Source organism: Moschus berezovskii, chromosome 15 (assembly GCF_049115385.1).
Source record: "Moschus berezovskii isolate FMDL1 chromosome 15, NW_MosBer_1.0, whole genome shotgun sequence".
Lineage (NCBI taxonomy): Eukaryota > Metazoa > Chordata > Mammalia > Artiodactyla > Moschidae > Moschus > Moschus berezovskii.
The window spans coordinates 50,204,384-50,486,769 of NC_142474.1; the positions used below are offsets into that span (position 1 = coordinate 50,204,384).

A 282,386-nucleotide genomic window follows, 5' to 3' on the forward strand; every position below is an offset into this window, starting at 1 on the left:
GTTTCAGTGGCATATTATCCACTGGAATAAAGTGAATCCCTCAAAGCCCACGCCAAACGAGGCGGCCCATCGATTGCTCCAGTGCTCTGCCCCACGGAATGTATTGTACTAAGCGGCATCCTTGGAACAATCCCCCCCCCCGCCCCCCGTTTTTCCCCAGCTGCGGGGCATGCACGTGGGATCTCAGTTCCCCAACCAGGGATGGAACTCATGCATCCATTCTGCAGTGGAGGCGCAAAGTCTTAACCCCTGGACCACCAAGGAAGTCCTACGATTTACATTTTTCGTTGAACACATATTTGATGCCGCTGTGTCTGCTGCTGGCGCCTCCTCTGCTGCTCTGATTGGCTCTGAGGGGAGGAGGGGGGCAGGCCTGGGGGTGGGTGCGCACGCGGTCTGGGCTTTGCTCTACAGGGTGGCTCCTTGCTGTCCTGCGGCCTGGCCCACCTCTCAGGGGCTTAAGCGTGGCTTCCCTATAGCAGGATGGGCGGGGGTGGGGGTGGGGGTGAGGAGGGGAGGTGGCTCACAAGGGACTGTCTGGGGACTGGCCCAGCCTTGCCAGCCCCAACATCCCCATATCCCACCAGCTTCCAGGTGGGAGAGCAGGATCCTCACTTGGAACACCCACCACACTTTCTGACTGCTCCGTGGGTGACCCATGGGCATCACAGCCCCATCCTGTCAGAGCCCATCTCATCAGCTTGTCTTCCTCAGCCCTCGGCCCCTGGCACTGGGAGCCCCATCCAAGCAGCTCCCCCGAAGCGCGATAGTGGACCTGTGAAGCCTCCCTGCTTCCTCAGTGGTGCCACCTCCAAGCCACCCACAGGCCCGGGAACCAGCTGTGCCCCAGGAGGCAGCACCCAAGCCCCGCAGCAGCTCTGCCCCAGAGCAAGGCTCCATGATAAGAGATTCTGGCCCCAGGGGAGGGTGCTGGGAAAGATTTCCAGAGTTCCAGCGGCCTTGGGGAAAAAAAACAAACCTGATAAATATTTCAATCAGAGAGAAAAAGGATCTGACTGATAAGTTTGGTTCGGGCTGGAGCAGGCCCCAGAGTGGAGGCCTCTCAGGCCTATCCCCAGCTCCCAGGCCCCCACAGCCAGGCCCTGTCTCAGGTGGAGGCTGTCAGTCCCGCCCGGGGCCCTGGGAGAATCAGAGACGCCACAGCTGTGGCCACGCTCATTAAAAAGAGATTCATGGAATCAGGGCCTCCTCCCCTCCACCCTCCAAACCCCACCCAGGGCCTTCCAACTGGAGTCTCTCTGCTTAGGCAAAGATGAAATCCTCACATCTGAAATCTGTCCTACATGCAAGGACCCAAGTAAAATTGGGTGACTGTGTTACCGGAACGGACACCTGACTTTGATTGTCCAGCACGTGTGTGTTCCTGGGTTCTTTGAGGGGATTCTCTACTCACCCCTTACGATTATACAGTGGAAGTGACAAAGAGATTCAAGGGATTAGATCTGATAGATAGAATGCCTGAAGAACTATGGATGGAGGTTTGTGACACTGTACAGGAGACAGGGATCAAGACCATCCCCAAGAAAAAGAAATGCAAACAGGCAAAATGATTGTCAGATGAGGCCTTAAAATAGCTGAGAAAAGAAGAGAAGCTAAAGGCAAAGGAAAAAAGGAAAGAAATACCTATTTGAATGCAGAGTTCCAAAGAATAGCAAGAAGAGATAAGAAAGCCTTCCTCAGTGATCAATGCAAAGAAATAGAGGAAAACAATAGAATGAGAAAGACTAGAGATCTCTTCAAGAAAATTAGAGATGCTAAGGGAACATTTCATGCAAAGATAGGCACAGTAAAGGACAGAAAGGGTATGGACCTAACAGAAGCAAAAGATATTAAGAAGAGGTGGCAAGAATACACAGAAGAACTGTACAAAAAAGATCTTCATGACCCAGATAACCATGATGGTGTGATCACTCACCTAGAGCCAGACATCCTGGAATGCAAAGTCAAGTGGGCTTTAGGAAGCATCACTATGAACAAAGCTAGTGGAGGTGATGGAATTCCAGTTGAGCTATTTCAAATCCTAAAAGATGATGCTGTGAAAGTGCTGCACTCAATATGCCAGCAAATCTGGAAAACTCAGCAGTGGCCACAGGACTGGAAAAGGTCAGTTTTCACTCCAATCCCAAAGAAGGGCAATGCCAAAGAATGCTCAAACTACTGCACAATTGCACTCACCTCACACACTAGCAAAGAAATGCTCAAAATTATCTAAGCCAGGCTTCAACATGATATGAACCATGAACTTCCAGATGTTCAAGCTGGTTTTAGAAAAGGCAGAGGAACCAGAGATGAAATTGCCAACATCCGCTGGATCATTGAAAAAGCAAGAGAGTTCCAGAAAAACATCTATTTCTGCTTTATTGACTATGCCAAAGCCTTTGACTGTGTGGATCACAACAAACTGTGGAAAATTCTGAAAGAGATGGGAATTCTTAAAGAGATCAGACCACCTGATCTGCCTCCTGAGAAACCTGTATGCAGGTCAGGAAGCAACAGTTAGAACTGGACATGGAATAAAAGACTGGTTCCAAATCAGGAAAGGAGTACGTCAAGGCTGTATATTGTCACCCTGCTTATTTAACTTATATGCAGAGTACATCATGCGAAATACTGGGCTGGATGAAGCACAAGCTGGAACTGAGATTGCTGGGAGAAACATCAATAAAATCAGATATGTAGATGATACCACCCTTATGGCGGAAAGTGAAGAAGAACTGAAGAGCCTCTTGATGAAAGTGAAAGAGGAGAGTAAAAATGTTGGCTTAAAACTCAATGTTCAGAAAACTAAGATCATGGCATCCAGTCCCATCACTTCATGGCAAACAGACAGGGAAACAATGGAAACAGTGAGAGACTATATTTTGGGGCTTCAAAATCACTGCAGATGGTGACTACAGCCATGAAATTAAAAGACAGTTACTCCTTGGAAGAAAAGCTATGACCAACCTAGACAGCATATTAAAAAGCAGAGACATTACTTTGCCAACCAAGGTCCGTCTAGTCAAGGCTATGGTTTGTCCCGTGGTCATGTATGGATGTGAGAGTTGGACTGTGAAGAAAGCTGATGGCCGAAGAATTGATGCTTTTGAACTGTGGTGCTGGAGAAGACTCTTGAGAGTCCCTTGGACTGCAAGGAGATCCAACCAGTCAATCGCAAAGGAAATCAGTTCTGAATATTCATTGGAAGGACTGATGTTGAAGCTGAAACTCCAATACTTTGGCCACCTGATGCGAATTGACTCACTGGAAAAGACCCTGATGCTGGGAAAGATTGAAGGCAGGAGGAGAAGGGGACGACAGATGATGAGATGGTTGGATGGCATCACTGACGTGATGGACATGAGTTTGAGTAGGCTCCGGGAGTTGGTGATGGACAGGGAAGCCTGGCGTGCTGCAGTCCATGGGGTCACAAAGAGCTGGATATGACTGAGCTATGGAACTGAACTACTCACCCCATCCTGTCCCAGACCCAGAGCAGGCATGCGATCAGGGACAGTAGCCCAAACCCACAGCCAAGAGCCCGGATCCTCCCCTGCGCTTCTCTTGGCCTCCCAGGACGCTGCTCCATGCAGCTGAGTTCTAAGCCTTGGTTCATCCCAGTGCCACATGCTGTTTGGAGAATAAACACAGCCAACCAGAGGGGAAGCAGTGATAGAGCCCTGGTAACATTACTTGGGGGACTTTCCTGGTGGTCCAGGGGCTAAGACTCCATGCTCCTAATGCAGGGGGCCTGGTTTAATCCCTGGTCAGGGGACTAGATACCACATGCCCCAACTGAGTCCTCAGGCCGAAGAAGCCCTGTGCCTATGTGAAGACCTGGCACAGCCAAATTAATTTTAAAAAGTCACTCAGCCATCTGGAGGCAGTTGCCTGAACTTTCCAGCTGGGTGAGGCACCCCCTCCCCTAACTCTCCCCCAGTGTGATTTGAGTTTCTGTCACTGGCATCCTGTCTGGTGAAGAGCAAGCTGATCATCAGGAACAGGCAAAGGATGCTGACCCCTTAAATGATGCCCAAAGAGGCAGTTTGGAAGAGGTGTGATAAACAGCCATCCATCTTTGGCTTGGAGGACTTCCCAGGTGGCTCAATGGTAAAGAACCTGCCTGCCAATGCAGGAGATGCAGGTTCAATCCCTGGATTGGGAAGATCCCCTGGAGGAGGAAATGGCAACCCACTCCAGTATTCTTGGCTGGGAAATCCCATGAACAGAGGAGCCTGGTGGGCTACAGTCCATGGGGTCGCAGAGTTGGATATGACTGGGCACCCAAGCATCTTTGCTTTGAAGGAACTCATCATCTGTGGCACCAATACATAACCCCAGCCAGCAGAAGGGAAGAAATGCCAGGTCTCCAGAGCACCTGCCCCAGGGCTGGGCTTCCCGTCCCCCCCACCATAAGTCTCTCATTGAGCAGGATAAGCCCGTCCTTAAGGCAGATGAAATGAAGGTGTGGGAACGAAAGCCACCTCCTGGTTCACACTAACAGTGAGAGGCAGAGTCGGAGTCCAAACTTGGATCTGTCCGCCCCACCCCACCCCAGAGTTTTCAAATGCACCATTCAGCTTCACAGAGGTAGCAGGGTCCAGAAGGGGAGACAGACTGTCTCTCTAGAGAGGCTGGGGAAGGTCTGGAATCACAGAGCAGAGACTTCCTTCCTCCAGCCTCCTCCTCTACATCATCTCTCATCTCTGGAGTCACGATGTTGCAATCAAAGAAAGTCCTGCTCCCACCTGGCCCTGGAACATACTGATGGACACTGCTACACAGGTGAGACACAGAAGGGATTTTAGGAAGCATCCTTCCCATGGTCAGGAAGAAGGAAAGGCAAAGCCTGGGTACCCCAAGCCCAGGAGGAGGGATGCAGACTGGGCTGCTAGACTAGGGGGCAGGGTGGAATGGGTGGACTGAGTTGCTAATAACTTACCTCAGGGTGCTGGCCTCAGGTGAATCCATGTGATTTCTAAAATGATGCAGGAATGCAACCGGGGAGGGGCTGAGTTTGCAACTTTGACAAATGGCCCTAGAGGACTTTGGATTTCCCCATAATAAATTTCACACACACAAACACACTCAGACTCATATCATGGAACGGCCATCGTCCTGGTGGATCACAGCTCCAACTGGGTGGTAAAATGTGCTGGGTGCTTTTAATGGGCTCTCAGCTGTGTTTTGCAGGCACTGGCAGTGGAGGAAGGTCCCCAGTTAGAGGATGGCACTGTTCACTTAGGAGCCACGAGCACAAGAGAGAACCTGGAGCCCCAGGTGGAGCACACAAGGATGACAGCAGCGTCCCCCAGCAGGGACAATGCCAGCTGCTCCCTTGGTAGACAGGTGCCACCTAGTGTGGGGAGCTGCGGCCCCAGGAAGGTGGCTCAGGAGTAAACTGCCTGATTTCTGGCAGCCTCTGCTAAATGCCAACTAAAAATGAAAAACAGATATGCAAAACTCCATCAGCACCTTTAGCCATTATACATCACTCACCTTTAGAATGCCAGTAAGAAAATTCTGAAGCTTTCCTCCTGGTTTCTGTTTAAATATTCCAGGGATAGTTTTCTATGACATCAATACAAAATTTGGCCTGATGTTCCACATAGAGAGTCGGAACAGAAGAGAAAAAGTCCATGCTGGAAAAGATTTTCGATCTGTGTTCACCATTTTCAAAGGGAGACCCTCCCCTCGAAGGGTCGTCTTTGGTGATATTTCTGAAATGACCTGGCACAGTATTTCCACCAGCTCTTACCTTCGGTATTAATTCCAGTACCAGCCATTCCTATCTGAAATGTCTTTTATAATTATGTAATTACACACCTCATTTATCCAATTGTTAAGCCCAGAGACTGATTAAATATTAACAACCGCTTGGTTCTCGTGGCGTCATTAGTTGGAACACAACCCTGCAATCTCAGGTAACATGCGACGGTAATTATCCTTCAGATCCATGCACAGCTGAAAACCCAGAGCAGTTAATCCAGATAAGGGTGCCCAGTAGAAAATGCATTGCCTTTAAATCCTGTTTTATCTCCACCATCTCCAGCAGGATGCACTTCAGCCCAGCTCAGGGTGTTTCAGCGTAAACCTGCCAGTTGCTGGGGGCTGGCTGGGGGTAGGGAGGAGGTGCAGGCATAACAAACAGATCAATCCCCACTGATCTGGCCCTCTCCAGCCATAAATCCGACTGGGCGTCGGAGGTTCTAATGGGATTTTCCCCTGAAGCACCAAGATGGAGATCTGGTTTAGCTTGTTCAGTTCAGTAGCTCAGTGGTGTCCGACTCTTTGTGACCCCATGTACTGTAGCACATGAGGCCTCCCTGTCCTTCACCATCTCCTGGAACTTGCTCAAACTCATGTTCATCACGTCGGTGATGCCATCCAACTATCTGGTCCTCTGTCGTCCCCTTCTCCTCCTGCCTTCAATCTTTCGCAGCATCAGGGTCTTTTCCAGAGTCAGTTCTGCACATCAGGTGGCCAAAGTATTGCAGCTTCAGTTTCAGCATCAGTCCTTCCAGTGAATATTCAGGACTGATCTCCTTTGTGATTGACTGGTTGGATCTCCTTGCAGTTCAAGGAACTCTCAAGAGTCTTTTCCAACACCACAGTTCAAAAGCATCAATTCTTCAGCGCTCAGCCTTTTTTATGGTCCAACTCTTACATCCATACATGACTACTGGAAAAGCCATAGCTTTGACTAGATGAACCTTTTTTGGCAAGGTAATGTCTCTGCTTTTTAATAGGCTGTCTAGGTTGGTCATAGCTTTTCTTCCAAGGAACAAGTGTCTTTTAATTTCATGGCTGCAGTCACCATCTGTAGTGATTTTGGAGTCCAAGAAAATAAAGCCTGTCACTGTTTTCATTGTTTCCAACCCACCTATTTGCCATGAAATTTAGCTTAAGCATCCCTTATTTCAGAAAACAGTGCTGAGGGCTTCCCTGGTTGTCCAGTGGTTAAGAATCTGTCTGCCAGTGCAGGGGTCACACGTTTGATCCCTGGCCCAGGAAGATCCCACATACTGCGGGGCAACTAAACCTGTGTGCCACAACTACTGAGCCCTCACCTTCGAGCCTGTGCTCTGCAACAACAGAAGCCATAGCGATCAGAAACCCATGTGCCACAGCTAAAGAATAGCCCCTGCTCTCTGCAACTGGAGAAAGACCACACACATGCAGCAACAAAGACCCAGCACAGTCAAAAAATAATTTAGAAAAGGGAAACCGTGCTGAGTCCTGAGCCCCGCCTGGACAGCCCCTTATAAAGGGTCCTTCTTGCACTGGTGTCCTTCCAAACTGGCCTTTCCCTTTGGGCCTTCCCAACCCTCTCTGTTGGAGACCCTTAGCTTCTCCACTCACTTTCCATCCTCCTCCATATCCTCTGACCCCTTCCACCCCTCTCCCATGCCCACAGCACTCCACAGAGTTGCCCCGTGGTACCCAGGGCTGCCAGCTGACTGGGGCCTGCTTAATAAGAACCTCGGGTTCACCGGGCTCTCCAGGCTGCAGGAGGCCAGAGTCACTTCCTGTTCGAAGATGCCTCAGTTTGGGGACAAAATCAGCCTTGCCTTCCCTTGTGTCCAGGGCAGCCCAGTTGGCCCCTCGACCTCTCCTGACTTCCCTTCCAGGATGCTCCCCCGACTTGTGCCCTCCTGGTGGACAGCAATGGTCTGTGTCCTGCCCTGGGCTGTCAGGTGCTCCTGTGGTCTCTGTTCAGACCCCAGAGAGGGCTGCTAGACATTCTGGAGTGTCCCAACACCCCCGCTCACACACGGGGGAGGACAGCACAGGCTGTGCAGCTCCAGGCCTGTCCAGGTGGGCTCCGTTTAGCACAGGAGGCTGCAGCCACCTCCCTTCTGACCCTGGGGTGGTGGCGCCACCTTCCTTCTGGAAGTGAGTGCCTCGGAAGCATTGTCACTTCCAGTGTAACACCTCCCTGTATACACCAAGGATGGTGGGCAGCCGTGCTCTGCTTGGCTAATAATGGACCAGCACGAGTGAGAAAGGATGAGCTAATTATTGCTCCAAGAAAGTGAAAATGTTAGTCATTCTGGCATGTCCGACTCTGTGACCCCACAGACAGTAGCTGCTGAACTTGGGGAACTGTCCAGAGGGATTTGGGCTCATCTTTTTTTTTTAAAAGAAATTTATTTATTTATTTAATTTTGACTGTGCTGGGTCTTCACTGCTGATCAGGCTTTTCTCCAGTTGCAGTGAGCAGGGACTGCTCTCTAGTTGAGGTGCGCAGGCCTCTCACTGCAGTGGCTTCTCTTGTTGAGATTACAGGCTGTGCAAGTGGGCTTCAGTAGTTGCGGCTCTTGGGCTCTGGAGCACAGGTTCAGTAGTTGCGGCGCATGGGCTCAGTTCTTCAAGGCTTCTTTCCAGACCGGGGATTGAACTGGAGTCTCATGCATTGGCAGGTGGATTCTTTACTACAAGGGAAGTCCCTGGGCTCATCTTAAAGATATATTAATACTTGGACAGCAGGAGAAACAAGAAGGGGCAGGTTATGCAGAGTTGATGCTGATGAGCCAACCCCATGTCGGGTGGGAGTACTGGGTGTCAGAACTGGCGAGGGGCTCAGGGTCCCGCAGGCTTCATCGTGATGGCCTGGCCCCTCTGGTCCTCACCTCTGATGCTGTGAACCTAATGTCCCATGGCTTTACAAATTAAGAGAGGTAAAGAGGTTGGCATCTATATTGTGTGCCAGAGACTTCCCACTTTAAGTTAGGGAGGAAAGTGCAAAAAACAATCGCCCTTTTTTTTTTTGACTGCTTCACGTGGCATGGGGGATCTTAGTTCCCTGACCAGGTATTGAAGCTGCATCCTGAGCAGAATTGAAGGAGTCCTAAGGGACAACCAAGGAATTCCCCAATCTCCTTAAAAAGAATATTCTTTGCAGCAAATCTGGGGTTTGCATTTATTGCCCAGTAGAGCAAAGCTGTTTAAATCCTCCAAAGCAAACAGACTGGCAACCATCCTCCCGAGAAGAGAAGGCAGTTTTCTTTTGATAACTCATTTGCTTGATCTTAATTAGCCCCAAGGTTTTCATTTGTTGGTGGGTGTTTATTTAATACCAAAGTCAGGGGTAAAGTCTGCGGAGCAGTATTATCCAACGTTCGCCTCTCTGGAGGAGAAACTCAAGGCATGAACATGGTTCCTATATGTCTGGGGTGTAGTTAAAACTAAGTTTAAAAATAAGGAGACATGATCAGTGGCCCCTGCTTGCTAATTTCTTACTTGACAGCTTATCTAAGGATTTGCTCCTGCAGTCAGTCAGCCTAAAGGCAAGTTCTGTGGGAAGCCTTTTTCCCCCTCTGACCTTTCAGTACAGTGGTTTCATTTTCTGCTCCATGATGTCCCAGCTACCCAGCTCTTTGTGACCATCAAAGCCTGCAGTCAGGCTCCTAACCAGGTCCAGGAAGCCCCAATGCTGAGTCAGCGCTGTGTCTAGCACCTCGCACAGTGGCCCTGCCTGTGTGGATTTATCATTTTTCTTCTCTATCATGAGACTGTTCCCAGGGAATGCTTTTTCATGGTTGGCAGTAGGCAGGCAGAGCCCGAGACACCTGACAAGCCTGCTTGAGCCATGACTGAAAAAACACTTTGTCTTATGGCTGCAGTGGGGAAGAGGCAAGAGTTTAACTGGGTCTGACTTCAGGATTCAGATCACAGTTTTCCCTGGAGGCGTGCATGGCAGGAAACAACATTACCCAATCCAGGGCCCTTCTAAATGCTGAAATTAATCAAGTTCCAGGATCATTTGCAACGGGAGAGCGTATGAGAGCATTCGAACGTTTAATTACAATATTCTGTAATTGTCAAATCACCAGTGACATTACATAACGCTCTTGGTGACCAGTTACATGATGTATTTCTGTGTGAGGAGGCAGCGATGCTCAGCAAAGATGATGTCATCACAGGCACCTTTTCTGCTCCTTCATCTTCCCCCAGAGGGGCCAATTCATACAGGTAATTTGACTTGATTGTTTTTAATTACATTGTAAACATTTCAAAAAAATTTGAGGATGAAGGTGAACACAAGTCAGTTGGTAATAAAAATGCAAGTTCCAATTCTTCCTGGATGACAGACAAAATGAGTTTAATACATTTGTGCTCTGTGGAAAACAGGGAACATTTAAAATTGCAAGCAACTGAATTTAATTAGCAGACCTTGTTCAAAACAGCCTGGAGAATCGGAGGGCGGGGAACTCGCCCTATCCACTCACGGCAGATCTGGGAGAGCATCGCGGTTCATGGTTGATGTGAATTAGTTGGGAAACAATGTGAAACTGGCCCCTGGGTTTTTCCATCCAGCCTGACCTGGCAAGCAGATCTACTCAGAGCTTCAGCTGCTGATGCTTCCAATCCCTCACCTTACATAAGCCCTTCATTCATCAGAAAGATAGAAAAGTAGAGAAAATATATTCCGTTTTGAAAGATGGACTGCTGACTGCATTGCTTTCAAATGCAAGTAACTCCCAATGGTGAAGTTCAATTCCGACCTTCCCTCCACTAATAAATCATACTTGGCCGTGGTCAGTGGGGCCGTGCCCTACTCTCCTCCCTGGAAGAGTCAGTCCCTGGGAGAAACTGGTCCTGGGCTGACTTTTGAGTTGGTGATGCTTCCTGCTTCAGGAAGGGAATGTACGGTTATCAAAGAGGCGGCCTTGGCCGTGGTGTTCGAGGAATGTGTTTTCTGTTGCTTAGCAAGTTCATCTCTTTTACAGCCCCAGAAACACATAGTGTGGTTCACACATTTAACTGCTTCGAACTGTCTGCAGCGGGAACCCTGTTTGTCACCTGTGCTGTGGACTCTCTTTCCTCCATTTAACTAGTTGCTAATCAAGTCCCATGAAAGAAATAGCACCTGAACTCGAGCAGCACAATTTACCTAGAAAACCAGAATTTCCAGCAGGTTTCCTCAACCCCCATAGTGGGAGGATTCCAAAGAAGACATACAGTGGAATTTCAACATGCCTGCATTTCATTTACCAGAAGTGACCCTCCTGCGCTCCTGGAGCCAGAACAGGTGATCCAGTGAGAGATGAACTGCTTAAATGTTCATTCTATTTTGGAAACCAGCACCGTCCCCACTTTATCCTGGGAATGTGTAGGTTGAATGTTTCCTTTTAAATCTCACTCTTCAGCCCCTCCCCCTTAATTAAAATTACTACGAATGTGCGTTTTGTATATGTTCTGTTCAAGTGGTACCTTGTCTCTTGAACTTTGTGTAAATCACTTGATAGCACTATATTCGCAAAACTCAGCAAACTGGGCTTCTTGCGGGTACAGAAGTTTTGACAGTTGAGGATTTTAGCCTTCCTTCCTTAGGAGGTTAGAACTTGTGGACAAAGAATGTTGGCTGCCATTCCAGTAAACAAGGAATACTGCCCATTGTCAAGCCATCAACTTCTGTAGCCGCCCCTGGTGAGGAAAACTTGGGATGCAGAAAACCAGATACTGGCCCTTGACAGTGAAGATGCACATGAAAAGAATAATTCCAGTGAGCCCAGACTCTTGCATCTTCCCATACACAGAAAGGCACTAAAATCATCATTAACCTGAGATGTCTGTTCTTGTAAGTCATCTTTTGATGTTTGACTATATTTTCTTCAACAAAACCAGCTATATATCTGCCCTTCCCTCTCTGGAACAATCCCTCAGAGTGATCTGATCCCTGGAAAGGCTGATCCCTGGGCTAGAGTCTTCAGTAAGACCTGTGAAGAAAACGTAAGTGGCAACTTTCAGGTTGTGCTTTTTTTGTTTCGTCAACAAACTCACCCATTATGATGGGACTCCACTCCACACCCATTTGTATGAATCACAAGATAAGCCAGGAAAATGGGCTTGGGAACAGGAAGAGGGCAGCCCCTGCTGGTGTCTTGGGATGTTGGGGCATCAGAATGAGGGCTGGGCAGGCAGGGGGTGATAGCGAGCCTGGGAGGGCGGTGACCCCCTAGACTGCAACTCCAGGTGCTGAGGGCTCACCCAGAAGTGGTGAAGTGGGGCACAGAGCTCACAGGAGGCTGGGAGGCTGAGCCAGGGTGGCCCCCAGCACCTTTCCATGAGCTTGACTTGAGGGTGGGCAGAAAAGAGACTAAACAAAGAACAGCCCATCACTGAAAGAAATCAAAGGCTACCTCCCAGTTTGGGACCCAGTAAAAAACTATGTCCCTCTTTGAGGAGGAAGCCCTGTTTGGGCTGGAAGAAGCACAAGCTGGAATCAAGATTGCAGGGAGAAATATCAATAACCTCAGATATGCAGATGACACCACCCTTATGGCAGAAAGTGAAGAGGAACTCAAAGGCCTCTTGATGAAAGTGAAAGAGGAGAGTGAAAAGGTTGGCTTGAAGCTCAACATTCAGAAAATGAAGATCATGGCATCTGATCCCATCACTTCATGGGAAATAGATGGGGAAACAGTGGAAACAGTGTCAGACTTTATTTTTGGGGGCTCCAAAATCACTGCAGATGCTGATTGCAGCCATGAAATTAAAAGACGCTTACTCCTTGGAAGGAAAGTTATGACCAACCTTGATAGTATTTTAAAAAGCAGAGACATTACTTTGCCAACAAAGGTCCGTCTAGTCAAGGCTATGGTTTTTCCCGTGGTCATGTATGGATGTGAGAGTTAGACTGTGAAGAAAGCTGATCGCCGAAGAATTGATGCTTTTGAACTGTGGTGCTGGAGAAGACTCTTGAGAGTCCCTTGGACTGCAAGGAGATCCAACCAGTCCCTTCTAAAGGAGATCAATCCTGGGTGTTCATTGGAAGGACTGATGCTAAAGCTGAAACTCCAATACTTTGGTCACCTCATGCGATGAGTTGACTCACTGGAAAAGAGTCTGATGCTGGGAGGGATTGGGGGTAGGAGGAGAAGGGGACGACAGAGAATGAGATGGCTGGATGGCATCACCAACTCTGTGGACATGGGTTTGAGTGAACTCTGGGAGTTGGTGATGGACAGGGAGGCCTGGCATGCTGTGGTTCATGGGGTCACAAAGAGTTGGACACGACTGAGCGACTGAACTGAACTGAACAGAAAAAAACTATGTCCCTGTTTGAGGAGGAGGGCTCAGCCTCCCGTGGCTGGCTTGGGAGCACAGCTGGGGCCTCTGAGGGGACAGTGCCACCGCCAGTGACCACGTGTGAGTGGCTACAGGAACCTCAGGGCAGATGGAGAGGTGAGACCAGCAGAGTGGAATGGGGGGAGGGGTGCTTCTCACAGAGGAGAGGACAGGACTGGGAGCCAGGAGAAGCTCAGCTTCAAGGTGGGCTCTCAGAGCCAGGGGGAGCTGTCTCCACCTGCATTCCCTGGATGGTAGTCTTCAGAATGGCTTGGCCATAAAGCCATGGTTTTATGATTAAATGCTCATTTAAAAGGAAGGGGGGATAAGACAGCCCATGCAGTATTGAGGGGGGGAGGATTTTCTACACGCTTCAGATTTTTCAGTGGGTGCTGATGTTATTTTAATGGTCTTCTAGAAGAGTTGTCCATTTAAGACATTTTCTTGAAGATGTTGTTGAATCTGACAAAGTATCGGGATGATGTAAGGGCTTGCTGCTGGCTCTATGGCACCCATGTCAGACTGTACTTAGTAGGAGGTTGGTAACCCTCACAATTGGCTGCAAAGTTGGACTGTAGGACTTCTCAGTGTGAAAAGTTTATTTTATTATTATTATTCTTGGCCTCAACATGCATCATGTGGGATCTTAGTTCCCCAACCAGGGATGGAACCCAAGCAATGCCCCCTATAGTGGAAGGGCACAGTCTTAACCACTGGACTGCCAGGGAAGTTGCCCATGTGAAAGGTTTAATTCAAACCTCACAGTGGAGCAGAGCAGACGAACGTGGTCCATGCAAATCACACCTCCAGCCACCAGGCGTAGAAAGAGAGCCATTAGCCTGTTTTCCTGAAATTCAGTCAGACATGCTCACTTCAGGAGAAGCAGCTCTTTCATCTACCTTCTCTATCAGCCTCGCCACCAACTGAAATTCAGCGGTTTTTTCCCCACTAAGTTAAAAGACTATTAATGTCTGAGTATGCTTAAGTCTGGCTGAGCCTATTTTAAGTTCCTGGTTACAGCAGAAGGCCTTTTGCTATTTCTGAATTGACTGCTTGTGACACTGATGGCCCTGCAGCCCCAAACTCTCCCTTGTCGCCAGCAGAAAGCAAACCTTGGGTCAAGACAGCATGGTTTCCTACCACTGTCTCAACTCTTGAGCAAATCACTCAGCTTGGGGGCCCAGAGATTTCCCTCCTGGGACTGTCAACCAGGAGGCGAAGAATTTTGTGATTGATAGGGAAATTTTCCCATTTGCACCTGGGCTAAAATCCCCAATCAATTCCCCTGAACTCAGAAAAAGCACAAGTTTGTTGTGAAACTGGCATGAGCTGGCTCTCTTCTTGCCCAATAATAAAGGCCCTCAGAGTTATAACAATTATTACTGAGGTTTTTATTTTCCATCTGTGATGATCAAGATGTTTGAGGTGGTGCTTTAGTGTAATGATGAAAATCAAAGCAACGTGAAAACGCGGGCTCATTGGCCAGTACCTGCCAATTCCCTTCTCTCCTGGTGTCTTTTCCTGTTAACGAGAAAGTCAGAGCCTATGCTCCCATCCATGTGTAAGTGGAAAAGTACAGCCAGGAGCCATGCCTCCCAGTAAACCCACGTGACTGGAAGTGTGGGAGACCTTCCCAAACCAGTGCTGCTCTGGGCCAGGCTGGCTTTCAGCCTGGGAGCCGCAAGTGGGCTAGGGTACAGGTCTCCACATGAGCTGGGCGCTCAGGCCTGTGTGTTGATTTGAACAATTTCCCTGGAGGACCCGTGAGTAGTTCCATAAATACTATTTTGGGCAACCTGGGACAGATTTAAGCCACTATAAAAAGGGGAATCAGACAGATTTACGCCAACACATTGAAACCGAGAATGACGACCCCCTGAGGAATACACACAGGAGAAGGTGATTAACTAGGTGTTACCTTTGAGTGGTTTGGGCCAAGTGACAGTTGCATGACAAGCAGAATGTGTCCTCCCAGCAGCGCTGGGTGTCTGACATGGACGAGGCAGGAGTTTGGCCGGACATATGAGAGCCTTGATCTAATTTCAGCATTACTCTCTGGAGATGATGGAAGGTTACAGATGACTTTGAAGTCCAACCAGTTCTGTCTTGTCTTTGGCCATGTTCTATCCTCAGGACCCAGCTACACTGCAGGCCTGGCAAATGGCAGATGTTTGAGAGGACAGTGAGGCCAGGAGAATGAGAAAGAGGGGGTCATACCCACATCCTTAGGAAAACTGGCCAGACGTGGGCTTCTCAGCATAGGTGAGGAGCTGGGGGGCAGGGAGAAGGGAGGGAGGAGGGGAGAAGAAGGCTGCCGGTTCCAGAAGTTTCCAACGCCATCAGAATCTGTATCCTCTTCCAAGGACTGATTTTTGCCACACTGTTTTATGTGAATTAGGATGAGCTGCTGCTACTGCTAAGTCGCTTCAGTCATGTCCGACTCTGTGCGACCCCATAGACGGCAGCCGACCAGGCTCCGCCGTCCCTGGGATTCTCCAGGCAAGAACACTGGAGTGGGTTGCCATTTCCTTCTCCAATGTGTGAAAGTGAAAAGTGAAAGTGAAGTCGTTCAGTCGTGTCCAACTAGTAGCGACCCCATGGACTGCAGCCCACCAGGCTCCCCTGTCCATGCGATTTTCTAGGCAAGAGTACTGGAGTGGCTTGCCATTGCTTTCTCTGAGGATGAGCAATGAGAGACAATTTAAACCCAAACTCAGAGTCAGTAACTAGTCAATTGAAACGTTAAAGACTTTCTCAGGGTGATATCCAGCTTGGTGGCAAAGTCCCTGGGTTCCTAAGTGACAGAAACTAAAAAAGAAAAAGGAAAGATGCAATGACAATAAGTAACTAGATAAACACTCTTGAGAGTCCCTTAGACAGCAAGGAGATCAAACCAGTCAATCCTAAAGGAAATCAACCTCGAATATTCATTGGAAGGACGGATGCTGAAGCTGAAGCTCCAATACTTTGGCCACCTGATGTGAAGAGCCAACTCATTGGAAAAGACTCTGAAGCTGGGAAAGATTGAGGTCAGGAGAAGGGGGTGACAGAGTATGAGATGGTTGGATGGCATCACTGACTCAATAGACATGAGTTTGAGCAAGTTCAGAGAGACAGTGGAGGACAAGGAAGCCTGGCGTGCTGCAGTTCATGGGGTCTCAGTCAAACACAACTTAGCAACTAAACAACAACAACGAAAAGAAAAAAAAAAAGAAACTTAAAGCTTAGACATTATTTTTAAAAGACATGTAAAAAACATGAAAATTAAAGTCAAAGCTAACTAAGGACCATAAAATAATTGAAACCCAAGAGCTAAGAAACCAAATGGTACAAAGGAATTTAGACAATTAGGAAGTCCTGAACATTGAGTGGTAATAAACAAATGAGCTACAACCTAATTTTTAAATGAGGGCATTAATAGAAAATAGACAAATCACAAAAGAAGAAATGTTATGACCAATTTTAAAGACTTTTCACCTCCTTAATAATAAAAAAATTCAAAACAAGATAATGCTAAAATAAGTTTTAAAGATTAATTTGGAAAATACAAAAGTAAAAGATAGCTTTCTGTGTTGGCCAGGGCTAGAATGGGGAGGCAAATGCTCTCCTGTTTGTGGAAAAAACTGGTGTGATCCACTTTGGTGGGGTGGCCTGGGAATCTGTATCAAGAGTCTTAGAAATGTCTTTTGAATCCAAAATATATACATTCAGGAATTTATCTTTAATAAATAATCAGAGATGTAAGGAGAGCTACAGCCTCACCCTTTCCAAAGGGCACTCTGGAGCCTCCAGGGTGTTTCTGGACACACCGAAAGGCCTTCTTGGTGGCCACAGAGCCTTGGAACTTCCCAGCATTAGTCATCTCTTTGGCTTGAGGCCACTCTTCAGAAGCCCTGCACAATGCAAATCTTGGGAGAGACGAGGGTTCTTCATCAGGCCCCTGAGAGCAGAGACTCAAGATCACCCCAGGAAGACCATGCAAGGACAGGGAGGGGTGGCTAGTTGGTCTAGGTCAGATTGTGCTTGCTCACTACTGGGTCAGGAGATCAATGTAGTATGAAGGATCCAGAATTAAAAGAAGAAATCACAATAGAACATTCAAGATGCCACATACATGATTACATAGACTATATTACTTTTAGGAAATCAAACTTTTTTCTACCTGTGGGCCACAGTGTGGGACTGTCAGGCAGCAGAGGCTTGGCTCAGGGGTCAGATGGCTTTTCCCTTCTTCATGTGGCTGAGGCCTTTCCTGGACAATGCCAGCCCGACTGCTGCTTAATCCAGTGAAGCCTGTTTGCAACTGAAAAAAATAAGATACAGCCGATCATTCTGATAATGCAAAAAGAAGTGTCCCTCTTTCCCAACTCCTGGAACCCCTTTCCTGAAGCCACCTTCCAGAAGACTTCTATGCCCATTACAAGCACACATCTACCCCTTTTCTCCCCCACTTACTTCCTCTGTAAAAAAGCATCTGAGAGCACATTACACGTGTTCTGCACCTTGCTCTCTGCATGAAATACAGATTCTGGCACATAAAGGGCAACTTCCATTTTTCCTCCTGCAGCACAGTATTCTGTCACACAGTGCACTGCAGCTTTTTAAAACCAGCTCTGATGGACATTTAAATTTAGCGTGTTTTAGTTGTGGCACATGGGATCTTCCATTTTCATTGTGGTCTGCGCCTGCAGGATCTTCAGTTTTAGCCCTTGGGATCTAGTTCCCTGACCAGGGATCCAACCTGGGACCCCTGCACTGGGAGCATGGACCACGCTTAGCCCCTTAGACCACTGGACCACCACGGAAGTCCCTGTTTGGTCTGACTAATAATGCTGCCATGGACATCTTCACATAGCTACACTGACTAAAAAAATCCACAAATTAGAAGTTGAGAATTACATTTTTGGGGGCAGACATACTAAGGACTGATGCCAGGGAGATAGACTGACTTTCAGGTTGTTTAGAGGGACTATTAGGGAGGAATCAGGATATATAGGAGTTTTTGCAAAACAAGAACAAAAACAAACCCAGGTTGTCAGAATATCAAATGATGACTATTAATTGAAGAAAACCAGACATCTCAATGACTTTAGCACTTCTGTCTGTATGGGAAGATGTAAGGTCTGGGCTCCCTGAAATCATTCCTTTGATATGCACTTTAGCTGTCTAGGGCCAGTGTCTCGCTTTTCTCCATCCCCTCAGGGTGCACCACTGGGGAAGGCTGCAGTGGATGCTGGCTTGATGGCTCCAACGTCCTTTGCTCAATGATCCGGTGGGTGACTTTCTTAGTCCACATCTGTCTGTGCACTTGTGCAGTGGTATCTGCAGAACAGATTCCTACAACTGGAGTCCCTGGATCAAAACATCTGTGCATTTTAAAATGATTTTGATCGACATTGGACATCATTTTGATAGACACAGACATCAAATCTGGTTTGTTCTGTGGAGGTGGTACCAAACTGTTAGTGCCATTCTGTTGCCTGGACTCTGGATCCAGGTTCCCCACTTCCCTTACAGCACCCCACTGGGCCTTTCATCATCAGAAAGTTCCTCCTGCCACGTCTTTACACTGCTGCCCTCCCACTCCCCCTACCCCAGCGTTTGACGTTCAATACCATTCAAAAAATTTATGCTTGGATATTTTAACTTTCCTTGTCACCGTTGTCAAAAAGGCTTGGTTCACTGAATGTTTTAGGGAAAATTTAATGGTGCTTTAATTTCGATGAGACTAGGAAAAGGCATTGTGTTAGTTTCCTAAGAGCGCACTCTTAGAGATTACTTCCGGAAACAGCCAGAGCTTAGGGAGGGTCCTGCAGCTCATGTGTTTGAGCACCTGGATCTCCTTCGAGGCCAGAATTTAATAGTAAGATCTGCATGACAACTCAGGCAATAATGAGATCAAGTTCACTGTTGTTTCTGCAAATGCCCTTAGAACATCTGACGATTGTCTCTTGGCAACTCCTGGCTGGAGATTAAATTCCTATTTAATGACAGAAGGTAAAATCTTTCATTTTTTTGAGTAGTACTTAGTGGCTGATTTATCAAAACATAATCTGTTATGATGCTAATTGCTTGCAATTTTATTTCTGGAACATACTAAAAGAGGCAAGAACTGCCATCCAATAGGATGAATTACAGGTGAATTCTTTATGGCTAAACTACCCCCAAGGTGTAGCAGGCAATTTTGAACATGCAAGCAAGTTTCCTTGGGGAAAAAAAACACCTCAAACTTGGGTAAATGTTTCACATCAAAATTAGATCAAGTAACCATTACCTCTCTTTTAGCTGTCACATTTGGTTTCCTTCAATAGATTTTGAATTTTCTCCTAGGGTTAAGGCAACACATTGAAACATTCTCACACTTCAGAGCATGGAAGAAGTGATGGACCACTCAGCTAACATCCAAACACAAGTTTAAAATACGCTTGCAAAAGCAAGGTTCTACTTTTATTATGGGGATTACCATGACCATGACCAAATATGAGCTACAATAAACATTTCACCTCCACAAGGATCATTCCCAAAGAGGTGGATGTGGTTCAAATATGTATTGGATTGCACTCCAAACCCAGATAAGCTGCCGATTGTCTAATGTCAGGGAAGTCAGTATAAAGTTGAAGCTAAAAATCTGTTAAATCCCACTTCATCCTTACCAGGGCCCTTTTTCTTAGAGCTCAGTGCAAAGGAGGGGAGTCTATAAAATACGTACCTAACAAAGCATGTCAGCAGCTTGAATGGAGCAAACCAGTCCAGATCTGAGAATTCCAATAAATAAATGAAGCTGAGCATTTATTGCCAACAACCCTGTCACTGGGGCCACAGAAAACTGGAGCTGGGCAGCTTCGAGGTGGGAGGGAGCGTGGAGCCTGGGAAGACAATGGATCACGCCCAGGTTGGATTATTTATGGTGTGGTGATGAAGAGACAGCTTTCCATATGAGGAACAGCTTAAGAGAGGAGACGCAGAGCTCGAGCCGGAAGAGGCCCAGAGAAAGAGAGAGAAACAAAAGGGGACATGAATAAAAGTGACAGCTAATAAAACAATACAAATCTAAACCGCTGTAACTTTCAGAAATAATTTAGGGCCAAAAGAAAAAGAAAATCTTGTTTTGTTGGCTCCAGGACAACTTTCCAAGAAGCAAAAGACATTTAAGTGAAATGAATGTGCTGCTTTTAAGACCAAATTTGCCTCTGTGCCTTCCTGGCTGTGAGTTCAGGAGCTCCCGAAGCTGGGTTTAGTCATAGAAAGGGTAAGGGGTGACTGTGTTGGTCTTTTGCTCACATATCCATTGTTTCAACAAATACCGTGCAGTGTTCCTTGTTATGTGCTGAGCAAAGATACAGTCCCTGCCCTCAGGAGGTTTATGGTACAGCATGGGAAACTGACAAGTCCATTGTCAAGATCATGACACTGGGTGGGGTCTGTGCCGACAGCCGGATCAGGGCCAGGAGAGGCTATAAAGGGAATCTGTGGCCAACGTACAGCTTGGAATAGGAATAATTGTGGATTTTGCCTCTGGTACTGATTAAAAGGGTTTCACTGTGGCTCAGACTGTAAAGAATCTGCCTGCAATATGTGAGACCCAGGTTCGATCCCTGAGTCAGGAAGATCCCCTGGAGGAGGGGATGGCAACCCACTCCAACATTCTTGCCTGGAGAACTCCATGGCCAGAAGAGGCTGACTGGCTATAGTCCATGGGGTCACAGACAGCTGGACAGGCCTGAGCGACTAACACTTTTACTTACTTCACTGATTAAATAGACACCAAACTTCCATGCAATCCAAATCCATCTGATTATGTAAAAATTAAAATGTACTTTTAAAGATGCAGATTTCTGTGGTTCTCCATTGTTTTTGTCCTTGAATTCTGGACAGGAGGCTGACCTGAGCTGTTTTAAATGATCCTCCTGAGGCATCACATACCTCTTCCTGCAAATTTGGCCAAAAGAATAATAAATATCAGCCACCACTTACTCCCTGGCCGGAGTACATGCCCAGCGTTTTACATGTGTGGCCTCGACCATTCACCACGGATGCCTCGAGGTGGGGTCATGGCTCCCATCTTACTGGAGGGGTAGTAGAGCCCAGAAAGGTGAGTCCTAGTCTCTGAGCCTCATGGCACCTCCTTCCAAACACTACTGGCCTTGGTTTCTGTACCTAGGCAGGGACTGCACCAGCAACACAGCTCCACCCTAGGAAGGCTTATCAGGCAAGGCCTCCCCCTGGCTTGTCTATCTGAGCTAATGCCAAAGTTCTTTATTTTCTCGTGGCTGCACAGGGTTTTCAATCTTCATTGCGGCATGCGGGATCTAGTTCCCAGACTAGGGATCGAACCTGGGCCCCCTGACTGGAAACGTGGAGTCCCCGCCACTGGGCCACCAAGGACGGCCTACCTCCAAAGTTCTTTAGCTAAATTATTCCCTCTTTTCTCCCACCTCCTCAGTCAGACACCCTCTTCTCAGAATTGCCACGGAGAAAGTGTCACCATTAAGGGCCAGATATGGTGCTGGGCTACTCCTAGTGTAACTCAGGGAGCACCCTGATGAGAAGGGGAACCTGGCAGAGGACTTCACAATGAGCCAACTGCATCTCCCCAGCTGTGCTCTTAGCCCTGTCCTAACCTAACCCTCTCTTTCCAGAGGTTGTCTCACCCTCACTGCAAGAATATGGGCCACAGGTGAGAGTCCCAACTTTGGGGACTTCGACTTTACATGTGGGGTGGACATCCTCTGTCCCCGCGCCTTTGCCCCCACTATCCTCCAGACGCGCCCCCCTGCCCGAGGCCTTCTTGGCCAGTATTTCAAAAACACTGCTTAGCATCTGAAGACAGAGGGGCTGAAGAGCCACTTTAGAGCTGAACTCAAGTTTCTTGGTTTGAACTCACATAGTATTCATGGTAGATCTTTTTTTTTTTTTTTTACTGTTTTCGAGACCACTCTTCCAAGAAAAAACTAGATGTTGTGCTGAATGGTACAGTTGTCCTGTGGCTAACCTAGTTCTTAAAACACCACACAGCATAGGTCTGATATTATCTAAGACCGGGTGGAGCATGATCGATGGTGGTGGTGGTCTGTGATGACCCAAGGGGTAGAATGGGGAGTGGGTGGGAGGGAGGCTCAAGAGGGAAGGGATATGTGCATACTCAAGGCTGATTCACACTGTTGTACAGAAGAAACTAACACAACATTGTAAAGCAATTATCCTCCAATTAAAAATAAACAAAATGAGACACTAAGAAATATAACTTAAGATCCACTAGCTTGTCAGTGAGAATTTAGTTCTTCCTCAGTTTGGATAACCTTTAACACAGAAAACTGTTATGACGCTGCCCCGCCCCAGCTTTGGGTACCAGGCTGGCCATAAGTATGGTGCTTTCAGCCAAAGGCTAGGATGTGAATGGCCTGAGAGCTCCAATTCCCCCATTCTGAGAAAACAATTTTGTAGTCAGGATGGCCAGAGACTTCAGATGGTGATTTTTCTGATTCTAGGTAATTTCCCAGGAATTTAAGAGGCAATCATTTACTCTTGACTTTCAAAGAGAACCTGAGCTTGAAAGGCACAGTTGCATCTAAAACTGATCAGTGAGTGACAGCACTTCCCGGGGAGGGAGGAGAAGCAGCTGACACACCTCGACATCTGGGCTGAACTACCCTGTTCATTCTGTGGGTTGTAAATTTTCTGCCTCAAAAGACGTTTTGAGAATACCTCTTTACCCAAAAAGTGGTTTCTCTATTAGCTGAAGTCCTAAAAAAATGTTTGATGACTTCGATAGGGAGCATTTTGTCAGTATAAAGACTTACTGGCATCTCATCTTCAGGGGAATGTGCTTTTAAGAAAACAGAAGCCCTGAAAACATGGATTTTCAGTTATGATAGATGAGAACCTTATTAATTATGCTGCTCCATGGCATATTCAAACAAACCAGAGAATTTGATAAAGATCAATAATACGCCAGGATTGAGACTGAAATGTTTTTCCCACCTGGAAATTTATCACATTAATCCACTTAAACAGAAAATATGTGAATGAACACAGGACACACACACACACAAACACGTGTTTTCACTAAAAACTGTATTTGACGGACAGCCTAATAGACCTCATTTCAGTCTGCAAATTTATCTTTTTATTGAATCTGAAATAAAAGTCTCAGACATGAACAGGACATAAGATTTTCAAATAAAACTGTATATGTTAGAAAAATATGCATCAAGAGCATATGTACATACATATTCTATAATAAAATAAGACTATGTACAAAAATCACTTCTGCTACTTAATGCTGATCCTAACTTGTTGGATTTTGGTGTTTAATCACCTCCACAAAATAGAGGCAGCTGAGAGCGCACACCTCTCCCTAACCCCCGACCCCATGTTTCATTTTCCAGTTTTGCTGGAAAGTTGGACAACTCCCTGGCTGGAGAGCGTGCTGAAAATTGTCCACAGTTTGGGGGGGTCCTCACACTTGTGCTGCCGCTCCCAGTGTAGAAGTAGCTCTTCTTTGCTCCCTAGTATCTGTGCACAAAGGACACAGTTAAAGCCAGGCTGGGGCAGGGGGAGCGCAGTCTGGGGGCCAGGACACTTGGGGCCCTGGGGGTCTCCCCCGGGCTCACTGGGTCCTGGCTGGGCTCGTTCTTGTTTCGTGAGGGTTTCCACGTCGTTCTGATGATGGAGGTAGAGTTGTCTTTTCAGTCTGGGGACTACACAGAGCTCTCCAGCCAAGGCATGATGCCTTAGCAGCTTCCTTCTCTCAGGACGTTTCCAGAAAGGAGCAGCCTGTTTAGTCAGTTCTCCCTGAGCTGCTCTGCTTCCCGGGGAGGGTGAGCTCTCCTCTGGCAACTGGCCCTGGATTTCCTCACCATGAACGGAAAGCAGGTGGAACTTGATTTCAGCCAGAGACTGGGCAGTGATCTGACAGCGACCACATCTGATCTGGAACCCGGCCTCGTCATTCTGGTTCATGAGGAGGTCTTCTTCCAGGCTAGACTTGGTCTCCCTGGAAACGGGGGAGAGAATATGTCAGACCTCACCGAAAAACTTCTCCTAACAGCTCCTGGCCTTCTGGGCTCTAAGACATATGCACCATGCACTCAAGAGGAGGTCGAAGGCAGGGAGAACAGAGACCATGTGGGAGACAGAGGCCACGGAGAAGGTCAATGTCAGGCCTGTGTGGTGGGGCCTCACACCTCCCAGGCTGGCAGGGCCACTTCACAAAGAGGGTCCCCTTTATGAATCTCCTCTGAGAGCTAACTGTTCTTTGGTTACCATGGCAAGAGATGTGCCCACCAGGGGAGCAGGAGGTACCAAGTGTTGCAGGACCCACTGGGTCCAGCTGAGATGACTGTCCCCACCCATCAGGGGGCCCTTCCTAACCCCGAGCCCCCAATGCACTTTGCACTGTTTACCTAAAAATCAAAATGGACTCCATTAACCATTCAGAAGTGAGGTTTCTTTGGGGGAGGTGGCTATATACCTTAGGAAAAGGCACAGGGAATGGAAATGCCTAAAGAGACACAGCGAAACTCCAGAAAAGCCAGGAAGAAACAGGACTGGTGTAGCTTATTTTTAGTGACTATGAGAAACAGAGCTGAAAGTGAACCGAAAGGATTGAGAACCATCAGAACTGGTGATGATGAGGGACCGAGGTTCTAACGTGCTGGGAGATGTTTGATTTGCAAGGTTCATGTGCATGCATCTTACAGAAACCCCCTCCATCACTCAGAGCAAAAGGGACAGACTGAGGGTGCTTCCTTGGTTTACTCAGGACTCTGACCCATTCGACAGGCTTTCAGATGGCTCAGCTGCCTTGTTTACAAAGCTGGAAAGCAGCACCGCACAGGCAACCATGTAGGAGACAGCTTACCTGGCCTCAAGGGGAAAAAGACCAAGTGCTGAGGGGCAGGTCTGCCCTGGAGGGGCTGAGTCCCCACCACCTGGTATGCCAGTTTTGGGGCAAATGATGCTCTTTCAATATACATTCTGTGGGCATGAGTTTGAGGGAAATTACTGGTCAAAAGGACCATAACCATATATGTTAAGTTACTCTTCCATATTTCAGATGCAAAATTAATAACGTGCCCGAATGTCTCCAGCATCCCTCAAGCTGGCCCTTGTGCCCTGGCAGACAGGAGGATGAAGCTGGTCAAAAATCATTAATGATCAGAGACCAAAGAGAAATGAGGCTATTCATCACAGAACAGAGATAAGTGGTAGCAGTTAACTTCTGAAATCTTAATCTGAGGGCTGTCTTTCCAAACTCACCTTTTGGAATGTGGGATCCGACCCTGATCTGGAATCTGAAAGTTCCTTCTGGCCAGGCCCCCCGTCACCCATACTCACCTGTCCACCAGTCCCTCCACCTGGCAAGGGGTCTGCTCTCTGGTCCTTGGCAGGTCCTCCGGCTGCGGCTCGCAGGGGGAGCCTGATGGCCCCTGATGGCCATCATCGGTGCTGATGGCCACACCGTGCACCTCTTTCAGGTGGCCGAAGTACACTCTGACGTGGCCGAACACCTTGGCGCAGAACTCACAGCACACAAGCTTCCTGGGCCGGGAGTCCCCGTGGTGCAACCGCACATGCGCGCTCAGGCTGCCCCGCCGCTTGTACACCTTTCTGCAGAGCCTGCAGCTGAAGGGCCGGCCATCCGGGGGTCCGCTTGTGTGCTCGCGGAGGTGCTCCTTGGATGGGAAGGGGTGGTCACACACGTGGCACCTGTGCCAAGTCTTCCTGAGGCCGGAGAACCCGTTTCTGAAGGCAGGGTCGGGCTTTGGGGGCTGGCCGTCCTCCTTCCAGTCCAGATGCTTGGGGGCCAGGGAGTGATCGAAAGACAAGTGTCCCAGGCTCCCGGGTGGCGGGGGCTGGAGGGTGGCTGGGGGCGAGGCCAGGGCTGGCAGGGCCGGGACAGGTTTGGGCATGATGCTCCGGTATTTTTTCACGGTCCCTGGTTTTTGCTCCCTGGATTCTTGGGGTTCACTTTTGACTCTTTCTTTGCTGTCTTTACAACTAAGGACACATTTCCACCTTTTCCCCTGAAATGTCAAAAGTTCGTCTGGGCCCTTGCGTTTTCTTCCTCTTCTCTTTGCTGTCTCACCGTTTAGTTTTGTTTTGTGGTTGAGGTCAGGCTTGGTGGCTGAACAGGAGGTACTGTCGCCGGGGCTCTGCCCGGGAGCCGGTGGGGCAGGTCCCCTGTCCCCCACCTGCGGGGCTGCACTGAAGCCTTCCGGGATGGAGGGGGTCTGGTCTCGGGCAGTCCTGAGCCCAGGGAAGGGGACATGCTCAGTGTTCATGGCGGCTTTGCTCCTGTAAACCTGCACGGTCTTCACTCTCGAGTAGGGCAGGATGGGCAGTTTACCTCTGGGGACGTAAGAGGGCACCTGGACCGCATTTCCAATGACGCCTGGTGACGACAAAATGGCTTTGGTGGCATCGACCGGTTCTTGAGGTTTTTCACTGGCAACAGCAGAAGGTTTCCTGGGGGTTTTCTTGCCTGGAACTTTCACTCTTCCTGAACTCTTCGGGAGGCCCTGCTCGGTGGAGGGCTCCTCTGGTGTGGCCAGTGCTGGGGTGGCAGGTGGAGTCCGACCTCCATGGTTGCTGGTTCCTGGAGGCCGGGGGTCTCCGGGGCCACTCCTGTTGGTTAGCGCAGCTAGGGCTGGGTCTGGTGCCGGCTTGGGTGAGTTGGGCTTGTGTAGGGGCTCAGGATGCTCAGGTGGGGAAGGGGCTGCTTGGGTTTGGGCAGGTTTGCTGCAGCCCGTCTCGGAGGAGAAACCGAGCCCCGGCTTCTTTCTGACTCCTTTGCCGGGTCTCGGGGGCTGGTACCGAGGGATGGGCAGCTTTAGGTTCTCGGGCAGAGGCAGCCGGGGTTTCTGGATCGGGTGAGCTGAGGCCACGTGCGGCAGAGCGAACAACGAGAAGGTCCCTTCCTGGCCAGCCACCTGCATCAGTGTGTAATTCTGCGGGGGCATCCCCAGGGGCTTGGAGCTGAGGGAAGGGCCTGGATTCGCCTGATCAGAGAGTGAGGGTGCCGGGCCAGGCAGCACTCTGGGTGCCAAGACTTGGGGTGCAATCTTTGGAGCGATGGTTCTAAATTGACTCTTATTCTGCAGGCCTTTCCCACTGTGAATCGCCCCAGGAGGGATATTTGGTTCGCCTGCAGGACAACACAACATAAAAAGTCACTCTGGGGTCACTGTCCTGTGGTGAGAGCACAGGTAAGCATCCAACCATCTCCTCTGCCCGGAAGCATCCTTGGACCCAGCCCTGCCCTTGGGTGCAGAGCAAGTGTTCCTCAAGATGGAGGTCAGTTCCTGCCCACCTTTCCAGGGACTGATGACTGTTATTCTCCAGGGTTCCACGGCCCTTGTCATAACACTCACCACTTTCCACAGTAATTTATCTGTTTGTTCATCTCTACTACAGAACACAGAGCATCCTGAAAGCTGGGACTATCCTTGTATTCTGCAAGTCCATCCTCCCCGTTGACTTCACTCTGATTTATTTTACAGGCCAGTGCTCCCCACCCTGTCCCTGAGCTCTGGGCTACACCCCCTCTGGCATGTTCTACTGCGGACTCTTCTTTTATATAAATGTCTTGCTTTCCCTATTAAACTTATGCTCTGTGAGCACAAAGCCCATATTGGATCCCACTGTATCTTTGTTAGGAAACAAATGTTTCTTGTACCAAACTCCTTTCTTACTCGGTTTTAGGACAAATTTGACCCACTGGCAGCGCCATCTGTCCTGCACACAGGGATGCATGCCAGACTGAATGCTGACTCTGTGGCCGTTTCCCCGTGTGACTTGTGAATTTCTTCTCACACCTCTCAAACTGTTTATGTGTGCTTTTGCAATTAAATCACCAGTATTAAAAAAGTTGATGTGACACCTTACACACATGTTGGAAGAAAAACAAAAAGATACAGAGTGATAAGTAAAGACACAGAGACAACATAAAAAATACATGGATCACACAAAAAGGCCCTTCCAGGACACCGATGGGAACAATTTTAACTGACAGGCTAACACTTCATATTTGAGATTTATTAGGCTGACCGAAAAGCCATGATTACCGCTCTGAGGGGACAATTATGGAAACATTTCCATGCAGTGCTTCTAAGGGCTGAATCATTGGTTTTCTCCCCTAAGGCCTCAAGCTCTTGAGTCCTGGCTGCAGAAGAATTTCTCATTTCTGAGTACCTCATATCAGTCAGCTTGTATTTTCCAGGTACCCACACTATTCTAGAGATGGCTGCCACCCATGGTTTTTTTCTGAAACCACTGGGGCCAGATGTGCTTTGGAATTTACACTTTCAAATTTTAAAGAAGTAATAAATGCTTACAGCAGATGTTATGTAACACCTTGCAGAGTCTGCATAATACCCCAAATTAAACCTATTACCACTTCTGTAGTGAAATATATGAGCATTCACAAGGCAGGCGGTGGGGGGAAGGAATGATTTTTAAAGTTCTTATTTCAGTTTAGGCTTTGCCTCTGAATGTGTTTTAATATCCAACTTTTGATAACATATTCTGTTTTCAGAGCCTGTTAAATTTTGGAGTTACAGGAAGAGGATCGAAGAACTATTTGTTTGGGAACTACCAAGGGTATAAAGGGCTTCCCAGGTGGCACACTGATAAAGAATCCACCTGTTCAATGCAGGAGACGCAAGAGACTCGGGTTCAAAGATTCCCTGGAGTAGGAAATGGCAACCTACTCTAGTATTTTTGCCTGGAAAATTTCATGGAGAGAGGAGCCTGGTGGGATACAGTCCATGGGGTTGCAAAGAGTTGGATACAACTGCCTGCTACTTCATACCGTGTCATGTCATGTCATGTGAAAGGTATAAAGATGAAATGATACAGCTTTTCCCTTAGTTAGCTGGCTATCTGGTGAAACGACCATTAAACATTAAAAATCAACCTTGATTTTAATGTCTACAGTGAGTGAACTAACAGTTTTAGCACAAAATTGATTTTTTTCAGCAAAAATGACAGTGCAAATAAACAAATGACATAATAGAGTTAAAATATGTACTGACTGACCAACTTATTCTAGACAGTAATCACTGTTTGATGAAGAAAAAGTATGCTAGAAACATATTTCACATAGTATTATAGCATACATTAGAGGAAGAAGGAAAAGACTAGTGTTAAGGTTGGAAAAATCAGAGAAGGATAATTATGTAATCTGGCTTTGTGACCACGAAGTTCATGGGTAAACTGACTGGTTGATCACCTCACAGCAGTCACCTAAACTGATTGGCTATATCTGCTTCATCTTCCTGCATAATTTAATTCATTTTTCAAGTTCTATTTCCACAGTTTTTAAATTTAAACATCTTTCATGTTAAACCTCATTTTAACTTTTTAGAAGTACTGAAGTAAGCTGTACATAAATACATTAAACCAGGATTGAGAGAGTTTACAGAGAGCTTAAAATTATTGACAGCTTTTGGTTGCCAAGTGACAAAGCTTATTAAATAATTACAATGACAATCACAATGGTCTTTGCATTTATGTAACCTATCATGGGACAGGAAACACTGGGTGATTTCTATTTAGTTCCTACTCCTAAGTGATGGAATACACAGTATTTATAGCAAGAAGAGCTGGAAGAAAGGCTATGCTGGCCTTAATTAGTCTCAAGTCCGCTTGAAATACAATAATATGTGACAACAATGCATTGCAGCACAAGACACCTCACTTGTCTGCTCAAGTCTGTCCAACTGGCTCTTCATCCCAGACTGGAGCCTAAGTCCTTGCAGGGGCCTCAAGGGCCTGGAGCCCTGGGCTCCTGGGAGTGCTCCAACCTAGTCCCTCCCCAGGTTCTCTCCAGGCACACAGCCTTGCTGCTGATCCTCACAGGGGCCACACACCTGAATCCCAGAGGGTTCACACCTGCTACTCTCACCACCCTGACTTGCTTCTCTCGATCATCCCCAGTAAGGGCTGCAGCATTTTCTTCAAGTTTTGCTCAAATAGCCTCTTCATGGTGAACTCTTCTTTTACTAAAGAGAAGAGCCTTAGTAAACCTGTAGCCCCATTCTGAACTCCCTGCCCCACTTCCCATTTCCATCTCCTCCAGCACACTCGCTCCATCTCATGGATTACATTATGGTCTGCAGTCCCCATCCCACACCCTCCCTCTACAAAAGTGAATTCCTTGTCGATGGGGAGTTTATTTACCTCTTTGGGGCCTGGAACAGGGTTACGGATGTGCTCAGAAATCTGATAATTACTTGTTAAATTTGTAAATGATACTTGTAATAAAGTGATCAGTAAACGAAAGGAAAAAAAACACAATTTAAAAGCAAACTGAAAACTGCCATATTACTTTGAAAATTAAGAAACAGAGAATAGGTCTCTGGAATACTTTTTTTTCAATTTAATTTGGCCACCATCAGAATAAGGATACCACCATGATTTTTTTTTTTTTTTAAAAGAAAACAAACAAAAAACCTTTTAAGGTTAAAGGGGAGTTCAGTTCAGTTCGCTGGTTAAAGGGGAGAGGTGAGGCCAAATGACTAACCATCTGAGGAGGTAATAAGAGAGAATGGTAAATGATGCTATTGGGGTACAAAGAAACAAGCAAGCTCTGAAGAAGAAACTGCTTTAAAGAAAACAGACTCACAAAGAGGGAAAAAGAAGGGGATTAGAGAGAAAAGAGGAGGAAGCTAGAAGTGGAAAAACTGACCCTCAGAGCAGAGAATGGCTCTGTCAGCATGACGAGGAGCAGAAATAACAAAGAACAAAAGATGCAGCTGAAGCAACAACTGGTGGTCAAGGTCACCTCAAAGTCCCCAAAGACTTCAGCTGGGAAGGGGCTCCCCAGGTTTTATGACTGAGTATAAGAAAGCAATCTTCTGACAGTTAAGGTTCCCAGCAATGAAGCCAGCTATATTTATTGAGCTGCTCCAGAAGGGCGGGAGAGGGCTAATTATGATACATTTAAAGTAGATATGCTTCAACGAATCTTCAGAAGTTCCTATATTACAGTGGAAATAAAATCTCACATGAAGACCAATGACAGTCACAGGAAAAGGAAGCCAACTGTGGTCTCGGAGCAAAGGAAACTTTAGGGTAACCACAATCCCAGCATTGAAGAATACTGATCGGTGAGCGGCCTGAAACGACAGAGCCCGGGGTGACAGTAAAAGGCCTGCCACACAATTTTCCCCAGGTTCCCTGAAATTCAAAGAGGTAGATCCTGGGGGTATAAAAATGTATCAATTAGCCTCATGATCAATAATCAGAAGAAATCTGTGGGGTGAAAGGATAAACTGAATTTACTCACACTTGCCTGGATCTGTTGGGAATTCCATACAGATGGAACAGGTGTGGAACAGATCATGAAGGTGATGTTGAGTCTCTTCTCCCAGAATCATTAATGATGAGGTGACAGGGAATGAAATGATGCATTAGAAGAAAATCATACCAGGAGAAAGAGGGCAAGGCCATAAAAATAGAGGGAAAAACTCCTTAGGAATTACTCAAATGTTCAGCAAGAGGGTACTAATACAACAGCCAACCATGCAACAGAATATTATGCAACGGTAGAAACAAAGTACTAATACAGGGTACAAACACAATACTCAGCCAATCATGCAATGGAATACTAAGCAGTAGTAGAAAAGAAGAATGAGTTAGACTGACACATAACACTCTCCAAGTGAGATACTTGGAGATACTATCACTTGGATTTTTTTTTTTTTTAAAGTAGTGAGAGACACACACAAACTAATGCCTGTGTATACACAGAATATCTCTCAAAGGAAACCAAAGAAACTAGTCTTAATGTGGCCTTTGGGGTAAAGGCACAGTGGTGGGGAGTAACTATAGGGTGGGATGGGGATGAATGCATACTTTCCACTGAATATTCTCTATGCCTAGCACAGAGAAGGTACCTATAAATATTGGTTGAATGAATGAAAGGCAAATGAAGATTTCCTTTTTGGATCCGTTGTGCAGAAGGAGTATCTTTCGGGATGATGGTGATGGGTAAGTGTGTATCCGTTCGTAAATGACTATGTCCAGATGACACAGAGAGCATTTCAAGTTTTTCCTTTTCTTGCCTATTTAAGGATTAGAATTGCTAGTGATAAGAGAAGTAATTGAATCATCTGACAGGCAGTGCATCACCACCCCTCAAGGTTCAGTCCCGGGAAGCATCAGAGCTCATTATCTCCCAAGGACAACTAAAGTGCTGAGAACCATCTCTCCCAACATTTGGCTCCTTAAAATAAAACAAGGCAGGAGCTTCCCTGGTGGTCCAGTGGTTGGGACTTCACTTTCCAATGAAGGGGTGCTGGTCAGGGAGCTAGGATCCCTGACATGCCTTGAGGCCAAAAAACCATAAACATGAACCAGAAATGATATTGTAAGAAATTCAATGAAGACTTTAAAAGTGATCCACAATAACAACAACAACACCTTAAAAAACATAAAACAAAGCAATTTTCAATAAAGGTCAGTTATGCTATAATAACCACAAGTTTTGTTTTAAAGTAGTTTGAACAACAGGAGTGTTTAGAGAAGCTGAAAATGCCATGAAGTTTTTTAAAACACTGAAATGGTACGATTGTAGCAAGTCTTTCTCAGCTACACGGCTGCAACAGTGGTTTATCCCACGATGCATTTACAAGGCCTCTCTCCCTGATGGTGTGATCTAAAACCCCTCACCTGTCACCTACTAAATCACAGATTTCAGAGAACTGTGCACTAAATGGTAAGTCGAAATTTCCACTGACATTCATCATTTCTGGAAATCCTGCGAAATTACCCATAACACAGTTAAAGAGGCTCACAGGACTCCCAGGCACTAAACATGGACTTTTATTAACTGGAAACATGAAAGGCTCACTCAGTAAAATTAATTTTGCACAATTCTACAATGCAAATACTTAGTATTACGATTTTAAATGTGGGCTGTTTTTAATATGTTAAGTGTATTAAAAATAATTATTTTGAAGAGTGACATTTACAGTCGGTGAGAATTTGATCTAACTGCGGATTAAAGGAAAACGAGGTGGTAGTGAGTCCTTATTATGGTCTAGACTCTGTGCTGGGTCTCTTAAGTGAATCCTTATGCAAACTCTACAAATAAGTATTACTGTCCCCCTTAACAGATTAAGCAAAAAGAGGCTTGAGGAAGTTAGGTAACAGCTGAAGTCCACACCCGTCTAATTCTAATGTGGACAATGAGCTTCTACTTCATCATCCTCCCCTCAAGAGGGGGAAAATTTTTAGGCTTCCTTGGTGGCTCAGAGGTAAAGAATCTGCCTGCCAATGCAGGAGACACGGGTTTGATTCCTGATCCAGGAAAATCCCACATCCCAACTAAGCCTGTGGACCACAACTAAGGAACCAGTGTTCTAGAGCCTAAGAGCCAAAACTACAGAAGTCCATGCCCTAAGGTTCATGCTCTGCAACAAGAGAAGCCACTGCAATAAGAAGCTTGCACATCACAACTAGAGTGTAGCCCTTGCTTGCCACAACTAGAAAAAAGCCTGTGAAGCAATGAATACCTAGCGCAGTCAAAATAAATAAATAAATTAATAAATCAAGTTAATTAATAAAATTAATTAATTGAAAAGGGGGAAAGTATTTACAAAATTGCCCTTAACTCCAAAATATATTATATTATAATTCATATATTATATTAAAATATATTATTATTTCTAAATTTTAAGGAGGGGGGAAAAATGTGAAAGTAGAAATGGCTTGTCGTATTCCCAAACTTCAATGACCATTAAAAGATTCTTTCCAACAGCCCACTAATTAGAGAACTGATGAAAAACTAAGAGTCACTTGAAGGTAAAAGCAGATATTCAAAGTTGAGTTGAATTACTAACCATAGGATTCTGACGAATCCAATAAGGTGGCCAGCTATTTGTCTGGAGAAAGGACCAAGTGGGTCCTGTGTGCATCTCCTCCATCAGGTCGAACTGATGGGTGTGGCTGCATGTGAGAGGCAGCAGAGGGAAGATGCGGGTCAGTGGTCCATGAGCCCACAGCCAAGCTAGCCTCATCAGGCTGCTTCACAACATGCCCCTGTACAGACAGTGTTAAGAGACAAGCACATGAAGCAGGCAGTTCTCCAACAGCTGCAAATAACTCACTTCCTGATTTCCACCCACAGAACCAAGGCGCAGGGTGCTGCTTCTGAACAAAGTTGCTCCCGCTTGACCCTTGCTGGTTTGGACACGGTTCCACCATCACTCCATCTAGGGAGACACTGAGGTCCGTGGCTAAGTCCAGAGCAGAGAACAGGTAGAGAAAGAGGGTCCCTGCTCTTGACACAGGGCTCCCTGGCTCTAGGCCCAGAACAAGAGTGCTGCCAAGCACTCTTGGCCACAAAAGAGCCCAAACTTTTAGGGCTTGTTTTGGTTTTAATTGTATTAAACTGAGAAACTCTATTTTTACTTTTATTGCTTGGCATCCCCGTTCTCCCTCTCACTTGGCTTTCCAATAATAAGTTCCAGTTGGGGTTCAAACTGTTTCCCAGGACGGTCTCTGGTTAAAAGCAGTATGGTGAAACCCTGGAGAAGTCCAAGATGAAAGAAAGGCCTCTGAACATGGGAGGAGCTCAATTTAATTTTGTTGAAAAACCTATAAACACGTGGAGCCGTAGCCCACTGGCTCCCCCAGGCACCTCCAGGCTCTGCGGCGCCGTCTACAGGGCTGTGTTGAATGCTGGCGGGAGAGATAGTGCTGTAAAGCATGCTGGCAGCATAGGCACAGTGTTCTTTGTTTCTGAGGACTCAGGATGCCAAGACCTCTCTAGTCCACACATCCACAGCACTCGGACCTCACAGAATCACTCTACTAGGACCCCTAGTTCAGGAAATCTGACACTGTATGAGAAAGAAAGACAGTCCCACCTGGCGATCTTGTGTCCTGAGTCCATCCTCCTCAGCACACTTGCCCTTGCTGAACTGAGGTCCCAGCCAGCTCCCTTCCCTCCCCTCTTGCAGCCACCCCAGGGATGTCCTGACATCTTCCATTCAGCACAGGCTTTGAGAGCTGTCTTGCTCATCATCGACTAGCTTAGCAAGGAAGAGAATTCTTTTCTGAGCACAGGAGATCCTTTTCTTTCCTAGCACTATTCAATGCTGTTTCTTCAACATTAATTCAATGATAAGGATATTTCATGTATCAGGTAACGTGCAAAATACTTTGGATGCATTATCTCCTTTAATCCCCACAATCCACTGAGTTAGGGAGTTAGGAATTACTGCTCATGTGTATTTTACAGATATAGATTTCAAAGCCAGCAGGTTACAGACTGGAATTCAAGGCTTAGCCCAGGTGACACCAAAGGCTCTTCCCAGTTCTCCCTGCTGCCTGGAAGCTGTATCCATGGTGATGGCCACCATCATAGTCTCTAGTGGGAAGAACATGGGTTTGGGGGTTGACAGATGTGGATTCAACTCCTGTCTCTGACTCATAGCTTAGGATTCACAAATAAGAACACTCAGGCTGAGAGTGAGTGACTTTGAAAGTCACTCACTCTCAGCCTGAGGGTTCTTATTTATGAAGTGTGCATAATTGTATTTGGTTGCTGTCAGGATTAAATGAAAAAAGTATCCATAAACATGCCAGGGTGGGGCTTGCTACACATCAATTTTGCAGTACACATTAGTTTTCTACTCTTGCTCCCTCTCTCTTCTGGCTGCACTGGGTCTTCAATGCTGCAATAGGGTTGTCTCTAGTTTTGGTGCCCTGACTTAGCTGCTTCAGGGCATGTGGGATCTTCCTGCACCAGGGACTGAACTTGTGTCCCCTGCACTGGCAGGCAGGTTTTTAACCAATGGACCATCAAGGAAGTCCTCTGTCTTCTACATTTTCTTGCCAAGCTTATGAGGCTCCTGACAATTATATTTGGTAGAAGGGAAAAAAAAAAGCACAAATCTTGACCATGAATCATATGGAAACAGCGTTGTTGTTGTTCAGTCGCTAAGTCATGTCTGACTCTTTATGACCCCATGGATTATAGCCTGCCAGGCTCCTCTGTTCATTGGATTTCCCAGTCAAGAATACTGGAGTGGGTTGCCATTCCTTCTCCAGGGGACCTTCCTGATTCAGGGATGGAACCAGTGTCTCCTGCATGGCAGGCAGATTCTTTACCACTGAACCACCAGGGAAGCCCAGTGGAAATAGTACTGAATCTTTAAAAGGGTATTTCTTTGTTGAGAGGGAAATGAAAGAAAATGGGAAGAAATAACTATTCCTTGTGAATGATTCAGTAAACCTGTAAAGCATTTCTTTCTTGCCTCTCTGGGGCCATCCACTCTGGCAGCTTCATCTGATCCAGCCTACCAGGCTCTCTTTACCCTGCCCGTTCCCCCTGCCCCAACCCCATTTTGCATGCAGTTGACAAAGTGCTAATCAGATTAACAGTATTTAGTGAATAGGAGTGAAAACTGCAAAGAGCAGTTTTCGGGAGATACTCTCCTCTGCTTTTGTTTATACTGAGTATTGATACTAATTGCTCTTGTTCTCCAGTTTAGCAGGGAAGAAAGCACCTCCTCTGGTAGACCTTCAGGGAGTAGGGTAAGCCCAGGTCTCAGGGGTCCCGTGAGGGACAGGGACTAAGAACTTTGGTCACATCTTGGGAGAAGGGTGAGAGCAATGGACATGCAGTTTTTCATTTTGGGAGAGAAAACATGTGAGTGCTTGAGGGTGTGGGCAGGGCAACCAGAAGTTTGAAAGTGCTTGTGAATTTCAGTATTTTGCTGGAGAAATCATTAAGAAATATGTTTAAGATAGCTTGTGTATAGAAAGAAAAATTTGGCATCCAAAGAGGAACTACAGCCCATAAAATCGAACAAATTAGATATGTAAATATATCACCAAGTGGGAGAAAACAAGCATTCTTTATGAACAAGTTTAAAAGCCAATTACCTAAAATATTAATGTGAGAAAAAACGTTACACAATGTGATTTTCGTTAAATTCAGGCAGGTAATTATTCTTTTCAAGTCATATAAGTAATGCCCCAAATGAAAAGAAAATTTAAAAAGCTCTATTATTTAAAATACAGTTTAATAATGCTTGATTTCAGTGACTTTCCCCTTCATTTTAATCAAGCCCCCTTTATCAGTCCTTATTTCTAGGGGAAACTATTTTGAATTTCAAGTGCCTCTGATGAAAAACAGTTGAAAACGCTATGAGATAGTCTTACTTTTAATGCTTTGAGGAAGATGAAGTTATTTTTCTTTTTGGCAAAAAAACAAAAACAAAAAAACAACCAAACCTGTAGCGTGTGCAAGATTTTATTCACTATTATAAAGCTGTCGATTTACCCAAATCTAAAAATGACTGAGCAGCATCAGAATTTAACTAAGAGCTAATGATCACTGGGGGACGCAGAGCAGGGCAAAGGCAACTTGTGAGATACTTCATAAGCCCATTTCCCCACTATTCTTTTCATTGTAAATATTACTAGAATTGTGAATATGCAGTTGAACCTGAGAAGGCATTGCTCACTGCAGTTCATCAAGGTAAAAGGAGCACATCATTTCATCTGAAGTCCAAACTCCCATAAACATATATACCTGTACAGGTTGTCTTTCCAGGAGATTCCAACATCTTCTGAGTCAGCAGTTTCTCCACAGGGCTGGGGAGCAGGGAGACATCTCCTGCAAGAGAGCTTTAGTGAGTCAGTATCTCAGGGCAAGAAATCTTCCACCAACAAGTTAAAAACTGGCCCCTTCTATTTATATCTTGTATTTCAATATCAGTTGGAACAGTTACTATCTGGGATGACAGTTGTTGAAGAAAACCTTTTCCTTCGTGGGATAAACAGAAAGAACAATGTTTCAACATCAGAACATGCAGACAGTTGGAACAAACTAGGGTGTGCGCAGACCATGCTTGATTTTGGTCAAAATATCCTGATTATGAAACTGAAGTGGTGAAGATCACAATGTTTCAACTGCAGTATAGTTACGGGGCTGGAATCACAAGGATATTCTTATTTTTATACCATTACTACAAAAGGAGATTTGGTGTATGTCTATACAACAGACCTTTTTAAAGAATGTACAAACAGCATTTTCTAAAAAATGAAATAATGGTTCCACTGCTTTATGGCAGAGTTTTACAGATGTTCTATCTTCACTTCTGATTTATCTTCGACGCACAAAGATTTAGGACAATTTTTTTTTTAATGCAAGTTTTTCTGTATCTCAACTTTTATGTCAAATAGTTCATGATTTTAAGTCCAAATGTACAGCACCATGTATTTCTACGTTGATAATTATTCCCTGAAACTCCTGCTGATTAGTAAGTCTTGACGGTTTCTCATTTCTACAATCAAGATACATCTTATCTTAACATAGAGAGACCACCTGTGATACTGACTCTGGAAAGAAAATAAAGAAAATGAAGTGCCAGACACTGCTGGTACCGAGATCCTGGGTTTGTGGGGAACTACTTCTATGAGGTTGACCAGCCTGGCTCTGTGTGGGCTATCTCACATATACTGTACAGATTCTCAGGTTCAGCTAATGCTGACCTGAATCACTAAAAAAAAAATAAAGAATAAAAATGAAAGCATCAAGAGTTTGAAAGCTGTAGAACCAATCTGGATTCCTTTTCTTTTGAAGTCTGCCCAGTTTCTCCTCTATCAATATCTTTATTGTTCTCTGGATGCAACTAGAGAGCTGGCTGAAGGAAACATTTACTCTCATCTCCAGGTGAGGAACGTGTTAAGAGTTAACTCCTCCTTTTCCCTGAGGGGATGAAATGATGACAAAGTCCACCTGCTCTCTTTTCCCTGAGACTCTGCATGTTTATAAGTTTGTGTGCTTAGGTAGATACTCCCGGTCCAGATCAGGTTTCATGCCTGATCATCCACGGATACTCCCAGAATGCCATGGGTGTCTTTCCACAGTGCTTACCCTGACTGGTCCCACCCTGTACTTTCCACTCCCAGTACCTACTGCTTGGAGCCAGAGAAACCCAGCCATTGTGAACACTGGACAACATCTAGTCTCAGACTGCAGACCAATTCCACGGTCTGTTTCTTATCCTAACAGACATCCTTCAGTTCTTCACTGGGACCAGCCAGGTTGTTGCCTTTCGGAAGCCTCACCCCTCTGCCCCACCCCACCCTATTCCCATCTTTTTCCCTTGTCAGTGATTTTGGCATTGACCTTGCAATGAAATGAATATTAGTGACTGCACCCCCCAAAACACACACCAAATTCACATGTTGAAACTCTAACCTTCAGTGTAAGGATATTAGGAGGTGGGGCCTTTAGGAGATAAGTAGGTCTTGAGGGTGGAGCCATCGTGAATGGGATTAATGCCCTCGTAAAAGGGATTGGAAGGACTGATGCTGAAGCTGAAACTCCAATACTTTGGCCACCTCATGCAAAGAGTTGACTCACTGGAAAAGACTCTGATGCTGGGAAAGGTTGGGGGCGGGAGGAGAAGGGGACGACAGAGAATGAGATGGCTGGATGGCATCACCGACTCTGTGGACATGAGTTTGAGTGAACTCTGGGAGTTGGTGGTAGACACGGAGGCCTGGTGTGCTGTGATTCATGGGGTCGCAGAGAGTTGGACACGACTGAGCGACTGAACTGAACTGAACTGAATCGGGAAATGGGGTGTTCCCAATGCTGTGCTGCACCCACACATGTCTCCAGGCCCCTCTGTGGCCTCAGGGCTTCTACACCACCAATGAGACCCCTGAAGTCAGGAGGCTTCCTGGTCATCCCACCTAAAGGCAGTGCTCAGCCACACACACAGCTCTTTTCTTTCTCTGCTTTAATTGTCCTTCACAGCACTTATTTTTATAATGAGATTGTCTTCTCCTACTACAAGGTAAGCTCACTGTCAGGACCTTGGCCCCAGTTCCTGTCTGGTACGTGGCCATCATACAATGTGTTATTTACTAGATGAGTGACCTGACAGCTCGTGGCTACACTCTGTTGCTTTCTCCTGTGCTTTTGCTGGACACAAAACTATACAAACAAAATCAACAACTGTAAATAATCCTTGGGCTGTCTCTCCCTTTCAAGCTACTGCCCTGTCTCCTTTCTTTTCTTCCTGAGAACACTTAACATAGGTAGAGTATATAATATTTTCCCTGTTTCTACTTATCAACAGGTGTCTTTCCTTACCCTAAACCATAAGCCCCCTAGTGAAGGACTAAAATGTCCCTCCATTGTGGGTCAGATTCGGTACTCAAGGTATGATCTCACTTCATCTCCCACTAGCTCTGGATCATAGTATCTCTGGATCACAGATGCAGACACTTAATCTTTCTGGCAGCTTGCAGGGGAGAGATTGGTTTGAACCCAGGTCTATCTGACCCCAAAGTTGCTCTCCTTCCATTTCAACACACTGAACGTATTGAAGGGGTTTGCCGATGACTCTGTTAATATGTCAGTCTCCTCCAATGACTGTGAGTGTCACACCATACATCTCTATATTGAGAAAGTCTTTTCAAATTTTTCCAATCAGAAAACGTAACCATCAGGAGAGCAAAGAGCTTCCTTTTCTAACAGGAGTCTATATCATGGTTGCTGGAGATTTACAGGAAATTTAAGATTTTTAAGGAAATTCACACAGAAAGAGTTCCTTCACAATGTGCTTGAATGCCAGACTTCTTCTAGGGTGGTGGCCTTCTTCTTTTATACTATTTTCTTTTTAAAAATTTTATTGAAATATAGTTTATTTACAATGCTGCGTTAGTTTCCATATAGCAAAATGAGTCTGTTATACACATATCCAATCACTTTTAGATTCTTCTCTCATATAGGCCATTACAGAGCACTGAGCAGAGTCCCCTGTGCTATATGGTCATTGCTGGTTATCTATTTTATACATAGTAGTGTGTACGTGTCAATCCCAAGCTCCATGGTAGCCTTCTTTAACAGAGCTTCTGGTGAACAAACTGCTTAGGTTTACATCAAAGTGAAATTTTTAAAAATCATTAATTACACAGTCTTTTTAATAACACTTTTAGGCACTAACATAAGAGTTTTTTTTTTAAATGATGCGCAAAAATGAAAGGAAAAAGTCATTAATTACTAAGGTCTTTTATAATTTCAGATAGAATATTAAGTTTTCCAGGTTTTTAAAAATTCTATTCCATCTGCTTCTAAAACTGAGGTCACTGAAGAATATTATAACTGAATGAAAATGTCTGAAAATGCTGAAAGAACTTCCACATTCCTCACGTGGTAAGTCCTGTACCTTTAGTGAACTTGACAGCCCTAGAATCTTTTTCTTTGCTTGTTGGTGGTGGGGAGTTTTTCGGGGGAAATAAGACAAGTTGGATTACATGTGAGGACGTGAGCAGAGGTCTGGCTCTTTGGCTCTTTCCCTCATTGCTGGAATGAGCCTGAGTGAGATCCTAATCCTCACTGGCCTGAACATCCTCTTTTTACCAAGCGGGAATTACACTAGGGCATTGTTTCTCAAAGTACAGTCTGCTGACCTGGGCGGGTTCCCCCACTCTCTTTTCCTGCTGGGAATAAGATGTCACCTGCCTTTTCCCCACTGCTGACTTCTGCACACAATGCATTGATGGGACAGAGGGTGTAACTGGGTAAAACTGATAAACTCAGGACGTGACAGCAAACTGTCCAAACAGCCGCATTCTCTGCCACCAAGCTCCCTCAGCAGAACAACAAAAAAGCAGGATGAAAATTCAGTTTTGTTAAACCTTGAGCTTACATGTCTTTATAAAATCCTGCATGATGACATGACTTCCATGGCACAGAGGCATGGTGGTAGCCCTGAGGAAAAATGCTTGTGGATGGTTTGAAGCTAAACTAGCTGCTCTTCATTGGAATAACCATCCTTACTTGAAAGAACGTCTGACAGACATATGTTGAGAGATCATGTTCAGTCCTGGGTACTGGGCAGATATTTTCTCAAAAGTGGATGAGTGAAGCTTGTCATTACAAGAGAAAACATCTGGCTGTATTCATGGTCAAGGATAAAAATTATTCTTTCGAGCAGCATTAGAATTTTGGAAAAGTTGAAGCCATCCCCAAGAGCCTGAAGCTTTCCTACTAAGTAAGTTTTTAGATGAGACTGCTGCTGCTGCTGCTGCTAAGTTGCTTCAGTCGTGTCTGACTCTGTGCGACCCCATAGACAACAGCCCACCAGGCTCCCCTGTCCCTGGGATTCTCCAGGCAAGAACACTGGAGTGGGTTGCCATTTCCTTCTCCAATGCGTGAAAGTGAAAAGTGGAAGTGAAGTCGCTCAGTCGTGTCTGACTCATAGCGATGGACTGCAGCCTACCAGGCTCCTCCATCCATGGGATTTTCCAGGCAAGAGTACTGGAGTGGGTTGCCATTGCCTTCTCTAGACAAGACTGGTGTTTATTTTAACAAATAAGATTTCCAAAATACTGTATAAAATGACATATATAGAAGACCTGCATAATTCAGTGAACTAATGTTTCTTTTTCTAATTTTATTTATTTATTTTTGACTGTGTTGGGTCTTCGCTGCTGTGAGGGCTTTCTCTAGTTGCGGCAAGTGGGGGCTACTCTCAAGTTGTGAAGTGCAGGCTTATCATGGTGGTTTCTCTTGTTGCTGAGCACAGGCTGTAGGTACAAGGGCTTTAGCAGTTGCAAGTTGCAGGCTCTAGAGCTCAGGCTCAGTAGTTGTGGTGCAAGGGCTTAGTCAACCCTTGGCATGTGGAATCTTCCTGGACCAGGGATCAAACCGGTGCCCCCTGACAGTGCAAGGCGGATTCTTAACCACTTGACCACCAGGGAAGTTCTAATGCTCTATAATAGACATTGCATGAATGAGCAAAAGATTCAAGTGTAAGACAGACCAAAATGTAATAGAATACAAGAATACAATACAATACAGTTTCAATTTCACATTACAGCTACACTGTAAGCCGTTACCTTACTTGACTTGTTTAAACTCTGTTATAGTTACCGGACACGTTTTGGTGTAGTAGCAAAGAAAAATATCCACAATTATCTGAGAAGGCCATTAAAATGCCTGCTTTCCAGTTACTGTAAGCTAGATTTTCTGCAAACACTCCAATATAAACAATATATCACAGCATATTGGCTACAGGACCAGAAAGGAGACTCTTAAGATTTTCAATGAAGCCAGACTTTAATTTGCAAAATATGTAAATCAGTGATAAGTCTTCTCATTAATTCTTTTGCTTTGAAAAATACAACCAATTACACAAAATATGTTAAGCTATAGTGAGATTACTATTGTTATTTTATTATTATTAGTTGTTTTTGACTGTGCTGGGTCTTTGCTGCTGCTTGAGGGTTTTATCTAGTTGTGGTGAGCGGGAGCTTCTCACTTCAGAGGCTTCTCTTGTTGAGGAGCACAGGCTCTACACACGCAGGCTTCAGTAGTTGCAGCTCTCAGGCCCTAAAGCACAGGGTCAGTAGTTGTGGTGCGTGAGCTTAGCTGCTCCATGGCATGTGAGATCTTCCCAGATCAAGGATCAAATCAGTATCCCCTGCATTGCGAGGTGGACTCAATCACTGGACTACCAGGGAAGCCCAGATTATTGTTATTTGAAAATGAATCCACAAATACATATTTTTTCAGTTTATAATCTCAAATATGGTAAATCCCAATTGATACAACTGACATAAACAAATATTCAGTAGTTTTTAAGAGTCTAAAGGGGCCTGAAATTAAAATATTTGAGAACTGCTAACTAGATGAAATCTGATATTCTAGATCTTTGAAGATTCTGTGATTTTTGTGTGTGTGTGTGAATGAGAATAGAAAATAAAATCTGGAAATGTCTCATTTTTGGTTGATCAGTTTTTCCTTCACCTTTTTCCTGTATGAGAATCTGTAAAGCAGATCCATAGGAGAGAGTTGTAAAAATAAAATTTTTGGTAATTTATCCTAATAAAAATATAAATTACAGTTAAGTATCATTCAGTTCAGTTCAGTCGCTCAGTCGTGTCTGACTCTTTGCGACCCCATGAATCACAGCACGCCAGGCCTCCCTGTCCATCACCAACTCCCGGAGTTCACTCAAACTTATGTCCATCGAGTCGGTGATGCCATCCAGTCATCTCATTCTCTGTTGTCCCCTTCTCCTCTTGCCCTCAATCATTCCCAGCATCAGGGTCTTTTCCAATGAGTCAACTCTTCACATGAGGTGGCCAAAGTATTGGAGTTTCAGCTTCAGCATCAGTCCTTCCAATCCCTCCCAGCATCATTAGTTGGAAATATTAGAATACAGCTTAAATTAAAAAATTTTTGATTGACCAAAGTATCAAAAATATGTAATACTTCAAAATTTACTATATTCAATTTGAATTTATATTCATGAAATATCTTATAAATTATTGGGTTGGCCAAACAGATTGTTTGGGTTTTTCTGTAACCTGTTATGGAAAAACCCAAGTGAACTTTTTGGCCAACTCAGTATATTTAAACTAATGACATTTTTATTTTTTTCTCCAATTTGAAGAACTATCATCACAAGATTCTCTTAGTAGTACTGTAATCTTTTTTTTTTAAAAGCACTATTTTTTCAGTACTCTTAGCAAAAGGCATTCAAAACCATTTAAAATTACTTTATCAAGACAAAAATAATCATTAATTGCTGCTTCTGATTTAAATTAGATGCTGGAATTTCTATAAATGTTTTCAGGGTTTTGATGTCAATTAATTTAAAGAAACAACAATATGTTTACTCAAAGCATGACAAGATTTATCAATTTCTATTCCGATTAGTAGTAGTAGTTGTTTAGTCGCTAAGTTGTGTTGGACTATTTGCAACTCCACAGACTTCAGCACGCCAGGCCTCCCTGTCCATCACCAACTCCTGGAGTTCACCCAAACTCATGTCCATCGAGTTGGTGATGCCATCCAGCTATCTCATCCTCTGTCATCCCCTTCTCCTCCTGCCCTCAATCCCTCCCAGCATCAGGGTCTTCTCCAATGAGTCGGCTCTTTGCATCAGGTGGCCGAAGTATTGGAGCTTCAGCTTCAACATCAGTCTTTCCAGTGAATATTCAGGGTTGATTTAGGATTGACTGATTTGAAATCCAGCAGTCCAAGGGACTCTTAGGAATCTTCTCCAGCACCACAGTTCGAAAGCATCAATTCTTTGGTGCTCAGCCTTCTTTATGGTCCAACTCTCACATCCATACATGACTACTGGAAAAACCATAGTTTTGACAGTATGGACCTTTGTTGGCAAAGTATGTTTCTGTTTTTAATATACTGTCTAGGTTTGTCATAGTTTTTCTTCCAAAGAGCTAGCAACTTTTAATTTCATGACTGCAGTCACCATCCACAGTGATTTGGAGCCCAAGAAAATAAAATCTGTCACTGTTTCCACTTCTCCCCCATTTATTAGTAGAAGACTTTTACAAACATAAAATGCCTAACCTATATTCCTGGCTTCACAACATCAAAATACTGCTGTCAAACTTCTTCCCTTTTATCCCTGCTCAGCTCATCACACCAGCCATCTGCATAAATAAAGACATTAGCATCTGCTATATGGCAAATGGTCTCAGGGGCAGATGTTCGCATCCTTGCGTTCATGTCGCTGGGGCTGCATACATTATTGGAACAGATGTACACAATCTCAAAGTGTTGGGTCCCACGGTGAGATGTTTCCAACTGCTTCCTATCAAAGTACATAAATGCTATTTGCACCTGCATTTATGTTAATGATAGAAAGGCAGTGGGGGGTCCTGACAAAGTGAGAGGTGATGCTATGAAATACATTTACATGGTTAATTAGAGTTTCCGAAAGACTCCCCTGCCAAGTGGCTACAGTGACACTGATCCAGGCCTGAGCGGATAATCTGATTGGTAGTCTGTGTTTGAAGCACAGGAAGTCTGGCGATTTCCAATGATGAAAATAGTCCTAATCCAAATTTACTAAGAAGAATATTCCTGACTCGAGTATTTTATCTCAACTAGAACAAGCAGGTTTTAGAAAAGGCAGAGGCACCAGAGATCAAATTGCCAACAGCCGCTGGATCATGGAGAAAGCAAGAGAGTTCCAGAAGAGCATCTATTTCTGCTTCATTGACTATGCCAAAGCCTTTGACTGTGTGGATCACAGTAAACTGTGGAGAATTCTGAAAGAGATGGGAATACCAGACCACCTGACCTGCCTCTTGAGAAACCTGTATGCAGGTCAGGAAGCAACAGTCAGAACTGTACATGGAACAACCGACTGGTTCCAAATAGGAAAAGGAGTACGTCAAGGCTGTATAGTGTCACCTTGCTTATTTAACTTATATGCAGAGTACATCATGAGGAACGCTGGGCTGGAAGAAGCACAAGCTGGAAACAAGATTGCTGGGAGAAATATCAATAATCTCAGATATGCTGATGACACTACCCTTATGGCAGAAAGTGAAGAGGAACTCAAAAGCCTCTTGATCAAAGTGAAAGAGGAGAGTGAAAAGGTTGGCTTGAAGCTCAACATTCAGAAAACAAAGATCATGGCATCTGGTCCCATCACTTCATGGGAAATAGATGGAAAAACAGTGGAAACAGTGTCAGACTTTAATTTTTGGGCTCCAAAATCACTGCAGATGCTGATTGCAGCCATGAAATTAAAAGACGCTTACTCCTTGGAAGGAAAGTTATGACCAACCTTGATAATGTATTAAAAAGCAGAGACATTACTTTGCCAACCAAGGTCCGTCTAGTCAAGGCTATGGTTTTTCCCGTGGTCATGTATGGATGTGAGAGTTGGACTGTGAAGAAAGCTGATTGCCAAAGAATTGATGCTTTTGAACTGTGGTGCTGGAGAAGACTCTTGAGAGTTCCTTGTACCACAAGGAGATCCAACCAGTCCATTCTAAGGGAGATCGATCCTGGGTGTTCACTGGAAGGACTGATGCTAAAGCTGAGACTGCAATACTTTGGCCACCTCATGCGACGAGTTGACTCACTGGAAAAGACTCTGATGCTGGGAAGGGTTGGGGGCGGGAGGAGAAGGGGACGACTGAGGATGAGATGGCTGGATGGCATCACCGACTCTGTGGACTTGAGTCTGGGTGAGCTCCGGGAGTTGGTGATGGACAGGGAGGCCTGGCGTGCTGTGATTCATGGGGTCGCGGAGAGTCGGACACGACTGAGCGACTGAACTGAACTGAACTGAGGAGAATAATTCCCAGTATGAGGTCTGCCTGATAAGGCTTAGGCCACCCAAGTCATTTCCATTTTGTCCTACGAGGAAACTTCCATAGGTATGTGTGTGTTTTCCATTTGTACTTCTGTCAACAGCATAACATACTAATACTCACAGCGGTATTTTGCAAAAGTTATTACATTGGAAAGTTCCAATTTGCAACATTAAGGAGTTAACCAAAACCAGCTTGAAAATGTCAATTTGTACTTGGTCTGCAACATAAAATGGTACCAAAAGGCCAAGAACAGCTTTTACACTGCTCGTTAAGATCAAAATACTTCCATATGAATGTCACATATTTAGAAACATAATATTTTGGTAAAATATAGGGAATGTTCCCTCCCCTTCCCCATAATGAGGTCACAAAACCACGTTAACCACTAAACACAAAGCATCAAATTACAGTGGTTCTCATCACTACTGTGCATTAAATGTGAGCACTGAAGAGCCAGAGTTCACAGTAAGAGTTGTTTTTGTAGCTTTACTGGGCTAAGAACTTGTAGCTGCTCTCAAATAATATATTATTACTTGATTAACTTCACACTGATAATATCAACACTGAACAAAGTTATCTGAGTTCCAAAAGAAGGTTTATTCTGCAACTTATTCTGAGATTTATATTGTGCTCTAAGAGTTTACAAAAAGCATTCCTACACAGCTGATCCTCATTTGCAGATTCTGTTATTTGTGAATTTACCTGCTTGCTAAAATTTATTTACAACCTCCAAATCTGAGTCACATTCCCAGTGGTGGTGGACACTGCCTTGCCTCAGCTCCCATGGTATAAACAAGTGTTCTTTTTGCAGTCTACTTAGTGCCACATTTTTTAATTTTCCCCCCAATGTTAGTGATTTCACTGTCTAAAACAGCTTTTGAGAATAATGCTGATATGCTGTCCAGTGTTCCTACGGATTAGAAGAGTCTGATGCACCTAATGGAGAAAACACGTGTCAGATAAGTGTTGTTCAGGCGTGAGTTATAATGCTGTCTCTGTGAGGTTAATTCATGGCAAGGAATCAACAAGATATATTCAGTGAGGTGTCTCTGAACAGAAACATACATAAAAGTAGGTTCTATATTGATAGCTGAGAAAATGTTGTATGGTGACCAGAGACTCACAGGAACCTAACCCTGCATTTCCCCTGGGAGCCATGGTATCAGTTCAGTTCAGTTCAGTTGCTCAGTTGTGTCCGACTCTTTGCGACCCCATGAATCACAGCACACCAGGCCTCCCTGTCCATCACCAACTCCCGGAGTTCAATCAAACTCATATCCATCGAGTCGGTGATGCCATCCAGCCATCTCATTCTCTGTCGTCCCTGTCTCTTCCCACCCCCAATCCCTCCCAGCATCAGACTCTTTTCCAGTGAGTCAACTCGTCGCATGAGGTGGCCAAAGTATTGGAGTTTCAGCTTTAGCATCAGTACTTCCAATGAACACCCAGGATTGATCTCCTTTAGAAGGGACTGGTTGGATCTCCTTGCAGTCCAAGGGACTCTCAAGAGTCTTCTCCAACACCACAGTTCAAAAGCATCAATTCTTCGGCAATCAGCTTTCTTCGCAGTCCAACTCTCACATCCATACATGACCACGGGAAAAACCATAGCCTTGACTAGATGGACCTTGGTTGGCAAAGTAATGTCTCTGCTTTTTAATATGCTATCTAGGTTGGTCATAACTTTCCTTCCAAGGAGTAAGCGTCTTTTAATTTCATGGCTGCAATCAGCATCTGCAGTGATTTTGGAGCCCCAAAAAATAAAGTCTGACACTGTTTCCACTGTTTTTCCATCTATTTCCCATGAAGTGATGGGACCAGATGCCATGATCTTCGTTTTCTGAATGTTGAGCTTCAAGCCAACCTTTTCACTCTCCTCTTTCACTTTCATCAAGAGGCCTTTGAGTTCTTCTTCACTTTCTGCCATAAGGGTGGCGTCATCTGCATATCTGAGGTTATTGATATTTCTCCCAGAAATCTTGATTCCAGCTTGTGCTTCTTCCAGCCCAGCGTTCCTCATGATGTACTCTGCATATAAGTTAAATAAGCAGGGAGTCATGGTATAGTATTAGTTAATTCAGTGTTCCTGAGACTTTACACAATGTAACTACTGTGAATGATGAGAATGAACAGTATCAATGATGTCTTATCTCATTTGACTATTTCAGGGCAAGAATTATTATCCCCATTTTAAAGAAGAATGAACTGAGGCTCACTGATTTAGCCAAGATTACAAGAGCCCAGAGGCTTCCCAAGTGGCACAGTGGTAAAGAATTCACCTGCTGATGCAAGAGACTCAAGAGATGTGGTTTGATCCCTGGGTCAGGAAGATCCCCTGGAGTAAGAAATGGCAACCCACTCCAATATTCTTGCCTGGAAAATTCCACAGGCAGAGGAGCCTGGGAGGCTACAGTCCATGGGGTTGCAAAGAGTAAGATGCAACTGAGTGAGCACAGCATAGCACAGCAAAGAGCCCAGAAAAAAGGGCAGAAGAACAAGAGTTCAGTTCTTAGCTTGGTGTTCATTCCCCCAGACTGAGAGGAGACGGGAAGAGAGAAGAAAAAATAGGAGAGGGGCTTAGGAAACAGCCCCAGTATTATGTTAGAAGAATGAAACTGTGATTTGACAACAAGACAACAAACCATTTTCAGGTTCAGTTCAGTTCAGTCGCTCAGTCGCGTCCAACTCTTTGTGACCCCATGAACCACAGCACACCAGGCCTCCCTGTCCATCACCAACTCCCGGAGTTCACCCAAACTCATGTGCATCGAGTCGGTGATGCCATCCAGCTATCTCATCCTCTGTCATCCCCTTCTCCTCTTGCCCTCAATCATTCCCAGCATCAGGGTCTTTTCCAATGAGTCAGCTCTCTGCATCAGGTGGCCAAAGTATTGGAGTTTCAGCTTCAGCATCAGTCCTTCCAATGAACACCCAGGATTGATCTCCATTAGGATGGACTGGTTGGATCTCCTTGCAATCCAAGGGACTCTCAAGAGTCTTCTCCAACACCACAGTTCAAAAGCATCAATTCTTCGGCGATCAGCTTTCTTCACAGTCCAACTCACATCTATACATGACCACTGGAAAAACCATAGCCTTCACTAGATGGACCTTTGTTGGCTAAGTAATGTCTCTGCTTTTTAATATGTTGTCTAGGTTGGTCATAACTTTCCTTCCAAGGAGTAAGCGTCTTTTAATTTCATGGCTGAAATCACCATCTGCACTGATTTTGGAGCCCCAAAACATAAAGTCTGACACTGTTTCCCCATCTATTTCCTATGAAGTGATGGGACCAGATGCCATGGTCTTAGTTTTCTGAATGTTGAGTTTTAAGCCAACTTTTTCACTCTCCTCTTTCACTTTCATGAAGAGACTCTTTAGTTCTTCTTCATTTTCTGCCATAAGGGTGGTATCATCTGCATATCTGAGGTTATTGATATTTCTCCCAGCAATCTTGATTCCAGCTTGTGCTTCATTCAGCCCAGCATTTCTCATGATGTACTCCGCATATAAGTTGAATAAACAGGGTGACAATATACAGCCTTGACGTACTCCTTTTCCTATTTAGAACCAGTCTGTTTTTCCATGTCCAGTTCTAACTGTTGCTTCCTGACCAGCATACAGGTTTCTCAAAAGGCAGATCAGATGGCCTGGTATTCCCATCTCTTTCAGAATTTCCCACAGTTTATTGTGATCCACACAGTCAAATTCAAGCTTTGAATCCTCATAAACAGTAAAATGCTTGGAAAGACAGCCCAGTTTTATTCAGTGAATATAAGCTATAAGAGAGTGGACCTTACTTTGGTTTCTTCTTCCCTCTTGGCTCCTTGCCTCTCCAAAGGCAATAAAATATTTGTTAAATAAACACAGAGACTTGAGCACTTCCGCTTGGTGTTTCATTAAAAAACAGATTAAAATGTTTTCATAGCATCCAGGCAATAAGATTTTTTTGAAAAAATGAGAGCTTAAAGCACTTTTAAACCACTATATGCCAGGATGCTTTAAAGCTCACCAAAGACAGAAAATTCATGAAGAATTTTATAAAGGACCTAACTGAACAACTGAACACACATACACACACACCCCTGATATTAAGAGTCTAAAATAAGATTATTTTCCTAAACTTAAAAAAATATATATATATAGCTAGATAAAAAAAATTAACTAGCTATCCCAAATATTCCTTTAGTTGAAATGCTATATTCACTAATACCAACAGGGTGAAATGGGGTTGCAGAAGGGAGGAAGAGAAACAGTAGAGCTGCAGCCAGCCTAGCTTATCCCCCCCAAATTTAAACTGTATTTCTGTGCCCTAGTCCTAGAATCAGACATAAATAAGACTCAGGGAGTTTTATCTTAAGACCAGCGTCCCACTGCCCACCTGGCTGAAGAGTCTGCCTTAGGTGGGAAAATATTGTAGGAGCAGGGTCTTTAAGGCACTTTCAGTTTTCAGGTGTTTTGTTCTGGCCCTTTCCTTGCAGGGTACTTAGAAGGGCAGAACAGATAAGCTCCTGCCTGCTCAGAGATGAGAAGGCAGGGGTCTCGTTAGCTCAGTAACAGGAAGCATCCTGTTTGATGGGAGTCAGGAATGTGAGAACTAAGGTCCACTCTGCTGATTCCACCATCCATCTGGTTCGCCCCCACCTATAGTAACTGAGGTTCTAATTTCATTTCATCTAATTTACATCTCACATTTACTTCTGTGAGATGTAAGTATGTATTTTTATGACTATAAAACCTAAGAATATATTTTTAGGCTGAGATATGATTATTTTTTATAGCAGTTTATTGAATCAGAAAATCCAGGTTTTTTTTTTTTACCAGCTTTAAATCTGAATTCACATGATAGACAGTAATGGTTATGGCTTCACAGTTAAATAATGCACAGGTTTTGAAAATTAGTAGGAATTGTACAGAGCATATTCAGCTAACTGCAATGTTTCCAAAGGGGGTCATTAAGACCCGCTACATCTTGCCTCAAAGCATCTGCCATTTTCTCAGCTCCATTTATTCTTACTCTTACTGAATAAAAACAGCACATACAATTTGATAACTATGTTTAAACAATATAAATGTTATGATAGAGCTGAGAAAAGTGTTAGAAGATTTCTGTAAGACCTTTCTACTCACAATCGTCTTGCCTAGGAAATAGCAAGACTAAATGGTGAAACTGGCAAAAGTCTTCAGAGTTCTGAATGACTCCAGCAAAACAGCCCTCCCCTGGACCTAAGACTCTTTCTTGACCAATGAAAAGTGGGACTTGTTTTAATTAACTGGATGAGGACTTAACACTCATCTTTAATTGGCAAACCACAGTCAACGTCTTCCAGGCACATAAAAAACATAAACTGTCCCTCTAAAAGGACCATTTGGCAAGGTTGCTCATTTGTATGTTTCCTTGTATCAATAACAAATCTATTTGCATTTTCAATCCCAGTGGTGTTTTCTTTCCTTCAACAATGTTACAGTATAGGTTACTACTGTAGCTGGCCTTAGCATGTAATTTTCCCCCTCCCCACCCCAGAAACATGGTTAATCACTTGCTACAGTTTGTTATTTCTCCAACACAAAATACATGTCCTTACATTATTAGTTCCTCATTTGAAAATGTCAAATAAAAAAAGAAAGCTTTGGGGAAACCATAAATCTCCAAATTCTGAAAATATGAGAGGACAGAAAATTGTAACAAAATACATTTGATGAACTTCTGGAGATTCTGTAAATAATATTTTCACACAGAAAGGGATAATATCAACCCTATTATAATAGGGGAAAGTTTTTAACAGAGTACAAACTATCTGAGTGATATTACAATGTTAAAATTCTTTATCCAAACTCAGGAAACATTTAAATAGAAGGCACTGGAGTTTCTAATGAGTCTCATCTAGTTCTTTCCCAGCTTTAATCCATGTCCCTTGACCCCTAACCCCCACCCTCTGTCTTCTACACTTGTGCTTATGTCCTGAGCAAATGCCACATCTGGTCATGTTTCCTGACCAGCCTCAAACTTCTGGCTCAATCAACTGTTCTGCAGGTATATCATATTCAGGTCTGATGCAGCATTTGTCATGCTTTATTCTGTTTGATTATATACATGTCTGCTGTTCTACTAGGATTTTGTGTTTTATAGTAGCACAGTCTTCTGTCTGATTTATCTTTGGATCCCTCATAGCATCTGGCATAGTTCCTGGTAAGTACTGTCTTGGTGATCATTAAATCTGCTTCCATTGTAAGAAATTTTGTTAGAAGATAGTAAATGACGCCATGGGTTTTCTTAAGCCCCACAACTCTGCTGTGATGTCCTACTTGAATTTCATACATTAGTGCATGTTGTGTTTGCATCCACACATGCTTACAAGTACCATACTTTATAGACAGCCACAAATCACTCAGCATTTAATTAATAAATGACATATGCTCAGCAAACTTCTCATGTTCCATAAGTAATTATATTTGATGAAAGAAAGATAAACAAAACCATAATTTAAAAATCTGGAACTTTTCTTTGTTAAACAATATTAATAGCAATCTAGGACATACAGAAAACGTGATAAATGAGTAAATTCAAGAATAACTGGGCAATTCTTAGGCCTCATATGTATGATACTATTTCTTCTGAGCAATATAATTAATTTATATTTATTTATTTTAATAAATTACATGATTTCTCATGATACAAATTCTAATTTCTGCCTACTGTGGATTGAAATGGTTTTTCACGCATATGTGCTAAGTCGCTAAGGCATGTCCGATTTTTTGAAACCCCAAGGACTGTAGCCTACCAGGCTCCTCTGTCCATGGGATTCTCCAGGCAAGAATACTGGAGTGGGTTGCCATGCCCTTCTCAAGGTGATCTTCCTGACCCAGGGATCAAACCTGCATCTTCTGCGGCTCCTGTGTTGCAGGCCGATTGTTTATTGCCGAGCCACCAGGGAAGCCTGAAATAGCTTTAAGCATTCATATATTAAATGTAATTCAAGGTCACGCTTGGCCTCTGAAGGCTACAAGGCACCCATCCCAAGCAGGAGGGAGCTCTGTCCATCTCACTGCATCAGCCTCCACAGGCGGAGGGAGCTTGGATATTAACAACCACCATTAAGAACAAGAGCTGGCACCATCTCATAAGGGCCTGCTCTACAGCGAGCAACGTCTGGGGTGATTTACATATATTATCTCCTTTCATCTCCACATCACCTAGAGGGTAGGACTTACTATCTTCATTTTATAGATTTATAGATGAGAAAGTTAAGGTCAAGTGATGTACCCGAGGTTATGCAATCCAGGGGCAGACATGATTTTCAAACATCCCATACTCTTTATAGCTATGACACTACCTTTCACTTTGGCAGAGAATGTTTTCTCCAGTTAAGGATTCTTTAAAGCAAATTCCTTCCATGCACTAACAGTTACACCTTCCACTGTTGTTGCTGTGTAGTTGTTTCAGTCATGTCTGACTCTTTGTGACTCCATGGACTGCAGCCTGCCAGGCTTCTCATCCACGGGATTTCCCGGGCAAGAATCCTGGAGTGGGTTGCCACTTCCTTCTCAAGGGGATCTTCCTGACCCAAAGATCGAACCCGCATCTTCTGCATGGCGGATTCTTTACCACTGAGCCACCAGGGAAGCCCACATCTTCCACAAGCAAAGCCCAATTCTGAATCATTTAAAGCAGTTTATTTTCTTGCACACATATCAAAACTTCTCTTCTGTCTGGGGAAAGACTTGAATTTCTCTTAAAGGTTAGGCTTTGTTTGTTCTTCATGCTGATGAAAATTAAATTACTCTTTACTCACAAATGATTATCTGTACCCGTAAACTGCTTTTCTAAAAGGTCCAGGAGCTCTTGTTAAGAAATCATGATTTTCATTTTAAAAAATCATATGGAGGGGAATTTGTTTCTTTAATGTTTCTTTTTTAAAATGGGTATATAGGAAGAACTAGGTCAAAAATGAATAAGAAAATACCCTCTCTGTATATGTATGTTGTGTGTGCACATGTGTGTGTGAATATCTATGTATATATACTTGTATACATCTTTCTCACAAGAACACATGTCATTCTGCTTTGTTAAAGCCAATACTCTGGGGCTTCTCTGGTGGTCCAATGGTGAAGAATCCACCTGCTAAGGTAGGGGACATGAGTTAGATCCCTGGTCTGGGAAGATCCCACACACTACAGAACAACTAAGCCTGTGGGTCACAACTACTGAGCCCTTGCCCTAGAGGCCATGCTCCACAACACGAGAAGCCACCACAATGAGAAGCTTGTGCACCACAACTACAGAGTAGCCTCCACTAGATGCAACTAGAGAAAGCCCACACATAGCAACAAAGACCCAGTGTGGCCAAAAATAAATAAATATTTTAAAAATATTTTTTAAAAACACCAATTTTTTTTTTAAGCCAATACTCTGCAACCTCATTTAACATCTACTAAGGTGATGGACAGGGAGGCCTGGCGTGCTGTGATTCAGGGGGTCGCAAAGAGTTGGACACGACTGAGTGACTGAACTGAACTGAACTGAACTGAACACCAGTTAGCTGCTGGCTGATGGCCTGGGCTCTGCGAATTTTGAGTGTAATGAGATGACCCTGCTCTCAGTAAAGGGGTTCGGTTCAGTCGCTCGGTCGTGTCCGAATCTTTGTGACCCCATGGACTGCGGCACGTCAGGCTTCCCTGTCCATCACCAACTCCTAGAGCTTACTCAAACTCATGTCCATTGAGTCGGTGATGCCATCTAACCATCTCATCCTCTGTCATCCCCTTCTCTTCCGCCTTCAATCTTTCCCAGCATCAGGGTCTTTTCCAATGAGTCAGTTCTTCACATCAGGTGGCCAAAGGATTGGAGTTTCAGCTTCAACATCAGTCCTTCTAATGAATATTCAGTCTCCAGTAAAGGAGAAGTGTCATTTATAAACCGTGGTTCCACAGACATCAGGTAATTTACCAAAATAAATAAACTTCCGTATATAATTAGAATTTTTGTTTTTAGTTCCAGAAATAAGTCACCCTTTGGTTAGTAGGCAATGACATTAAATGTATCAATTAAAACTCCTTACAACACACACATTACCATTTTCCCTGGCATAGCTTATCTTACCTTGATCTTTCGGTGGTACTGAAAATGAACTCTGCATTATGATGTCGTTGACTTGAATAACAGCTGTCCTAAAAATAACCAGACAAGTAATAATTAGGAAAGAACTGAGATGCCATGTTAAAATGTACAAAAACATAAATTACAAGCTTCTTTTTTTAAAACAAAAAGTCTTTTTATTTATACCTATATGAGTAATAAGAAATGGACTGAACTATTAGGAACTAAAGTTTTATTCCTTTCTCATTTTTACAGACACAGGATTTTACTGACTGCTCAGGTGTGGGCTTGGAGAGGGAGTAATGTGACACATTGAGAGTGAATTGTATCTGCCTCCTTGCCCTCGTGGTGTCAGGGAAATGTGCAAGTAGGCAAAGCTGAGGTTTCCGAAATATGTCCTGCCTGATAATTATATTTTAGGTTCTACTTAAGAAATAATTAAAATGCTTAACAATGTAGGTAAAGGAAGTATAACTACAATATTATCATTTGATGAAACATAATTCAGTCATTAAAATGCAATTTTGAAGATTATGCAGCAGCATGGTAAATACTGATGATATAATATACTGGATGAACACACCAAACAACCGACACACCAGGATTACAGCTAAAAAGCAAAGGCACAGAAAAATGCATGACAAGAAATATGTTAATATGTTTATTCGTTTTGTTTTTGGTGATTTAATTAGAGTTGTTTTCCCTTCCATTTTAGATATTTTCCAAATTATCTAGATTGTGGGTTCCATATTAATAAGCTATGCAAATGTATATATAAATAAGACAAAGTCTTTGGAAAAATACAGGTAAATATTTTTTGTGCACTTCAAACACTGCCGTGTTTCTATGTATGATGCCAAAGACAAAACCATTAAGGTAAAGACTGACGAATTTTCCATTGAAAATTTTAAATGTTTTTAAAGTAGAAAACTTGGTAAAATAAAAGGGCATGACTTCTACTTCCAGCCAAGACTGAATAACAGAGGCCAGATTTTCCCTCCTTCCTGAAACAATCAAGACACAGATAAAATACATGAAACAATATTTTGAAACAGTGAACCTCAAGTCACAAAGACTGATCTTTGAGAGAGAGAAAAACATTTATTTTCTGTCACCCACATTACAGGAAAGGAGAACAGTGATGGAAATTTCCAGAGTAATGAAGAAAAGAGCTGGAAAGAGAAGGAAAGAAAGGAATGAAGAGGGTCCTTATCAGGTATTCACTTGTGCACTCATCAGCACATACCATGGAGGAAACCACTGGAGGCTGGGAAAGATCCAAAGTGCCCAACACTCATGGAAGAACAGGTATATCACCTGTTCTTACCAGTCAGACTGAAAAATCTCCTAAATCATGGAACACTGGGTAGAGTATGAAGAAGAATCTTGCTTTAGTAAGGGGGAATAATTGACCCTATACCAAGCATTTCTTTGGTTTTACAAAACATATCTTAAAGAGAGACCGAAAAGGATCAAACTATTTCCAAGTGTCCTAGTTGTGTATTAAGAACAAAGCTCAAAAATATTTATGGAAAGACAAAAATATCCATCATCCAACAAAGTAAAATTCAGAATGCCTGACATCTGACAAAGAATTATCAAAGAGGTAGGAAAATGCAAGTGACGGTGAAAAAAATAATAACTGATCCTGATCTGACATAGATATTAGAATTAGTAGATAAGGACATTAAGTGTATAACCTATATTTCATATGTTCAAAAATTTAAGTATGAACAGGAAAGATATAAAAATGACCCAAATAAAGTTTTGAGAGATGTAAATTACAACACATAAAATTAAAAAGTACACTGGATAGGATTATCAGCATATTAGACATGTTGGAAGAAAAATATTGGAAAACTTGGAGGCATAGAAATTGAGACTGTCCAAAATGAAACTCAGGAAGAAACGAGTAAAAAGAAGAAAACAAAAACAAACCAGATCATCAGGACAGATCATCATATGCGCTCTAGGACAACTTTAAGCCACCTAATAGATTCAACTGGAAAAGACAGACATGGAGAGTCAAAAAAAAATATTTTTTAAGACATAGTTGCAGAAACTTCCAAATTTGAATAAAGCTATGCTTCTGCTGCTGCTAAGTCACTTCAGTCGTGTCCGACTCTGTGTGACCCCATAGACGGAAGCCCACCAGGCTCCCCCATCCCTGGGATTCTCCAGGCAAGAACACTGGAGTGGGCTGCCATTTCCTTCTCCAATGTGTGAAAGTGAAAAGTGAAAGTGAAGTCGCTCAGTCATGTCCGACCCTTAGTGACCCCACGGACTGCAGCCTACCAGGCTCCTCCATCCATGGGATTTTCCAGGCAATAGTACTGGAGTAGCTTGCCATTGCCTTCTCCGGGATAAAGCTATAAACATATCGAAAAAGCTAAAAAACTTAAAAAAAAAAAACCCTATAGTACATGAAACATGAAAACACCAACTCATATCATGACCAAACTGTTCAAAACTACTGAAAAAAGGAAAAATTTAAAGTGAGATGATTCAACTGAAAAGACACGTGGAGCAGCATGTTTAAAGTACTGAAAGAAAGAAAAAATCTGTAATCTAGAATTCTATGTTCATAGAAAGTATCTTTCAAAAATAAAAGAGAAACAAAGTCATTTTTGTTCATACAGAAGCTAAAGGAATTCATTATGAGCCCACCCAAACTACAAGGAATGTAACATGATGTCTTTTAAGCAGAAGGAACAGGATACCTGATTAGAATATAGATCTATACACAGAAAGGAATATTTTGATACTAGAAACAGGAACTTCATGGTAAGCATATAAGGTTTTTGTCCTGATACTCGAATGTCTTTAAAATATAACCGTTCACTACAGATATCACTGCTATTTAAAAATATCTGGCAATACATTTGCTAATTTAAATAAAATGAATAATTATTCCGAAAGACACAAACTACCAAAGCTCATTCAAAAAGTGAGCCCTGCATTTTCAAAGAAATAGAATTTTTAGTTAAAATCACCCCTCAAAGAACTCTAGGTCCAAAAAGTTTCTTTGGAGAACTCTACCAAATATTTAAGGAAGAAATAATACCAATTATAAGCAAATTCTTCTGGAAAACTGAAAAGGAGGGAATTGTAACTACCTAATTCCATAAGCCAGCATTATCCAGACACCAAAATCAAGACAAAAAACCATAAAAAGGAAAGAAACCTCCAGACCAAAATCTCTCCTTAACACAAACGCAAAAATTGTAAGATGTTAGCAAATCAAATCCAACAATATGACACACCTTGACCATGTAAGGTTATCCTGGGAATGCACACTTGTTTAATATTCAAAATCAATGTAATTCACTGTATTTGTGAAGTGAAAAAAGGAATACTGTATGATCATATCAATAGATGCAGAAAACATGTGTGACAAAATCCAACAGCCATTCCTTAAAAAATGATCATTTAGAAAAGTAAGAATAGAAGGAAACTTCCTCAACTTGGTAAAAGGATATCTATGAAAAATCTACAGCTAGTATCATGTCAAACAAAAAAGAACTGGATGCTTTCCCTCTAAATTTACAAACAAGAGAAGGATATCTACTATTACAATGTTGATTCAATATTGCATTGGAAGTTCCAGCCAGTGCAATAATGTGAAAATGAATAAAATGCATCCATACTGAAAAACAAGACATAAAACAGTCTTTATTTGCAGATGGAATGATCGTCTATGTAGGAAATTTAATGGAATCTATAAAAATAACTGAGTTTAACAAGCTTAAAGAATACAAGACCAATATACAAAAATCAATTACATTTCATATACAACAATCAGAAACTGAAACAATAAGTCAGAAAACAAAATTTAAAATACTATTTGTAACGACATCAAAAATATGAAATAACTAAGGGTAAATTTAACAAAAAGATGTAAAATACTGAAAACTACAAAACAATGTTAAGAGAAATTTTTAAAGACCTAAGTGAATGGAGAGATATATATACCATGTTCATAGGTCAGAAGACTCAATATTGTTAAAATAGTAATTCTCTGCAAACAGGTGTTATAGATTCAATATAAGCGTAATAAAAATACCAACAGACATTTTGTACAAATTCACATGGAAATGCAAAGAACTTAGGATAGCCAAAATCATTTTTAAAAATAAGACAAAAGTGAAAGGAAAATACTACTCTAATTTCAAGATTATTATAAAGCCAAAAGTATGAAGACAGTTTAAAGATAAACAAATAGGTCAACGGAACAGAACAGAGAGTTCATAAATAAACCCACACATATATGGCTGACTGATTTTTCATGAAGGTGCAGAGGGAAATCAACACAGGAAAAAGAGTCACTTTAACAAATGGTACTTGGACTACTGGACATCCATATGCAAAAAATGGCAACAACACTGTGAGACATACCTCACACCACATATAAATCCAAAGGGCATCACATATCTGAATGTAAAACCTAAAACTACAAAACTTCTAAAGCACTCTGGTTTTTGATCGTGTGAAGATATCTTATCATCTAAAGCATAATCCACAGAGTAGCTAACTAATAAGTAGACTCCAAATTAAAGACTTCTGCTCTTTAAAAAACGCTATTAAGAGAAGGAAAAAACAAGTCACAGAGTGGGAGAAAAATGATTGTAAATAGTACATATAGAAAGACCTTATATCCAGAATAAAGTATTCTCAAAGCGTAATAATAAGAAAACAAACATGCAATTTAAAAGACAAGCAAAAGACCTAAAGAAATCTTTCACCAAAAAAAAAAAAAGATGTGGCTTGCAAATAAGGACATAAAAAAATGCTCAACATCATTAGTTATTAAAGAAATGTAAATTAAAACCACAAAGAGATACAATCACACACATCTATTAGAATGGCTAAAAAAATTTTCATGACTATACCAAGTGCTGACAAGAATGAAGAGGAAGTGGAAGTCTTATACCCTGCTGGTGGTAATGTAAAATGGTACAATCACTTAGAAGAAAGTCGGGCATTTTCTTCATAAGATAAAGATACACCTATCATATGATTCAGCCATTCCCTTCCTACTTATTCAAGAGAAAAAGAGATCACATTCACAAAGAATGTTCACAGCAGCTTTATTTATAGCAGCCCCAAACCAGAAACAATCCAAATGTTCAACAACAGGTGAGAGTTTAAACAAACTGTGGTATATCCATTCAATGTAACACTCCTTGGCAATGTAAAGGGATAAATTACTGATCTGCACTACAATATGGATGAACCTGCAAAAACATCATGCTGTATGAAAGAAGACAGATAAAAGAAGGTATAAATTTTATGACCTTAGTTTGATAAACTTTTAGAAAATGCATATTATAGTGACAAAAAGCTGATTAATAGTTGCCTGAGCGCAATGAGACAAGGAGGGTTGGAAAGAAGTACCTACTTGGGCATGATGGTGAACAACATATTCCACCCATTATATCCACCCATTATGGTGAACAACATATTCATTATCTTGATTGTGGTGACAGTGTCACAGGTATTACTTATAGACAGCAAACTGCATCACATTGCACTTTAAATATGTGAAATTTTTGTATGCCAGTTACATCTTAAAATAGCTGTCAAAAATTAAGGCAAATTTATTGGGAAAAATTAGAAAACTCACAACAGATATATAGTTACACAGTTATTCATTTAACCGTCTTTGAGGTGTGACTATGCAAGGACACAGTAGACATGGTCCTTGTGCTTGGATCTGGTATAAATAAATTAATGAGAAAGCACTCCACAAAACATAAAACTAGCAGACTTCAGAAACTTATGAAAGAGGACAAACTAGTAATCATCAGAATGTTCAGCCTAATAAATAAATGCAAATTTCAAAAATAAAATTTGTCTACAAATTGGCAAAAACAAACAAAATGCATGCTTGGAAAAAGTCTGCAGAGATGTACATGCAAACTGGGAGGTATTTTTGCAAGATGCATCCTAAGCCTTACAGTTCTGCACTCTTTTTGATCCAGACTGTCCTTACCCTTCAGAAAATCATGATAAATGTGCAGAGCTATATACTACCATCCTCAATACTACCATCCTCACTATCATCATCCATGTTACCTTTTTAAAATTCTTCAGGGTACCATTTAATACACACACAAAATATAAAGTCCCTAAGTAAATTAGGATCTATCTATCTTTATAATGAAACTATTATAAAAACTGTTTCTTAAAATATTTAAAATTCGAAAAATGCTTACTACACATTTTTGTATGAGAGGGGTTGGTTACGGAGTGTTATGGTTCAATTATTTCCCCCAATATTCACGTAAGAGAAACTACCAAATGGTAAAAGTGGCTACCTCTGAGTGAGGAATTAAATTGCTATTTAACTTTTCCTTTTTTTTTTTTGGCTGAGCTGGGTCTTCAATGCAGGACGTGGGCTCTCTAGTTGCAGTGCCCAGGTTTCTCTAGTTGCAGTGCGTGGGCTCGGTAGTTGCCTCATGTGAGCTTAGGTGCCCTGCAGCATGTGGGATCTTAGTTGTCTGACCAGGGATTGAACCTGCATCCCCAACACTGGAAAGTGGATTCTTAACCACTAGACCATCAGGGAAGTCCTTTAACTTTCCTTATGCTTATGGATATATTACTAAGTTTCCCCAGTGAAAAAAATACTATCTCTGCAATTGAAAAAAAAGCAGAACAAAAAGTTTTAACTGCTTTGGAATGCTATATTAGATAAGGATTGCCATTAAAATATTTCCCCCCCAATAAAATACTATACACCCCCAATATCATGGTATTTAAAATAGATAATTCACTAAAATGGAGTCTGTTATCTTCTGCCACATAAAACATGATAGTATTTAATTCTATTGTAATTGTGAAAAATGCAAAAACTGTGTAATAAATACACCTAATGCTTATTAAAAAAAGCACCTGAATAATCACAATATTGTATCCTCTGATTGGGTTGGAAATAAAAGGTCATTATATAAATGTTCTAGAGGAAAAGATACATTAAAAAGTCACATAAGTTCTATCAGCATTTTTCAAATATTACACAAGCAAAGCCAAAGCCATCTTGACTCAGGGCACCATGATACAGCACTAGCAGCCACTGCGTCCTTCACAGTCCAGAGAATCTCTGATCATTATAACCTAGCTTTTCTTACTCACATGCTGAAAAGTACATTAAGTAGAAAAATCTATTAGAAAGGAACAAAAGTTAAAGAATGCAATGAATGAGCACCATCGATTATAGCAAGACAATATAATATGCTTTATAAATCACTCATATGGTTACTTTTCGTTTTAGTTAATATGTCATTTTTAAACTGAGTTGATTAAAAATGAAAATTAGGTGAATTGGTTATATGAGAAGTGACAGCTCAATGGTGCTAGAAATGGAAATCTTCCATTTATTCCTGGTTGAGGAAACCTAAGGTACCTCATGCCTTCTCTATGCTATGCTATTCTGCCTTGACAAGGTTCCTAAAAATACATTTAGAAAGAATCTTACATGAAAAAATCTTAAATGAAAAACCTTTGCTCCATGCTCAATAAGCTTATTAACGTTAACCCAGAGTGGGAGTACGTGTTTGAAAGTGTGTTCTTGTGTGTGTATTTGGGCACCACTCAGAGAGCTGCAATGTCGAGTTACTCTCGATTATTAAGGGAACTTAATATTATCTGATTAATTTTACAGAGTTATTTCCAGGGGAACTGTTTCCTACAGAATAAATATTGCTATGCAGATAGATGCCATAACATAATGAATTTGGTCAGAAGAACATAAAGCATGAAAAAATTGAACAAGGTGAAAAAGTCTTTGGGTGTATAGCCATTGGCTACTTGTAACAGGCTCTTCTTTATATATTAAGATAACGCTACTAACCTACCACTGACTAGGCAGCTGTTCTCCCAGGCCTTCCACCAGTTTTGAGTTTACAGTGATCTTGTGGCTCTGGATTTTAAAGCACTACACAGTGATGGGCCCACAGATTTTAGGTTTGAGGCTAGAGCTAGAGTTGGTGAATTTACAGAAAACACCTTCCCCTCTTCTACACTGAGTGGTTACTACATGCTAGACCTACAAAGTGATATAAACACACACACACCCACCTCTATCCTCAGGAGAGAATCAGCACTGTCAAAATCTTTCAAGTAAAAAACTGAGGCCCAAAGAAATTAAGTAACTTGCTCAAGGTCACTAGGATGAGCCAGAACCGATTCTTCAGGTGTGCCTGGTTCTTAAACTCATATACACATTCCTATTTTACTGCATTCAGTCTTCCCCACCATCTTGCCGCCACTTTTCTCTCTCGTGAACGCCTATACAAGTGTGTACCAAGTCAATAGAAATAGAGAGAGAAGGTTTGTTGCTGGAAAACAGAATTAAAGGAAAATCAGTGAAAGAAAGAATGGGAACCAAGGAAATGGGAAAAAGTGAGTTAGATAAGCTAGGAAAGGAGTGAACCTGGGAAATGAAAGAACTCAGCGTGAAATGACAGTCATCTTGAAACATCTGAACAGGCATTGGACAACTAGGACTATCATGCAGCCTGAAACCACTGAAACTGTTCAAACTAGGCAATCTAAAATGAACTCTCCTGCTCTACCTTGCCTTTCCCAGGGAGACCAAGATAAGGGCACCATGTCATGTTTGACCATCCCTCCTCCCCGTTGACCAGCCCTGGAACCTCCCATGTGGCCCTGAATGCCTGGCACACCCACTCTCTTGGGAACTCTAAAGTAATAACTTCTTCTTTCAAAGGCAGTTGGCTCTGTCTGTAACCCTACCATACCCGATGAAAACAAAATCCAAGATATGTTACAAGAAATATAGACATGAACATCAAAAGTCCCCTCACTACCTGAAAGAGTCCCCTTGTGTTCTTTTATGGTCAATCCCCACCTCTCTTCCCTGGCCCCAGGCAATTACTTACGCTTTTTGTCACCATGAATTAGCTTTGCCTGTTTTAGAATTTCATATCATTTCATATAAATCAAACAGTATGTATCCTTTTATTAAGTGGATCAGTAGATCATTTCTTTCTGTTGCTGAATGGATTCCATCCTATGACCATAATGCAATTTGTCCATCCATTTACCCATGGCTGAGCATCTGAGTTGTGATCAGTTTTTGGCTCTCATGAATAAAATTGCTATAAATATCTGTGTCCAAGTCTTTGTGTAAATAAACATGTTCATATCTCTAGGGTGAAACTGCCTAACATGAAACTGCCTGTTTTTTAAAGCAGGTGTATTATATTTCATTGATTTAAAAAAATTAACCTTTTTAAAGCATTCACAGAATTAAAGTTTAAGATTTTTATATAAATAAGAGGACCCAGTATCTTAAAGCTCAATTTTATCAAAATAATATAATCTTGAAGTGAAGTTGCTCAGTCGTGTTCCACTCTTTGCGACCCCATGGACTGTAGCCCACCAGGTTCCTCTGTCCATGGGATTTCCCAGGCAAGAATACTGGAGTGGGTTGCTATTTCCTTCTCCAGGGGATTTTCCCGACTCAGGGATTGAACCCGGGTCTCCTGCACTGTGGGCAGATACTTTAACGTCTGAGCCATCAGTACTCAAATTCTGACTAATTTGCTCAGTTATAACCAAATGCTTATTGCTATCTCAATCTGTCCTACTTAAGGAATAAATAATTTTAAGAAACAAATATTATAAAATTCTCAAAGTGGCAGAAAAGAATTAGAACAGGTGAAAGAAAATCTACAGCATAAATTCTGACCCACTTTGAAAATTAACTGCTTATATTAATATTTGCATTAATATCTTTGACAATCTTCCTCCGCCCAAATGGTTGCACACTGCTAACGAGTTCAGTAAAACAGTGCCTCTTTAAATTCAGATATTTCTGAATGTCAGCCAGTAAATGCTTTACAGTCATCCTGGGGGACTAGTTTGTTTAAGACCCTCTGAAGCAACTCTTCTACTGAGAGTTGGGGAAAGTCTGGCAGTTACCCAATTTCCCCTGATTTTAGACCTGTTGCTACGGTGATCTCACCAGATGCTCACTGCTGTTTCCCAACAAAAACCCTAAAAGACAAGACTGACCTTTAATTTTCAGGACCCCATTCTAGTCCCTTCTCAGCTGTGCAATGCATTCAAAAAGTTGTAGAAGCATCCACGAACCGAGTAGGGAGATGTATGTTTTTAACCAAAATGTCTTACCATGTGACCCTGAATAAGTCACTGAATCTTTTTGTCTGTTTCAGTTTCCTTATGTTAGAAAGGGAGAGATAATATTATTTAACCCATTTGGCTGATGAAAGGATTAAACTAGAATACTATGTGTTGACAATACTTGGTTAAAAAAAGGGACTATTTAAAAAACAAGGTATTACTTATGGTAGTCAAGGTCTGCAGGATTCTTCCAAAAGTGGGAAAAAAAAGGTTACTATTATCTCTGGCATTTCCAAGAAAAACAAAGGAAAATACTAGAACAGATTGTGAAATACAAATCATATCATTTTCCACGGTAAGATCTAATCATTTACCCTCGAAAAGTGGGAGCACACATAGATATGTGTGCTCTTTCACATGTGCTCCACACATGACCAGACCAGGCAGGTTACAGTATTTAGGAGGGCATTCTTCCACCTTAATAAAAATCTACCAGGAAAGTATGTTCTATCCTTAGATCTTTTTTTTCTCCCTTCAACAGATTTTCTATAAAATTACTTCAACTCCTGAGACTCTAACCACACCTATAAATTTGTATTTCTAGTTACCCAAATTCCAGGGTGAAATGTTCTCAGCCTACTATTATACACTGCTCCACTTGGCTACCTGCAAACTAAAGGCAGTTCCCGCCTCCAAAATTAAATTATTTCAAATTCATTGAGGTGTAATTAAATGACGAACAAAATTGTATGTGCTGAATGTGTACAATGCGATGACACAGCCGGACTTTGTGAAATGGTTACCATAGTCAGGTAATTGGCCATCACCACACACAGTTACACCCCCTCTCGTGGTAAGAATACTTAAGTTGTGGTAAGAACACTTAAGGTTTATTTACTCTCTTGGCAGATTTCAAGAACACGACACACTATTACTAGCTGCAGTCACCATGCTATACATTAGATCCCCAGGATTTATTCATCTTATCTTCCCCAGAAATACGCACTCTAAATTCTTAGAGCTGACTGTTCTGGTATTTATACCTCCATTCTGTCAATAACATGCTTATAATCTTACTTCTTGACTGTTCAGTGTTAGGCAGTATCTACTTGTGCCCCACCGTGAAAGATGAAGATTTATCTCTATTTCTATTCTCAATCAACAACATGCTTGCTCAATAATTTTTCTGAGCATAGAATTCCAAGTTGAAATTTCTACTGTCTTATGGTTTCCAGTGTCACTGTTAAGAAACCTGGAGCTATTTGCGATCCTTTATATGCAATCTGTTTTTTTTTTTTCCTCTATGGAAACAAAGTTTAGAAATTTCACAGTGAAGTGTCTTAGCCTATTTTCAACTATTTGCCAAGTGGCTGGTGGGCCTTTTCAATCTGGAAACTCTAGATCCTGGGACATTTTCTTAAATTATTTTTCTGAGACTTCCTAATATATTTTTCTCTGTTCTTTTCCCCTTGAACTCTTCTTATTCAGATGTCTACCCTCCCTGGACTGTTAAACCTCTTTTCCCTTTTTTTACACGTTTTACTTCTTTTATTTTTGCTCTTTCTGGAAAAATTCCTTAACTTTATCTTTTAGTGTTTTAATTGAGTTCCACTGGACATCTTTTGGAGAAGGAAATGGCAACCCACTCCAGTGTTCTTGCCTGGAGAATCCCAGGGACGGGGGAGCCTGGTGGGTTTCCATCTATGGGGTTGCACAGAGTTGGACACGATTGAAGCAATTTAGTAGCAGCAGCAACAGGACATCTTTACCCAGTAGTCTGTGAAGGGTCTTTTTCATGCAGATCTAATGATTATCATGTTTTTCCCAGGTTTCAAGTCCATCAGTGGCTTCTTGTTGTCCACGAGATACAGCCAGACCTCTTCAGTCCAGCACACGAAGATTTCACACACTAGCCTGTGTGGCTGTCACCACTACATCTGCTAAGAGCTGCATCTCAACAGTCACGTTATAGGTCAGCTCTCAGTCGCCTCCATGATTCTTCATGGAATCGCCTTCTTGCCCCTGCCTTGCTACATAATTCCTACTAACTTCCTCCGCAATGTCTACCTGGCTAATTCAAGACATTTCTATTGATCTGTCCATTATCCTTCAACACACTTTGACTGGCTCTCTTAGGATGTAGCATCTGTTTAACTCTGTCCATATTCCCTTTAAATTTGCAAGTTTTATGATGTCAGGGACAAAAATACCATACTTATCTTTGTATTTCCAGAGCCTAGAAGTGACTGGCTTGTAATAAGGTTTAACAAATGATTATTGGATGAATAAATGTTAAGAATCCTGTAAAAATAAGACTGTTAAAAATTATTTAACAATACTTGCATGGTCTCATCAAGTACTTTTCATACCACTTGAATCTTTTATTTTCAACAGATGGGCTTCTAAAATTCTGAGTCATTTTAAAAATGAATAGTGATTTTCGAAATCTGAAGTAATATTAATTTTGCCACTACTATACATTTCCATAACTTAGAGTGACAGATAAATGATTAGTTTAATTTTTTCAGTAATACATTTCCTTTGATCTCTACAGATTGCCTGGCTGTGTTTTTAGAAGGACTTGAACCACTCCTAAAGTGACTTAAAAATTATATTATGCAAAGGTAAAGAATATCCTAGTGTCTTCAGTTTCTCTAGTAGCAGGCTTCGGATGTTTCATATATATCACATTTTTAAGTGCCATTAACTACTGAAAACAATAATTTCCAAATAAATAAACATAGAAAACAACAGTTCCCAAAATTATCTATAAAAGCAGTAATTTGACACTGCTGCTTTCCTGTTAAAAGCCCTCAGTGCATTTTAGTTAAGCCTAAAACGACCTAAGTTTTAGGCAAGTTTTAACAAACAGGCATTCTTCCATTCCTTATTCATGCAAATGTAAAAGATAAAGATGTAAGAAAAACATTAGCCTCTTTCTACATTCAATGCAATCCCTATCAAGCTACCAATGATATTTTTCACAGAGCTAGAACAAATAATCTCACAATTTGTATGGAAATACAAAAAACCTCGAATAGCCAAAGCAATCTTGAGGAAGAAGAATGGAACTGGGAGAATCAACCTGCCGGACTTCAGGCTCTACTACAAAGCCACAGTCATCAAGACAGTATGGCACTGGCATAAAGACAGAAATATAGATCAATGGAACAAAATAGAAAGCCCAGAGATAAATCCACGCACCTATGGACACCTTATCTTTGACAAAGGAGGCAAGAATATTCAATGGAGAAAAGACAGTCTCTTTAACAAGTGGTGCTGGGAAAACTGGTCAGCCACTTGTAAAAGAATGAAACTAGAACACGCCCTAACACCATACACAAAAATAAACTCAAAATGGATTAAAGATCTAAATGTAGGACCAGAAACTATAAAACTCCTAGAGGAGAACAAAGGCAAAATACTCTCCAACATAAATCACAGCAGGATCCTCCATGACCTACCTCCCAGAATATTGGAAATAAAAGCAAAAATAAACAAATGGGACCTAATTAAAATCAAAAGCTTCTGCACAGCAAAGGAAACTATAAGTAAGGTGAAAAGACAGCCTTCAGAATGGGAGAAAATAACAGCAAATGAAACAACTGACAAAGAATTAATCGCCAATATACACAAGCAGCTCCTGCAGCTCAATTCCAGAAAAATAAACGACCCAATCAAAAAATGGGCCAAAGAACTAAACAGACATTTCCCCAAAGAAGACATACAGATGGCTAACAAACACATGAAAAGATGCTCAACATCACTCATAATCAGAGAAATGCAAATCAAAACCACAATGAGGTACCATTTCACACCAGTCAGAATGGCTGCTTTCCAAAAGTCAACATGCAATAAATGCTGGAGAGGGTGTGGAGAAAAGGGAACCCTCTTACAATATTGGTGGGAATGCAAACTAGTACAGCCACTATGGAGAACAGTATGGAGATTCCTTAAAAAACTGGAAACAGAACTGCCATATGATCCAGCAATCGCACTCCTGGGCATACACACTGAGGAAACCAGAATTGAAAGAGACACATGTACTCCAATGTTCATCGCAACACTGTTTATAATAGTGAGGACATGGAAGCACCTAGATGTCCATCTGCTGCTGCTGCTAAGTCGCGTCAGTCGTGTCCGACTCTGTGTGACCCCATAGACGGCAGCCCAACAGGCTCCTCCATCCCTGGGATTCTCCGGGCAAGAATACTGGAGTGGGTTGCCATTTCCTTCTCCAATGCATGAAGGTGAAAAGTGAAAGTGAAGTCGCTCAGTCATGTCCGACTCTTAGCGACCCCATGGACTGTAGCCTACCAGGCTCCTCCATCCATGGGATTCTCCAGGCAAGAGTACTGGAGTAGGTTGCCACTGCCTTCTCCAGGGTCCATCTGCAGACAAATGGATAAGAAAGCTTTGGTACATATACACAATGGAGTATTACTCAGCCATTAAAAAGAATACATTTGAATCAGTTCTAATGAGGTGAATGAAACTGGAGCCTGTTATACAGAGTGAAGTAAGCCAGAAAGAAAAACACCAATACAGTATACTAATGCATATATATGGAATTTAGAAAGATGGTAATGATAACCCTGTATACAAAACAGCAAAAGAGACACAGGTGTATAAATCAGTCTTTGGCACTCTGTGGGAGATGGCGAGGGTGGGATGATTTGGGAGAATGGCATTGAAACATGTATATTATCATATGTGAAACAAATCACCAGTCCAGGTTCGATGCATGATACAGGATGCTTGGGGCTGGTGCACGGGGATGACCCAGAGGGAGGATAAGGGTAGGAGGGAGGTGGGAGGGGGGTTCAAGAAGGGGAACACATGTACACCCGGGGTGGATTCATGTCAATGTATGGCAAAACCAACCAATATAATATTGTAAAGTAATTAGCCTCCAATAAAAAAAAATAAAATAAAGTCTGTTTTTTTTTTAATGTTTTGGTTTTTTGGCCATGAGGCACATGGGCTCTTAGTTTCCCAACAAGAGATAGAACCTGCACCGCCTCTACGGAAGGTGAAGTCTTGGTCACTTGATCACCAGGGAAGTCTTCACTATTTGCCAAATTTGCCACAAGTTTTCAATCAACTATCCAAAAGCTTCAAAGACTCCATCATTCCTAAATAGTTTTCTTAATTCCAGTTGAATAGACAAATATTTCTCTTTGCTGAAATACACAAACTCTGACAATAAAATGAAAACCAAGTTTCATCTCTCGAGGATCTGGAAAAGTGATCATTTACAGGAAGTTCCTGATGGACTAGAGAAGGGAAAACAAGTCCATGCGTCTGCCCTGCATCACCTACAGGAAGTGGGCATGAGGGTCAGGGAGCGCAGCCCGTGAGTTGGTGTTAGCCTGTTCTTGCTAGGAAAATGGAAAGACAAAGTGGTTTCCTAATTGAGAAAGACAAGCCAGATAAAGTTATCGGAGGGAAAGAAATTCTACCTATTTGAAAAACTGGCCTTTTAAAAAATGTTTTTCTTTTCAAGACATCACAGAAGGTACAGGTGTAGTTTAAGAGATAATTTTATAGTGCAAAAAGGGTGGTCCTTTGTCTAAGATGAAAGGGGAGTCTTCAATGAGGTGGTACAACTGAGGATCAGGTGAACCCAATTAACCCAATTTTTACTTGTCCTTACTAAGTGGTTTATTTTAGATGCACACAACTCACTGAATCCTTTAGGGTATGACTAGGAAAAACCATAAACAGGCTCTAAAGGTCATGACATTAATTTTCCTGTCATTCTCATGCTTTAAATAGGCATCAAAAAACTAAAAAATCTTGTCCTCTGGGAAGGAAGGCAAATCTGAAACTAATTATGGTAGCTATTATTGTAATACTATTAAATTAAATGCTATGACCCCAGTTAAATTTATTTCGGTACCTTTTGTTAATGAATAAACCTTCTCAAACAAAATTACTGCATCCTCTCACATAGCAAAATGATGCGCCAGAGGACTGCTAGGACTAAGTCACCACTCAATAACCTGAATTCCTTACTCACCAAAGCTGAAGTGAAAAGTTTAATACATATACATGCAATGCTTCTGCAGAAAATTCTGTATCTGTTACAAAGCTGTATTTAAGAAGTAAATACAGGTGAGTAGAAGACTGAACCTGAGTCTTATCTGCAACAGGCTGTCTTCAGTTGTCTATTTCACCAACTGAAGGCTTGCTCATAACTATTTTGAGGTATTTTTACCTAAAAGAGGGGCTTCCCTGATAGTTGAGTTGATAAAGAATCCGCCTGCAATGCAGGAGACCCCGGTTCAATTCCTGGGTTGGGAAGATCCACTGGAGAAGGGATAGGCTAACCACTCCAGTATTCTCGGGTTTCCCTTGTGGCTCAGCTGATAAAGAATCCACCTGCAATGTGGGAGACTTGGGTTTGATCCCTGGGTTAGGAAGATCCACTGGAGAAGGGAAAGGCTACCCACTCCAGTATTCTGGCCTGGAGAATTCCATGGACTGTATAGTCTATGGGGTCGCAAAGAGTCGGACACGACTGAGAGACTTTCACTTTCACATCTAAAAGAAGATAAAGGGGGGTGGATATCTCAGTAGCTTCTTTTTTCCGCTTAAGTTTCTAAGGCTCAAACTGCTTTCTAGATGTTTGGAGGACAAGATGTCAAGATGCCACATTGAAGCTTAATGATTTTCTGGTAGTTGCTTGACCAACACCTAGGTACCAGGTGAAAGAGGAAGCCACCTGACCTGGTACTTAGGAAGTATTTGCTGTGTGTGTCTCCTAGTGACTGGAAATCTGAATGATATCCACGGAGACTCCACTGGGCTTGTTTTTGTTTTTAAAGCAGCTCCTTCCAACCTTTTCTTTTTTAAATTTTTATATGTATTTTTTACTTTTGGCTGTGAAGGCTTTCTCAAGTTGCAGAGTGAGGGCTTCTCAAAGTGGAGCACTGGCTCTAGAGCCCACCATTGGGCCTGTTTTAATCCTATAAAGGCTGCAAGAGAGGGGAGGGTTGAGGACATTGAATGATGAGTCTGGGTGGGTGGGAAGGGAAAGTAAGGCAAGAAGATGAGCTAAAAACATCCTCATGGGACTAACAAGCAGAGGAAAGAGGAATGAGTATAAACCACACAAGAAAGAAAAAGCAAGTGGGAGGAAAACAGGAACAGTGGCAACATTATTTTAGAAGGAGAAATGGCATGTGAGGGAAATAAAAAGCACTTAAATTCCAGGTTCCTTAAATATCTCAGAAGATACAGAGAATCAGTTAAGAGCCAGTTCTTCCCTTTTCTACTACATTGAATGTATAAATTACTTTGGGTAGTATACTCATTTTTACAATATTTATTCTTCCAATCCACAAACACGGTATATTTCTCCATCTATTAGTGTTCTCTTTGATTACTTTCACTAGTGTTTTATAGTTTTCTATGTACAAGTCTTTTGTTTCCTTAGGTAGATATATTCCTAAGTATTTAATTCTTTTCGTTGCAACAGTGAATGGAATAGTTTCCTTAATTTCTCTTTCTGTTTTCTCATTATTAGTGTATAGGAATGCAAGGGATTTCTGTGTGTTGATTTTATATCCTGCAACTTAACTGTAATCATTGATTAGCTCTAGTAGTTTTCTGGTAGTCTTTATTTAGGGTTTTCTGTGTAGAGGATCATGTCATCAGCGAACAGTGAAAGTTTTACTTCTTCTTTTCCAATTTGTATTCCTTTTATGTCTTTTTCTACTACAGCCAGAAAGACACCTACAGACTCTGTGTGCATTACTAGTCATCTAAGCAGTCAATAACCATCAACTGGTTGTTAAATCATCTTCTTGTTGATCAATGGCAACAGCTTATTAAAATTTAAGGTGAGCTAAATGAAGTTAAACATTTTAAGGGCATCTTCTGTTTCTCTAAATTTGAAAGTTAGGCTTTGAATAAAGCTTTTGAGTTATCTCTATTTGTTTAGAGGTGTTGACTATAAAGAGAAAAAGAAGAGGGTAGAAAGAAGTAGGGGGGCCTTTTGTCTTGCAAGCCTCTTTACAAAGGTTCATTGTACACATAGGAACTCCAAATCAAAGGATCTGATTAGTAGTGTTTTCTAATCCTTTGTTTTCATGTACTTGACCATGGTTTCCAAATCTATTCCTTCACACTTTTTTATTTGCATCTCAAACTGCTTTTTGTGCTCCAAGTGTATACAGTGTCATATTAGCAAGTGAAACAATTTTTTAAAATTATTTACTCATTTTAATTTTTGGTTGTACTGGGTCTTCATTGCTGCACAGGCTTTTCTCTAGTTGTGGAGAGTGGGGGCTACTCTCTAGTTGCAGTGCACGGGCTTCTCACTGTGGTGGCTTTTCTTGTTGCAGAGCAAATCACGGGCTCTAGGTACATGGGCTAGCGTAGTTGCAGCACGAGGGCTTAGTAGTTCTGGCTTGCAGGCTCTGGAGTGCAGGCTCAGTATTTGTGGTGCATGGGCTTAGCTGTTCCATGGCATGTGGAATCTTCCCAGACCAGATATCAAACCTGTGTCCCCTACATAGGCAGGTGGGCTCCTATGCACTGTACCACCAGGGAAGCAATTTTTTAAGCCAGTGTATGATGGCGCTGCCCGGCAACCAAGTGTTCATTCTGAAGCTGTGTTCAACTATGTCTGTGCAACAGTTTTATGATTATTTAAATATTTCAATACATTTTGCTCTTGTTATTTTAGAAAAATTAGTGGAGCTCAAAGTATTAAAGGTAAATATAAATAATATGGTATCAAAATAATAGGTAACAAAAGTAAAAGTAGACAAATAAACTGTCCTATATAAAAACTGAAAGTTTCTGTGCATCGAAGAAAACAATCAACAGAGTCAAAGAACAGCCTACAGCATGGGAGAAAATACTTGCAAATCATTTATCTGATAAAGGGTTCCATTCCGTTCCGTCGCTCAGTCGTGCCTGACTCTTTGCGACCCCGTGGACTGTAGCCTATCAGGCTTCTCCGTCCATGGGATTCTCCAGGCAAGAATACTGGAGTGGGTTACCGTTTCCTTCTCCAGGGGATCTTCCCGACCCAGGGATGGAACCCGGGTCTCCCGCATTGGAGGCAGACACTTTAACCTCTGAGCCACCATCCAGAATATATAAAGAACTCCTACAACTCAACAACAACAACAAACCAAATAAACTGATTAAAAATGGGAAAAGGACGTGAACAGACCTTTGTCCACAGGACATACATACAGTCAGTCACAAAGTATATGAAAAGATGTTCAATATTACTTATCTGTAGAAGAATGCAAATCAAAACTATGATCAGGTATCACCTCACATCCATTAAGATGTAGGCTACTATCCCCCAAAATGGAAAATTTCAACTGTCAGCAAGGATGTGGAGGAGTTGGAACCATTGTACATTGTTGGGAATGAAAAATGGTACAACTGCTATAGAAAACAGTGTGGCAGTTCATCAAAAAATTAAAGATTAGAATTACCATAAGCTTCAGCAATTCCACTTCTGGGCATATATGCGAAAGAAATGAAAGCAAGATCTCAAAGAGATATATGCACGCTCATATTCATAGCTGCACTATTCACAATAGCCAAGAAGCAACCCAAGTTACCTATCAACAGATGAATGGATAAACAAAATGTAGTATGCACACAAAATGGAATATTGTTTAGTCTTAAAAAGGAAGGAAATTCTGACACCTGCTACAGTATGATGAACCTTGAGGACATTAAGCTAAGTGAAATAAGCCAGAGGGGATAAAAATAGACAGATGCTCTGTGATTCTACTTATATGCTATATCTGGAGGAGTCAAATTAATATAAGCAGGAAGTATAATGGTGGTTGCCAGGGGTTGTGGGGAGGGAAAGACAGGGATTTATTGTTTAATTGGTATATGGTTTCAGTTTTGCAAAATGAGAAAGTTCTAGAGATTGGTTGCACAGATATGTGAATATAATCAACACTATTGAGCTGCACACTAAAAGATGGGAAAGATGATAAGTTTTATGTTAGGCTTTTTTTCACAATTTTCAAAAAGTTAATGTGACAAGGAGCGTAAGTCTTGTGACCTATATAAATTTATGCAAAGATGGCAAACATTCAGGACATTTTAAGTGGGCAAATCTTTAACCTATATTGGAAGCACAGTGGATTTTAGTGAAGCATATATGTCTTCCATTGTAAAGAAAAATAACAAAATTAAAGAATATTTATAAAAGATATAATATTTATATTACACATACACCTACGTGAAAAGGCATGATATATTAAGGAACTGCATTTTTTTAAACTCATTTTCTGGTGATAGAATCTTCTTGTACAGCATTATATATTTCAGTGTGTTTGTTTTTTGAGAAACATATTTTATACAGAGGTAAATACTGCCCCAAAATAGGAATTACCAGCTTAGGGCTCCTCAGGTCATAAGACTGTCAACATAGCCACTCTCAAGAATGAATCTAGTTTTACTTCCATTTCCCCAAAACATGTATCACCCCATTTTCTCCGGTGCAGTTTAAGAGAGGCAGGGGTTTCTAGACAATCTCTGTTCATAAGGCTACTTTAGTGTCAGCAGCTGACAAAAGACCCAGTGTTAACAGGGAAAAGTGCCTCACTAAATAACATCTTCTCAGCCCCAGGTTGGCTCAGGCAGAGTGAGTGCTGTCCCCACTGTCCCCACCAGCCACACCTCTCCCCCCTTCAGGCTCTAGGACTATCAAAATTAAATTTCAGGAATGAAGTTAACCCAACTGGTTGCAGATTAAAATAACCATAGGCATCTTAGAGATTATCCACAAATCCCTCTATTAGCTCTGAGACAAAAGCAGTAAGGCCATTTATTCTTGGGTCGCCCAAGACCTGGGGCTGTATTCACAGCCTTGACAGTGAGACAGCAGACATGCGTGAGTGAGGTCAGGGCAAGTGGGAGGAGGTGCTCTGGGCCACGTAGGGTCTTGTGGGGCTTCTGCTGGGAGCATTCAGTTACACATGAAGGAGCTAAAACACTGGCAAAGACTGTACACCTACAGATTACAGCCTCCAAACAATCACAAGGCATGAAATCCAAACTGAAATCCAACTAATGGGATCTTTTCTCATTTTGGTATGCAGTCTTAAACACTGACATTACAAAATCAATGGGTTGCTGCTGTAAATTCACTAAGCATTCCGTTTCCCTATAAATGACTGGGCAGGGGATTAATTTTAGGCTCACCAAGTAAAAGCACATAAAAATAAAGGAACGAACCCAGAGGGTAAGAAACTGCTAAGGGTGGCTGCCTCTGGAAAGAGAACTGGGAGGCACATTTAAGAGACACTGACTTCCACAGTGTACTCTTTTGTAAACCTTCTGAATATTTTACCCTGTGGATGGACTACTTAAAATAACATTATCAATGACAACAACAACAAGAGTGAAGTAGATCTGGAGAGGCAGGTGGTCTTCAGTAAACACTGGCAGGGAAAGACGTTCAGGAAATTATCTTAAGTGAAGCAAATTGTGGAACAGTGCACATACTCTGATGCCATCTGTCTTAAAAAAAAAAAAAAAAGAGTTGTACTCCCAAGAGACACATCAAATTGTCAACAGTGGTTACCTTTAGGACTTGGGGTGGTGAAAATTCCCTTTTTTCTTTGTACATTTTTTGGTGTGTGTATGTTTATACATACACCGACATATACATAAACACAGGGCCTATGTACTCAGACACACACAGATATATATGTAAACTGTGCAACCATCTATTTTTACATTATAAACAAAAAACTGTTCCAAGAGTGAAAAAAATTAAGACAGATTCCACTTTTAAACATATTTCTGTTCAAGAAGGATAAACAGGTATTTTGATTTTCAAATGGTAATTAACAAACTAAATGGCAGTCTTTTCTCACTTTGTATTTTCCTCATTCCAAATTTACCATGATCGTTACACTTAATTAGAAATTTTCTGTCAAAATCAAATGCACAAGGTTCATCATTCAACCATCTACTGTCTATCAATAAATACTAATTAGTAGGTTGTGCCTAAATCAATAAGGGGGCCGTTAATGTCTTAAAGTTCTTATTTCAATGCATTTGCTAACCCAAAATAATTTCAGCTTAAGTAACAGACATCTAGTTGAGAATAGATTTTTTAAATATAGTATAAAACTTAAAAAAAAAGTAAAAAATTAAGAATCCAAAGAAACAATCTTCTGACTTCCCCTGATGAATTTAGGTCTTCTTAGCTTATGAGTCCCGGAGAAGGCAATGGCACCCCACTGCAGTACTCTTGCCTGGAAAATCCCGTGGACGGAGGAGCCTGGTAGGCTGCAGTCCATGGGGTTGCACAGAGTCGGATACGACTGAAGCGACCTAGCAGCAACAGCAACAGCAGTTTATGAATCCATTACACAATTTAATTCTTTCCCAACACTGAAGGTACTTAGATTAATTTAACATTTATCATACTGACACTCTCCAAGGGCAGTGTCCAACCCTGTCCTGTTCCCAACAGCCCTGGGGCCCTGGAGGAGAAAAGTCTTTCAAAAGTATTTGATGAATATACTTTGAAAGATATAAACCTAAACAAAAGGAGTTGAAAGATTTACAGATATTCAAGAGCAAAACAGATCCTTAATAAAGGTTATATAATGAAACAAACAAAAAAGATCCACGTCGTCAAAAATTGCATCAAGAAAGAAGAAAAGGTTATTTGCTTAAATGATCCATGTGACAAAATCAAAGCATATGTGCTCCAGGCTCAGCTGCCAAAAGTTCCAGAGTTTTGGCTGCCATGGAAATACTAGGTTCTGAGTCACACAGCCAAAGCCTTGAGAAAACTAACTATAAGTAACTCCTGAAATGGGATTATAACACGATACTCTTAAGGTATATTATTACTGTAAAATTCATCTTATTAGCACACTGTTTCAGAATTCTTTATCAAGAATCTTTAAAAAATAATTATGAGATGGCATTCTTTGCCAATGAAGGTCCATCTAGTCAAAGCTATGGTTTTTCTAGTAGTCATGTATGGATGTGAGAGTTGGACTATAAAGAAAGCTGAGTGCCAAAGAACTGATGCTTTTGAACTGTGGTGCTGGAGAAGACTCTTGAGAGTTCCTTGGATTACAAGAAGATCCAACCAGTCCATCCTAAAGGAAATCAGTTCTGAATATTCATCAGAAGGACTGATGTTGAAGCTGAAACTCCAATATTTTGGCCACCTGATGGGAAGAACTGACTCAGTGGAAAAGACCCTGATGCTGGGAAAAACTGAAGGCAGGAGGAGAAGAAGAAAACAGAGGATGAGGTGGTTGGATGGCACCACCGACGTGATGGACATGAGTTTGAGCAAGCTCCGGGAGTTGATGATGGACAGGGAAGTCTGGTGTGCTGTAGTCCACGGGGTCGTAAAGAGTCAGACACAACTGAGCGACTGAACTGATAAGATGGCAAATATCCTTACATACACACAATTGAACTTTTGCTTTGACAATTCTTGAGAGAAATCCAAATCTTAATACTCTTTACTGAATAAGTATGCTTTTTGGCATGTCTACATTTATGCAATCTATAGACTTGTATATTAGTTTCAACAAAATTGAAACCAAACTGGAAAGTTATACTTTTTCTAAATCAAATCAAAACAAAAGAAGTGTTCTGGCCACAAGGATAACTAAAATCATATACTTTCCTATGCAAGCTTACATCTTTTGTCAAAGCAGGATAGTTCATTCATTCAATCAACATATCAATAACTAATAACCCCACAATTCAGGCTATAGAACATGATTTCTGTAAAGGATCATACAGTAAATATTTTCAGTTTTATGAACCTTACAGTCTCTATATAGCTTTTCCTTTCTTCTGGTGGCATAAAAGTAGCCAGAGAAAATATGAATATTCAACAAAAACAACCACCATAACTGAATTATAATGTTTGAATTTTTAAGTGAGAACTGTTATTGTTGTTCAGTTGCTAAGTTGTGTCTGACTCCATGGACTACAGCACACTAGGACATGAGTTTTAAACTCATGTCCATTGAGTCAGTGATGCTATTCAACCATCTCATCCTGTTACCCCCTTCTACAGGTGAGAGTTAGCTGCTAAGTCACTTCAGTCGTGTCCGACTCTGTGAGACCCCACAGACGGAAGCCCACCAGGCTCCCCCGTCCCTGGGATTCTCCAGGCAAGAACACTGGAGTGGGTTGCCATTTCCTTCTCCAATGCATGAAAGTGAAGAGTGGAAGTGAAGTCACTCAATCATGTCAGACCCTCAGCGACCCCACGGACTGCAGCCTACCAGGCTCCAGGCTCCTCCATCCATGGGATTTTCTAGGCAATAGTACTGTAGTGGCTTGCCATTGCCTTCTCCAAGAGTTAGCTATTAACATTTAAATATTGATAAGACTATCAATACAACAACAGCTGCAGCAATTAACATTTATTTTCAGTTTAGTGAATAGTAAAAGTTGCTCAGTCATGTCCAGCTCTTTGCGACCCCAAGGACTACACAGTCCATGGAATTCTCCAGGCCATAATACTGGAGTGGGTAGCCTTTCCTTTCTCCAGGGGATCTTCCCAACCCAAGGATCGAACCCAGGTCTCCCGCATTGCAGGCGGATTCTTTAACAGCTGAGCCACAAGGGAAGCCCAGCTTACTATCTTCCAAACAGTGCTCTAGGTATTTTAAATGTGTGTTAATTTATTTAATTTTCACCACAGCCTTGGGATGAATATGTTACGATCACTCTTTCATGTATAAGGAATTAGGCACAGAGAGGTTAAATAACTTACCTAAGTTCACACAGTTAGTAAACGGTAGAGCTGAGGTTTCAAGATAGGTAGTAGGTTCTGCTAGGCTCTGCTTTTAATCACAACTGCCTCTATCCTCCAAAATTTCCCTCTTCTTTAAAGTTCCCATTTTAAGTCTAATTCTCAGAAATTAATATGCACAATAGAATAAGAACACATGGAAAACAATACAGATTTCCACACACGGAAAACAATACAGTTAATGCTTCTCAGTAAAGTGCTAATCCTTAGATGGAGCCTGTATTGCCAGTAAGAAAAACGGAAACTTGATTTAAATCAATGCAAGCTTCATGGAAACTTTGTGAACAACAGTCTGACTCCCTCCTGTGTGTGTTGGCCCGTGAGGGCAAAGATTAGTGAAAATGCCCTGGAAGAAGGCTGTAAAAGGCAGGTCACTACTATTTTCTTTAAATGACTTTTTAAAAATTCTCCTACCTTAAATTTGCCTCCTGCTATGCTGCACACAAAGGGCATTTATAGGTTTGTAAGGTTTGTTTATGAGAAATAACTCTAGAAGGAAAGAAAGAATGGAGCAAAAGCAAAACCAATACCCAGTTGTGGATGTGACCGGTGATAGAAGCAAGGTCCGGTGCTGTAAAGAGCAATATTGCATAGGAACATGGAATGTTAGGTCCATGAATCAAGGCAAATTGGAAGTGGTCAAACAGGAGATGGCAAGAGTGAACATCGACATTCTAGGAGTCAGCGAACTAAAATGGACTGGAATGGGTGAATTTAACTCAGATGACCATTATATCTACTACTGTGGGCAGGAATCCCTTAGAAGAAATGGAGTAGCCACCATGGTCAACAAAAGAGCCCGAAATGAAGTACTTGGGTGCAATCTTAAAAATGACAGAATGATTTCTGTTTGTTTCCAAGGCAAACCATTCACTATCACAGTAATCCAGGCCTATGCCCCAACCAGTAACGCTGAAGAAGCCGAAGTTGAACGGTTCTATGAAGACCTACAAGACCGTTTAGAACTAACACCCAAAAAAGATGTCCTTTTCACTATACGGGACTGGAATGCAAAAGTAGGAAGTCAAGAAACACCTGGAGTAACAGGCAAATTTGGTCTTGGAGCACGGAATGAAGCAGGGTGAAGGCTAATAGAGTTTTGTCAAGAAAACGCACTGGTCATAGCAAACACCCTCTTCCAACAACACAAGAGAAGACTCTACACATGGATATCACCAGATGGTCAACACTGAAATCAGATTGATTATATTCTTTGCAGCCAAAGATGGAGAAGCTGTAGACAGTTAGCAAAAACAAGACCAGGAGCTGACTGTGGCTCAGATCATGAACTCCTTATTGCCAAATTCAGACTGAAATTGAAGAAAGTAGAGAAAACCACTAGACCATTCAGATATGACCTAAATCAAATCCCTAATGATTATACAGTGGAAGTGAGAAATAGATTTAAGGGACTAGATCTGATAGACAGAGTGCCTGATGAATTCTGGATGGAGGTTCGTGACATTGTACAGGAGACAGGGACCAAGACCATCCCCATGGAAAAGAAATGCAAAAAAGCAAAATGGCTGTCTGAGGAAGCCTTACAAATAGCTGTGAAAAGAAGAGAAGCGAAAAGCAAAGGAGAAAAGGAAAGATATAAGCATCTGAATGCAGAGTTCCAAAGAAGAGCAAGGAGAGATAAGAAAGCCTTCCTCAGCGATCAATGCAAAGAAATAGAGGAAAACAACAGAACAGGAAAAACAAGAGATCTCCTCAAGAAAATCAGAGATTCCAAGGGAACATTTCATGCAAAGATGGGCTCGATAAAGGACAGAAATGGTATGGACCTAACAGAAGCAGAAGATATTAAGAAGAGGTGGCAAGAATACACAGAAGATCTGTACAAAAAACATCTTCACGACCAAGATAGTCACGATAACGTGATCACTGACCTAGAGCCAGACATCTTGGAATGTGAAGTCAAGTGGGCCTTAGAAAGCATCACTACGAACAAAGCTAGTGGAGGTGATGGAATTCCAGTTGAGCTACTTCAAATCTTGAAAGATGATGCTGTGAAAGTGCTGCACTCAATATGCCAGCAAATTTGGAAAACTCAGCAGTGGCCACAGGATGGGAAAAGGTCAGCCTTCATTCCAATCCCAAAGAAAGGCAATGCCAAAGAATGCTCAAACTACCGCACCATTGCACTCATCTCACATGCTAGTAAAGTCATGCTCAAAATTCTCCAAGCCAGGCTTCAGCAATATGTGAACCGTGAACTCCCAGATGTTCAAGCAGGTTTTAGAAAAGGCAGAGGCACCAGAGATCAAATTGCCAACATCCGCTGGATCATGGAGAAAGCAAGAGAGTTCCAGAGAAACATCTATTTCTGCTTCATTCACTATGCCAAAGCCTTTGACTGTGTGGATCACAATACACTGTGAAACATTCTGAAAGAGATGGGAATACCAGACCACCTGACCTGCCTCTTGAGAAACCTGTATGCAGGTCAGGAAGCAACAGTCAGAACTGTACATGGAATAACAGACTGGTTCCAAATAGGAAAAGGAGTACGTCAAGGCTGTATATTGTCACCCTGCTTATTTAACTTATATGCAGAGTACATCATGAGGAACGCTGAGCTGGAAGAAGCACAAGCTGGAATCAGGATTGCCGGGAGAAATATCAATAACCTCAGATATGCAGATGACACCACCCTTATGGCAGAGAGTGAAGAGGAACTCAAAAGCCTCTTGATGAAAGTAAAAGAGGAGAGTGAAAAGGTTGGCTTGAAGCTCAACATTCAGAAAACAAAGATCATGGCATCTGGTCCCATCACTTCATAGGAAATAGATGGGGAAACAGTGGAAGCAGTGTCAGACTTTATTTTTTTGGGCTCCAAAATCACTGCGGATGCTGATTGCAGCCATGAAATTAAAAGGCGCTTACTCCTTGGAAGGAAAGTTATGACCAACCTTGATAGTATATTAAAAAGCAGAGACATTACTTTGCCAACAAAGGTCCATCTAGTCAAGACTATGGTTTTTCCCGTGGTCATGTATGGATGTGAGAGTTGGACTGTGAAGAAAGCTGATCGCCGAAGAATTGATGCTTTTGAACTGTGGTGCTGGAGATGACTCTTGAGAATCCCTTGGACTGCAAGGAGATCCAACCAGTCCATTCTAAAGGAGATCAATCCTGGGTGTTCATTGGAAGGACTGATGCTAAAGCTGAAACTCCAATACTTTGGCCACCTCATGCAACGAGTTGACTCACTGGAAAAGACTCTGGTGCTAGGAAAGTTTGGGGGTGGGAGGAGAAGGGGATGACAGAGAATGAGATGGCTGGATGGCATCACCGACTCTGTGGACATGAGTTTGAGTGAACTCCGGGAGTTGGTGATGGACAGGGAGGCCTGGCATGCTGTGATTCATGGGGTCACGGAGAGTCGGACACGACTGAGCGACTGAACCGAACTGAAGGTCTGTCTATTACTGATACATTAGCAATAAACACATAGGGCCTCCCTGGTGGCTCAGATGGTAAAGAATCTGCCTGCAATGCAGGATACCCAGATTTGATCCCTGGGTCTAGAACACTCCCTGGAAAAGGGAATTGCTACCCACTCCAGTTTTCTTGCCTGGAGAATTTCATGGCTATAGAGGAACCTGGTGGGCTACAGTCCATGGAGTCGCAAAAAGTCAGACACAACTGAGTGACTAACACACACACAACAATAAACACTATAAGCAGAGACACCTTTCTTGTAATAGTTATGGTAAAACTTAAATCACAGCCTATTGGCATGATCTGTTTTCTTCATCAGGTTTTTGCCTGCTGGTTCTGTACGGTGACATTCCAAATGCAAGTGAATGCCCAAATAACTAACTCTTCAAAGGTCATTTGAAAAAAAATTTTAGGGTATAGGTTAAAATTTATTTCTGTGTAGTCTTAAATTGTTGAAGTGGCTTTTAGAAATTATAATGAAACATTATCAATCCATATAACTGCAGAATAAAAACATCTCTGAAGAACTTGACATTTTAAGACTTTGGCTGGCCAAGGAAATAAGAATTGCTAAAACTGAACTCATTCCAGTTATTCCTCACTGGTAGGTAGTTACGTGCCAGAAAATTATTTCAGAGTCTATTTTCAATACTTAAATCAAAATGAGGAAATTCAAATGACAGATGATCTCTATAGCACTGGGGACCATCAGCAAGGCCAAGTACATTATAAGACTCTGAAGATGCAGGCTAGGCCAAAAGAGACTCCAAGGGCAAAACTCATTTGGCATGTGTCTAGTTTCCTCAATTATTTTTTAACTTTCCCCAAATATTTGCTATCAGTAAACTGCATCAGTCAGTCAGTTCAGTCACTCAGTCGTGTCTGACTCTTTGCCACTCCATGAACCACAGCACACCAGGCCTCCCTGTCCATCACCAACTCCTGGAGTTTACCCAAACTCATGTCCATCGAGTCAGTGATGCCATCTAACCATCTAATTCTCTGTTGTCCCTTTCTCCTTCTGCCTTCAATCTTGCCCAACATCAGGGTCTTTTCCAATGAGTCAGTCCTTCACATCAGGTGGCCAAAATATTGGAGTTTCAGCTTCAACATCAGGCCTTCCAGTGAACACCCAGGACTGATCTCCTTTAGGATGGACTGGTTGGATTTCCTTGCAGTCCAAGGGACTCTCAAGTCTTCTCCAACACCACAGTTCAAAAGCATCAGTTCTTCTGCGCTCAGCTTCTTTACAGTCCAACTCTCACATCCATACATGACTACTGGAAAAACCATAGCCTTGACTAGATGGACCTTTGTTGGCAAAGTAATGTCTCTGCTTTTTAATATGTTGTCTAGGTTGGTCATAACTTTGCTTCCAAGGAGTAAGTGTCTTTTAATTTCATGGCTGAAATCACCATCTGCAGTGATCTTGGAGCCCCCCAAAATAAAGTCAGCCACTGTTTCCACTGTTTCCCCATCTATTTGCCATGAAATGATGGGACCAGATGCCATGATCTTTGTTTTCTGAATATTGAGCTTTAAACCAACTTTTTCACTCTGCTCTTTCACTTTCATCAAGAGGCTCTTTAGTTCTTCACTTTCTGCCATAAGGGTGGTGTCATCTGCATATCTGAGGTTATTGATATTTCTCCCAGCAATCTTGATTCCAGAGTGTGCTTCCTCCAGCCCAGCGTTCCTCATGATGTACTCTGCATAGAAGTTAACTAAGCAGGGTGACAATATACAGCCTTGATGTACTCCTTTTCCTATTTGGAACCAGTCTGTTGTTCCATGTCCAGTTCTAACTGTTGCTTTCTGACCTGCATACAGGTTTCTCAAGAGGCAGGTCAGGTGGTCTGGTATTCCCATCTCTTTCAGAATTTTCCAGTTTATTGTGATTCACATAGTCAAAGGCTTTGGCATAGTCAATAAAGCAGAAATAGATGTTTTTCTGGAACTCTCTTGCTTTTTCAATGATTGCATAGTTTATATAATGTGTGACTCCCTTGCTAAGAAAGAGCTAGTTCTCGAAAGAAAAAAAAAGTATCCATTCATGTTACTTGAAGTTGTTCATACACAGTGTGACTGAGGAAAATCTTCAGTTCAGAAATGGCCCTTTGACCCTCACTTTCACAGCATCATGAGCCATGCCTTGTACCCATCTCGTTCACTTCCCATCTCCAGGTTTTCATGAAATGTCAATTTTCTCTCTTAAAAAGCCTCCAGATACACCCACTTCTGAAAAGTGAAGAGTGAAAGTGACAGACACTCAGTTCAGAAATCTCCACTTCTGAAATCCACTGCCAATCACCGGGCGTCAGTTGCTCTATCGCTCCCTGGCAGGACCCCTGGATACTCTTCTACCTGCTTCTACTCCTGCTCCTCCAGCCCACATGGCCACAGGGATGCTCTCACAGCACAGCGCGCACCACCCAGAATGAAAACCGCATTGCGCCTTAACACATCCATGAGGTTTTATACGGTCTGGTCTTGGCCCATTTCTCTGCCTCACCCTGCACTGCTCTCCCCCATTCTGTCCAGCCACACTGGCCTTCCCTCAGTCTACACACAGTGGCTCTGTCATCAACAATCTCTATACACATGGGCCTCTCCCCATAATGCTGATTTTCTTTCCCATAACCTGAATTCATCCTTCAGATCACAAGACAATATCACTCCCCATTATGAGAACTGTCTTCTGACCTCGTTTGGCTCAGATACTCCAGTTAATAATGAACAAGTACAGGGGACTTCTCTGGTGATTCAGTGGCTAAGACTCCTAATATAGACAGCCCAGGTTCAATCCCTGGTCAGGGAGCTAGATCCTGCTAATGAAGATAGAAGATCCTGGGCACTGCAACTAAGACCTGGCTCAAACAAATTAAAAAAAAAAAAAAAAAAGAACACGTATCTTTTTTCCTCAGATCATCGACTACAACTGTAATTGTACTTAGCTCATGTCTAATCCCCTGGAGAAAGGAAAGGCTAACCACTTCAGTATTCTGGCTTGTAGAATTCCATAGACTGTATAGTCCATGGGGTCACAAAGAGTTGGACTTGACTGAGCGACTTTCACTTTCACTATCCCCAACAGAAAGCAGCTTTAGAAGGCTAGGTTCACATCCCTTTGGGTTCACATGGCACCTGAGGCATCTGGCATAGGAACAGGACACACAAGGAGGAACTTGCTTAATATTTATTTATTTATAGTTGTGACATATTTGTGGGCTTCCCAGGTGGCACAGTGGTAAAGAACCCACTTGCTAATACAGGAGACATGGGTTCGATCCCTGGGTTGGGAAGATCCCCTGGAGGAGAACACGGCAACCCACTCCAATACTCTTGGCTGGGAAATCACACAGACAGACACAGCTACAGTTCATAGGGCTGCAAAGAGTCAGACATGACTGAGGCAACTTAGCACGCATATTTGTGATATAATTCACATATCACAAAATTCACCCTTTAAATTGTACATTTTGGAGTTTTTAGTATATTCACAAAGTTGTACAACTCTCACCACCATCTAATGCCAAAATATTCTATCACTCTGCCCCACTGCCTGTCCCTGGAAATCACTGATCTATTTTCTGTCTCTGTAGATTTGCTCATTTTGGAAATTTCATATAAATAAAGTCATATAACATGTGGTCTTTGAAAAAATATAGGCACTTATGGCTATAAATTTTCCTCTAAACACTGTTTTCTTTAGTTGCATCCTATAAATTCTGGTGGGTTACACTGTAACAACTTATTGGCCAGAGACATATTAATACATCTTTTGTTACTGAATGCCTTTGACCAAATTGTTTCAAAAGTCACTTAGGTTAACAAATTGCCAGCCAAGGGCTTTCAGTTCAGTTCAGTTCAGTTGCTCAGTAGTGTCTGACTCTTTGCGACCCTATGAATCACAGCACGCCAGGCCTCCCTGTCCATCACCAACTCCCGGAGTTCACTCAAACTCATGTCCACAGAGTCGGTGATGCCATCCACCCATCTCATTCTCTGTCATCCCCTTCTCCTCCCACCCCAATCCCTCCCAGCATCAGAGTCTTTTCCAGTGAGTCAACTCTTCGCATGAGGTGGCCCAAGTATTGGAGCTTCAGCTTTAATATCAGTCCTTCCAATGAACACCCAGGACTGATCTCCTTTAGAATGGACTGGTTGGATCTCCTTGCTTGTGGCTTCAGTTTCTGCAAAAATCTCTCAGTCAATAATGTATTGTTACTTTACATCAAGGTATTTCTAATTTTCCCTGTGATGTCTTCTTTGAGTCACTGGCTACTTAGGAGTGTGCTGTTCAATTTTCACATACCTGTGAATTTCCCAAATTTCCTTCTGCTATTTATTCCTAATTGCATTTAACTTTAGTCAGAGAACATACTTTTATGATTCTGGTCATTTTTACATTTACTGAGGCTTGTTTTAAGGCTGAATGGGCAGTCTATCGAGGAGATGGAGCCATGTGCACTGGGAAGAATGTGTACCTTGCTCGTGGTGAATGGAGTGTTCGCTAGGTAGCTCTTAGGTCTAGCTGATTTGCCTTTGTAGTGTTTACCATTCCACTTCAGTTCAGTTTAGTTCAGTCACTCAGTCATGTCCGACTCTTTGCAACCCCACGAATCACAGCACGCCAGGCCTCCCTGTCCATCACCAACTCCAGGAGTTCACTCAAACTCATGTCCATCGAGTTGGTGATGCCATCCAGCCATCTCATTCTCTGTCGTCCCCGTCTCCTCCCACCCTCAATCCCTCGCAGCATCAGAGTCTTTTTCAGTGAGTCAACTCTTTGCATGAGGTGGCCAAAGTATTGGAGTTTCAGCTTTAGCATCAGTCCTTCCAATGAACACCCAGGATTGATCTCCTTCAGAATGGACTGGCTGGATCTCCTTGCAGTCCAAGGGACTCTCAAGAGTCTTCTCCAGCACCACAGTTCAAAAGCATCAATTCTTCAGTGATCAGCTTTCTTCAAAGTCCAACTCAATATCACCCTAATGGTAAGAGGTACACACAGTGAAATCTTTACTTCAGATTTGCCCTTAAACACATTTTATTTTGAAGAACTCTAAGGAGAGCAAGGTAGGAAATAAACGCAGCTGTTCTATCTTTCCTGATTAATCTTGTATTTATCTCATAGCCATGGTATAAACAAATGACTGCAAACACCCTGCAAATAAAAAGTTAGTACAAGTGCACAGTGAACTGTGAAAATGCTACTCTAAATAACTAATACTGAAATTTAGTTTGCCCAAGCACTTTTTGAAGGAAAGATCATATTCTGCCTAATACAGGGGAAAAAAATTCATGATTAAGAAACTTCATTTATGAAACAGGCTCTAGAAGTAGCATCCATGCTGACTTTTAAAAAATAGGCCTTATAAGGCAAATCTGGATATTATAATTCTGATATCAATGTGCAAAAATTTTCTAATAAAACCTTTGTATTATTCTTGTATGAGGTTTATGATTATTTCTCTCAAAGTGTGCAGAAGAGAATATTTATTGATGCTCTTCACCACACTTGGAAAAGATAATTGAATTTTAAAACTTGAGATGAAAATGCAAAACAATATTATTTGTACAACATGAAGGTCATACTTATATTTATTGAAAAACGAGTATTTAGAATCTTAAGTAAAACCCATAAAAATATTTACCTTATTCTACTGTGTAAAAAGCTTACCACTTTGTAAAGGACTAAGATTTTTTTTAATGTATATGTATGCAAATATGACCTAAATAGGAGAAGGCATTCTAAAGGAGATCAATCCTGGATGTTCATTGGAGGGACTGATGCTAAAGCTGAAACTGCAATACTTTGGCCACCTCATGCGACAAGTTGACTCACTGGAAAAGACTCTGATGCTGGGAAAGGTTGGGGGCAGGAGGAGAAGGGGACGACAGAGAATGAGATGGCTGGATGGCATCACCGACTCTGTGGACATGAGTTTGAGTGTACTCCGGGAGTTGGTGATGGACAGGGAGGCCTGGCGTGCTGTGATTCATGGGGTCATGGAGAGTCGGACACGACTGAGCGACTGAACTGAACTGAACTGAACTGAATGGCAACCCACTCCAGTACGCTTGCCTGGAAAATCCCATGGACAGAGGAGCCTGGTAGGCTGCAGTCCACGGGGTCGCTAAGAGTTGGGCACGACTGAGCGACTTCACTTTCACTTTTCACTTTCATGCATTGGAGAAGGAAATGGCAACCCACTCCAGTGTTCTTGCCTGGAGAATCTGGAGAATCCCAGGGACAGCGGAGCCTGATGGGCTGCCGTCTATGGGGTCACACAGAGTTGGACACGACTGAAGTGACTTAGCAGCAGCAGCATGACCTAAATAATGACTACTGAAACATCAATTCAGTTCAGTTCAGTCGCTCAGTCATGTCTGACTCTTTGCGATCCCATGGACTGCAGCACGCCAGGCCTCCCTGTCCATCACCAACTCCCAAAGTTTACCGAAACTCATGTCCATCGAGTCAGTGATGCCATTCAACCATCTCATCCTCTGCCATCCCCTTCTCCTCCTGTCCTCAATCATTCCCAGCATCAGGGTCTTTTCCAGTGAGTCAGTTCTTTGCATCAGGTGGCCAAAGTATTGGAATTTCAGCTTCAACATCAGTCCTTCCAATGAACACCCAGGACTGATCTCCTTTAGGACTGAATGGTTAGATATCCTTGTAGTCCAAGGGACTCTCAAGAGTCTTCTCCAGCATCACAGTTCAAAAGCATCAGTTCTTCTGCGCTCAGCTTTCTTTATAGTCCAACTCTCACATCCATACATGACTAATGGAAAAACCATAGCCTTGACTAGATGGACCTTTGTTGGCAAAGTAATGTCTCTGCTTTTTAATATGCTTTCTAGGTTGGCCATAACTTTCCTTCCAAGGAGTAAGCATCTTTTAATTTCATGGCTACAGTCACCATCTGCAGGGATTTTTGAGTCCCCCAAAATAAAGTTTGTTACTGTTTCTACTGTTTCCCCATTATTTGCCATGAAGTGATGGGACCAGATGCCACAATCTTTGTTTTCTGAATGTTGAACTTTAAGCCAACTTTTTCACTCTCCTCTTTCACTTTCATCAAGGTTCCAAATCCAAAGATATGCTTAACTTTTGGTTCTGATTATCACATAATCAACACTCAGTAATTCACATATAACATCCATGCTGTGTGCTGTGCTTAGTCACTCAATAGCGTCCGACCCTTAGCCCATCAGGTTCCTCTGCCCACAGAGATTCTCCAGGCAAGAATACTAGAGTGGGTTGCCATGCCCTCTTCCAGGTGATCTTCCCAACCCAGGAATCGAACCTAGGTCTCCCACATTGCAGGTGGATTCTTTATCATCTGAGTCACCAGGAAAACCCAAAGGGTAGCCTATCCCTTCTCCAGGGGAACTTCCCGACCCAGGAGTTGAACTGGGGTCTCCTGTATTGCAGGTGGATTCTTTACCAACTGAGCTACCAGGGAAGCCTATAATATCCATGCTGCTGCTGCTGCTAAATCATTGCCATCTTTACTTGTGCAACAGGAAAATTCGACTCCAAAAACAGATCATGAGTTTCTGTATAAAATGCAGAGATCCTGATTTTGGGCTGAGATTTTACATTTCTAAAAAAAATAGAACTCAAAGTCCAAACCTAACACCTTTCAAGTGATAAAATCTCAGAAAATAATTATTCTATGTGCTTCTCCTAGTCCTCATCTGACTTACTCTTCTTCATTTTCACCATGAACAGTTACCTTTATAGTCTATGTCCTCTAACTGAAAGTAAAAAAAGCAGTTTACTTCTTGATACTGCATCATGAGCCATTTTCAGACTTTTACATTTGGAGGTAGTGTTAATGACAGAAGGGTGTTTTCCATTCCCAATAATGACTTTAACCATATTATCTAACTACATGTGAGAACGTTAAGTATCATGAAGGCATTTTAGAAGGAACTGTGGCTTATGCAGTCACAGTAACCATCATGAAACAGGAGTGATTCTTAAAGTACATTTTCCATGCTGGTGTATCATGCTTTCTTCCAATATTGATAACTATATCATGGTATATCCACACAACTATGGTACACATGGATGGCAGTGATAATAATTGGGATGCAGAGAGATTTCTGAAACTGTCTTCATGACCAAAATTAAGGTGCTGGCAGGTACATTTATCCTTATACACAGATGCCTGGCTAGATCTTCTTTCACATTAGTTCCTGAGGCTCCACAGTCCCACTGAGCACTCCCTGAGAAGCAAGCTCTCTGCATTCAGCCCATGCCTGGATGCAGAAGGCCTTGCTGAGATCCAGAGCACAGTTACCACATGTGAAAGTGGGGAAGAAGAGTCAACTGAGGCTATTCCTTCTTCGTACCCTCTTTCCTCTTAGCTTTAATGAACCAGAAGCCCCTTTTTTTTCCTGCTGCCTTTCTGACCATTTCTTAGCCATTTGGTCTTGGAGCTCCTCAAGGTAAACATCGGTTCTCATTTTACAGTCTTTCCTTAGGAGATCGGTTAAAGTGTCTGCCTGCAATGCAGGAGATCTGGGTTCAATCCCTGGGTCAGGAAGATCCCCTGGAGAAGGAAATGGCAGCCCACCCCAGTATTCTTGCCTGGAGAATCCCATGGACGGAGGAGCCTGGTGGGCTACAGTCCATGGGGTGGCAAAGAGCTGGACATGACTGAGTGACTTCACAGCTTTACTTATCCCATTTAACACACACAAGCACAAAGGCAAGGAGAGCTACTTGTATAATAGGCTTTATGAAAAGAGTGAGTTGGGTAATCATAGACTGAATGAAAGAAAAAAAGAAACTAAACAGTAAATCTGCTGAAATCAAACTGAGGACCTATCTTACACGGTATCAGCTACTGTCTTTTATCCAATCTTACCAGTTTTTATTAGAATTAGTTATAGTTAGGGAACAGAACTATATTTTATTTTCTATTGTAAATATGTTTTCAGTGTACAGCTGGCAATCCACCTGGTCTAAGTACATTAAGACATAGACAAGACCAATCGAAATGACGACAAGGATACTAAAAACTTACATGGAATTTTAACGGGTAGGTTAACTGTAACATGTCTTAAACCACATTTTAATAATCTCATATTTTACATGCATGTACAAATGAAAACTAAAAATTACAATAGATTTTGATGGAATACTGCTCAATGATAAAAAGAAACAAATTACTGATTCACACAATATGGATGGATCTGAAGGGAATTATGCTTCATGAAAAAGTCAATACTAAAGGTTATATACTCTAAGATTCCATTTATATAATATTATTGAAATGACAAAATTATAGAAATAGAGGACAGTGTAGTGGTTGACAGGGGTTAGGGCTGGGAAGTGAGGGAGGTAGGTGAGTGTGGTTATAATATGGCAACAAGAGAAATCCTTGTGATGGAACTGTTGTGGGTCTTGACTACGGTAGACATAGGAAGCTATACATGAGATACAAAGTGCATAGAAACTAAATACATACATACACAAATGAGTTCAAGTAAAATGAGGAAAATTACAGTAGGATCTGCATTAGTGAAAGTCGCTCAGTCTAGCCCAACCCTTTGAGACCCCATGGACTAAACAGTCCATGGAATTCTCCAGGCCAGAATATTGGAGTGGGTAGCCTTTCCCTTCTCCAGGGGATCTTCCCGACCTAGGAATTGAACCAGGGTCTCCTGCACTGCAGGCAGATTCTTTACCAACTGAGCTATCAAGGAAGCCCAGGATCTGGATTGCATTGATACTAATATCTCAGATATTACATTTGGGAGAAACTCTTACATGTAAACTGCACATTGGGGTACATATTATTTCTTCTAACTGCTGTGAACTAACAATTATCCTCAATTTAAAATCTAATAACCAAAAAAAAAAAAAAAAGCTTTATGGTGCTGACAGCACACTCTCAAAGATAGTTTAGATGATGATATCTTGATTACAGAATTCTGATTTTTTTAAAGTAGTTTTTCTCCAGTTCATCCACATTCCACGTTTTTGATGTCAGCCCATGAAGAAAGGCAGATTCAGGTCAACAGAAGGAGAAATGTTTTGAGGTTGTAAAGAACACAATAAAAACGTATCAATATTTTAAAAAGTAGATCTTGAAATGTACTTGAAAGTTAGAGATCATAATGACATAAATAAGTATTTATGACCTAAGAAAAGCTGCCTCCTTTGGAACTTTGAAGTATTAAAAAAAATCACACAGAATTAAATTACAAAGCCAACACACTTGTTTATGCAGCTGGTCTTTTTTAAAATCGAGGAACTTTAAACCTACAATTCTAATGGGCTTACCGGTGACACCCCAATCCTTTGAAAAATAAATGAAATATCATAAATCATCTGACAGTTCTTAAGCTTAGATTTTTATCATCACTCAGACACTTTAACAATAAAAAGCAATATGAAAGGATAGGATCTTGTTTTTGTGACCTATAAAGTTTAAGATAGAAAATAAATCATACTATTAAATGTCATTTAGAACTCTAACTTCAATACTTAGGATTGAGTTGGCATAATATTCTTGGTAATTCCTGTGAGAATTCACACAAGCAAAGTTGCTCTCCTTACAAAAGATTTCAGAACTCTGGCACTTCTTGTGATAAATGGAGCAATAAGGTTGTGGAATTGCGATTGTTTTATCTAAGTACTGTACACAGGCAACCGGACTGTCATCTTGCTGGGTACCTAGCACTATGAATTTATTATTTGACATCCAAAGGAATGTCTGAATACTTATAAAAAGTAAAGGATTGGGGTAAGCCCTTTTCACTATAAGCTAAGAATTTAGGACACCATGTTAGAGCTACAGAGTTTAACATTTATTTTCTGGTGAGTTCATTTAATGAAAAATTACAAATTTTTGCAGGAAATGTTGATATGAAAAATCCATAAATATCTTGAAACCGCTTAAGTTTGAACAGAAGACCAAGGTCAACGTGTGAGCCTGAGCATCCTGAGGATTTTGATCACAGTTCCATTTTGAGATAACTTACAGGAGGCATTCTCTGTGACCTGACTGTAAGATGAACCTCACGACTGGTCAACGAGCAGTTAGGGGACAGTTCAATTCTTAAAAGCATGTCTTCAGACGTCCTCTGGACTAGTATTAGGGGACTGAGGTCAAAATTGTCCTCTTTAATACTGCTAAGATGGGAGGAGGGGCAATGGGGAAGGGGGCCATGAAGGCCACGAACAGGCACGTCCTAGACCTTGATCCGGGCTCCTCACAGTAGGAGGAGGGATCCTCTGTGAGAGAGTCTCATCCTCACTTCCCTGCCGGGGTCGCTGACTTTGCCCAAGGTCGCACGGTGAGCGGCAGAGCCAAACTCAAAACTGATCCCAGAGGCCGGCTTCCTTCTGCTTCACCACTCCTCCTTTGCATAAGTTATTTATGGAATTCAGACTTACTCTGGCCTGGAGAATTCCATGGACTATACAGTCCACTGGGATTGCAAAGAGTCGGACACGATGAGCCACTTTCACTTTCTGAAACCTCAGCCTCCAAATAAAGGCTTACCCAATATCGTAGCCCTATCAGCCTATGTACAAACATTTGATAAACATTTGAATAAATGACTGAATTAATGATATCAGAATGACAACTTCTTAAATTCTATATATTATATTGTTGCTAATAAACCTTTATGGGCAAGCAAAAGCTGAGAGAATTCAGCATCACCAAACCAGCTCTCCAACAAATGCTAAAGGACCTTCTCTATACAGGAAACACAGAAAGGGTGTATAAACTCGAACCCAGAACAATAAAGTAAATGGCAACGGGATCATACTTATAATTATCTTAAATGTAAATGGGTTGAATGCCCCAACCAAAAGACAAAGACTGGCTGAAAGGATACAAAAACAAGACCCCTATATATGTTGTCTACAAGAGACCCACCTCGAAACGAGGGACACATACAGACTGAAAGTGAAGGGCTGGAAAAAGATATTCCACGCAAATAGAGACCAAAAGAAAGCAGGAGTAGCAATACTCATATTAGATAAAATAGACTTTAAAACAAAGGCTGTGAAAGAGACAAAGAAGGGCACTACATAATGATCAAAGGATCAATCCAAGAAGAAGATATAACAATTATAAATATATATGCACCCAACATAGGAGCACCGCAATATGTAAGGCAAATGCTAACAAGTATGAAAGGGGAAATTAACAATAACACAATAATAGTGGGAGACTTTAATACCCCACTCACACCTATGGATAGATCAACTAAACAGAAAATTAACAAGGAAACACAACGTTAAATGATACAATAGACCAGTTAGACCTAATTGATATCTATAGGACATTTCACCCCAAAACAATGAATTTCACCTTTTTCTCAAGCATACACGGAACCTTCTCCAGGATAGATCACATCCTGGGCCATAAATCTAGCCTTGGTAAGTTCAAAACAACTGAAATCATTCCAAGCATCTTTTTTGACCACAATGCAGTACGATTAGATCTCAATTACAGGAGAAAAACTATTAAAAATTCCAACATATGGAGGCTGAACAACACGCTGCTGAATAACCAACAAATCATAGAAGAAATCAAAATATGCATAGAAATGAATGAAAATGAAAACACAACAACCCAAAACCTGTGGGACACTGTAAAAGCAGTGCTAAGGGGAAGGTTCATAGCAATACAGGCACGCCTCAAGAAACAAGAAAAAAGTCAACTAAATAACCTAACTCTACACCTAAAGCAACTAGAAAAGGAAGAAATGAAGAACCCTAGGGTTAGTAGAAGGAAAGAAATCTTAAAAATTAGGGCAGAAATAAATGCAAAAGAAACAAAAGAGACCATACCAAAAATCAACAAAGCCAAAAGCTGGTTCTTTGAAAGGGTAAATAAAATTGACAAACCACTAGCCAGACTGATCAAGAAACAAAGGGAGAAAAACCAAATCAATAAAATTAGAAATGAAAATGGAGAGATCACAACAGACAACACAGAAATACAAAGGATCATAAGAGACTATTATCAGCAATTATATGCCAATAAAATGGACAACTTGGAAGAAATGGAAAATTCTTAGAAAAGTACAACTTTCCAAAACTGAACCGGGAAGATATAGAACATCTTAACAGACCCATCACAAGCACAGAAATTGAAACTGTAATCAGAAATCTTCCAGCAAACAAAAGCCCAGGTCCAGACGGCTTCACAGCTGAATTCTACCAAAAATTTACAGAAGAGCTAACACCTAGCCTACTCAAACTCTTCCAGAAAATTGCAGAGGAAGGTAAACTTCCAAACTCATTCTATGAGGCCACCATCACCCTAATCCCAAAACCTGACAAAGATGCCACAAAACAAGAAAACTACAGGTCAATATCACCAAGGAACATAGATGCAAAAATCCTTAATAAAATTCTAGCAATCAGAATCCAACAACACATTAAGAAGATCATACATCATGACCAAGTGGGCTTTACCTCAGGGATGCAAGGATTCTTCAATATCCGCAAATCAATCAATGCAATACACCACATTAACAAACTGAAAAATAAAAACCATATGATTATTTCAATAGATGCAGAGAAAGCCTTTGACAAAATCCAACATCCATTTATGATAAAAACCCTCCAGAAGGCGGGAATAGAAGGAACATACCTCACCATAATAAAAGCTACATATGACAAACCCAAAGCAAACATTATCCTCAATGGTGAAAAATTGAAAGCATTTCCCCTAAAGTCAGGAACAAGACAAGGGTGTCCACTCTCACCACTACTATTCAACAGTTCTGGAAGTTTTGGCCACAGCAATCAGAGCAGAAAAAGAAATAAAAGGAATCCAAACTGGAAAAGAAGTAAAACTCTCACTGTTTTCAGATGACATGATCCTCTACACAGAAAACCCTAAAGACTCTACCAGAAAATTACTAGAGCTAATCAATGAATATAGTAAAGTTGCAGGATATAAAATCAACACATAGAAATCATTTGCATTCCTATATACTAAGAATGAGAAAATAGAGAAATTAAAGAAACAATTCCATTTACCGTTGCAATGAAAAGAATAAAATACTTAGGAATATAACTACTTAAAGAAACAAAAGACCTATATATAGAAAACTATAAAACACTTGTGAAAGAAATCAAAGAGGACACTAATAGATGTAGAAATATACTGTGTTCATGGATTGGAAGAATAAATATTGTGAAAACGCATATACTACCCAAAGTAATTTATAGATTCAATGTAATCCCTATCAAGCTACCAATGGTATTTTTCACAGAGCTAGAACAAATAATCTCACAATTTGTATGGAAATACAAAAAACCTCGAATAGCCAAAGCAATCTTGAGAAAGAATGGAACTAGGGGAATCAACCTGCCGGACTTCAGGCTCTACTACAAAGCCACAGTCATCAAGACAGTATGGTACTGGCATAAAGACAGAAATATAGATCAATGGAACAAAATAAAAAGCCCAGAGATAAATCCACACACCTATGGACACCTTATCTTTGACAAAGGAGGCAAGAACATTCAATGGAGAAGACAGTCTCTTTAACAATTTGTGCTGGGAAAACTGGTCAAACACTTGTAAAAGAATGAAACTAGAACACACCCTAACACCATACACAAAAATAAACCCAAAATGGGTTAAAGATCTAAACGTAAGATCAGTTTTCCTAGAGGAAAACTTAGGCAAAACACTCTCCAACATAAATCACAGCAGGATCCTCCATGACCCACCTCCCAGAATATTGGAAATAAAAGCAAAAATAAATAAACGGGACCTAATTAGAATTAAAAACTTCTGCACAGCAAAGGAAACTATAAGCAAGGTGAAAAGAAAGCCTTCAGAATGGGAGAAAATAATAGCAAATGAAGCAACCGACAAAGAATTAATCTCAAAAATATACAAGTAACTCCTGTAGCTCAATTCCAGAAAAATAAACAACCCAATCAAAAAATGGGCCAAAGAACTAAAGAGACATTTCTCCATAGAAGACATAAAGATGGCTAACAAACACATGAAAAAATGCTCAACATCCCTCATAATCAGAGAAATGAAAATCAAAACCACAATGAGGTACCATTTCACTCCAGTCAGAATGGCTGCTATCCAAAAGTCTACATGCAATAAATGCTGGAGAGGGTGTGGATTAAAGGGAACCCTCTCACACTGTTGGTGGCAATGCAAACTAGTACAGCCACTATGGCGAACAGTGTGGAGATTCCTCAAAAAACTGGAAATAGAACTGCCATATGATCCAGCAATTGCACTCCTGGGCATACACACCGAGGAAACCAGAATTGAAAGAGACACATGTACTCCAGTGTTCATCGCAGCACTGTTTATAATATCCAGGACATGGAAGCAACCTAGATGTCCATCTGCAGACGAATGGATAAGAAAGCTGTGGTACACATACACAATGGAGTATTACTCAGCCATTAAAAAGAATACATTTGAATCAGTTCTAATGAGGTAGATGAAATTGGAGCCTATTATACAGAGTGAAGTAAGCCAGAAAGAAAAACACCAATACAGTATACTAACGCATATATATGGAATTTAGAAAGATGGTAACGATAACCCTATATGCAAGACAGCAAAAGAGACACAGATGTATAGAACAGTCTTTTGGACTCTGTGGGAGAGGGTGAGGGTGGGATGATTTGGGAGAATGGCATTGAAACATGTATATTATCATACGTGAAATGAATCGCCAGTCCAGGTTCGATGAATGATACACGATGCTCGTGACTGGTGAACTGGGATGACCCAGAGGGATAATATGCGGAGGGAGGTGGGAGGGGGGTTCAAGATGGGGAACACATGTACACCTGGGGCAGATTCATGTCAATGTATGGCAAAACCAATACAATATTGTAAAGTAATTAGCCTCCAATTAAAATAAATAAATTTTTTAAAAAAGAAAAAAAAAGAATGCTCAAAGATTACTTAATTTTAAAATGTACACTGGGAGACTGGGATTGACATATATACACTAATATGTAAGAAATAGATTGCTGGTTAGGGTCTACTGGAGAGCACAGAGGGAAAAAGAAAAGAAGGTACAGTCTGTTTGTAGGACATATATTAAGTTAACCTTAAAAATGCATTATACATTAGATGCGGACAAGTGCTACTCAATTCCACTTATACGAGGTACCTAGTATAGTTAAGTTCAGAGTCAGAAAGTATAATGGTAGATGCCAGGGGCCAGGGTGTGGAGGGGGAGGATGAGAAGTCAGTGTTTGATGGGTGGATACAGAGTTTCTGTTTAGGAAGGTGAAAATTTGGAAAATGGATGATGGTGAGAATGGCACAACAATGTGAATATACTCATAAATATGATTCAAAATAAAATAAAAATCACATTATCTTTCATGAAATTATTATTAAATATAAAATATATACCAAATAACATTTTAGCATATGTGCAAGTTGTAAAGAAAAATAATAAAATGAACACCTGTCTTGCCACTACCGAATTTAGGGAACAGAACATTGCTAATAACTCTGAAGTCGGTTTTTCAGCCTCTCCCATTCCAATCCCACTCCTTCTTGCTATGCTTTCTCCCCAAACATCCCGAACTTTATTCCCCTGCTTTCCTTTCTAGTGTTCCCATAGGTATCCCTAATCAATTTATTGTTTGATTTTGCAAGATTTGGGATGGAATTATATTGGTTCAAATCATATAATTTTCATATGTTCATGAGGTTCATCTGCGGTGGTATGTTTCAATATGGGACAATCTATGTCTTCTCTTGCTGATGGCTATCCAACTTCTTTCTGATTTTCAGGAACACTGTCATACGAGTTTCTTTGTGTATAAAAGCAAGAGCTTTTATGTCTCGGAGTAGAACTGCTGTGTTTGTATGTGCACAAGTTGTCAATACTGACAAACTGTTTCACGGTTGATCCAACTGACACCACCAGAGGGGACAGAGGGGTCAGGGGCCTCACTGCCTTGCCACCACTTTCTCCAATCTGGTGGATATAAAATAGTATCTCCTTAAAATAATTTTTAAAGCTGTTTGCCTCCCCCATTTTTGGATCAAAATTTGCATACAACATGTACCAATCAAAAGTGTACAATCCCATTGAGTTTTTACAAATGCATGTATCTTATAACCCAAACCATAATCACACCTCAAAGAAAGTGTCCTCATAACCATTCCAGTCATTCCCTGCTCCATTCCCTGGAGGCAACCACCCTTATTTTCTCTCACAGACAAATTCTGCTTATTCCATTGTTGCTGCTGCTAAGTCGCTTCAGTCATGTCCAACTCTGTGCAGCCCACCAGGTTACCCCGTCCCTGGGATTCTCCAGGCAAGAACACTGTAGTGGGTCACCTAAACCTTCATAAAAATGGAGAAACACTATATCTATTCTTTTGAATAAGGTTTCTTTCAGTTAGGTATGATGAGATTCATTGATGCTGTTGCTGGTATCAGCACCTTCTTTCTCTTGGTGTGGTACTTCACTTTATGAATAGACTAGTCTGCTTATCCATTCTCTTACTGATGGACACCTGGGGGCTGTCTCCAGTTTTTGGCTACTATGAATGAAGTTACATATATTATGTACTTATTGTGTACATCTTATTTTGTGAACTTATATTTTCCTTTTTCTCAGGTAGATAGATACCTAGGACGGCTGAGTCATCAGGAAAGTATATGTCTAGCTTTTTAAGAAACTGCCAAATCTTTTCCCTGAGATGTTGTAAAATTTAATGCTTCTGCACAGTGTATAAGACTTACAGCTGTCTCAGTTCAGTTCAGTTCAGCCACTCAGACGTGTCCGACTCTTTGAGACCCCATGAATCACAGCACGCCAGGCCTCCCTGTCCATCACCAACTCCCGGAGTTCACTCAAACTCATGTCCATCGAGCTGGTGATGCCATCCAGCCATCTCATTCTCTGTCATCCCCATCTCCTCCCGCCCCCAATCCCTCCCAGCATCAGAGTCTTTTCCAGTGAGTCAGTTCTTCGCATCAGGTGGTCAAAGTACTGGAGTTTCAGTTTTAGCATCAGTCCTTCCAATGAACACCCAGGACTGATCTCCTTTCGGATGGACTGGTTGGATCTTCTTGCAATCCAAGGGACTCTGAAGAGTCTTCTCCAACACCACAGTTCAAAAGCATCAATTCTTCGGTGATCAGCTTTCTTCACAGTCCAACTCTCACATCCATACATGACCACGGGAAAAACCATAGCCTTGACTAGACGGACCTTGGTTGGCAAAGTAATGTCTCTGCTTTTTAATATGCTATCTAGGTTGGTCATAACTTTCCTTCCAAGGAGTAAGCGTCTTTTAATTTCATGGCTGCAATCAGCATCTGCAGTGATTTTGGAGCCCCAAAAAATAAAGTCTGACACTGTTTCCACTGTTTTTCCATCTATTTCCCATGAAGTGATGGGACCAGATGCCATGATCTTTGTTTTCTGAATGTTGAGCTTCAAGCCAACTTTTTCACTCTCCTCTTTCACTTTCATCAAGAGGTTTTTGAGTTCCTCTTCACTTTCTGCCATAAGGGTGGTGTCATCTGCATATCTGAGGTTATTGATATTTCTCCCAGCAATCTTGATTCCAGCTTGTGCTTCTTCCAGCCCAGCGTTTCTCATGATGTACTCTGCATATAAGTTAAATAAGCAGGGTGACAATACACAACCTTGACGTACTCCTTTTCCTATTTGGAACCAGTCTGTTGTTCCATGTCCAGTTCTAACTGTTGCTTCCTGATCTGCATACAGGTTTCTCAAGAGGCAGGTCAGGTGGTCTGGGATTCCCATCTCTTTCAGAATGTTCCACAGTTTATTGTGATCCACACAGTCAAAGGCTTTGGCATAGTCAATGAAGCAGAAATAGATGTTTTTCTGGACCTCTCTTGCTTTTCCCATGATCCAGCGGATGTTGGCAATTTGATCTCTGGTGCGTCTGCCTTTTCTAAAACCTGCTTGAACATCTGGGAGTTCATGGTTCACAAATTGCTGAAGCCTGGCTTGGAGAATTTTGAGCATGACTTTACTAGCGTGTGAGATGAGTGCAATGGTGCGGTAGTTTGAGCATTCTTTGGGATTCCCTTTCTTTGGGATTGGAATGAAGACTGACCTTTTCCCGTCCTGTGGCCACTGCTGAGTTTTCCAAATTTGCTGGCATATTGAGTGCAGCACTTTCACAGCATCATCTTTCAAGATTTGAAATAGCTCAACTGGAACACCATCACCTCCACTAGCTTTGTTCATAGTGATGCTCTCTAAAGCCCACTTGACTTCACATTCCAAGATGTCTGGCTCCAGGTGAGTGATCACGCCATCGTGTTTATCTTCGTCGTGAAGCTCTTTTTTGTACAGTTCTTCTGTGTATTCTTGCCACCTCTTCTTAATATCTTCTGCTTCTGTTAGGTCCATACCATTTCTGTCCTTTATCGAGCCCATCTTTGCATGAAATGTTCCCTTGATATCTCTAATTTTCTTGAAAAGATCTCTTGTTTTTCCTATTCTGTTGTTTTCCTCTATTTCTTTGCATTGATCGCTGAGGAAGGCTTTCTTATCTCTCCTTGCTCTTCTTTGGAACTCTGCATTCAGATGCTTATATCTTTCCTTTTCTCCTTTGCTCTTCGCTTCTCTTCTTTTCACAGCTATTTGTAAGGCCTCCTCAGACAGCCATTTTGCTTTTTTGCATTTCTTTTCCATGGGGATGGTCTTGGTCCCTGTCTCCTGTACGTGTCACGAACCTCCATCCAGAGTTCATCAGGCACTCTATCAGATCTAGTCCCTTAAATCTATTTCTCACTTCCACTGTATAATCATAAGGGATTTCATTTAGGTCATATCTAAATGGTCTAGTGGTTTTCCCTACTTTCTTCAATTTCAGTCTGAATTTGGCAATAAGGAGTTCATGATCTGAGCACAGTCAGCTCCTGGTCTTGTTTTCGCTAACTGTATACAGCTTCTCCATCTTTGGCTGCAAAGAATATAATCAATCTGATTTAGGTGTTGACCATCTGGTGATGTCCATGTGTAGAGTCTTCTCTTGTGTTGTTGGAAGAGGGTGTTTGCTATGACCAGTGCGTTTTCTTGGCAAAACTCTATTAGCCTTTGTCCTGCTTCATTTTGTGCTCCAAGGCCAAATTTGCCTGCTACTCCAGGTGTTTCTTGGCTTCTTAATTTTGCATTCCAGTCCCCTATAATGAAAAGGACATCTTTTTTGGGTGTTAGTTCTAAAAGATCTTGTAGGTCTTCATAGAACCGTTCAACTTCAGCTTCTTCAGCATTACTGGTTGGGGCATAGACTTGGATTACTGTAATACTGAATGGTTTGCCTTGGAAACGAACAGAAATCATTCTGTCGTTTTTAAGATTGCATCCAAGTACTGCATTTAGGACTCTTTTGTTGACCATGATGGCTACTCCATTTCTTCTAAGGGATTCCTGCCCACAGTAGTAGATATAATGGTCATCTGAGTTAAATTCACCCATTTCAGTCCATTTTAGTTCGCTGATTCCTAGAATGTATACATTCACTCTTGTCATCTCCTGTTTGACCACTTCCAATTTGCCTTGATTCATGGACCTAACATTCCAGGTTCCTATGCAATACTGCTCTTTACAGCATTGGACCTTGCTTCTATCACCAGTCACATCCACAACTGGGTATTGGTTTTGCTCCATCCCTTCATTCTTTCTGGAGTTATTTCTCCACTGATCTCCAGTAGCATACTGGGGAATTCCTCATTCAGTGTCCTATCATTGCCTTTTGATACTGTTCATGGAGTTCTCAAGGCAAGTATACTGAAGTGGTTTGCCATTCCCTTCTCCAGTGGACCACATGCTGTCAGACCTCTCCACCAGGATCTAGTTGCCTACATCCCTGTTAAAATTTGGTGCTACCCAGCTATTTAATTTCAGCCATGCTGGTGGGCACCTCATCATTTTAACTTGCATTTCCCTGTTAAGTATAGGCCTACTGACCATCCTAATATCTTCTGTTGTGGAGTACTGGTGTTATAAAGTGTCATTTCAAATCATTTGTCCCCCTACCCCACTTTTTCATTTCTGATCATCTGTGCTTTTGTTATGGAGTTGTATGAATTCTTTACCTATGTAGTCCCTTGACAAGCATAGGTTTTGTGAATATATTTTCCCCAATCTGTTTTCCTTAACAATAAGTGTCTTTTGATAAGCTCAAGATTTTTTTTTAATTCTGATAAAATCTAAGTCATAAATTTTTTCTCCTATGGTTACTGCTTTCTACATTTAAATCTTTGCCTACCTCCAAAGCATGAAGATATTCTCTGTTGCTTTTTCTCTAAAACCCTTATTGTTCGAGCTTTTACATTTTGTAATATGATCCATCTCAAATTAGTTTTTGTGCATGGTACAAGGTAGGAATTGAGATTCCTTTTTTCCCAGCGGATATTTAGTTATTCCAGCACCATTTGTTAAAAATGTTTCCTTTCCCCAATGGATTGCTTTGGGATTTTCTTGGAAATCCAATGACCATGTAACTGTGGGTCTCTTCCGGCCTCTCTGTTCAGTTGCATCAATCTGCCTGTGGATCTTTATGGCAGCACCACACTGTCTTGGTTATTGCATCTTTATGCTCATGTTATGAAGTCAACTCCTTAAGCTATGATTTTGAAATTGTTTACGGGATATTCTCAGTCTTTTACATTTCCATATAACTTTTAGAATAAGTTTGTTAATTTTACAACAACAGCAACAAAACCTGTGGGATTATGATAGGAATTAAATTAAATCTATAGCTCAATTTGGGGAGAACTGTCTTCTAACTGAGTCTTTCATCCATGACCTGTCATTCTGCGTCATTTATTCAAGGCTTTTTTTTCTCAATAATGTTTTATTATTATTTCCAAAGTAGAAATTTTTGCATATCGTTGGTTAATTTTATTCCTAGATGTTGTGCTTTTATTAAAATGGGAAATAGGTATGTTATTGATAATCTCAATTCAAAAATACTCATTATTTATTTATATTCTATACACTAAGCAAAACAAGAACTTCTAAAAATGGGACAAGGACTCCATGACTTGGCAGTGAAATAAAGGAAAGTAAAGAGTCCAAGAACACACATGATGGAAATGGAATAGAAAAATTTCGTTAATCCACTCACTTTAAGTATATTGTGATGGGGCAAGAAGGGGGTTAAATACGTGACCACTCCTATCTGGAACTATCTTGATCCTAGTGTCCTTCACAATGGACTGCTGCATGGGTGGCCCTTGGTGAACTACCTTCCCTTCATCAGTGTTATTTTCTTATTCACTTAAAATGTTTCATAACTTTTTAGTTTCTGTGATTTCCTTGATTTTTTGTGCCTCATCAGTACTAGGAGAAGGCTGAGTCTGAGGCCCACTGGGTTTTATCATCTTTTCTTCCACTTTCCGCCTCACTTGCCTCTCTTCCTCCTCTTTATTAACACCAATGAGTGGCTTGTATTCTTCCTCTTCCACTTCTACCTTTCTTAAGGATGGACATTTTCTCACTGAAATATGCTCTAAATTATTCTACCAAGTCATTGCTGAGGAATAGAGTCTTAGGCTCATTAACAATTCTTTGGTCAAGTATTTCTACACCTTCCGAAGAAACCTTATCCAAGGAGTTGCTCACAGTAAGATCAAGAAATATAGTATATTTGGTTAAACTTAACTTGTTCAAATCAATGATCCTTCATCCTTCATCAGATATACTTACATATGAAAGAAACAAAAGATCTCCAACCTCTTTCTTTTCATTGTTGATCTTGGGCTAAAGATGACTCCAGTTCTTTTTTTTCTTTTCTTTTCTAGATGTCCATACGTTTTACTTGATTGATTTTTATTTCCTTCATAGGCACTTTCTGCTCAAGAATTTGCTGCACCATCCTTTTTTTCTTCTGAGGGAAGCAAAATTAATAAAGCTTCATCATCTATCTGGCAGGTCTGTATGCTTTGTGAATATGAGTTGGCCTCCTCTGGGCAATCAGACTGAAGAACTCAATTCATGGCCTGACTATCCAACACCCTGGTTGCAGTCTCAGTAGCAAAGAGCACTGTTTGCTCTCTTGCAGATACACTTATCACAGACTTGCATTTTTCCTCATCTCCTGCTGTCAACCACAGAAGTTGAGACTAGAAATACCGAAGTATAAGCAGTAGGAAACTCAGTTTAAAGAATGAACCTCTCAACAACTGGAAAAATATATATATAATGCTTCTCAGAAAAACAGAGGATACTTATTTCTTACTTCAGCTCAAAATCTTTGTAGTTTTGTTTCGAAGGGACAGCAGCGTTATATTTTACTTTCCTAATCAACTCAAACATATTCAGAGATTTCAAAATTAAGTGCTCAAGGTATAAGGTATTCGACTTGTTTAACCTAGAAAAAGGCAAAGTCAATGTATTTTAGAAAGTTTTTTTTTTTAAATAATAGCATTCAGTTTCAGCAAAGTCCATGCCCAAGATTTGCACTTCATCATGAACTAACCTTTAGAGAATGGTACCATAAACAATAATTACTTTATCCTTGTAATAGTTGGATATGTATCCAAACAAGTATATTTATGAGGCTGATCCTCTCAAACATCCTGTATCAGGCCCTTTCCATCAATGATGAGACTGCTGAAAAGTCATGATTCTTTTCTAATTCTCAGAAAACCAAAGGCCTGAGAAATATACAAGTTCTCTCACAGGCAATACCATCAGGACCCAGAGTTGATCTGTCAAAGTCTGTTACAAATAATAAAAGACTTCTAATACTGGGATAAGGAAGTCTTCCCAGGTGGCTCAGTAGTAAAGAATCCGCCTGCCAATGCAGGAGATGCAGGTTCAATCCCTGGGATGGGAAGATCCTCTGGAGGAGGAATCGGCAACCCACTCCATATTCTTGCCTGGAAAATTCCTTGGACAGAGGAGCCTAGTAGGCTATAGGCCACAGGGTCACAAAGAGTCAGAAACAACTGAGTGACTGAGCATGTACACTCCACTCTAGGACAAGGAAATCTAAGTCTTGCCAGATCCTGTTCTGGCAGTTCTAAATACATCTTTATCCTGCAAAGCTGGGTCTTTTTTTTTTGTCTGTTTGCTTGTTTTTTAAATCTGTTCTCAATTACTGCCTCATAAAGGCCCAAAGGAATAATTTTTTTTTTCAAAAAGATTTTTATTTTTTTTATTGGAGGCTAATTACTTTACAATATTATATTGGTTGGTTTTGCCATACATTGACATGAATCCGCCCGGGGTGTACATGTGTTCCCCTTCTTGAACCTCCCTCCCACCTCCCTCCTCCCCATATCCTCCTCTGGGTCATCCCTGTGCACCAGCCCTGAGCATCCTGTATCATGCTTCGAACCTGGACTGGTGATTTGTTTCACATATGATAATATACATGTTTCAATGCCATTCTCCCAAATCATCCCACCCTCAACCTCTCCCACAGAGTCCCAAAGACTGTTCTATATGCCTATGTCTCTTTTGCTGTCTTGTATACAGGGTTAAGGTTACCATCTTTCTAAATTCCATATATATGCATTAGTATACTGTATAGGTGTTTTTCTTTCTGGCTTACTTCACTCTGTATAATAGGCTCCAGTTTCATCCACCTCATTAGAATGGATTCAAATGTATTCTTATTATGGCTGAATGATACTCCATTGTGTATATGTACCAAAGCTTTCTTATCCATTCGTCTGCAGATAGACATCTAGGTTGCTTCCATGTCCTCGCTATTATAAACAGTGCTGCAATGAACATTGGAGTACACGTGTTTCTTTCAATTCTGGTTTCCTCGGTGTGTATGCACAGGAATGCGATTGCTGGATCAAATGGCAGTTCTATTTCCAGTTTTTTGAGGAATCTCCATACAGTTCTCCATAGTGGCTGTACTAGTCTGCATTCCCACCAACAGTGTGAGAGGGTTCCCTTTAATCCACACCCTCTCCAGCATTTATTGCATGCAGACTTTTGGATAGCAGCCATTCTGACTGGAGTGAAATGGTACCTCATTGTGGTTTTGATTTTCATTTCTCTGATTATGAGGGATGTTGAGCATTTTTTCATGTGTTTGTTAGCCATCTGTATGTCTTCTATGGAGAAATGTCTCTTTAGTTCTTTGGCCCATTTTTTCATTGGGTCGTTCATTTTTCTGGAATTGAGCTGTAGGAGCTGCTTGTCTATTTTTGAGATTAATTATTTGTCAGTTGCTTCATTTGCTATTATTTTCTCCTATTCTGAAGGCTGTCTTTTAACCTTGCTTATAGTGTGCAGAAGCATTTAATTTTAATTAGGTCCCATTTGTTTATTTTTGCTTTTATTTCCAATATTCTGGGAGGTGGGTCATGGAGGATCCTGCTGTGATTTACGTCGGAGAGTGTTTTGCCTATCTTCTCCTCTAGGAGTTTTATAGTTTCTGGTCTTACATTTAGATCTTTAATTCATTTTGAGTTTATTCTTGTGCATGGTATAAGGAAGTGTTCTAGTTTCATTCTTTTACAAGTGTTTGACCAGTTTTCCCAGCACCACTTGTTAAAGAGACTGTCTTTTCTCCATTTTATATTCTTACCTCCTTTGTCAAAGATAACGTGTCGATCAGTTCAGTTCAGTTGCTCAGTCATGTCCAACTATTTGCGACCCATGAATCACAGCACGCCAGGCCTCCCTGTCCATCACCAACTCCAGGAGTTCACTCAAACTCATCTCCATCCAGTCGGTGATGCCACCCAGCCATCTCATTCTCTGTCATCCCCATCTCCTCCTGCCCTCAATCCCTCCCAGCATCAGAGTCTTTTCCAGTGAGTCAACTCGTCGCATGAGGTAGCCAAAGTATTGCAGTTTCAGCTTTAGCATCAGTCCTTTCAATGAACACCCAGGATTGATCTCCTTTACAATGGACTGGTAGGATCTTCTTGCAGTCGAAGGGACTCTCAAGAGTGTTCTCCAGCACCACAGTTCAAAAGCATCAATTCTTCGGCGATCAGCTTTCTTCACAGTCCAACTCTCATATCCATACATGACCACAGGAAAAATCATAGCCTTGACTAGACGGACCTTGGTTGGCAAAGTAATGTCTCTGCTTTTTACTATGCTATCTAGGTTGGTCATAACTTTCCTTCCAAGGAGTAAGTGTCTTTTAATTTCATGGCTGCAAGCAGCATCAGCTGTCATTTTGGAGCCCAAAAAAATAAAGTCTGACACTGTTTCCCCTGTTTCCCCATCTATTTCCCATGAAGTGATGGGACCAGATGCCATGATCTTTGTTTTCTGAATGTTGAGCTTCAAGCCAACCTTTTCACTCTCCTCTTTCACTTTCATCAAGAGGCTTCTGAGTTCCTCTTCACTCTCTGCCATAAGGGTGGTGTCATCTGCATATCTGAGGTTACTGATATTTCTCCCGGCAATCTTGATTCCAACTTGTGCTTCTTCCAGCCCAGCGTTCCTCATGATGTACTCTGCATAGAAGTTAAATAAGCAGGGTGACAATATACAACCTTGACGTACTCCTTTTCCTATTTGGAACCAGTCTGTTGTTCCATGTCCAGTTCTAACTGTTGCTTCCTGACCTGCATACAGGTTTCTCAAAAGGCAGGTCAGGTGGTCTGGTATTCCCATCTCTTTCAGAATGTTCCACAGTTTATTGTGATCCACACAAAGGCTTTGGCATAGTCAATGAAGCAGAAATAGATGTTTTTCTGGAACTCTCTTGCTTTCTCCATGATCCAGCGGATGTTGGCAATTTGATTTCTGGTGCCTCTGCCTTTTCTAAAACCTGCTTGAACATCTGGGAGTTCACGGTTCACATATTGCTGAAGCCTGGCTTGGAGAATTTTGAGCATAACTTGGTGTGTGGATTTATCTCTGGGCTTTCTATTTTGTTCTATTGATCTATATTTCTGTCTTTATGCCAGTACCATACTGTCATGATGACTGTGGCTTTGTAGTAGAGCCTGAAGTCCGGCAGGTTGATTCCTCCAGTTCCATTCTTCTTCCTCAAGATTGCTTTGGGTTTTCGAGGTTTTTTGTATTTCCATACAAATTGTGAGATTATTTGTTCTAGTTCTGTGAAAAATATCGTTGGTAGTTTGATAGGGATTGCATTGAATGTATAAATTACTTTGGGTAGTATACTCATTTTCACAATATTTATTCTTCCAATCCACGAACACGGTATATTTCTCCATCTATCAGTGTCCTCTTTGATTAGTTTTACCAGTGTTTTATAGTTTTCTATGTACAGGTCTTTTGTTTCCTTAGGTAGATATAATCCTAAGTATTTTATTCTTTTCATTGCAACAGTGAATGGAATAGTTTCCTTACTTTCTCTATTTTCTCATTATTAGTGTATAGGAATGCAAGGGATTTCTCTGTGTTGATTTTATATCCTGCAACTTTACTGTATTCATTGATTAGCTCTAGTAGTTTTCTGGTAGAGTCTTTAGGGTTTTCTGTGTATAGGATCATGTTATCAGCGAACAGTGAAAATTTTACTTCTTCTTTTCCAATTTGGATTCCTTTTATGTCTTTTTCTGCTCTGATTCCTGTGGCCAAAACTTCCAGAACTATGTTGAATAGTAGTGGTGAGAGTGGACACCCTTGTCTTGTTCCTGACTTTAGGGGAAATGCTTTCAGTTTTTCACCATTGAGGATAATGTTTGCTGTGGGTTTGTCATATATAGCTTTTATTATGTTGATGTATGTCCCTTCTATTCCCACCTTCTGGAGGCTTTTTATTATAAATGGATGTTGACTTTTGTCAAAGGCTTTCTCTGCATCTATTGAGATAATCATATGATTTTTATTTTTCAGTTTGTTAATGTAGGGTATTACATTGATTGATTTGCGGATATCAAAGAATTCTTGCATTCTTGGGATAAAGCCCACTTGGTCATGATGTATGATCTTCTTAATGTGTTGTTGGATTCTGATTGCTAGAATTTTGTTAAGGATTTTTGCATCTATGTTCATCAGTGATATTGGCCTGTAATTTTCTTTTTTTGTGGGATCTTTACCAGGTTTTGGGATTAGGGTGATGGTGGCCTCATAGAATGAGTTTGGAAGTTTCCCTTCCTCAGCAATTTTCTGGAAGAGTTTTAGTGGAATAGGTGTTAGCTCTTCTCTAAATTTTTGGTAGAATTCAGCTGTGAAGCCTAAAAGCAGTGCTAAGGGGAAGGTTCATGGCAATACAGGCACACCTCAAGAAACAAGAAAAAAGTCAACTAAATAACCTAACTCTACATGTAAAGAAACTAGAAAAGGAAGAAATGAAGCACCCCAGGGTTAGTAGAATGAAAGAAATCTTAAAAATTAGGGCAGAAATAAATGCAAAAGAAACAAAAGAGACCATACCAAAAATCAACAAAGCCAAAAGCTGGTTCTCTGAGAAGGTAAATAAAATTGACAAACCACTAGCCAGACTCATCAAGAAACAAAGGGAGAAGAACCAAATCAATAAAATTAGAAATGAAATTGGAGAGATCACAACCGATAACACAGAAATACAAAGGATTATTAGAGAATACTACAGCAATTATATGGCAATAAAATGGATAACTTGGAAGAAATGGACAAATTCTTAGAAAAGTACAACTTTCCAAAACTGAACCAGGAAGAAACAGAAAATTTTAACAGACCCATCACAAGCACGGAAACAGAAGCTGTAATCAGAAATCTTCCAGCAAACCAAAGGAATAATTTTTGAAAAATTTTTAAGTTGAAAACTATTTGCCTGTTGACTTATATTTGAAGGATTGTTTAGACAGATATAACAATCTCTAAGTTACTTAATCTTTTATTCCAAAACTTTAAAGTATATTCCATTTTCTTGCACTGATTGAAAGCTGAGGCCAATATAATTTCCCCCTTATAAAAATTTCAACCTATCTGCATGGCTCCCAAAAGGCATGGCTCTTGACCTCTGAAGTCCAGCAATTTTACTCGGTACTGACACACAGGATGCCCCTTGAATATGCAGGTTCTAGCTGTCTTTTCTTTCAGAAGAGCTTACTCTCTAAAAACGGGATTTATTTCATTAGTCTGGGTGTCTTGTATTTACAAGTACAAATATGATGGCTCTGCTCTTCCTGTCTTCAGCATCAACAGTCTACAAACTGGAACTGCATGATGACTAAGAGATATGTGGGCACAGATTGTTTAAAGGCAATAAAATTCCAGATCCTCATCTTTCTGTTACTGATCCTTTCTGCAATGTACCTGAAGCTAAGGTACCACGCCAGCCTTCTTCTCTACCCCGCCTTCAGAATATCTCGTTTCCCACTTTACAAAAGGAATGAAGACCACTCACTAATCCTGGCCAGTGCACTGCCCTGGAAGGTAAAAACCCTCCAGGAAGCCAAACCTGTAAATGTTCCTTTAATCAAAGCACCACAGTAAGGATTTGTTCTCTCCCCATCATACATAAAACATACATATTTTATTAAGGGACTGAGTATGTGGGCCCATGTTAGTATATTACAAATTCAGATACATAGAATGAAGCCGTAGTGAGAGTGTTTTTACTTAAGGACCTTACCTTCCAATACTTTTATTATTGTAAAAGATACACAACTCAACTCTGGGAGACTTTAGTGAGTGCAAAGCAAGAAATCTTGAAGGGAGCAGAATCACTGTATCCAGGCAACACATGGTGAGTCTCTGTGCTTATCTATTTATCTATATTAGAATTCAGCTGTGTAGTGGTTGTCATGGAGACACACATTAACATATTTATTTGGGCTGAAAAATCAAATTGGATTTTTACTGACAGAAGGAAGTCTGATTGGGAACATGAGTTTAAAATTGACAACTAAGCTTTGTCAATTCGATTAAATGGCAATCATTTTCCCTAAATTGAGTGATGTACATTATAGGTTCAAGGTGCTGATGATAAAATCACATTTCAGATACATGTTAAGATAAAAAGATTCTCTAAAAATCCACTGCATGTTAGTAAATATATATTAAAATTCATTTTTCTAAATAACACTTTGTAAGTATATTGGGCTAAACAAGGTGTCTCTAAGTAAAAGAGTAACAAATAAAACAGTAATTTGATAAATCTTAGTTAAGCCTTTTTGATAAACTTCCCCAAATTGAGAAAGTGAAAATAAGTCCCTTTCAAAGTCAGATGTTTCCAATTCTTTGCTCTACAAAAATGACTGAGTAATAGAGTTGCCAGTAGACAGATCACTGAAATAATTTATTGATCACTTTTGGATTTCTGGCATGTAACTAAGGATAAAAAAAAGTTAATAAATGATGCAGCTCTGGCATATTGTAAACACTGATATTTTAAAATCACAGGTATTACATCATCTTTTCAGTGTGTATTTGACTTGGCTCACTCATCTCTATGACCTCATTTTTTTCTGTATCATTTCTTTTCCTTTGTGCTCCTTCCAATTACGTTTACATTACTTTGGTAGTTTTTTTCTTCAACTGTTTTTTTTCTGCATTGTGCTTCTGACTATATATGTGTGGGCTCAGTTGCTCAGTCATGTCAGAGTCTTTGAGACCCCATAGACTGTAGCCCACCAGGTTCCTCTGTCCATGCGGATTCTTCAGGCAAGAATACTGGAGTGGGTTGCCGTGCCCTCCTCCAGGGGATCTTCCCAACCCAGGGATTGAACCTAAGTCTCCCGCATTGCAGGCAGAGTCTTTACTGTCTGAGCCACCAGAGAAGCCCTCTAACTTTATAATTAAACTTAATTATAACTATTCATTTGTAACTTATATTGAACCATTTCCCATTTTGTGTGTGATATGACATAGCAATTAAATAACATACTCTTTCACATGAGCATCTCTTACCCCAACTTTATATATTGAAAAATTGTCCATCCTTTCCCCCACTGGTCTATAATACCACTTTTGTTATAAATCTAGGCCCCATATATAGATGGATCTGCTTCTGAATTCTCAATTCTTTCTACTGGCCAATTTGTATATCTTTGTACCATACACTGGCTTAATTATTATAATTTCATACTAAGTCACAATAAAAGGCAAGAAATACACTTTGTCTTCACAATTTTTGGACCACTCCTTTACCATATAAGTTCAGAATTAGAATGTTAAGTATCACCAAAATAACAAAAATAAAGATGAACAATACTGCTATTAGTAATTGTTGTTATGTTGCTCAGTCATGTCCGACTCTTTGTGACCCCACTGACTACAGTATGCCAGGCTTCCCTGTCCATCACCAACTCCCAGAGTTTACTCAAACTCATGTCCACTGAGTCAGTGATGCTATCCAACCACCTTGTCCCCCATTTTCCCCTTAACCTCCTGCCCTCAATCTTTCCCAGAATCAGGGTCTTTTCCAATGAGTCTCCTCATATCAAGCGTCCAAAGTATTGGAGTTTCAGCTTCAGCATCAGCCCTTCCAATGAATATTCAGGATTGACTGGTTTGATCTCCTAGAAGTCCAAGGGACTCTCAAGAGTCTTCTTCAACACCACAGTTCAAATGCATCAATTCTTCGGCACTCAGCCTTCTTTATGGTCCAACTCTCACATTCATACGTAACTACTGGAAAAACCACAGCTTTGACTATACAGACCTTTGTTAGCAGTAGTAACGTTAAAACCCCAAAGTCTGTTAGGAATTTGATTCTAGGTGTATTGAGAGAATTAGCATCTTTGCAACATTGAGTTTTAGATTCCATTAATACAGTGTTTCTCTGCATTAAACTGGTTTGTAGTTAATGTCTTTCGATAAAAGTTTATAACTTTGTCAATAAAGGTTTTTGACACATTTATTCAAATGCTGTTTATATTGTGCCTCTATTGTAAAACTGTATATTTTTAAAATTGCCCTTTCTGTAGTAACTCTGCTGTGGATAAACCTGGCAACACCAAATGATGAAGGTTAACATTGCTAGTGGATGTCATGTGGACAGGATGTGATACAATCATGAGAAAACATCAGACAAACCCCTTCCCTGGTGGCTCAGGCAGTAAAGAATATGCCTGCAATGCAGGAGACCTGGGTTCGATCCCTGGGTTGGGAAGATCCCCTAGGGAAGGGAATGACTACCCATTCCAGTATTCCTGCCTGCAGAATTTCATGAACAGAGGAGCCTGGCAGGCTACAGTCCCTGGGGTCACAAAGAGTCAGACATGACTGAGTGACTTAAACACACATAAACCCCAACTGAGGTCCATTCTACAAAAGATCAGACCACTGCCCTTCCAAGTGTCAGGTCCTAGAAAGAAAAGTGCAAGAAATTGATGTAAACATGAAGTTTGATCATGAAAGAGAAAAAAGGGCATGGGTATAAAAACTGAGGAAAATGTGAATAAAGGCATAGTTCAGTTAACATTACTGCATCAATGTTAACTTCTTAGCTTGAGAAGCTAAACCATGGCTATATAGGATGTTCAGTTCAGTTCAGTTCAGTCACTCAGTCGTGTCCGACTCTCCGCGACCCCATGAATCACAGCACGCCAGGCCTCCCTGTCCATCACCAACTCCCGGAGCTCACTCAAACTCATGTCCACAGAGTCGGTGATGCCATCCAGCCATCTCATTCTTGGTCGTCCCCTTCTTCTCCCACCCCTAACCTTTCCCAGCATCAGAGTCTTTTCCAGTGAGTCAACTCATTGCATGAGGTGGCCAAAGTATTGCAGTTTCAGCTTCAGCATCAGTCCCTCCAATGAACACCCAGGATTGATCTCCCTTAGAATGGACTGGTTGGATCTCCTTGCGGTACAAGGGACTCTCAACAGTCTTCTCCAACACCACAGTTCAAAATTATTTCAAAATAAAATGTTCTTGAAAATTACCTCCTCTGTTTTGTTTTTGTTGGTGGTCCACAGAAATGAAATTGGCTTTTCTATACTCATTGTGTATCCAAAAATCTTGCTAAACTCTCTAGTTAATGCTAAGAATTTAGCTGCAGAGTTCTGTAAATTTTCTACATAGACAATTATATTATTTACCAACAGTGACAATCTTTTTCTTCCTTTCTGTTCCGACATCTTTTTTTTTTTTTTTTAGGTTCACCCACCACAACATTTTACTCTGCTGGCTAGGATCTCTAGTACAATAATGAATAGGCTTAGTGATATCATGGATCTTTATCTTCTAAGAGTTAAATTATATCTGCTGATGGCCAGTGATCATTTTAATTTCACCAGAATAATGTAAGGAAAATAAACTGCTTTTGCTTTGAACATTTATATCATAGAGATTACAATATAATTTTTTAAAAAACTAAAATATTTGAAAAGCATAAAAAGATATACTACACAAACTAACATGACAAAAAAAGACAAGCAATACAGTATTATGTCACTGAAAGAAAATAAAACTTCTGATGCTGACCTTTGTTACCTGTAGACAATTAACAAACTTTTCTTTCAGTTCATGGTATGGAGCTGTCATTGCCAAGTAGCTGCCAAGCCAGAGTCTCCAATTCCAAACCCGTCACCCTTGTACCAGAGGTGGTCTTGTGCATAGTTTTCCCCCAAAAAATGTCAGTGGAAGGGGACTGAATGTCTGACCTCAGGTTGAGGCTTTTCAGAAGCAGGTAAGGTGGGTTCCTGCTCCTTTCTCAGCTGCTGGAGGATTCAAAGGTCCAGGATATAGACCATCACCTACTGATCAAGAACAAGTTCAGTGTACTGCTCATTAGCAATAAATATACTTTAATTAGGCTAAAACTATTATGTTTTTTGTAGTCCATTTAGTATAGCACTTAGCTTTTCCCAAGTAACATAAAAAATGCTACCTTTAAGTGAAGTGCAAGCCAAACAAAAAATCGAAAATAGATGAGAACTGCTTAGAGGCCCAGCAGCAGGAAAGAGAGAAACCAAGGAAAAGACAGAAACAGTCATGTCACACAGTCACAAATTTTCTTTTTTTAAATAACCAATTGTTTAAAAAAAATTTTTTTTATGTGGACCATTTTTAAAGTCTTGATTGAATTTGTTACAATATTGTTTTTATGTTTAGGTTTTTTGGCCTTGAGACATGTGCTCCCCAACTAGGGATCAAACTTGCAACCCCTGCTTTGAAAGCCAAAGTCTTAACCCCTGGATAACCAGGGAAGTCCCAGTCACAAAACTTTTAATATTAATACAAGTACTGGGTTGTGGAAAGGAATCCGTGGTGACAGAAGTCATAAAAGTGGTTTTGCCTCAGAGGGAGCAAATCAAAGAGAAATAGTTAGCAAGCGGCTTGCACTGGGATAATGGAAATGTTCTCTCTCTTATGCTTGGTGGTGGTTTACATGGGTGTACACAATTGTCAAAACTCACTGAACCCAAAGCTGTGTGTTTACTGTATGCAAATTATACCTCAATTTCTGAAAATGCACGAGATAGCTTCAAAGGCAGAACAAGTGTCTAACTAAGCCTATGCATGTGTGCTTAGTTGCTTCAGTCATGTCTGACTCTTTGGGACCCCGTGGACTATAGCCCACCAGGTTCCTCTATCCATGAGATTCTCCAGGCAAGAATACTGGAGTTGGTTGCCATGTCCTCCTCGCGGGGATCTTTCCGACCCAGGGATCGAACCAGCGTCCCTTAAGTCTCCTGCACTGTGGCAGGTTCTTTACCACTAGCACCACCTGGGGAGCCCAACTAAGCCTATAGCTGTAAGGGAAAAGAGACAGAAAACAGAACATTAGAATAACATTATTACTTGCTGTATTTATTGAGAATTTACAAGAAAGAAATCTGCATGGGCAAGAAATAAGAGGTTTGAAGACAAAACTGAAAGGGAGCAGAGAATCCAGAAATCTGGAGGCTCCCAGAGTTAGAAAATTTGACTGCTTCTGGACTATACACAGTAAAAGAGGAGATTGAAAAAGGCTTTGAGCAAAAATGGCCTTTTACATTTTCTATTGTGAATGGAGAGAAGTCAGCCTTGCTGTCAATCAGGTTGAGCACATGAACTTCCCATGAAACCTATTTCAATTGGCCAACCAAGGACCCCTGTAAGCTGGAGAGATGGGGGAATTACAGAGAGGAAGCAAAGGAATAAATTAGGTGTGGGACTCTTTGATGTGCTCTTTTGGCTAGAGTGACAGTACAGAATTTATTGTCCAACCCGGGATAGTTTTGAGAGTGAAAGAGGACATTATTACTTAGTATGCATGAGCACTATTAATATAAACTGAGACTGTCCCTGCCAGACTGGGACACCCGGTCCCTCTCTTACTGGCAAATGGAGTCAACTACAAGAAGGTGGATCAGAAGCCAACCAAGTTTCTGAGGGCACAACAAGGCCCAAAACTTCACAAGTCTTGCCTCTAAGCCACTGGCTGACTCTGAAAACAATGTGCAAGCTGCCAAAATTGCAAGGTCAGAGAGTAGGGAAAAAGGTTACATAAACACCAGTATGTGCTGCATGCTGAGTCGCTCAGTCATTCCAACAAATTTCGACCTCGTGGACTGCAGCCCACCAGGCTCCTCTGTCCATGGGGATTCTCCAGGCAAGAATACTGGAGTGGGTTGCCATGCCCTCCTCCAGGGAATTTTCCCAACACAGGGATTGAAATCAGGTCTCCTGCATTGCAGGAGGATTCTTTACCAGCTAAACTACCAGAAATGCCCAAATAGCCCCCAAAGAGCGTATATTTCCCAATGACCACGTAACTGTGGGCTTGGAAGAAGATGGGCAGAGAACCTTCCAGTAGACAGATTCAGTTCCTAGAGAATAATGTACAAAGGATTTCCATCTGGAGAGCAGGGCCAGAGTCTAATCAAGGGACATCTTCTACCCTAGATGAGAGATCTTCCAAACGCTTCTTGCCATTTCTTTTTTTTTTTCTTTTGGTCACTGTCAATATTCCTAATTCTAAATGCTCACTTAGCTTCAGAAAATTAAACACAAACTCATAACTTGCTACGTGGGCCTAATGCAATAAATTATGAACACTGCACGTAATGTGATGGTGGTGAGAATCAACCCAAAGAGTCTTTTACAAAGATCGCTGAGCTGCCTGCCAGGAGGCCATGATTCTCATACAACCTTCACGATTAAGTGTGTGACCCTGGATAAATCATGATTCCTCTGGACTTCAGTTCCTTCATTTGTAAAATGAAGACGAGGATGCCTTCCAGTTCTGTAATTCTAATTTAAAATTCTTGACCTTGCTGAGCCAAAAGAACTACAAAAATCCTCTACAAAATGTCATTACCTGGAGAATCCATAATAGACTAGTGAGTCTGGTTTTTACAGCAGAAGCAACTCAGCACAATTCTAAAAAGTTATACTGGCAAGAAGGATCTTGGCACTTTTTCATTTCTTGCTTTTTCTATATTATTTTGCTCTCATTATAGCACATTAAGGAATAAAATATAGCCCTTTTTAAGGGGAAAAGAAACTTGCCTTCCATTTCATTAGGCGTTCAAAACTAATCCAAAAAGAGAGGAGAGCTACACTACAGATCGTCAGTCCAGGTTCGATGCATGAGACAGGATACTCAGGGCTGGTGCACTGGGATGACCCAGAGGGATAGGATGGGGCTTCAGGATGGGGAACACATGTACACCCATGGCTGATTCATGTCAATGTATGGCAAAAACCACTACAATGTTGTAAAGTAATTAGCCTCTAATTAAAATAAATAAATTTTTTTAAAAAAGGAACACAAAGAAAAAAATTTAAAAAAAAAAAGAAATTTCAATTATTTGTAATATTTACAAACTAAAATTCAAAATGTTTTAAAAACCAAAATGCATTTGGAGAAAACTTTCCATCTAAAAAATACCATAAAACTATATTTTATTATACAGTCAATATTCATTGAATCTTAGAAATATTATTTTTCAAATATTAATTAATTTTAACAATCAATTTTTAATTAATTCACACTAATTAAAATGTGGAGAACATGTCTGCCAAATTTCAACTTTTGATGCTTCTAATTTCTGGAAGAAAATAACACTCGAGACTGTCTTCTTCACAGATAAAAGACAAAAAGTAATACTCCATGCTACATTCTTAACTCATTAATATTCAATATTTGTTTTTCTCTTTCTTACTTCACTCTGCATTACAGACTCTGCTGCTGCTGCTAAGTCACTTCAGTTGTATCCGATTCTGTGCGACCCCATAGACGGCAGCCCACCAGGCTCCCCCGTCCCTGGGATTCTCCAGGCAAGAATACCGGAGTGGGTTGCCATTTCCTTCTCCAATGCATGAAAGTGAAAAGTAAAAGTGAAGTTGCTCAGTCGTGTCCGACTCTTTACGACACCATGGTCTGCAGCCTACCAGGCTCCACCGCCCATGGGATTTTCCAGGCAAGAGTACTGGAGTGGGTTGCCATTGCCTTCTCCGATTACAGACTCTAGGTGACCCAATTTCATTCATTTTTATGGCTGAGTAGTATTCCATTGTATATATGTACCACAATTTATTTATCCATTCATCTGTCTACAGACATTTAGGTTGCTTTCATGTCCTGGCTATTGTAAATAGTGTAGCATTGACATATATACACTACCATGTGTAAGATAGCTAGCTAGTGGGAAGCTGCTGTATAGCACAGGGAGCTCAGCTCAGTGCTCTGTGATGACCTAGAGGGGTGGAACGGGGAGAGAAGCTCAAGAGGGAGGGGATATATGTATACACATGGCTGATTAACACTGCTGTATAGCAGAAACAAATACTACATTGTAAAGCAATTATACTCCAATTTATTAAAATTAAAAAAACTCCAATATCCTATATAGATATTTTGTTACTCATAATTAATAGTTTTATACATGGATAAAATGTCCTTGGTTTTATACAAGGATAACCTGATGGTTCAATGATAAAGAATCTGCCTGCCAAGCAGGAGACCTAGGTTCAATCTCTGGGTCAGGAAGATCCCCTGAAGAAAGAAGTGGCAACCCACTCCAGTATTATTGCCTGGGAAATCCCATGGACAGAGAAGCCTTGCAGGTTACATTCCGTGGGGTTGCAAAAGAGTTGGACACAATTTAGCGACTAGACAACAACATACATGTGTAAAAATAAGAGCCAAACATTTGTCACTTCAATCACTATATGTTGGATAAAGAAAAAGATTTTGCAGATCATGCTATCACATACCTTAATACCAGTGAGTTTCTAAATCATTTTTATTTATTGTCACTGACTACAAAGCTATGGACCAGATGTTGCACTACCATATAAAACAAAATATAATCTCTATAGTGCTTAGAGAAAAGATCATTCAACTATCTGTTGAGTGAATAAAACAATAAGGAACTAGAATAAGCACCATAAAATACTCCGAATCTCTAAAACACAAATTTGAAGGCGTACTTTGGATTATATAAAAGATATACATAAATTTAAATAATAGAAAATTTGTAAGTGGAATATTTTAAATGTGCTAAGGAAATTACTTAAGAGATACTTGACAGTAACTCTCAGGTTAAAGAAGATTTTCACCTTCCTCTGCTAAGTCACAGTATCACAACTTTTTTAATGATAAAAATTATCCCTTAAGAGACTGTTTCAAAAATTTATGTTTATGTAGAAGTACTGATGTCAAGAAATCTCTTGTTTGTTCTTATGCAAAATACTTTGTATATGACAATTTTTCTTCCCTGGATTCTGGGAGAGTGTCTTGTATTATTTCTCTGGTAACTTTCTCCCATTTTCTCTTGGATTAAGTGAGTGACTGAACTTTCTGGATCATGTCTGTAATGATTTCTTCCTCAGATTTATCTTTCAATCCCTGTCAGTCAGTCAGTCAGTTCAGTCACTCAGTCGTGTCTCTCTGCAACCCAATGGACTGCAGCACGCTAGGCCTCCCTATCCTTCACCATCTCCCGGACCTTGCTCAAACTCATGTCCATCAGTTCAGTGATGCCATCCAACCATCTCATTGTCGTCCCCTTCTCCTCCTATCCTCAATCTTTCCCAGCATCAGGGTCTTTTCAAATGAGTCAGCTCTCCACATCAGGTGGCCAAAGTATTGGAGTTTCAGCTTCAGCATCAGTCCTTCCAATGAATGTTTAGGACTGATTTCCATTAGGATTGAATGGCTGGATCTCCTTGCAGTCCAAGGGACTCTCAAGAGTCTTCTCCAATACCACAGTTCAAAAGCATCCTTCGGTGCTTAGCTTTTTTTATAATCCAACTCTTACATCCATACATGACTACTGGAAAAACCACAGCTCTGACTAGACAGACCTTTGTTGGCAAAGTAATGTCTTTGCTTTTTAATATGCTGTCTAAATTGGTCATAGCTTTTATTCCAAGGAGCAAGTGTCTTTTAAATTCATGGCTGCAGTCACCATCTGCAGTGATTTTGAAGCCCAAGAAAAGTCTCTCACTCTTTCCACTGTTTCCCCATCTATTTGCCATGAAGTGATGGGACCAGATGCCACGATATTAGTTTTATGAATGTTGAGTTTTAAGCAAACTTTTTTCACTTTCCTCTTTCACTTTCATCAAGAGGCTCCTTAGTTCTTTGCTTTCTGCCACAAGGGTGGTATCGTCTGCATATCTGAAGTTATTAATATTTCTCCCAGCAATCTTGCTTTATAAAGCCCAGCATTTCACATGATATACTCTGCATGTAAGTTAAATAAGCAATCCCTGTAAGAAGTTTGTTTCAGCCATCATATTCTTAATTTTTGTGGGTTACTTTTTGTTCTTTAATTTTCCTTTCTTTTCTTCTCCTTTTTAAAAGGACTCTGTTATCCATTCGAAATCTCAGATTTTCAGAGACATTACTTATAGTCTGTTTCTTAAGTTTCCTATTTCTGTCTCTACAGTTCTGTCTTATAGTTCTCTGTTGCTCTTTATTTCTGCTTTCCTATGGGAGGCATTTCCACATATCTGTTGATCTTTGGCTGTATCTTCCATTTAAGTGGAAAATTACTAGCAAAGGAAAATGGCAGCTCTGTCTGTGGGCTGAGCTTGTTGAAGGTGCTCTTTATTGAAAAGCAGCTAGCTGGTTTTCCCTGTGGGGAACCCTGGGAAGGAGTTTCTCTGCAAACAGTCAGCTTCTCTAGAGAAAATCCCAGCACCTGAACAGGGACTTGGAAGTTTGGTTCCTGGTGCTCAAAGTGCAGGGCAGATGTCTACATAACCCCACCCTCTAGGAGTTCCCATGTCCCCGAGCCTAGGTCCTCTTAAGTTTCAACATCTCCAGAGAATAAATCTCTCATCCTCTGGGGAAGGTGGGTATCCAGCTGGGTTGAGACAAGGACCCGTGTGTCCATCTGGTCCTTTTACAGACTTTCAACTGATTCTGTGTTTCTAACTACTCCTCCAGCCTGACCTGATAATTGTAATCACCAGACCTCCCAAGGTTCTGCAAGGCAAAACTGTTTCCTTTCCTGTTACTCTCTTCTGTGGGAGCTCAGACTTTCACCTTTCTCTGCTAAGTCACAGCATCACAACTTTCTGTTCATGTTAGTGGATTAGGGTTACTGACGTCATCTACCTTTTATCAAAGATAGAGCTGGAATTTTTTCTTATTTCCTTTGTTTTATATGGATTTTGTAATAAGAGAAGGCAGAACATTCTTTGTTTGCCATCTTAAAATCAGAACCTACAGTCTTTATGTGACTTCACACATTGTGTGTCACAGTCTGAGGTCACTACAGTTTTGGTCTGCTGAACACTCGCTTTCACTGCCCTTCTTTGAACTCCTCTGAAAAAAACCTCACTCCAGGAGACCCAAAGGGGGCCTTCAGTCCCTGGGCACACACACACCCCTCTACTGCAGAAGTGGGAATACAAGTCCTTGGTTAGAACTCAGTGATCATTCATCACATGTGGTTAAGGAGAGTCGATTCGCATCTTCTTTAAGGCAGGTAGTGAGGCATTTGGCCCAATGAATTCTCTTTCCATTGGGTCTGCTAAACTGGGAAGATGACAGTCCCAGTTGCTGCTGGCCAGTCATCTTACTGATCACATGGTGTCTGGAGAATGACTAACAAACCGGCAGAGCCGAAAGAGTCCGGCTGAGATCATCTGAGTTCCTGGCTGCAGCCATGCCTGACACCAGATGCACCTCTGGAAACCATAGTTATATAAACAATTAAGTTCCTTTGATTTTCATATGCTGGCTTGAGCTGGCCTTCTTGTATTTGCAACCAAAGGAGTTCTGATGAATTTATCATTTAATTGAAGTGTTCCAAATTACTAACAGTTGAATGATACAACACCACTTCTTTGCCAAAAATTAAACAGTCTAACCTTTTTTATTAAAATAAAATCGCAAATCATGGATAGCATACCCAAATGTTCCTTTTGCCATTTAGGTAAGATATTTTATCTGAATATTCTAATTTTACAGGGCTGTGTACCTTGGAGTTCAGTTCAGTTCAGTCGCTCAGTCGTGTCCGACTCTTTGCAACTACATGAACTTCAGATCGCCAGGCCTCCCTGTCCATCACCAACTCCCAGAGTCCACCCAAACCCATGTCCATCGAGTCGATGATGCCATCCAACCATCTCACCCTCTGTTGTCCCCTTCTCCTCCTGCCCTCAATCTTTCCCAGCATCAGGGTCTTTTCAAATGAGTCAGCTCTTTGCATCAGGTGGCCAAAGTATTGGAGTTTCAGCCTCAACATTAGTCCTTCCAATGAACACCCAGGACTGATCTCCTTTAGGATGGACTGGTTGGATCTCCTTGCAGTCCAAGGGACTCTCAAGAGTTTTCTCCAGCACCACAGTTCAAAAGCATCAATTCTTCGGCACTCAGCTTTCTTTATAGTCCAACTCTCACATCCATACATGACTACTGGAAAAACCATAGCTTTGACTAGATGAACCTTTGTTGGCAAAGTAATGTCTCTGCTTTTTAATATGCTATCTAGGTTGGTCATAACTTTCCTTCCAAGGAGTAAGCGTTTTTTCATTTCATTGCTGCAATTGCCATCTGCAGTGATTTTGGAGCCCAGAAAAATAAAGTCTGACACTGTTTCCACTGTTTCCCCATCTATCTGCCATGAAGTAATGGGACCGGATGCCATGATCTTAGTTTTTTGAATGTTGAGCTTCAAGCCAACTTTTTCACTCTCCTCTTTCACTTTCATCAAGAGGCTCTTTAGTTCTTCTTCACTTTCTGCCACAAGGGTGGTGTCATCTGCATATCTGAGGTTACTGATATTTCTCCAGGCAATCTTGATTCCAGGTTGTGCTTCCTCCAGCCCAGCGTTTCTCATGAGGTACTCTGCATACAAGTTAAATAAGCAGGGTGACAATATACAGCCTTGATGTACTCCTTTTCCTATTTGGAACCAGTCTTTTGTTCCATGTCCAGTTCTAACTGTTGCTTCCTGACCTGCATACAGGTTTCTCAAGAAGCAGGTCAGGTGGTCTGGTATGCCCATCTCTTTTAGAATTTTCCCCAGTTTATTGTGATCCACACAGTCAAAGGCTTTGGCATAGTAAATAAAGCAGAGAAAGATACATATATGTTCTATAGTTTTACAAACCCAATAGCCCCTAACCTTCAGAACAAATTTCATCCAGGGACTTCAAAAAGTCTTGTCATCTCTTTAAACCTTATCTATCAGGGTTCTTAGTTTTTAATAAACTTCAAGTTGTATGGCTGTCTTGCATTAAGAGCTGTGTGGAAAAACAAAATAATGTATCTCAAAATATTTGTTCCCTTTGGAAGAAAAGTAGGGCTTAAACATAAAGAATTATTTAGCCTCAATCTCTGATCTAGAGCCTGGACACCAGGATAATTTCAATGCAAGGGTTTATGGGAAAGAGGGAGACAGTAATAAGATGCTTCCAAGGAAGTAGATGGGATGCTTAGAAATCCTGTGTCTCTGGATGCTCCTCCTGGACTAACCTCTCCAATATCACCTCCGGGGCACTGTGCTCACCAGTCCACAGTCAATGTTTAAGCCTCTGAGTCTAAAGTTCCTATCTGGGTCTTTTATCAGTTTGATGTGCATCTTGAGGCTGCGGAGGTAATCCAATAGCATGAGGAGGCTAAACATTATTAATGTATTATAATTATTTTATTTGTATGAAAAATAAATCTTATTAAAATTCCAGTCTCTTGCACTCTTTTATTGACTTACTTTTTTTCATGCAGAATTTCTATCTCTTTATTTCTACTTTCTCCATGGTTTGCTTCATAACGCTATCTTAAACAATAGCTTTTTGGCATAGAAACTCCTTGAATGCATAGAAATCGTGTCTGAGTAAACACAAATAACAGTGAAGATAATTAATAGTTCAGTTCATTGAAACTGAGTATGTGCCATGCACTGTTCCTAGTGCTTTATAGGTTCTAACTCATTTTGTCTTCACTTCAACCCTACAAGGTGGGTAGGGGAAGGTGGATCCCCTCATCCTCATTTTGCAGATGAGGGGGAGGAGACACTGAGAGGGGTGAGCAACTGCCCAGATGAGAGAGCAAACAAGGTATAAGTATGACTCCAGGTACTTTGTTCCAAGGATCTCTGCCCTTAAACAATTATTCTGTGCTCCACCAAGAAACATGCCATCAGTTATGGGCTGATCTGTGTTCCCCAAAATGTTATGCTGAGGTCATAAGCCTGTGACCCCATGGACTGTAGCTCGCCAGGCTCCTCTGTCCATGAAATTTTTGCAGGCAAGGATACAGGGGTGAGTTGCCATTTCCTTCTCCAGGGGATCTTTCCATTCCGGGGATCGAGCCCATGTCTCCTGCATTGGCAGGCATATTCTTTACCACTAAGCCAACAGGGAAGCCCTGTTCTGGAACAGGGTAGGTCCTATTACAATATGATGGCTGTCCTTACAGGAAGAAAGTCTGGCCACAGGGAAGACAGTAATGAGAAGATGGGGCTAGAGGGCGGAGTGATGCAGCCACAAAGCAAGGAATGCCTGGTGCCACCCGAAGCTAGAAGAGGCAAGATGGATCCCCTGAGAGGCTTTGCAGGAGCAGGCTCTGCCAGAACCTTGATTTCAGGTTCATTGCCTCCAAAACAGTGAGAGAAAAAATTTCTGTTGTTTAAAGCCACCCAGTTTATGGTACATTGTTACACACAATAGTCCTAGGAGAGTAACAGTCTCTCATGTATATTGAAACATGCTATCCTATCAACCTGTTATTTTCAGTTTTAACACAAATGGCAGAGTGAGTAACATTGAACTTTCATCTTAATTCTATTTAAAGAAAACCAACAGTGAAGTTCAGGGGTTGCAGCGGGGTAGGTTGTGAGAACTGGAAAGCTCTCACTCATCTCATAGAGGCAGCTCCTCACTAGCTCTAATGGACGACAGTCACCTCAAATGGCAGGCCTAAAGCTGTCACATCTTACAATTTTCCAGAAAACCCAGAAATCTGGATGTGCACATTAAAGGGGTTAAGAGAAAATCCAATTAGGAGCTAGTTAGAATAATTCCAGTTAATAACGTTATTCATGTTGAAAACGAACACTGTGCAAGCCAAATGTGGTCCACAGCGATGGACCAAAGTGGGCCACAGTGTCTGCTGTGTGTGTGCTCTTTGCTTCCTATGTCTCCTTTCCCTTTCTGGAGGCCTCCATCCACCACACCTAGGAAGCAGGTTCAGGGTTGACCCTAGAAGTCAGGTGGGAGTCAGCACCTCAGGAAGGACCCTTCTTGGGATGTGTGGCAGATGCGGAAGAGTCCTATACACATCTGCTCCAAGGCTGACTGAGTGCAGACTTCTGGATCCATATCTGAGCACTGTTCTAATACCATCCTGCCAATGGTCTCAGCTGCTCTTCTGAAAGCATTTATCTTTAGACTTAGGGCTTTAATGGGGTAAAAGTTTGGGGTAAGCCTCGACATGCCCTTGGTACTTCCCAGGCTCACAGACACTTCATTCATAGTCTTGTCCTTATAACTTAATGAGTTCCCTACATTTCTTATCTCTTCTCTGTATACTTGAAAGAAGTGTAACTGGATGATAACTCAGAGCTCAGAGCTGTCTTTCAGTAGTCACCATCCTGTAATATATGAAAGGTACCCAGAAACCCGGAACCACTTTTGAATAGCAATTCTGTGAAAGCACGTTTACAAAATGTGACTTTCATACTTGGGCTTACTAAAATCTTCAAAAATATAAATTGTCCTGAGAACATTAACATTACTGCTAGTCTGTGAATAGTCTATGACTATTCAACAGCCTTAGAATTTTCCAGGTCCTCACTGGCTACAAACATTTCTTCAGTATCTACTAGAGTCCAGACCTGCTATTGATATGGTGCAGAAACGAATCATCTATTCTGGTGAGTGAAAGGGGATCCCTGGGATGCTGCCAGGACTCTCTCCGCTGCAACTGAGGTACCTAAACCAGGGATGAGATACCTAATTCAGGGATGCAGCTTGGCACATCACAGTGGTAGGGATTATAAAACTGACAAATGTTGTTTTGGAAGCTTTGTAGAGCAATGTTAAGATGTGAAATACCACAAAATCTGTCCAAGTCATCTCATTTAATGTTTTAAGGTTTTTATTAGTTTTTCTCTTGAATTAAAAACCTCTCATTCTTCCATGGGGTTTTATACCAATAAAAATATATTGAAATTCACTAGCTTATTATCCTCACAAAAATCTCAAATGATCAGTAAAACGGGTTTTAGTCCCGTAGTACAGCTAAGGGAACTGAACCTGAGAGCAGCTTTGGTTGTCAGTGGGGAAGGCGAACCTTACTACACCCAAATCTGCCTCCGACCTTCAATTTCAAGTCACTGATCTTTCCCAACAAACAAAAGGCACGTGGGCTTGTAGGATCAGGCTGTTCAAATAGTGAGATGATCAGATTTGGGATTGAAACCCAGATCTATCACCGACTAGACCTCTGACCTCATGTTCATTTTTTACACATTTCTCAAGCCCAAGTTCCTCCATTGTAAAATGGACTTAAGATCCTAAAAGACACATAAAGGACATGGCACAGAGCAGTACTCAACAGATTTTATTTCCCCTCTCTCCCCTTTCTCCTACAGGCTCCCTCAAGTCTAAGCAGACCATTCCTCACCTGGTAAAACATTTGGATGATGAGTGAAAAACCTAAGCTTTATATATTAAAAAAAGTGGAGATATTGATAACACAACAATAAATTGTCACAGGCAAACAAGGTCATAGCACAGAGTGTCACAGGCAAACAAGGCCACAGCAGAAAGTGCTGTCACATAAGTACTATTACAAAACAGCCGAGAGAGTGGTTCTTTTGTTTTTTTTTAAATCCACGATGTTGAATCCTTTTTTAAAGGGGACAGGTCACATCAAAACATCTCATCTTGAATTTATTCTCAGCCATCTAATAAACAAGGCCCATTGTTGCCAAACATAAATTATTTAAAACACACCAAAGAGATGAGAAATGTGTTCAACAATGGCAAGCCACTCCAGTACTCTTGCCTAGAAAATCCCATGGATGGAGGAGCCTGGTAGGCTGCAGTCCGTGGGGTCGCTAAGGGTCAGACACGACTGAGCGACTTTACTTTCACTTTTCACTTTCACGCATTGGAGAAGGAAATGGCAACCCACTCCAGTGTTCTTACCTGGAGAATCCCAGGGAAGGGAGAGGCTGGTGGGCTTCCATCTATGGGGTCACACAGAGTCGGACACGACTGAAGTGACTTAGCAGACTTAGCAGCAACGCAAAGTTTGAGACTTCTGAGTGTGGATACTCTGGCAGCCTTCTCGTCCCACATCAGCCCCCAGGATTACCTGGTGTGTCAGTGTCACAGGAGAACTAAAATCCTAACTCTTTTCATCTCCTATCTGCTGGCTCCCCTGGGTCAGGATGGGGTAGGGGTGCTCATGGACCAACACCAGGAGGGGATGGGCCTGGAGAGGAGGTTGGGGGCTGCAGAAATGGGCAGGAGATGAACATAAACTCAGAGCAAGGATAGCTGCTCCTGTCAGGAAGCAGGCATGGGTCTGCTACCAGAAAAATGAAGCAACTATTAAATTCAATGCTAAAAATATTAAAGTGCATAGCATAATTTAGACTACTGCTTCAAATTTCAATGAGATGCTGGAGAATTATGTGCCAATAAGTATGGTATATGTGACTCTGGCTGTTGGCACAATCCCGCAGAACTGGGGTTATGTTATAGAATGTGTGGGTGGTTATTAAAAGCTTTATGCTTAAGCTAAAGGTCGTATTCCTCCTGCACGTAACTTCAGTTACGATTATGAGTTAGACTTTGTCCATGAGCAGACAATGGTCTGCTTCCATTAAATGCAAACTGGGGGAAATTACTGTATAAGTTGCCAGGCTGTGAGAGAAAAGAGATCACACTAATGAGGGTGAAGTGGTGTAATAGGTTCATAAAACAAATCATGCCAAGCTCAAGAAAGATACTGCCAACTCCCTCACACCCAAATTAAAAATGACCCCCCATGTGACAGAACAACTGAAGCACTGTTTACCATCCTCATCTACTGTGGGGAGGGTCAGGAGAACAAATGCCTCCTTGCCCTCAATTCAGAACTCATGAGAGTACCAGTGACCTAGAGCTAAATGTCTCTTATGCAAATACTGGAAACCCAAAAGCTACTGTCATGAGGGTATTTAATATGGGGGGCCCCTGCCAGAGCCCCCGCTCAGACTTCCTACTGCTCAGGCTGCCCAAGAAGTCCCTATTTTGCTTCCAGAACATGAGAGATATGCTTCCATATCCAGAGTCAGAGGTTCTCTATAACAGCGGTCCCTAACCTTTACAGCATCAGGGACAGGTTTGGGGGAAGACAATTTTTCCACAGAATGGGGCAGGTGGATGGTTTTGGGGTGATTAAACACATTATGTTTATTTCTATTATTATTACAATGTGATATATAATGAAATAATTATACAGATCATCAAAATGCAGAATCAGTGGGAGCCCTGAGCTTGCTTTCCTGAGCTCAGGCAATAATGGGAGGGATGGGAAGAAGCTATAAGCACAGATGAAGCTTCACTCGCTTGCCCATGGCTCACCTTCAGCTATCTGGCCCGGTTCCTAACAGGCTGCGGACCTGTACCAGTGGCCCACATGTTGGGGATCCCTGCTCTACAAACAGTGTGATATGTGGTCGCTGCATCAGTACTTATGAGTTAAACAATCTTGGGAGGGCAGACTGAGAAACTTAATGACTATTTATAACTGTTTTTGTGGAAAAATGTTTTCTGCATTCCAAACAATGGAGCTGGACATGAACTTTGGGACCGTTTATTTCTGAGCCTGGGAACTGACTGTGTCTTGCTAATTACACCATGGCCAGTGTTTTCCCAGGACAAGATGGCAGCGTGGTGGTCTGCCAGGGGGACAGGACGAGAATGAATGGTTGCCATGAATATGGACCATGTGTGTCTGTAAGGATGTAAGATAGAGGGGAGGATGGGAGAAAAGCCCAGGCACATTCTTAATTTGTTAAACAAATACTGAGCATCGTTAAAGGCTATGCCGAATGCTGTGCAAGACAAAACTACGTTAGACAAGATGTTTGATTTTCTGGTCCTCATAACCTCCCTGGGAGATAACAGACACCAACACACACAAACTGAAGTGGCAGGGTAAAATATGCTGAAACAGTGATAAAAACAAAATTCTGGGTGAAGTCCTCAGAGAGAGGGAAAGCTCATGCTTTTAGCTAGAGTGATCAGGGGAAGCTTCTTGGAGGAGTCCACCCCGAGCTCAGCCCTGAAGGTTTGCACAAGATTTCAACAGGCAGAGAAACCAGAAAGGGAGGAGCAGGGGACATTACAGAGAAACACTAACAAAAACAGTCCAAGTCGAGATGTAGAGGTAAGAACAACAAGATTTCAGAGAACAGGAAGTAAGCTCAGCTGGCTAAAGATGGCGATATTTTAGGAGCTTGATTGAGGGCTCTGAATGCAGGCCAAGGCATGGATTCTATCAGCAGTGAGTGAGGATCCACTGAAGGGTTTTAAAATTACTGGAGTTGCTCTACATGCAGATCTGCAGGGCAGCGAAAACAGGATAGCGACAGAATGAAGACAAAGACCGTGAGGAGGTACAATCGTAACAGTTGGGACTGGTGAAGATGACACCTCAAAGACAGGTTTTTGGATAAACAGCTACGTATTTAAGGTTCCAGTGATAATTACTAAATATCTCCCTTTAATGATCAAGAACATATTCAGAAAAGCCAGACTTAGAAACTGAAAATATATTTGCTACAATGGAAAACCATTTTACAAACATTAAGTTTGGCCCATAGTTGGGAATTGATACCTAGACTTGATACAAAATAAACATTGGTCATGAGGTGCTACTCTCATTTTTAAAGTAATATCTTGAGTTTAAACATTATATTTTCAACAAGCACATGAGATTTAGCAAGTAATCATCTCTCCAATATCTTCCAAGACCAGTGATTCAATATACAAGGGAACTACTATAAGATATTCTGCACAATTGAGCCTTGAGAAATCATCAAAGGTGGTGAACTTAATTCTTCACATTTTAAATCAGTCTTAAGCTGGGGCTGAGCAATGTGAGCGGACTTACGTGAGTTGACTCGACTTAGCAAACGTCTTCTAAACTTCATGTTTTCAGTGCTGGCTGAGACATGGCATTCATCTTTATCTGGAAACAAATGTAATCGAAGTATGAAACTGAAAGAATTGATAGGTAGCTTACAGAAGCTAATTAGATGACTGCACCTAAAGATCATAAGAGTTATATTTAGTTCTATAAAACTGATACTTAGGTATAATTTAAGAACCTAAAATAAAAGTTTCAAGCTATGCTCAAAGACTTCTAAAATAGGAGGTATAACACATTTCCTTCCTGTGTTTTTATGTCAATCTCCTAAAAGTTCTGGAAAATAATATATTTAAACCTGATTTACACTGGATCATTTAAAATCTAGCCACCAATCAATCCCTCAGTACTATATCATGGAGAGCAGGGAGAGTTGAGTAAGATATAGCTCCTGTCCTTAGGAAACCCACAAACCACCAGAGACAGACGAACATGAATAACTCCACATCAAGGCAGACATGGTAAATGCTAAAAATGGTACAAAGTGCTACTGGATTTGGGGGGCGGGGGGTGTTACTACAGGGAAAATATGTGACGGCTTTGTATTATGGACTGAACTGTGTCTTCCAACCCCTTCCCGCCTCCAATTAATGTGTTGAAGCCCCAATCCCCTAGAACCTCAGGATGTGAATGTATTTGGAGATAAGGCCCTTTGACTAAGGTAAATGAGGCCTTTAGGGTGGGCCCTAATCCAACGTGACTGGTGTCCTATAGGAGGAGGAAGTTAGGACACAAAGAGACACACCAGGAGAAAGGCCACATGAGTACACAGGAGAAAGACCACATGCAGACACAGCAAAATGACGGACACCTGGAAGCTAAGGAGAGAAGCCCCAGGGAAATCAAGCCTGCAGACACCTAGATCTCAGATGCCTGGATTTCAAGACTGAGCAGACAAATTTCTGTTGTTGAAGTCCTAGTCTGTAATATTTTGTTATGTAGTCCTGGCAAAGTAACACAGTCTGTAACTGTGACACTTAAATTCAGTTTTAAAACAGACAGGACTTTTAGCAATCAGATAAAGGTAAGGTTTGGAAACAATATTCCAAGAAGAAACAAAAACTATTCTATTTTAGGCACAGAGGCCACAATACAGTGTGTGAGCTCAGGAAAGTCAATATGCTTCTGTAACAAGAGCGCAGTTTGGTGGTGAGGATGAGAAAAGGAGGTGGGGGAGGAAGAGGGAGGAAAAGCAGGAGGGAGAGAGGGAACAGGAGATCCACAGACCAGCAGAGAGACAAGGACTGGAATGTGGGCTTGAGGTCCTGTTGTGAAAGGGCTGAATACTACCTTCAGTACATGTGGTTTTATCTTGTACGTAAAAAGAGCCATCAAGGGTTTTCAGTAGAAAGCTCATTCAAATTTATATTCTAGAAAGATGGTTCTGCTTTTAAAGTTACTACATGAAGACTGAAAAGGCAGTGAGACCTGTTTTGTTACTATAACAGTCAGGATAAGAAGAAACCAGAGCAACAGCAATGGAATTAAAAAATCAAAAATACAATAAAAGTGTGCTTGAAAATGAGAACCAGAATAACCACCCCATCAGGTAGGCAGGACTGAGGGTTAGACCAGTTACCACCATCCAGTCACACAGTCACAAGTGCAGCATCCTCAGCCTCCACAGACTTTGCCTTTCAAGCACAACCATTAGTTGTGTGCATCCCTTTAAGAAACTGACCACTCCAAAGTCTCACCTGACTTCTGGCATCTCACCCTAGAACTTGAAAGCCCAAATATAACCAATAAAAACCCTACACTCATTTCCTAAAGCAGCCCCCTGCCCCCACCATATCTGCGTGGTCACTCTTGCTACAGCAAGTCAGTAGGGAAGTCTGCTTACCTCCAAAAAGGTTTATTTATTTGATAAGCAGGTTTTCCACAAAAAACTGATGTCTAGCAATGAAGTCACGGAGAAGGCAATGGCGAGCCACTCCAGTACTCTTGCCTAGAAAATCCCATGGATGGAGGAGCCTGGTAGGCTGCAGTCCGTGGGGTCACTAAGGGTCGGACACGACTGAGCGACTTCACTTTCACTTTTCACTTTCCACTTTCACACATTGGAGAAGGAAATGGCAACCCACTCCAGTGTTCTTGCCTGGAGAATCCCGGGGACGGGGGACCCTGGTGGGCTTCTGTCTATGGGGTCACGCAGAGTCGGACACGACTGAAGTGACGCAGCAGCAGCAGCAGCAATGAAGTCAAGGAAGAATAGCCAAAGAACGAAGCACCCTGTCTCGTGGTTTTCAGAGCAGAAAGAGAACTAAGAATAACTTAAAAGTCACTCATGACCTTAGAAAGAAATTTCAGGAGGGCAATAAAAGAAAACAAAAAAATGGAAGAATTAAATAAAAAGGAGAAATGGAATTAACTACCAAATATTATTCTTTTAAAAGGCCTTACATAGTTTGAAAGTAAACCTAAATCTTCAATAAGAGTTACTATTTTCTTTTTAATGAGAGTAAAAGGGAGGAAAAGGGATTAATAATGAAGCAAATTCAAGAGAAGGTAGAGTTAGTCATGTTAAGAGGGCAAATTGTTCTTTCGTCATGGTTAGAAATGGAAGAAAGGATGGGTGATGGATATAGGCAAAAATTATTGTGTGTAAGGGTGTAAAATTGAGGGAGTTAAGGTCAATAGCAAGGTCATTTACTGTGATAGAGAGACGAAGGAAGTAGGGAGGGAAGGAGAGGTGGAGAAACAGTACATAAATGAAGACATATCTGAATTTAAGGGCTTAAAAGAAAAAAGTTAGAGAAGAGAAAGGGGCTTTCAGCATCTGAGATCTTGAAATGATTCTGACTGACAGAACTGAGCAACTTAAAGAATAATGAGTTCTGAGCATCAGAAATCCCAAAACATGAATTAGAAGAAACAGATATAATCATGCAGTGTGGTGTGGAGAGGACAGTTTCAAGTGTGATGTTGACATGATTGAGGAAGTTAGAGTGACAGCCCTCTTGGAAATCAACCAATAACAAGCCTTAGAAAGGGGAGATGGCAGCATAAGATTTAGAAGAAAAGGAATTGATGCACAAAGGTGGCACCTCGATCCCTGAATTGACAGTGGAGAGCAAAGGAACACATCACCTTCCCTTTAAAATCTATAGACTTAGAAAAATTTAAAAAATTTTTTCTTGAGATGGTTGTGGGGAAAAAAAAAAAATTGGCACCACCTACAAAAGCCAGGTTTAAATTTCTGGGGAGGAAAGAGAAGAAATCTGGGGGTAAGATCAAAGTTATAGGGACATCCCTGGTGGTCCAATGGTTAAGATTCCATGCTTCCAATGAGGGGGCTGAGTTTGATCCCTGGTAAGGGTGGTCATGTATGGATGTGAGAGTTGGACTGTGAAGAAAGCTGATCACCGAAGAATTGATGCTTTTGAACTGTGGTGCTGGAGAAGACTCTTGAGAGTCCCTTCAACTGCAAGGAGATCCAACCAGTCTATTCTAAAGGAGATCAATCCTGAGTGTTCATTGGAAGGACTGATGCTGAAGCTGAAACTGCAATACTTTGGCCACCTCATGCGACGAGCTGACTCACTGGAAAAGACTCTGATGCTGGGAAAGATTGGGGGTGGGAGGAGAAGGGGGCGACAGAGAATGAGATGGCTGGATGGCATCACCGACTCTATGGACTTGAGTTTGAGTGAACTCTGGGAATTGGTGATGGACAGGGAGGCCTGGCGTGCTGTGATTCATGGGGTCGCAAAGAGTCAGACACGGCTGAGCGACTGAACTGAAGGTAACTAAGATCCCACATGCTGTGTTCCTTTGAAAATGTTAATAAAACTGACAAACGCTTACTAAAGAAGAAAGAGAAAGCTCAAATTAACAGTATTGTATTTTTAAAAAAAGACATATTGTTAATCTGAGCTAGTTTATTTGAATTTAGTTTGCACTTCTTTTTGTAGCTTTTTGAGATGGAAAATTATACCTTATGTTGAAAACATATGCATTTAAAGTTATCCAATACTCCCTAGGCATTACTTTGTGTCTCACAAATTTTGATACTGTTCAATATATTTTGATCATGGTTGTATTTCTTTGACCCATGGATTATTTAAAAGCATGCTATTTATTTTCCATGCAAATATAGGCTTTTTTATGTTTCAATTATATATTTCTGATTTAATTCTACTGTGGAACATATACTATATGTTATCCTTTGAAATCTGTTGAGATTTGCTTTTTGGCTTAGTACATGTTCTATTTTGGTAAAAATTCCTTGCATGCTTGAAAAGAATGTGTATTCTGCAGTTGTTGGGAATAATATTCTATAAATAGCAATAGGTCAAGTTAATAACCTTGTTTAAATATTCTATCACCTTACACTATTAACAATCATGTTAAAAATCCGCTTATTACACTAGTGGTTGATAGAAGGTTGCAAAATTCTCCAACTATGATTCGTCTGTTTCTCCTTTTTGTCCTGTCAATTTTAGCTTTAAGTATTTTCAAGTTATGCTGTTAGGAACATATAAATTTAGCACTGTTCTGTCTTCCTACTGAATTGATCATTTATCATTATAGAGAGTCCCATAATTCATCCTTCTGTAAGGACTACTCTGTCTGATATGAACATACAAGATTTCCTTTAGTCAGTATTTGTTATAGTGTACCTTTTATTTTTTTCCATATCCTTTATGTGAAATATGTTTTATGTCTTAACTATACATTGTTGTCTTTTTAAAAAATCTAGTCCAAAAATTTCTGGTTTTAATTGGAAGAAGAAGCCTATTTACATGTAATTTAATTATACTTAAAGATACTTTCATGTTATAAATGTTCCATTCATTCCTTCTGTTCTTTTTCCTTCATTTATTCTTTGATACTCAATTTTTTAATTATTTTATTTTACCTTTGGTAAACTTTTTGTTTAAATATCTCTGTAGTATTTCTAGCAATTATCTTAGAGATTATAAATACTCCCTTGATTTCAGATGACTTTTACCACTTCCTGGGTGAGACAAAAAATGTCAGTTTAACTTCATTTACACCTACTGGCCCTTTGTTCCACTGATTTTAAATATTTTATTTCTACTTATGTTTAAAGCCCCACAAAACATTAATACTGTTGCTTTCAATGGTCTGAAGTCTTTCATATTTATGTATAGGCTTTCCTAGGCTCCTCATTTTTCCTGAGGTTCTATGGCTCATCTGGGATCACTTTTCTTTAGACTGAATAACTTCCTTTAGTATTATTGCACTATCGGTCTACTTGTGATAAAATCTCCCACCTTTTGTCTAAAAACATCTTTATTCTGCCTTCATTAAAAAAATATTTTTGCTGGGTACAGAGCTTCAGGTTGGCAGTATTTTCCCCTTCTGCATGTATTAATGGATGTCATTCCTTAATGTTCTGATTTTAATAATGTCTGTAGGACAGTCAGCCACCTTACTGCTATTCCTTTGAAGGTAGTGGGGCTTATTTCTTTTGATTGTTTCAAGATTTTTTCTTTATAGCTGGTTTTCACAAGTCTCACCAAGTTGTACCTAGGTGTGATTTTCTTCATATTAATCTTGTTTGGTGTTCACTAAGTTTCCTGTGCTCCTTGAATTTGTGGATTGCTATCTTTAATCAGTTTGGAAAACCTCTGGTCATTATTTTCTCAAATACTGCTTTTCTCATTCTCTCCTCCGGGGACTCCAACCACATGTATGTTAGGTGAAGTGACTTGATCCTATGTCTCCTAGGCTGTTTTGTTCTTTCCATTCTTTTTCCTTTCTGAGATTGTCCATTTTCCCACTGAACTGTCCTTTAGTTCACTAGTTCTAGTTATTTATTTTTTGTTGTGCCTACTTTGCTCTTAAACTCAAATCTGAATTTCAGATGTCATATTTTTCAGCCCTAGGATATCCATTTGATTATTTTTTAATATTTCCACCTTTCTGTTAATATTGTTCATCTTTCCATCCATTTTTCTAACTGCTTCCTTTATTTCCTTTAGCACTTTTACAACAACTATAAAACGTTTGGTAACTCCTAGATTTGTATCACTGGCAGATCTGCTTTTATTTCTCTTCTTTGAACACACACACACACACATATATATATATTACTTTTCACATGTCATGTAACATTTTACTGTATTCTCAATATTTTGAATGTAGTAGCCATAAAACTGTGGCTGACATTATTTTCTCCCAGTGAGGGTCCATCCTTCCCTCTATTAGACTGGCAGGGTAAGGAGCTGTTCACTTCAATATAATTATTTTACTTCTGATGTAAAATGTCTCAAAGGTGAAATTAATTGTGTTTATTGCAGCTGCACCCTAACCCTACCACATAGACTGTCTCCTGAGCACTGCAAGACTGCAGAAGATATCACTGCGTATTTCTAGCTCAACTTCCCAACCTCCCATCCTGTCTCAAGGCTCAGTAAACAACCTATGGGGAAAACCAACTGTGTGTCTGAAGCCTCCCTAGGTTCCAGTACAATATGTCAGACTATGTGATCACCAAAACTTCCACGGTTTCTCTTTACCCTCACAGAGTCTCACTTATACAGCAAGCTTGATCCTTAGCCTGTGTTCATTTTGAGCAAACACATTCAGGAAAGAGGACTTCTAGCAGTCTCATCTCATAGGTGCTCTTCCATTTGTTACTTCAGTCCATTCAGTATTCTTTCCATTCATAGCTCTAAGGTCTTCAAAAATATGACTCTGCTTGAGTGACACAAATATTTTGAAACTCCTCCCATCAAGAAGTGGGTACACATGTATTTCCCAAGCTTCGAATGTGAATGGCCTCTTTGACCAATGAAATACGGTGGCTATGACAAGACACCAGTTTTTGGGTCTACAGCTTAAGAGACACAGACAATTTTAACCTCTTATATCTAGGAATATATGGAAGGCAGTGAACTGCCACTAGAGAGAGCCAACTAATCCAATTTATTAAAAAACAAAAAAATAGTTTTTGTTTTCATCAATTTTTCTCCATTATTTGTCTGTTTTAAAAAATTCTATCTTATTGATTTCTATTTCTTGTTTTCTACCTTCAGCTCACTTTGGATTCATTTTAACTTTCCAGCTTCTAAAAGTGAAAGCTTAGATAACTGGTTTTAGACCTTTCTTCTTTTTAATATCTGTATCTTAAAGCTATACATTTTCCTCTAATCACAGCTTTTGCTGCATAAATATTGTTCCCATGTGTTTTCATTTTTCATTAACTTAAAAGTATTTTCTAATTTTTCTTGTGATTTCATGGAACCATGCTTTATTTAAAAGTGTACTATTTAATTTCTAAATATTTGGGGAAGAAATTCTAGATATTCTATTGCTATTCATTTCTAATACAATTTAGAAATAATGAAAGAACATGTCCTGCATAGTTTTAATCTTTAAAAATATATTGTGACTTGTTTTATGATCTAACATATGACCTACCTTGATGAAAATTTCATGTGTACTTGAAAAGAATGTGTATTCCATTGTTGAGAGCAAGATACTATAAATGTCAATTAACTCCAACTGGTTAACAGTGTTCTTCCAGATTTCTTTTTTATTAATCTTCTGCCTATTTATAAATCAAATGCTGAGAGAGAAGAGTTTGAGAGTAACTACAACTGTTCAGTTCAGTTGCTCAGTCTTGTCCAACTCTTTGCAACCCCATGAATCACAGCACACCAGGCCTCCCTGTCTATCACCAACTCCCGGAGTTCACTCAAACTCATGTCCATCGAGTCGGTGATGCCATCAAGCCATCTCATTCTCTGTTGTCCCCTTCTCCTCTTGCCCCCAATCCCTCCCAGCATTAGAGTCTTTTCCAGTGAGTCAACTCTTCGCATGAGGTGGCCAAAGTATTGAAGTGTCAGCTTTAGCATCAGTCCTTCCAGTAAACACCCAGTAGTTTTGTCTATTTATCCTTTACGTTCAAGGATAACAAGGGAGTATATGTCACCCTGCTTATTTAACATATGTGCAAAATACATCATCCAAAACACCAAGCTGGATGAAGCACAAGCTGCAATTAAGATTTCTAGGAGAAATATTAATAACCTCAGATATGCAGATGACACCATCCTTATGGCAGAAAGTGAAGAGGAATTAAAAAGACTCTTGATGAAGGTGAAAGAGGAGAGTGAAAAAAGCTGACTAAAAACTCAACACTCAAAAAATGGCTCTGTACCAGCCTAGAGAGGTGGGATGGGGAGGGAGATAGGAGGGAGGTTCAAAAGGGAGGGGATATATGCACACCTATGGCTGATTAATGTTGAAGTTTGACAGAAAACAACAAAACTCTATAAAGCAATTATCCTTAAATAAAAAATAAATACATTTTTAAAAATTGGAAAAAAAAAATGAAGACCATAGGCATCTGGTCCCATCACTTCATGGCAAACAGATGGAGAAAAATTGGCAGATTTTATTTTCTTGGGCTCCAAAATCACTTTGGACAGTGACTGCAGCCATGAAATTAAAAGATGCTTGCTTCTTGGACGAAAAGCTATGACAAATCTAGGCAGCGTATTCAAAAGCAGAGACATTTCTTAGCTGACAAAGATCCGTAGAGTCAAAGCTATGGTTTTCCAGTAGTCATGTATGGATGTGAGAGTTGGACCATAAAGACGGCTGAGAACTCAAAAAAAAGATGCCTTCGAATAGTGGTACAGGAGAAGACTTTTGAGAGTCCCTTGGAGAACAAGGAGATCAAACCAGTCAATCCTAAAGGAAATCAACCTGAATATTCATTGGAAGGACTGACGCTGAAGTTGAAGCTCCAACACTTTGGCCACCGGATGCAAAGAGCCAACTCATCAGAAAAGACCCTGATGCTGGGAAACACTGAAGGCAGCAGGAGAAGGGGATGACAGAAGATGAGATGGTTGGATGGTATCACTAACTCAATGGACATGAGTTTGAACAAACTCCAGGAGACAGTGAAGGACAGGGAAGCCTGGTGTGCTACAGTCCATGGGGTCACAAAGAGTCAGACATGACTGAGCGACTGAACAACAACATCCTTTATGTTCTGTCAGTTTTGACTTTAAGTATTTTGAAGCTCTGTTAATGGACTCATAGATATTTAGGATTGTTGTTTTTTTGATAAATTGATTCATCATTATGAAATATCCCTCAATATTGCTAGTAATAGTCTCTGTTCTGAAGCCTATGTTGTTGTACTTAACACAGTCAATCCAGTTTTCTTAGTGATTAGTATTTGCATGGTATATCTTCTTCAATTCTTTTACTTATAACTTGTGTTCATATTTGAATAGGATTTCTTGTGAACAGTATGTAGTTAGTAGGTCTTGTTTTTTTATCTAACCTGATGATCTGTCTTCAGAGCATTTAAATCATTTATATGTAATATAACTACTTATATGGCTGAATCTGAAAAAATCATCTCGCTATTTTCTAATATATTCTTTGTTTTCTTTTCACATTTTTTCTTGCCTTATCTGTGACTGAATATTTTTTAGTATTTCACTTTATCTTCCCTGTTGGCTTATTAGATGTACCTGTTTCTTTTGCAGTTTTATTGCTCTGGTTTTTAAACTACAGAGCTTTAACTTACCACAACCTAAGTTTTAATAATATTTTGGGCTTCCCTGGTGACTCAGACAATTTTATCACTTCATAAGTAAGAATTTTATAACAGAAGATACCTATTCCTTTCTTCCTGTCTTTTGTGCTACTGTTATAGTAAGGCTGTCATCCTGGAGAAGGTAGGTGCAGGCACTCTGGCTGACAGCCTCAGCCAAAATTAGCTTTTGAATGATTCTTATCAAAGTACCAGAAATGTAAATATGAAGCTGTCTGAGAAACTGGCAACCAGCTCTTCCTTCAGCTGAGTGCCACCAACTAACCTCAGCTGATACTACATGGAGAAGAATTACCACCAGCTGAGCCTGCTCTTTGCACTGACTTACAGACTGTGAAGTACAACAAAATGACTGTTTTTCTAAGACTAAGTTTTTAAGTAATTTATAAAGAATTAGATAACCATAACAGATACTGGCACATGGAAGTGGGGGCTCTGTAATAAAAATCTTAAAATACTGACATTGGCTTTGGGACCAAGTGGTGAGTAGAAACAGGGAGGTCCTTAAAAACACTGTTAATGAAAGCCTGAAGGACATTCGTGAAAATGTTAACAGATGGAGAAATGACAAGCACTCTTACACAGTGGTGGAAAATGTGCAACACTATTCCTTGCGTAAAACAGAAAAGAGAAAACGTGCCCAATAAAGTTGTAGATTTGGCTAAGGAGATTGCCAGGCAGAAGGGTGAAAGTATTAGTCTCTTTTAGCCTAGTGTAATACGGGATGCAAAGAGAAAGATAAATTAACAAAAGAACTCTTCCATTTTCAAGTGGAATTTAGAGCTAACAAAAGAAACATTTCACTTTCAGAAATTTAAGGAGCCAGGACTTGCTCTTCTCAAAAACAAAACATCTTCTCATCCCCTTTCTGCCCAGACAGAAAACTAAGATATGGCTTCAAAGTAAAAAGTCAAGTTTAGGGCTCTGTCAGTAAAGCATGGTTTCGGGACAAAAATTTCTAGAGTGTGACTGTAAAATACCATCATGATTACATGTTATATCTAATTCAGTTCTAAGAACCTTAAGAGTGTGCCTCATAAGACTAACTTTTCTAGATAAAAAACCTGTAGGAATCTTGAGGGTGTCCTTTTTGGACTCTTTCAAACAGAAAAGCTTCACAGAATCTTATGGGTATCATCTTATAATGACTTTACTTACAGTCTCTAGTAGGAAAAAACATCTCAAAACAAATGTGAATGTGGCTTCTGTCTAACAGAGTAGACTATAATTTGATACACAGGAATTTCACAAAGTTTTTAAAAGAATTATGTCAGATAGGACTGACAGGAGCAGAAAAAGAAAAAAACTGAAATGATGCTTCTGAACTCTCAAATTTCTACAAGCAGGAAGCAAGGCTGGCAAGACTACCTGGTTGTAAACGTGAACCATTTTTATATAAAATGATGGATGACTCAGAGTTGCTAGGGTGAAGTCAGGCGCCATGGATAATCATTTCCAGGGAGTAAAAATAATGCTAGTAAGAAATGACAGCATTAGGATTTCAAAATTACTATGAACCAGTGAAAGCTATGCACCTCTTGCTTCCTGATTCTGGATGGAAATGCTTACTGCGGTGTTTCTATGCCTGCCTCTCTAATATATGCTGAATAAATAACTTGTCTCTTGAGGCAACTATACCAGGTGAGCTTCCTGCACGTTTGGACCTGACTTAAATGACAAAGTCCTGGTCCTGTAGCTTGAAAGTAAAGCCATAGAGAGATGACAACTTTGGATCCTCAGAAGGGGCTGAGTACATTTAGAATTAGGAGGAATGTCAATCATCTGTGGCCAGAGGGTGAACTGTAGTAGAGTAAGATGGCCACAAATTCTCTCAAACCTCTTCCACTGAGAGGCCATCTCACTGAAACTGGGGTCTCTGGCACTGCTTTGACCAACACAATATGGTAGAAGTGATGTGGGGCCAGTTTCCAGTTTTAGACCTTCCTCTATAGCACCTCCCTTCCCAGCTCTTGGAAAATTCTCTCTAGGAGTCCTAAGCCACAACAGGACAAGTCTGAGTCCCTTGAGACTCTGCTAAAAAGGTCATATAGACACCTCTACCTTTGTCCACACACCATATAAGTGCATAAAGATATCCCAGATCCTCCAGAGCATCCAATCCATCTACCAAATGAATACCATCCACTGATCTTAGTCAGTACAATGTGGAATAGAAAAACTACCCAACTGAGACTTGTCTGAACTCCCAACCCACAGAACCATGAGCTATCCAGAACAAACCACTTAGTGTTGGGGCAATTAATTACGTAATAACAGATCACTAAAATAATGTTATTTTGTAATTTACCTAGGCTGTTGCAGGACTCACAATGTCCTGTGTCTACCCTCTACTACCAAACTGGAAAAGGAAGCCTAAACCAGATCTGACTCATAAGTAATTTGCAAAGTTCATTATAAGGTAAAATTATTTGTTAGAGATAAAAAGGTCAATATTCTCAGAGATACTATAAAACAATTTTCCAAACATGACAAACTTCAACCAAGTTACTGCAATGAAAACCAACCATTTTCATCTTACTAAATAAGCTACTGTTTGTATATAATTAAGCCAAAAGATGCACACACAGGTTGTCCTTTAGTTCATTTAACAAATGCTTATTTAGACACTTACTCGTGATTAAAACAGGACGAGAATTACAAATATAAAATTAACACCATTTGTAGTAGTCTCAAGCAGTGATTTAAAAAGAGAACATAAAGAAATACCGGAGTATTAAGATAAATTATAAAGTAGACCAGGGAGTAGCTGTTACTAAGGGGATAACACATATGTATATACACACACACATATATGTGTATGTGCATGTTGACATTCATATCTTTATAAACAGAAGAGTACCTGGTTCCAGTATGTGTGCATATGTGCATGTGTGCTCAGCCTCTTTGCAACCCTATGGACTGGAGCCCATCAGGCTCCTCTGTTCATGGGATTCTCCAGGTAAGAATACTGGAATGAGTTGCCATGCCTTTCTCCAGGGTGTCTTCCTGACCCAGGGATTGAACTTGCATCTAATGTACTGAAAGAGGATTCACCTGATTCTCATTCCGGACTCTCAGCCCATAACCATTCTGATGGCCTTAAGCTGACTGGTGTAAAGCACCTATTTGTGGAGAAGCCTAGACTTGAGGTGGCAATAACTATTTGGGAGAAAACATAAGCATTTTTCCATCATTAGAATAATAAATGAGCTTACTGGTTTTAGGAAATATTAACATACTATAATTTAAGTAATTTGTGACTAAATGTCATTTTTCTCTATGACTGAGCACTGCCACAGTTAGCCAGCCAAGTGGAAAGCACTTAAGGACTTGGACACAGACTATTGTGAGGAATTAACTGTCTAATAACAAACAACTCTGAACAGGATCTATCATTAGAGACTAATTGGAAAAGTGAGAGTTAAACTATTAGACACGTGCTTAATGACACACATACAGGCCAATTTAGAATCTACAAAAGTAATGTCTGCTGCTGCTGCTGCTGCTGCTAAGTCACTTCAGTCGTGTCCGACTCTGTGTGACCCCATAGACAGAAGCCCACCAGGCTCCCCCGTCCCTGGGATTCTCCAGGCAAGAACACTCTACTGAAAGCCGTCCATGTGACAGGCTACCTCAGGCTCTGGGAAACTGAAAGGAGAACAAGAAACAACAACGAGTCACACTAGCTTTCTAAGGCAGATCCAAACAGAATCAATCTACAAATTCCTCTACCTGCCTCCACAGGAAACCATGGATAAGGTGCATAAAAAGTGTTTTATCTCACTACCTGCAGCCATGCAAACAGTCTACTTTGGCCTAAACACCAGCAAACTTTAATTATCCTAGAAACTCCTTCAAAGAGACATTGTTTCATTTCTGTCCATCCCTGAATCCTTAGGTTCCCAAATTGGTGGGTGGGAACAAGGCAATGTGCTCCAAGCAACAGGAGCAGACTTACCCTGAGCTGTGTTAGAGGGAAGCGCATCACAGATGAGGCCAGGGCTGGAATAGGTTCTCTGTGTCCCTATCCATCAGTAGCTGCTGACACATACAGTGCTGCACAGGAACATGTCATTTGCTCCCAAAACTTCAGGGGGAAAGGGAAAAATAGAAAACCTTTTGGCAAAAACTTTTGCCAACCACAAAAATGTACATTTAAAAAGTTGTGGAACAAAAATGAGCTGCTATATACTTTAAAAACCAGACAAAAAGTAGAAAATAAGTACTGCCCTACGCTCAGCTACTACCTCCTGAATTGAACTGAAGCAGAAATGATGCCATTTAGCTAAGTGGCTTTACATAAGGTAACTTAAAACACTCTACCAATCACTTAAGCTAAAAGTAAGATGGTGGCATCAAAATTTACCCTTTTCCAATCAGAACCCATTTTTCAAATGTGCTTTTTAGAAGGAAAAATGTAATCTCCACTAGATCCAAAGGACTTTCGTTTACTAGAAATTCACCAGTCCGGAATCAGATTTTTAAATCTAATTTGACAACAGATTTGGTTGTTGGCTGCTAATGTGAATTTTAAAACCAATCAGTTAGTGTTCTGTTCTTGTTTTAAATCAAGGGCATTTCTTCTGGGCTGCAAATTAATGAGAACAGATAGCCTATCTCATGGACCAAGAAGAGGTTTCTAATCTCTAGAAGCAGGAGGTCCGCCTACATACATGATCACCTGGGACAAACTTGGCTAGCACAAGCTGGTGAGAAGGTTATAGGAGCCTGGGAATGTTTAACATCAAGAGAGGAATTACAGCTCAGTAAGATCAGAGGGAATTACACAGGAAATGTGAACAGTAACCCTTTCATATCTCCGTGCCCGCTCTCACTGCCTGTGTGATAAATGAGGTCCTGCAGCCACTCAGCTATGTGAACACACAAGCCAACTGCAGAGGGGGCCTGGGAAAAAGCCATTTTATACACACACACACACAGCACAGTATAAATTTATGATGACATGATAAAATCATGTCCCTCCAGAAAAAAAGCCTTTAGCCTTTCTAACTGCCACATATGCACTCCATCACTGCCTTATCCAACAAGCGCCCTAAGTAAAAGTCCCAAAGAAACTTGAAGAATCAGGCGGGGGTGGGGAGGATGGAAGATTTGGCAGACTCTTCACAAGTAGGGAAACGTGGCTCCTCTGAAGCTGACCAAACAAACAGGTCTCCACCCTGGCTTATGTTTAAACATCTTGTTCCTAGTCAGTCTGTAGGGACAACATTCTTTCCACAATAAATAATACGCAATCAAATCGGAAAATTCTTACCCCATCCTTTATCTACGCTCTGTAGAAGTTTCTTCTGTACTGTAAGCCAGAAGCTTAGAGAATTCAACTGATTGCAAACTGTTTTTTTAAAGAGTTGATTAGGTATAGTCAAGGCACGTTGCAATATTTCTAGTTGCTAATTATGGAAAAGCAAGTGTGACTTGTAGATTCTGGACTCCTTCAGAGACCCCCCAGGTTAGGATCTCAAGAAGCAAAGCTACTCTAGCCAAAACTGCCTCTGAGAAAGGAGGAAATGTTTAGCTTCTATAAACAGGTGAGTCTTTCTGAAAGAGATTCATTAAAAAATAAAACAACAACAAACAACCAAAAAACCCCATGGTGCTCAAGACAATAAGAATACATCAGTTCAGTTCAGTCGCTCAGTCGTGTCCGACTCTCCGCGACCCCATGAATCACAGCACGCCAGGCCTCCCTGTCCATCACCAACTCCCGGAGTACACTCAAACTCATGTCCACAGAGTCGGTGATGCCATCCAGCCATCTCATTCTCCGTCGTCCCCTTCTCCTCCCGCCCCCAACCTTTCCCAGCATCAGAGTCTTAGGGGGAGTAAAATAAAATGAAGGGGAAACGTGCTGTCTTCAGTGGGCTAAGTCTAAAGTATGGAATGGAATTTTACAGGTTACTCTAAAATAAGATTTCACTTTTTCCATTGGTATAACGAGGTTAGGGACGGTCTGCCACAAAGAGTAGGTCAAGAAACCAATGAAAGTGAATACAGAGATGACAAAGCAAATCACCAATGAAAATTAAAAGGCTTGGGTTTTTGGAATTATCCAGAAGAGGGAACAGTAAAACTAGAGAATTTTTTTTTTCAGCAATGTGCCTCCTCCAAAGCACACATTCCTCAAGCAGCAAACTATACCAGTAGTGATCCTGTATGGTGACTGGTGGGCTTTCCTGATGGTTCAGTGGTAAAGAATCTGCCTGCCAATGCAGATGTGGGTTCCATTCCTGGTTTGGGAAGAGCCCCTGCAGAAGTAAATGTGAACCTGCTCCAATCTTCTCACCTAAAAAATCCCAGGGACTGGCAGGGTGCAGGAAAACAGGTCACTCAAAAAGGTCACAAAGAGTCAGACACACATACACAGACTGAATGGCAGGTCACACACACACACACGGACACCTACACACACAGTGAACAACAGGTCACCCAAAGAGCAACTGAGATTTTCACAGCTTCTAAGCAAGGATCAGTTCCCATCACAGCCTAGACCAAATGGAAAATCAATGGCGCTTTCTCCTCATCCAGAATTGAGAGCTGACTTGGAAGGTCTCTTCATCATTTTAACCCCAAGTCTCCTTCTGACAAACATAAAAACCTCATGCCCTCTTTGAATGTTGAGATTTGAGGATAATTTAAGTGTTGCAACCAAAAAGAAGACACAGCAAGGTAATATCTGATGGTTTTTTCAAACTATGTTCTACTGCAACAGAATTTATTAACAAATACTTTTCTATATAGACAGATATTAATTAACACCTGTTTACTTTTCAAGACAAAAAGGCTAAAATGTGTACAAATACTATGTATTAATGACAATGAAAAGATATTTATTGGGTCACTGGGTGTGTCTCTTCTCCTCGAGTTACTGCAGATGATCTTTTCAGTTCTTACACTGCTGCTGCTGCTGCTGCTGCTAAGTCACTTCAGTCGTGTCTGACTCTGTGTGACCCCATAGACGGAAGCCCACCAGGCTCCCCCGTCCCTGGGATTCTCTAGGCAAGAACACTGGAGTGGGTTGCCATTTCCTTCTCCAATGTGTGAAAGTGAAAAGTGAAAGTAAAGTCGCTCAGTCGTGTCTGACCCTTAGCGACCCCATGGACTGCAGCCTACCAGGCTCCTCCATCTATGGGATTTTTTAGGCAAGAGTACTGGAGTGGCTTGCCATTGCCTTCTCCAAGTTCTTACACTAGACCTGAAGAAATGCTGGCTGTACTTCAATATTTGTTTAGGCCTTTCCTGGTAGCTCAGACGGTAAAGAATCTGCCAGCAATGCAGGAGATTTGGGTTCGATCCCTGGGTCAGGAAGATCCCCTGGTGAAGGGACTGGCTACCCACTCCAGTATTCTTGCCTGGAGAAGCCTGGTGGGCTACAGTCCATGGGGTCACAAAGAGTCAGACATGACTGAACAACTAACACTTTCACATTCAGCAATAGGGCCCCAGCTCCTACCCTGAAGATCACAGAGCTCTGATACAGTGCTCTCTTCCATGGAATAAAGGACAGAGGAAAGCAGGTTACATTCTCAGGACAGAGGCAACAGTGAAAGAGGCAAACTGTGGACGACCTCAACAACAGTTCAGATGACAAAATGATAGAAGTATCACTTGATATTTGCACATTCACACGCTTCACAATGTGTAAGACACTTCATGTAATTTCACCCCACAACTTTACTAAGTGGATATTAAGGAGAAGAGGGCAGCAGAGGATGAGATGGTTGGATAGCATTACCGATTCAATGGACATGAACCTGGGCAAACTCCGGGAGATAGTGAGGGACACAGAGGCCTGGCGTGCTGCAGCCCATGGGGTCACAAAGAGTCGACATGACTTAGCAACTGAACAACACAAGCGGATATTATTATCATTTGATTGAAACATCACAAAGTGGTCTTTTCAAGGTTCCCCAGCTGGTTGAGCAGCAGAGCTGAGATCTAAACCTTCTGACAGCTGTCCCAGATAGTAAAGATCTTTATGTTGTCAAGAAATTTTGAAAATATCTCTATCCAAACTCTAAAGTCAGAGTACACATAATAAGAAGAATTTTTTTTTTCTAAACCCACCCAACAACCACTCCCTGTCTACAAACTGCCATAAAAATGATCAGAGTTTCTGCGACTGTAGCCTTTTACTAGGATGGCCAAGAGCAAAGTGAAAAGCATCTTTCAAAATTTAACCTCTGTATACACCCTATGACTGATTCATATTGATGTACAGCATAAACCAACAAAGCAACTATCCTTCAAGCAAAAATAAATTAATTTTTTAAAAAATCCTGCTCACACCTAGGACTTGTATCCTATAACTGACCCCCAAATAAAGACATCATCACAGGCACATGCTCTGAAAATCATTAACTACTGAGGAAATGTCTGGGGTGTCTGTTCTTCATTTAGGATGAGTCAAACATGACACACGTACGACCAGCTCATGCCTGAAAGGTGAGCATACCTCCAGCCTCTGGCTTAGCAGAGACACCTACCTCTGGGGCTGGCTGGAGAGACCAATGGCACAGAAGAACGAATCTCACAGAAATAAAAGTTATATTCTTAACAATTAAAAGCAATCATTCTGGTTTATTTTAGAAGTTGTACTAAAGAATGATGATTAAATTATATAAGTAATGTAATGTAAATGTGAGATAGAATAAAGTTGCAATTTTACTCATATAAAATCAGTTTTTACTCACCTCTGAAGCTTATTATAAAGACTGGGAGACAAAACACATGAAAGATGCTGAACATCTTGCCTAGCACATAGTAACTACTCAGTAAATGTCAGCTGTGATCAGCAACATTACTGCTGTTAAAAACAAAAGATATAATGGAAGGTCACACTTAAGTGAACCAGCAAAACATAATACCTTAGTGGGTTATTTTTTAACATCTACACAAAACACAAGTATTTCTTCTAGACATACAAATACATGTCTATAAGTATTCAGAACAAGATTTGGAAGAATAAACAGCAAGAGATGACCCTGGGACTGAGATGGTCAAAGGTAATTTAAATCTGATGTGTAAGGCTTTAAAAAAAATTATGTAGTCCTTGTATCAATAAAATTAATTTTTAAGAAAGCAAACTAGAAAAATAAAATTATGCAAAGTATTATTGTATTCTTTTCAATTGCATAGCTGATTTCAGTATTACATGAAAAAGTTGATTTTATTTGTAGATAGGGTCCAAATGAGGTTCTAAAGCTCCTGTTCTTTACTAACACCATTCAAGCTTTATATCACAGACTGCTTTCAACAATCTTCCTAATGATAGTCCTATTCACTACACTGAAAATAACTGCAAAAAAAATAAATAAATAAACTTCCTTACAATTTTATTAACTTTTAAAACCATTCAATATATTTAATTAAGATCCAAGGAGGCTTTCAGTATCCAAGAAGCCATACATCAAAACAGCTTTACATAAAACGATTACCTTTTTGCCTCACATTCTGTGTGTGTTTATATTTCATAAACCACATACAGAAAGTCAAGTTGCAGATTCATTTTAAGGCCAAAAAGTTGCCTACTTAAAACCATCATAACAATTTCCAATGTCTTGAGGGTTGCTCTAATTAAAAACCTCTCCTCCTAGGCTCTTCCTAACTTCTAATTCTTTGTCTGTACCATTTTGATGCTGGTTTTAAAATTCTAACTTTCCTTCTGGTTCACAACCATAACTTTGACTTTTTCATCCCATTCTTCTTCCTCCAGATCACTTAAATGGGAGCCTGTAAATTGAACGCAAACCAGGTCACAAAAGCTCTTATTAAATTCCTCAGAGGAGCAAATAGCAGGCCTCCTGTGGTTCAGGCATGGAAGGACCACAGGCCCAACCAGCTGGGACCCTGCAATTTACAAATCCAGCTTATAAATTAAAGACCTCTAGTGCTGTAAAAAGGGACAGACATCTCAACAGCTGAGAAGACAGAGAAAGCAGCCTCTTATTTGACCAGGAGGACATTAGGCTGAACAGAAATCCCCCCCTCAAAGAGCTGTGGATTCAGTGTTTGTGGGAGGCAATGTGATCTCTTTTAGATATATTTATAATTCAAGTAAACCTTTCTCTGTAAATAAATGGGGGATAGTGTTTGATCCAAAGGGATTTTTCTATAATTTCAAATAAAAAATTCTAGGTATAATTTGTACAGTTTGTATATACATACTGTGAAAATTCTTAAACAGATGGGACTATCAAACCACCTTACCTGCCTCCTGAGAAACCAGTAGGCAGGTCAAGAAGCAACAGTTAAAATTGGACATGGAACAACAGACTGGTTCAAAACTGAGAAAAGAGTATGTCAAGGCTGTATACTGTCACCCTGCTTATTTAACTTACATGCAGGGTAACATCATGCGAAATGCCAGGCTGGATGAAGCTCAAGCTGGAATCAAGATTGCTGGGTGAAATGTCAATAACCTCAGATATGCAGATGACCCCACCCTTACGGCAGAAAGTGAAGAGGCACTAAAAAGCCTCTTAAAGAGGGTGAAAGAGGAGAGTGAAAAAGCTGGCTTAAAACTCAACACTCAAAAAATGAAGACCATGGCATCCGTCCCATTACTTCATGGCAAATAGTAAACAGTGGAAACAGTGACAGATTTTATTTTCTTAGGCTCCAAAATCACTGCACATAGTGAATACAGCCATGAAATTAAAAGGTGCTTGCTCGTTGGAAGAAAAACTATGACAAATCTAGATGGTGTATTAAAACACAGAGACATCACTTTGCCCACCAAGGTCCATCTAGTAAAATCTGGTTTTTCCAGTAGTCATGTACGGAGAGTTGGACCATAAAGCAAGCTGAGTGCCAAAGAATTGATGCTTTCAAATTATGGTGCTGGAGAAGATTCTTGAGAGTCCCATGGACTGCAAGGAGATCAATCCAATCAATCCTAAAGGAAATCAACCCTGAATATTCATTAGAAGGACTGAAGCTGAAGCTCCAATACTTTGGCCACCTGATTCGAAGAGCTGACTAACTGGAAAAGACCCTGATGTTGGGAAATATTGAAGGCAGGAGAAGGGGGCAACAGAGAATGAGATGGTTGGATAGCATCACCGACTCAATGGACATGAGTTTGAGCAAACTCTGAGAGATAGTGAAGAACAGGGAAGCTTGGTGTGCTGCAGTCCATGGGGGTCTCAAACAGCTGGACACGACTTGGCAACAGAACACCAAGTTGTTATACATAAAGCACTAGACTGTGCCCAACACAAAGCAAAGCACTGTACAATTCTGGGTTATTATTATTTTTAACATCAGGAAGCGGACAGTCGGACACGACTGAGCGACTGAACTGAACTGAACATCAGGAATGTGTACCTCTGGGGCCAGAAAGTTAATGAGCACAGCTTACAACAACCACTGAAGAAATAGGTGCCTCAAGACTGCTTAGTTCTTTTCTTAGAGCAGGTTCAAATTTCCTGCATCATTCTCTCCTGTGCATTCTAACTACTGATGTCTTCCTACATGTCTCTGCACACCTGGTGCTCTGCATACCTGGTGATGAATCTCACTGTGAATTCTAAATGTCTTGAGAACAGAGACTCTATCTACTTCACCTATAGTCTCGACATCTAATGCAGCATCTCCAGAGTAGCTGCTCTATAAAAACGCAATGGAAACACAGTATTAGCCATCTATCCATCAGCCTCATTCAAGTTCACTTCCTGTGAACAGAGGCTACTGAATGTTGGTCTCTGCACCCCAGAGGCCTACCACCTACATTTTTTATCCAAGTTTCAGATTTATTCTGCATTTTATTTTATTTTGACTTATTCACAGCATCTATTTACTGAAACAAAATGCATTTCTGAAATGAAACGATTCTCTTTTTTTCTCCCCCAGAAGCTCTTCATAGAGTGGGAAATAAAACTTTTCAATAACTTTTTAGTCCTCAGAGTGATGACTACGGCAAAGAGAAGCAATGATCTTTTCTCCACACTGTTCTGGATGGTGCCTTTGTGGGAATCATCCTCCAGAACTGAGCTAAAACAAAGCCCTTCTTCAGAAACAGTCACCCTTTGACAGTTATACAGATTTCATTCAGTCAGTGCTGTGTCCTTGCTCTTTCACAATTGTGACATGGTCATTATCTGAAAACTCTCTCTGCCCACCCTACTTGTGATCATGCCCAGCTCAGTTTTTGACAAAAAGCCCGCTTGGGCAGCCCCTGCTGCTGACCTTGTGAAACAAGATTTCAGTGTGAACAGCTTTTGGACCACTCAGGAGCTCATCAATGAAGGATCTTCACTGTGACCTTCCGGTCTGATGTCTGCTTGTGAGACAAGCTGGGACCTGGGACCCTTTGCTGCAGGGCTCACACCTGGACAAAAGTCTCCTCAAGCAACAAAATACAAAGAAACTATAAGGGACTAAAAATAACTGTGTGCATGCATAGCTAGGGCAAATTATGGACAAGATACACAAAGACCAAAAAGAACCCAACGTCCACTTCTGAGGAGCCACGAGCAACAGCAGGGTGCTGGGACCAAAAGCAGGGTACTGCACACATGCTCCCTGCTCCCAACATCACCAAAGGGGTGGGCAAAACACCTAAGCCACCCCTCTGGCCAACTCCTGGACTTGCTGCCCCTACCCTCACCCCATATAAGGAACTAGTTCAACCCACCTCAGGAAGCAAGCAAGGGCACGTGTTATTTTCTCTGCCCTCAGTTGTAGCAAGGGCCCTAATATAGCCTAGCCTGAATTTCTCATCTAGCCTCTTATCAACTTCGGTTGATTTGGAAAGGCCAAAAACCATGGTCAGTAACAGCTGAAGGTCACACGGCAGATCTATCTCCCAGGATCAAGACACACATACACACACCAGGGACAAAGGCAAGAACCTTCTGGGAGTCTAAATAAATATCTTAGTTTTCTCAGGGAAAGATGGTAATTTCACATTCCTCTGAGTCATTCTATCACCAGATTACTTCCAGGTGTTGTAAGTGGGACAGTCCACCACAACGTGTGTCACTTGCTAATATTAGGTTAGGTCGTAAGTACACAAGTCACACATGATCCTTCTAGTTCTCCTTACTCAAGGTAGTAAGAGAAGTGATTTATTCCTCTTGACTGTACAAGATGAAATGAAGCTGACTTCTCTGCTTAAATGAAATTAAAAATAAAAATGCTGTCAAGTGGAAATTCCCTGGTTATCCCTGGTGCCCGATCAGGCGTGGAGTTTCAAAGTTAGAAAGCATCTTGGAGAGTCATCTTTCTCATTTAACAGATCGAGCCTGAGGCCCAGAAGAGCTGAGAGGTTTGCCATGGTCACAAAGGAAAACAGAACCAAAGCTAGAATAACAGTCTTCCTGCTACCTCAGCCCATTTGCTTTCCACACACCACACAGACACGAGTCGCTGGCCAAGAACTGTACCCTGACCCACAGCCCTGGAGAGGCTGTTCTCAGCTTCCCCTCACTCCCTGCATCTTGGTAGTCCAGCTACATAATTATCAGTTAAAAAAATATGAGAAAGACAAGTCTTCCCTTGCAAAGTAACTTAGCAACATCATTATTTTCTTAAAGATATTATGCCTTGCAACTGCTACAGGCTTGTTCCCGCCACACTATTTCTTAAGACAAGGCTGCATGTCCTCCAAGAGCCACTTCCCTAAATAGTCCTCAAGTATATTCTGAAAAACATGGGAAAGCCCCATATACAAGCACACTTATTATAGTGACAGAATGGAGATGACATCCACTTCAGAAGGTCAAAGGGCTAGGAGCATCCAAGGTAGGGGAAAAGCCTATCAGAGTGTCGAGCAGAAGGGCAGACTCTGACACTGAGCAAACATTAATGAGCATGTAAATGCCACACCCTGTGCTGTGGTATAGTAACCGATAGGGACAGCACAGAAAACAAGATCACCGGTAAATAATATTCCCCACCCATCACCATGAAATCCATTATATTTAATAATCCCAAACACAGTCTCATCATATATAAAATTTGATATATTAACTTCAAATTTGAATTTTTTCAATTTCTTTCTCCCCCTGGTCTGATAAGCAGGAAAATAGCCTGAAGGTGGTAAATAATGAAAAAAAAGTGTCTTTTTAAGCTATAATACAGAAATAGATCAAGAAAATGAGTAGTGGTGTAATATGGCACAATAGCATAATGACTGTCTTAAGATTCACTTTGATATACACTTGGAAAACAATGGCAATTCATTTAAAGTTGTGACAATATTAAGATTTTCATAATTTTTATATATATAAAAATTATAACTATAAAAGTTAACAAAAGGAATATTTTATAAATTATCAAAATTATAATTTAATAATAGTCTGAGATAAAAATCTCAGATATTAATGAAAACTGAGAAACAGAGAAGTAAACCTTATTAACCTGGAGAAGGAAATGGCAACCGACTCCAGTATTCTTGCCTGGAGAATCCCATGAACAGAGAAGCCTGGAAGGCCATAGTCCATAGGGTCACAGAGAGTTGGACACAACTGAAGCAACTAAGCACACACACATGCAAACCTTATTAAATTCCTCATTTCCTACTGAGGGACAACAAAAGATACCACCTCATTCTTGACTGATATGACAGGGACAGCATAGAAAACAAGATCTCTGGTAAATAATATTCCTCACCCATCACCATGGAATCCATTATATTTAATAATCCCAAACACAGTCTCATCAAATATAAAATTTGATATATTAATTTCAAGTTTGATTTTTTTTCAATTTCTTTTTCCCCCTGGAAAAATCTATATAGGTACTATATAGATTTAAAGTTTCAAAAAAAATCTTAAAAAATAGTATTTCAAAGCAGCCAAATTCAAAACCAAATTAAACAAAAACAAAATTTAAATCAAACAGTAAAAAGTCTAAAACATAATGAAAAAATAAAAGACATTATAACAAAAACAAGATCAATGAAATAAAATCAATTAAAGATCAATTTTGATAATAAATATAAATGAGTTATAATAACTGTTAAAAGACAAAGGTTCTTCCCAATAGGTTAAAAAAATCCGACTATGCTCCAGTTATAGAAAACATAAAAAAATGACAAAAATATAAATAAAGGATAAATATAAATAAAGACAGGATAAATATAATAAGAAATATAGGGACATATAAACTAAAGTAGCATATTAATGTCACCTAAAACACAAAGCATAAAATATAGATTATAGGAAAAAAGTCAAATTATTCTGATAAAAGGTACAATCCTCAACTGAGCTACTAAGTCACTTCAGTCGTGTCCGACTCTGTGTGACCCCATAGACGGAAGACCACCAGGCTCCCCCGTCCCTGGGATTCTCCAGGCAAGAACACTGGAGTGGGTTGCCATTTCCTTCTCCAATGTGTGAAAGTGGAAAGTGAAAGTGAAGTCGCTCAGTCGTGTCCGACCCTTAGTGACCCCACGGACTTCAGCCTACCAGGCTCCTCCATCCATGAGATTTTCTAGGCAAGAGTACTGGAGTGGCTTGCCATTGCCTTCTCCGTCAATTGAGCTACTGACAATTAAATAACACATGAACACAGATATCAGAACAGACAGAAATATAAAGAAAAATTTAGGAAGAAATCACTGATTTTTTTCTCTAAACCTTTGATAGATCAGATAAAAAAAGAATTATAGAAAAGTTAAGCAACACAATAAATAAATATTTTGGTATCTTACAAAGAAGGCAACTTCTTTAAAAAGATCTGTGGAATTTCACCAAAATCGATCATAAATTAGTCCATGAAGACATTTAAAAATTAGAAAAGCTAAATTCCATATATATGAGTTAGTATACTGTATTGGTGTTTTTCTTTCTGGCTTACTTCACTCTGTATAATAGGCTCCAGTTTCATCCACCTCATTAGAACTGATTCAAATGAATTCTTTTTAATGCCTGAGTAATACTCCATTGTGTACATGTACCAAAGCTTTCTTATCCATTCGTCTGCAGATGGACATATATATGGAATTTAGAAAGATGGTAATGATAACCTTGTATATGAGACAGCAAAAGAGACACAGGTGTACAGAACAGTCTTTGTGACTCTGTGGGAGAGGGTGAGGGTGGGATGATTTGGGAGAATGGCATTGAAACATGTATATTATCATATGTGAAACAAATCACCAGTCTAGGTTCAACGCATGATACAGGATGCTCGGGGCTGGTGCATGGGGATGACCCCAGAGGGAGGATAAGGGGAGGAGGGAGGTGGGCGGGGGGTTCAGGAAGGGGAACTCATGTACAACCTGGGCGGATTCATGTCAATGTATGGCAAAACCAACCAATATAATATTGTAAAATAATTAGCCTCCAATAAAAAAAAATTAGAAAAGCTGAATGCTGTGTCTCCATTTACTAATAATTAGTACCTATAGTTTAAAAGTAACTCATAAATTTGAGAAACACTCTCCTAAATAACTACTGGGTCAAAAAAAAACTATTGGCATGAAATCATATACTATTTCAGAAATTATTTTACTTGAGAATACACACCAAAATATATTAGCTATGACCAAACAGTTTTAAGAAAAACTTAAAACTCTTAAATGCTTTCCAATTTGTCCAATTTGTCTTAGGATAAACTTTCCACCATAACAGAAAGACTCAAAAATACAACAGCCAAAATTAGAGACTTTTCTTTTTTCTGTCCCAGTGTGGGGTACAGGGAGAGGTATGTGTCACAAGATCATTCAGGGATCCAGGCTGGCTCTATTAACTTCCACGTGGCTTCCATCTCTGGACCGACATAGTCTGCTTTGCTTGATGTTACATCTTAGCCACAAGAAAGGAAAAGAAAATCTAGGTAAAGTGGCTTGTCCTTAATGAGGTAACCTTAAACACATCACCAGTCACCTCTCCTTAGTCCAGAGCCACACCCTGTTGCAAGAGAAGCAGAAAAATGTTGCTTTTAGAAGGACAGCTATGTATGTGCTCAGGTAAATCTAGGAGTTCTATTCCTAAGAGCAAGAACAGATTCTAAGGGACACTGGAGTATCTTCTACATATTCTTATCAGTTTAAAAAAAAATGAAAAGAATAATAAAAGAAAACCAAGAGTGGATTGTTTATAATTACTTCATTCAGCTGGATTCTTCTCAGTGCCAAAGATATTACCAAATATCAATTAAAGAAATTAAAAAGGTATGTCAATGAATTCTAAGGATGCTAGGGTCCCGTTCCAATATATCAAATCATAGGTTAACTAAACTGATTCATCTACTCTCTTTTCATGTTTAAGGATATTTAACTCATGTATTATTATTTATACTGTGTATACTGGTTTATCTAAGTGGAATTTTTGGGTCAACTCAGCCTTACACAGAGGTCTTCTAACATTAGACAGAAGTTAACCTTTTGTTGGGCTTCCCTCGTAGCTCAATTGGTAAAAAATCTGTCTGCAATGCACGAGACCTGGGTTCGATTCCTGAGTTGGGAAAATCCTCTAGAGAAGGAAATGGCAACCACTCCAGTACTCTTGCCTGGAGAATCCCATGGACAGAGGAGTCTGGCAGGCTGCTGTCCATGGGGTCACAAGAGCCAGATATGACTTAGCAACTAAACCAACAACAACCTTTTGTTAGTAAAGTAACTTTCAAATTTTTGGAATTTTTTCAAAACAACATTATTGAGGTATAGTTTAAATACAATAAAATATGTACATTTTTAGTGTACATTTCAGTGAATTTTATAAACACATATATAGCCATATAATCACCACCACAGTCAGGATATAGAACACACTGACCAAACCAAAAGGTCCCCTTGAGCCTCATCCGTCAATCACACTCCAGTTTCAGCTGCAAATGACAATGTGTCTGCTTACTGTCACAACAGATTAAATTTTTTCCCCTAGCATTTCTGGTATAATAGTTGTGGGCAGTAAATGGAATCACAGAGCCTGCATTCTTTTGAGTCTGGCTTACTGAACTCAACATAATGTTTCTGAGATTCATTCATGTTGCTAAATGTATTACTACCTTAAGTTCTGAGTAGTATACCCCTGCATAGATATGCCACAACATGTTCATCCATTCACTACCTGATGGACATTTAAGTTGCTTCCACCTTGAGGCTATTATGAATAAACCTGCTATGGACATTCCTATACAAGTATGTGTTTAAACATGTTTTCATTTCTCTTAGGTAAACATTTAATAGAAAATTGCTGGATCACGCAATATTAATATGTTTAACTTTATAACACACTGCCAAACTGTTTAAATGGTTTATCATTTAGATTTCCTACCAGCAATATATGAAACGTCCATTCTAACACTTATTCTTTTGAGTATTAGCTATTCTGATGAATATCCGATGGTATCTCATTGTTTGGGTTTACATTTTTCTGATGTCTAATGAGGTTGAAGACCTTTTTCTATGCAAAATTGGCCATCTGTTATTTTCTTATGCCTAGATTTCTAACTGGGCTGTCATATTACTAATGAGTTCTAAGAGTTCTTTATATATTCTGGGCACAAGTCATCTATCAGGTATATGTATTGTGAATATGTTCTCTCTGTTTAAAGACTGCCTTTTCATTTTCTTAACGATGTCACTGGAAGAACAAAAGTTTTAAATTTTGATGGAGTCCCATTTGTCAACTTTTCTTTAATGGTTCATGCATTTTGGGCTCCAAAAAATCTTCACCTATCCCAAATTCACGAATATTTTCTCCTGCAATTTTTTCTTGAAGTTTTATAGTGTTAGTCTTTTATATTTAGATCCATGATTCTTATCAAGTTATTTTTATATACAGAAAAAGTAAGGGTTGAGGTTATTTTACATTGAATATTCAGGTGTTCCAGTACCATATGTTAAAAGACTATCTTGTCCCCATTGAATTAACTTGGCATCACTGTCAGAAGTCAGCTGACCATTACTAGTGTGCATCTATCTCTGGATTCTCTTTTATTCCATCGATATATATGTTTACCTTAGACCAACACTGCCTTGATCAGTTCAGTTCAGTTCAGTCGCTCAGTCGTGTCCGACTCTCCGCGACCCCATGAATCACAGCACGCCAGGCCTCCCTGTCCATCACCAACTCCCGGAGTTCACTCAAACTCATGTCCACAGAGTCGGTGATGCCATCCAGCCATCTCATTCTCTGTCGTCCCCTTCTTCTCCCGCCCCCAACCTTTCCCAGCATCAGAGTCTTTTCCAGTGAGTCAACTCGTCGCATGAGGTGGCCAAAGTATTGCAGTTTCAGCTTCAGCATCAGTCCCTCCAATGAACACCCAGGATCGATCTCCCTTAGAATGGACTGGTTGGATCTCCTTGCGGTACAAGGGACTCTCAAGAGTCTTCTCTAGCACCACAGTTCAAAAGCATCAATTCTTCGGCAATCAGCCTTCTTCACAGTCCAACTCGCACATCCATACATGACCACGGGAAAAACCATAGCCTTGACTAGATGGACCTTTGTTGGCAAAGTAATGTCTCTGCTTTTCAACATATATCAAGGTTGGTCATAACTTTCCTTCCAAGGAGCAAGCGTCTTTCAATTTTATGGCTGCCATCAGCATCTGCAGTGATTTTGGAGCCCAAAAAAATAAAGTTTGACACTGTTTTCACTGTTTTTCCATCTATTTCCCATGAAGTGATGGGACCAGATGCCATGATCTTTGTTTTCTGAATGTTGAGCTTCAAGCCAACCTTTTCACTCTCCTCTTTCACTTTCATCAAGAGGCTTTTGAGTTCCTCTTCACTTTCTGCCATAAGGGTGGTGTCATCTGCATATCTGAGATTATTGATATTTCTCCCAGCAATCTTGATTCCAGCTTGTGCTTCTTCCAGCCCAGCGTTCCTCATGATGTACTCTGCATATAAGTTAAATAAGCAAGGTGACAATATACAGCCTTGATGCACTCCTTTTCCTATTTGGAACCAGTCTGTTGTTCCATGTACAGTTCTGACTGTTGCTTCCTGACCTGCACTGTAGCTTTAAAGAAGGACCTTTAAAATGCAGAGGAAGTTCTGAGATTAGGTACTAGAAACTTTCCAATATTGTTCTTGTGAATTTTTTTTCTTTTTTCAGGTCCATTGTATTTTGATATAAATATTAACTTTCAATTTCTAATTTTTCATTGCTGGTATATAAAATTACAACTGATTTTGTGTATCTTGGTTATACCAGGTAGCTCAGCTGGTATAGAAACCTTCTGCAATATAGGAGACACTGGTTCAACTCCTGGGTTGAGAAGATCCACTGGAGAGGCTACCCACTCCAGTATTCTTACACTTCCCTGGTGGCTCAGCTGGTAAAGAATCTGCCCACAATGTGGGAGACCTGGGTTCGATCCCTGGGTTGGGAAGATCCCCTGGAGAAGGAGGGAAAGGCTATTCACTCCAGTATTCTGGCCTGAAGAATTCCATGGACTGTACAGTCCCCCATGGCCTATATAAATCCCTGTATAGTCCATGGGGTCCCAAAGAGTTAAACATGACTGAGCAACTTTCACTTCACTTGTGTATCTGCTTTGTGTCCTTCAAGTTTGCTAAATTCAATGACAAATACTAGCGGTCTTGTGGAGTTTCTTAGCATTTTCTCTATGCGTGATCATATTGTCCACAAATAAAGACCTTTTATTTCTACGCTGCCAATATGTATGCCATTTGCTTCTTTGTATTGCCTGTTACAGTGGCTGGGTAACAGGCAATACAATATATAATAATTCTCCATTATAGAATTAGATGGTGGCTCAGATGGTCAAGAATCTGCCTGCAATGCAGGAGATTTGGGTTTGATCCCTGGGTCAGGAAGATCCCCTGGAGAAGGGCATGGCCTTCTCCAATATTCTTGCCTGGAGAATCCCATAGGCAGAGGAGCCTGATGGGCCACAGTCCATGGGGTCGCAAAGAGTCGGACATGACTGAGAGACTTAGCAGCAGCTGCATGGTGGAGATGGGCATACTTTTTCAACCTTTCCTCTCTCGATGCTTTTGGTTAAATTCTCACCATGTTTTCAAGTTCACTGACCTTTTCTCCTGAAAGATCTAATCTGTACTTAGTCCCATACTAGTACAATTTTCATTTCAAATACTGCATTGTTTTAAATCTCTAATATTCCAACATTTTCTTTTTTCTATCTTTTATTTTATTCCTCATTCCTCATTATACATGAACCATATTTACAATATCTATTTTAAAGTATCTGTATGCTAGTTCTATCATCTGTCATTTCAGGGTCTATTTCTATTGGCTCCTAGTTATGGGATTTTTCTCCTGCTTCTTTGTTTATCTATGATGTTTGATTGGATGAAATTCACTGTGAATTTTATGTGGCTGAATGCTGGATTTCTTGTATTTGTTTAAAAAGTGTTGGATTTCTGGCAGACAGTTGATACTTGAGGATTAATATGATTCTTTTGAGGCTTAGTTTTAAGTTCTTTCAGGTTTTGTACAGAGGAACCTTTACTCTAGGGCTTTTCTTACAGTTACCTGGTAATTTTTCATTTCTCATGAGATTGTCCTTGCAAGCTTTTGCAAGTTTTACCCTATGAATGGACAGTTTGGTGTTTATCAGATCTGCGGGGTCACCTTTACGTGTATTTCAGAAATTCTTTCTCTGTCCAACACTCACCTTTTTAAGATGGTTAGATTTTAAATATATCAGGCTTTTCTATCCTGTATCATTGTTACTTCCTTTCCTGTTCCATAGCAAGAGACAGGTACTTCACTTTTAAATTTGGTTACTGAATTTTAAGGTTGAAAGGAAAACTAAGCTCCCTCTAAGAAACCTGCTGAGCATACCTTCCTAGGACAGGGAGAGGTGAGAAAAGGGTATTTCTTTAGTTTTTTTTTTTTTAATTGAACACACAAAAAAATTACAAAAATTGAATATAAAAAAGTACTTATTTAATTACCCTTATTCTATTAATTGTGTTGGTAGATACTGAACTAAAGACCTAATATGAAGACCCCACTAAACCATTAAAGAGCTAATACATTTATTGAGGAAAAGAAAAAGAGCAGATGTTTGGGGGAAGGTTGAAGAGAGGTAAGTGAGTGGGTAGAAGGCAAATGTTTCCTCCAAGGTGATGTTGTGATGAACTAAGCTGGGGTATACCTGATAGTTGTAATAACATTAATCATCATAAAACTATATCTAGAAAATTATGCTCACTACTGAAAATTGGAAAAGGCCACATATATAAAGATGAAAATATATGCCATCTGTAAATCTATCACTTAGAAGATTAACAACTGTTAACATTTGGCATGTGTCCTCACAGAGTTTGGCTAAGCATATACATGTATATACATACGTACACACACACACACGTATATCTTTGTTAATTTAAATTGGAATAATAGTATGGATACCACTTTTTAAATTTCCTTTTAATTATAAGCATAACTGAGAGTTGTGTGTTTAGAAAAATGATTCTACTTTTCTTTTTTTAAAAACTTTTATTGGTGTAGAGTTGCTTCACAATATGTGCTAGTTTTTGCTGTATATAACATGATTCTTAACCGGGGACAGGACAATGGTGAGATGAGGGAGGGACTTGGAAGGACCCCACTCACCTCCCCCAGCCCCAGACCTGTCTTGACAAGCAGCTACTCTGAACGCACTGACATTCCCTGCTGCTCAGAGTGGGATCCATAGATCAGCAGCATTAGCAGTACCTGGGAGCTTGTTAGAAGTGCAGAATCTTGGGCCCCACCACGGACTTAATAAAAATCTACATTTTAACAAACTATCCAAGGGATTCACATATACACTGAGGTTTGAAAAGCTGAGGCTGATAAGCTTCAACTTGACACTGTCAGTGACAGAACCCACTGTCATTGGCAGCAGCCAGGAGTCTCTGTCTAAGAGTTCTATGCAGATCCATTAAGTTTGAAATTTTATTATACTTCTGAATAGAGATGTTGGACAGAGGGACATAGATAGGAGCCTGGAGCTCATGGGAAAGATCGAGGTAAAGAAATAAACAAGGGGGACAGATGATATTTAGAGTGACGGATACATGAGATCACATAGAGAAAAAATGGAGAAAGCAATCATGGACTGACTGAAGAAAGCCAACTTCCTGAGACCACAAAGAAGAGGAGACTGCAAATGAGATTTTATAATTGTATTTGTATGTTATGCTTTCAAGTGTAAGAAGGACTGGAGATTTAGAACCACAGAAGGACACAGCTGGAACTGATGGGGAAGAGTTACAAGAGTTACACTCTGCCCAGTGTAATGAGCAGTATCATGAATAAGCTGGCAACATTCTCATTCCTCCTCAAAAAGCAACTAGAATTATTTTTTATCTACAGACTACAAAATCTACAGCCAGCCATCATGATCTTCAAAGACCACCTTTCAAAGTCATATGCAGCTCCCCTTCTGCCTCCCAGACTACTGATGAATCTGGAGAGCTCCATTTCACGTGCCAGCCACTCAATTACCCATCCCTGGCTTCTGGCGTGGGTCCTGGCTTCTGAATCCAAGTTCTCACCCCCACTAACCACTTCAAGTTGCCCAGCACTGACCAGGAGGCACACTGAGATCATGTTCCGCAGAGTTGCCAAGAGTTCTTGGCATCTGATCAATGGAGCACACAATGAGTGAGTGTTCCGCAATTAATCAGGTGACAGAGAACAACAACTGACAAGCTCAGAAGCCAGAGGATGAGCCAAGGCAAGGCTGGAACGGGCAGACTCTACTCCACTCCTCTAACCCTAGAGGATTCTGCTCTAGGTCACCAGTGGGATTAGACATCCTTAACCCAGACAAGATGCAGTGATGGGAAGTTCACCATGTGTCCTTGGACTCAGGGCTCCCTGGAAGCTGGTAACATTAGGAACCAGACTGTAGGTACTGAAGACTATGGGCACCAAGTCATTCTTCCTCACACCCTCAGGGTTGGCTGGAGACATCTGTTATCCTCTGACCTCATCTACGATGGGAATTCCAAACTAGCTCATAGGTGTTTGTGAAGATTAAACGAGACCAATGTAAACAAAAAGTACAAAGGGTACACAGTACCTATGTGCTACCGTCATTTATACGTTAGGGGGTCATAAAATGACAGCCAGCCAGCTGAATGGTAAAGCATGTTTCCAGAAACAACACTTTTAATGCTCCAAGCACAGAAGAACAATAAAAAGACTTTTCTGTTTTTTTTGTCTGTGTGAACTATAACATGATCAATGAAATTTCAACTTGTCCTAAAAGAACATTCCTCCCTTTTTAAAAACTTTCCTACCAAGGCTGGTACAAGTATGTTATATAATTAGGAAATAAAGATGCAAATTCTATTGATATGATATTGATAACACCAATTCTGGAAAAATATCATCAAGCAAAAGAACTCTTTAAGGCCAACAATTATTCTGCAAAAGTCATTCAGGACTGGGTCTGTTGTTTTAAATGTCTATGTCCTTTAACAATATATTTCTATTTCCCTTGATGAAATTAAGTTTAACTAAAACCACTAAAGTTGGCAACAGCAGCAGGAGACCATTTATAAGGCCAGTAGGGCTATTTAATTTTATTCATGAAAAACTATATAATAGTTTCAGCAAACTACAGAGCTCCTTTCTTATAGTCTTTTAATATTTATAGAAATTTAAAAGAGTTATACTGCTAGAGTTCATTTTGGAAACTGAGAATTTCAATTATCTGACAGCAATCAATTATTTCAGCTCAACTACAGATATAACTATGTAAGAGTTATGCTCATCTTTATTCATACTCTTTCACGACAGGTCAACTGTGTCTAGCACTTGATCTAGAAGCTCAAGTAGCTGTGACTGAATGAAACTGCCCTAAAAGGATCTCAACTCCAAACCACTGAGTCACATCACTGGTGTTTTTGCTTCTAACAGATATACCAAAGAAAAGAAAAAGATAAACGTAGTACTCTGTGAACCATGTATGGGGCCTGCTTATGTTAATAGAAAGAGCTGTACTAAACCACTGAAGAACGCACACGTACCTTAAAGGAACTGAGAGCAAGTCTGTAACTGAGTACAAGGAGATGTTCACGGACACCAAGTCAATGTCCAGAAGATGAAATCCCACACCTCCTATGAACTGTAAAATGAAACCTATAGTCCCATATTTCCCTGCATCTCTATTGCATGGATCTGGGTTTTTCTAAAAGCAGCCATTTTGATTTTTCAAACTGTTAACACAGAAAAGCTACTCCTAAACTATAATTTTCAAATAAATCTTGAATTTTTGGCTTTAATTAAAACTTTTTATCTTGGAATAATTTTAGACTTACAGGACAGTTGCAAAGGTACTTTAGAGTTTCCATGTTCCTTTTACCAAATTCCACTAAAGTTAGCATCTTACATTACCATGGTACATTTGTCACCACTAAGAAAAGATGTTGGCATATTACTATTGACTAAGCTACAGACTTTATTTGGATTTCACCGGTTTTTTTCACTAATGTCTTTTTTCAGTCCTGAGATCCAAGCCAGGGTACCACTTTGCATTTAATGACTTCTTTTTAGGACTTTAAGTTTTGAAATATGCCTAATTCATTCATCTTATTAACAATGTTCTCATTATAATTATTACAGAAAATAAATCTAAGGCTCTCTGGAAAGTGTGATTTATTGGATACCAAAGAATGTTACATTAAATTCATGTAAACATGGTATTTATACTATTTTTACTGAGAAGAATAAAAGGTAAATCGCTTAAGTAAAATATACTCCTTTGTCTATTTTTGTCAGGAACCGATGCAATCAAATTATTTAATGTTTCAGAAATATCTCTTCAAAAAATGCTTGGCACTTACCTATCTCCTACAGCTCCAGTAAAAAGTCCTAAGATATGGTGAATCCTTTTCATTAGTCCTGTAATAGAATATAAATCAAATATAAATATTAAATATAATATAAATATAAAATGTTATCACAATCATATTCGGATAATCCATTTTTATCAAATATATGCAACAACTGTATTCCTTTCATTCCCAAATTTCACTCTTAATTATGGTATTTTTTAAAGGTAACAAAAGAACTAATGTGAGGAACAATTTCATAAATGTATTACATCTTTAGTTTAAAAATGAAGGCATGAAAAATTTAATACAAGTTTTAAGATGAATAGAAAATGTTCTAGAAAAAAAAAGGAGTACCACAATGAATAAAACTGACTAAGAAGAATGCTTCACATTCTTTTCCATGTGCATAATGCTGTGGAAATTACTAACTGGTCACAAACAAGTGAATCACATTGAGGGCACTGCCTTGGTGAGGGGAAAACAGTAACCAGGAGTTGGGGGTTAGGAGATTTTTGAGAAGACACATGCCTGTTAAAGCATCCATGTGTGTCATTTTGACTGAGACAGTCCCAACTTATGTCCATTGTTACAATGTCCCATCCAATTTATTATTTGTCTTGGATTTTCCACTTCCTGGTGATTTTTAATGACAGCATTATAGTAAGCCAGAACATTTACTTCCAGGCTCTGCCCTGATCTCATTGAGCAGTGTGGGATGCCTGCGCCATGAGCCTAGTTGTACCCTGAGCAGTAACCCATCGCTGGATGGGCTGTAACTGACATCTCATTCACAAAGTCAGCATCTGAACCATGAGCAGAAAAGGGAAGTGCACTTGGAAAGCAGTAGCCAAGGGACAGCTCAATCCTTCCTTCAGTCTTGGGTGGAGGTGGGAGAAATAGTCAATGCTGCTGCCCCAGCTGTAACTAGCTTGAAGGTATTAATTTAAGAAAAACAGATGGAAAAAATGTTTTATATACAATATTGATCTACAAAGCATGACTCTTCATTTAGATCAAATGACTGGTCTTGAGATTAATGGTGCTCAGTTCTGATTACAAAGTATCTTGTTTACAAAGTGACAACTATTATTCTCTTGGCTCTAATAGAGAAGAAATTCACAGTTAAATGATGCCAGCTTTCTATCAGTTGTCAGGAGATATTAATACATCAAATAGAAGAAATCAGTTAATTCCAAAACTGGTTTGACTGCTTTCATCCAATTTATGTAATAGAGCTTTTGGAAGTTTATTCTGTACTATGCAGTACACCTGACACTGCATAGCTGCTATTTCAATTCAGTTAAGAAGTTCAAAAACAAAGATAAAACTAAAGTTAGTTCTCATTAGTCACAGTAATTAAGTTCTACAAAGTCATCATGAACACTAAATTAGCAAACACCAAACTGCTGCTCTTAGAGGAAACACAGAGTTAGGTTCCTGTGAGCCTCTGGCTATAACAGTTTCATCAACTGATCAACAAAACCTTGTGTTTTACATGTTTCTGTATAAAGACACTATATTTAATATATATTATTGATTCATTAACACTGAACTCACAGTCCACAGCACTAACTCATGCCTGAATAAAGCTTACTTAAGAGATGTATTTTCTCTGTAAAATACATCACATTGTAGCCTTCTTGCACTTAGGAACACTGTATATAGCACTTCAACAGTATGCCTTAGAGCTACTGTAAACAGTGAAATCACCAAAAAAGAAAAGAAAAAAGTGGCACCCTGAAAGGTATATACTGTGAGAGTGTGAGAGCTGAAAGAAAGCCTTGCTTTACCTCAGCTGGGAACAAACAGGTTGAACAACTCAAATTTTCTGTTACTATGGCCCTAAATAACCAGAAAAGGGCCAAGAATACTGCTTTGAGGGTTTCAATTAATTTTTTTGTGAGTAGGGAGAATTTACAAAATGGAATTTGTAAATAATGAGGAGACACTATATTTGATTTTACAGTGATAACACAAACTTTGGTCCAAAACAGTATCACAGAGCAAAAATCAATGTTCTTATTAATTTATAAAGCACAGAACAGAAATTAGCTTGAACATGGTTGTGATTAACACCTAATTCACAACCATACCATGTAAATGGCAATATACGACGTTTAAGTAGATGCAAACACATCCCGTAATTATATTCACCAAAAACAGACAGTCTACCAAACAACACTGACAAATATTTATACACACACACACACACACACACACAGTTAAAGAAAGTGAACCAGAATATTTTCTGACAAATATGATGTTGAATAAAAACTACTCCAACATGGCAGTACATATTTTCTCTTTTTGCTATCAGTTCAGTTGCTTAGTCAGGTCCGATTCTTTGCGACCCCATGGACTACAGCACGCCAGGCTTCCTTGTCCATCACCAACTCCCAGATTTTGCTATATACCTTAGAAATCTTCAAGGTTTTTAAGACTCAGTAAAATCATCAATAGGGTGGAATTTTTTTCAATTGAGCACTTTAAACATTGGCTTCATAATAAACATATGGACAAGAGGGAAAGGGGGGTGAAGTGAATTGGGAAATCGGGATTGACGTTTATATACACTACTATGTATAAAATAACTAATGAGAACCTGCTGTACAGCACAGGGAACTCTACTCAGTGCTCTGTGGTGACCTAAATGGGAAGGAAATCCAAAAGAGAGGGGATATATGTACATGTGTGGCTGGTTTACTTTGCTATACAGTAGAAACTAACAATACAGAAAAGCATCTATACTCCAATAAAAATTTTTAAAATAAATATTGGCTTCATTTTGTTCAGTTAGTTGGAAATCTTTAATTCAGACTTAACCTACACAGAGAACCAGGGCTTTTTACTTAGATATGTTTATATTTTGTACCAGGATAAAATGGTGTTCATTGGAGGGACTGATGCTAAAGCTGAAACTGCAATACTTTGGCCACCTCATGCGATGAGTTGACTCACTGGAAAAGACTCTGATGCTGGGAAAGGTTGGGGGCAGGAAGAGAAGGAGACGACAGAGAACGAGATGGCTGGATGGCATCGCCAACTCTATGGACATGAGTTTGAGTGAACTCCGGGAGTTGGTGATGGACAGGGAGGCCTGGCGTGCTGTGATTCATGGGGTCGCAGAGAGTTGGACACGACTGAGCAACTGAACTGAACTGAACTGAAAATGGATTTCAAAATGCTGACAATCTATTAACAGCAGCATATAAATTTGGTAAAATGTTTAAAAAAGATTTCTAAATAGATACAACTTATCTGACAAGTTTTCTCTTGTAAAAAGTTCATTGAATAAAGATACTTTAAATAAGAGTAAAAAAAGACCGTGCCTATGAAAATATACGGGCTAGAGTATTTTTATGTTAAACTATTTTAAAAAATCAAAATTTAAAATGACCTCAATTAAGAAGAATTTGCTTTGAACTTACCAGGTACCTTACTACCTACACAGATGTTATACTCTCAAATTTAAAAATTTATGATTTACAGCAAGTAATAACTATTGAAAAAAGTAAACAATTTCAAGTTTAGTAATCAAAAATGAAACTGTGAAGACTACAATTTTAGGAAACAAAAATAATACAACCATGTTTCAAAACTATATTTCTTTCAGAAAAATACAGAGATCCAGGACTACAAAAAAATTAAGATGAAGAAACTAAATAATGTATATGAACTTTTACTGAGAATTCTATTTATGTTCTTTTTAAAGTTGAAAAAAATCAACATGAAACAGTTTTGTTTTGCTTTGATGTTTGTCTTGATGATTTGGGGTTTTTATATTAACATGGAAATATGTTAATATTTTTCAGAAATAAATTTATTTTAAAAATAACTTCTTAATGGGACTCAAATAAAAATAAAAATAATCTGTCAATCAACAAATAAAATCACATTATTTCATTATTTTTTAGTACTTATTTTCAAAAAGAATATTCAGTTTGAGTAATAAATGGTTAACCCAACTGCAGTGGTTAATTTTATGTGTCAACTTGGCTAGACTATAATGCCCAGCTGTTTGATCTAACACTAGTCTACATGTTGCAGTGAAGGTCCTTGTGGATGTGATTAACAATTACAATCAGCTAACTTCAGATTACTCTCCATAACGTGGGGGACCTCATCCAAACAGTTTAAGGCCTTAACAGCAAAGACTGAACTTTCCCAAGGAAGAAGCAATTAATTCTTTCTCAAGACCAACAAAGAAACCTTGCCTGAGTTTCCAGTCTGCTGAACTGCCCTGCAAATTTTGACTCAAGGTTACATCATCAACTTTTTACCTAAAATTTCTGCCTATTGGCCTACTCTACAAGTATCACACCTGCTAGCTCCCACAATCACGTGAGCCAGTTACTTAACATAAAATCTCTTTGTCCCTATTCATCTTTCTTTCTTTATAGTTATTTATTTGGTTGTGCTAGGTCTTAGATACAGAATGTGAGGTCTTTCAGTGGCAGCATGCAAAGTCTAATTGTGGCATGTGGGCTCTTCCTGGACCAGTGATCAAACCCGTGTCACCTGCATTGGCAGGCGAATTCTTAACCACTGAACCACCAGAGAAGCCCTTTCTTTCTCTCTCTCTTTCTATTGCGCATCTATTCACCTATCTATCGTCTGTCTATCAGTCTATCTACCTATCATCTATCTATCATGCACTCACAAAAGCTATGATAGCACAGATAGCTATATCTCCTGCTACTTGCATTTCTCTGCACAACCTAATACACTAGGTAGAGACCATTAGAAGTATCAAGCATCTCCACCCCATGGAAGCTGCTCCCTGTTAAAAGTAGAAAATGAACCAGTTTCATCTCAGGAAGCATGCAGTCAAATCACTAACAGTACTTTCAAAGAAGAATAAAACCTCAGATTTTAGGGCCACATCTTTATACCAGAATGATATCAGATAACCCAAAAACTCAGGTTTTAAGGAACAAGGTTATGTCTTCCTTCTCTTTTTTATCACTGTTCTAACAGGAAGTCTGAGAAAGAGAAAGTGTTATAAAGTGCTGCTTGGCAAACATTTCATTTTGCTAAACAAACAATGTCTCAGAAGATATTGTCAGTCCTAAATGCTATAAAGATGGCGAGAGAACATAAAAAATATGCTTTTTAATGTTTTCAATAATCATGTTTTCAGTAGTATTACTGTTGTCATTCTGAGACTGCTGCATGTGTAATATGGGATAAAAATGAATGAATAATTATGGGATTTTCTAATTCTATAATCACTTGAGTCTTTAAAAACCAGGATTCTTGGCATAGACAAAAGGAGATATAAAAGGAAGATTCAAATGCACTGGGTCTAGAGTTTTAATTGGAAGCATCAATATGAACATGTGAGGTATTTTATTGTATCTTAAATATGTGCATATATTTCTGAGCTCTGATGACAGAAAAGGCCTACAAAGACCAAACCAGCATCACTGAGCATTCCTTAGAGACCGGAGCTTCTTAGAGAAATGGCTAATTCTGGGACTCAGGAGCCAATTTCAAAAGGCTCCCACTGGCCAAAGATGGAATAATTTGAGCTTCATTAATGACAATAATTGAAATGAATTAAAACTCATCAAATATGTTTAATTCTAAGAATTCATGATTTTTCTAAAAAATTGGTCACCTTCAAGAAATGATAGAGAACAATTAATTATCTTAAAAACTATTAAGTCAAAGAAAAACCTCAAGAATCTGTCCTGCCTTTCCTTTATGAACTGTAACACCTAAACTCTTTCAACTAGGAAAGCATTCGCAACACACACATCTAATGGTAATGAGTAAAAGTCTAACTGGCTCGGAGAGTATAAGCACAGCTTTAAAACAACAAGTGGTTTATATTAACCAAGGAGTGATCCTTAAGTAGTGAAGGTAAAAGAAAAAATAAGAAAATAAATTTGATTACAGGCATCCAATGCTGTCCACTGAGATAAATACCTTCATACCAAGTTCAGCCAAGCCATTAAAAAATACATAAAAACTAAGCAAACAACATTAACCCCCAGCTCTAAGGTGCTAAGTCCACAGAGTTGCTATACGTTATTTAAATTTTCCAGTTTTCAACAAATACGGCAAAATGTGCAAAGAAACAGAAAACCCATTTGCAGGAAAAAAGACAGGCGATATAAATTGATTTTAAAGGGGCTAGATGTTAGACTTAACAGACACAGCCTTCAAATCAGCTATTATAAATAAGTTGGGCTTCCCTGATAACTCAGTTGGTAAAGAACCCACCTGAAATGCAGGAGACCCCATTCGATTTCTGGGTTGGGAAGATGTGCTGGAAAAGGGATAAGCTACCCACTCCAGTATTATTGGGCTTCCCTTGTGGCTCATCTGGTAAAGAATCTGCCTGCAATGCAGGAGACCTAAGTTCAATCCCTGGGTTGGAAAGATCCCCTAGAGAATGGAAAGGCTACCCATTCCAGTATTCTGGCCTAGAAAATTTCATGGACCGTATAGTCCATGGGGTTGCAAAGAGTTGGACACCACTGAGCGACTTTCACTTTCACAGAGAACTAAAGGAAATCATGTAAAAAGAATTAAAAGAAAGTACAATGAATATCAATAAAGATATAGAAATGATAAAAAAAGACCCAAATAGAAAATCTGAAATTGTACAGTAACTGAAGAAGTACAATAACTTAAGTGGAAAATTCACTATAGGAGCTCAACAGCATACATGAGTCAATAGATATTGTACAGTTTGAAGGATGGGGAGAAAAAAACGAAAATAGTGAACAGACCACCACAGAAAAAGAGAAAGGGGGAAAGGGGCAGAAAAAAGATTTAAATAAAGGCTGAAATCTTCCCAAAATTGATGAAAACATTAGTAATCTATGCATTAAGAAGTTCAACAAACTCCAAACCAGATAAAATAAAGAGATCTATACTCAGACAAAATATAATCGAAGTGTTAAGAAAAAATCTTGAAATTAGCAAGAGAAAAATGACTCATCACATAAAAGGAATACCAATAAGACTAATAGCTGACTGATTTATCATCAGAAGCAGAAGAAACAAGAAGGCAGTAGGACTGAATATTCAAAGTGCTGAAGATAAAAAACTGTGAATTAAGATCTTATGTCTAACAAAACTATCTCGCATCTATGAAGGTGAAATCAACACATTCCCAGAAAACAAAAACTGAGAGAATGTGTTGCTGGAAGATCTACTTTACAAGAAATACTGGAGAATTCTTCAGGCTGAAAGCAAATGACACCAAATGGTAATTTGAATCCACACAAAAAACAAGACTGCCAATAAAGGTAATTACATAAAACCTATAATTATATATTTCCTCCCCTTCTCTTAACTGATTTAAAGAGCAACTCAATAAAACAATAAGCATACAATTGTATTTTGGGCTAATAAGATATAAAGTTTTACATATTTGATTAAAAAAAAAAACAAAGCAGCAGCAGATGAGAGCAAAGCTCTGCATTAGAGAAGAAAATAACACCAGATGGTAACTCAAATCCACAGAATACATGAAGCAAATGAAAAATAGAAAAATTATTGTAACTCCATAAATATGTACCTACTCTCCTTACTTCTCTTAGCTGCTTTAAAAAACTTAAGTTTTTTTAAAGATTTATATAAAGTAAAAATTATAATATATTGTTGGGTTTCTACAATATACAGACATAATATGAATAACAAGAGAAGCAAAAAAGGGGGGGAAGAAACAGAGCTATATAGAAGTTTATTTTGCTGAAACTAGGTAAATATCAGAAGTAGGTTCTTTTAAGATCTGTACAGAAAGTCCTAGAGCAAATACTAATGAAATAATTCAAAATGTATAATTTAAAAATTATTAAAGGAGCTAAGATACCACACTGGAAGAGATTCACTTATTTAAAAAAAAAAAAGGAACAAAGAAAGGCATAAGACCTATGGAAAACAAAAAGCAAAATGGCAGGTTTAAATTAAACCATATCAATAATATTAAATGTCAATAGGTTAAACAATCCAACCAAAAGTTGGAGATTATCTGATTGCATTTTTAAAAACTGTACCATATATTGTTTATAGGAGACACATTTTAGGTTTGATGAAAGTAAAAAGATACATAGTGACACACTATGCAAACAGCAACCATAAGAGAATCAGACAAAACAGACTTTAAAACCACAACAACAATGAAGAAGAACTGAAAGAATAAATAAACAATTAAAAAATTATAATGAGATATTTCTTTATCCCATTTCAATACTAGATAGAACAAACAGGAAGAAAATCAACAGAGAAACAGAAGATTGGAATAAAACTATAAACCAACTAGACCTGCCAGACATCTGTACACTTCACCCAACAACACAATATACATTCCTCTCAAGTGCCCATTAAATATTCTCTAAAACAGGCCATACTCTAGACCATGAACAAGCCTCATAATTTAAAGTGATTAAAATCACGTAAAGAATGTTCTATGACCACAATGGAATGCGAATCAGTAAGAGAAGGAAATTCTAGAAATTCACAAATACATGAAAATAAAACAATATACTGGTAAATAACCAATGAAACAAAGAAGAAATCATAAAGGAAATTAGAAAATACCTTGAGACAAATGAAAGCTAAAATACAACATACCAAAATTCATGGGGTGTAAATAAAGAAAGCAATGCTTAAATTTTATAGCTGCAAATGCCGATATTAGAAAAGAAAAATGATCTTAAATCAATAACCTATCTTCCATCTTAAGAGCCAAGAAAAAAACCAATCTAAACCTAAGCAAGCAGGAGGAAGGATATAATATAGATTAAAGTGCCAGTAGATGAAATAGAGACTAGAAAAACAAGATAGAAAATCAATGAAAACTAAAGTTGTTTCTTTGAAAAGATCCCCAAAATTAACACCCTTTTAGTTATGAAAGCGTTCGTTAGTTGCTCAGTCATTTCTGACTCTTTGTGATCCCGTGGACTATAGACCACCAGGATCCTCTATCCATGGAATTCTTCAGGCAAGAATACTAGACTGGCAAGCCATCCCCTTCTCCAGGGGATCTTCACAACCCAGAGATCAAACCTGGGTCTCCCACATTTAGTTACAGTGACCAAGAAAAAAATGGCAGAACACAAATTACCAGAATCAGAAATGAACCAAAAGACATTACTATCAGCCATACAGAAATAAAATGTATCACATAGGAATACTATGAACAACTGTAAGCCAACAAATTGGATAATTTATAAGGAAAGAACAAATTCCTAGAAAAACACAAAAAACTAATACTAACTGAAGGAAAAACAGAATCTCTGAATAAACTTATAACAAGTAAAGAGACTGAATTGGTGATTAAAAACACTTCCAACTCAGAAGGCTTCACTGGTGAATTCTGCCAAACATTTAAATGAGAATTAATACCAATCGTTGACAAATTCTTCAAAAAAAAGGAGATAATACTTCTATGAGGCCAGCAGTATTCTGATACCAAAACTAGAAAAAGATATGCAATAACTACCAATATTCTTTATGGCTACAGAGGCAAAAATCTTCAACAAAATATTAGCAAACTAAAATCCAGCAATATACAGAAGTATTATAGAAGACAACTGAGTGGGATTTACCCTAAGAATGCAAGGTTAGTTCAACACATACAAAAAATCACTCTATCAACCATACAAGTAAAAAATAAAAACCACATGATCATATCGACAGACAGAAAGGGTATTTTCCAATATATACCCTCTTGTCATATAATACCAATATTATATGACATATAAATTGTCATAAAAAGCATTCAACAAACCAGGAATAGAAAAACACTGAATGTATCCCTCCTAAAACTAGGAATAAGAAAATAAAGCCCTATTTCTTACCATTTCTACTCAACATCTCACTGAAGGTTCTAACCAATGCAATTAGGTAAGAAAAAAAAATCAGCACCCAAAGTTGGAAAGGAATAAGTGTAACTATCTCTATTCACAGAAAAAGCTGGCTTAAAACTCAACATTCAAAAAACTAAGATCATGGCATCCAGTCCCATCTCTTCATGACAAATAAATGGGGAAACAATGGAAACAGTGAGAGACTTTATTTTCTTGGCTCCAAAATCACTACAGATGGTGACTGCAGCCATAAATTTAAAGATAAGATGTTTGCTCCTTGGAAGAAAAGCTCTGACCAACCTAGACAGCATATTAAAAGGCAGAGACATCACTTTGCCAACAAAGGTCCATCTAGTCAAAGCTATGGTTTTTCCAGTAGTCATATACAGATGTGAGAGTTAGACTATAAAGAAAGCTGAGTGCCAAAGAATTGATGCTTTTGAACTGTAGTGTTGCAGAAGACTCTTGAGAGTCCCTTGGACTACAAGAGATCCAACCAGTCCATCCTAAAGGAGATCAGTCCTGAGTGTTCACTGGAAGGACTGATGTTGAAGCTGAAACCTGATGCGAAGAACTTACTCACTGGAAAAGACCCTGATGCTGGGAAAGACTGAAGGCGGGAGGAGAAGGGGACGACAAAGGATGAGATGGTTGGATGGCATCACTGAATCGATGGACATGAGTTTGAGCAAGCTCCAGGAGTTGGTGAAGGACAGGGAAGCCTGGCGTGCTGCAGTCCATTGGGTCGCAAAGAGTCAGACACAACTGAGCGACTGAACAACAATTCAGAGATAACATGATTTTGTAGAAAATTCTAAGGAATCTACTAAAAAAAATTTAAACACAAGTAACCAGGTTCAGCAAGGTTGCAGGATCCAAGAATAAAATACAAACCCAAACTATTTGCATACAACAGCAATAACCAAATCAAAAGTGAAAGAATGAAATTAAGAAAACAGCTGCATTTACAATCACATCAAAAAGAATAAAGTACTCAGAAGGCATATATTTAACAAAAATAGCACAAGAGTTGCTCACTGGAAACTACAAAACATTGTTGGAAGAAATTATAGACAAAACATGCTATATTCGTGGGTTATTAAGAATTAATACTGTTTAGATGTCAATACTCCCAATTCATTTATATATTCAGCACAATTACTATTATGATCCACGCTGTCTTTTTCTGCAGCTATTTAAGAAAAAATTGATCCTAAAACCAGTTCAGATATGCAAAGAACTCAGAATAGCCAAACAAGCTTAGAAAAAGGAGAACAGAGTTGGAAGAGTCACATATCCCAATTTCAAAACTTACTATATAGTTGCAGTGATCAATACAGTATGGTACTGACACAAAGATAAATATGTAAAACAATGGAAGAGAATTAAGAATTCAGAAATAAACTCCTACATTTATAATCTATTTTGACAAACTGTGCCATCCAAAACAATTAAATGGAAAAGTACAGTCTCTTCAACAAATGGTGTAGGGATGACTAATATTCACATGCAAAAATAATAACAATGTTGTACATTTTCTTGCATAAAAATTAATTAAAAATTAATCTGAGACTTCAAATTAAGTGCTAAAACTACAAAACTCTGAGAAGACAAAAGAGCAGAAACTCTTTATAGTCTTGGATTAGTCAATGGTTTGTTATATATGATACCATAAAATAGATTAATTGGGACACATCTAAATTAAAAATCTTTTGTGCTGCAAATGATACTATAAAGAAAGTGGGGGAAAAAACACAGACAGGAGTAAATAATCATAAATCACATACCTGAAGAGGGACTTATATCAGTTATAATGAACTTGCAAATCTTTAATAAAAAGGTAAACAATTATATAATCAAAATTATTTCCATAATTTAAAATTTTTAAATTAGCAAAGGACTGGAATAGGCACTTCTCCAAAGAAGAGGTACAAATGGCTAACAAACACATGAGAAGATTCTCAATGTCATTTGTCACTAGGGAAATACAAATGAAATCCATAATACATTTATGGTCAATTAGTCAATTTCTAAAACTTCAGTTGTGTTCAGTCGCTCAGTCATGTCCGACTCTTTGCAATTCCATGGATTGCAGCATGCCAGGCCTCCCTGTCCATCACCAACTCCCAGAGTCTACCCAAACTCATATCCAACCATCTCATCCTGTGTCATCCCCTTCTCCTCCTGCCCCCAATCTTTCCCAGCATTAGGGTCTTTTTATGAGTCAGCTCTTTGCATCAGGTGCCCAAAGTATTGGAGTTTCAGCTTCAACATCAGTCCTTCCAATGAACAACCAGGACTGATCTCCTTTAGGATGGATTGGGTGGATTTCCTTGCAGTCCAAGGGACTCTCAAGAGTCTTCTCCAACACCACAGTTCAAAAGCATCAATTCTTCAGCGCTCAGCTTTCTTTACAGTCCAACTCTCACATCCATACATGACTACTGGAAAAACCATAGCGTTGACTACATGGACCTTGTCTCTGCTTTGCAATATGCTGTCTAGGTTGGTCATAACTTTCCTTCCAAGGAGTAAGCGTCTTTTAATTTCATGGCTGCAATCACCATCTGCAGTGGTTTTGGAGTGCAAAAAATAAAGTCAGTCACTGTTCTCACTGTTTCCCCATCTATTTGCCATGAAATGATGGGACGAGATGCCATGATCTTAGATTTCTGAATGCTGAGCTTTAAGCCAACTTTTTCACTCTCTTCTTTCACTTTCATCAAGAGGCTCTTTAGTTCTTCTTCCCTTTCTGCCATAAGGGTGGTGTCATCTAAAACTTAGAAATAAAATTTATCTATCACAAAGATGGCATCTTGTGACAACCACAATTTGATTTTAAGTTTGCATAAACTTCTCAAAGAACAAGGTAATAAACAAATATGCCTATATAAATAAACACAGATATAGACATAAGTATATGAGGAAAGTTAGGAATCACATGTTTCTGTCTTACTAGATAGTTCTGAATATGCTAAAGATGTCTTAAGAGCAATTTTATTTCCAGATTTCACCCAAGTTATAAAGGAAATGAAAATGGCAACATCACTGAAGTGATTGCTATAATTCATCACCAACTCCCATGCCCACTCTGTCACAGATTCCAAGAAATACCAATTCCTCCAGAATCTTGAACAAATTCAATTAGATGTGAAGTCTACAGTGTTTTTGTCACCCTCCGAAGTGTTCCCCAGATTGGGTCCTAACTTTTCCAGACTGGGTTTTATGACCAGCTTCTATTACTGAAAATAGTCTTTAACATTCAATCACTCAACAAACATTGATGAATTATGATGTTATAAGCTATATTAAGAAACAAGAAAAGTACAATCTTTGTCCCTAAAGAAATCATAGTCTAGAGGAGGACAAGCACCAAATAAACCTCCAGAACTGAGTATTGTGTTTAACAGCTAAATGAGGACAATTTACATACCTCACGGCTGTACAGAAAAGGAGCATCTAATTTCCAAGGACAGAAAAGGGATCAGGGAAGTAGGGCAATAGGAGAGGTAACCCTGAGCTAAGTCCTGGAAGATAAGCACTAAAGGGAGAAAAAGAAGTGTTTCAGGCAAAGGTCCAAAAGTCCAAGAGAACTCAGAATCAAGGCCAGTTCAATCCTAAAGCCCAGGAAGAGTGGAGAAGGAAGAGGAGCAAACACTAGACAGGCAGGCATAGACCTGGTTTTGAAGCCCTCTGCTTGCATGGGAGGGAGTCTGGATTTTATCTGGAAGGTGTGGGAGGCCAAAGAATTTTGAGCTCAGGAATAATGTGATTAGGCTTGCATCTTTTTTAAAAACTCACTGTGCAAAAATATGAAGTATAAATACAAGAAAGTCTGAGATTGGAGCTAGACAAGCACTTTTGGAGAGCATGACAGCAACACAGGTGAAAAGAAATGGCTCAAACTAAAACAGAGACAATAGAGAGGGAGACAAAAGGATGGGCTCAAGGGATATTTAGAGTGTGGAACATGAACTGACTGTAGATGGGGTTATGGAAGAATAAAGAATTACAATGAGTTTCAGGTTTCCTACTTGAGAAAAGGACACCACCATTCATCAATTTTAAAAAGAGAAAGAGAACACAGGAGGAATAAGAACTGCAGGTCTGAGAGTCATTTTGAGTTCTGAAACTCAGAAAGAAGGTGGTAGTTAATAAAATCTGTATCAAATGTCCCCAGAGAGGTTCAGTTCAGTTCAGTTGCTCAGTCGTGTCCGACTCTTTGTGACCCTATGGACAGGAGCACGCCAGGCTTCCCTGGCCATCACCAACTCCCAGAGCCTACTCAAACTCATGTCCATCAAGTTGGTGATGCCATCCAACCATCTCATCTTCTGTCGTCCCCTTCTCCTCCCACCCTCAATCTTTCCCAGCATCAGGGTGTTTTCCAATGAGTCAGCTGCTCGCATCAGGTGGCCAAAGCATTGGAGTTTCAGCTTCAGCATCAGTCCGTCCAATGAATATTCAGGACTGATTTCCTTTAGGATGGCCTGGTTTGATCTCCGTGCAGTCCAAGGGACTCTCAAGAGTCTTCTCCAACACCACAGTTCAAAAGCATCAATTCTTTGGGACTCAGCTTTCTTTATAGTCCAACTCTCACATCCATACATGACCACTGAAAACCCACCAGAGAGGTTACGTAAGCTCAGTTCTACAAGCTCCAGCTCAGACTTAACTGACTCAGAAACTTGGGATGGAAACCAGGGGTCTGTACTTTCATCACCCTCCAAATGATTCTGGTTACACACTAAACCTGGAGAATCTGGAGAAGATCTGGTCTCTCCCAATACTAGTTAATGATGCTGGCAAAGCCCTGGGCAATGGGTGGGCACTGATCATGACAGAGGGGAGGTCTATTATGAGGAGCAGCTGAACTCAGGTTACAGGAGATTTAAGGAATAACTGGAAGAAAAGAAATGGAGACAGCACACATAGACCCTTCTTCCGATAAGCTTGAAGACAGAATACAGACTAGAAATAAAGATAAGTAAAAAATGATCAACAGAATAAGGTCCTCCAAGAGGCAGGAATGGATTCAGAGCCCAGGCAGGGAAGCTGGGCTCGGAAGGGATGGTGGGCAAGAGGGGCTGCCTCCCATTCCACTTGCCATCCTAGATAACAGAATCCTAATTGTGTTCTCAGGGAGGAGGGCAGGGGGGGACCATGTATCCTGAGTAGCCAAAGCCAATCAAAGGACTTTTGTACCTCTGCCACTGACTGGTTTAGAAATAGGATATGGGATGTAGATTTGGCTAGTGAAGTCAAGTCTTCTGGGAGGCTTCTTTTTTTCACTCTGATAAAAAGACATAAGAGACTTCTCTGGTGATCTAGTGGCTAAGACTCTGCGCTCCCAATGCAGTGGGCCCAGGGCCACTGGTCAGGGAACTAGATCCTCCAAGCTGCAACTGAAAGTTCACATGCCGCAACTAAAGATCCCATGTGCCACAATTAAGACCAGGCACAGCAAATAAATAAATATTTTAACAGTAACAAAGAAAAAGTCATAAGAAAGATGCTATGACCATGTGTAAAATAGAGAGCTGGTGAGGAGTTGCTACATAAAACAGGGAGCCCAGCCTGGTGCCCAGTGATGACCTAGAGGTGTGGGACAGAGGCAGGGGAGGCAGGCTCAAGGAGGAGGTGATATATGTGTACTTGTGGCTGATTCATGTTGTTGTATGGCAGAAACCAACACAATACTGTAAAGCAATTTCCCTCAGATTAAAAATAAATAAAATAAATAAGTAAATAAAAATCATTCCTTAAATGGGAAGGAAATCCAAAAAAGAGGGAGTATATGTAAACATAGAGCTGACTCACTTTACTATAAAGCAGAAACTAACACAACATTGTAAAGCAACTATGCTGTTGTTTAGCTGCCCAGTCGTGTACAACTCTTTGCAACCCCATGGACTGCAGCATGCCAGGCTCCCCTGGCCTTCACTGTCTCCTGGAGTTTGCTCAAACTCATGTCCATTGAGTTGGTGAGGCCATCCAGCCATCTCATCCTCTGACACCCTCTTCTCCTTCTGTCCTCAATCTTTCCCTGCATCAGGGTCTTTTCCAGTGAGTCTTCTGTTCACATCAGATAACCAAAATACTAGAGCTTCAGCTTTAGCATCAATCCTTCCAATGAGTATTCAGGGTTGATTTCCCTTAAGATTGACTGCTTTGATCTCCCTGTTACCCAAGGGACTCTTAGGAGTATTCTTCAGTACCACAGTTCAGTGGCATCAATTCTCTGGTGCTCTGTCTTCTTTATGGTTCAGCTCTCACAACCTTACATGACCACTCGGGCAACTTTACTCCAATAAAATATTTTTTCAAAAAAGAAACAAAGATGCTAAGGTCTGAACATCTGTTTCCCCCAAGACCACATGTTAAAGCCCTAATCCGCACTGTGATGGTATGCGGAGGTGAGGTCTTTGGAGGTTATCAGGGTTCTTTAGGTTATGAGGATGGAGTCACAAAATAAGATTCAGTTCACTTCAGTCACTCAGTCGTGTCCGACTCTTTGTGACTCCATGAACCGCAGCATGCCAGGCCTCCCTGTCCATCACCAACTCCCGGAGTTTACCCAAACTCATGTCCATTGAGTTGGTGATGCCATCCAGCCATCTCATCCTGTGTTATTCCCTTCTCCTCCTGCCTTCAATCTTTCCAAGCATCAGGGTCTTTTCCAATGAGTCAGCTGCTCGCACCAGGTGGCCAAAGCATTGGAGTTTCAGCTTCAGCATCAGTCCTTCCAATGAATATTCAGTACTGATTTCCTTTGGGATGGACTGGCGTGATCTCCTTGCAGTCTAAGGGACTCTCAAGAGTCTTCTCCAACACCGTAGTTCAAAAGCATCAATTTTTCAGCACTCAGCTTTCTTTATAGTCCAACTCTCACATCCATACATGACTACTTGGAAAAACCATAGCCTTGACTAGACGGACCTTTGTTGACAAAGTAATATCTCTGCTTTTTAATATACTGTCTAGGTTGGTCACAACTTTCCTCCCAAGGAGTAAGCATCTTTTAATTTCATGGTCCACATAAAATAAGAGACAAGGTGGAAAGGTGCTTCTCCTCTCTACCATGTGAGGAAACTAGAAAAGAGAGAGCCTGCAAGCTCATGAAGAATCAAATCTTCAGGCACCTTGATCCTGGACTTCCCAGACTCCATAACTGTGAGACATACAATGTCTGTAGTTTAAGCCAGCCACTACATAGCATTTTGTTAATAGCAGCTGAATTAAGACAAGAAGACACCTCTTGTTACACTCTTGGATACTTTGATATGAAGATGTAAATCTTGGAGCTAAAGCTAAGCTGCCGGCCACCTCAAGACTACAAAGGGACAAGCTCGTTAGGGGACAAAGGCTAACTCATCCATGATGGCAGAACAGAAGACAGAAACATCCCAAGAGCCTAATGACAGCAGTTAGCTGCTACATGTACCAACTACAAAACCATCTTTCTTTCAGAGTTCTATTTACATGAGATTATTAAATTTACCTATTTTTAAGCCATTTACAACTGAGTCTCCTGTTATTTACCAGCTGAAAGCATTCTGATATAGAAAGAAAGATTTTTACAAGATGGGTGTAAATGAAATTAACTTTGCCTATTAGAGACCATTCCTTTCTCCAGGGGATCCTCCCAACCCAGGAAGTGAACCCGGGTCTCCTGCATTGCAGGCAGGTTCTTTACTGTCTTAGCCAATTGAACACCTGGGAATCAGCCTAAAGTTTCACTTACTAAACGAAATGAATCTCATGTAGTTCTAGTTTATAAAGGGACTGACCTTAACAGGTCTTTTCTGCTTTAAAAAATCTAGTATTTCTAGTGATAACAATAGTCATAATGAAGATAATGATGATAATTTTGATGATGATAAGCTAAAGTTCATGATTATTAAAGTATTTTACCCATGTACTGTTTACCTTCAGCGTTCCATCTGACTTCAATAAAGAAGCCATACCAATCTCTCTTACTTTCTGTTTATAACAGTTTTCATATCAGTTTCATTTTTAATATTTTCGTATACACAACACTATTCAAATATAGTTTACAGAGGAATCCTTAACTTTAAAGGACAAACTCCCAAAACCAAACAATTTGTAATAAGATTTCTATTTTTATTTCCATATATTTTCTGAATCTGTTCCTTGATCTGCGGAATGATACTTCTGATTCCTATCAGAGGGTATGAAGTAAACACTGTAGCCATACAGACAAATACCAGAGAAAGCATGTTGGAGCACAAATAACAAATAGCACTAGGTATGTGCCTATGCAAGTAGTTCCCAAACAGTGAAAAAAAAAATTTGCAAGTTAAACTAAATTTTTGAAGCCCAAAACATTTTCTGACAGGAACCATGTTTCTATGAGTCATTTCATTACTAGGCCAGTCCATAAAAGTCTTATAAAACCATATGCACAGGACTATTGTTTGAGCCACTTTTTCCTTTGGAAAATACATCATTTTCTCCCTCCACCCTCCCTCGACTAAGTCCCAAGGGAATGGGCCTTGTCATGGATCTTCTCCAGCCTCATCTCTCACTCTGCGTTCGAGACACACCATGCCCCTTCAACCTGCAGAGCCCTCTCCCCTCCAAGTCATTGCTGTCATACCCTTCCTGTCCTCTTCATGATCACCTCCACTCAGCCTGTTGGTCTAAGTCTAAATGCTACTTCCACAGGAAAGCTGTCCTGTGTCCTCCCACTGAGTCACGGGTCCTGCTACCCCTCCCCACCATTGTATTCATCACACTGCACTCTACCCACTTTTCGTGTTTCCCACTCAGTGGTAAAGAATCTGCCTGCCAAACAGAAGACCTGCGTTTGAACCCTGAGTTGGGAAAATCCCCTGGAGAAAGGAATGGCTACTCATTCCAGTATTCTTGCCTGGAGAATTCCACGGACAGAGGAGCCTGGCTGGCTACAGTCCATGGGGTCGCAAAGAGTCAGATGTGACCTAGCAACTAAACAGAAGCAGCACAGCAACGAACAGTTAACCTGATCTACGGTCAAAACAGAGGATTAAAGAGGTTTTCCAAAGAAGATCTGTCCACTTCTGAATTTATACCCACAGCTGGTTCACATGCAGGAGGCTCACCTATCCAATTTCTTTCCTGTTGCTGGTTTATAAAGGAACTTAAATGGAACATTAAAATTCTAGCAAACAGGAATAAGCACATTTTCTAATAATACCTTTATCTCTTTCTTGCAGGTAATGTTCATTCTTGTGCCTTTACTTAATTGTAATTGACTTCCAAATTAATAGCTCTAGGCCTAACACTCTCTCTTACGCTGAAGCTCCAAATTTTCAGCTGTCTATAATTTTCAACTTGAATGTCCCACAAGGGCTTCACTTCATCTTCCAGATCCTCCTCGACCTTTCTTTTCTCCAGTGTTTCCCATCTGAGATATTCACATCATCTTCCAGTCACTGGAGCTTGACACTTAACGACTGTTCCATGGACCAACAATGTTGCTCATCTCCTGTAAACCCAGAATCTGTGGTCCTAGCTCAGACCTGCTGAATTAGGATCTACCATTCAACAAAATCCCCAGGCAATTCACATTCACACTAAGATTTGAGAAGCACTGATCCACAATTCCTCGTTCTCCCTATCCCCACATATCAAAGCTGTCACTAAGTCTACTATCCCAAATACACTCCTTCTCATCCATTTCTGTTATCTCTGCTCTAATATAAGCCGTCACCTCTTGCCTGGAACACTGTAATGACCTCTTAGCCCACTCATTCCTCTAACCATCAACTTTCACCCAGAATATAAAACAAGACATTCAGTTGTACAGTTATAAATTTTGAGACAGACCATGTGGCAGGTTGGGTGGAGCTGCACATAATGTAAAGCTTGTCTTATCTATTTTGCAATCTATAATCTAGGGATGATCACAGAAAGGGTCACATGGGAAAGGATGCAAAAATAAATAGAAGATTGAGAACTACCCTTCTCCTGTCTCCTTGTCATAATCTCCACACTGATGGTGGCTGTCTATCTTTCCTGCCAGACAAGGGTTTCCCTAAAGGTAGTCTGTATCTCAAGCACTAGCAGACAGTATTGATAGATACTCAAAACCTGTTACAGAAGTCAAGTGCCAGGCTTCCTTGGTGGTCCAGTGGTAAAGAACTCCCCTGCCAATGCCAGAGACACGGGTTCAAACACTGATCCGGGAAGATTCCGTATGCCTCGGAGCAACAAAGTCCATGCACCACAACTACGGAGCCTGTGCTCTAGAGCCCAGGAGCCGCAACTACTAAAGCCCCCATGACCTAGAGCTTGTGCTCCGCAACCAGAGAAGCCACCGCAATGAGAAGCCTGTGCACCACGACTAAGAGAGAAGCCGCTGATCACGACAACTCGGGGAAAGCCCACACAGCAGCAAAGACCCAGTTCAGCCAAAATTAAATAAACAAAATAATTTTTTAAATTGTTAAAAAAAAGTCAATTGACATTTACACCTGACATCATCAAAAGCTATAAAACTGGTCATTGATAATGCAAATACATTTATAAACTGCGAAGTACTAAGTACCATATATACACCTACAAGAAGAAATCTTTTTTTTTTTTTTAATTTTTAATGAAAATATCTCTCAAGCTGTATACATCCAGGCATAGTAAATGTTCGAATGTGTTTGGAGACCTAATTCACATTCACATAAATGCAGTCATCCTTCTGAGCCCACACTCCAGGGAGGCCAGGGAGGCCCAGCTGTTTCCTGATATATACACTAGATAATGGGACAGGAAGAAGAGTTTAGCCTTTGATGGGGAGAGAAGGGGTTCAAGTCTGACAGCTTATTTTTTTAAATTATACATCTTATCATAAAGATCAAAGAGTTATCTTTATACAGAAAAGAAAAATCTAAATTTTACCTACAATTTAAAATCTATCAATTTTCATTTTGTATATTACTTTTTTAAAGCGTTTAAAAATTTTTTTATTTTATACTGGAGGATAGTTGATTTACAGTGTTGTGTTACTTTCACATGCACAGCAAAGTGATTCAGTTATATATATATATTCTTTTTCAGATTCTTTTCTCATATAAGTTATTACAGAGTATTGAAGTAGAGTTCCCTGTCTATAAAGTATGTCCTTGGTGATTACCTATTTTATATATAGCAATGTGTGCCTATTGTGGACATGGTAATCCCATATTATAACAGCTTTCAAATGCAGCTGAAAACACGCTAAATATACCATTTTGCATTTGGTTACAAAATTTCACCATAAATTATACTCATAATTACAGCGACCATATTAGAATGATGGAACTAACATGACTGTCCATTGAAACATACTGTAGTCCATTAAAACATTTACCAAATGTCAATCCTTTCATTCACTGTTTATTGAACAACTACTGTGTACGAGGCTCTGAGGCACAACTGCCCAGCCCTAAGCTCAAGAAACCCCAGACAAGTGGCAGGGGTGACTCACACACCCCAGACTGCAGTGCAGTGCTGTATGCCACTCAGAGAGCTGTTCAGCAGCAGCACTGACTTGGGTGGGAGGCCCCCCTCCCATCTGTTCTCCAGGGAAGAGCTCAGGAGGAAGACATGAGAGAGGACAAGACAGAAGTCTGAAATCACTGCGTCAGGTTGAGGGAAAGGCAGCAGCAGGGAGCAGCTACAGCACAAGAAACAGCAAAAAGCAAATGGCCCCAATCCCTTAAAACTTCCCTAGAACAGGGAGTTATCTGAACATGCAGTACTTCTGAGAGATGAGAAGGGATAACTCAAGGCTGATTTAAAATGCATTTTTTTGATTACCCATTTTTATCACTAACTGTATTACTTATTAATCTGCTAGAATTCTCTGTCTACTAATATACTAAATCTTGACATTATTTTTCCTCATTAAGCTTGAGAGAATCCTTCAGGTATTACAGATATTAGCCCTCAGTCACATTTGATACGAGCATTTCCTCCAGTCTGTTATATAAGTTTTTTCATTGTGAAGAAGTCTTAAATTTTATATATTCAAACTGGTGATCTTTTCTTTGGGGAGTCTGTCATTGCTCCAATTCTCGAGTTAACGATTTTTTTTCACAAATCCAATAGAGTACGCTCTATTCCTTTTTCTAAAATGTGATTTTAAACATATTTAGCTCTTGATACTAGCTGGACCTGATAAAGACATGATGTGCATAAACATTCACATAAATTATTAACTTCCCTCTTCCAGTCCTACTCCCATCTCTTTGCTAAAATCCAGCCAGGGAATTCCCTTTCATCCCAACGCCACACCCATTTCAATTCAAATTCCACCACGTCACAAGGTTGGGACAGGAGCGGCTGGAGCAGGTATCCTCTGAACTCTCTTAAGAGATAGCCCTGAGACATCCACACTCTCTATAACAGAATTCAGAATTCAGAATATTTTAAGGTACATATTGAGGACAGTAAACATGTAAGTGCCTGGGCTCTTGCTACTCTCTTCTCACTCTGATCCACCAACATCTGCTTCCTTTGAGATCTTAGAAAATATATGATAAACAAATCACACGAAGATATTAATCTCATGATGACACAATGCATTCCTCTTCTCAAGGCTACTGGTACTTAAGGCTTCAACCAAAGATACCACTTGTTTTTTATTAATTTTTATTGGAGTATAGTTGCTTTACAATGTTTGTCTTAGTTTCTGCTATATAGAAAACTGAACCAGCTGTATGTATACATACGTCCCCTCTTTTTTAGGTTTCCATTTAGGTCACCACCCTACCATTGAGTAGAGTTCCCTGTGCTGTGCTATACAGTTGGTTCTCATTAGTTACCTATTCTATACATAGTAGTGTGTATATGTCAATCCCAGTCTCTCAATTCATCCTACCCCTCCTTCCCCCTTGGCAACCATAAATTTGTTCTCTATTCTATATCTCTAGTTCTGCTTTGCAAATACGTTTATCTGTATCATTTTTCTAGATTCCACATACGACTGATAATTTACTTTCTGACTTTGTTTTTCTCTTTCTGATTTACTTCACTCAGTATGACACTCTCTGGGTCCATCCAGGTTGCTGCAAATGGCATTATTTCATTCTTTTTAATGGATGAGTAATATTCCATCATACATATATTCCACACCTTCTTTATCCATTCCTCTGTTGTTGGACATTTAGGTTGCTTCCTTGTTTGGCTATTGTGAACAGTGCTGCTTTGAACATCAGGGTGCATGTATCTTTTAGAAATATGAAGATACCACTTCTTACCATGTCCTCTACCACCATGTGCAAGCTCCTACCATCTTTTCACCTGGATCACCACGGTAGTTTCTTCACTAGTCTTCCTGCTTCAACCCTCCAACTCACGGTCTACTCTCAACAAAGATCTGACCTAAGTGAGATCCTACCATTTCTTAGCCCAAAACTCTCTGAGGGCTTACACATTCACTTGGAATAAAAGCCAAACCACCTCTAATGCCCTGAAAGGTCATAAATGATCTGAAATGAGGAAAGCTGCTGCTGCTAAGTCACTTCAGTCGTGTCCGACTCTGTGTGACCCCGTAGACGGAAGCCCACCAGGCTCCCCTTCCCTGGGATTCTCCAGGCAAGAACACTGGAGTGGGTTGCCATTTCCTTCTCCAATGTGTGAAAGTGGAAAGTGAAAAGTGAAAGTGAAGTCGCTCAGTCGTGTCCGACCCTTAGCGACCCCACGGACTGCAGCCTACCAGGCTCCTCCATCCATGGGATTTTCTAGGCAATAGTACTGGAGTGGCTTGCCATTTCCTTCTCCGTGAGGAAAGCTAGAGGACAGGAAATCCACAGAAAGTACAAGAGTCCATTCTGGTTCTGTTAAATTTGTTACGAGAATTCAAAATGCACAAGGCTGCCAAAAATGCATTATCTTTTGATCCTCAGAAGGGACTTCAGGCTTGATAAGTGATTCTCAACTGGGGGTGATTCTGTCCCCCAGGAGACACTCAGCAATGAGTGGAGACATTTCCGGTTGTCACGCCGTGGACAGAGGGAGGTGTACTGGCATCTAGAGGGTAGAGGCCAGAGATGCTGCTACACATTCTGCAATGCACAAGACAGCCCTGGAACAGACTGTTATCCAACCCCAAATGTCACTAGTGCTGAGGGTGAGAAGCATAAATACGAAAGACTTACTCAAATGGATCATTTTTAAATCAAAAGGGCAAGGTGAGTAAAAAAGAGGACTAAACCTTGAAGAACTCCACTGAGAAGTGAAGCAGAAGTGGAAGAACCGGCACAGAAGACCGAGAAGAACCAGCCAGAACGGGAAAAGGAAAGCCAGGGAAGGGTGGTGTGACAAAGGCAGAGGGTTCCCAAAAGGAAGCACTATGCAGCTGAGGCCCCTGCCCTGCACGGAGAACTGCTGAGATGCCAAGCAGCACAGGAGGGTGAGAGGTCTGGAAGCCCGGAGGAGAGACTCTGAGGGCAGGGGGATACAAGACACCTGGGGAGACTGCTGGCAACTGTGAGGCAGCCAAGTGGATCATTAACGCGAAACCAGGCAGCTAGAGGGGGTCATCCAGTCCTGAGCGTTTACCAGACAGGAGGAGATCAAAGGAGTGCAAAGGAATGGTGGGCATCTGCAGGTGAGGAACTGAACTGTGGTGGGAGAAGGCGAGATAAGGAAGGACTGATGACCGAGGGAACTCAGCAATACAGAGAAATGGCGGGGCGGGAGACAGGGTAATGAACCGAAAGTCTCGAGGAGTCCTTTCCTAGATCAATAAATAGTTCTCTACCACGCTTTTAATTGCTTCATAGTAATACAGTCTATTTTTTGATACTGCTAAAGTAAACTGGATTTTACTTTATGAAGAAATAGCTATGTATCATTTGAAAACTGTCAACCATCCTACTTATCCCAATGGCATTTGTGGAAAAGGATCAAATGGCATTTGTGGAAAAGACCGGGTCATTGTGAGAGATATGCTACATAACAGACTGGGTTAAACTCAAGTTCCTTCATATACAAGAGTTGCGACCCTGTACTAGTTATCTAACTTCTCTGAACCTCAATCTCTCTACGTAACAGATTGTGGGAAGCAAAATGATGACACCTCCCCCCAAGGATTTCCACATCCTAATCCCTGAAACCTGTGAAGATGGTAGGTTACATAACAAGGGGAACTAAGACCGCAAGTCCCAACAACTGACCTTAAAATAAGGAGAGTATCCTGGATCATTGAGATGGGTCTGAAAGGGAGAAGGGATGAAGAAGAGTTAGGACCTGAGAACCATGTTCGAAAGACCCGTTCCTGCTGATACTGAAGATGGAAGGAGGGGGTGCTCCAAGGAAGTCCAGGCAGCCTCTAGAGGATGGAAAAGACAAGAACACGGACCTCCTCTAAAGCCTCCAGGAAGGAAGCAGCCCTAGCAACCCTCGGGGACACCCATTTCAGGCTTCTGACCTCCAGAACTGGAAGAAAATTCATTTGCGCTGTTTCAAGTCATTACGTTTTTGTTCCACTTATTACAGAAGCAACAGGACCCTCACACACAGGTGAAACAAATCATCTTCACAGACTGTTATGCAGATTAACCAAGATAACACACAGAAAGTACCCAACAATGCAAAGCACATAAATAGGAAGTATTTATGGGTTTTTTCTTTTGCTTTTTTTATGTGTGGGGGTTGGTTGCCATGGCCTGCAGGACCAGAGATCAAATCCTGCTCCCTGCAGTGGAATCATGGAGTCCTAAACACTGGACCACCAAGGAAGTCACCAAAGAAAGCATTGAAATAGCTGCTAATGATACTGTAATAGCACTAAAACCAATAGTCATCAACAGAGAGGGCTTCCCTGGTGGCTCAGTGGTGAACAACCCAACTGCCAATGCAGGAGACACGGGTTTGATCCCTGGGTTGATAAGAATCCCTGGAGAAGGAAATAGCAATCCAGTCCAGTATTCTTTCCTGGGAAATCCCATGGACAGAGGAGCCAGGTGGGCTACAGTCCATGGGGTCACAAAAGAGTTGGATATGACTTAGTGACTAAACAACAACAATCAACAAAGAACAGTGACTCAGTTCTAGCACTTACTCAACTCTGTTAGCTTCTGTAGGACTCAAGTTTTCTTACTTACAAAACAATATGAGGGCGGCTCAAATAGATGACTTCTAAAGTTTCTTCCAGCTCTAAAATTTTATGACTCTAAAACCTAATTCCTTAATGACACATTCTACTTATTGCCAATTAACTGATTCAGAAAATCCTATTAAATAAAAATAGTAAGCCAAGCAGTTTTCATTTTATGCTTCGACATTTTCAACATTTTATATTGCTGAGTTATGGCCTTATAAAGTTGAGTCATGGCCTAAAATCACAGACCTGCAAGTGATGAAACATAACTAAGTCATCCTGCTTCTATTTAAAAGCCTTACAGTCAACCTATAATATTACTAGTATCTTCTCAAATAGCTCAAAGTATATCCCTACGTATTACCTCATTTATTCTTTTTTTAACAGCTTTATTGAGATGTAACTCACCTACTCTACAATTCACCCTTTAAAAGTACACTCTTCATTGATTTGAGTATATTCACAGAGTTGTACAACCATTACCACAAGCCATTTCAGACCATTTTCATCATCCCGAAAAGAAACTCCTTATACATCACCCTGCTTCAAGCCTCCCAGCCCACTAATCTACTTTCTGTCCCTATGGCTGACCTATCCTGGACATTTCGTATAAACGAAATCAAGGAATATACAAAGAGGTTTCTAGAGTCACCCATGTTGCAGCATGTATCAGCACTTTTTCTTTTTTATTACTGAATAAAATTCCATTGCATGGATATATTTTCTTTATTCATCACTTGATGGACATCTGGGATGTCTCTACTTTTTAACTGTTAAGAATAATTGCATCAAGAACACTCATGTACAAGTATTTGTGTGAATGTATGTTTTCATTTCTTTGAGGTATATACATACCTAGGAATGGAACTGCTGGGTAACTAAGGTAATTCCACATTTTAACCTTTAAATAACTGCCATGCTGTTTTCCAAAGTGGCTGCCCCTTTATACATTCCCACCAGCAATGTATGAACATTCCAACTTCTCCACACTTATCAACCCTTCTCATCACCTATATTTGATTATAGTCAGGTAGTGGCTGTGGCTGCTATCTTCTGTGGTGATTTGCATACCCCATAACTAATGATGTTGAACATCTTTTATGTGCTTACTGGCCATTTGTAAGTCTTCTTTGGAGAAATGTCTATTCAGCTTTGCCAATTTTTAAATTGGGTTATTTGTCCTTTTTATTACTGAGTTATAAGCATTCTGTATAAATTCTTGGTACAAGCAGATTATCAGATACATAATTTTTCTTTATCTCATCTCATCTTAGTGCAGCTACTTGCACTAAATAAACAGATGCTATTCCCATTGTACAGAAAGAAGTGTCATGTCATGGGATTAAACGGATTTGAGAACTGTCAGACTCAAGAGCTCCTGTTTTTATAAACTAAGGAGGCCATATATTGATAACAACATTGGGACAGAACATCCAAGGAGTCTCCCCTAGTTGAACCCTGATGCTGTCCTGTATGGATAATCAGACAATATGCTCTCCAGCTTATATCAAAGATACAGTGTTATGAACTGTTATGTTGCAGGCACAATAACTGACTCCTAGCTCAGGAGACATTCGTGAACATAAGACCAAATCTTTGTCCTCGTCAGCCTGATAATTTGGCAGGATGATGAAAAATCAATTTCTTAAAGGCAAACGATCCAAAGAAAGAAATTTTTCATCTTAACGCTTAAAGATCCACCCTCAACTCAGAAGAAACATGACAGATTTTAAAGTAAGCGATATTCTGGTTTTTAAAATAATCCAAAGAGCCAAACTATTTTGTGGCCTCAGATGATCTTGTTTTGAGTACTGACCTTAATAGTCCATCACTTGCAAATCCTTTTTATAATGCTGCAATGCTTACTTTAATGATACTGGTCAAAATGAAACGTGACTAGAGGAGGAAAATACTCATACTTTTACCTTCAATCAGAAAAACCTGAAGGTTCCAAGACTCTATCTTGACCAGTTCCTACTCCGTACCAAACAAAAATGTTATGATAGCGCCATTAAAAATAAAAACAAAAACACAGCACAAAAATCCACCACCATACAAAGGGAGTTCTAGCCTTGTCTACCAAAGTATCCCCAATGCAGAGCAGATGGGCCAAATAATCCTCACAAGACTGAAAGTCCAGCCCCTAAGTAGCCCAGGCAAACTTTAAATTTCTCAAACTGGTGTTTTTTTCTCTTAAAGAGTTTCCACTAATGGTATATGCTATATCATAATATGTCTATGATCTTTTGTTATAAAAAGGCATTTACCATTCTATTAATTAGGGTCAATATAAGGATTTGATGAGAAGGCAAGACAGAATTCACGGCTTATTATTAGAACTCCATCCATCTTGACTGTGCAAACTTAGTAAATCAAGTAACAGCCAGCAAGTAAAACTAATACTGGGAAGACACTCCATGCCCGCTTCATAGTTCTGAGTGCCCTCAGCACGCCACTTTGTAACTGGAGGTCCCTACGCTCCCTCTGGCTGGAGGTGCCTGAGGATTAAGAAGGCACAGCTGAGCTGGGAGCACGACCCCAGGTGACCCCAGGGAGGGCCTGTGCAAGTGGCAGCACCACGGTTCAAGGCAGACCTTTTCCACAGTGTGAAGGGGAAGCCAGGCATTTTTTGGAGGCATCTCAGGATTGCTCTAGGGGTCAGAGAAGAGCTGTGAGGGGCCAGGCACTGCACTTCACCTGTCTTACATACTAGGCCTCCACGGACATCTTCTGAAGCCTGAAATCAGACTGCAACAAAAAGGTCTGACCACCTAAGTCTAGAGGAAGTCTTGGCCAAGCAGACAACAATGTGCATCAGCTCTGAAAGACGAGGTGAGGACAAAAGGGGAGAATGAATAATGAAGCTGCTGGGGAGCAGAGTCAAAAACAGGAAAGGGTGTGGAATAAGCCAGGGTCAGGGTCAGGGTCGGGCCTTCCTCCACTGAAAAGAATGCCTATTGTGGAGCAGGCGCGTCTGCTTAAAGGAGCAGTCTGGGATCCTTCATCAGGAAGCACGCGACTACTCAAACCTTCAACTCCACATGCTGCCTGTGGGGCCCAGGCTCGCCTCTTTCTGGCTCCCCAGATTCCTTGCCTCCCGCCACCAATCAATTCCTCAAAAAGCAGCCAATATGAACCCTCAGAAGGCAGACGGTCCCTCTTCTGACTGGTGGTGTCCTCCTTCCCAGGACACCTGAATCAAATCCTAAATCCGCACTGAAGCCTGGACACCACATGCCCCTCTCTGGTCACCTCTCTGCGCTTCACTCGTGCTCCCCAGCCCTAGCCGAGGCTCTGCCTACGCTGTGTCCGCAAGTCTGCTCAGAGGTAACCTCTTCCTATTCACACTGTCACCTGCTGACCTTCGACCCATCTTCGTTTTTCTCTTTAACACTGTCTTACCATCCAAAATTCTCTCTCTACCTCCCACCAGGGCACAGACTTCGTTTTGATCTCTGTTTTGATCTCAGGAGCCAGACCACCGAGAACAGTGTTTGGAAGAAAAATGTTCAATATTTTTGAAGGAATGAAGAAGTCATAGTTGGTCTGAAGTATGTTTAGGGCTCCAGTTTTTCCCCACACTTCTCTCTGATTTCATCCCTGACCCACCAACCATGCCCCAAGCTTTACCTCTTGTGCACTGTCATCCTGGATCCGATCACACCATGTTGCAGCCACCCCTTTGCCTAAACTCTCAACTTTCTTGCTGGCCTGTCCTTCCCCTAAACGAATCAAAGGATCTACTTCTTTACTCCCACACCCCAGCCATCCAGAAATCAGTGTTATTAAAAGCCCCAGCCATGCTGACTGGGGGCTCCGCAAACACACAGTCCCCTATCAGGAGCCCATTCATTTTTTTGGAGTTCCCAATCCAGTCCCCCATCCGTAGCCCATTCCTTTCTTAGGGCTCTCAATCCGTCCCTCGCACTCTGCCCACAGAAAAAATTTCATCCATGTCTTCATGCTTCCTACTCCCCCGTCCACTCAGTAAATTACATCACCTCCACAGGAACAAAAGAGAGGTCATTAGGTCAGACTCCCTCAGCTTCCTCCATCCCCCTGAACAACAGCCACATGCCCGCTCTTACCTCCTTCCTGGCAGCGTGGAGGAAGGATGTACCTCTTCCTGTCCAAAGGTAACCTTGAACCAGAGCTCTAAAACACGCCATCTAGCCCCTCTCCTTGGGGATCTCCCCTATCCCTGATCCAGCCCCCATCTTTACCTTCCCCTTCTCATCAGGCTTTTCCTCCACAGCACGCACAGGTTCAAATCTCTCCCTTCAGAAAACAAATGAACAGGGGCTTCCCTAGTGGTCCAGTGGTTAAGAATCTGCCTCCCAATGTTGGGGATGCAGGTTTGATCTCTGGTCAGGGAACCAAGATCCCACATCCCATGGGGCAACTAAGTCCACACACCGCAACAAGGATCCCACTTGCTACAATTAGGACCCAATGCATCAAATAAATTATTTTTTAAAAAAGAAAGAAAACAAATGAATATTCTTCCCCAGACATCTGCCCCTCTCCTGCCACAGTCCTGTTTGCCCCTTTCTCTTCAGAATCAAGTGTCTTGTAATACAGCTTCAACTCATTATTTTTACAATTCCCTTTGACTACTTGATCCTTTGAGATCTGGATTTTGCCTGCAAACATAAACTTGTTCTCCCCAAAATCCTGGTGACTTCTGAGCTACAAAGTCATTCCGAATTTTTTTATGCATTCTATGCATTGCTAAGTTGCAAATATTTCTCTTCCCTCTAAATATTTCAGCACTCACATAACTCCTAACTCAAGTTGAGTATTACATTTTTTCCCCCTCTTTTGAACATGCAATGAAATGCACCAATCTTCAGTGTACTAGTTAATAAATTCTGACAAGGGCATATACCTGTGTAACGTGAAACCTTATCAAGAGACAGGACCCTATCCCTCCCCCAGAAGAGGCCACCAGCCCATCACAACTCCACACCACCACCCCTCGACCCCCACCATCACTCTCTGGGTATTTTTTTGACCACAGCCCAGCATGGTGGGTCCTGGTGAGACCTCTCTCCCTGGGTTCCAGAGAGCCTCCTTCTCTCATGTGGCAGAGAGAGCTCTGGGCTCTCTTCCACTTCCTGTGAGAGCACCAGTTCTATAGGATCAGGATCCACGCTGAAGACCTCATCTAGCCCTAATCACCCCCTTAAAAGCCCGCTCTCCAATCCAGTTAGTCTCTTGGGGGTTTAAGACCTTCCACATGACTTGGAGGAGACACAATTCAGTCCATAGTAGCCCACAGTCAGAGAAGGCAATGGCAAGCCACTCCAGTACTCTTGCCTAGAAAATCCCATGGATGGAGGAGCCTGGTAGGCTGCAGTCCGTGGGGTCACTAAGGGTCGGACACGATTGAGCGACTTCACTTTCACTTTTCACTTTCACACATTGGAGAAGGAAATGGCAACCCACTCCAGTGTTCTTGCCTAGAAAATCCCATGGATGGGGGAGCCTGGTGGGCTTCCGTCTATGGGGTCACACAGAGTTGGACACGAATGAAGTGACTTACCAGCAGCAACAGCAGCCTACAGTAATTACTTTAAAGCACGGTAAAATTGAATACCACAATAATTGAGCAAGTACAAGAACTCTAAAGCAACAGAACCAACAAGTATTACATGAAAATATCAAGATACAGAATTGTATATAGATACGTAAAACATATGCACAGGAAATAAAAAGGAATATATCATAACCATCCGAGGACAATGTTCAAGTAAAAGAGCTTATTTCTAAACGTTGGGGGCGGGAGGAGAAGGGGACGACAGAGAATGAGATGGCTGGATGGCATCACCGACTCTGTGGACATGAGTTTGAGTGTACTCCGGGAGTTGGTGATGGATAGGGAGGCCTGGCGTGCTGTGATTCATGGGGTCGCGGAGAGTCGGACACGACTGAGCGACTGAACTGAACTGAACTGAACTTGCTAAACAATTTGAAAAATAAATTTTCAAAGAAAGAATACATTAATGAAAAGCTTTGACTGAAAAAAAAATCACTAAGAACAATTTCAAATCTAATTTTCCCTGTTTGTTTCCTGGTTATCTCGCTGCCATCTGTATTAACTAGGCTATAGGTTAATCTGCTGTGACAAAACCAAGAATACAGTCGCTCAAATGAAAGAGAGTTTCTCTCCCATGTAACAGTTCAGGTCCCAGAAAGGTCCAGACACTGAGGTTCCTTCTATCTAGTCTGCCTACTCCCTGGGAACACTGCCTTGGTCTCTTTGACAGAAGCTGACTCAACACCTTGCTCATGGAGGTGGGGAAAAGAATATGACTAAAGCAGACTTGAATATAAGTATGATTTAGAAGTCACACACGTTACTTCCACTACCATTCACTGGCCAAAATTCAGACATGTGGTTTCATATGCCTACAAGAGGCCTAAGACATACAATTTCTACATAGGGACTACAGGCCAAGCTAAATGTCAAGAGGTGGGAGGGTACCTTCTTTCCCACTCTGGGCAGTCATCTTCCTAAAGGAATAAGCTGGATTCAGCTCAGTCTACAATCTCTGAGCAACGTATAATCTCTTCAAGAGATATCAAAGTGGCTCCAGCTCAGGCCAGCCCAGTGATCCATAAACTAACAGACCAGGTATCTTTTGCTCTCCACTACCACCCTCACTGATCTTCCCTGGTGGCTCAGACGGTAAAGCGTCTCCTACAATGCCTACCATGTGGTAGACCCGGGTTCAATCCCTGGGTCAGGAAGATCTTCTGGAGAAGGAAAAGGCAACCCACTCCAGTATTCTTGCCTGGAAAATCCCATGGATGGTGGAACCTGGTAGGCTACAGTCCATGGGGTCACAAAGAGTCAGACACAACTGAGGGACTTCATTTCACTTTAACCACCCTCATACTCAATACACAATGGACCAAAAATAAGATGAATGCAGTTAAGTCTCCCATTCTGAAAAGAAAAGAATGGCAAAGACATATCCCTACCAGTGACAAGATACAGCTAGAAAAGAAAGGCAAAGACTCCCCACTCCACCAGGGAAACCAGGCCCTCAGTTAAACTCAGTCCTGCTCTCTGAGCGGAAGGGAGGATCTCTTTTGTCAGTGTGTCTGATAGAGCCTGGCTTTGCCTCTGCAAGATTCTTTCTTTTTTTCCATGATTGTTTCTCAGTGCAGTTCAGTCGCTCAGTCGTGTCCAACTCTTTACAACCCCATGGACTGCAGCACCCCAGGCCTCCCTGTCCATCACCAACTCCTGGAGCTTACTCAAACTCATGTTCATTGAGTTGGTGATGCCATTCAACCATCTCATCCTCTGTCATCCCCTTCTCCTCCCAACTTCAATTTTCCCAGCATCAGGGTGTTTTCCAATGAGTCAGTTCTTCGCATTATGTGGCCAAAATATTGGTTTCAGCTTCAGCATCAGCCCTTCCAATGAACACTCAGGACTCATTTCCTTTAGGATGGACTGGTTGTATCTCCTTGCAGTCGCAGGGACTCTCAAGAGTCTTCTCCAACATCACAGTTAAAAAGCATCAATTCTTCAGCACTCAGCTTTCTTTATAGTCCAACTCTCACAACCATACATAACTACTGGAAAAACCATAGCTTTGACTAGACAGACCTTTGTGGGCAACGTAACATCTTTGCTTTTTAATATTCTGTCTAGGTTGGTCATAACTTTCCTTCCAACGAGTAAGCGTCTTTTAATTTCATGGCTGAAATCACCATCTGCAGTGATTTTCAGTTCAGTTCAGTTCAGTTCAGTCGCTCAGTCGTGTCCGACTCTCCGCGACCCCATGATCACAGCACGCCAGGCCTCCCTATCCATCACCAACTCCCGGAGGTCACTCAAACTCATGTCCACAGAGTCGGTGATGCCATCCAGCCATCTCATTCTCGGTCGTCCCCTTCTCCTCCCGCCCCCAACCTTTCCCAGCATCAGAGTCTTTTCCAGTGAGTCAACTCGTCACATGAGGTGGCCAAAGTATTGCAGTTTCAGCTTTAGCATCAGTCCTTCCAATGAAAACCCAGGATCGATCTCCCTTAGAATGGACTGGTTTTAGAGCCCCCCAAAAATAAAATCTGTCACTGTTTCCATTGTTTCCCCATCCTTTCTAGCCATATATGAAGTAAATATAGGAGAGCAAGTGCTCCAAAGACGTGGCAAAGAGCTGGTGGTCAATTTGGAGGTCAACAGTTGCTTTAGGTATTAATGTCAAACCACCACAGGTTTTTCTAAGCCAAACTTGTGGCATCTTTGACAATGCCACAATACAATCCTCTCAAAAATGCAACAGTCCTGTTTGCCTTCAGTCAGCACTACATTAGTCTGGTCGTAGATACAAAGCTTGTCGTTTCTCCTCCTTCCTTCACTGAATTCTGTGGCAGGTCCATCCTCCTCTCCCTCAAGTTTAGGTGAACTCTTACCTGGAGGTCATGTGACTCAAGACAGGAAGATTCCACCACCACACCCCAATGACATCAGGGCAGGCCATGTAACTTCAGACCATTCTTCTTGCCTGACTGATTTCAAGCATCAACCATTTTGTTTTCTTCGGCCAATAAAGTATGAAGAAAAATAATACATGCCATGTCCCAGCACCTGATTCTGCCACATGCTGTCCCTTCAGTCACAGAACAGGAACGTCTCCAAAAAGCCTATTCTTTGGCTTTATGTAACAGAGGCTGTGGAACACAGCCACAACCATGTCATTAGTAAGAAATAAACCTTTGTTGTTGTAGGGAACTGAGACTTTGTATTTTTAAGTGTACCTTTACCAGGCTGTGGGGCAATTTTGATGGAATTTAACAAGTAATAATAGAAAGTGCCTCAAAATTAAGGACCTCAAAATTCAACAAAGGACATTCTAGACAAAACTAACAAACAGGCAAAGACTGGCATTATGTGTCCACAACATCTAAAAAAAGCGGGGGAGGGGGGCTGTTTAATAGCCTCCCTACACCAAGAAGTCTTGAAAAATAACAATTAAAAGACAGGACATGCAATTGAATACTGGGTAAGAGACAAGCAGACAATTCACCGATAAACAAACTTAAAGGTGGTCGGATAAAATACAGGATGTACCATTAAGTTTAAATTAAAGATACATAATGAAAAAAATTCAGTGTAAGTATGTCCTGACAATTACATAGTATATACTTACACTAAAAAACTGTTATTTGAAATTCAAATTTAATAGAGTGTCCTGTATTTTTATTTGCTAAATCTGGCAACTGGAGTTGAAATCCACGTGGTGAGCAAGTGAATGAAGAGAAGTTGAGCCTCACTAGTCAATGGCACCCCACTCCAGTACTCTTGCCTGGAAAATCCCATGGGTAGAGGAGCCTGGTGGGCTGCAGTCCATGGGGTCGCTAAGAGTCGGACACGACTGAGCGACTTCACTTTCACTTTTCACTTTCACACATTGGAGAAGGAAATGGCAACCCACTCCAGTGTTCTTGCCTGGAGAATCCCAGGGACGGGGGAGCCTGGTGGGCTTCCATCTATGGGGTCACACAGAGTCGGCCAAGACTGAAGTGACTTAGCAGCAGCAGCAGCAGCAGAGGAGCCTGGTGGGCTGCAGTCCATGGGGTCGCTAAGAGTCGGACACGACTGAGCGACTTCACTTTCACTTTTCACTTTCATGCATTGGAGAAGGAAATGGCAACCCACTCTAGTGTTCTTGCCTGGAGAATCCCAGGGGTGGGGGAGCCTGGTGGGCTGCCGTCTATGGGGTCGCACAGAGTCGGACACGACTGAAGTGACTTTGCAGCAACAGCAGCAGTAATCAGAGAAATGCAAATTAAACTCATGACAAACCATTTTATAACCATTATGTTAGCAAAGTCCAGAAAACAAAGCTTTTATTGAAGAGCACATAAACCTGTATTTTTCCCCATTTTACTACAAAAGATCACCTAGCCTAAGATTCTTTTTTTGACCATACCATTAGGCAATAAAAGCCCAACTATTCACTGCATGTGCACAGAGAAAAACTACATTTCAAAGTCATTATTTCATACTACAGACACTATAGAAATAATCCCAATAACCATGGTCAGGCAGGCTGCCCAGGTGGCTCCGTGGTAAAAAATAATCTGCCTGTCAAGCAGGAGTGAAAGTGAAGTGAAAGTTGCTCAGTGGTGTCCGACTCTTTGCAACCCATGGACTGTAGTCCAGGGACTTCTCCAGGCCAGAATACTGGAGTGGGTAGCCTTTCCCTTCTGCAGGGGATCTTCCCAACCCAGGGATCAAACCCAGGTCTCCCTCACTGCAGGAGGATTCTTTTCCAGCTAACCCACAAGGGAAGCCCAAGAATACTGGAGTGGGTAGCCTATCCCTTCTCCAGCACATCTTCTGGACTCGAAATTGAACTGGGGTCTCCTGCATTGCAGGCAGATGCTTTACTAATTGAGCTACCAGGGAAGCCCATTAAACACGAGACCCGGGTTCATTTCCTGGGTGGGGAAGATTCCCTGGAGAAGGAAATGGCAACCCACTCCAGTATTCTTGCCTGGGAAGAATTCCATGGACAGAAGAGCATGGCGGGCTACAGCCCATGAGGTCACAAAAGAGTCAGACATGACTTAGTGACTAAACAACAAACATCAATCCACAGTCAGGAACATAAGACTCAGCCAGAAAACTTAAGTACCTATTTAGAATAAATTTATAAAGTGAAATGTTGAGAATGAAAATGCCTGAGTATCATTTAGTAGTTAATCACCAGCTCTTTCATAAGGAATATCATAACATCAATTTTGATACTAGGTGAAGATTAACCTCTTAAGGTTAGCTCTCACAGCAGGTCAGAAACTTGAACTGTAAACAAAAACAAGAACCATGCTTGACATTTAAGAGTTTTCACATTAATATGCTTTATCTAAATCACAAATATTGCTTTAGCACTGGATGGTACCCATCTGGAAGGTAGAAGTAAGACACAAAAGCTGTAGGTTAAGGATGGAAATATACGCAGAATATAAACAGAATATACACAGCATCCATTCTTTTTTAAGAAACATGAGCTCACTTCCTATGAATACACCATGTAGGATATTTTAAATAAAATTTCAATACAAAAATAAAGTATATAAACAACTCATTTTGCCTTCTTGAACTTCTAAGAAAAATAATGCCCTCTGACTTTAACATCTCCATAGGAAAACATTTTTTAAAACTAAAATATTACTGTGAGAGATGAATTTAGAAAAAGGCCTACTTTTTTGTCACAGTTCCTGGAAATACTAATAGCTCTTTATTTCATTCTGAAGAATAAGAATATTTTAAAATAAACATTAAACCAAAATACTTTATAAAAATGGTACTATGATATAGTAGTTGTGATAAAATGATTCACAGACACTAACATGATTCTGCCTACCTTATAGAAAAGGTATGCAATATAATCCTAAACATTCTAAAATGCTGGTAAGAATAACTGCTAGTTAACTTTCAAAACCACTCCAGTACTCTTGCCTAGAAAATCCCATGGATGGAGGAGCCTGGTAGGCTGCAGTCCGTGGGGTCGCTAAGGGTCGGACACGACTGAGCAACTTCACTTTCACTTTTCACTTTCCACTTTCACACATTGGAGAAGGAAATGGCAACCCACTCCAGTGTTCTTGCCTGGAGAATCCCAGGGAAGGGGAGCCTGGTGGGCTTCCGTCTACGGGGTCACACAGAGTCGGACACGACTGAAGTGACTTAGCAGCAGTAGCAGCAGCAGCAACTTTCAAAAGGTAATCCCTTCTAGACGTACCTCTAACAACAGCAAAAACAACAAACTTCAGATCTATAATTCAGCATCCATCAAGACTAATTTTGGCAGGTATATGACACAACACACCACCACAAGAGAGAAAGATAAACATAAAAGTAACACAGTTTTCACCAAAATGTTTAAAGCATTAAAGTAATCCATAAAACACTATTACCTTTTCAACTATATATAAAACAAATCCTTGAGACTGCCTGGGTCCCAAATATCACAGAATCTTAAGACTGGTAGGCAGGAAAGAAATGATAGTCACTCCACTTTTTTTTTTAATTTCAGGAGAAAAGCACAATCAGAAGTGCTGTATTAGCACAACTGCTAACATTAAGGTTTGACATAAACACAGAAAATTTAAAGTAACTAATCTCCAGCTTCAAGAAAGGAAAAGATTATTTTTTGGCCCTTGTCCTAAGCTGGAAACAAGTAAACAAAGAACGGGTTTTAAATATGCCCCATCAAGCAATCCTTAAACGCTAATCAACATTTCCACTTACGTACACAGTTGAGAAAGTCAGTTCCAATCAGGAACTACCCTGCTTCAGGACCCTTCCTCCTCATAGCTTGCCAGTCCCTAACCTCCAAGTTTAGAGGTCAACCAATCCTTAAACTCACTTTGGAAAGAAACAATCCTAAAACTCCACGTTTCTTCAAAATCCTACCTAAGTCTCTGCCTGTCTTGAGGACCATATTCTGCAAGCATTGTTCTCCCTTGTTCAGCAAGCATGAAATTCAGCTTTCATCCAGCTACACTTGGGTGTGGTCTCTTCCTTCAATAATATAATAAATATGAGGGTTACTTGGTTATTAGCGCTTTTCTTCATGGAGGAAAGAAAAATCTTTTTGTTACAATAATTCAATTTTATGGAAACTTGACAATCTTCACCTTTTAAGTCTAAATATAATCATTTTTGCCCAATATACAACTGTACTAGCAAAGGGATCCTTTTCCTTCTTCTCTGATTGCCAGACCAATAATCTCATATTATCAATGGTCCAAATCAAGCCAATGAACTTATGAAACACTAATAATTCCAATTAGTCAAACGTGTATCAATAACTGAATATCATTATGGGGACTTCCCTGGTAGTCCAGTAGTTAAGAATATGCCTTGCAGTGGGGTGGATGCAGGTTTGAACCTTGATCAGGAAATTAAGATCCTATGATGTAGCCAAAACAAAAAAAACAGAGAAAGAGAGAAGTAAATATCATCAAATAGTCTTCAAACAAAAAGATAAGTAATCAAAAACTTAAGTAGACATTCTCTTTGACCTAACAGAAATGACAGTGTGGCTTAGTTTTTTAAAATCTGAAAACCTAAATTCTAAATCCTACTTTGCAATTTAATTATCTGGGTAAATGGATCATCTCTTAAATTTTTCTATCTAGAAAAGAAAGTGACTATACCCAGCTCCTCCATTCCATTCAGTCACTCAGTCGTGTCCAACTCTTTGCAACCCCGTGGACTGTAGCCTACCAGGCTTCTCCATCCATGGGATTCTCCAGGCAAGAATACTGGAGTGGGTTACCATTTCCTTCTCCAGGGGATCTTCCCGACCCAGGGATCAAACCTGGGTCTCCCGCATTGGAGGCAGACGCTTTAACCTCTGAGCCACCAGGGAAGCCCCTACCCAGCTCCTACTACCTCACAAAAATGTTGTATGTACTCATCTAGAGTATGATGAACTCTAAATGTTTCAGAAAGGAAAACGAGCCCAACCATCACATTATCATTTTGTTTGTTGCTGGAGTCAAGTCAGCTTGAGGTTTAGGTCAGCATGGAGAAAAAGTAAGAGGAACTGTCTCAATTTGACATAAAAAACAGCCAAAGAAGGAACATTTCATGCAAAGATGGGCACCATAAAGGACAAAAATGGCAAGGACCTAACAGAAGCAGAAGAGATTAAGAAGAGGTGTTAAGAATACACAGAAGAACTGTACCAAAAAAAAAAAAAAGCTCTTAATGACCCAGATAACCACAATGCTGTGGTCACTCACCTAGAGCCAGACATCCCGGAGAAAGAAACAGGCCTTAGGAAGCATTACCACGAACAAAGCCAGTAGAGGTGATGAAATTCCAGCTGAGCTATTTCAAATCCTAAAAGACGACGTTGTCAAACTGCTACACCCAACAAGCCAGCAAATTTGGAAAACTCAGTAGTGGCCACAAGACTGGAAAGGGCAGTTTCATTCCAATACCAAAGAAAGGCAATGCCAAAGAATGTTCAAATGACCATAAAATTGCACTCATTTCACATGCTAGCAAGGTAACGCTCAAAATCCTCCAAGCTAGGATTCAACAGTATCTGAACTGAAAACTTCTAGATGTATAAACTGGATTTAGAAAAAGCAGAGGAACCAGAGATCAAATTGCCAACATCTGCGATCATAGAAAAAGCAGGGCAATTCAAAAAAAAACATCTACTTCTGCTTATTGACTATGCTAAAGCCTTTGACTGTGTGGATCACAACAAATTGAAAAATTCTTAGAGATGGGAATACCAGACCACCTTACCTGTCTCCTGAGAAACCCGTATGCAGGTCAAGAAGCAGCAGTTAGAACTGGACATGGAACAATGGACTGGTTCAAAATTGGGAAAGGAGTACAACAAGGCTCTATGCTGTCACCCTGTTTATTTAACTTATATGCAGAGTACATCATGTGAAATGTCAGATTGGATGAATCACATGCTGGACTCAAGATTGCCAGGAGAAATATCAACAACCTCAAATAAGCAGATGCAGAGAAGGCAATGGCAACCCACTCCAGTATTCTTGCCTGGAAAATCTCATGGACGGAGCAGCCTGATAGGCTGCAGTCCAGGCGGTCGTGAAGAGTCAGACACGACTGAGTGACTTCACTTTCACTTTTCACTTTCATGCATTGGAGAAGGAAATGGCAACCCACTCCAGTGTTCTTGCCTGGAGAATCCCAGGGACGGGGGAGCCTGGTGGGCTGCTGTCTATGGGATTGCACAGAGTTGGACACGACTGAAGTGACTTAGCAGCAGCAAATAAGCAGATGATACCAATCTAATGGCAAAAACTAAAGAGGAACTGAAGAGCCTCTAGATAAGGGTGAAAGAGGAGAGTGAAAAACCCAGCTTAAAACTCAACATTCAAAAAACTAAGATCATGGCATCCAGTCCCATCACTTCATGGCAAATAGATAGGGAAAAAGTGGAAACAGTAACAGACTTTATTTTTTTGGCTCCAAAATCACTGGAGATGGTGACTGCAACCATGAAATTAAAAGACACTTGCAACTTGGAAGAAAAGCTATGACAAACCTAGACAGAGTATTAAAAAAACAGGGGAATTCCAGAAAAACAACTACTTCTGCTTCACTGGCTACGCTAAAGCCTTTGACTGTGTGAATCACAGCAAACTGGAAAATTCTTAAAGAGATGAGAATACCAGACCACCTTACCTCCTGAGAAACTGTATGTAGAACAAGAAGCAACAGTTAGAATGGGACATGGAACAACAAACTGGTTCCAAATTGGGAAAGGAGTATATCAAGGCTGTATATTGTCACCCTGCTTATTTAACTTATATGCAGAGTTCCGTTCCGTCGCTCAGTCGTGTCCAACTCTTTGCGACCCCGTGGACTGTAGCCTACCAGGCTTCTCCGTCCATGGGATTCTCCAGGCAAGAATACTGGAGTGGGTTACCGTTTCCTTCTCCAGGGGATCTTCCCGACCCAGGGATCGAACCCGGGTCTCCCACATTGGAGGCAGATGCTTTAACCTCTGAGCCACCAGGGAAGCCCAGGAAATGCTGGGCTGGATGACTCACAAGCTGGAATCAAGATTGCTGGGAGAAATAGGCATAACCTCAGATATGCAGATGATTCCACTTTAATGGCAGAAAGTGAAGAGGAACTAAAGAGCCTCTTGATGAAAGTGAAAGAGGAGAGTGAAAAACTCGGCTTAAAACTCAATATTCAAAAAATGAAAATCATGGCATGCTGGCCCATCACTTCATGGAAAATAAATGGGGGTAATGTGGAAACAGTGTCGGATTTCATTTTTTTGGGCTCCAAAATCACTGTGGACGGTGACTGCAGCCACAAAATTGAGACACTTGCTCCTTGGAAGAAAAATGACAAACCTAGAAAACATTAAAAAGCAAAGACAACACTTTGCTGACAAAGGTCTGTATAGTCAAAGTTATAGTTTTTCAAGTAGTCATGTACTGATGTGAGACATCAGTATCATAAAGAAGGCTGTTCGTTTAGTCACTAAGTCGTGTCTGATTCTTGCGGATACCATGGATTGTAGCCTGCCAAGCACCTCTGTGCATGGGATTCTCCAGGCAAGAATATTGGAGTGAGTTGCCATTTCCTCCTCCAAGAGATCTTTTCAACCCAGGAATCGAACACAGGTCTCCTGCATTGCAGGCAGATTCTTTACCGACTGAGCTATAAGGGAAGCCCTAAAGAAGGCTGATGAGCATCAAGAAATGATGCTTTCGAACTGTGATTTTGGAGAAGACTCGTGAGAGTCCCTTGGACTGCAAGATCAAACCAGTCAATCCTAAAGGAAATCAACCCTGAATATTCACTGAAGGACTAGGGCTGAAGGTGAAGCTCCAGTACTCTGGCCACCTGATGCAAAGAGCCGACTCACTGGAAAAGACCCTGATGCTGGGAAAGATTGAGGGCAAGAGGAGAAGGGGGCAGACAAAGGATGAGATGGTTGGATGGCATCACCAACTCGAAGGATGTGAGTTGGAGCAAACTCGGGGAGATAGTAAAAGACAGGGAAACCTGGCAAGCTACAGTCCACGGGGTCGCAAAGAGTCAGACATGACTTAGTGACTGAACAACAACAACAAAAGAGACTAATAAGGGTTCTAATTAGAGTATTAGAATGAATGGGAATCCTATCCCAAATAGAAATCCCTCTAATCAGATAGGCAAAGTGAATTGTGCAAGAGGGTTGCATGACCCAAGTATACTCAAATACATCTGAGAGCTGCCTTTGCACTGCTTTTGGCCTTAGTGTTCTCAAAAAATAAATTCTAAATAGCGAGTACTGCTACCTTATGGCTTCTCAAAGCTCAGTGAAGCATCCACTCAAGTCTGATCAGAGTAGGATTACAAACACTGAAATACTAATTGATTCAATTGCCAACATGAACATCTTACTAGGTGTTGAAGGAAACCATGTCACCCCAAAATAATCTTGACACATTATTTTGAATTAAAGACACTGAAGAAACAGCAGGTGCAGAAGGACACTCTGAGACTCCTTTCCTTCCTGAGAGCAAGAGATAAAACTCCCAAGTGAAAGGTACCTTCCGCAAAGCAGGAGGAAGGAAGACATTCTTATCAGCAGAGGTGGGAGACTAGGGGCTGGGAAAGCTGTACAAACAAATCTTATGACAGTAACCCTTATCTTGCCATTATCTCCTCACCATTCACTATCTCTGCCCCACACCCACTTTGTCTTGTCAATTCTTCACAAATTTATCATGTGTCTAAAACGTGCAAAAGTTTCTGGCTCTGGTCACTTCTTCAGGTCTTCCTTCTCTTGTGATGGTCCCTGTGTATATGTCAAAGTTTACCAAAATGTGTATGTTTTTCTCCTGTTAATCTGTTTTACATCAGTTTAATCCTCAGGCCCAGCCAGAGACCCAAAGAGGGTGGAGGAGAATCTTCCTTCACCTGCAGGGTCAAGAGGCCTAACTTAGTAAGGTTCGGCAGAGACTTGGTGAATTTATCCAGAAACTATCAAATTCATTTACAGAGAAGAATCCAAGGAGAGGCTCGGTGGAAACAGTGAAAACTCTATGATGTGTTTGGTGATCTTAAATAAGTTGCTCAGTATCTCTGAACACCATTTCCTCCTCTATAAAATAGGAATTATTTCACAGGACTATCAGATTAAAAGAGATAAACATAACTAGTACTTTTTTAAATGTCCTAAGGGGACTTCCCTGGTGGTCAATTGGTTACGACTCTGAGCTCCCAATGTGGGGGGCGCAAGTCCTAACCCTGGTCAGGGAACTATATCCCACAGGCTGTGCAGTGCAGTCAAAACATCAGTTCAATTCAGTTCAGTTGCTCAGTCATGTCCGACTCTTTGCGACCCCATGAATCACAGAACACCAGGCCTCCCTGTCCATCACCAACTCCCGGAGTTCACTCAAACTCATGTCCATCGAGTCAGTGATGCAATCCAGCCACCTCATTCTCTGTCGTCCCAGTCTCCTCCCGCCCCCAATAGCTCCCAGCATCAGAGTCTTTTCCAGTGAGTCAACTCGTCGCATGAGGTGGCCAAAGTATTGGAGTTTCAGCTTTAGCATCAGTCCTTCCAATGAACACCCAGGATTGATCTCCCTTAGAATGGACTGGTTGGATCTCCTTGCAGTCCAAGGGACTCTCAAGAGTCTTCTCCAGCACCACAGTTCAAAAGCATCAACTCTTCGGCGATCAGCTTTCTTCACAGTCCAACTCTCACATCCATACAGACCACAGGAAAAACCATAGCCTTGACTAGACAGACCTTTGTTGGCAAAGTAATGTCTCTGCTTTTTAATATACTATCTAGGTTGGTCATAACTTTCCTTCCAAGGAGTAAGCGTCTTTTAATTTCAAGGCTGCAATCAGCATCGGCAGTGATTTTGGAGCCCAAAAAAACGAAGTCTGACACTGTTTCCACTGTTTCCCCATCTATTTCCCAAGAAGTGATGGGACCAGATGCCATGATCTTTGTTTTCTGAATGTTGAGCGTCACATAAGTAAATATAAACTAATTAATTAAAAATGCACATTCCTAGTCATTTTAAAAAAAGGTCCTGACAACCAGATCTCTGAGTCCTCTACTTACTTTGGTCTGGTAACTAACTTGCTATATAACACACATGACAAGTCATTTGATCTAAATCTGTTTCCTCATCTGTCAAATAGTTGGGGAATGGATACCCTACACATTTTCTGGAGTATTTATAACCATCACATATGAAAATGAATCTGAAAAGGATTTTTCAAACATACAAAAACCCATGTAACTGGGAGATAATTAATTCTATACATACAAAAATGAAGAGGATTCATACAAGCAAACCTATTATAATCCAGGATTATATAATACCCCAATCAAATTAATTTTAGTAAGAAAAAAATGTCATGGCTAAAATCATACCCCAAATGCTAGACACACTGACCACCACATAGCTATGAGCTACAAGAATTCTTTTCCATACAATAAATGAACCAAATGACCTCAGCTCTCCAAAGAACTAAAAGCAGTTCAACAACATCTTTTGTTCAAGTCAGGTGTTTGCCATTTACAACTACTACTTCAATTTCTAAAGCAACAGGAAAAAGAGGAAAAGAAAGCAAGTTATACACTGCAGGGTTTCTCAACATTAGCAGTGTTGACATTTTAACTTAGATAATTAAAAAGAAAAAAGAAGTCCTTTTTAGTTTATTTATTTATTTATTTTAGTTGTACTGGGTCTTCATTGTGCATGTGAACTTAGCTGCCCCAAAGCACAGGGGCTCTTAGTTCCCAGACCAGGGATTGAACACCGTGCCCTGCATCGGAAGGTAGATTCTTAATCATTGGACCACGACTGAAGTTCCTAACCTAAATAATTTCTTGATGTTGGGGTCTCCCTGGGTACCGTAGGTTATTTAGGTACTTCCCTGGACTCCACTAACTAGATGTCAGGAGCAATGTGCCCCCCGACACCCCGCCAACATACAAGCTGTTGGGACAACTAAAAATGCCTCCAGCCTTTGCCAAATGTCCCCATGGTGAGTTGGGGAAGGGGACAAAGTCATCCCCAGCTGAGATTCACTACCACATTCCAGTATTTATTTCACATCTGGGGTTTCCCTTGTGGCTCAGCTGGTAAAGAATCTGCCTGCAATATGGGAGACCTGGGTTCGATCCCTGGGTTGGGAAGATCCCCTGGAGAAGGGAAAGGCTACCCGCTCCAGTATCCTGGCCTAGAGAATTCCATGGACAGTATAGTCCGTGGGGTCGCGAAGAGTTGGACACAACTGTGTGACTTTCACTTTCACTCTCTCTGTTTAGTTCAGTCGCTCAGTCGTGTCGGACTCTTTGGAACCCATGAACCACAGTACACCAGGGCTCCCTGTCCATCACCAGCTCCCAGAGTTTACCCAGACTCATGTCCAATGAATCGACGATGCCATCCAACCACCTCATCTATTGTCCCCTTCTCCTCCTGTCTTCAATCTTTCCTAGCATCAGGGTCTTTTCAAAAGAGTCAGTGCTTCGCATCAGGTGGCCAAAGGATTGCAGTTTCAGCTTCAACATCAGTCCCTCCAATGAACACCCAGGACTGATCTCCTTTAGGATGGACTGGTTGGATCTCCTTGCAGTCCAAGGGACTCTCAAGAGTCTTCGCCAACACCACAGTTCAAAAGCATCAATTCTTCAGTGCTCAGCTTTCTTTATAGTCCAACTCTCACATCCATACATGACCACTGGAAAAACCATAGCCTTGACTACAGGGACCTTTGTTGACAAAGTAATGTCTCTGCCTTTTAATATGCTATCTAGGTTGGTCATAACTTTCCTTCCAAGGAGTAAGCATCTTTTAATTTCATGGCTGCAGTCTCCATCTGCAGTCATTTTGGAGCCCCCCAAAGTAGTCTGTCACTGTTTCCACTGTTTCCCCATTTATTTGCCATGCAGTAACAGGACAGGATGCCATGATCTTAGTTTTCTGAATGTTGAGCTTTAAGCCAACATTTTCAGTCTCCTCTTCCACTTTCATCAAGAGACTCTTTAGTTCTTCTTCACTTTCTGCCATAAGGGTGGTGTCACCTGCATATCTGAGGTTATTGATATTTCTCCCAGCAATCTTGATTCCAGCTTGTGCTTCTCCCAGCCCAGCGTTTCTCAGGATGTACTCTGCATGTAAGTTAAATAAGCAAGGTGACAATAGACAGCCTTGATGTACTCCTTTTCCTATTTGGAACCAGTCTGTTGTTCCATGTCCAGTTCTAACTGCTGCTTCCTGACCTGCATACAGGTTTCTCAAAGGCAGATCAGGTGGTCTGGTATTCCCATCTCTTTCAGAATTTTCCACAGTTCATTGTGATCCACACAGTCAAAGGCTTTGGCATAGTCAATAAAGAAGAAATAGATGTTTTTCTGGAACTCTCTTGCTTTTTCCATGATCCAGTAGATGTTGGCAATTTGATCTCTGGTTCCTCTGCCTTTTCTAAAACCTACTTGAACATCTGGAAGTTCACGGTGCATGTATTGCTGAAGCCTGGCTTGGAGAATTTTGAGCATTATTTTACTACCATGTGAGATGAGTGCAATTGTGCGGTAGTCTGAGCATTCTTTGGCATTGCCTTTCTTGGGATTGGATTGAAAACTGACCTTTTCCAGTCCTGTGGCCGCTGCTGAGTTTTCCAAATTTGCTGGCATATTGAGTGCAGCACTTTCACATCATCATCTTTTAGGATTTCAAATAGCTCATCTGGAATTCCATCACCTCCACTAGCTTGTTTGTAGTGATGTTTCCAAAGGCCCACCTCACTTCACATTCCAGGATGTCTGGTTCTAGGTGAATGACACCATCATTATCTGGGTCGTGAAGATCTTTTTTGTACAGTTCTGTGTATTCTTGCCACCTCTTCTTAATCTTCTGCTTCTGTTAGATCCATACCCTTTCTGTCCTTTATCGAGCCCATCTTTGCATGAAATGTTCCCTTGGAATCTCTAATTTTCTTGAAGAGATCTCTTGTTTTTCCTATTCTGTTGTTTTCCTCTATTTCTTTGCATTGATCGCTGAGGAAGGCTTTCTTATCTCTCCTTGCTCTTCTTTGGAACTCTGCATTCAAATGGGTGTATCTTTCCTTTCCTCCTTTGCTTTTGCTTCTCTTCTTTTCATAGCTATTTGTAAGGTTTCCTCAGACAGCCATTTTCCTTTTTTGCGTTTCTTTTTCTTGGGGATGGTCTTAATTCCTGTCTCCTGCACAATGTCACGAACCTCCTCTGCCATAGTTCATCAAGCACCCTATCAGATCTAGTCCCTTAAATCTATTTCTCACTTCCACTGTATAATCATAAGGGATTTGATTTAGGTTATACTTGAATGGTCTAGTGGTTTTCCCCATTTTCTTCAATTTAAGTCTGAATTTGACAATAAGGAGTTCATGATCTGAGCCACAGTCAGCTCCTGGTCTTGTTTCTGCTGACTGTATAGAGCTTCTCCATCTTCAGCTGCAAAGAATATAATCAGTCTGATTTCAGTGTTGACCATCTGGTGATGTTCATGTGCAGAGTCTTCTCTTGTGTTGTTGGAAGAGGGTATTTGCTATTACCAGTGCGTTCCCTTGGCAAAATTCTATTAGCCTTTGCACTGCTTCATTCTATAATCCAAGGTCAAATTTGCCTGTTACTCCAAGGTGTTTCTTGACTTCCTACTTTTGCATTCCAGTCCCCTATAATAAAAAAGGACATCTTTTTTGGGTGTTAGTTCTAAAAGGTCTTGTAGGTCTTCACAGAACCATTCAACTTCAGCTTCTTCAGCATTACTGGTCGGGGCATAGATTTGGGATTACCGTGATATTGAATGGTTTGCCGTGGAAACAAACAGAGATCATTCTGTCATTTTTGAGACTGCATCCAAGTACTGCATTTTGGACTTTTTTGTTGACCATGATGGCTACTCCATTTCTTCTAAGGGATTCCAGCCCACAGTTGTAGATACAACGGTCATCTGAGTTAAATTCACCCATTCCATCCATTTTAGTTCGCTGACTCCTAGAATGTCTATGTTCACTCTTGCCATCTCCTGTTTGACCACTTCCAATTTGCCTTGATTCATGGACCTAACATTCCAGGTTCCTATGGAATATTTCTCTTTACAGCATCAGACCTTGCTTCTATCACCAGTCACAACCACAACTGGGTGTGGTTTTTGCTTTGGTTCCATCCCTTCATTCTTTCTGGATTTATTTCTCCACTGATCTCCAAGTATATCGGGCACCAACTGACCTGGGGAGTTCATCTTTTGGTGTCCTATCTTTTTGCCTCTTCATATTGTTCATGGGGTTCTCAAGGCAAGAATTCTGAAGTGGTTTGCCATTCCCTTCTCCAGTGGACCACATTTTGAGACTGATACATTAGAATGCAGTTGGGAGCTAACAGTTTTGCTCAGTAAAAGAATGCTGTCTGTTGGAGAATTATAGGTATAGGAGGGAGTTATGGTTTAATTCTCTTCCATCAACATGCTGGTTTTTTGCTTAATTCTCTCTAAGAATTTCCTTCTTGGGAGTTCTTTTGGGATAACAACTTAGTCACCAAAGTTTAGTCTCTACCAGACTTACTAATTATTCTTCATTAGTGATTATATGGGAAAAAAAAATCATGCCTCAAGATTTTTATTTCTAAGCAACCAAATATGAAATGAAAGAAAATTAAGTGCTACTTATCTATCTAAATTATTAAACATAGTCAAACATTTAAAATATTAAGTAAAAGTAAACAAATTAGTATTCAGCTAATTACTATATTTAATACATATACGTTGATGGTAAAATGCAAAAAGAAACCATAAGAAATAGAATTTTAAGAATTATATTAAATGCCTAGTATACACCATCACTGGGTGAGACACATGGTTTTCTACAAGAAATAATTTCCATATACTTACACTGGTACTCTTAACATAGTAGTGAAAGTGTTGGTCATTCAGTCATGTCTGACTCCTTGCGACTCCACAGACTGTAGCCCAAAATACTCCTCTATCCATGAACTTCTCCAGGCAAGAATACTGGAGTCGGTAGCCACTGCCTTCTCCAGGGGGTCTTCCCGACCCAGGGATCAAACCTGGGTCTCAAGCATTACAGACTTTTTACCATCTGAACCACCAGGGAAGCCCATTAATTTTGCCTAGGTAAATATAAATTTTAAAAGGAATCACAATAAGTTACCTAGGATGCTATATTTTACCTGGTCAGTGCGAGAGTGACTTCTGTTGTCATGAAATACAAGAGTTGACCACCACTCCCCCTCTGCTGGGAGCTACCTAATAGAAATAACCGTCAGCCTGCTCTCCAGGGTTGCCCAGGTGGTACTAGTGGTAAAGAACCTGCCCACCAATGCAGGAGATATAAGACATGCAGTTTCGATCCCTGGGTCAGGAAGATGACCTGGACAAGGGCATGGCAACCCACTCCAGTATTCTTGCCTGGAGAATTTCATGAACAGAGGAACCTGGAGAATTACAGTCCACAGGCTCACAAAGAGTTGGATACAACTGAAGCAACTTAGCATGCACCGACAGCCTGCTCTCCCAGAGCCTGAACTTAAAGACAAAGCATGAGCCATCAATAGGCCACTGTAGATATAATTCTACTTTATACCATGTCTGGACTGGAAAAGGTCAGTCTTCATTCCAATCCCAAAGAAAGGGAATGCCAAAGAATGCTCAAACTACCGCACGATTGCACTCATCTCACACGCTAGTGAAGTCATGCTCAAAATTCTCCAAGCCAGGCTTCAGCAATATGTGAACCGTGAACTTCCAGATGTTCAAGGTTTTAGAAAAGGCAGAGGAGCCAGAGATCAAATGGCCAACATCCGCTGGATCATGGAGAAAGCAAGAGAGTTCCTAAAAACATCTATTTCTGTTTCATTGACTATGCCAAAGCCTTTGACTGTGTGGATCACAATAAACTGGGGAAAATTCTGAAAGACATGGGAATACCAGACCACCTGACCTGCCTCTTGAGAAACCTGTATGCAGGTCAGGAAGCAACAGATAGAACTGGACATGGAACAACAGACTGGTTCCAAATAGGAAAAGGAGTACGTCAAGGTTGTATATTGTCACCCTGCTTATTTAACATATGCAGAGTACATCATGAGGAACGCTGGGCTGGAAGAAGCACAAGCTGAAATCAAGATTACTAGGAGAAATATCAATAACCTCAGATATGCAGATGACACCACCCTTATGGCAGAAAGTGAAGAGGAACTAAAAAGCTTCTTGATGAAAGTGAAAGAAGAGAGTAAAAAGGTTGGCTTGAAACTCAACATTCAGAAAACAAAGATCATGGCATCTGGTCCCATCACTTCATGGGAAATAGATGGGGAAACAGGGGAAGCAGTGTCAGACTTTATTTTTTGGGGCTCCAAAATCACTGCAGATGCTGATTGCAGCCAGGAAATTAAAAGATGCTTACTCCTTGGAAGGAAAGTTATGACCAACCTAGACAGCATATTAGAAAGCAGAGACTACTTTGCCAACCAAGGTCCGTCTAGTCAAGGCTATGGTTTTTCCCGTGGTCATGTATGGATGTGAGACTTGGACTGTGAAGAAAGCTGATCGCCAAAGTATTGATGCTTTTGAACTGTGGTGCTGGAGAAGACTTTTGCGAGTCCCTTGGACTGCAAGGAGATCCAACCAGTCCATTCTAAAGGAGATCAATCCTGGATGTTCATTGGAAGGACTGATGCTAAAGCTGAAACTCCAATACTTTGGCCACCTCATGCGACAAGTTGACTCACTGGAAAAGACCCTGATGCTGGGAGGGATTGGGGGCAGGAGGAGATGGACGACAGAGAATGAGATGGCTAGATGGCATCACCGACTCGATGGACATGAGTTTGAGTGAACTCCGGGAGTTGGTGATGGACAGGGAGGTCTGGTGTGCTATGATTCATGGGGTCACAAAGAGTCAGACACAACTGAGCAATTGAACTGAACTAAATGTTCTTAAGGAAGCCAACTGCAATTGTGGTTTAAAAAAATAATAATAATCACACCAACTCCACTAAATTTAGAGACACTGCAATAGCAGAGTTAAAATTCAGTGAGCTGCAACATGAGACAGCGTATCTTTCACTTTTAAACTTGTGGCAGGTTCCTGTTTAGAGTTCTGGTGGACTTTGTTATTCAGATCAACTCTGCTGCTGAAAGCTAAAAAAGCTAAACAAAATATAATTGTACATATTGTAGCGGAAAAGCTCGGAAATTAATCATGAAATCTGCTGCTGCTGCTAAGTCACTTCAGTCGTGTCCGACTCTGTGTGACCCCATAGACAGAAGCCCACCAGGCTCCCCTGTCCCTGGGATTCTCCAGGCAAGAACACTGGAGTGGGTTGCCATTTCCTTCTCCAATGTGTGAAAGTGAAAAGTGAAAGTGAAGTCGCTCAGTCATGTCCGACCCTTAGCGACCCCATGGACTGCTGCTCCTCCATCCATGGGATTTTCTAGGCAAGAGTACTGGAGTGGCTTGCCATTGCCTTCTCCAAATCATGAAATCTACAATGGTGTAAATTTATATAATCTTTCATGGTTTGAAATTGAAATATGCATATTTGGAAGTAATACAATTGTGATAAATATGTGTAGGTTATAGTATGCCCTGAAATAAGATACCTATTTTTGTGTGTATTGTTCAAATTCCTAAGTTTCCACATTGTTCCACATATAAGAAATGTAATCTATAATTCTGCTCATGACAAATATCACCAGATCCTCTCAGACAAAAAAGATAACTCAATGTTAAAGAGGATCAGCAGAGAAACTCAAACTTACTCCAATGTGTGGAACTTTGGCACAATTCACTGAAATCAGTGGAAACCTGCCTAAATACTTCACACAACCCTTCTGTGGTCCTCTATTATGCAAGCTGCAACATTTCAGGCCAACTCCTTTATTTCACTAGCGAGCCCTGTCAACACTGAGGTAATAGAACTGGAAAAACTCATCACTCCACCGTGATATTCAAATACCAAATTGTATTTCAATTGGCAATAATTACACAGTTGCCAAACAAAACTAACGCAAATATAGTACACTAGGCAAGGTTTCGAGTCATTCTTTTCTTGAAACAGACTCCTGGGGAGCCTCGAACTGATCCTGAGATTGCTGAGGCATTCCTTCTCTCCTCTGACCCCTTCCCGCCCCACCCCTCACACATGTTCCAGGATGAACTCATCGGCATGCATTTCTGCATTTAGCCTCCTCTAGTCGTAGTCCCATAGGTCCTTCCTCACACTCTGCTCCTCCAGAGGAGAGCTATGTTTTGTTCATTTCTAAACTCACACCTAGCCAATGTTCTGCATATAAAGTCATCCCTAATATCTACTCCATGGCAGGGACTAGAGATGGAGAAGAAATACAGACCTCACCCTCTGGAACCTCACAGAAAGGGAATATGGGATACGGGCTGCCTGAACAGAAACAAGTAATGAAAGGCCAGTTAGCCTGTGTTCCTTTCTCCTCTTGCCATTCAAGGCTTGTTGCTGTTGTTCAGTCGCTAAGTCCTGTCCAACTCTTTGAGATGCCATGAACTACAGCACACCAGTTTTGCCTGTCCTTCACTATCTCCCAGAGTTTGCTCAAACTCCTGTACAATGAGTGACGCCATCTAACAATCTCATCCTCTGTCACCCCTTCTCTTCCTGCCCTCAATCTTTTTTTCCCAGCATCAGGGTCTTTTTCAGTGAGTTGGCTCTTTGCATCAGGTGGCCAAAGTACTAGAGATTCAGCATCAGCATCAGTCCTTTCAGTGAATATTCTAGGTTGATTTCATTTTTTTTAATTTTTATTTTTATTGGAGGCTAATTATTTTACAATATTATATTGGCTGGTTTTGTCATACATTGACATGAATCCGCCCCGGGTGTACATGAGTTCCTCCTCCCGAACCCCCCTCCCACCTCCCTCCTCCCCTTATCCTCCCTCTGGGTCATCCCTGCATACCAGTCCCGAAAATCCTGTAACATGCATCAACCCTGAACTAGCGATTCGTTTCACATATGATAATATACATGCTTCAAGGCCATTCTCCCAAACCATCCCACCCTCACCTTCTCCCACAGAGTCCCAAAGACTCTTCTGTACATCTGTGTCTCTTTTGCTGTCTCGTATACAGGATTATCATTTCCATCTTTCTAAATTCCATATATATGCGTTAGTATATTGTATTGGTGTTTTTCTTTCTGGCTTACTTCACTCTGTATAATAGGTTCTAGTTTCATCCACCTCATTAGAACTGGTTCAAATGCATTCTTTTTAATGGCTGAGTAATACTCCATTGTGTATATGTACCAAAGCTTTCTTATCCATTCGTCTGCAGATGGACACCTAGGTTGCTTCCATGTCCTGGCTATTATAAACAGTGCTGCAATGAATGATTTCCTTTAGAATGGACTGGTTGGATCTCCTTGCAGTCCAAGGGATTCTCAAGAGTCTTCTCCAGCACCACAGTAGGAAAGCATCAATTCTTCAGCATTCAGCCTTCTTTATGGGCCACCTCTCACATTCATACATGACTACAGGAAAAACCATAGCCTTGACTTTATGGATCTTTGTCATCAAAGTGATGTCTCTGCTTTTTAATACTCTGTCTAGATTTGTCATAGCTTTTCTTCCAAGGTACAAGTGTCTTTTATGATTTCAAGGCTGCAGTCACCATCCACAGTGATTTTGGAGCCCAAGAAAATAAACTGTTACTGCTTCCACTTTTTCCCCATCTATTCGCCATGAAGTGATGGGACTGGATGCCGTCTGACCTTAGTTTTTTGAATGCTGAGTTTTAATCTGTGTTTTTCACTCTCTTCTTTCTCCCTCATCTAGAGGCTTTTTAGTTCCTCTTCACTTTCTGCCATTAGATTGGTTCAGTTCAGTTTAGTCACTCAGTCGTGTCCAACTCTTTGCAACCCCATGGACCACAGCACATCAGGCCTCCCTGTCCATCACCAACTCCCGGAGTTTATTCAAACTCATGTCCATTGAGTCAATGATGCCATCCAACCATCTCATCCTCTGTATCATCTGCTTATTTGAGGTTGTTGATATTTTTCCTGGCAATCTTGACCCCAGCATGTGATTCATCCAATCTGGCATTTCACATGATGTACTCTGCATATAAGCTAAATAAATAGGGTGACAACATACAGCCTTGATGTACCCCTTTCCCAATTTTGAACCAGTCCGTTGTTCCATGTCCAGTTTTAACTGCTGCTTCTTGACCTGCATACAGGTTTCTCGGGAGATGGGTAAGGTGGTCTGGGATTCCCACCTCTGAGAATTTTTCAGTTTGTTGTGATCCACACTGTCAAAGGTTTTAGCATAGTCAATGAAGCAGAAGTAGTTGTTTTTCTGGAATTCCCCTGCTTTTTCTATGATCAGACGGATGTTGGCAATTTGATCTCTGGTTCCTCTGTTTTTTCTAAATCCAGCTTGCACATCTGGGAGTTCTCAGCTCACAGACTACTGAAGTACAGCTTGAAGGATTTGGAATATTACCTTGCTAGCATGTGAGCACAATTGTACAGTAGTCTGAATGTTCTTTGGCATTGCCCTTCTTTGGGAATGGAATGAAAACTGACATTTTCCAGTCCTGTGGCCACTAAGAGTTTTACAAATTTGCTCATATATCGAGCACAGCACTTTAATAGCATCATCATTTTAGGTTTGAAATAGCTTAGCTGGAATTTCATCACCTCTACTAGCTTTGTTTGTAGTAAGGCTTCCTAAGGCCCACTTGACTTCATACTCCGGTATGTTTGGCTCTAGGTGAGTGATCACACCATCTTGGTCATCCAGGTCATTAAGACCCTTTTTTTATAGTTCCTCTGTGTATTCTTTTTTTTTTTTTTGAAGTAAACTCAATTTTTATTTTTCTATAAAATACATGGATACAAGCATAAAATCTCCTTAAAGAGCTTGCAACCCTGAGGCAATGTCCTTGGGTATATAAAGTATACAGCAGCACCAAATGAAATCTGAGCTGCAGGAATGAAAATGGACTTCAAAAACATAATTTAATATTTATGCAATTGCACACATATCAGTAGCAACTTCACTTTCACTTTTCACTTTCACACATTGGAGAAGGAAATGGCAACCCACTCCAGTGTTCTTGCCTGGAGAATCCCAGGGACAGGGGAGCCTGGTAGGCTTCCGTCTATGGGGTCACACAGAGTCGGACACGACTGAAGTGACTTAGCAGCAGCAGCAGCAGCAGTAGTATTCTATGCCTCATCTAGTCTCTGAATCCAACTACATCAACTGCCTTGCAGTTTGCACACTGGACAGCCTGACTCCCTACATGTATTTCCTCATACACAATGCCTCCTTTCCAACTGAAATGTAATAAATTAACACGGGATTTACATACAGGGATTTCTATACGGGTGAGTGCATTGCCAGAAAGCATAACCGGTTTTTGACAACAGCATCTGCCCACATAAAAACTTTGGCCCTCAGAGGGAACTAGATGCCATCTGACTATAGTAACCTTGGGGGGGAGGGTCCTTTAGGGTCCCCTGGGATCCTCTAGAGGTGAGGTTTTTCATATAATCTAAGGGCTGAATCAAGGGTCCTCTGTGTATTCTTATCACCTCTTCTTAACCTCTTTTGCTTCTGTTAGCTCCTTACTGTTTCTGTTCTTTACAGTGCCCATCTTTGCATCAAATGTTCCGATGGTGGTGGTGGTTATTGTTCCGTCACTCAGTTGTGTCTGACTCTTTGCAACCCCATGGACTGCAGCATGCCAGGCTTCCCTGTCCTTTGGTATCTCCAATTTTCTTGAAGAGATCACTAGTCTCTCCCATTCTATTGTTTTCCTCTGTTTCTTTGCATTGTTCACTGTAAGAAGGCTTTCTTATCTCTCCTTGCTATTCTCTGGTATTGTGCATTCAGGTGGTATGTCTTTCCCTTTCTCCTTTGCCTTTCATTTCTCTTTTCTCAGCCATTTCTAAGGCCTCCTCAGATAACTACTTTGCCTTCTTGCATTTCTTTTTCTTGGGGATAGTCACTGCCTCCCGTACAATGTTATAAACCTCTGTCCACGGTTCTTCAGGCACTCTGTCTACCAGATCTAATCCCTTGAATCTATTAGTCACCTCCACTGTACGATCACAAGGGATTTGATTTAGGTCATACCAGAATGGTCTAGTGGCTTTCCCCTTTCTTCAACTTAAGCCTGAATTTTGTAATAAGGAGTTCACGATCTGAGCCACAGTCATGTCCAGGTCTTGTTTTTGCTAACTGTATAGAGCTTCTCCATCTTCGGCTGCAAAGAATATAATCAACCTGACTTTGGTACTGACCATCTGGTGATGTCCATGTGTAGAGCTGTCTCGTGCTATGACTGGTGTATTCTCTTGGCAAAACTGTTAGCCTTTGCCCTGCTTCATTTTACTCCAAGGCCAAACTTGTTTTTCCAGGTTTTCTGGGTTTTTTTTAAGAGTTCTGCCTACCACAGAGAGTAAAAACTTTATCATTTTTTTTGCATTTTTTAATATATTTATTTTAATTGGAGGCTAATTACTTTACAATATTATAGTGGTTTAGCCATACACTGACATGAATCCGCCATGGGTGTACATGTGTTCTCCATCCTGAACCCCCCCTCCTCCCTCCCCATCCCATCCCTCTGGGTCATCCCAGTGCACCAGACCCGAGCATCCTGTATCATGCATCAAAACTGGACTGGCAATCCTTTTCACATATGATAATATACATGTTTCAATGCCATTCACCCAAATCATCCCACCCTCGCCCTCTCCCACAGAGTCCAAAAGACTGTTCTATACATCTGTGTCTCTTTTGCTATTTTGCATGTGGGGTTATCATTACCACCCTTCTAAATTCCATATATATGCGTTAGTATACTGTATTGGTGTTTTTCTTTCTGGCTTACTTCACTCTGTATAAAAGGCTCCAGTTTCACCCACCTCATCAGAACTGATTCAAATGTATTCTTTTTAATGGCTGAGTATGCTAAAGCTGAAACTGCAATACTCTGGCCACCTCACGCGACGAGTTGACTCACTGGAAAAGACTCTGATGCTGGGAAAGGTTGAGGGCGGGAGGAGAAGGGGACGACAGAGAATGAGATGGCTGAATGGCATCACCGACTCTGTGGACATGAGTTTGAGTGAACTCCGGGAGTTGGTGATGGACAGGGAGGCCTGGCGTGCTGTGATTCATGGGGTCGTGGAGAGTCGGACACGACTAAGTGACTGAACTGAACTGAACTGAATATTCCACTGTGTATATGTACCACTGCTTTCTTATCCATTCATCTGCTGACGGACATCTAGGTTGCTTCCATGTCCTGGCTATTATAAACAGTGCAGCAATGAACACTGGGATACATGTGTCTCTTTCAACTCCGGTTTCCTTGGTGTGTATGCCCAGCAGTGGGACTGCTGGGTCATATGGCAGTTCTATTTCCAGTTTTTTAAGGAATTTCTACACTGTTCTCCACAGTGGCTGTACTAGTTTGCATTCCCACCAACAGTGTAAGAGCGTTCCCTTTTCTCAACACCCTCTCCTCTCCAGGTATCTCTTAACTTGCTACTTTTGCATCCCAACCCCCTATGATGAAAAAGACATCTTTTTTTGGTGTTAGTTCTAGAAGGTCTTGTAGATCTTCACAGAATCAAATCATTCAACTTCAGCTTCTTTGGCATTGATGGTTGGGGCAAAGCCTTGGATTAATGTGATGTTGAATTACTGTGATGTTGAATCAAGACAATGAGGAACAAAAGCAGGCTTTCTTTTCAGAAATACAAATGTGTGTCTTCAGTCCTGACCATTCCTCTGAGTTCCATATTCCTATATCCAAGAGCCTGCTCAATGTGTCAATCTAGTGGGAGTTACAGGGATGAATTGCAAGGATTCTGAAACAAGACTGCCTGGGTCTGAATCCCAGCTCCATCACTCCCAAGCTAGGAGATGGCAGGCTTCTTCTGTGGCACCTCCACATACATAACTGTCGTAAAAATTATATGGATTCACATGTGTAAAAGTGCTTAAAACCAGCCAAGCACACTGTTCACACTGACATGGGGCTTACTGCCATTACCAGCACTAGGACTGCTGTTACTATGTCTGCATGCATGTGCATGCTATGCCACTTCAGTTCAGTTCAGTTCAGTCGCTCAGTCATGTCCCACTCTTTGCGACCCCATGAATCACAGCACGCCAAGCCTCCCCGTCCATCACCAACTCCCGGAGTTCACTCAAACTCATGTCCATCGAGTCGGTGATGCCATCCAGCCATCTCACTCTCTGTCATCCCCTTCTCCTCCTGCCCCCAATCTTTCCTAGCATCAGAGTCTTTTCCAGTGAGTCAACTCTTCGCCAAAGTATTGGAGTTTCAGCTTTAGCATCAGTCCCTCCAATGAACACCCAGGATTGATCTCCTTTAGAATGAACTGGTTGGGTCTCCTTGCAGTCCAAGGGACTCTCAAGAGTCTTCTCCAACACCACAGTTCAAAAGCATTAATTCTTTGGCGATCAGCTTTCTTCACAGTCCAACTCTCATATCCATACATGACCACAGGAAAAACCATAGCCTTGACTAGACAGACCTTGGTTGGCAAAGTAATGTCTCTGCTTTTTAATATACTATCTAGGTTGGTCATAACTTTCCTTCCAAGGAGTAAGCGTCTTTTAATTTCAAGGCTGCAATCAGCATCCGCAGTGATTTTGGAGCCCCCTAAAGTAGTCTGTCACTGTTTCCACTGTTTCCCCATCTATTTCCCATGAAGTGATGGAACCAGATGCCATGATCTTTGTTTTCTGAATGTTGAGCTTCAAGCCAACCTTTTCACTCTCCTCTTTCACTTTCATAAAGAGGCTTTTGAGTTCCTCTTCACTTTCTGCCATAAGGGTGGTGTCATCTGCATATCTGAGGTTATTGATATTTCTCCCGGCAATCTTGATTCCAGCTTGTGCTTCTTCCAGCCCAGCGTTCCTCATGATGTACTCTGCATAGAAGTTAAATAAGCAGGGTGACAATATACAACCTTGACGTACTCCTTTTCCTATTTGGAACCAGTTTGTTGTTCCATGTCCAGTTCTAACTGCTGCTTCCTGACCTGCATACAGGTTTCTCAAGAGGCAGGTCAGGTGGTCTGGTATTCCCATGTCTTTCAGAATTTTCCACAGTTTATTGTGATCCACACAGTCAAAGGCTTTGGCATAGTCAATGAAGCAGAAATAGATGTTTTTCTGGAACTCTCTTGCTTTCTCCATGTCACTTCAGTTGTGTCCAACTCTTTGCAACACTCTCGACTGTAGCCCTCCAGGCTCCTCTGTCCATGGGATTCTCCAGGCAAGAACACTGGAGTGGGTTGCCATCCCATCCTCCAAGGGATCTTCCCAACCCAGGAAATCAAACCCACATCTCTTACATTTCCTGCAGTGGCAGGTGGGTTCTTTACCATTAGTGCCACCTGGGAAGCCTGTTACTATGTCTACAGAGCATCTATAACTTGTCCAAAACAGAATTCATAGTTGTCCTCCCAAACTCCTTCCTCCCTTCTCAGGAAACAGCACCACTGTCCCTCTAGCTGTTTCAGCCTAAAACTAGAGAAATCATTACTTTTCCTTCTTTTCACACTCCAACTTCTAGCATCAAAAGTATATTATGACTTTGACCATATACCATCATCTCACCAACTATCTTCCCTAGCCCAAACCCCTGCCATCTCTCCCCAGGTGACAGAAAGAGACTCCCATCTGCCCACTTTCAATACTCCCCACTCCACAACCCTACTGCTAATTCTCCCTCCAAGAAAACTGCAATTAGATGCTATCCCCTTGATGCAAGGTTTCCTGTAGTTTCCCATCACATTCAGAGTAGCGTTTTCACACACCCCTTCCCCCTTAGCCCACAAGGGTCCCCCTAGTTGCTGGCCCTCCAGTATCACTTGCCACCACCTTCTCCCTTCCTTGCATTGTTCTAAACATTCTCCCCTTGCCACACCTTGGCCACCTCAGGCTTGCTCAGACCACTGCTGTCGCTCCTGTCGCAAGACAGTAAGTACCATACATTCCTCTGAAGTCTGGACTCTGAGGTCAAGTTACCCACATTCAAATACTGTCCCTATCACATTTTAGCTCTGTCTCCAAGTATGTGTGTTCAGTCATTCAGCTGTGTCCAACTCTTTGCGACCCCATGGACTGCAGCCCCACAGGCTCCACTGTCCATGGCATTTTTCAGGCAAGAATACTGGAGTGGGTTTCCATTTCCTACTCAAAGGGATCTTCCCAACCCAAGCATAGAACCTGCATCTCCTGCATTGGCAGGTGGGTTCTTTATCACTGAGCCACCTGCGAAGCCATGAGCACACCCTTAACATTTCTGTGCACCAGAATCCTCATCTATAATAAAAAAAATGGAGATATAAAGACACATCTCAGAAGGTTGTAAAAATCTAATTTAGTGTTTAGAAGAATGCCTCACATAGTTAGCTCTAGGTTAGGGTTTACTGCTACAATTATGCCTGCCTGAAAATTTCTTACCTCAGGTTTTTCCTCTCACTTCCATCAATTCAAAGCCACCTCCTCTGAAATGTATTCCCTGATGGAGCCCATGTCAAACAACCTGCCCTGTACTCCCACTGTTGTTCTTATCTTCCTTGACTTCACTGCACTTACCACCATCTGAAATAACATTATATACTTATCCTTTGATGCCTGATACCCCCCTGGACCATGGGCTCCACCAGGCTGGTGACTTCATCTATTTGCTGCTCTATTTGTAGTTCTGACTCAGAACCTGACTTTGAAAGTACACATCTCCTATTCAGGTTAATGGACCAGCTGGAGTTTCTTAATAACAATACTTAGCCAGCCTTTCATTTTCATGATCGCATCTGATCCTCAAAAAAGAAACAGTACATATATTATCACCTCCCATTTTAGGGAGAAAAAGAAAGTTCCCAGCTTGGGTGACTTCTCTTTGGACACAAAGCTAGTAAGTATCAGAAACAAAAATCAGAACCCTTGCTTTCTAAGGTTCTTCAAACTAGGATGGAAGGGTATTGGGCCCCTGAGTTGAATTTACAGAAATGTTTGTATTGGGCCCCTGAGCTGAATTTACAGAAATGTTTGTATTCAATTTCCTGAATAAATACACCCTAGGGGCGCCCAATATTCTTCCTTTCGAAGTTCTTAACAAACACTTGCTTCTGAATTTGAGAAGTTTCATAGTATAGCACTAACTCATCAAAAATGCACCAACCTCTGGCAAGCGAAGAAAGTCAAGCAGTAACATATGATGAGGTGATATTCCAAACTGACAGATCAACAACCCCTAAAACACAGTGTGTCTGTGTTGAGTATACTGTGCTCATTCCAGGACATTCAGTTTCTCTATAACACCAGACAAGGGGGCGTTTTAATTGCTGAGAACGCTATGACACTGATACCAGTGATTTCTTGACCCCTGTCCACCAAGCTCAGAGACAAGAGTTCAGATCTGTGGTCTGGTTCAAGTGTTGTCCGTGATTAGATGGGTGGCAGAAGGAGAGAAGGCAAAATTTTGAAAACATTCCCTACCTACAAGCCCTCTGTCAGACGGCCGCTGACTACCACATTCTCAGAATAACCGACTGTCTTAAGTCTTCTCCTGGCAAGGTTACCTGTCACAACGCTCCCCACCCTGGGAGATGCCCATTAGGGAGGTCAGAGGCCGCTATGCCTCCATTTTACACAAAAAGGAAACTGAGGCAGCAAGTGGCCATCCCTGCAGCTCGCCCTCAGCTATCTGGAAGCTGCCAGGACCTCAAAGAAAGCCCAGATATGCCGGGGTCTCTGCAGGAACCCTGCACCGCTGACTGAACATGTCAAACTCCAGGGCAGATGGAATTCAGTCCTCTCTACGAGGAAGAAAAGAAAAGAGGCTCTTCCCTTGGACTCCCCGTTCTCCGGCCTCTACTGAGGTCCCAAGGAAGACCGTACGAGTCTCCCGGGGCGCGGCCTCGCCTGCTCGCACTGCCGCCCCGCCCGCCACGGAGAGCGCGCTCCCGTCCCGGGCGGGTACCTGTCCCGTAACAGCGTTCGGCGGCTCCCCGGACCGCCCCAGGGGCGGAACCCAAGGCCACCACCGACTCCTGGGGTGCGAACAGCTGGGCGAGCACCGGAGGCCCAAGCAGCTTCAGGAATCCTCAGAAACTTACAGTTTTCCTACCGCGTACGCGTCACGGCGAGGTGACGTCAGAGGACCCGGCGCCTGGGCAGGTCAGGCCGCGGGACACCGCCCCCCGCGCGCCGGCGGGAGACACGCCCCTTCCTCAACGGCCCCGCCCCGCCGCGGGGCCCTGAGCGCGGAGCAGGCGCAGACAGCCCCGTGGCTGCCTCCTGGAGGGCTTCCCAAACCAGGTCGTCGAGGGCGGGGTCTGCTTGAGAGAGCTGTGCTCTAGCCGTGGGGCCGGGGGCGAGGCAACAATGGGAGTGGGCAAAGACCCACAGCAAACAGGGTGTCGCCAAGGGGCTGGGGCTGGACGCCAGAGTTGTGAGGTAAATTTTCCACAGACTTTGCCTTTCTTCCCTCACGTGTTCGTTAAAAGTTCTCCACGTGCGGAAGCAACCATTTGGTCTCCATCAGGTGCTGCGGCCCCCTTCGCCGGGAGCGCTCAGGTCTCCCACCAGCCCTTGCTCCAATGCCGCCCCGCCCCGACTCCGCCCCAAGTGGTCGGCCCCGCCCATGCCCAGTATGCTCCTCCCCAACAGGACCACCCCCTCCGTTTGGCCCCGCCCCCTGGGTCCGCCCTTCCGGCTCCTGCTGGAGGCAGGACCGGCACCCCGCGACCCCTCCCTGTCCTGGCGGGTGTTCTAACGTTTTCCTTGTGTTTTTAATCTTCCCTCTTCCTACTAGATTTCAAACTTTTGCACAAGTTCAACTATATTAGCTTTAGCAGACGATGATCTGAATAAACAAAATATTTACGCGTCTTCGCTCGTGTAAACTTTCCACCTCCTCCTCACCTGGTGACATTTTCCTGCGCCAACCCGGGTCTCTGCTCCTATTTTATGCTCTTTTCTGGTTAAAAGATGGCTTAGTCAAAGGAAAACTGAAGGCTCGAAGAACCGGCAGCAATATATTAAACACTTATTTCTGGCTTGTAGGATTTTTCTATTAGTCTTACAGTCAGAAAAAAATAAACAACACTTTATCCTTAAAAGTGGCTCAAACAACCAGGTCTTGGGGAGAAATAAAGAATGGGGAAAAGAGGTCTTGGAAGTAGACGTCAAGGAGGACGTACTGAAAAGAGAAAGGATCACTTTTTAAAACTTGGAATCACGACAGATAGTTAGATCAAGCATGGAATTTTGCCAGACAGCTCCAGTGTAAATAAAACCTGAAACAATGGTTTGTTTACACTCTCATTGAAAATACTGTAGTATTTTTATAGGAAAGAGTGATGACGATGACAGGGACTGTTAGCCTTTAACTCTTGACATATGGGCTGGTTAAAAATAAACGTATTATTCAGGAAAAATACACTTAAGTAATTAAAGTTTAGAAAAGTTTCTGACTTGGATATTATTTGTATGGTTTACCTTACTATATCATACAAAGTTTTAATTGGGCTTCCCTGGTAGCTCAGACAGTAGAGAATCTGCCTGCAATGCAGGAGCAGGGACCCAGGTTCGATCCCTGGGTCAGGAAGATCCCTTGGAGAAGAAAATGGCAACTCACTCCAGTATTCTTGCCTGGAGAATTCCATGGACAGAGGAGCGTGGCCGGCTGTAGTTATGCGGTCGCCAAGAGTCAGACACGACTAAGGGACTAACACAAAAATTTTAATGATCACTATCATAAGATGAAAGAAATTTATAAAGTTTGTGGATAGAAATTTTAACAAAAATAAGGTTTTTGTTCTGTGGAGCAGAGTTATAGAAAAATTAGCACTTTTCAAATTCTACATATTAGAAAAAAATCTAAAATTCTACATATTGAAAAAATAGCAATATTTGTATTTTTCCTTGTTAAACAACAAATTAAGAAAACTTTCAGTTGTTAATTTCTTTAATTACATGCTTATAAAATGTTTTATGTATATCATCCCAAAATTGGAATTCTTTTTTAATGAGATTCTAGATACACCTGTGGGCATGTACCATACATAAACATCAACTGTCCTTTGATGGAATGGAAATGATCAAGAAGTACATACCAAATGCACTAAAATTGTTCCAATACAAATACCTTTGCTCTTTTGTCCATGGAATTTTCCAGGCAAGAAGACTGGCGTGGGTTGCCATTTCCTTCTCCAGGGGATCTTCCTGACCCAGGGATTGAACCCAAGTGTCCTGTGTCTCTTGCAGAGGCAGGCAGATTCTTTACCACTGTGCCAGGTGGGAAGCCCATCTATTAGAAAAGATCTAGTCTCTCTTCAAGTTCAAGTTCTATCATTGATTGCCTCTGCTAATAACTGCCAGCCTGTCTTGGCACCGGAAATCTAAATCACTGGTCAGCACTCTATGTGAAATCTTTATTTACTCTTTACAAAAACTCTTCAATCTAGGTACTATTTTTACTTGTTTAAAGATAAGGGTAAAAGTGAGATTGAGTACTTGCCCCAGGTGACAAGCTTAAAGTTATCTGACTCCCAGTTTCAGCCTTAAATACTTTTCTGGAGAAATCAAGGAAGGGAGGATATATGTGTATGTGTGACTGATTCACTTTGCTGTACAGCAGCAGCTAACACAACTGTAAGCTAACTGTAATGTTGGGTTCAGGCAATTTGTAATCAGTTAAAGCAATATAATAAGGCAAAATTACAGTTAAATTTTAAAATCTGATTTCACAAACTTAGATCCAATTGCATCTAGGCTTAAAGACTGAGATAGGACTCAGCTTACTGAGGTGTTCCATTTGGTTCGATTTAACTATTTTAAAATTTTTGAATTGATATCAGAAGATAACATTTAAAAAGCAAGTCTTGGGACTTCCCTGGTGGTCCAGTGGCTGAAACTCTGCACTCCCAGTGCAGGGGGTCCAGGGTTCAATCTTTGGGTCAGAGAACTGGACCCTATATACTGCAACTAAGAAAGAGCCCACCTGCCACAAGGGAGATCAAAGATACCACATGCCATAACTAAGACAGCACAGCCAATTAAAATAAATTACTTAAAATTTTTAATTATTAGAAAATTTTAAAAGAAAAATAAAAGCAAATATTTTGACTTCTTATGCTGATGATGTTAGTCCCCCAGTCAACCCAGTTCAAAGACATAGAGATGGTTCCTGTTTTCTCATTACTTTTATACTTAAAAGTGAGCTCTGAGGCTGTATAGAATGTGGGTGTTTAATTAGTCTATTATTTGGGAGAGGTTCTCTTGTCTAGTCATATGGTAAGTACTGCCATTGACATTAGTCAGGATTAGGTTATGGTTGCAAGATAAAACCCCCGAGATAACAGGCTTAAACAAGCCTGAAGATAATCTCTTAAAGTGTAAAAATATCTGGACGTAGGTAGTCTAGTTGGACTAGTTCACCCATGCTGGTGACAGGGATTCAGGCTCTTCACATTTTGTTGCTCAGTCATACTTAACCTACATTCCCAAAGTTACCATCCAAAATGGCAGCCAGGCTACAGGATTCCCCCTCCAATCCCCTGCCAGTTGTCAGGAAGAAAATTCAGAATATACAGCAGTTACACTCCATAAAGATCACTTTTTCCAAGAAGATTTTCTCAGCTAATTAAGCAACTAGACTGATAATTTCTCAATACGATTAAAACCTACTTTAATAGACTTCAGTCACTGAAATACTTTAAAACGCGTTCATGGTATGTGCATTCCCAACATGTCTATTATCATCATTGTTCTTAAATCTAGGACAGTGATTCTCCATCCTGATGACACATGAAAGCTGTGTAAACTTTAAAATGTAAAGCAGGAGGGCTTCCCTGAGTGGTCTAGTGGTAAAGAATCCACCTGCCTATGCAGGAGACACAGGTTTGATCTCTGATCTGGGAAGATCCTACATGCCACAGAGCAACAAAGCCTGTGGACCACAGCTATTGAGCATGTGCTCCAGAGCCTGGGAACTACAACTATTGAACCCACTTGCCACAACTACTGAAGTCTGTGCACCCTGGAGCCCATGCTCCATGACAAAAGAAGCCAGCACACTGCAAAGAAGAGTAGCCCCCACTCGACATAACTAGAGAAAAGGCCCACCCAGCAACAAAGCTCCATCACAGGCAAAAATAAGTAAGTAAATAAATAAATAAAATTATTAAAATATAAAGCAGAGCTCTCCCTGGTGGTCCAGTGGTTAAGACTCTTCTCTTCTACTGAAGGGGGCAAGCGTTCAATCCCTGCTGAGGGGAACTAAGATCCTGCATTCCACTAGGCCAAATAAAAATGAAAATAAATAATAAAATGTAAAGCACTGGTAATGCAGCTGGTCCAGGATCCATGCCTGAAGAACAGCTGCAAAGGCGAAAAAGGGACTGACAGTTGAGGGGCTGGAAGGGAGCTTTTGGGGAGGGATCCACATGAGTTGTAGGTTGTGTCAGTGGCTCACCTATTCACAGGGCCCCAAGGAGTATGTGTGTTCAAGGAAGCTAGATGTCTCTATTTGGAAACTGCTGCTGCTGCTGCTGCTAAGTTGATTCAGTCGTGTCTGACTCTGTGTGACCCCATAGACGGAAGCCCACCAGGCTCCGCCATCCCTGGGATTCTCCAGGCAAGAACACTGGAGTGGGTTGCCATTTCCTTCTCCTTGGAAACATCTAATCCCATTTAACCCCAGTATTAAACCTGAGTTAAACTTGATCCAGAGGCATGAGGCTTTATATCTGTGAATGGATTGCACAGACCCATGGGCAGGGGTGACCAGGAGTGGCAGCCACATGGGACTGAAGTCTAGAGAGGTGCTTCCCCATTGTTTTGTGGTTTGTGTACAACCCAAAGGAGGGAATAGGAATGAGGAAAGTAGATGGATAGGTAGATTGATGGTAGCATTTTCTGCCTCTCTAGGGTAGAAGCTAAGTCAGATTGGATTTAATTCTGCCTCTCTAGGGTAGAAGCTAAGTCAGATTGGATTTAATTTAGAAAAATTGAAGAAGTGTGGTAGTTCTTGTGAATTGGGTATCATGGGACTAAATTATGGATGTGACAAAAGTTGAAACATGTGCAGGAAATACCCTATTGTTGTTGTTCAGTCACTCAGTGATGTCCAGTTCTTTGGGACCCCAGGGACAGCAGCACGCCAGGCCTCCCTGTCCATCACCAACTCCCAGAGTTTGCTCAAACTCACGTCCATTGAGTCGATGATGCCATCCAACCATCTCATCCTCTGTCATCCCCTTCTGCTCCTGCTTCAATATTTCCCAGAATTAGGGTCTTTTCCAATGAGTCGGCTCTTCACATCAGGTGGCCAAAGTACTGAAGCTTCAGTTTCAGCATCAGTCCTTCCAATGAATATTCAGGGTTGATTTCCTTTAGGACTGACTGGTTTGATCTCCTTGCTGTCCAAAGGACTTTCAAAAGTCTTCTCCAGCACAGTTGGAAAGCATCAATCCTTCGGCGCTCAGCCTTTTTTATTGTCCAACTCTCACATCTGTACATGACTACTGGGAAAACCACTACTTTTGACTATACAGACCTTTGTTGGCAAAGTAATGTCTCTGCTCTTTAATACACTGTCTAAATTTGTCATTGCTTTTCTTCCAAGGAGCAAGTGCCTTTTAATTTCATGGCTGCAGTCACCATCTACAGTGATTTTGGAACCCCCACCCCAATATAAAGTCTGTCACTGTTTCCATTGTTTCCCCATCTATTTGCATGAAGTGATGGGACCAGATGCAATGATCTTCGGGGTTTTTTTTTTCTTTTTTTTACTTTACAATATTGTATTGGTTTTGCAATACACTGACATGAATCTGCCATGGGTGTACATGTGTTCCCCATCCTGAACCTCCCTCCCACCTCCCTCCCCATCCCATCCCTCTGGGTCATCCCAGTGCACCAGCCATAAGCACCCTGTATCATGCATCAAACCTGAACTGGTGATCTGTTTCACATATGATAATATACATGTTTCAATCTTCATTTTCTGAATGCTGCATTTTAAGCCAGCTTTTTCACTCTCCTCTTTCACCTTCATCAAGACGCTCTTTAATTCCTTTTTGTTTTCTGCCATAAAGTGAAAGTGAAAGTTGCTCAGTCGTGTCTCTTTGCGATGCCATGGATTGTACAGTCCATGGAATTCTCCAGGTCAGAATACTGGAGTGGGCAGCAGTTCCTTTCTCCAGTGGATCTTCCCAACCCAGGGATCAAACTGGGGTCTCCTGCACTGCAGGAGGATTCTTTACCAGCTGAGTTACCAAGGAATCCCTTTCTGCCATAAGGGTAGTGTCATCTGCATATCTGAGATTATTGATATTTCTCCCCACAATCTTGATTCCAGCTTGTATCTCATCAGCATTTTGCATGATGTACTCTGCATATAAGTTAAATATGTTGGGTGACAATATACAGCCTTGATGTATTCCTTTCCCAATTTTGAACCAGTCTAGTTCCATGTCTAGTTCTAATTGTTGCTTGTTGACCTGCATACAGGTTTCTCAAGAGACAGCTAAAGTGGTCTGGCATCCCCATCCCTTTAAGGATTTTCCCCAGTTTTTTGTGATCCACACAGTCAAAAGCTTTAGTATAGTCAATGAAGCAAAAGTAAAAATAACCTATAAGGGAAAAGAATCTTAACTTATATAACTGAATTACTTTGCTGTAACAACTGAAATTAAAACAACATTGTAAATCAACTATATTTCAACTTTTAAAAGCCCATAGACAGCATATTAAAAAGTAGAGACTTTACTTTGCCAACAAAGGTCTGTCTAGTCAAGGCTATGGTTTTTCCAGTAGTCATGTATGGATGTGAGAATTGGACTATAAAGAAAGCTAAGCGCCGAAGAATTGATGCTTTTGAACTGTGGTGTTGGAAAAGACTCTCGAGAGTCCCTTGGACTGCAAGGAGATCCAACCAGTCCATTCTAAAGGAGATCAGTCCTGAGTGTTCATTGGAAGGACTGATGCTGAAGCTGAAACTCCAATCTTTTGGCCACCTGATGCGAAGAGCTGACTCATTTGAAAAGACCCTGATGCTGGGAAAGATTAAAGGCAGGAGGAGGGGACGACAGAGGATGAGATGGTTGGATGGCATCACCAACTCAATGGACATGAGTTTGAGTAAACTCCGGGAGTTGGTGATGGACAGGGAGGCCTGGCGTGCTACAGTCCATGGGTTTGTAAAGAGTCAGACACGACTGAGCAACTGAACTTAACCAAAAAAACCGTGTAGTGGATTCTGTGACACATCACTTAGCTCCCTCTTCAGAATGGAGACACTCATTCTGCTTCCAGATATGTGGGTTGGGGATAGCTCCCAGCTGTGTCCCTCACCTGGAATTGCCCTCACCTGCAGGAATCAGCCTTGCTCAAGCCTAGACTTCTCCTTGAGGACAGCTCACATCCCGTGACTTCTTATTGTGAGTAAGGAGGTCTGGCCACTTGGTGGGACTAAGACTCCGTGCTTGCAATGCAGAAGGTGCAGTTTTGACTCCTGGCCAGGGAACTGAGACCCCACATATCATGGGGCATGGCAAAAAAAATTTAAAACCAAAAAGATGTGATAACACTGAATGGCCATTTCAGTTCCCAAACTCCCCATGGGGTCAGTTGCAGCCTGGGATGAATCTTCCTGGCTCCTCAACATCCCCCTCTTCCCATCCCTCCTCCCCTTCACTCTCTTACAGGTACAGTTCCCCAAATTACTCCCCATCTGAATGCTGCATGCAAATCTCAGGGTTTGGGTGACTATTTCTTAGGAGAGTCTATCTCTGATCATCTTAAAGCTGATTATGTCATTCCTCTGCTTAAAATCCTTTGCCTCCAGACTATTTAGTCCCTGAAGTGGTTAAGACTCCACACTTCCACTGCAGGGGGCACAGTGGTTGGGGAATGAAGATCCACATGCCACGTGATGCAGACAAAAAATAATTTTTTTTGCAGTATTAACTCTAATTTGGCCTACAAAGGCTTTCCTAGGCTAGCTCCAATCCATCTCTATCCTCAGTTTTCTCTGTCACCATTGACTCGGACCTTTGGACAACATGTATCTGTATCCTCAAGCTCTCCAGAATCCTTCTTTGGGTGTGGTCATCTCTATTCCAAGGATAAATATCCCACCTTCCTCTTATCCTTCTGTTCTGCCTTGGATCAGATGTCAGCTCCTCTGAGAAGTCTTTTCATTGTTTCCCCAGTGCCACCATGCAACCCTTGACATGAAAATTTACCATCTAATCTTGAAACTTGTTTACTTTATTTGACCCTCCTACTAAATTGTGAGTTCCTCTAGGCAAAGACTAAATTCTGGGTCTGTATGCCATCTTCAGTGGATTTTAGATTTTCAATACATTTTTGGTGAATGAATGAATAATAAATACAAAGATAAACCAGACACTGTAAAAAACAAAGTTCAGTTCAGTTCAGTCGCTCAGTCATGTCTGACTCTTTGCGACCCCATGAATCACAGCACGCGAGGCCTCCCTGTCCATCACCAACTCCCGGAGTTCACTCAAACTAACGTCCATCGAGTCAGTGATGCCATCCAGCTATCTCATTCTCTGTCGTCCCCTTCTCCTCCTGCCCCCAATCCCTCCCAGCATCAGAGTCTTTTCCAGTGAGTCAACTCTTTGCATGAGGTGGCCAAAGTATTGCAGTTTTCAGCTTTAGCATCAGTCCTTCCAATGAACATCCAGGATTGATCTCCCTTAGAATGGACTGGTTGGATCTCCTTGCAGACCAAGGGACTCGCAAGAGTCTTCTCCAGCACCACAGTTCAAAAGCATCAATTCTTCAGCGATCAACTTTCTTCACAGTCCAACTCTCACATCCATACATGACCACTGGAAAAACCATAGCCTTGACTAGATGGACCTTGGTTGGCAAAGTAATGTCTCTGCTTTCTAATATGCTATCTAGGTTGGTCATAACTTTCCTTCCAAGGAGCAAGCGTCTTTTAATTTCTTGGCTGCAATCAGCATCCACAGTGATTTTGGAGCCCCCCAAAATAAAGTCTGACACTGTTTCCACTGTTTCCCCATCTATTTCCCATGAAGTGATGGGACCAGATGCCATGATCTTCGTTTTCTGAATGTTGAGCTTCAAGCCAACCTTTTCACTCTCCTCTTTCACTTTCATCAAGAGGCTTTTGAGTTCCTCTTCACTTTCTGCCATAAGGGTGGTGTCATCTGCATATCTGAGGTTATTGATATTTCTCCCAGCAATCTTGATTCCAGCTTGTGCTTCTTCCAGCCCAGCGTTCCTCATGATGTACTCTGCATAGAAGTTAAATAAGCAGGGTGACAATATACAACCTTGACGTACTCCTTTTCCTATTTGGAACCAGTCTGTTGTTCCATGTCCAGTTCTGTTTCTTCCTGACCTGCATATAGGTTTCTCAAGAGGTTTTTCCCATCTCTTTCAGAATTTTCCACAGTTTATTGTGATCCACACAGTCAAAGGCTTTGGCATAGTCAATGAAGCAGAAATAGATGTTTTTCTGGAACTCTCTTGCTTTTCCCATGATCCAGTGGACGTTGGCAATTTGATCTCTGGTTCCTCTGCCTTTTCTAAAACTTGCTTGAACATCTGGAAGTTCACGGTTCACATATTGCTGAAGCCTGGCTTGGAGAATTTTGAGCATGACTTTACTAGCGTGTGAGATGAGTGCGATTGTGCGGTAGTTTGAGCATTCTTTGGCATTGCCTTTCTTTGGGATTGGAATGAACACTGACCTTTTCCAGTCCTATGACCAGTGCTGAGTTTTCCAAATTTGCTGGCATATTGAGTGTAGCACTTTCACAGCATCATCTTTCAGGATTTGAAATAGCTCATCTGGAATTCCATCACCTCCACTAGCTTTGTTTGTAGTGATGCTTTCTAAGTCCCACTTGACTTCACATTCCAAGATGTCTGGCTCTAGGTGAGTGATCACGCCATCATGATTATCTTGGTCGTGAAGATATTTTTTGTACAGTTCTTCTGTGTAAGTATTAAACATTAAAAAAAATTTGCTATACTTGGTTTTTGGCATCTTCTATTTAGAATATAATGTATTTCTTTAGCAGAGTCTATAATTTTTTAAAAGCCTTGTGTGTGTGTGTGTATGTGTGTGTTCGTTCTGGACAACCACGTGGACCAGTAAAACGAATCTAGGCAAACACTTGAAGGTGAAATGAAATCCAAACCTCAGATCCGTACATTTAGTTTTATGTTTGTAAAACAGCATTGGGGCGGAATGGTGTGGAAATGCCAGCAATTTCAGGAGAAGGGGTGATGGCAGAGAGTGCCCATTAAAAGTTGGATTGGCTGGTAAGAGATTAAAAATTTTCTTTCCATTCCCAAGAGGCTTATTTTTTATCTTTCTTTTTCACATGGTAAAGTGGTGAATTAAACTGCAAAGTTAATTTGTGTCACTAAGAAAGGGATTGGAAATGTATTAATTAAGGATTGCTGAGCATTTTAATTTTATTCATGAAAATGAAAACTTTTACATAATTAAACAATTGTTTGTTCTCTTTTACAGCTTTATGTTATTATTATAATATTATAATTTAACATCAATAGTTTAGACTCTAGGTTCCAGAGACTTGGATGACTGTTTTAAAGTAAGAGCTGTGTTTATCAATATATTTGATTTTGTGAATTATGATCCTGGGAGTTCCCTTGAGAGATGATGTTCTCTTTTCTTCAAAGATGAAGTCCTTAACAGGATGAGATCTTATCTTGAAGGAAACCATGAATTCACTGTAGGGAAGAAGGATTTGGATTTTGCTCTGGTAGAACATGAGTTTGGATCCCCTGCTACTTTCAGTAACTAAGCTACTCTAACTCTCAGATTATATTAAAAATATAACTGCATAGAAAGGAAATAACTTTGGAAGTTAGGGGGCTTCAAGCAAAACTAAATTGTAGTGCTTCAAATGATAGCAATAATGAGAGGGGTTTTTTCAATTAAATCCTGGGTTTTTTGTTAACAGAGTAAAAGCACTAGTTTTTTAAATATGGACAGAGAAAATATGTGTATAAACCCACACTGTCTTCTCATCACCGTGATGGACAGAGATTGTTATTAACAAGAGTGTAATACAGGCATCCAGAGAGTCTGGAATTCTGTCTCTGTTAAAGATTTAGAGCCCGCCAGTGGGTAGCAGCTGTTTTAAATTTAAGCGGACAGGAGTGAGTTAGCGACATTTTGTAAGAAATAAATGAGCCCTCAGTACAACCAGTTGCTGGTAAATTCAGAAAATGATAAACATTCTTCCTTGAGCAAGAAAGCAAGATTGGAACCACACCTGCAAAGATTTATTTTCAAAACAGAAAAGATGTTGCTGTGCAACTGAAATATTCCATTGTCACCTTTCTCCCCCAATTCTTCCTTTGGGATCGTTTCCTGATTTCAATCGCTCTCATAAAATCTGAGAAGTTTTGATAATAATAAAACAAAACTCAAGACTTCTCAGCTGAAAAGTTTCCACTTCGATTTTAAACCCTAAGTCAATTTTCATTAACATTTGCCCAACATAATTTTTTTATTTTGGTCTATGCTCTTTTTTTTCCTGTGAAAATAGCATCAACATTTTAAAAAGAATGAAATAATAAAAATAAAAAGACATTAAAAAACAATAAAAAACTGTACAGAAAACTGAACAGTTTTTAAACCACACAATGAAGGGGCTACTAACATCAGATTAAAAATAGTATGTCTTTATCCTGTGATTAGCATTCCGGAGAGTTTCACTGTGAACAAACCACGTCTTTAAGTCAGTTGTGTGAAATTTTAAACTACCAACTTTCTAGTGTTTCCAAAAATCATGTAATTGGTATGAATGAGAAAATTTGAATTTCTTAATAAATCTAATTTATAGAAAAACAAATTCCTGCCCAGGTTGCCATTTTAATTTCCTGAAATAGATCCTCATGTCTGTCACTTCACACCCTATAAACTATATGCATTCCTAATTTCCTTGTCTCTAAATCATAATTCAGGAAGATCTATGAAAAGAAGAATCTATATTCAGAGGTAAAATGAAAATTAGGATAAAAATATAGGATAGTAATGGAAAATATACACAACATAATCAGACTATAGTTCAATGCCGTAATTTGCTTCTAAAATTAGACAATCATCAAAATAGCTCTCTATATTTGTAGTTTTCAAAACTATAGGATTTTACCACCATTAGGACAGTGATACATACATACAGAAACCACACTGGCCGAGATAAATCAAACTCAAAATGAATTTTAGGTCATTTTAATAAAGAGTCTTTATTAAAAAGAGTATATAATAAATTAGAGTATTTTTTCAGATAAAAATCCAGTCCAAGCTTTATAAAACTACTGTTTCAGTAAAAAGGATATATACATAAACATATATACATATATGTTTATATATGACATATATATATTATTCCTTCTCATAAAAGTTAGAATTATAAATTTTAGGTTATCAGAGATGGTGAAACAATAAATGATAGTAAAATAATTTCTATTACCATGACTTACAATATTGCTTCCAAACATGACAAGAGGAGGTGAGAAAAAGATCATTGGTGATCATGATCATAACTGCCCAATCAGTTCAGTTCAGTCGCGCAGTCGTGTCCGACTCTCCGCGACCCCATGAATTACAGCACGCCAGGCCTCCCTGTCCATCACCAACTCCCGGAGTTCACTCAAACTCATGTCCACAGAGTCGGTGATGCCATCCAGCCATCTCATTCTCCGTCGTCCCCTTCTCCTCCCACCCTCAACCTTTCCCAGCATCAGAGTCTTTTCCAGTGAGTCAACTCGTCGCATGAGGTGGCCAAAGTATTGCAGTTTCAGCTTTAGCATCAGTCCTTCCAATGAACACCCAGGACTGATCTCCTTTAGAATGGACTGGTTGGATCTCCTTGCAGTCCAAGGGACTCTCAAGAGTCTTCTCCAACACCACAGTTCAAAAGCATCGATTCTTCGGCGATCAGCTTTCTTTACAGTCCAACTCTCACATCCATACATGACCACGGGAAAAACCATTGCCTTGACTAGACGGACTTTGGTTGGCAAAGTAATGTCTCTGCTTTTTAATATACTATCAAGGTTGGTCATAACTTTCCTTCCAAGGAGCAAGCGTCTTTTAATTTCATGGCTGCAATCAATATCTGCAGTGATTTGGGAGCCCAAAAAAATAAAGTCTGACACTGTTTCCACTGTTTTTCCATCTATTTCCCATGAAGTGATGGGACCAGATGCCATGATCTTTGTTTTCTGAATGTTGAGCTTCAAGCCAACCTTTTCACTCTCCTCTTTCACTTTCATAAAGAGGCTTTTGAGTTCCTCTTCACTTTCTGCCATAAGGGTAGTGTCATCTGCATATCTGAGGTTATTGATATTTCTCCCAGCAATCTTGATTCCAGCTTGTGCTTCTTCCAGCCCAGCGTTCCTCGTGATGTACTCTGCATATAAGTTAAATAAGCAAGGTAACAATATACAACCTGAACTGCCCAATCATTACCCCCCAAATCACATAAAATCAGAAGCTAGAAGTAAAACAATAGCAAAAATAAAGAAGGGAAAAGTCCTCAGGGTGCCAGTTTAGCTCTGTGCTCCCCTCATTGTGAGACGTTTTTCATATTGCTTTGGGATTGCAAAAGAAAGTTTGTTCTACAATGTTTTTCTCTGTATAATAAGTGGGTCTGTATGTGGTTTCTCCCTTATATTGCACAATCCTTGGTGGTAGAAGATATGTTTTAACTTACCTGTCTGCCAGTATTCTCCTGTGTGCACAGAAGTTCTTTAAAATAGAACTGAAAAAACATACACATAAATAATAACACATCTTGCTCAATGATGTAGCAACAGCTGCTTTAGGGAAGGACTGGAGCAAAGCTAAACCATAGAAAGCAGTTGCCAAATCCTTTAGCTGATGCCTTGAAGGGGCCACATGATAGATAACCTTTGATGTCTAGTTCAAATGTTAAATCTGTAGGAGCAATGGCTTAGAAACCCTGAAGCTCTAAACCATGGAAATCCAATTTTGACTTAAATAAAAAGCATTTTGTTGAAAATGGTTTCATACACTAAGAACCCTTGATGCATATCTTCTACTAATTTGTCTTTAATCTTCTGGAAAAAGAAATAATTTTGATATAGTCTACATCCCCAAACATAAATGCAGGAACCCAAAAGTATACAGAAGTAATTATTGCTATTAACTAAATGTCGGAGAATTTTAAAACTCTATGAAACGACATTTAAGGAGACAGGATAAGCACCAATTTTTAAAATGTTATAGGTCTGAAATGCATACATATGTCCAGAAAAATCTAGTTTAATATTAACAATATACATTTTATGTTTTTTAATTTCTTTCAAATATTTTTAAATGTGTGAAATCAGAATTTATATTACAGAATAAATGTTAATTTTCAAAAAGTAGACATACTTTAGCTCTATTAAATGTGTTTAATCATTCAACAAGCATCAATCACATATTCTTGCAAGATACTGAGATACTGACTGTACAGTAAGGCATTGATTTTCAAGGATCTTCCAGTTCTGTGGTGATAAGATAGTGGGAACAAGTAATAATAATACAAGATATAGAACTAAATAGTGTTCAATTTCAGTTTAAATATAAGTTCAAAATAAACATCTGGCAATTCAAATTTGGCAATGTAATTATGAGCCATGACCACATACGTTTATTAAATGAATTCATACATATGAAATTCCTGGAACATATGTAGTAAGTGCTACAAATCTTTTCATTATTAGCTATTAATTCCAGAAATATAAGGATGATTCTACATTATGAAAAATATCTAGTTTATTACAATAACAAGAAAGAAAAATGAATTTTTTCAATATATGCAGGAAGCACACTTGATAAACTTCAGCAACAATCAACTGAAAACCAAAACCCAGCAGTCATAGTGCTAAAAGGCAAATGGGTAAAGCATCATCATTAAAATCAGAAAACAGATTCCTTTATCAATCTGAGATAAGTCAAGAGGCAGAAACCACAGCAGTTATTTTAGCAGAGAGAATTTAACATAAAGAATTATTAATTAGGTGTCAAATTAACATGGTAATTTAAAAAACAAAAAGAGAACTTGGGATCACAGAGTAGTACCTGCAGAAAGCAGCTATCAAGAAGAGAGGTTGGATTTATTAAAACTTAGAAGTTTGGGGAAAGGCCTTATGGAAATGAAATGCAGATGTCTCTTGTATATCTGAGTCCAGAATGAAATGAGGTGGTTTCTACATACATTAGAAAACTGCTCATGGGATAATGCTCATAGAATAGGGAGCAAATAAAAAGATGCCAGAAAACAAACAGGAAGGAACAATTCCCTCTTCCTTTTCCTGCTTGTGGGCTCTGCAGAGTTTAACATGGAGTCAACTTGTTAAAAGTCAAAACATGGTTTGCCAAATTCCATCCCCTGTATCATAAGCAAAGCATCAAAGGGTAAGTTTGGGATGAAGAGATAAAGCTTAATAAGTCCCATATTTGCTATCATCATTATTACTCAAAAATTAGTGCTGAAGGTAAGAAAACAAAATGGTCAATAACAATCAACAGAAATACTGGGGGAGGGCAGAGAGAATTCACTTTATTTGTACAAGATGCTGTTATAGTTAGATAACTCAAGAAACTATACTAGATTACTTTTTAAAACAAAAGAGTAAGGTGGCAAGATATGCGGTAAATACACAAATATCAGTGGATGGTTCTTTGTTCTTGTTGCATCAATTAACCCTGATACAATAGGAAACATTTATTTCTCACTGACATTTCGTAAGGACCACTGATTGGTGATGGGAGACATTATTCTTTGAATCTCTTGTGTCCCTACATATCCTGCTGTGTATGCTAAGCCTTTAAAACCCTAATCTTTTTTCACTCAGCCATTCCTCAGGATTGAGTTTGCAGAGTGACTGTGAGGGAGGAGGTAATATCTACCCCGATCACAATAAACTGTGGAAAATTCTGAAAGAGATGGGAATACCAGACCACCTGATCTGCCTGTATGCAGGTCAGGAAGCAACAGTCAGAACTGTACATGGAACAACAGACTGGTTCCAAATAGGAAAAGGAGTACGTCAAGGCTGTATATTGTCACCTTGCTTATTTAACTTATATTCACAGTACATCATGAGGAACGCTGGGCTGGAAGAAGCACAAGCTGGAATCAAGATTGCTGGGAGAAATATCAATAACCTCAGATATGCAGATTGACACCACCCTTAGAGCAGAAAGTGAAGAGGAACTCAAAAGCCTCTTGATGAAAGAGGAGAGTGAAAAGGTTGGCTTGAAGCTCAACATTCAGAAAACAAAGATCATGGCATCTGGTCCCATCACTTCATGGGAAATAGATGGAAAAACAGTGGAAACACTGTCAGACTTTATTCTGGGGGGCTCCAAAATCACTGCAGATGCTGATTGCAGCCATGAAATTAAAAGACGCTTACTCCTTGGAAGGAAAGTTATGACCAACCTAGATAGCATATTAGAAAGCAGAGACATTACTTTGCCAACAAAGGTCCGTCTAGTCAAGACTATGGTTTTTCCCATGGTCATGTATGGATGTGAGAGTTGGACTGTGAAGAAAGCTGATCGCTGAAGAATTGATGCTTTTGAACTGTGGTGCTGGAGAAGACTCTTGCGAGTCCCTTGGACTGCAAGGAGATCCAACCAGTCCATTCTAAAGGAGATCAGTCCTGGGTGTTCATTGGAAGGACTGATGCTAAAGCTGAAACTGCAATACTTTGACCACCTCATGCGACGAGTTGACTCACTGGAAAAGACTCTGATGCTGGGAAAGATTGGGGGCGGGAGGAGAAGGGGACGACAGAGAATGAGATGGCTGGATGGCATCACCGACTCTGTGGACATGAGTTTGAGTGAACTCCTGGAGTTGGTGATGGACAGGGAGGCCTGGCGTGCTGTGATTCATGGGGTCGCGGAGAGTCGGACACGACTGCGCGACTGAACTGAACTGAACTGAACTGGGGCACATGGCAGGCTTGCTCACTGCTTGTGAATACACGATGGGATTTCAAGTTCAGTGTACCCCTCCTGTAATGCAACTGACTTTGTGTTCAGGCTTCCATCTGGGCCTCCATGTGAAGATATGGTGAACCAACTCAAACCTGCTGACACTCCCTTTGGCTGCTATCTTCGGTCTCTGACCTAGGAGTTAAATGTCTTCTGGCAGCATCCATGCAAGTGGCAAATGAACACTTTAGCTCGAAAGCAAACTATGACACCCTTCACAGTTCTTGACAGTTGACAGCTACTTTGCTCCAAGTTATGAGTTGGCTGCAGGTCTGCTTCACAGATAATCTCATTCCAGGATCTAGGCCCAAGAAATAGCCCAGAGTTGGACATGTTCATGCCAGAGAGCAGAAGCTCAAGAGGACAAGTATAAACACACAATTGAACCTCAAGCTTCTGTTTGATGTGTTTTTATCATATATTCAATGGCCAAAGCAAGTCACATGGCCAACCCAAATGGGGATAGTATGTAAGCATGTTTCATCTCTAAGAAGACACTAACAACAGGCATACCTCTCTTATCATGGAGGGAGTAGATAATGACCAATAATATAATCTACCATACTAGTGATAACCAGTTAAAGATAAATGGAAAATACAAACCTTTTCACAGCAGTTTTTTTAAAAAATCTAAAAATAAATTAACAAAGAATTACAATAGCTACATGAAAATCTTCTTTTTTTTCCTCTCCCTTGAAAGATGTAAAATGAAACCTTAATAAGCAAGTTCCCTGGTGACCTAGTGCTTGGGATCTAGGGCTTTCATTGCTGCAGCCTGGGTTCAATTCCTGGTCAGGGAACTGAGATCCCAAAAGCCTCATGGCCCCAAAACAAAAACAACCAACAATTTATAAATTAAAACGAAAGCTACTAGATGGAAATATGGTATGATTTTAAAATTTCTTCTCCAATTTAATACATGTTCAGTTCAGTTCAGTTGCTCAGTAGTGTCCGACTCTTTGCGACCCCATGAATCACAGCACGCCAGTCCTCCCTGTCCATCACCAACTCCCAGAGTTTACTCAAACTCAACGTCCATCGAGTTGGTGATGCCATCCAGCCATCTCATTCTCTGTCATCCCTTTCTCCTCCTGCCCCCAATCCCTCCCAGCATCAGGGTCTTTTCCAGTGAGTCAACTCTTCGCATGAGGTGGCCAAAGTATTGCAGTTTCAGCTTTAGCATCAGTCCTTCCAATGAACACCCAGGACTGATCTCCTTTAGAATGGACTGGTTGGATCTCCTTGCAGTCCAAGGGACTCTCAAGAGTCTTCTCCAATACCACAGTTCAAAAGCATCAATTCTTCAGCGCTCAGCTTTCTTCACAGTCCAACTCTCACATCCATACATGACCACGGGAAAAACCATAGCCTTGACTAGACAGACCTTTGTTGACAAAGTAATGTCTCTGCTTTCTAATATGCTATCTAGGTTGGTCATAACTTTCCTTCCAAGGAGTAAGTGTCTTTTAATTTCATTCATGGCTGCAATCAGCATCTGCAGTGATTTGGGAGCCAAAAAAAATAAAATCTGACACTGTTTCCACTGTTTTCCCATATATTTCCCATGAAGTGATGGGACCAGATGCCATGATCTTAATTTTCTGAATGTTGAGCTTTAAGCCAACTTTTTCCAATACATGTTAATGGAAACTAAATCAGAATCTTAAGTTTCTGGTGTTCTTTAAATTGAAAAGGAATTATTTGTCTTTATGGGTCAGCGGGGATCATCCATGAGAAGCTGATAAATGATAAAGCAAGTTGCAGGAAAATGTGCAATATATGCTGCTGCTGCTGCTAAGTCGCTTCAGTCGTGTCTGACTCTGTGCGACCCAATAGACAGCAGCCCACCAGGCTCCCCCGTCAATGGGATTCTCCAGGCAAGAACAATGGAGTGGGTTGCCATTTCCTTCTCCAGTGCATGAAAGTGAAAAGTGAAAGTGAAGGCGCTCAGTCATCTGACTCTTCACGATTGAGAGGACTTAGCAGCAGCAGCAGCATGAATGTGTATTTGTAGGAGCCTGAAGAAGAGGTTGAATACATAATGTGATTACCTCAGAAGGATGTTTGTAAGAGAAGGGGAATTTTTTTTCTCTTTACATCTTTGTATTGTTTGACAATGAAGTTTAGTCTGATGACAAGAAATCAGAGAATCGAGCTTCCCTGGTGGCTCAGTGGTAAAGAATCTGCCTGCCAATGCAGAAGATGCCAGTTCCACCCCTGGTCCAGGAAGATCCCACATGCCATGGAACACCTAAGCCTAATAGTTTTGAGCCACAACTATTTAGCCTGTACTCTAGACCCCCAGAACTTCGAATACTGAGCCCACATGCCACAGCTACTGAAGCGCGCATGCCTAGAGTCCATGCTCCACAACAAGAGAAGCCACTGCAATGAGAAGTCCCCACACCACAACCAGAGAGTAGCCCCTTGCTTGCCACAACTAGAGAAAAGCCCTCGCAGCAAAGAAGACCCAGCCCAGTCAAAAATAAAGAAAGAAATCAGAGAATCGTAGAACTATTTTAAATCTTATCTAAGACTCCATTAAACAGTGGCATGCTTCAGGCTGACACAGGTATACACACAAAACATTTTGCTTCCTGGGCTCGGGTATGAGGGGAACTAGGGGATCATCTTCTGCCATCAGCATCACCTGACTCTTCAAAACCAGCTTGTCACTCTTGAAAATACTCATTAAAAAAATATTTCTTTTCTATAAGGCAACTGAAGATGGCAGCCAAAACACAAATCTGATGAGGTTCACTTATATATCTAGGTTGGAGTCAGGTTTATTACAGAGAACAAGGGTTCAACTTTTTTATGCCTAAGAACACTGATCAAACATGCAGCCCCACCTCGTCTATCATAGCATTTATTTTTTAATTTAATTTTGATTTTATATTGGAGCATAAGTGGTGCTAGTGGTAAAAAATCCTCCTGCCAATGCAGGAGACTCAAGAGATGCGGGTTCAATCCCTGAGTCAGGAAGATCCCCTGGAGGAGAAAATGCAACTCATTCCAGTATTCTTTTCTGGAGAATTTCATGGGCAGAGGAGCCTGGTGGGCCACAGTCCATGGGGACACAGAGTCGGACATGATTGAGCAAGTGAGCACACACATAGTGGATTTATAATGTTGTGTTAGTTTCAGGTGTACAGCAAAGTGATTCAGTTACACACACACACATATATATATTCATTCTTTTTTGCATTCTTTTCCCACATAGATTATTACAGAATACTGAGTAGAGTTCCCTGTGCTATACAGAAGGTCATTGGTAATTATTTATTTTATATACAGTAGTGTGTATGTTAATCTCAAACTCCTAATTTGTCATGGCATTTAAATCAGATTCACACAAACCCTTATTTTTTATGTATGCTACGAAAGCCTAAGGTGCTTCAAGCATGTCCGACTCTTTGCGACCCTATGGACTGTAGCCTGCCAGGCTCCTCTATCCATGGAATTCTCCAGACAAGAATACTGGAGTGGGTTGCCATTTCCTCCTCCAGGGTATATTCCCAGCCCAGGGATCAAACCCATTTCTATCTCCTACATTGGTAGGCAGATTCTTTACCACTAGCACCACCTAAGAAGCCCCTATTTTTATATGGGTAGATCTTATTATTAGCGTGCAGAACATATTAACAGAAACTGTAATGATTTTATATAAAGTATCTCTTTTAATCACTGACCAAACTTCACAATCTGGAGAAAGTTTCAGGGAATGATGCATTCTGAGGGCTGCCAAAAGTTTACTTGAGAGGATATTTCTCAACTATTCCAGAATTTTTCTTTCTCAAATTCTACAGTCAAGCATTCCGTTCAGTCGCTCAGTCGTATCCAACTCTTTGCGACCCCGTGGACTGTAGCCTACCAGGCTTCTCCGTCCATGGGATTCTCCAGGCAAGAATACTGGAGTGGGTTACCATTTCCTTCTCCAGGGGATCTTCCCAACCCAGGGATAGAACTCGGGTCTCCCGCATTGGAGGCAGACGCTTTAACCTCTGAGCCACCAGGGAAGCCCATTAGACAGTCTTAACTGCTGATATCACATTTTTCACATCAAATCCTGGCCTTTTCCTCCCTCTAGTTTTGTTTTTTTCGGAGAAGGCAATGGCAACCTACTCCAGTACTCTTGCCTGCAGAATCCCAGGGACGGGGGAGCCTGGTGGGCTGCCGTCTGTGGGGTCGCACAGAGTCGGACATGACTGAAGTGACTTAGCAGCAGCAGCAGTTTTGTTTTTTAATTTTTATTGGACTATAGTTGTTTTACAACGTTGTGTTAGTTTCTATTGTACACAGAAGTGAACCAGCTATATATAAACATACATCCCCTCTCTTTTTTTGCATTTCCTTCCCAGTTTAGGTCATCACAGAACATTAAGTAGAGAGTTCCCTGGCTATACAGTAGGTTCTCATTAGTTATTTTCTACGGAGTAGTGTATACATGTCAATCCCAGTCTCACAATTCATCCCACCCCCGCTTCCCTGCTTTGTGTCCAGACATTTTTTTCTCTACATCTGTGTCTCTATTTCCGCTTTGCAAGCAGATTCATCTGTACCTACTAGATTCCACGTATATGTGTTAATATATGATGTTTTTTTCTTTCTGACTTACTTCCCTCTGTATGACAGACTCTAGGTCCATCCACGTCTCTGCAGTCTGGATGTTCCTTGAAAAAATAAAAATTGAGCTACTGCATGACCCAGCAACCCCACTCCTGGACATGTGCTTGAAGAAAACCATAATCCCTCCCCTTAGTTTGATGTGTCTTATGACTACCCTTGAGAGCACTGTGCTGTGCTATTTCTTTATGCCTGACTTGTGGTTAAAGATGGCATGGAAGGACAGAACTGTTTCTTAAGTCTTCAGGGCTACAATCAAACCCATATCTTTGAATCCCTGTCAAAATTCTTCTGAACAAATGAGCTTAAAAAATTTGATTGGAATGTGCACAGATGATGCTCCAGGAATACTGGATTGACAGTGAAGAATTCAGCAGGAAAAATAAAAAATGAGTTTTTCACTGGTGAGCATCTAAAACCCTACCCAGCAGTCTATGAGAACTGCTCATGTCATTACCAAGGTAGCCAACCTCATGAAAAGCGCTAGAGTACACGCCTTCCTTTGTTAATATTTGAATGTTCACAATAAAGTTCTTATGTTCTTTCCTGAAGTTTTTTAGTTATCAAAAGGAAAGACATTTGGCTAAAGAATTCAGGGGGTCCTTATTTTTAGAACATTAAGGAAATGACCCATTCAAACTTTCAAAACGAGTAACTTTCACTGGGGTTTGTCATATTTGGCAGATATATTTGGAACTTTGGAGGTGGAACCTGAAATTTTAAGCACTAAGCACCAATGTTAATGTGTGTTAAGTATACTTCAGGCAGTGATAACCAAAATCCAGCCCCAGGGAGAACTTATCATTGGTACAAAATAATCTCTTCTCTTTCTGACTTAATCCTTGAAAGTGATTTGGGGGGTGGGGGGTGGGGGAGGGAGAAGGGGTAAAGTAACACCTAGTCTGCCTGCAAGATAAATTCAGGTAATATTTTCCTGATACTATGGAAGAAAACTCCATTTGGAAGTTTGGGAAGAAAGTTTTCCTCACTCACATTTCATATTTGCCAAACAATTCCCAGGAGAAGATTTGGGGAATCAAATTTGATTTTGTTGTAACTTTCAGAGCATAATTTGGAAAAGTCCAAAGAACTTATTTTACCCCAAATAAGTCAGTCATCCGATTTTCACTGACTATATTTACAAAACTTTTTTCTTTAATTTTTCTATTTGTGTCTAAAAACAAAGCAGCATGATTGGCTTGATGTTAAAAATGGTCTGTAATGTATTCTTGCTTCCAAAATCCCAAATCCCATCTAAACTCTTCCAAAGAAAGCTCAAGAGCAGGATCCACAGGCACATAAAATCACAAAAATAAGATGAAAAATGTAAAACTAAGTTAAAAACTGTCTTCTAAAATACAATCATTTTTATTTAATTGTGACCTTTAATTAATTTTACCAGTTAAAATGGAGTCAAAGGAGACCATGATTCTGAACAAAGAGAGTGGGCTAAAAGGATTCTTGTCTCATTTTTTTGCTACCTCATGAAATGCATGCTTATCTGTAACAAGAAAGAGCTGACTGTAGTTCCCTTTAGGTTTTGTGCCTTCTTAGATTATGGTGTCCTCCACTAAAATTCACTTTCCCTAGATTTATTAGCTAAGTAAATAGTTCCTTGCCCTTCCAATCTCAGATCTAGCCGGTCTCTTGCTTTGGAGAGCCTGGTCCACATGGAGAGCCTGGCCCAGATGAAGGAGCCTTTCCTCCCTTCTCCACAACACTCTGTGGACCTTCCACACACTCTATACTCCATGCTTCCAAGGGCTATATTGTATTTGATTTTACATGTGCAGCCCCTGGCTGAGTGCCAGTTGCATGCTAGTCCCTCAACAGACATTGGTTGCCCAATATTTATAGAGGAATACGTGCAGATATATATGTTAGAAAGAGTAACTAGAGAACAGTCAGTGATTAACTAGGTAGTGGGGATAGTGGGCAGGCAGGAAAACCTTTACAGAAGAGGTGATAGCAAACAGGATTATACAACTGAACTGGCTGCACCATGAAAGGGGGTAAGATGAAAGAAGCATGAAGGCAGAGACTCCTAGGAAAAGACTTAGTAGGAAGGGAGGGAGAAAGACAGGAAAGGAAAAAGGAAAGACTGAAGGAAGCATGGTTTGATGGATGGATGGAAGGACAGATGGATGGATGGATGAATGGAAGGATGGATAGATGGGTAGAAGGAAGGATGGATGGATGGAAGGAAGGAAAAATGGAAAGATAGAATGAGGGGAAAAGGATATTAAGCAAAGAGGCAAAGAAGTATGAGGAGGTTTAAGGCAATGGTGAGAGGTGGGGACTATGGTAACCTGGAGGGTACATGCTTCATTAAAGACGGATGCCATTACCCAAGTTTCTGTGGATTCTACTCTTGCAGGAATCTGAATTCTACTATTAAATCTTTTTTAAAGAGAAACTAGAAATCAGATAAGAAATCTCACAGTTTTTAGATATTTAGGTAAGATATTTAGATATTTAGGTAAGTAAATTAAAGTCTTAACACAAGCTAGAAACACATATCCTGGGGCTTAGTATGTCAACAACTTGTTTTGTGCCCATAACAAGAAGCACATAGGCTCTGGCAAGCAATTGTCTTTCACTCCAGTCAGTGGCCAGGAGGTGATATAAGAATTACATAAAAACACCTACATTATCTCTGGCATTTCCTAGCGAAATGTGTGTCTTCATCATGGTTTCCTAGCAAACTGTGTGTCTTTTCCCAGTGAAGGTCCCCATCACTGGGAGAGCCCTGCTGTGTTTGTGGGTAACTGAGGAATTCCACACTTCTGAGGGGAAAAGAAAGAGTTGAAAAAACCACTTTGGGTGGTTTTATTTCACACCGTACATTAATCACCATAAAAGAAGGTAGAGGAGGAACCATCAAAGGCCCCTGAACAGAAATCTGAGGGAACGCCTACCTTCAGGGCACTTGAGGAGAAGAAAGGGAACAAGTTAGTGAAGAAAACAAGGAGGGTTTGCCAGGGGAGCCTTGGGAGGAAGGCCAACGAGGTCATTTATCACAGGGAAGCCCAGGTTATATTGAGTACGCTTGTTTTCCTTTTTAAAATGACATGAAAAGTTATTTTAATGACTATTAAATGATTTCTTCAGCCTCCTTTTGCATGCAGGTTCAGGAGTTAGTGCTCCCTGACAAACAACGGAGTGTGAGAAAAGAGACATGAGGCCACTTCACATCTGCTTTGCCTTAACCTTTCTCCACGGGAAAAACAGTCCTGACGACTTGGACCAGTTTTTAAACTTGGAATTGTCTTATATGGGACTGAAAAGCCCTCACACACAATGAGATTAATCTCATGGCGTTGAAACCTTTGGAAAACTGGCATGTGATTTTCTTCTCAGATTGGAAATGCACCTAAGAAAGGGCTACAGTGAGCAAACAAGTATGAGGAACGTGCAACTACGTTAGCGATCCAAGACACACAGATGAAAGCAGCGACGATAACCTTCGGAGTTTGGAATGGTGCTGGTTCTGAGGGCTGGCCGCTTTGCTGTTCTCTCGGCTCTGAAACATGGCTGGAGTTCAGCACTACTGGGACAGATTAAAAAAAAATAATCTGGCAAAGCATTTCTAGAGCCACAAAGTATTCTGACCGTGTAGTTTGAGGAATTGAACTTGAAATCTATATAAATAGAGAAAAACTACAGGTATACATGTTTTTGTGGCATTTTTATTTACATGATATTCAGTGAGCCTAGGATGGCTATTGGTTAGTTGAGGAGATTTTCTGAGGCCTGTATCCCTAGAAGCAGAGCCTGAGATGGGGACTGTTGTGCAGGGGACTTAGTGAGAGTTTGAAGGTAAAACCTGTGTGAGAGTGAGGGGCCCAGGATGAGGCTGAGGGAGAAGCCAGGTGAACATGCTGATTGGACTTGAAGTCCAGCCTTAGTGTGAGCCCATGGGAAGCCCTGGAGCGTGAACAGTCTCACAGGTTGTCTGACCTTGTACAAGGGGCTGACCCCTTAGCACAGTGTGGGTTTTTAGCCATGTGTAATGACTAGGGGAGGATGTAGTCTTCTCTGCCTTTCCAGCTGAGGCAGCTCCTATCAAGTCTGGAGGAGGGTTCAGCTTGTGGCACCTGGAGGTCAGAAGGCCTAGCCTGGGAATGGGGGATCTGGACACTGGTAAGCACCTCCCTCCTCTCCAGGGTAGAGACTATGATTGATTTGGAGAATCCAGCTCAGCTCATCAAGTCTAGTACTCATTGAGGGCAGATCTCCTGGAACCCTCTCAGGTTTTATCAGCCTAATCCCATTTTGTTTTCTTCTGGGAACAACATACCCATTTATCTGCAAAGGATTCTTCCACTGGGAGCTGCTAAAACTTTTAGTTTCTCCAAAACCCTGATTCCCTTCTCCCCACCCCAACTTCTACCACTATTCCAGCCATAGGTGAAGAGCTGAAGACATTGGTAAAAATAAGGAAGGAGACCTTGGTAGGCAGGAGACAGAAGTGTGGCTCTCACAGATTCAAAAGTTGGGGACGGTGCCTATTTTCCTTCTTAATGCCAACCCGGTATATCACCATGACAGAACGCATGAATCAGAAGCTTGTCCAGTCTCCTTGGGGAGTATCTGTCTTGTTCTGGTTCAGTCTTTGGAGTGTGTGCCTTTTAATCCAAAAGTCTGTTCTTCCATAGAACCCTCTGGGTGTAGACAGTTGGGCTGATCTTTTGTATATGGTCTCCTCAGCTTTTAGTTTCCACTGCCAATCTTTTTGTTTATCTTCCCCAGAATTTTAAAGAGAAATTGGGAGGATTCTCAAAGCTAGCAGGATTGGCCAGTTTTCTGCCACGTTAATTCAGAAGAGTTTTTAAATGGGAAAAAAAAAAAAGTGTTTGCATATTTGAGAACTTTTTTGAGAACGCCTTCAAATTGATGTCTTTTTTGCTAAAGACTTCCTGTTTAAACCAGATATTCTTATTTCTACATACGCTTGAGAAGTAAGTGATAAACATGCAAATTTAAAAAGAATAAATGAAAAGCACTGAGGCTTTCCCACCTGAAGTCTTAAAAATATTCAAGAGACAAGGGGATCTAATGGAGGAATAGGAGCCAGAGACGACAAAGGAGAAAAATTCAGGAAGAACTGAAGCGGTCAAGGGCTTAAGTTTTTAGTTCAAACCTCTGTTCTACTCCTGCACATCTGCATCTTTGGACAAGGTTATCTTTCCAAGCCTCAGTTTCTTCAACTATATAATGGGAATGCCATTTCTTTCCTCTCTGGGCCAGCATGGTGAGGGCAGGGGATGTTTACCCTGCAGGCTCTGGAGTCAGAATGCCTGGCTTCAGTTTTGGCTTCAACATGCCCCAGTTGTATGACCTCAGGCCCAGTAAACTTTCTCAGTTTCCTTTCCTAAAAAAATGAGCATAATCAGAGTATTTATCTTCTAGGGCATGATTGGAGGATTAAATGAGTTAAAAGCATTGACATGCTTAAGAATACTTGGCACATAGCAAGCCTTAAAATAACAATGGCTGGTTTAACAGGATATTAAAGAGAGAGAGAGACAGAGAAAGATGGTATAGATATACACACACACATATATATATCTTGATATCTACAAATATATGTATACATATAAATATATGAATCACTTTCTGTACAATTTCTGTACAACAGAAATTAACACAACAATGGAAATCAACTATATTTAAATAAAATAAATTAATAAAAAACTGGCTAAAATTTGTTAGCTGTTATTATGATTTTTAAATTACCTAATGTATATAAAGAAAATAAGTGTTCAATCAACATTATAACAAGGATTTGATCTGTATGTGATTCATAGTAGAAATAAGTATACTCTGTATGCACACTAGCTAAGTGTTCCTGATTTGATGTCAACATCACTAAGAACAGATGACTCACACATCACATGACAAGGTAACTGAGGCCTTCTGTGCTAAATATTGACAGGTAGATAAGCTCATATAATTAATATGGTGTATCTTCTTTCATTTCTTTTTCCAAGAATATAAAATATCTTCTTATCTTAGCATGATGGATCACACTGACAAAACTGAAAACTAACCAGTCACTGAGAAAGAGACTTAATTAGTTATCCTCTCCGAGAGTGACAAGGAAAGAAATGAGAGAGAGAGAGACAGGGAGACAAGAGAAACCGTGAGACTGAATGAACAAGATATGAAAATAAAATGGTTTCATAAAGCTATCAACATGAAACTCAGAAACTGAAGTCTACATGGTATCTACAACTGATTGTAGAAACTGGTCAACACTGAATTCAGGCTACCTTAGGTGAAAGGGTATTAGAAGAGCATCTTATTTCCAGGCAATGAACATCTACATTTTCTTTTTGGTAACTTCAAGGTTTAAAGGCCTTGCAATCCATTTACAGTGATCATGAAGACACATTGAAATTATATGTTGAAATGTGTGTTCAAGGTAAAGACAAGACAGGTGTCGCTGCTCTAAAAAATGGTTTACTAAAGGAACTGAATTTATGAAGAAATAAGGTTGGAGTTTCCCAGGTGGTGCGAGTGGTAAAGAATCCGCCTTCCTGACAAAGTAGGAGATATCAGAGACGCAACTTCAATTCCTGGGTTGGGAAGACTCCTGGAGGAGGGCATGGCAACCCACTCCAGTATTCTTGCCTGGGAAATTCCATGGACAGAGAAGCCTGGCGGGATACAGTCCAAGGGGTTGCAAAGAGTGCTCAGACATGACTGAGCATGCATGGGGGGTTGGCGGTGGCAGTGGCGGCAGGGGGGGCAGTTGGAGCAGGCCCCTCAAAACTATACTTTGTATCCAGAGCAGCATAAAGACAAAAGATGGTTCCTGCAACAATGATCTCAAGAGCCCAGTTAGGCAACTCTCGGGGAGTATTGAAAATGCCACAGACAACAGAGTGGCATCACTGGAAACATTTATAACCAAGCAGAGCTAGCAGGGCAGGCAGGGGAAGCTGTGAGCTGCTGTGAAGGTGGGCACCCCAGGCCCTGCTACTGCCGCAAGGTGAGAACCACACAGGCTTGGTCTTACTTCTAGGGGAGGGTCTCTTAGAGGCCCACATGGCTATTTTCTTAAAGATACAGTTTGTAGGTTCCTAGTGCAATTAGTGTGGTAATTAGGCTATTTAATCTTTTCTGCTGAAGGTTTTCATTCTACTGCTGTGGTAACATTGCCACTTGCCCGGGAAGAGATCATGAACCCGTGCAATCCTGGGTCCTGCTAACCTCACTGCCGATAAGCTGCACAGGAGTTAACTTGCATTGTAGGTCATCTGATGTGATCAAGATGGCGTCAAAAAACTAGATACTTCTTTAGGAAAATTGCAAAGCAACTTGCTAAGAAACGGGTTGCTTTTGACAGATGGAAAGAGAGCTATAGTATGAACTAAGGTGCTGGGCATCTTGGAGGAAAACAGAAATAAACAGTGAGTGAGGTAGTTGGAAGCAAAATCATAATAGTAAGGTTAATGCTTAGACAACATCTAGTATACTCGGCCTTCCATATCTGTGGGTTCCTCTTACACAGAATCAACCAACTAAGGATCAAAAATATCCAGAGAAATAAATTCCAGGGATTTCCCTGGCAGTCCAGTGGTTAAGACTCTGCGCTTCCACTTCTGGGAACGTGGGTTTGACTTCTGGTCAAGGAACTAATATCCCACATGCTTCGAGGTGGGAGCGGGGGACAGGGGAATTTTTGAGCTAAATTTTAAAAAATGAAAATACAACATATCAACTTAAAAGGATATGAAAAAAAAGACAAAAAATGTTCCAGAACATTCCAAAAAGCAAAACTTGAATTTGCTGCATTAAATATTGACAGCATTTACTTCTAGGAATAATTTAAAATGTACAGGAGAATGTGTGTGGGTTACAGGCAAATACTGAGTCATTTTACATAAGGGACTTGTACATCCACGGATATTGGTATTCATGGGTGTGGTGAAACCAATCCTCCAGGGATGATTAGGGATGAGTGTACAAAGGGGTCTCCCTGGGCATCTTCGGGAGCCCTAAATTCCATCATTTGCATTTTCCCAATTTTCTTCTCTCCTGGGGAGCCTGGGGATGGGGGGACAAGCTATGAGTAAGTAACAAATTGAAACAGGAAGGACTGTTGAAGAAAGAAATGAAGGAAGATCAGCTCCTTGCCCCTTTCTCCCCAGGATTCAGGCATCAAGGGAGGGGCCTCAGAGGAGCCTGGTCATCATCCCAGACTCAGCTCCAGTTACAACCCAAGGGGCCTGAGGACTAAAGTGGCTTGGGAGACTTTGGACTTAACATCCGGGAGTTTCTGCTCTTTTTACCCTCAGTCTGTTTCCAGCTGTTTCCAACTTCAAAAGGATTAACAGATCATGGTTGACTTTAGGAGCTGGAGAGTAGGAGGGTATTTATGGCTGATCCCAAGGCTTAGGAGCCAGAGAAGGAAGGAAACCTTGATGCCAAGAAACAGGTGGGTAGAAATCAAAGCCATGGGACAAACCCAAGAATTGTTGGAATAAAGAAAAGAATTAGTTGACCTCAGGCAAAGAAACAGCCCAGGGGACTGCTATCTGGAGGCTGGAGTGACCCCACTCCCCTCCCCCAGGCAGCTCCCTCCCTACAAACTTCCCACTGAGTCCTGGAAGTGAGAGGACCCTCTTTCCATAGTTCAGGAAGTGTGGGGGTGACCCAGGAGCCCTTAGAATCTTTGATCTGTGAAAAGAGACTCTGGAATCTCAAGTTAGAACTGGTAGGCATTTTTCCAAAGGAAATTTTAGGGTATATGCTTGTGCTTAGTCACTCAATCATGTCTGACTCTTCTGCAACCCCATGAACTGTAGCCAACCAGGCTCTTCTGTCCATGGGATTATTCAGGCAAGAATACTGGAGTGGGTTGCTATTTCCTACTCCAGAGGACCTTCCTAACCAACCCAGAGACTGAAGCTGCGTCTCCTGTGTCTCCTGCATTGCAGGCAGATTATTTATCCACTGAGCCATATAAACACAAATGATGTACCAGTAGAAACATGCTGGTACCACTTTTTAGCTCAGGAGAATAAGTGATGAGGCTGACAGGAAATGTAAAGGAAGGATGTAACAGCAAAGACTGGAACTCCAGTTTATCAGAGGTGATTCTTGAGCCACCAGGGATGATATTTGGCAACACAGCCAGGATGGTGCTCTGGAAACTCAGGAAACTCGTGTTCTCTAAGCTTGGAGATGGGAGGCAGGAGCCAGCCAAGGTGTGAAACGGGTGACAGGCATTCAGGTCAGGGGAGTCAGCAGAAGGGCGGGGTTTCAGTCCATATCTCCCCAGAGTCATTTCCTCCAACCACAGAGCACTAGACTTATCTGGCATCCTAGTTAAAAGAGCAGCCTCCTGGGTGCCTCCCCACACCTACTAACCCAGGACTCCTGGTGGTGACACCCAGGAATTTGCATGTTTTTAAAATAAACTTTTTATTTTGTATTGAGGTATAGGCGATTAACGATGTTGTGACAATTTCAGGTGAACTGCAAAGGGACTCAGTCATACATATACATGTATCCATTCGCCCCCAAACTCCCCTCCGATCTAGGCTGCCACATAACATTGAGCAGATTTCCCTGTGCTATACAGCAGGTCCTTGTTGGTTATCTGTTTTAAATACAGCAGTGTGTACATGGACATCCCAAACTCCCTAACCATCCCTTCCCGCCATTCTCCCCCCGACCCCCAACTCCACCACCACCACCACCCCCCACCCCACCCCAGCAATCATAAGTTCATTCTCTAAGTGTGGAATTCTCTATTTTGCAAGTTCACTTGTATCATTTCTTTTCAGAGCAGGAATCTGCATTTTTAACAACCACTCCAAATCTCTCACATTCTTCTACATATTAATAACAGAGAAGCACTGGTCTAGGTTTTGTTATCTAGAAATGTGGGTGTCTGGAGGATAAATGAGAAGAGCAATCCAAGTCTTCCCCTAATCTCTGAAGACTGAACATCCACAAACTGGCCACGCACAGTGTTATCACTGAATAGATCTCATTACGATTACAATGTCTGTAACATATATAATCACTATTGGGTTGCTTCGCAATTAGGCATAGATGTGAATATGTTTACCTAAAGGATTGCAATTCACATTGTTTTAAAGCCAGCGTTTCTGCCGTCAGCAGGGGAGAGAGAGGCAGGAGCTGGGAGAGTGCTATAAGGACGCAGCTGGATAATGTCAACTCTTACTGCCATAGGATCCAGATTGGGTGTGTTGGTTCCTATAGCTGAGATGCCAGTGAAAGGAGGGATCATCTTTTTCTTTCCTGGGTGGGAGGTGGAGCCAGCCTCAAATATCAGCTTTCCTGATCCCATGTGTGTGTTCTCTGAAGCCTGAGATCCCTGGTCCCTTACCAGAAGCCCAGCACACTGACTGCTGGACTTCCCAGGGTTGGCTACTTCCTTTGTGCGGCTACCTGAGCTGGGAAAGATAGTGGGGTCAGCCATCGTGAGCAGTACAGCATGAAGACAGATGTGGGAAGATTCACATCCCAGGACAGAAAAGCCACTCAGGTCCTGTTGAGACCTCTTGCTGGAGAGAAAGGACACTCTGATGATTACAGTTACTTACCCAAGGGCACAGGACTCATTTAGGGGAGCTCTGCACCTTGATCTTGGGTTTCCTAACTTGTTGCCCCTTCTCTTCCACCTGTGCCTGAGCTGGTTTGGCTACAGTTGGTCGAAGGAGAGCATTTGACTCATGAGACTTGTACACCAGGCACAGCTGGGCCTGTGAATGGCCTCCTGTTCTTTTCCTTATCCCCCAGTCAACAGATGGCTCCTATTAGGCATCATACCATTTTGTTGGCATATTCGAATTATGAGTCACTTAGAATCAGTGTTGGTGGCAGGATCTTAAACCCTCAGGAAAGCAACATGTCGGATCTCTTACTCCCTGTTGACTGATTTCTGAACATCATCGTTTGGATTCCCATTTATTATTTTCTAGCAAATGTTCTTACTCAGTGTGGCCAAGGGCGTCGAAAATAAATTCCAACATTGCTTGTGCTAATTTTGAGAAGGTGAGGTCATGCAGCTTGAAAATACAGAGAGGTCCCATGAACAGACGTGGCGACACTCAGCGTGGTCCCGGTCCTTGAGCTGAGCTGATGGACAGAGCTGGGGACTTCCTGGGAAATGACTCTCAGTCCCTGACCAGAAGGATCGTTCCCAGGGAAGTGGTTGCACACGAGGGTCCGCAAGTGTATCAGAACCTTTCCACTTAAGAATAGCCATGCCCCATAACAGTCTAAAGTTTGGGGAAAAAATCATCAACATCCTTCTTGTTTCTCCACTCGGTTACCAAGTAGCACTGGAAACCAAGCAAAACTTGTGTTTAAAAAAGACACATCTGTTCTTCTCTGTAAGTGACCCGTGCTCCAGCCTAAGTGGATGTGAAGATGTCTAGCTGGCAGGTGAAACAAGTCCTTTACAAGAGTTTATCCTCAGCCTGAAAAAGCTCCAGAGCCATCATACAAGGGTGTTTACCTTCCGTCAAGTGATGCTCTATTGCTCTATAGGGGAAAAAAAAAGACGATCAAGCACCCGTGGTTTCTAGCCAAGGATGAGCAATTTGGCAAGTTTACCAGGGCAGGCTGCTAGATAATACTTCTGCAAGTTGTCCTGGAATGGTGAGAGCTTTGACTTTGAAGGTTTTGTCCAAAAAATCCCCAAGGGTCCTACATCACCGTGAACTCTCCATTTTCCTTTTTGGAGCAGACAAATGATTCTGTCAAGAATAGATCTCATGTTGCAAGAAGGAAAGAATGACTTTTTTTTTTTTTAAGTAGAAATGCAGTCACCACTTCACTCTTCTGCAAGAATGAAGGGGAGAAAGGTGTGATGGCATATAACCAACGATAATAGCTTCAGCTATGTGAACCTCTTTATAGATCTTGGAATTTTTGAAGCTGAGGTTGTCTGTGCCAAGATACACTTGGGCAACACAACCTGAGAAAACAAAGTTTTAAATAAAGCACTCTGACATCTTTGTCTAATGACACATTCAATTTTGTAATAGACCAAGCTTACGTCTTTCCTTCCAGCTTGGGAGAAGGCAGCATCAGCCGAGTCTGGCCCCAAATCACAAGGAAAGTTGGGCCTGACTTCACCCCTGGATTCTCTGCAGCAGCTGATCTAAGAGGCAGATGGAGAATTTAGACATCACCCCCTTAAGTTGAGATTTTTGGGGAATTTGTTCCCATTTCCTTGGTTTCTAAATATAAACATGTGTGAAGATTTGGACTGAGAATAGGCAACGCTATAAGTCATTCTGGACCCCAAAGAAAGTAGGGTGGGCACTCCTTTATCTCGGGAAGTTACCTGGGAAACCCCAAGTCATCTTTCTGTAGGCTGACCACAGTAAGAGTTCCATTTTCGTTACGAGAGCCAAACTTTAAAGCTAATATGATTTTCTACTGCCTTCAACATTCTAATTAAATACCTGGCTTTATTTTTTTGGAAGAAAGAAAGCAGAACATTTATTTCAGTCATAGAAATAACCATATCTTTGGCTGGTATTAAAGGCTGTTGGTCTCCCAAGCTCCACTTGAAATTCACAACACGGGAATTTACAGAATTTTCATAAAGGCAATTGAAGTTATAGCGTCTCCATGAACTCCCAGGGTGTACTTCTATTAACAAAAGATGTTTTGCTTTACTCACACCTGCTCGGTTCTCCATGGGGGCTCAACTGATACACATTCCAATCGAGCAGCGTCAATAAAATCAAATAAAAATTAAGTTCCAGGGGATGGAATGGAGATACACAACATTACTGCACAAAGTCCATTTGAAAAGGAGCTGAGTTATTGAAACTGGCTTTTTAAGCAGAAAATGGTTACAGAAAAATAGATTTATCAACCGTAAATCACACAGTTTTGACTTGGAATCAAAACTATCTGCTCACTTTAACACATCTCCCCTCGTGTGTGTGTGTGTGTGTGTGTGTATGTGTAGGGAAGGGAAGATGGATGGAGAATATTAGGAAGAGGTAAGAGAAAAGAGCTAGCAAAACAGAAATTTCCTTTTTCTCTTTGCATGTTACTGGAAAGAATTACAGAGCTGTCACACAGTCTGCCTAAATGAATGTTTATACTCATTAGATTATGGTCTTAAGAAAAGAAAACATGTTACTCAAAGTCTATGAAATCCCACTTCCCTGAAGAGGCCTTCTCTCTATCAGGAAACAAAGTAAGAACTTAATTCCCCTTGTTGCCAACACATCCATTTTTAAACTCAATATTAATACGTCTGAGGTTTGGGTGTTGTGTTGGAACTCACAAAATATCCAAAAGTGTGACATTGATAGTCCTCCCTCCACACACACAAACTCACATGGAGCACACTGAATTCTAAGCGAAAGGCAAGGGCCCTTGCCTTCAAAGAGCTTACTCCTTCCCGGGAGCAGGAGTATGGCGCATGCGTGAGTGATGGGACCATTTTATTTGTGAGAGAGATTAAGTTCCTTATTTTTCACCAGCTGCTTCAGAAGGAAGGAAGGTTGTTAAGGGTCTGCTTAGGGTGAGGTGCTGGGTGTGGGGATGCCAGCTGTGAGAGAACCTGCAGTGCTGCATGGGGAAGGGAGGTATCAGAGGGGAGGATGGTGGGGAGTTGCCAGAAGTAGGAAAGGCCAGTCCAGAGCTGGGAAGAGCAGGGAAGGCGAGAGAGGTGAGGCTGCCTGGGGCTGAAGAGAAGCTCTGCAAGGGGACCAGAGATGTACCACAGGGACTTTTATTAATTTTTTTATGTTGAAATACAGTTGATTTACAATGTAGTGTTAGCTTCTGCTGTACAACAAAAGTTTCAGTTATATATATATATTATATATATATTATTATATATGCTATGTTATTACATATGAAAGTGAAACTCACTCAGTCATGTCCAACTCTTTGCAACCCCATGGACTATACAGTCCATGGAATTTTCCAGGCCAGAATACCGGAGAGGGTAGCCGTTCCCTTCTCCAGGGAATCTTCCTAATCCAGGGATTTAATCTAGGTCTCCCACATTGCGGGTGGATTCTTTGCCAGCTGAGACACCAAGGAAGCCCAAGAATACTGGAGTGGGTAGCCTATCCCTTCTCCAGCGGATCTTCCTGATCCAGGAATTGAACTGGGGTCTCCTGCATTGCAGGCATATTCTTCACCAGCTGAGCTACCAAGGAAACCCATATGTACAGTCCATGGCATTCTCCAGGCCAGAATCCTGGAGTGGGTAGCCTTTCCCTTCTCCAGGGGATCTTCCCAACCCAGGGATGGAACCCAGGTCTCCTACATTGCAGGCGGATTCTTTACCAGCTGAGCCACCAGGGAAGCCCATTATTACATATAACATATATTATATATCATTATATAATATATAATAATAGAATATATTATATGTAATGGTATATGTAATAATATGCATATTATATAGTTATATATATACATATATATATCAATTCTTTTTCAGATTCTTTTCCCTTATAGATTATTACAAAATATTGAGTATAGTTCTCTGTGCTACACAATAGGTCCTTGTTGATTATACTGATATTTTATACATAGTTGTATATATGTTAATCCCAATCTCCTGATTTATCCTTCCCTCCACCTTTTCCCTTTGGTAACCATAAGCTTGTTTTCTATGTCTCTGGGTGTTATTTCTGTTTTGCAAATAAGTCAACTTGTATCACTTTTTTTCTTTTTAGATTGCACATGTAAGTGATATCACATATTTGTCTCTGCCTGGCTTACTTCACGTACTATGATAATCTCCATCTATATTGCTGCAATGGCATTATTTCATTCTTTCTTTTCATGGCTGAGACATATATAAACTGAAAGTGAGGGTATAGAAAAGGGCATTCCATGCAAATGGAAATTAGAAGGAAGCTGGAGTAGCAATACTTATATCAGCCAAAATAGATTTTAAGACTGTTACAGGTGACAAAGCAGGATACTACATAATGATCAAGAGATCAATCCAAGAAGAAGCTATAACAATTGTGTGTGTGTGTATATATATATATGTGTGTGTGTGTGTGTGTGTGTGTGTGTGTGTATACTCAACATAGGAGCACGTCAGTGTAAGGCAAATGTTATTGATTTTTCACTCATTCATTCAAACATCTTTCCTAAGCACTGCAGTGCGCCAGGCTCTGTATTATGCAGTGGACACAGGCAGACACCAGCCTCAAGAACATTCAGTGAAGGCTGTCACTATTCACCAGGAGCTCATAAAGGGCACTGGCTCCAGGGGAAGACAGGGAAGGACTCTGAGATGTAGCCAGGGCTAGCACAGGATGGAGGCACAGAGTGGGGGCACAGGAGGTGCCGGCAAGCATGGCCATGCCTGCCCTCCTCACATTTCAGAGGGGTGTCTGCAAAGGATAAACCCAATGTGGTGGCTCTGACCTGTCATAACTGACTTGGTAACCAAGCACTGAATGCATCTGTGTGTAGGAAGACCATGCACATCTGTCAGGAATGTAGAGGGAGGGGAAAATTTGCTTTGGACGGGCTTGGTGACTTCTCAACATGTTGAGGTGATTTTACTTAATTAGCGTGTTCTTTCACCTTGGTCTGGAACAGTTTTGCGAGTTTAATCCTCCAGAGCAGCTGTTCTCAATGGAGGTGTCCCCAATAAATTGGTGTGTTGGAACAAGTTGGAAGTGGTACAGTAACTTCTCACTAAAATCACCAAAAAGTGGGGCAAATGAAGCCACCATAATTTTTAAAGTAAATATGGTAAAAACTTGGATACTTAAAAATAGCACCCCCTCCACAAAAAAAAAAAAAAAAAAACAACTCCATTTTCTTCATTGCTGTGACATATGGCAGTCTATTTACTTTTTTATTTTTGGGGCACACCTAACCCAATGGGGGAGAAGGCAATGGCAACCCACTCCAGTACTCTTGCCTGGAAAATCCCATGGATGGAGGACCCTGGTAGGCTCCAGTCCATGGGGTTGTGAAGAGTCAGACACAACTGAGTGACTTCACTTTCACTTTTCACTTTCATGCATTGGAAAAGGAAATGGCAACCCACTTCAGTGTTCTTGCCTGGGAATCCCAGGGACAGCAGAGCCTGGTGGGCTGCAGTCCATGAGGTCGCACAGAATCAGACACGACTGAAGTGACTTAGCAGCAGCAGCAACCCAATGGATGTTCCCAGATTAGTAGCTATCATTCCATTCCTTTTTGTCCCCCTCAAGAAGGAAATACAAGATAATGAGAGAGAAATTATTGTAGGCATTATTTTCCTTAAGGTTAATTCTAGGCTCAGTGGAAACATGATTGATAATGTCTGCCTCGGAAAGGGGTATGCAGTGAGTCACCAGGTATTTGCCATTTTGAGTTAGATCATTTCTATGAGTTTTGTGGTGTTCAGTTCAGTTCAGTTCAGTCACTCAGTCGTGTCCGACTCTTTGCGACCCCATGAATCACAGCACGCCAAGCCTCCCTGTCCATCACCAACTCCCGCAGTTCACTCAAACTCATGTCCATCGAGTCGGTGATGCCATCCAGCCATCTCATTCTCTGTCGTCCCCTTCTCCTCTCGCCCCCAATCCCTCCCAGAATCAGAGTCTTTTCCAGTGAGTCAACTCATCGCATGAGGTGGCCAAAGTATTGGAGTTTCAGCTTTAGCATCAGTCCTTCCAATGAACACCCAAGATTGATCTCCTTTAGAATGGACTGGTTGGATCTCCTTACAGTCCAAGGGACTCTCAAGAGTCTTCTCCAGCACCACAGTTCAAAAGCATCAATTTTTCGGCGATCAGCTTTCTTCACAGTCCAACTCTCACATCCATACATGACCACGGGAAAAACCATAGCCTTGACTAGACGGACCTTGGTTGGCAAAGTAATGTCTCTGCTTTTTAATATGCTATCTAGGTTGGTCATAACTTTCCTTCCAAGGAGTAAGCGTCTTTTAATTTCATGGCTGCAATCAGCATCTGCAGTGATTTTGGAGCCCAAAAACAGCTCTTGAATTTGCTTTGTGTTCTAGTTACCTATGTTGTAGTCATATGGAGGACTGTGTCTTACACAGTTTTGATTCACTCTTCTCACTGAGCCCAGCCAGGTCCTGCACCAAAGAGGCTTAATAGGCATTGCCAGAATTCAACAGACTTTATACACCATTTAGCTGAGTGCATCTAATCTGGGTTCTCTCTTAAAATTATGGTGTAATTATACAAAGGCAATGCCCTTGGCAACTCGTATGCATATAACACTCAATACAGAGGAGATACACAAAATATTTTTTCTCAGTAATTGTCCTAATAGAAGAGAATACATTTTGATCAATAGTAAAGCTGTATTCAGCCAGAAACTTGAGGGAATACAATGTTATTGATTTTTTTTTTTTTCAGAGCCAGTGCTTTTAGGAACCCATCAAGCACACATGGCCACTTTTCTGACTTGGTAAACACAGTCCACAGGACAAAATGGAAGCTGCATGGCCATCTCATAGTCCTCATGCTAAAGATTATCTGGATGGGACAAACTAGGTTAAAACTGTACAAACTCAAGAGGCCACCAAAAATTTCTCTTAAATAGATAAACGAACACCAACCATCCTGGGCTGTCAGAGAATTTTGTTGATAGTGACTTCTTTATGAAAAGACAAGGTAACAGTAAATAATTCAATAATTGATCATTTTGTTAAGCCAGGGACAAATAATTCTAGGTTTTTCCACATCTAGCAACCCAAACATGAGTAAGAAGTTAGAACTCTGAACTACAGAACATCTGATATACCATTTACTCTTTCTTGGCTTGCAGGTACCAAGCCTGGATTAACTGACTTAAAAACTTCCTGGTATTTATGGTTCCCTAAAGCTTCATTCTAAAAGCATTTGGAAACACCTAGTAATCACCTTGAATAAGGCAGTTCCACTTGTTCTGTAAACTGACTCTCAGCTTGAAGAATTATATAAAGCAAACAAACAAATAAAAATAATTACTACCGCAAGATGTTTGAAGGAAATTCTTCTTTTGAGAGGTGACCTACTGAGAGCATGGAATTTGGAGCCCAATTACCTGGGTTCAAATTCAACTCCAACATTTACAAGCTGTGATCTTGGACAAGTCTTCAGCCTCTGTGCTTCCCCTTCCTCACCAGTAAAAAGGGACAATCTCAGAAAATACTGCATCTTCTGGTGTGTGGATAGAATGACTGGAAAGTCATTACAAAGCATGGCTGGAGCACCATGCTACCTGAGGTGAAGTCATTAAAATAATGTAAGTTGCCTCTTTCTAATCAACCAATTAAAAGTTCTCTCTGAATACTGGATTGAATGCTGTACATGCAAAGCTCTATCATGTGTCATTGTTCTTTAATTATAGATAAATGACATCATCGCTAATTATTAGAGAAATGCAAATCAAAACTACAATAAAGTACTACCTCAGATGAGTCAGAATGGCCATCATCAGAACATCTACAAATAACAAATGCTGGAGAGGATATGGAGAAAAGGGAACACTTCTAAAACTGTTGGTGGGAATATAAATTAGTGCAGCCACTATGGAGAACAGTATGGAGGTTTTTAAAAAAAATACAAAACTAAAAATAGAGCTACCATATAATCCAGTAATTCCACTTCTGGGCATATATGTGGACAAAATTATAATTCAAAAAGGTACATGCACCTCTATGTTCATAGCAGCACTAGTCACAATAGCCAAGACATGGAAGCAATCTAAATGTCCATTGACAGTTGAATGGATAAAGAAGAGGTGCTGTGCTGTGCTTATATACATATATATGTATATATATATGTATACACACACACACAATGGAATAGTACACATTCATAAAAAGAATGAAGTAATGCCATTTGCAGCAAGCAACATATATGGACCTACAGATGTTCATACTGATTGAAGTCAGACAAATACTAATATCTTACGATGTTACTTATATGTGGAACCTAAAATATGACACAAATGAACTTATCTATGAAACAGAAAGAGACTCACAGATGTAGAGAACAAACTTGTGGTTGCCAAGTGGGGAAGAGTCAGTGAGGGATAGATTGGGAGTTTGGGATTAGCAGAGACAAACTCTTATATATAGGATGGATAAACAACAAGATCCTACTGTATAGCATATGGAGCTATAATATGTATATAATATATTCAATATCCTGTGATGATAAACCATAATGGAAAATATGAAAAAGAATGTATATATATATACATATATGTGTGTGTATATATATATAACTGAATCACTTTGCTGTACAGCAGAAATTAACACATTATAAAACTGTACTTCAATAAAATTTTTAAAATTACAGATGAGTGAGGTCTGGTTCTCACCACATCCATACCTGCAGAGTCAATACTCATATGCATGTGGCTTTCCAGCTACATGATCCATAGTTATGTTTTCACTGATAACCAAATTCTAAAGTCTGAAGTCTAAAGTCAGCCAGTTCCTTAAAAAGTCACTCCAAACTGCTTTCATACAAAGGTGATGTGGGTCCATCCCAGAGGCAGAGTGGACCTAGACAGCAGGTACTTCAGCCTGAGAACTGGTAGCATGGAGAGGCGGGAGCCCAGATCAGAGCAGTCATGAAGCACTGTGACAAAGGGTCAGCCGTGGAAGGCAGCCAGAGGTCAGGCTGCTGGCAACAGTACCAGACCACGGTGAGAGCAGCAGGAAACAGGTCTAGGGTGGTACTGAGCTGCAGCATGTGCTAACTACTTTACCTGTAAAAGATGATGGAGTCCTTGCAACAATCCCAAGGGTAAGTGATGTCACTCTCCCCACTTTGTGGATGAGAAAACTGAGGTTCCTAAAAGTGAAGCATCTTGCACAAGGTCACTTCCCTTCTGGCAATTGGCAGATCTGGAACTAAATCTAAGTCTGTTTGACACAAAAGCCCAGGCTTTTGACCACTTTGCTGAGGTTCTAACAAGAATGGATTACAACTGCTGATGGATTAATTCCATCCAGTGAATGTAAGTTTTAGGCACTGGTCTTAAGATTTATCTTTCAATACAAATGTAATTTGTATTTTTGATTTATAAAACATAAATGTAAACTATATTTAATATATTTTATATTTATATTTTGTTTTTGAAGGGTTTGCTTTTTAGCTGCCCCAGGTCTTAGTTGTGGCATGCAGGATCTTTAGTTACAGAATTTGGGATCTAGTGCCCTGACCAGGGATCAAACTTGAGGCCCCTGCAATTGGAAGCATGGCGTCTTAGCCACTGAACAACCAAGGAGTCCCTTATTTATGTTTTTTATTTTCAACTGTGGAACAAAAGCTTGAGTTCCAAATTATTTTTTTATTGTTTTCATTTTAGTTGATTTACAAGGTTGTGTTAATTTCTGCTGCATAGCAAAGTGACTCAGTTATACATATATATTCTTTTTATATTCTTTTCCATTATGGTTTATCACAGGATACTGAACACAGTTCCCTGTGCTATACAACAGGACTTTGTTGTTTATCCATCCTATATATAATAATCTTCGTCTACTAATTCCAAACTCTCAATCCTTCCCTCCCCCAAGCCCCTCCTCCTTGGCAAGCACGAGTCTGTTCTCTATGTCTGAGTCAGTTTCTGTTCTGGGTCCCAAATTAAAAGGACAGGAAGCAGGAGGAAGACAGCTGGGTGACTGAGTGTGGGTGAGGTGTCTAAGACCAGGGATGCTGCAGGGGGTTGGTTATACTTTTAGGATGACCAGAGTAACTGATCTGAAAAGGTCAGGAGGCTAGGACCCACTTCTTCCAGAGCCAGTGAGGAGGACCTGCTTAGGCTGCCTGGGTCGCCTGCCAGGCCTATTTCCAGAGCCAGCACATACTTGACCAATGTTCTTATCAACTAACGCTGTGGCCTGGAGCACCCCCTGTACCCCACCACCCCAAACTTCAGACAGATGCATGCTCCACACTCTTCCTCCTGCTCTCCACCTTCTATCCACCCTTGGAACCTTCCCCATCCTCCACCCCATCATCATCTGGCCCATGTGATGCTGCTGAGAATAAAAATGGCAAATACATTATATCTGCTATCCACACACACTACACATCTCAACTCATTCAATTCTATTTCCTGAGCATTCTAGAGTTTTTTTCCTAAATAATCCTCTCTTTGCTCTCACCCCAAAGTACATTCTTAAGTTCCTTACATCTTTTCTTACTTCTGATAATGTTTTCGACAATACGGCATGTCACTAGAAGTTGTCCTTTCTGTCGACAGACATGCAGTGTTGGGCTCCCTCCTGGATTCAGGGTCACCCCCACTTTGCCCATTCCCATGCTCCACCCTCCCACCCACCTCCAAGAGCCCTGTTCTGAGGCATCTGACGTTCTTGTTCTTTCCAGGCCTTTTAGGAGCTTGCCTGTGAATTTATTTCTCTTTCCTCCTACGATCTTTCTTTCCTCTCAATCACATATTTGCAGAATTGTGACTGTCCTTAAAAATTGGTTCTAAACGTTGCTTCTCCTATTTTTTATATCTTTAAGGTGTCAGGTTATCAGCCCTGAAACCTGAAGCTGGCCACAAATGGCTTCATCTCCCTCCTCCCTGGCTCAGGCGATGGATTCGCATGTAAATTGGGAAGGACCACAAATGGCAACAGCTGCACCCCACAGGCTATCACTCCCTTCTCACTGAAGAGGGTCTGTGGCTGGTCTCCTCTGCCATCCCCTTCAAGAAAAAAGAAACACTCAGCGGACTTCCATTGACCTCACCCGGCCAGAGGACAAAGCAAAGAAAATCTCTTTACGACACATGTCACTGTGAAATCATTCTCATGGTTTTGATAAATATGAGGTGTGCTGAAATTAGAAATCATAAATTTGGGCACTGAGAAAAGATGGCTTGGATTTAATAGAACAAACGGCTGCATGAAATCTGTCTTCTTAAAGTTAATTAAAGGAAGTAGAAATGGTCATCTGTTAACGGAATCTAGCCCTCCAAGGAATACTTTGTGGATATAAATGTAGAAATGTATGTACACAGTTTGTACACACAGGTAGGGATTATATGTGTGGATATACTGTGTGTCTGCCCTGACAAACAACATCTAGTCCAGAAGACATTGCCTCAAAGAAGATAAATGGCCAACAGGCATGTGAAAAGATGCTCAACATCACAAATTTTTCAGTTCAGTTCAGTTCAGTTGCTCAATCGTGTCCAACTCTTTGCGACCCCATGAATCACAGCACTCCAGGCCTCCCTGTCCATCACCAACTCCTGCAGTTCACTCAAATTCATGTCCACAGAGTCGGTGATGCCATCCAGCCATCTCATTCTCTGTCGTCCCCTTCTCTGCCCGCCCCCAATCCTTCCCAGCATCAGAGTCTTTTCCAGTGAGTCAACTCGTCGCATGAGGTGGCCAAAGTATTGCAGTTTCAGCTTTAGCATCAGTCTTTCCAATGAATACCCAGGATTGATCTCCTTTAGAATGGACTGGTTGGATCTCCTTGCAGTATAAGGGACTCTCAAGAGTCTTCTCCAGCACCACAGTTCAAAAGCATCAATTCTTAGAGAAATGCAAATCAAAATTACAATGATGTATCACCTCATGCCAGTCAGAATGGCCATCATCAAAAAACTACAGATGGTAAATGCTGGAGAGGATGTGGAAGAAAGGGAACCCTACTGCACTGTTGGTGGGAATATAAATTGGTATTGCCACTGTGGAGAACAGTATGAGAGATTCCCCAAAAAAATTAAAAATAGAGTTGCCATATGATCCCACTCCTGGGCATATATCCCGACAAAACTATAATTCAAAAAATGCATGCACTCCTATGTTCACTGCAGCACTATTTACAATAACAGCCAAGACACGGAAACAACCTAAATGTCCACAGACAGACGAATTGATAAAGAAGATGTGGGACATATATACAATGGAATATTAGTCATGAAAATAATGAAACAATGCCATTTGCAGCAACATGGATGGACCTACAAATTATACTAAGTGAAATCACACAGAAAGACAGATACCATATGATATCACTGATATGTGGAGTCAACATACAATACAAATGAACTTATCTATGAAACAGAAACAGACTCAACAGACAGACAGAACAGACTTGTGGTTGCCAAGGGGGAGAGGTGGGGGAAGGATGGAGTGGGAGTTTGGGGTTAGTAGATGCAAACACTTATACACAGAATGGATAAACAAGGTCCTACTAAATAGCACAGGGAACTATATTCATAAAGGAAAAGTATATGAAAAAGAATGTATACATATGTATAACAATCACTTTGCTGTACTGCAGAAATTAACACAATAATGTAAATCAACTGTACTTCAATTTAAAAAAAAAAACAGAAAACTAAACACAGGTTGTGTGGAAACACTCCAAACAAAGCTGCAGGCACGGCTTGGTTGTTAAGCCTGACCCCCACCATGGAACCAACATTACTCTGTGTTGCTGGAGTCTGGACTCCGCAAACTCAATTTCTGCTCTTGCAGTCTGCCTCCCAATTAGGATCCACCAGCAGGGGACCCTAGAGGGAGACAGGAGGTGGAGGTTGGAGGAAGGAGCAAGCCCCTTCTGGGGTGCTTCCTATCTTGTCAGTTACCCACCAAGGCCCCTCCCTCTGGACCTGGACCCTGGCAGCTGAGTCCATCAGCAGGTAGTCCCTGTTTCCAACCCTCTCCCCATACCTAGCAGGAGCCTCAGCACCCCTGGCCTCAGAGCCATCAGCCCTGACTCAGGTGGTGTCCCCTCCCTGAGGTCTGGGTCTGAGCTCTGCAGCCCCTCCCAAAGCTTCTTGGTCTGGAGACACTGCCCTCTTCCCTTTGTTCCTCCAGCCCTGGCATAGAAGCTGCTTTCTGCACTTAACTATTCTTCTTTCATTTCAGGGTCTGCCTTATGAGTTGTGTGTTCTCTGATACCTGCTTAACCAATTTCCTATATTAAATTCTCTCTAAATAATTAGTGTTGTTTCTAGTTTCCTGACTAGTTTAAAAAATTAGGGAATCAAATTATATGCATATGGAATACAACCATACGAAACTATGTAAAAACAGATGGGGAACAGGAAAAAGTATTAGGAGGAAATTTACCCAAATCCTAATAAGTGGTGGTATTAGACAGAGAGTTAGGCTTATGACAATTTTTTTTTCTCCCTTCATTTCTACTTTGGAGATTTTTTTGATAATGTGATTATATTACTTTCATAAAAATATATATCTTTTTAAAAATTTGGGTAATAGTTGCTTTACAATGTTGTATTAGTTTCTACTTTACAGCAAAGTGAATCAATTAAAAATATACATCTTTATATAATTTTTTAAAAAGAGAATTCAATGTCCAGTATGACACTATGTAACCTGAATAAAGTCTGGCCGATAAAACCAGATGAATTATAATCTGGATAATGAAAAGTGATCGAAGATATGATCACAATTCCACTGGGGATATCTTCGGAAAAAGAGAAGTGATGTCATAGCTCTCCAAGGCAGTGGGTAATGGTACAGTTCAGAAATAACACAATGAGAAGATTGATACGCGTCTCCAGCAAATTCTACAACAGCCAGTTACGCGGAAGACTTGAGAACCCTGGGAAAAAGCTTGGGTTGACAGACACCAAATTCTGCCAGACTCACTTCATTTCCTTTTTTGTTGGGTTATTATATGGGTTGATCATGTATTCACTTATTTATTCGTTCGTTCATTCATCCAACAGACATTAATTACATAAATGTTCCAGGACCTACGTTCCAGGAACTGTCTTGGCAATGAAGGCAGAAATATAAGCTTCTCGTAGGAGAGAAAGGTACATGACATTCAGATGCTGTCAACATATGTCCTAGAAAATAAATCATTCTAATTTAAGCTTTTTATTTTACCCAATAATATGCAAAACAGACATCCATGTTTTATACCTGAGCCTCACAGCTCTCACTTCAGGTAGAGGATGAATTACGGGGACTGGGTAGGATGACGGGCAGGGTTTGGGGTAAGCCATGGATGGGGTGAAGGAAGGTTCAGGGGTGGGGAGGGTAGGTACCATCTGGCAGCCAAAACACATAAAACCAGGCAGCATATGTTTGTCACACTTGCTCATCACAGCAGGGGCCATCAATCATTCTCAATAAGATGTCTGCTCACTGTCTTGATGTCACATGAAACTTGAATGGTCCACATATCAGATTCTCTGATTCTCCCTTAAAGCTACAGTAGTCAGATGCATTTATTTTCTTTCTTTCTTTCAGATGGAATCTGTTTATTTTGCTTTAAAAGCAGTGGGCTGAATTGTGATATCCACAATCTACTGCTAATAGTTTCAAATCATTAATGGCTGGCTTTGTGCTTCCCATGAAGACCGATTTCCTATAACCCAGGCAAACTTGGTCATGCTGCTTTAATCAGTCTGCTTCTCTGCCTTTTGAGAGGATGCTTACAGGCATACTGGAGTGCCAAGACCAGTGAGGAACAAGGGCTCTGAAGGATGCTCCCAGTTCAAATCCCAGATCAGCCCCTTTCTAGTTCCATGAAGCCTGAACCAGCCACTGAAACGCTGCCTTCTCTACAAGTGGATGATATTAACCACCTCAGGGTCAGAGCCATTGCACTACCCTACAACCAAAGCCACCATGCATGTCAATACTTTCCAGTAGTAAACAGATTGACTAGCAATGAAACCCATTCCATTTTTGATGTGGACACTATGCTTTTTTGGGTATTCTTTCTGATTTGATTGTCCCTATTAAATACATACAGGACATCAGAAGGAATAATTTGTCCATAGTATGGTCTTTCATTTTCAAGTCTAAACATTAATTCTTTGTTCTTTTGGTACTCCCTATCATGTATATTGATCTTTGTTTAAATTCTAAAACTCCATTATGGTGAGGGTTGCAAAGATAAAGACTAAAACATTTTCCACGTTAATCCAGATTTAGATGTTCAGGTATCTTTATTCTTTTTTCCCTCTGGATAAAGAGACTGAAACCATACAAGTTACAAGCCAATGGAAATGAATAAAGTGGAAAGTGAAAGTTTCCCACAATTAGCAGTGGGGAGTATTGAAGATGGAATAAGGATGAGAGTTTGGTTGACCATGATCCTTGGTAGTTCACAGTGATTTTACTTTTTGACCTAGCTACATTAATATGGATGAGTCAAAATGCTCTGCTTCAGGGCAGGAAAGACCCCAAAAGAAATATTTGTAATAAAATGTTCAAAGACTCTTGTGGGACAATAGCCAAGACATGGAAGGAACCTAAATATCTATCTACAGATGAATAGATAAAGAAGATGTGGTACATATATACAAGGGAATGCTAGTCATAAAAAACGAATGAAATAATGCAACAACATGGATTAACTAGACATTAGCATACTGAGTGAAGTAAGTCAGACAGAGAAAAAGAATTACCATGTAATATCACTTATATGTGGAATCTAAAACACAACACAAAGGAACTTTTTTATAAAACAAAAACAGACTCACAGACATCGAGAACAGACTTGTGGTTGTCAAGGGAGGCTGAGAAGGAAGGACTGGAAGTTTGAGTTAGCAGATGCAAACTGTTACATATAGTATGGATAAACAATAAGGTCCTACTGTATAGCACAGAAAACTATATTCAATGTACTGTGATAAATCATAATGGAAAGAATATGAAAAAGAATGCATATATAACTAAGTCACTGTGTTACACAGCAGAAATTAACACAACATTGTAAATCAACTATACTTCAAAAAAAGACTCTCATGTAAGGTAAAGAAGAAAACAGTGAGCATTAGGGCAGAGTTGAAGAGGAACGTTAGGGGAGGTGTGAGGCTTAAGACTGAGATTACTTAATTACTTAAATAGATCAATGAATTGCCCATATAAAGCACCACTTTTCCTAGTACTGAGAATTTTTTTCCCATGGATCTTCATAAAGGTGCCACTGAGTGAAGCAGTGTTGTGTCCCAGCAGCCTTTAAAAGTACAAAAGGCAGTGAGTTTTGTGAAGATGTTTCTTGTATCAACTGTCAAGGAGATAAAGTCAAAATGCCATCACCCAATTCAGTTAAAAGAAATGCTATGGGAAAAATAATTATGTGGTCTCTGTGTATAATTTATCCGGGGAAAATTTTAGAACTGTAGTTCTTAACCTCTTCTGAGTTGTGGGCAACTTTGGAAAATGCTCCATTCATTTATTTTTTAAAACAAGTATGTGTAGAGTCTCCATCCTGTTCCAAGCAATGGCAGCTGTGGCAACGTGCTGCTTGGGTGGTCTGGCGTTGGGGAACAAAGCTGCTTCTTTTCCAGACTCACCATCATGTTCACACCAAGGCTATAGTTGCCTGAGCTGTTCCTGATCCCAATCAGTGACGGAGCCCAGGTGAGAGGACCAGATAGAAATAGTCCCTGCCCTGTGGGAGATGACTATACTGTGGAAGCCATGCTAAGCATTTGGAACTTTATTTCCCCAAAGGTTTTTCATGTTTCATTTTGTCTTCTAACGGCAAAAGCCTTAAAATAAGAGACTTTAAGCAGAAGAGTGTCACCATCAGGTTGATGGAGTTGGTCTGGGTCAAAATGTTTGACATTTGATAAAGTTGGACAGGTGGCCGCCTTAGGGCCCCATCTGTCTGAAAGCAGGAACTCTTCTCTGAGTGTTACATTTAGCCTAAGCTTTTGAATCAATTGCACTGGAGGGGGTAAATATTGATGAGACAGAATCAGTCAAAAAACAGGTGGGAAGTGAGGAGTTCCTTCTTCTTTTTTTTTAAAATCCATCGAGTTTGGGTGCAGCTGATCTGTGTTTGAAAAACTAGAGTAAGCAGGATTCCAGTTGGCCGGTAGGACTGAGAGGCCACAACGTCCTTCATTTTCATTCCTTCATCAACTCAGTCTCACAACAACTCCTTGTTCTCAGTTGCTGGACATTCTGTTCCCTTGCCTGGACAGTCTGTCTTTCGTTCAGTCTAACTGAAGCTGATCTTTTAAGTCCCAATGGTAATGCCCTTTACTCCAAGAAACCACCTCCTAAGCTGGGTCAGGTGCTGCTGCTCTGCGCTCCCAGGGCACAATACATATCCTATCACTGTTTATACTTTATTTTTATTTTTCATTATGGTTTATTACAGGATATTGAATGCAGTTCCCTGTGCTATACAGTAGGACTTCGTTGTTTGAAAATGACAGTGAAACTTTATTCTATATAGACTAGTTTACATCTGCTAATTCCAAACTCCCAGTCCATCCCTCTCCCACCCCCTTCTTCACTGGCAACCACAGTTCCATTATCTATGTCTGTGAGTCTGTTTCATAGGTAAGTTCATTGGTGTCATATTTTAGATTCCACATATAAGTGATAATCATATGGTATTTATCTCTTTCTGACTTACTTAGTATAATAATCTCTAGGTCCATCTGGGTTGCTGCAAATGGCATTACTTCATTTTTTTATGGCTGAGTAGCATTCTACAGTATGTATACACCACATCTTCATTATCCATTCATCTGTTGATAGACATTTAGGTTGTTTTCATGTTATTGTGAATAGTCCTGCTATGAACACAGGAGTGAATGGATCTTTCTGAATTACAGTTCTGTCTGGATACATGACCAGGAGTGGGATCACTTAGCTCACTGTAGAAAGCTTGCTTGAAGGGTCACCATCTATGTTAGGACAGGTCACGCCTTCCAGTAGGGCATAAATTATACCATAGTCTATGCAAATAATGTCCCCTGAAGTTGGTCAGTGCACATCCTGTGAGTGTACATCTCTATCCTGACTGCTTACTTTTGGTATATCTTCTCCCATTAGACAGACTACTCCAGAAAGTCCCGG

General features: G+C 41.1%; 1 protein-coding gene across 2 annotated transcripts; it reads right to left on the reverse strand.

Annotated features, from left to right (window-relative positions):
• Positions 1-23,160: 23,160 nt before the first annotated feature.
• ZNF438 (zinc finger protein 438) lies at positions 23,161-232,568 on the reverse strand. 2 transcript variants are annotated; one of them, XM_055429845.2, is made up of 9 exons: positions 232,020-232,567; positions 169,399-169,456; positions 134,060-134,137; positions 107,377-107,557; positions 56,306-56,373; positions 37,628-37,711; positions 31,367-31,441; positions 25,414-27,223; positions 23,161-24,070 (listed from the first exon to the last, which is right to left on the reverse strand). In XM_055429845.2, the coding sequence occupies exons 4-9, from the start codon at positions 107,415-107,417 to the stop codon at positions 23,452-23,454; spliced, it is 2,697 nt and encodes an 898-aa protein (XP_055285820.2). In that variant the 5' UTR covers positions 107,418-107,557; positions 134,060-134,137; positions 169,399-169,456; positions 232,020-232,567; the 3' UTR covers positions 23,161-23,451. The 2 variants fall into 2 exon arrangements, with proteins under 2 accessions (XP_055285820.2, XP_055285836.2); XM_055429861.2 differs by lacking the exon at positions 31,367-31,441 and having other exon boundaries at positions 232,020-232,568.
• Positions 232,569-282,386: the final 49,818 nt, after the last annotated feature.

What these genes read in the sequence shown, in the direction of transcription:
- ZNF438 (XM_055429845.2), bottom strand. Translation starts at nt 107,417, where the DNA reads ATGAAAAGAAAGAGGTTGGAGATCTTTTGTTTCTTTCATAT. An exon ending in AGTACCACCGAAAGATCAAG is followed by an intron (nt 37,712 to 56,305) that starts GTAAGATAAGCT and finishes GCTCTCTTGCAG; the next exon opens with GAGATGTCTCCCTGCTCCCC. An exon ending in TGGAAAGACAACCTGTACAG is followed by an intron (nt 31,442 to 37,627) that starts GTATATATGTTT and finishes TTCTGGGAGAAG; the next exon opens with AGACTCAACATCACCTTCAT.